Genomic DNA, 288,358 nt, shown 5'->3' on the forward strand with positions numbered 1-288,358 from the left:
GACGCTCCTGATTGGAAAACACTCAACAGGTGAACAGCTTGAAGGGATAGTTCGTGATTTTTGAAGTGGGGTCATATAAGTACATATCTATAGTCGATCTGTTCCCAACCGTAATCACCGATCAGTGCAGCCTCTGTTTGGAGAAGTAGAGAGCTGCTCCAGCCCAGACACTCAGCTTTGTACTGCAGTGAATGGGGTACAACACCTCCGTATCCCTACACACTAGCGCAACTGCGTAGGGATATGGAGGTACGGTTGAGAAAATGTAGTGCCAAAAGAAAGGCAGGTCTGACGGCGATGTAAAGCGATGTGAATTTTCTCTATACAATGTACACTTGAACTGTTACAGATTTTTTTAGGTGAGCCTTCTTTTAGGTGGTTTATTTAGCTTTTTCTCTGGATATCGCTACAATACTATAAAACTGTTGTTAGTAAACACCGTTCATTTGCAAATGATTGCAGCCACTCAGCCACCATGAAAACAGAGGGAACCACTCAACGGTCTCTTTAATTTTTATTTGTGCAAAGCAGAAATGTACATTTACAACCAAGATCAATGCTGCAGCTCTTCAAGCCAACCTTTCTAAGTCACAAAGAATGTTTTTTTCAGGATTACATTATGCATTCAGTATAGCTGCATAGATAGCAAAGGTTATTAAAGTGAGTCACATGATAGTGTTTCTGTGACTGCTATATAGAACACAATGTGTTCCTCAGTGAATTATATAAACACTATCTACATTCTCAAGAATGGTAAGATACAAGTTTGTCATTTTTTGTATTGGAGAGAATGTTTAGCAAGGCCCTCTATATTTCTGTTAGTGAATATTACATACATTTAATTACAAGTAGAAACAGAAGTGGCCTGTTTGTTCTCTACAATTTTGGAGTACAAATTTTAGTGATTTTGGTTCAAAGTTAATGTGATACTGAAGGTGAAGTAACAATGTAGTGTAATAGTTACAGATCACCGTGTCCATTTTTTCTGTAACAAATATTTAAAAAAACATGAAAAAGGACCACAACATAAAGACAGAAATGGCATGTAGTGAAAGGTCAGGGCAGATAATACAATTCAAAAGTGACGGATAAAACAATGAATACAAATTCTGGTTTGGTCAAAGAAAGAGCCACTGAATGGTATGAAAGCAAAGACCTTTACCTCTCAGGGGATGTACCAGTAACACTTTTTAAAATTTGAATGGTTGTCCAGTATAATCCACATTCTGATGGTGCATCCCTAGTTCCACTATCTCAAAAAATAAATTTCAAACTATACATAAACCACATTCAATTCATAGTAATATGACAATAAAATATACAATACACCTATATGTAAAATAATAACATTTCAACAACTTAAAGAATCACAGTTCAACAACCCCCGAAATGTTAAACATGAAAATACTCAAGTACATATATTGTGGGTTATTTTTGTCTTGGTCCTCAGATCAAAAGTGCCACAGCAGACATTCAAACACTCCTGAATAGTTCCAGTATCAGGTGACTGGTACCCTTCACAGGAGTCACAGTATCATTTTGTTGGCTTCCATGCTAAATCACAGGGTCTCACAGTAAACATGGATGTATAAAGCCGCTACAATATCACAGGAATGTACATGGATATTACAGCAGCACAGTCACACCGTAGAGCGCAATGTGAGTGTGTCTTTATGCATAATTCCAAAGCGAGGATCAAATCCAAGGAAACTATTCAAACTACCTAGAGCAGATACTTGGCTTTTGAATTGACTTTCGCTAAAGCCCTATCCCAAGCAGTTATTGTCCAATCAAGACTTGGAAACTGTAATGACAGTGCAATACAAGAACAATGATTCTCATTTATTTTTGTATCCTGGTAGCTTTAGCCTCAGTCCTTTAACATGTATATTGTATGCAGCCACCAAGCGCATATTTAGGTTAACTGGAAACACTAAATCAGTATTAACAAAATTAGCCAGATATTTTTTTTTAAGACATTAGTGTTAGATTGTGTTAGCTTACTCTGCAAGCTAGCCACTAGCTAATAAAATCTGTCATTTTCATTGTAAACTGCATATGTGTTGTGTAAGATGCGAAATCTTAACAGGCAGAACAATATTAACTGAGAGGATAGGCTTAGCAAAAGGTAAATTTTAGTCTTTAATTCTTCTCTAAGTTAGCCTAATGAAGTCAAATAGGCACTGCTACTGTAATGGTGAACTGAGAGGTCAGCATGTGCCCACTGGTACCAATTAGAGTGGAAAGAGGTTTTTCTGACCAGCTCCTAGTAGGGCTGCTCAAACTGCATATTTTTAGCCCCTGGGTATCTTAGTCCCTTTACACACTCACATTGTTAACCCTGGGTTAAGCTCAGCCCATGGGGTCTACAATACACACCGTACTTCTAATGGTTACATTCTTGAATGTTGTATTATTACTCTGATTACCTTTGCCCTCTCTCACACTGGCACTTTTTAGCTCTGCGTTTAGATTTTTCAGGGGCTATACTTATTCCAGGGTTAAAGCTAAGCAGCATGATTCACACTACACATACTACACAATATGCATTAAAACAGGCAGCTTACGTTAACATTCTAGAACGTTGTGTCACTACTCGGTTTACTTTTGCCTGGTTTTACACATTTTGGCACCTTTCAGCCATATGTTAAGTCAATTTTCAAGGGATAACACCAAAATACTTAGGGCTAACCCTGCTCCGGGTCAGGAAGCACTAGGCCTAAGTCATGGTTAGCCTACCTTGGAATGTGCCAGTGTGAAAGCTGTCTTTGACTAAGGACAGCAGTTTGAAAAGCCCAAGTGCAAACTTTCTTATTGTGGAGCTAAGATGGTTCCACAATTGATTTTAGACCTAGGCTAAGTGCAGAAAAAAGCTCTAATTTAAACAAATATCCCGTTACATAGGAGCGAGCCTAAAAGGAGAATGTATGAGGTATGCCTGGTACACACAGGGCACAGTACTTCACTGCTCCAGTTTTGAAATCCTTTGTTAAATGTATTAGACTTCCACCATGCTAGGCCAGACATTGGCCATAACATGAGCAAATATATGTGTGATTCACACTAATGACTCAGCTCTTAGTTGCAGAGTGGTCTTGTTCACGGTTTGAAACAGTTAGAGACATATTTTACTAAATACCCCTTTAACAGCTGTACAGTATGGTGTGACCTCCATGTGTTATCTTAGCAGTAGGCACATGGACCAAAAACCCATCACCAAAGAATCCATTACCACAATAAGAAACCATGTTCATGTGCACTGTGGGATGTGTCTGGCAATGCAATGATAATATAAAAAGTAAAAAAGCAGAAATATGGTCCATCAGCTCCCTAGTGTCTGAAAGCCCCAGGTTGGAATGCGTTTTGACTAAGTCAGACAATGAAATGTTAATACCCAACATGTAAACTCCACAAAAATGTGGATCTACTTGTTACAGTGATCCAAAATAATACCATAAACCAACCAAACATCTGTCAGTTAAAATTCATTGCAGATCAGTGTAACTACTTTTTTAGCTTGGAGGCCACAAAGATCCAGACCTAATTGAATGGAAAAACCTTATTTTTGATGTCTTTGATTTGTTAGTTTAACCAGTCATCCAGAAAAGGAACATTAACTACTCACATACTTGAAAAGTCACATAACTGCATTTACCCTGGCCTGAAGAAAATAACATAACTGCTTGACAAAGCAGGTGTGTAAGTGTAGACATCAATCCGACCTGTTGATCAAGTCATGATTCCATCAGCCAACAAGTCAGCCCATCAGTCACAGATAGGGCCTGGTTACTGGCACATTGAGATCTATATATAATATACATAATTAGCGATTGCCTGCTTCTGTTAGCAGGAATCTGCCACCACAAGTTCACATTTTTCCAACAGAGCATTTCCATAAGGGAATGATCAATATATAAACATTGATGCAATGTTAACTTTTCCAATCTAATGCTCAAAATCTCCTGCTCAAAGCGTAACCCTGGTGTTAGTGATATGGTACGAATAAGGCAGAAGCAGAGAGCAGTGATGAAGGTTAGTACAAGTAAATGTTTTTCTTTTTTTTGGCTCTCAGGGGGTTACGCAGAATAAACTTTGAGCTGTTACGGAGCACCTAGCCAAGTGATCCAGTTTTGGTTTTGTCAACACAACACCTACAGTAGCTGGCCAATTCTCTCAAGGCAGGGTGTATAAGTAAAGCGTGGATCGTGCAGTCTTTATCAGCCAGTTTGTCCTCCTCCTGCCTGGGCTCAAAGTGTTGTCAATCCATCCAGTCATCGCTGCATTAGACAGCCCACACTTTCTTCTGCTGGAAGTAGGCATCAAATCTGGCCTGGGCGTACTCCTACAACACAGTCAGGTATACATAAATACATATATACCATTATACATTATATATATATATATATATATTGTCAATTTAACAATAACTGTCAATTTTAGTACTTGAGTTCATAGCTACGTGCTTGATTTGTTAACTGCTATCAAGGAATATGACTTTCCTTCGTAGTATGTGTGAGAAAAGACGTCGCAATATTTGCGGACTTCTACATGGTGTCCACTGATAATGTAGTGGGCTGGTCTGGACAGAAAATGCCAGTACTGCCTAACTCTTAAGTTTTGTTTGTGTCACAAAACAGCCTTCCTCTCTGACATCTCGACCAAAACTCCTCCAACCTGTTCTTTACACAGTAAATACTCACAATACTGCTTATATTTGCTTTTCTGACTAAAACAAAGAAGTCATAAAAATGAAAAAGAAGCATTTAAGTAATAAAGCTTTTACTCACCAGGTATCCAAACTTGATGGTGGAGAGTCGGGCCTGGATGATTGACCACAAGCCCCAGAAGAAGTGGGATGCCAGAGAGAACCTACATTCAAAAACACATGGTAACTTTGTTATGTATGCTTTCCAACCCTTCTACTCTATTCTATTGCACTATTGCGTTTTAATGTTTCACAATGTTTCTATTCACACCATGCTGTACATCTGAGCTCACCTGTTGACCTCTATGTATAGCTGCTCCTTCACTCTCATTTGGTCCTCTTCACTCAGATTGTCAAACCCTGGGTCAAACTCCTTCAAGTAGCTTTCGATGAAGAGGAGCTGCACAGAGTTGTGAAAAGTTCACACCAGTTAGCAGTCATCAAGTAAAACCTAACAAATGAGATGTTAGCATCTTATACACACCTGCTGAGCCTTTGAAGGGTAGGCCTGAAGATTCACTTTGAAGAAAGGAAACTCGTCACAGTTGTAGTCATACATCCATTCGCAGAAGTGGTTGCCAATATCAAATCCCCTGTAAGGTTAACAGATGGACAGAGGAACAATTTGAAAATAATGATGACATGTAGATACACTTTCTGTTTGTCATGTTGCGCCTGTTAGGGTTTATATTGTATAACTTGTTTTTGAGTTATACAATATGTATTATCTATTGTGTTTTTGAAGAGTGGTAGACTACATAGAAGGTTGAAGGTTTTCCCGTGGCGACGCGACAAATTTCACTGTATTGCTATGAAACAGCTGCTGTAGCTGCTGTGACTCGACTGCATGTTGTTGAAATGCCCCAAACTACACAGGCTTCATAAGAGTTCCAGACCTCAGACAACTAAGCCAATACTGGACTCAGGAACATAGGAAATTACAGCTTCCAAGCTTGTTGACAAGATCCACATCAAATTTGATCTGAAAAGCCTTAAAACTCTGATAACGGTATATGGTGAAGAACCTGAGTTGTCATTGGCCGTCGTGGCTGTGGCGGGGTGAGAATACATTGTCCAATCTTCTCTGAATTTCACGTTTGATACGAGTCCTGGCCTTAAAACATCTACATCCTGATTTGGAATCACAGTCATTGTGCCACCTACTGGCAACAGGAAGTGATACTGAACTTCTTCAGGCAGTGTCCAAAACACATTGAAATGTAGAGCCAGGTTGTCTTGTCAATGCATTTCAAATTGTTTCACTTCCTCTGAGCAAGAAACGTTAACATCACATGTTGAAGGCTGAGCAAGGACAGGGGATATTGTGTCAACCAGACCAAGACATACTAGTGTGTTTGTGTGTGTGGCTTTCACACTTACTTAATTATGGTCAATTCTTTGAAACCTGCATTGTCTCCACTTTTCTAGGTCTTGTTTGCTCACGTAAACATGAGATCTTGTTTACTGTTTCAATGAGGTTTACTGGCTACTTTTCCAAAGCAGTCCTGGGGGTTAGGGTTAGGCCTTTTGTGCTTTGTAGCCAACTGCACCAACGCCCTGCAGTTTATTGGTTAAAGGTACGTAAACACAGCTGATGCTGGTTCATTCCTACAGACCTTGTGTCACGCCAAGAGGAAGAAATGACTGCTGCAATGTGACTTAAGTTGAGTAATAATACTTGTTCATACTGTTTTATGAAATTAAAAGAAACGATACGTAGTTGCTGCAGGGTAGATTTGCTGAAACGAACTGTCAATCAATAGATTTGAAAGACATTTTTTTAATACTTAAACACATAACTTACATTTTTCAGATATTGTTATAATTACATAGAACCCACATAGAAAGCTGGTGTCAGTAATTGGAGCATTTATACACTAAAGATTATGAGCAAAATAAAGCTATATCTCCATCAGATTAATTGTTGCTAATAATTGTCACTATGCAGCCCTACCCCTCAGTGTTGAATTAAATAATCAATTTAAAAAGCAATATTCCTTAAGGCAAGGGAGAGCATTTATGAAGCCATATCAGATCTATAATAAAAACGAGCTGTGGCATGGCTGGAGAGGAAAGGGAGGAATCTGGTGGAGACATGGAACTAATGTGGAGTGTGTTTGGGACTGTGTGCGTGGGTGTGTGTTGGTGTTTGGTGAGGGTAGGGGGTTGAGATGAGAGCGATTTGTTTTGTGCAATGAGCGTGTTGTGAAAATACATATTTCCTGTCATGTGGTTTTTGTCTTGGGTGTGCTGATGTAATAATGTTTCTTAAACAATAATGTGCTTATAGAGTGTAAGCAAAACCCCATGGTGGAAAGCATGAAAGTAAAAGAAGATAAGTCTAATTAATGAGTTAATGAAAAACAGTATTCAAATAAGGGCTAGATGATAGTAAACAGATGGGTATTAGTAGCAAAAGGCAGGAACGGAATTGGACTTTAAATGTAAAAAAAAAAAAAAAAAGTGGGGGGGGGCATTTACAACAAAATTGTTCAGTTCATTTGTCTAAATGCTTTGGTAATTACTCTCTCTGTGATTTATACAAGAACAAATGGACGCAGACCTCATTGTACCCATGCCCCTAAGTAGCACTTGCATGTTAATTCCCACACTGTTTTCAGCAGCTGGGAATTGCCCCCAACACGAAACCTCCCACTGCTCTGAGGGAGTCTGCAAACCAGGCTCATCCCCCTCTGCTTCCATGTCCAACTGATGTCACTCAAGGAGACAAAAAAAAAAAAATCCACAGGTTATGGGGTCTCTGTGCCGATTGGTGGGCGTGTTCCTCTTGTACATACATGATGGCACACATGCTCCCAAGTTTGGCTTGAGCATGTGCAGGGGCTCTTATGTGTGTGTACAAGGTCACGTGTTTGCTGAGTAACATATGAGGAGACTTAAAGGGGCCACGCTGAAGGGAGCTGCAGGGGGGTTGGGAGTGTTTCTGGCTGTGTGTGCGGGAGACAAGAGAGGGAGACCGAGGCCAGCATAGTGTGTTGACCACAGCTTTCCCACAAATGAACTGGTCAGGGCATACACACAGATGGGTTCAGACACTCAGACATTTTAACATGTTTGAAGTCACTCAAAAGGTGCTAAAAAAACAATCATTCTATTGTAGTCTATTCTCAGTCATGTGTCCATAACTGTAGAGGAAATCTACAGCAACCCCATTATCATCACCAATATTTACAGTAGACTGCATAAGGTCTTTCCGTTTCCATCCCATCCTGTGTGTCCTCACTGGTGTGCTAAATTCTGGTTACATAACCGCTACAGTGAATATTTCAACAGAGGGTTGTGAGTTATGAATAATGACAGCTGGAAGGAAATAATGATGAAACACAGACACGGGCCAGGCTGCATTCTTTTTCCTGTCATTTTCCCTCAGGTTTTGCCTTCTTTTTGGGTCCCTATCTGGGTGGGTCTCTTTTTGTCTCTCACGCTCTCTTTAACATTCTGCCTCACTATCAGCCTTACTCTCTCCCTCCCCACACTCCCTCCATCTCCTGCTGCTGCAGTGCCAAGGTTAGTTGTGAGGCAAAGAGCTGGCAAGAGCATGAGGGGCGGGGATTTTGCGGTTGCAGCTGAGGGAGATTTATAAGAAATGCCTTTCAGTCTGTAGTGTTTGGATCAGGCACTCCTTGGTGGACTTCTTGTTTAAACCGTTTGAACTACTCACAGTATGGAGCCCCAAACTGTTCAGTAATACTTACCAAAATAACTCATTATTACTAATCACATGGATAAATTCTGTAGTAAGTAGAAATGAAACAATCTGTGAAATGATGTAAGAAATGTGATATGTAATGAAATGTTAGATATTTTGTCCAAGTCTCTTAAACTATCAAACTGATAAAGAATACACAGCATTGTTAAGCTACATAACAGGAGAGGTTTAGTTGCTATGTCTGTGGTCAGCTGGTTTGTTAACACAAAAAACCGCAAGGGCCCAGGTTCTATTTGATGGACCTGTGCGGCATTTCTATCTCTCCGTCACCTTCCCCCCTTTGCTGTCTAACAAGTTATCCAAAACAAAGGCGAAAAGCCCCCAAATATCTTTTTAAAAATGATAGTCATGATGTAAAAAAAAGATGTGGTTTGTCGTATATAGTAGTACCATTCACACCACAGTGAGACAGCAACTGCTAGCTTACCTGTAATTGTAGCTGCTGTACTCAAAGTCAATGAGCATCAGCTTCTGTTTGTCAGAGCTCTGGCGACCCTTCAGCAGCAGGATGTTTCCTGAAAGGAGCACATTTACATGTTATTTTTAACCAAAGAGAAAAAGATACAGCAGATAGGGCCCAGTGGCATCTACTGTATATGCTTTACCTTCTTGACAGTCGTTATGGCAGAACACTACAGGAGAGTGGGTGGACTCCAGCAGAGACCTGAACACATACAAGAAGGTTAGAAGTCAGAGGACGATCACCCAGCCGGGTTTATACAGCTCTTTCTGGATAAGAGTTTCATCTCTGTGTTTCACAACATTAATTTTAATGTAACATATCTAAATATGCATGAATAGCCTCTGGTGATACACAGTTAAAACTCACTAAAACTTAAGGAATAGTTCAAACAACTTTTCATGAAATATAAGCAAAGGTGATTTTAGAGACAACGGATGGTGGTTCCTTTCCATAACATTCACAAAGTGTTAAGGACTTGAAGCCACTTGGTAATGTATAGTTATATTGACCTGACCATAACATATACAGTACAGGTGTCTTAATGGGGTGGTGTCTTATATTGTAAATACTTACTCTGCTTTTTTTCTAGAATTTACATTGTGTTCTAATCATTACTATGGACCAAAACAAACAAATACTTTATATTGATATCACATATATTAATTTTTGTATTAACTGGTCTGCTCTTCTTTGGCTCCATATGTTTAAAACGTTAATAAATCTGAACCTTTCGGTCTGTCATGTCTTTGCCTGCAAGTTTTTTTCTGTGAGACCTAAATATTATCAGAGGAACTTCACACCTCTGTCCATTCTGTTTTATAACACTGTTTGGAACCTTACCATGGGCCAGTCATATGTAACGCATTCTAATCTGCTTGTTTGTGTGTGTGTGTGTGTGTGTGTGTGTGCGTTAATGCAGAAACATACTTGAGCATATCCATCTCCTGTGGCAGGTTGTAGCTGAGCAGGCGGTTGAAGCGACGCAGGTGGGACTCTCTGGTGAAGTTCAGCCTCATCACCTGGCTCAAGTACCTGTAGAGTGTTACACATAAACGTAGTTACAACACGCTTTCCCAAAAAACATAGGTTTCCTATCTGAAAAATCAAAGTGACACGGTGAAGTGTGACTGTTAGGGACTGACATTTTTAATGTCGACCTGCCACAACGATAAGCAAACCACAGTTGACAGTCAGTAGATAAGAGCCAGAGGGTTATGTTGACCTCACTGGAACTAATAACATAATACCTGTGTCTACAAAGACAGTCAATAATTTCAATACAGCAATGTATTTTGTACTGATTGTAAAAATAAGAATGACATTTTTACCAGTATTAATCATTGGAGTGATAACAGCAATAATTGATAATAAATCATCATTAAATCACCATTACCACCATTATCACATCATAGGTGATTTCATAACAACACAAAGGTGTGACCATATCACTAGAGGTTGGATTGGTATTAAAGCAGTCCCTACCAACTCTATCATGATGTCTGATACATGATGAAGAGTAACTCAGTGAAGTTGTCTGAGGAACAACAGGCAGCATTCAGGGACTTCAGTATGAATCAGGCTCTGTGTGGATGCATCAGCACTCACAAGATCTTGAAATGTGATTCTCATATATCTCATCGTACAAGGTGTGTGACAAATAATGTCATGCATGTCAATACCACATGGGCTGAACAATAAACAGGTCTTGAGTTCCACTGATTTCTACAGCTGTCATTTTACTGTGATGGAATCAGTTGACCACCCACTACTTTTGAGTTTAGTTCATTGTGTTGTATGCTAATTACATCTGCCTGTCCTTAATGATTAAATTTGTAAAATATCGCTTGCATTTTCTCTGCGGAATTGCCTGTAATGAAAAAGACGTGCATGTAAACATTTGACCATGACTGTGTACTGCTTTTTTCATAATCTTCCGATATACTGTAAGTTACTTGTAGCAAGGCTACTGCTGTTACACAACAGTTATACTGGCTCACTTTGAAGGTATAACTTGTAAAGTATGACTAACAGCTCTTTCTTTTCAAGTATTATTAAGTCCTGATTACCCTGGAAGAAAATCTTTCCAGTCATAAAACTGAATATCGTTCAACAGCCAAGGTCAACTTGCTGTTGGCCTGGGTTAATTACCAGGCCAAGTCATCAGAGAAAGATAGAGCACTCTCTGCTGAGGGATTTAACACACGCACAACCCAAATCTGTGTCTGAATTGGCTATGACTGCTAAGGTTTAGCTTCTGCTCAAATTCTCTTACATGTCTTAAACAATTCAGTGTTACGTCAATTTGATATTATGCAGTCCAGATAATGGGGAGACTTGCTTCCATTAAATGATCTGAAGTCATTTTTGTCAAAAAAGTAAAGTCAAATCCCAAATCCTGATAAATAATGATGATGATGATGATCTAATACTACATAGTATGATTCTAATCTTTGTCTGACATGGAAAACAATCACATGGCTGGACAAACAAGTGATGATTTAAACACATAAGTAATAAACCATGACAGAAAATTACTGGAGCAGGTCAATGGACTTTATCACCACAAGCTGACACACTGTGCAACCTAAACAGCCAACACGTGAAAACATTTTGAAAGCAACTCAAGTGCCAAGCATAATGATAAGCCACCTGCCCCTTCATCTTCACGAGATAAGTAATCAGTGCAGTTAGGCTTACTTTTGCGGGATTCAAAAACCTTGGTTTAATGTTAGTTTCAAGTCTGTTCAGTCTTTTGTCCCCATCTCGCATTTTAAGTGAAGAATGGGCTTTAGAATATCCCTGAAGACGAGGCAAGACACAAGCTGGGGCAGGACAGGACAGGGCAGGATGAGACAAGACTTGTGTGACTTACTTGTCCATCGTTCCAAACAGCCACTTGGGTTCTTTGTTGAAAGGCATCCTCATCGCATGAAACTTGGCCATCTTCTCTGCAACCTCTGCTGAAATGCTGGGGTCACTCAACTCACAGGTGTCCAGTTTACGGCTCTGTCAACAGGGTATTAGAAATAATTATTAATCCAGAAAATTAATGAATTAACACAGGAAATGCTACAGAACCCACATATGGTTGGTTTATGATAGCCAAAGTAAAATACTTAGTAAATATATAGAGACGCCAAAACCAGATCCAGTTTAAAGCTCCCCAGACCAGCCCGGCTGGTAAATATGAGCCAGCTGTGTGTAGTTTACTGATTATGACTGTTCTGAAATTGTGTGTGATATCCTAGTGTTCAAGTTTAATGATAACCCTTACTGACAAATAGTCTCGTACAGTTTAGGCATGTCTTGGACATCAGAGAATAAGAATAAGGAGGTTTTTTTTCCCTATATCAGGTTTTGGATGATAAGAACCAGACGGGCTTTCGCTTTCTGTCAGTAGATCCATGTTCAAACAACATGACATGTGTGTACCTGATTTGCTGGTGGCTGGTTTTTTAAATTGTAATGGTAGCCACAAGAAGCCAACTGAGGTCAGTTAGATTTTCCGATGATGTGTAAAATAAATTGCATAAAAGCACTGTTTGGCAACAGAAGAGCAGATGTTTTATGGTTTATCAATTATCTCTGAACATTAATCCATGATGCATCACTGAGCAGTACACACACCAACACAACGTTGCATCATTTATTCCCCAGCTGTCAGAGCTTTACTTTAACTCTTGGAGCTACATGCCTAATCCACTACCATCCTGCAAATTAACCTGCTTTTTATACTGAAGCTAAATCTCTTCACTGAATTCAGATCATATATAACAGGGCACAATCACGTGGTCAGGTTATTGTTGTGTTTTTCAAAACTGGAGCATGTGGACAGAATAAAATTGATACGTCAGACGTTTCACAATGATTCAATTAATCATGAAGAGAATAGCGTGTTCCTATTATTTTGTCCGGCCCATATGCATATGAACAGTAACATGTTGACTTACAGGGACGTACTGCTCCAGTCGGCCCTGAGGGAAAATACCATAGAGTTTAGGCCCAAGCTCCCTCTCTGCCAAGATGGCGAACATGACACTCTCCAACACCATGGCCTCCGCCCCCTGGAAACAAATAACAGGAGGAGACTTAACAGCTCTGCCTTTCAAGTATGAGAACAGTCCACACCACCACCAGTGCTGTAAACAGAGCAAGAACAGATTAAGACATGAGACAAAGAGCTTTTGCTGGTCATTAGGTTAGAAAACATGAAAGTTAGATAGAGTGAGGTAGAGTGAGTCATTGTCTGCTCGTTTAGGAACCAAAAAATGGGTTTGCTATGACTTCTTCTGACATTAGTCCTCCTGTTAGAATGAAGGTTCAGGGGGATTTAGACATGAGATCTTCCAAAGGAGATTGTTGTCATTTTGTGCCCCAGAACACGCAAAATAACTCAAATGTATCTTAAAAGTTATGTTGCTATGAGGAAAGAACATCCCATTATTCCAGTTTATTCCAACTCTGATCTAAATTAGTAGGGTTTAGCAATGTTGTTCAGAAATGTTTTAAAACTCAGGTCAGGGTTAGGGTTAGTTTTCTTTCTTGGCAGAATGCCTGGTGTCTCACGTGAGAATGTTAGAACTTTAGTAGGCCGAGGTGCATGTCTGAAAGGGACTCAAGTGGGAATCAGGAGGTGGAGGGGAAGGACAGAAGAGTTTGAATGCTGTGGTCGGGGTTAGCTGAGTTTGCCTGTCAGAGTGGTGAGGAGAACACAAGAGGTAGATTAAAGCTTCTGGGGGAGAGTTGGCCCACTCAGAGCGCCAGTCACTGTTGAAGCTGCTAAAGCAGACAGGACAGCCTTGTCTTACTCCCTTTATCTTAGAGACACACAAAACTCACATACCAAAGCACATAGTCTGGACGGGCTCAAGGTTAACTGGGAGACTTTCTCTCATACCAACACAAACAAGAGCCCCGGAGCTTGAAAGACTCAAGCTGTGCGCTGGCTTCTCACCCACTTGATTCTGCTCCAGTCCATTGTGTGGAGAAGACCGAAAACCAGGCTTCTCACCAAAGGGGAAGGACCCCATTAACTGAGGAGAGAGGTCTCTAAATAGAACAAGACAGGTAAGTATGTTTCTACAGGTGATTCGTTACATGGGAGACTGAAACTCCCCTCAGGGAAGCTGTATTTCAAATAGCCAGTAAGCAGAGTTGCAGTGAATATACTAATAGGAAGTGTGTCCTCAGTAACAGTCCATTTGCCTAGGTAAAGTACTGCCACCCAATTAGATCCACTCTACAACGGTAACTAATCTGTAAACAGAAGAATGTAAATATTTGATGCGGTAGTTGTGAAGTTCAGTTAGAAAGCTCTAGTTAAAGGGACGCTCCACTAATTTTGCACTTAAAAATCTCATCATGGTTAGTGACGGTCAGTCACTGAAAAAATTGTCTTTTATCGCTCTGGAGGAAGAGCGTTGTCAAGTCTGACAGCAATGTCATCAGGATTATCTTTGAGGTTGTACGCATTTAATGTTACCATCTGTCCTCAGTGATGTGATCAAGTGGATCACAAGTCAATTCACACCATTAACTTACTCTATGTACACCAACAAACATACGTCTTTAACACAAATAAGTATAACGATTTCCAAAATAACAAGCAGAACCAAATAGTTAAGAAAATTTTGTTGACAGCGTTTTACAAAGTTTATACAGTTTCTCCTAGCTCAACAAGTCTCCAAACTGAACATTTGTTTAATGGAGGAGTCTGGGGTCTTTCTCCATGGACAACAAAGGTGAAGCCTTTAGTAGTTACCATTTACAGTATTTAGTTGACTGTCTAAATAATGTCTTTTTCAATACAGCTAAAGTAGATGGTGACATCAGTTGAAACAGTGTGTTCAAACAGCTGTTGGGTGTAGGATGACCTTTAGACACGGAAGCAGACTTGTTAGTACAGCAATGGCACAAGAAGTTGACTTTTTACAAGGCAAGAATTGACTTTATGTATTGCATTTAACGCTGAATTAAAAAAAAAAAAAAAAAGCTTTAAAGCAGCTATGAAGCATGCTAGTAAGTTTAGGTTTTTAATAAAAATATGTTTACATACCTGTGTGAAAAGGTGCTTTTGTAAGTACAGCTCATTTACAAGCTAATGGTGCAATCTGTTGCATGTCAGTGTAACCTGAGATTGCCACAGCAGAAACTAGTTTAACATATTTCAGTCATTAGCCCCTTCAGTGAATACATTTCAGATAAATTGCTGCAGTGAAAAGAAATTTGGATCCAACAGCAGGGATGTTGGGATACTTGCCAAAGAATGTGCTTCAACCTGACCATCCAGCGGGAAGCCAGCTCAAAGTAAACAATATTGCCTGCTTTGTGGCTGCTGAGATGTGACACTGAATTTGAACCATACAAAGAAAGTTAATGCAGAGTTCTTACGCCAGGAAACGCTGAAATCTCTTTTGATGTCTCTTTAGAAAATTCCGTGGAATAACTGGAATTTTCTAAATTTCCAAAAAACTGAGTTCTGGGATTACCCAGGGTTTAATAACAAGAGTCAAGGTCAAAAAGAGTTTGGCGGAGATGTATGTAAATCTTCCTTTCCATTTTTGGGACTGCCGTCAACTAGCCGACATACATCACAGCTGGCAGATGCAGACAGGTTGTCTTTGAAATCATAATTCAAAAATGTCTTGTTTAGCCTCTGTCTCAATGCTAATGATTAAGGAACAGAGCAAAAACTAACAACTGTTTTCAGCATAGTTTTATCTGCCGATCATATTTACCATTAACTGTTTCATTTCATCTCTTTATAATATCATGTATCAAATATCATAAACCACAAGTCCAAGGTAGCATCAAGTTGCTTGTTTTGCCTGACCAACAGTCAAAACCCAAAGTTATGACAGTGTATGGAAGAAGCTATGTTTTCCCCCCATAAATGATTACACTTACTCAATTATCACAACAGTTGATAAATACGATCCTGTTGATTAAATCGTCAGTGAATAGAGTTCTATGCAACAAACTTCCATCTTTCAATATAGGGCAAATTCTGAGGATATTGCAGTGTGGATGCTAGATGCTCAAAAGCTGCACTGTTGTCTTTAAAAGTTGAATAATATCAATTGCATGTGAAAGCTGTGAAATATTTTGCTGAAAAACTGATATTAATCTGGAGTATAAAGACTATTTGAATTAAGTATCTATCTTATAGTATGATATGAGTTGAAAATGCACGAAAAACTGTAAAAATGTACATGAGCATTCCATCCACTTATGTAAATGAGAAAATTTTACTAGATAACACCGAATATTTCCTATGTACTTCATGATATTGTGTATGAAAGTTATCAAAAGCCCGAATGATAGCAATAATGTCCTAGTTAAATATTATTTTCCATGTTGAAAAATATGGGAGGAATAGTGAAGAATTCTAATGGTTCCAGCATGCACACCAATTACATGTATATAGCTTTTAAAGAATAAGAAGTCCAGTCCAGTCCAAGATTATTGGAAATTACAGATAGATAACTTATTCAGTGCATATCAACTGGATCAAGCCAAATTTGAATTTTACTTTATGCAGGAACAGTGTTCAAAGCAAATAACAACACTGCAAAAACATCTTAAACAAATAAAAAAACAGCATGAACAGTGTGCAGCATATTCCAAATCTTTCCCAGGACATTTGAGTATACACCCCATCGTTATGTAATGCCTTATCTGCAGAATGCTGATCACATGCGGTTTCAAATCCCCAACGTGAATTATCCACATTACCATAATCATCTTGACACACATACTGCCAGAAAACAAGCCAGCTGGCAGCCTGTGCATTAAGCAGAGCAAAGACTTAAACTCTTATGGGGCCAGCTTATGGGATATGTAGTGACTCCTCTGACCATAGTCTAGTGACTCAGCAAGTGTATCATCTTGGTTACTATAGAAGTACTGACCTAGATCTGAAGCAGCCAGTCATCGTATGGACTGTCTTTAAGTATAAGCAGAGTTCATTCAGCTTGTTGTAACCTACATTTGCTACATGCCAAGTTGAGAGAGTTCAGATCAAACTATCACGTCAGGGATTTAGTTTGTGTGTAATCTCTATGAAAGGGATAACCTCTACAAACTAGCTTCAGTCTGGGTATCTGAGGACAGGGCTGTACAGCAATACAGCAATTACAATGTTAACTACGCTCTTGTGCAGTCCACCGGTTTAAATTAAGTCTAAGTGATAAAGAGTAATGGAAAATGTATAGCCAACTGCCACTGGAGCACTTATTACATTATACTGTAGTTATTTCAACCCAACTCTTTTCCTAAACCTAACCAAGTTGGCTTGGTGCCTTAATATAATAGTTCAAAAGTCAGGAGTGGGTGCGAGAGGAAAGAGAAAATGACAGCAGAAAACATTAACTTAAGCAACAGCGCTACCTAAGAAGAAGACCCAATTGACAACAGCCCTAGTCTCAAAAGGCAAGGACACATCTGAAGAGATGGGTCCAAGAAATTCGGTAGTGTGGAGTTGTTCTATTTAAAGTGCGACATGAAGCAGAATACCGTGTACTGCCACCTGTGTCGAAAGCATGTTCCCACAGAGTGAGTTAACACCACTAGTCTTTTTACCATTTGAAGCAGTGCCATCCTGTAAAGCATGCACAATGCAAGACTTTACAGTCCCTGCCCAAATAAATGCTGGTGGTCCCCCAAAACAACCACTGTGATACCTGCGCAACAACAATAGACCATAGTAACCTCCTCGTCCAGAGCCATGCCACGTGACAGAAAAATTAAGAGACACAGTGATATCACAAATGCAATAGGTTACTTTATTGCAAAATCAGAATTAAGAGTTTCGCTTATTATATACACCCATTGTATCTATTTGAAATACAGTGGTGTAGTGTTCTACAATACATTTGTCATGATCAACTTCTAACAGAAAATTAACATTAACCCCTTCGCACCCACCTTTGTTGGTAATTTTTGCCTAATTAGCATACCGAAATGGAAAAGCTTATAACACAACAACTACAAGTCCCAGATGGATGTATGATACTTCACCTCTAGTTTCTGAAAATGTGCTTACCTAGCATGTACCATACACACAACCTAAATGACATCAGTTCAAACATGGCTCTAAAACTTTTTTTTTTCTTCGAAAAAAATAGGTCATTTTTGAATAACAATAACTCAGATGTGCTTTAGGTAAGGCATATGGCAATATACCACATACCTTCTACATCTTGTCAGCTACACCTGGATGAAATTTCAGACTTCTAGGCCTAACGTTATGGTATCTTTACATCTCACTAAGGAGTAAAAAGGAACCTTTAAGCTTGAAATTGTGATTTGATTTATCCTGTGATATCTATCGGTATCGACTGATATGAGAAAAGGACAGGGAGGACAGAGAAGAAAAAAAATACAGATGTCAAAAAAATACTGTGCTCATGTCAGACCCATCAATCATAGAAAAAAATACATTACAATACAAAAAGTAGTCAAACTGTTGACTAAATACTGATCTGGGAATGGACTGGGCCAGCCATCCCTTATCTTATGGTTTATAGGCTGTAACAGGGTTCCATGCAGTAGCCCTAGTGGTTCCATATCGATTGTCTGACCGTCCTACAGTAGTACATCAACCTCCGTTTAATTTCCTCTGACCTATTTTAAATGCCACTGCTTGTTTTAGCAATCTCTTTGATTTGGCTCACTCTCCCAGACCCATTCAGAAGTTAATTATTAACAAGTCAGAAATGTCAAGCCAGCTTACCATGCACACACAGAAGAATTTCAACATTCCTAACAAGTACCTCCCTCCCCGTTTCCTGTTTTCGGACAGGAAACAGAGACTTCCCATAGTAGATCTGAATATCCTTTTTTGAATGAACTGGGGGGCTGCACATTTAGCCATTTCAGCCTCTATATAACATTCAGTCTGACACCTGATGTAGGAGTTGGGATCAGGTAGTCTCTGGATATCTGACTGAACTGAAATTGTTACACTGGTCCCATATCGGTGCTGATATTCAGCTCTCAGATATTTTTCGCGGCTAGCCTTTGAGTGATGCAGCAGGTGCACTGTGTACTGCTGACAGCTGCTGCTTAACCTCAATACTTATCCATTGTGTTTTGTGTGTCAATAAACCAGTGCGGGGAAAGATTATTTCTCACACACTGTCCATCTGAACTGAACAGCACCACTGCCGCGCATGTGTTCCCTTCATGCCAAACACTACTGATAAAGGCTTGAGTAAATACAGCATTACATAACATCCACTGGCAATCAGCATAGGCATACTATTAAATATATATTGTATATTCTATAAACCACATCATTAGATAGGGCTGTGCAATTTATCAAAATTATATCGTTATCATGAAGTGAGACAAAATATATAAATTTGTCTTTGATTTTAGATATCGTTATATCATGATATGGTTTTACAGACTTCTTTAGGTTAAGCTGATGTCATTTTCTGTACTTACCAGAACCGGTCGGGACTCAAGACTAACTTTTTACAGTGGTTGCACCGGTGCTCCATTTTTCTTTCACTCAGTTGCACCAGCGCATAATTAAAGTGCACCCAATAATACATTTTAACTTAATTTATACATTTAGTTTAAGCAGGTCACGTACTTTTGCGCAGGGGACAGGTGGAACAGCTACCTCCATCAATGATGTGTGGTGAAATATTTTGTCGACTACAAAACTTAACGTGAGTTTTCAACAGTATTTACATTTGTATAGTTGTACATCTGTAGTAACATATCTCTTGTAGTAAGTACGTGTTCATTTACATCTACAGTCTGTCAATATGTGTGCTACTACGCAGCAGTGACGTGTGAATTATTCTCACAGGGAATAATATGGTGTCATCCAATCTACTCCAAATAGGATTTGCCTTGACCAGACAGCATTGTTAGAGAGGATAGATTGAGGTGAGGTTATCCTGAGACACTGACACCTGGTCAGTTCTTCATTAGCGTCACTGCTAACTGAAAGCAGGATTAGGGGGAAGGGAAGCTGTCCAGGACAAGCAACAACAGCTCACAGGAGCTATCTTGCTTGATGACCTCACCCCAATCACATGACAGGGAGCTGTGATTCAGCCTGGTGATGTGAGGGTCAGGGGTCGTGATCACGTGACATGACGCAGGGTAAAGGAATTTCTAGGTCACTCTGTGTGACGTCTGGCTGGGCTTCAGGCCGCTAGCATCGACTCTCTGAACAGATTGTATTATGGTTTTACACAAAATTGTGGATCCTATGCCAACTCAAGTGCAAAAGTCATTAAAGCAAAAGGTGGGCATACCAAATATTAAGACATGCTGAAATTCATGGACATTCTCCAAAAATGAAAATTTTCACTCAAACTGTTAAGCTGATCATGTTCAAAACAAATGCAAAATAGAAGTACTATGTCTCGCAGTCTTGTACCTTTTGACCCAACAGTACACAAAATGAAAGCAGTGACTGTAGCATTTCCCAACTCGGTCATGCTGTGCCAGGTTTTAGTAAGGGGAGACAGGTGTTAAATCGATTCTGAACTTAAGTTCATAAACCCATGGGGTTAGAAAAGTTCAGCCCTCTCAATAATTTCCCAGAAACAAAAGAAGCAGACCAAAGTGAAAACCTCTTCCCAACAGGGAGGTAAGGAGAGAATTTAGGGAAACAAAAGAATGTTTTGAGACATCCAGGGACAGCAGGACAACTGTTTGTGACTGAATGTGAATGGACACTGGGTGACATGCTGTATGGTGGCACCATTACCAGTTACTTACTTGGCAGTGATTTTCTTTGTTTGACTGTCTGGAATCCCCTTTATTACAGGACATCTATCAACAAAAGAAAAAGGAAAGAACTATCCATGAATACATGTGAAGCCTTCTAGCAGCGTCAACATCAACACCTAGCCATGCCTGCAGTGCAGACAGTACAGTATGAGCTCAAACATACACCAAGTCTTTTGGACAGGACAGTGCAGAGGATCGGTGGGAATAATCTCTGCACTCCCCTGACTGCCAGCCAGAAAGACCACCCATCTTTTCGTGGGTGTTGCATTTTACTGTTGATTACATATTAAAGCTGTGGCTAAAAATGTACATATTTATTTAGTGAATCTACCCATTACCCAACATGCTATTCACATATATTCCATGCTGAGAAACGCTGTCTTCAGTGCAGTTGGGCCTTGTTTAATCATTAGTAGCTGTGCACTCTGACAATGACATCTGAGTTTCGTAATCATATTAGCTTTTTGATTAGACGTCACTAATGCCTGAGAGGCAGTTCTGTCCTGACGGAGAAGACTGCAGTTACCTTGGTGAAGGACTCAGTGCTCCCGATCTCTCAGACATCCCTAGCAATAAAAGCTAACTGCTTATACAGCCATTAGCAATTATACAGGCTTTGGTTAATACTTAATTCGGGTCTCATTGCACCTGTGGTTAATGCACACATGGAAAATCATTACTTAATGGCTGTAAATGACTACATTTAGGGCTGAGAGAGAAGCCCATACTGGCTGCATCGTTCTTTCAGTATTCTATTTATCACAGCAGGCCAGCACAAACAACACGTGCTACAAAAAAACACCTCAAATGATATAAAGCCAAGCAAGATAATGAAAGAATGTTGCTTCCAGAAATCTTGAGTAAATGTTTTTTTAAAGTCCTTGAACTCTGATCACTCAATATTCAGGAGAAATCAATGGGTGGCTACTTGAGATGGTGACTAAGTGGTTATCTTTGGTGGAGCTCTGCTGCACATAGCAATACTGCAAACTGTGTCTGCCGTAGAAGCAACTTGAATTATGAACTCTGGACACACCAGCCACATCATGTAAGGAGATAAAAGGCCACTATCTGTCTGTGTTATATTTGACCACTGTAGAGCTGCAACATAACATACACTATCTATCTGACTTTGTGCTCACTATCAAGCAACAACAAGCCAAACTGCATCCTGGTTAACGACTTTTCTTCTTGCGGTTTTGTTTTTTCAGCTGATTGAGCTGCAAAAGTGCAGATTCATCCTCAGGCTCTTCAGTTTGTCCACTAGTAGACTTCTTAATGATTAAGTATCACAAGGCAGGGATTTAGAGAAGAAAAGAGACAGACAGGAGAGATGTTTCAGCAGTTTGTTTTCCCTCCACACTGTATCTTCCCACTTTTGTGCTACATGAGTGTATGTTACGTCTTTGTATTAGGCTGAGATTTCAGAGATCTCATACTGTACCGTGTTTTTTGGTGGGTTCACCTGGGAACAAGAGTGCCCAAGGCACGCTCCTTTGGGAAGCCTACGGCAAAGAACACATGCATGTACAGCCATGGGGGTACATCACCATGTACAACAATGGCTAAACACGCACACACACATACATACACACACATACACGCGTGAAGGCATAACGGCACATGCATGAATACACTTACATAAGCATATGACCTGCGGACGCACACACAGCAACTTCTGGTGGTGGTCCTGTCACATCACACGGTGTACGTATTATCATTTGTCCTCATTTACTGGTTTCTGTGATTAGCGACTCCAGCTGTAAAGTCTCTGTGTAAGTGTCATTTTGACCCCAGTTACGTGAGTCATGTCTGTGATAAAGGTCAGACAAGTCATCAGTCAGTATATGATTTGTACATGATTTCTGCTGTTATTTGTGTGTGCTGTACATCAGCACTTCTCTTAGTTTAAACAAAGAAGTTATTACAGACTCACAACTACACACAAACTGAGGGGGTCATGTACGACAACACATCCTTGCGGAGACTTTTGCTTACTTGTATCTCTCTTGTTCCTACAGTCACACACCAGTGTTGTTTGGCTAATAACATGTGATGAGAGATGTGTTTCCCACCTGCAGGATGGCCCCATAGAGGCGCAGCAGGATGCTCCTTGGTTCATCCCCAACAGAGTCCTGGCTGTCGGGGAGGCTGCACAGGAAGAGCTTGTTGCTCAGACCACCCCTGCAGGACAGACGGCCAGGCGGACAGTGAACAGAGATCCTTTCCTTACATGCAGAGACTTTTATTTTGTCATTCATACAATCAACATCTGTCTGCTCCCTGTCTGTCTTTATTACTTCGGAAAAGGTTTCTCAGGATCTTACTGTGACTCTTATAGCCATCTCTATCATACTCTATAAGATAAGTTTAACAGACTATACAGTTGAGCATTCTTCTAAAATGCCTGTAAACCTGTACATGAATTATTCGAGTGATTTGTTAGCCCTTTTCAGTCAGACACTGTGCTGTTTAACCAGAGAATTTCGGAAAATTATTAACACCAGGATTTTGAAAACATGAGCTGAATGACTTCTGCTGAATGATAGCTGCTTAAGTGAATAAAAAAACACCATGACTGGGCTCTAACGTCCCGACACACTGTATTTAAAGGGGAAATCCAGCCTAGAACGGAAACTAAGCACTCCATCAGTGTTTTCAAAACGTGATTCACCATCTGTCCAAGCAGTCAAATGTCACCATGAATTTGGAAACAGAACATCAGGACTCTGACATGTGTTAAAGACCTGTCGCCAGGTTTGGGGTTTTTCTGGGGCGTTGGCACATTGACAGTGAATTACAGTCTGACTAATGGCTTTCAAATGCGAATGAGACTGAGATAACGGAACCTGAGCAGGGTGTGTCTACTGAATAGTCTCCAGAAATAATCCATTGTTTTACCCTTTAACGCTTCACATCATGAGACTGGGCGGTATCAGAGCAGTCTTCTCACTCTAGCTTTCTAACTACGGACCCCATTTCCATCTATCGAGCAAAAGAACAAGCTGTACCTTATGATGGTGATGTGGAAATCGTCCTCAGACAGGGTTTTCCAGGCTCCACGGAGGAACTCTCTGCACCACAGATAAGCCTTGCGCCGGGTGTCCAGGTCGGGCTGGTCGGGGCGAACCAGCTCCTTGCTGTCTTCCACGGTGTCGGGCTGAACCTGCAGGGCGTTTTCAGTCACCAGCAGCCCCAGTGACATGGAGGGGGAAGAAGAGACCCCGTTGATAAATTTGGTTTTCATTTTGTTTTCTAAAAAAGAAAAGAAAGAAACCGGAAAGAAAAGATGCTGAGTTGAGCGGCTCCTGAGCGAGTGAGCAGTGAGTACTCTGGTTTGTGACGCAGGAGGATTTATTTCGCTTATTCGATGACAAATGTCTCTTCTCTCGACAAATAAATGAAGGGCAGAGTTGTAGTTTGTATCTGTTCTTTATTATTCGTTGGTAGAAGACGAAGTGTCGTTTCTTCGGTGAAGAGGAGTTCAGAAAGCGGAGACGAGCTGCTACTCTGGACACTGTGTTGGCGAGGAATGAATAACGGATGAGGGACGCGCCGCTTTACAGGGAGGGCGGGATCACATGACAAATCCGCGCCCCTTCTCTTCGCTCATTGGCTAGCTCGGACACAACCCCTCAGGACCAAAACAAACCCGAGGGTGCGTTCAGCGACTGTCGGACACATCGACGAATTCCAACACGATGGTCATTGCGGATAAATACGGCAAAGCATGATATACAGCTATGCCAATAAGCAATATTATAATATGAACACAATCTGAAACAGCAAATTCCTTTTGAGATGGCAATGAGTGAGTAATATGCATTTCTGTCGCCCAGCGGCGTCAAAACTACCCCGTGTAGTCTCCACTGTAGCCTAAACAAACATGGTTTTGTTTACATACAACATTTTTCACATATTGTGTGAAACCTTGAAGTCTCCTCACCGCCTCAATACATTCGTAAAACCTGTTCAGACTTTGTTTTGTACGGAAGAGGATTAGGGCCACTGAATTCTTACACCCCCCAAAAAATCTTTTTTATTATTATTTTATTTTTTTTCAGTGGCCCTAATCCTCTTCCGTAGTTTTGAAACCTTCCGGTATCATTTTTTTTTCACGTTGCAACTCGTGAGAAAAAAACAGAAAAAAACACATAACTTCTGTCGTTGTACGTGAGTCTACGTATACGTGTGAAAACATTATTATACTGGGACCCCTCCTCAGGAATGTTTTGGACAGACTGTAAATGTTAAAGCTGGGCTGTCCAAGGAGTCAGGGAAAGCAACATGACGTGCAGCCAGCAAATCTGTTTTTCTTTTTTCTATTCATTAGGCAACATAACAGTGAGTGTTCATAGTTTGGGGTATTACTGTAAGGATCCAGCATGTTTTTTAAACCCCTTTTCACAAAAAGGGCCTCTCGTACATGTAACTTCCTAATTCCGCTGACTGTAAAATGAAAGACAGAATGCTGACGCAAACATAACTTGCCTGACTGAGGTGTTATGTCATTGGTATGCAAAGAGGGTTACATTTTCAAAAAACACTTCACAGTATCACAAAAGCATTCAATCAAAGGGCAAAACCCCTCATACATCCTGCAAATACACTCTTCAAAAACCCCACTTTTGCACCAAATATCACACACTTCATTCGTATTACCAGATTTTGGTCCAACCACGTAGAGAATTCCACAGGGAGAGGTCGCTCAATTCTTGACAATAGGGTGAAGTTAATGTGTCTCAAAACCACTGATTCACAGTCGTACTTGTCATACATGCTCTTCATTAATATATAGTGTGGATGGCATGACTGTCATATCAGAAGGGGGAGGGGATGGTGGTGAAATAACAAATAGCCATGTCAGTGACCACGGCTTGAGACTGTGTCTTCACATGTGTATGTGTGAACTAGATACCACTAAGGAAACCTCAGGTCAATTCCCAGCTGTTTTTGTGCCAAAAGAGGTATTACTAGCAAAATGTGACGTCTCCCCAACCCATTTTTTTTGTGTCTAAAGCTCAGACCGGACCATCGGCACTGTGTTAAACCTAAAGAAAAAAGTAGTTTCAGCATAAAGAAACAAAGAAGGTCTCTGCACCTATATGTTTGCAGAAACCTACTTTGCCAACATTTCCTCTGGAGATCTTGTTGACTGCATTCCACTGCCTAGCTGGGTGTGACCAGAGCACCTCATCTACATCATAGGCTTCCCTGGCAAAATATCGAGGGAAGAAGCTCCTTTAATTTCCTTTCCAGCCTAGACAGCACCCACCAAAATCTCATCACGGCTCTTCCATACCCTGCAGAGGCATGCACTGCACACAATAGTGATGACGGTCACCTTCCACCACCATGTAAACGGCTCCCCAACTGGATTTAGAAATGGAGTGTTGAGTGGAAAATATTTGCCAGGACATTGTGGATAGTCAACAAACCAGTTTTGGAAAAGGTTCTCCATGGTGGCAGCTGATCCTGTCCAGCACTTCGAATGCACACAGAATATTTATTTCTCTCAGATTCTGAGCACAAGCAAATTGGTTGAAATCCATGTCAGAGGGCACTTCTCCTTTGATAAAATAACCCATCCACCTGATATGTGTGGCATATAAAGATGCACATAAGAAGCCATGATTAGTAGACAGGTGTTTAGGAGTGTCACCATAAAAGGCCAGTCTAAGAAGTGCGGTTTTGGAAGACAACGTGATGTCATACGTTTCAAGTTTTGAAAGAGTTTGTGTTTGGCATGCTGACTGCAGGAATGTCCTCCAGTGTTGTCCAGAGCCTGAAGGTCTGAATGTTCCCTTCAGCAACATAAGTCATTCACAGAACATGTGTAACCACGTCAGCCCTGGGCAAACACACCCAGCTATTCCTGACAGCTGACGCAACATTTGGCCAGCAAAATCAAAGAATCTCTGCAAATATTGTCAGAAACTGTACAAAAGTCCTTTATCCTTTCTTAAAACGGCATGATGGCGGACGGGTTCGAATGTTCACTGAGGCACAGGGAGCAGCGATAATCTACTTGGTTTAGGCAAATTATAAATTAGAGGAGATTAAAAGTCACGACAAGTTCAGCAACATCCACCACATCGGCCTCTTCACACTGGCCCGTACTCTTCATTGACACCATCGCTGCTCCCTGGGCCTCAGTGAACATTCAACCCCTTCCACAATTGTGCCATTGTCTGTCAATTCTTCCACAACACAAGAATATATGATCGTATATGATATGACTGGTCAATGCAGGCATGAGGTTTTCTTTCCTCATTGAATTTTAAAGGTTTTGTTCCTTTGTAGATGGCTGCCATTAATGAAGTAAGAGTTAGTTTCATTATTTTTTAAAAAAATAAAGTGCCAAGTTGATTACTGGGTGCAAACAAAGCAGAAAATGAGACTCGAGCCGAGGTTTTACTCTCTGAACGTTCGTTTTCTTAAGTAACTGAGCTGTAAGTGTCATTTTAGTCTTAATGAAATGTGAACTGAGGTAACCAGCGACATGTTCCTGTTCAAACATACCGCATTTCCACAAACAGGATGTGGTCACTCATCAGGAATTGCTTTACTTGTTCTTTTAAATGTGGTATGTCTGAACAGGTTTCACTGGTTACCTTCAGCCAAACACACAGGCAGGCCTGTGAAGGAAACCGTCTACAGCAGGAGCATGGGGAGGTCAGAGGAGGATGCTGCTTCAGTAAAACTGCATCACTAAGCCCATGTCTTCAGCATATTCAGAGTGCCATCTACTGGTGACAGATCCATCCTTTTTGTCCAGGCATAGAATAAAACTGACCTGGGTTTTGTTCTGCTGCTCTCACTGGTGATACAATTAGACACACAGTTAGGGACAAGGACGAAGCTGAATAAAGGTACCATGTGCACATGGAATATGACAGCATATATTAGGCTACAGTATATACAGCATGTTTTATATCCCATTCTATCATTTTTCCAATGAAATCACTTTTTATTAGATGTTAGTGATCACTGCTGCTGTCTATCTATCTATAAGTATTCACTGACACTTTAGTGATTTCATCAGCTTTTTATCATTAAAGGCCCACATATTTATTGTTGTTATCTCATTACTGTCGTCTATTCTTGGCTGCTCTATGGCATAGTGCTGTCATTTTCTGAACTTACCAGACTGTTCTACTTTTTCTACTAACCCACTCATTATGTCCACATTACTGTTGATTATCCTTTGAATATCCCAGTGCGTTAGTATGTTGTGATAGTACCAACAGTCATCCTTACAACTTTGCTGCAATTTCAATACCAAAGTAGGCCCTATTTGGTGATGTTTGATTTTGGCGCCAGTCCAAACATTAATGAAGTGCTTTTGAAACGATTTCAAAAAGTTTGCCAGACCTGCTGACTTATGTTATCCCAGCACGATTTCACAGTGTTCCACAAGCCTCCTGTGACATCACAGAATGACCGTGTCCCGCTGTCTTCAAGAGTCCCCATACATGTTCACTGGGGTTGAGGTCAGGTGACTGTGGAGAAAAAGCCCACGGTCTTCTTTAGTGGATAAATTAGTTTGTGCAAACTTTGAGGTGTGTTAAGCTCATTATCCTGTGGCTCAGGGGTAGAGCCAGTGTCTTCTTATGAAAAGGTCACTGGTTCAGTTCCCATGGTCTGCATGCCGAAGTGTCCTTGGGCAAGATATTGAACCCCAAACTGCTCCTGATGTGCTGGTCGGCACCTTGCATGGCAGCTTTGTACAACAGTGTCTGCTAAATGCCCTAGATGTAAATGTGTCCTGCTGCAGTAAGAATCCATCTCCACAAAGATGCAAACCAAAAGGTACATCTCTGAAGAGTGGAGGGCCACTTCTCCATGGTCAGGGTGGAGTTAATTCCGTGTAGGTGTCCAACTCCAGAAGAGGCGAAACTGCCCCAGACGGGAATATTCACACCGTTTCACTGTGGGTCTGAAACACTGTGGTGAATAAGAATAATATATACAAAATAAATATTAAAAAAAACCAAACACATATAATGCCAATAATCAAAATTTGAAAAGTATGACAAATTGGTCATACAAAGACATTAAATAAACATTCATTATCAGCTAAACACCCTTATTAGTATGTTTCTGGCGCTATGTGACTGTTCATCAGAGTGATGGTTTGTGGAAAGAGACGGTTCTCCTGTCCTTTCCCTCCAAAAGACGCGTAGGATCTTCAAACACTTAAAACAAATACTGTTTCTGTCTTTGTCTATCTGCCTGTCTTCTCTCGAACACTTTTCCGTTTCACTCCGCCCGACGGTGCAACACCACGACACAAAGCGTGCGACTTCGCGCATTTTGATGACGCCATCACCAGCGAGCCACAACAAAAACATCAACAGTGCTCAGCTGTTCGGTAGTTAACTAGCCGGCCTAGTTACTCAATAAATACAGGTTTTATTTTTCATTGACGACTTGCATAAGTGTCGGTATAGATACTGATACTCTCGACAGTAACGCTATGCCATTAAAATCCTCAACAACAGGCAGTTACCAAGTGTATATTTAAACGCCTTTGTTTCCTCTATGCTAGCTTCCTGCAGGTTAGCTTGTTTTCTAAGTGAGGACCAGGGGGAGCTTGTTCGGCTAAAAGGTAACGACACCGCTTTGGTCTCGATAATGGTGCAAATCAGTCACATAATCCTCACTTAAGCCTTTATGGGTAGAAGCGTAGAGTGTTTGAATGCGCCTCTTTTATTCAGACAGAAGCTGGGAGGTAACTAATGGCGAAGAGCAAATAACGGAGCTGCAGTAGGACCTACAGAAGTCATGTTACAAATCGACGTGTTACTGCGATAAAGGTGAGCGCGTGAGTAGGCTGTAGCATTACGTGTGCGTTACTTTGTTATTATTATTATTATTATTATTATTATTTTTTACAGTCGAGGACATTGTGTCTTTGGTCAGCTTCCCTGTTGATTGTCATTAACAAGAGACATATTACATCTTTGCACATGTCGCCTTCGTGTGTATGGCTTTAAAGGGAAAAGTCACCCATCTAAAGAATTCATACGATATAATTTAGATCTACAGCCCAGATGAAAAAAACTTCGAAACTTAATTGAGTGTATACAGCTAAGTGAAGTTTAAACTGCGCAGCAACCTAATCCTCAGTATGGTGTGAGAATGTGAAATATAACCAAATAAGACAACATCTGCTTCAGTGGAGCATCACTGTATTTTACAAGCAAAATACAAAAGAAAAGTGAACTTTTATGGTCTGTATCTTTAAAGTGATATATTTTCTTTTTCTATCTTTTGTGTCTCATTTACACTCTGATGCTGCTCTCCTTTCAGTACAGGTTGTCTAAAAAATTCATTAAAAAAAAAAGTCACAGTCAATCTTAAAACAGGAAATGTCTGCACTGATGTCAGATAATATTGACAAATTAAATGTAATTGTGCGTATTCTAAAATTCCCACATTGAGAACAAGTCATGTGCACGCTGATGGCTGAGTTTATATGGATTTGGATCCATGCTTTCCACTAATAATCAGGATAAAAGCAGAGTCAGAATAAAGATGTCTAATGGTACCACCTCTTTTAGAGGAGACCGGCTGGATCTCAATGAATTTTCTGTCAGATGGCAGCAGTCTATGTAAACCTTTGATCATCTGTTCAGCTGGGAAATCGTTGCGCTGTGTAACCATGAAAACACACAGTCTGATCATTTCTTTCTGGTTGGGTTAAATATATACCTTCTGCGCATTTTTGTTTGAGATGGGGCTAATATTAAGTGATTTTGCTTCCAAGAGGGACGAAAACATGGTGGGAGGAAAACAGCTGTGGTCTTTAGCTGGTGCAGCTTTTCATTAAAAACCTAAAAAAGATATAAGTTGGCTTTATTCAGCATCCATGTACACAGTTAAAGGAAAACCTCCCAATAAAAATGCCAATTCAGTCATTATCCAACCATGCTAATAAAAGGCAGCAGAAGCTTGTGGTCCACTAAACTTAAATTCTCATGGCACTTCAGCATTCCTAACCCACTGAAGCAGATGAGGATGCTTTTAAATATAAAAATCAACTGAAAAAAAACCACCCCATGAAATGGCTGCATACAGTTCCTCCCACCTAAAGTCTCCAGAAGCCCAGAGATCCCAAACTGATTTGACAAGAGGTTTTTCCAAGATGAAATCTTTACTGTACCCTCTAAGCTAAAGCCCTTAGTGCTCACCCTCTCTGAAGTGGGAGCTTAAGCTCTGCTAAACATTGAGGGTGTAAATGACATCTTTTCAAATCTATTTAGGATATTGATTCTTCTAGAGACTTAGATTATGCCAGAGCTGTATGGAGCTGTTTTTAACTTTTTAAAGTCCCCCTCCACTTCTCTTCTTTTAGGAGAATGCTGCAACGCTTCTCCTCCAGAGATGTTTTATGGATTAAGAAAATTCACACGACTCTCAATCATCATAATGTCGGGATTTTCATTTTTGGGTGAACTGCTGGATGCTCACACACATTTAATTCAGATTGAAGACATGTTGTCGTCAGCTACTGATAAATTTATTTGAAGGCTGACCATTTCCTCTGGGATATATTGAGTATCTAAATGGCTGTTAGGAGCTTTACTTCCAGCCAGTTTTGGACTGAATTAAAGCTGCCATAATCATGATAGGAATGCTGAACTTGAACTTGTTCACGTGTTTCGCCAAATCTTTTACATCCAGTTTTTAAAAATGCAGCAGGAATTGAAAAGACACTTGGACATAGAGTAGGTGACGTGTTTCTCTGCCCGTCACCATCTGACAAAAAAATAAGCAAAAACCCCTCATCTTAAATTATTTCCTGTCTTGTTTCCTTTCCCTACCTTTTAGACTATACCAAGCTGAAGACATTTATGGCAAAGCCAGACCACAAGACCACCCGGTGGAGATTCTGACCTCCACCAATGACCGCCAAAATAATTTCTTCATCCGTCATCATGTCACCGCGAAAGAGACCCTTGGTCCCTGTAAGCAGCCGGCGGAAGACAGCTGACGACTACTTCCCTTTCAACTTCCTGCCGGTAGAGTGCCAGCTGCACGTCTTTTCCTTCCTCAGCGAGGTGGATAAATGCAGCTGCGCTTTGGTGTGCCTGAGCTGGAGCTGCATCATCCGCTCCTGGAAGCTGTGGCGGGTGGCAGACTATTCCCGCCGCGGCGTCTTCCACCTGGGTCAGGAGGGGCTGCTGGTTTCCAACCGGGAGTTCGAGAGGTGGAAATCCTGGGTGCACCATTACACCCACCACCTCATCTCCCGCAGGGCCAGCCTGCTCACGCTGAAGGCCAGCTTTGACCTGGGGGATCGCTACAACAAGTGGAGCGAGCTGCTGAGTCACCTGCTGGATAATGTCCACTGCAGAGACCTTAGCCACCTGGACCTGAACTGGACTTTTACTCTGCTTGAGCCGCTGGACCTCAGGGTTCACTCCAGCTCCAGTTCACACCAGGACAGTATTACCAAGATGGACCAGGTAACGTGTTCTTACTGGTTTTTGTTTCAAATAAAATGGCGCCAGGCCCATCCACTTCTCCTGGTTGCAACTGGTGGTAACTTCAGTTAACTACACACTTGTGTTTTCCACCCTGGTACTGCATACCAAACTGCGTTGTGATTTTCTTCTAAGAGGATTAGCACTTGCAATAAGTGTGAGATGCCAAAACGGGCAAAGAATGGGAATATTCAGAATCTGTGATTGACTGGGTGAATTATATGGTAATGTTTGTCGACCAAATCGCCCATCGCCCATATTTATACTAACGGCGGTGCATGTAAGTCTAAGATGCTCTACAGAAACTGGATCGGTTATATCAGCTCAGAGTTCCCTGAGCGATAGAAAAGCAGCTTCATCACAGATACAGATTCAACCCTAAATACAGACAATATTATGAAACTCATGTACATTTTGTCAGATTCAAATTTTTCACTTGATGATCATTTATAATGAAAAAATAGTATTGCGTTTGAAACCAAAGCAAAATATGTCTCAGACTTTGGGTGTCCACTCTATGTGAGTACAAAGTTTTTAGTACACATATTTTGTCATATCAGCCAGGGGTCGATCGATATGACTTTTTCAGGGTCGATAATGATACCAATTATTTGTAAATCAAACCAGTATTTGGGGCTGATATTCATTTGCTGTAAAAATGAAACTCAACCAGTGATGAAATTATTAAGTTTGGGCAGTACAAGTACAATTTACTTAAGAACATTTAGTTACTAGTGACTTTGCAGATTCAGATTATTTAGTGTTTATAGGCTATCAGCTGTGACATGTTACCAATCAGATGGTGTTGTGGGCGGGACATTGTTTGACAGGATGCTGCATCAGAGCCAAAGTAGCACATATTCAAAGTAGTTTCTTTTACCAGCAAGCCGACAGAAAAATCGCTGATGGCGACAGTCGGCCAGGGCTAATAATCAGTCTACCCCTAATGTCAGATTTACGTATGCACAACCACTTGGAGGTTGCTTCTGGGCTCAATGCAGTGCTCAAAGCATGGGTGCTGTGCAGAACATATGAAACAACATGTAGTAACTTGCTTATGTCAGATATACTCAGTTGAAAACAGCACAGTCAGACAGTAAGTTGAATATCATCATCTTCATTGATTTTTGTTAATATCAGCTTATTCTGAATCTGACTGGGGTTATACATTTTACTCCTGGTGTACTGTGGCCGTGATAACCGCCACACCAACACGACACTTCTCTCAAAAAGCTGTTACTTTGGTTTTCCCTCTTCATATCAGGTTCTCTGGGCGATGCATGATGGCCTTATGAATAGCTCACCTCCCATTTCCTCGTTCCTGTTTCACCTGCCTGCTTTTACCAGTCAGCGACTTGTCTATTAGTCACGTTAAATTAGCGTGAGCCTTGCTCCCAAAGGGGCACATAGAGAACACAAACAGGCTCAGATGAAGAAACAACAGGGCGTCGGAAGTCAAATCCTACCTGAAACAGCATCCCAGTCTGATGACCTTCTTACACCACACATTAAAGCTTGTGTACATAGTCAATCATTCTTTAATCGAATTATTGAAAAGGTTGGTCCCTTGAAATAAAAAAACGTAATACTCAAACAGACTACAAGGAATATTTAACGTGTTATGAAACAGTCTCAATTTCACACTGTTGTTGGGCTTTTGACATTCAGTTTTGGTTCACACTGTATCAGATTAAGTGGTCAAAAGTATTGCAGTATTAATAATACCTATCGATGCTGATACTGATTCTATACACATTTTTTGACATTTTCACCAAAATAAGTGTGATACGACTTAATACCCTTTTCTCTTTGATTTCACAGCTGACCAGCTTCCAGGATCTTCTGACCAAACTCACCCACAGCTGCCCTCGCATCTCCAAGATGCGGTTACACTTCGACTGGTCGGATGTCTCCGTGTCGCTGCTCACCCAGTTCCAGCAGCTCAGAGTCCTCGAGCTCAAATATTTCTGGGTCTTTAAAGGGGTGACTCCCTCGACCCTGCAGACGCTCACCAAATCCCTGCCCAACCTGAAGTCTCTGACTTTACACATCCTGGTGCCAATGAGGAGCCTGGGGATCTCGTACACTCTGGAGTCTCAGTCACTGGAGTTCCTGGACGTGTCGCCGAGCCGAGGCTTGGTCTTCTCCTGTCTGAAGCTTCCCGCCCTGCGTGAGCTCCAAGCCAAGAAGATCGTCCTCAGCATTACACTGGACCGGAGGACCAGGCTGAGGATCCAGAGCCGGTGGCCCTGCCTGTACCACGTCCTCCGGGAGGGGACGCCCAATCTGCAGGCTCTCAACAACGAGAGGCTACTCCCCACGTGGAGAGAGGAGAGCTACGGAGAGCTGTCTGCCATCCTGGAACAGTCCTGTTACTGTGTGCAGCATCTAGACAGCTGGCTGTGGTAGCCTACCGAGTGAAATTAAAGGAAGCGCACTCCACTGCTCGCCATTGATTGGTAGAAAGCAACACATTGCTTTCACACACACTTGCTTAAATGAATGTACTCAGAGGGACACACTGTTGCACATACTTGCAGGTAAAAACTGAGACTTGAAGAACAATCAAAGGACTGCAAGCTGTTTCCAATTCTTCAACAGGAAGCTGCTGTTACACTTGGAAACACTGTCGAGACAATGATACACTGTTTTGTTTTGTTTTTTTATCAACCAACAATTACTGTCTTATTTTGTTTAAGTTCCTCCAAAAAAGCAGAGGTGCTTTATTGATTGCACTGTGTTGCGCTGGCCCAGATTCATTTCTACTAGAGCTCTATGATGGAAGAAACGAACATAATCTACAACTCTACCTGAGCCAAGTGTTCGCGACCCGCGTATCGTCCAAAATAAGACTGGGCGACAGAGGGAGTTGTGGAGAGTGCCTTTTAAACTTTGCTCTTCGAAAGAGGAAACTATGACGAGCACAAGGGCCACCACTGAGGACAAAACACTGTTGCCGAGAGAGATATATGAAGAATCAAGCCGTCAAAAATAGCAATCAAGATAGAAGTTGTGATTTGTGACCAGAAAGAAAGAATGAGACTCTCTAGTATGTCAAGAATAAATTCCAAGGTTTATTTAGAGAAAGTGATCGCTATGTCATGCGAGGCAGGTTGTAATTTATTAGTCACACTGGTCGGAGTATTTTAAGAGATTTTTAAAAATTACAATTTAAGCTTTAAATATTTCGGTTTTACCAAAATAATTTGTCTCATTCTCATCACCAGATAATGTTTCTCAGTTGTGGCAAACTGTACTGTAAATTTAAAGTGGAAACAGATAACACGCTGAAGCAAAAACTTCCTATTTCTATTTTCTATTACAGGTTCAGGGATTGATGTTATATTGGCCGTTGATTGCATTCAGTCGTCTTTCTGTTATGAAACAGTCACCTGCTGTTTCCGTGTGGTGGGCGGGACCGTAGAGAAACTAAGCCCTTTACTAGAGAATTACTTGCCTGTCAGATGAGACCAGTTGTACATATGCAGTCCGTAATCCAAATTCAATTTAAACTGATCGTACACTGCGAAGAAAACGTGAATTAACTACATTCAAAAGAGCATATTCGAACATAACGTTCTGATCTGAGGCTAGTAAAGAAAGTAGAGGGCCAGATGGCTTCTCCATATTGATGGGTACTGATCCTGGGTCAGTAGGACCAAGTCTGATTTTTAAATTAGCTGAAAACTGAAGCTGGTTCTGTGCAGCTGCTCTGACTTGGCTGCTAAATACTCGGCACATTCAGACTTGACGGTATTAAGCTGGTCGAATTTTAATCACAGCCTGTCAGGAACGCAGCACAGCTAAAGGAGGGTTCATTCCAGTGCTGGACCACAATGCACCCAACTTTTTTTTTTTTTTTTTTTCTTGAGTACTCCTTTCATTTTATTTTTGACGTGTGTGAATTATTTCATTGCGTGTGTGCCTACTACAGGAAAGAGAGCGCTAATGTAACGATTTTAATGGCGTTACTCCGGTCGAAGTTTAACTTGACTGTTTTAACATGAAGGCATTTCGGACACATTTGCAGTGCTATCCTTGAAAGTTATCGTCGCTCAAATCACTGCAGCAAGAGCACGGCCACATTCCAGCTGTTTCATTGCTCGTGTATGTGAAGTTTTAATTTTTCATTCTTTTTGTACCCAGAGCCCCTGTTTGCTTCTGACAGCTGAGGAAATGGAGTCAGTGCGTTTGCAGTTAATCTCCTGATCAGTAGAGGTCCCTGTTCTCAAAGCTTTGGCCCGCGAAAGATTTCTCTCCCAAAGGTCTTACTGCATCAGCTGGTGCTCACAAATGCACTAGTGTGATACCATTTCAGTCCAGTACCTGTGCACCTGTGTAACAGATGTGTGCTTGATGGCATTTATGCTCTGTAGATTATATCAGTGTATGTGTGAGGTTTGGATGACGCGACGAAAGTGATGAGTACAGGATGATTCACGAGATTTGTTCATAAAGAGTTCTACCTAATCTCTTCGTGTGTCTGCATGTGTACGTGTCTGTGTGGGTGTGGGTTGGGCAATATATCAATATTATGTTGTTATCATATGAGAGTATATATGATCTTATAAATGTTGATATCGTTATACTGTGATACGGCATAACTGTAGTCTTCTCCTGGTTTTAGGCTGCCTTTACCCCAGTTGGTCTATATATCCACATTTTTGATGATTAATTCACAAAGATCTCATTGTGTTAGTGTTGTCTCACAGTACCAGTAGTCATCCCCACAATACTGAAGTATGAATGAATGAATGAATGAATGAATGAATGAATGAAGTATTCAGTGAAAAATTTTGCCGGATTTGATTAGATTTTTCGCTCAGTCCAAGCATTTATAAGTCCTACGCACCCGCCGATCCACAGGTGTGCAAAAGCTGTACTCCCAAAAGATTTGAAAAGACGCTTTTTACACCCTCAACATGTGGTCGAGCTTGTGCACCCACTTCAGACAGGGTGCTCGCTAAGGCTTTTAGCTTCACAGCTTCAGGGTGTAAATAATATTTTTTCAAATCAATCTGGGATCTCGGGGCTTCCGGAGACTTGTATAATACCTGAGTGTCTGTGCAGATCAGTTGTATGTTTTTCTCAGTTTTTCAGTCTTCCAGCTGCTTCAACACTTTGCTGTACAACTCCAGAAGTGTTTTGTGGACTGGGAAACTTCACCTGACTTTCCATCAGCATGGAGGGAGGAGATGATGACGATGACGGAATCTTCATGCATGTAACTTTTTCTTTACGTGTGAGTGTGTGTGTGTGTGTGTGTGTGTCAATCAGATCCCAGAGCTTACATCCTGCTTTCTAAGAAACAACACACGTGTCTGGATATTTAGACAGATGTCGTAACATCTGGTCTATCATTACTTTGTTGGCATTAAAACATTTTGTCCAATAGTACATAGTTTTAGGCGAGCACCAGGGAGTTGTTTCTGGGGGGTTTATTTGCTTTGCTACGCACGTTAACCCTGCGAGGAAACAAGTGGAATTTACTATAAAGTTTTTTTTGTTTTTGTTTTTCAAATGCACAAAGCCAAAAAGTCGGTACGTCACCAACAGCTCATTTATCAGAGATCGTGTATGATGCAAAACAGGAACGCGGCCTGGCCTGACCTCCCCTCCACCTGGAGCTGGCCTCTCTGCGACAGTGATTTGCCTCCAGTCTTGTGCCATCGCAGCGTTTCAGTTTGGCCTGGGTCGGTGCCTGACCCCGACACAGTAACATCTGTTCCCGGTACAGATGTGCGGTGCTGCGCCCAGCTCTGCTCTGTTCTCATTTGTCTCCCTTGTGTTTCCTCTCCTGGGGCGAGGAATGTATGTGCGCTGGTCATGGTGGTCGTGATACCCTGAGGTTGGGGCTTTCCCAGCAAGTCAGTGATTTCCCAAATCACTCTGTTCTCATCTCCTGCTCCATCCCCCCCCATCCCCCTTATCCAGCCCACTCCACACTCCTCCCTTCACATGCTTCTCATTTGTTGGGTGGTTCTCACTCGCACGGGGATCTGTGTTGACATGTACCATCTGACTCCCTTTCGATGAAGTTTCACCTAGCCGTGGACTGCGTTAGATGGAGGAAATGTCACCCTGGACACCTTTGATCAGAAGAGATGATGCTGATGTTCTCCTGCTAAAGGATTTTCCTCACCAGCTCTTTTGTCACAGTTAGGCACGTGATTATGAGGGTTCGGAAAGTGTGTGCTATGTTCAGAGAAAGGGAATGTGAGGGAGTGTGTGTGTGTATGTGTGTGTGTGTGTGTGTGTGTGTGTGTGGTGGGTTGGACAGTGCTGTGCGAGGATGAAGTGTTTCTTGAGGTTTACCTAACTCTGCATTAGTGGCAAGTCCCACAGTAATCACCTCCAGATGTTTGAGAGCGCTATCTGATTATTTATACAAGGCCAATGAAAATCAGGTCTTTACGATCATAACTTACTCTTTGCTCTTTAGACAATGCCCGAGTTAATGCTTAATCCCAGCACAGACCCTTAATTGCTAAGGCCAAGCCCTGTTTATGGGAGGGAGGTTACTTTCACGTGAACAGATCGGTCCTTGCAGTCCAGAGGCATACAAGCTCAAGGACTCATCAGACTTTTTTCAGTCTAGCAACGGGAGAACTTCAAAACTGACCGCAGGAAGCAGCCACCATGCCCAAGAAGGCCTTCACATCCAAGGCTGTCGCCATTGCCTTTGTCGTCCTGACAGTCTCTGCTATTGCCGGCATTATCACCATGACCATTCTGTTCGAAGTTCAGACCTCTAACCTGAACATGACGGCCCGTCCGACCTGGGCGCCGACCACCCCGGCACCTCCGCCTGTCATGCGGCTGCCGAGGAACCTCATTCCTGACAGCTACGAGATCTCCATTCAGCCTTTCCTCTACATCCAAGTCCCCGAGGGGATAAATGGCAGCATGAACAACCAAAGCTTGCTCTTCACCGGAAACTCCACCGTTTACTTTCATTGTGTCAAGAGGACTAACGCCGTCTACCTCCAGAGCAAGGACCTGGAGGTTTCTGGCGGATTGCTGATGAACACTAAAACCAGAGAGATAATAAAGGTTTTGAAGATTATACACCACAATGACCACACTGACTTCCTCGAGATGCCCTTGGGTAAAGCACTGGAGGATGGGGAAAACTACAGCCTCACTCTGTCTTTCACCGGAGAAATATCCGAAAATCTTGAGGCGCTGTTCGTAAGCACATATCAAGAAGGAGAGCCAGCTCCTGAAGATGACAGAGAAAGACAGAGGTAAGGAAAACATATTACAAGTTCAATCTTTCTGTGTTTTGAATTTGCGATCGTAGCATCTTTCAAAGTATTCTGGAGGCATACATTTTTGTGTGTACAACTCCGTTTGGGAAAAAGTTGAGATGCCGTGTAAAACAAATGAAACTACTGGCTAAACAATTGATGACGGCACAAAGAGAATATATTTCATATTTTAAATGGCCACTTATACTGAATTTGTAACACGTTTCCAACAAGTTGGACAGAGACAACTAAAGTCTGTCAGAGTTGTGGAACACTCCAAAAACACCTGTTAGGTACATTCGGCAGGTAAACAGGTTCATTGCTAACAGGTAATAGTCTCATGACTGGGTATGAAGGGGAGTTCCTCAAAAGGCTTACGATCCTGTCAGGATTTCCCCGGGGAAACTATCAGAATGCATAAGTAGAAATTTCTACAATTTTACACTGAAGCTTTTACAAAATTTATTGAAAAGGCTCAAACTTATCCACTTTTAGCGCTCTCCGTCACGGTCGAGTCAAGTTGAAACTGTTTCATAGAAAACGAAAGAACATCTTGTGGGTCCACTCAAGTAAAAAAAAAAAAAAGAATGAAGTATTTTTGTCACATACACAAACATTCTGTTTTATGAATAATCCTTATTCGTGTTTTGTTTTTCGATTCAATTTGATATTTTGATATTACTCATCAGCAAAAGTACTAAGTTACAGCGCTTGTTACATTACTTTTGTTCCAGTGCCTTTAAACAGCTCCATAGAAGAGTTGTTTGACACCCAGAAGTCATATATTCTGTATTCAGTGTATGTATAAAGAGAAACATTGAGACATGGTGGTGTAACAAGCAGCTAGATTATGCTGACAAATGTTAAAAATGCACTGCGCTTCAAATAAAATCAGCCTAAAATCACACAAGGTCTGATATCGCAGTGTCGGCGTCGTACCTGGAACATCATCATTCATGTCGCTCCAGGACCAACATTTCAACCGACCAATGATTTTTTTTTTTTTTTTGTAATGTCGTAGTTCTGCTGCTCGGGGAAAAAGATGAGAAAAATATGCACATGGTAGAAGTTATCCTTTCTCTGGCACGTGGTTAATGCTGAAATAGGGTCTATTTTAACCCAAGTCAAAATGTTTTAGTTAACATAACCAAGTATCTTTGTTGCCTAAACACAACGGAACTGCCACAGAAAACTGGAGAAAAAAAAAGGAGAAATAATTAGTTAACTTATCCGAAAAAGTTTATCTGTATGTTTTAACTGGATACGACATTGAAGAGAAAAACCTGTACTGAAGTAATGCTGTCAGAACATTCATTTTGATGTTAAAGTTATATCAGATAAAGTATTCAGTTTACATAGAAGTGACTAAGAGATGTAAACACTTATTGTTGAGCAGTGAGTCCCGCCTTAGACTTTTGTCTTTTGAGAAATCGAGCTTGGCCAAATCACAAGGACTTTTGAAATGCTGACACAGAAAACAAACCAAGTGAGATCAAAAGGGATCAGCATGCAAGCACATCTGGACTGGTGTCGGAACAAATCTCATTTGAAAAACGAGGTGCGTGAGGTGGTTGTTCGTTTATCTGCTTATGGACTGTAGTATTCTAGACGAAAAAAAAAAAAGTCCAGTTGTATTCTGAGAAATCAGACTGGTTCATGGTGGTAGGCGCTTGTCTTTGCTACAATTGTTCAGTTTAGCATGACAGGCCCAGGGGGTAAAATGACCCCAAACACAGTAAGAAATCACTGATTGGAGAAATGTGCTGATACCCACACTGTGCTAATGGCTTTGTCGGTGTAGTTATCCTCTGTCAAACCCTCGGGAAAAATCAAATCTCTCACTCCTGCACTCTCCCTGCTGTTGTCGCATTGTTTTATACTTGTTCAAATTACTGGGCGAAAGGTCATTAACATGCTGCTCAGTGACAAAATGTCTACAAAGTCTCTTGTAATATTGAAAAAGACACAAAAGCACAGTGGTCATCCATTGAAGTCCTTGCTTCTGAATGTAAAAATCTCAAGTTGTCATCAGTCCTTAATGATATCCATATTAATTCCTATTTCTTAGTGTTCCTTCAGCATAAGCCTGACAAGGAAAGGATGACTGTCTTCATCTGTATTCATGACTGTCTTCATCTGTATTCATAGATTTCTTGCCGCCACCAATTTGGAACCGACAAGCGCCAGGAGAGTGTTTCCTTGTTTCGATGAGCCGGACATGAAGGCTGTGTTTCATGTGAGCATCGTCCACAGGAAAGGCGCAACAGTTCTGGGAAACGGGGCAAAGAAAGGTAAAAAAAAAACAAAAAAAAAACAAGCTGTTATTATAGCCCCTGCTTTTAAAAAGCGTACTCACATGCAACAGGTGTATATGTGTACTGGGCTTCTGACCGCATGGCAATAAAAGATAACGAATAATGACTGAATAAAACTTGTCTTTCCTCATACGGGTCTGCTTTGTTTCCTCTCTCAGGCTCCCAAACTATAGACGATGAATGGGAAGTGACTGAGTTTTTTCCCACAAAGAAGATGTCCACGTACTTGTTTGCCTTCACCGTTTCTGATTTCACATCATTCAACACCGAATATAAAATCGTGGAAATCAAAGTATGTGTTCTTCAGTTCATTCACGATGAATGTGATGTGATTGCTTTCGGCATGGTGTTGCCCTTGGCTAGTGTGACTATTATTTTAGCAATTTTATAAAAGATGTTTCCACAGCTGTTCTTTTTTTTTTTCCAGGTATTTAACCTGATTTCATGTTTGGGTGAACTGTTCCTTTAACAGAACTACGACACAGTGTCTGCTTTGCTTCGTCTGATCTCTGCGCTTTCCTCACACAGACGTATGCTCGTCCTGAGGCCACGGCAGCAGGTCATACTCAGTATGCAGCCAACGTCACTGGGAGACTTCTTGAGTTCTATGAGAAGTTATTTGAAATCAGTTACCAACAGAATACGCTCGGTAAGACTTGGTCCTGAAATGACGGGATTGATGAGTTGATGGAGGTAAAAAGAGTCATTGTCACAAAAATCTGAAACAGCAACAACAAAAAGCAATAGTTCAACATTCAAAATACCGTGCTAATTTCCCTAATAGATTGGCACATGCTCTGGTTTCAACAATTCAATCACTCACAAACTAACAGTATTTTTTTTTTTTAAGTCCGGTGAGATTAGTTCTACTTCCAGAGCAGCACTGCTCTTACGAGGAAAACCAACTGGATGCTCTCGGATAATATTACAGAGTACTGGCTGAACTATTTCATGTTGCTAATCTGATCATTGTTCATATCTATGCGATTCCTCCAGATCAAATTGCCTTGCCAGACTTAGAAGTAGCAGCAATGGAAAACTGGGGACTGATCACGTACCAAGAGGGAAACCTGCTCTTTGAAGAAAATGTGTCCTCACTGCTGCACAAGGAACAGATCGTCACGATCATTGCGCATGAACTGGCACACCAGGTTAGAGCACAACAGAATCTTTGTGTGTTAGCCTGGATAAAAAAATGTAAAAAAAAATAGGAGATCTGAATTAAAGATGGAGTACGGCAGGACGCTGTTGCCTCAGCTATCCACATTTTCTGTTTTTGTCGACAGTGGTTTGGAAATCTGGTGACAATGAACTGGTGGAACAACATCTGGCTGAATGAGGCCTTTGCCACCTACATGTCATTCTTGGCAGCAGACGAAGTCGAGCCGACTTTTAAAATTGTAAGTTCAGGTTGAATAGTTACAAATGCTCTCCTAGTTTTCTCGTTTCTGTTCCGAAGCAAAGCTTTGTGAAGGCACACACGAAGGGAAAGCTTGGTGCAAACATGTAACCTGGCTTGTCTGTATTTGTTTTCCTCAGAAAGAACTGTCTGTCTTATTTAACCTCCACTCAGCGTTTGAGCAAGATTCTCTGGTCTCATCCCATCCTCTCAGCCCTCCTGCGAAAGATGTCCAGACGACTCTTGAGATCCTTCAGATGTTTGATGTTATAACTTACTGTAAGGTAAAGAGTCAAAGAGTCAGATGGAAGCACACACAGTATACTGTTTGTTTCATTTTCAGCTTTATCTGACTGCTATGGAAATTAACATACAAATGGATTTGGTGTTCACTCTGTAGGGGGCGGCAGTGCTGAGAATGCTGGCAGACATGGTGGGAGAAACGACTTTCCAAAAAGGGATTAAAGTAAGCGAAACACTTTAAACCTCATTCAGATGGGCTGACAGGGCGCTTTAAACACCTCACTGGGAAACAGAGAACCAGCCGTTGTACCTGCTCACCTAAAATTTCATAGTCCACAAGACATTTCTTGAGCTTCGCAGCAGAAGAGAGGTGCAGCATTCTCCAACATAGCTGAGCAGATGGGGTATAATGAGAAAGAAAATGGCTCCATACAGTTTGAAGTATATAAAGATATGTTATTTACACCCTCAGTGCTTGGTTGAGCTTGTGCACCCATTGCTGATATGGTACGTGCTGCTAATACAGTGATGATTTTGGATTTAAAAAGCCAGATACGAGCGGCATGGGGCCATTTTATTATTTTTTTTATCTGTCACATTACATCCCCATATGTCCTCAGGTGTTTAGGAGATTGCTACAATGATGTTTTACTATGACAGTTCACACAGTCTTCCATCAATACTGAGCTGAAAATAACTACATTTTCAGTTTTTTTTTTTTTTTAACAAATTGTTCCTTTAATCCTCATAAATGCGTCTGGCACACCGCCACTGAGATTCATGAACAAAGGTGACATGACATTTTTAAGCCCTCAACACTCAAGTTTAAACTCTACAGTCTAAACTTAAAGATAATTCCTTTTTAGAACTTTGCGCCTCCTCACATGATGTGACTTACAACATGGGTGGGAAAGCAAGCTGGCACAGCAAAGTTTTTTCAATTTAGGTCCTTAATTGAGGGTTTGAAAAATGAAAACGAAATGCCTGCAAAATCACATAAATCTCTTTTAATACTTTGTATCCCTGGTTTACTTTCGTCAACACCAAAAACTAAACTACATTCAACCAACACAGTAAAGAACTTCTTTCAGATGGATAAATAAGCACTGTTTTGTGGTGGTGGTGTTATTGAGGCACAATATCATGTAGCCACAGGTTCTTCTGAACATGTGGTATTATGAGTCTTTGCTGGGCCAAAGACGCTCCATTGATTTGTTCTGAGAAAAGGGATTTTTGTACACACACTGCTGTTCAGACGATTAGAGTCGCCTGTCCAAACAGCTTGATTCAGAGTTCTGAAATGGTGTTTCATGCTTTTAGGTTGTAGAAAGTCCTCTATGAAAACGGACATGTTGTATGAAGGGTTTGCAAAAGATTTCGTGTTTTGTAAATAATATATTTAGTGCCTGAATTATATTGTTTCTATCTATGTTGCAGAAGCGATTGCTGAAGGAAAAAAGAAAAATTACAGTCGACTTTTAACGGTAGCAGATCATGCAACAGTGATTTGGGTTTGTTTTTCATCGTGGTACGAACAAGTTTTACTTCGATTTGGTGCAGTAGTTATATCTACTACACAGCCGTGGAGTACCAAGTAGTCCTACCATCATGGTGTTCATGATGCTCAGTTTTTGTTGTCGAAAAAAATGTGACAATTTCAAATGTTCACGGCTTGGTTCTCCAAGAGGAAGCTGTATCAACAGTGATAACTTTTCAGGAAACAAAGACTCCAAAGTGGACCATTCACTTCGATCCCTGTGTCAGTTTGTAGGCAGATGCAATGCAGGAATTGATGCGACAAAAAAAAAACATTTTCGATCAAACTACGTGAGCTTAGTGCCATAACTGAGGAGGAAAGAAAGAGCTGTTATTGTTCACCAGCACTGACTGTCCTGTTGACTGACTGACTCTCTCCAGCGTTTCTGCTGTGAGCCTGCCAGTTTACCAGCAGAGTAGTCCCTGCGTCATGAAGACACTAGCGCCGCCTGTTTCGGTGTGTGTGTGGTTTTGGCTTGGTTGCGCGCGGTCAGGCAGAACTCACGCTGGACTGGGCTGAATTTGCGATAATTCATTTCACTTGCATCTTTCCACTGACTTCGCCAAGTCAGTGGAAATGCGTTCCATCTGAATGCAGCCTTAGAGGGACGTTGACTGAACTTCACGGCCATGTCGTAAGCTGTAGTGGTGGTGGTGGAATGTATTGCGATGCTCAGAGTGGTCATATTTTGTCCGCATCAATATATCTATGAAGCAACATACATATTGTAGTTAGAAACATTCAATTCAGCTAGTGATCCAACACAACTCAGCGGTCATGCTGATGTTTATTTAAACGGCAGTAAAACACAATTTCCATCATGTATCCAAATCTAATTTGTTGACAATAACACCGTCACTGCAGCTCTCAAGTCTCACATTCCAACATCTGGTAGTGGTCTATTTTGTTGGGGGGGGAAAAAAAAAAAAAAAAAAAAACAGGTTCACAATCGAAAATTTATGGTCACTTGTAGTTTCCATTTCCTCAAGCAAAATAATTAGGGCTGTCATTTTCCTAGGAGGGTGAAGTGGAGAGTTTACTGAAAGATGATAATGTCAGGATCTCTGGAGGAGAATGCAGGAAAGAGGAACACTCCGCTTGCGATGTGACTGGCCAGACACATTACAACCTTTTTTTTTTCTTTTTAATATTTTAATGCAGCACTCAGCATACGTGCAAAATCATTTTGAAGGTCCAGTGTGTCAACTATAACCTCTCTCTCTCTGTTTCTGTGTGTCAGAGGTACCTGTCAGACTTCATGTTTCAAAACACTGAACCGAGCGACCTCTGGAAATACGTTCAGAAGGTAAAGTCTAAGATTTTTTTTTTTTAACCAGCTTTGAGATTGTGTGTTATCAGTATCTCATCATGGTAGGTCATGGTATTATCCATTCTAAAATATGAGCTGACCTGTGCCACGCTTGCAGGCCGTGGACGACGATAATGGTTACACCAAGGTTGCCGAGGTGATGGACTCCTGGACAAAACAAATTGGTTATCCAGTTGTCACCATCAACACTAACAATGGTGAAATCACCCAGAGCCACTTCCTGTTCAACGACTCCTCTGAATCTAGGTACGTGCTGAATGGATACTGAACAGTTTTCAGTTTGGTTAATGGCCCCAAACTTTGCTCGTTTACAGGTTCATACATTTATTATTGGCTGCCGACTGGAAAATGTTTACATTTCTTCAAGGTTCAAAAAACGCATTATTTTCTTCTCATACTGTCCTGCAGCATCCGCATGTACATCTTTAGCAGTAATGTTAACAATGGGATTAATGTCATATTTTGTCCCCAGCAATATATTTATGGGGAAACACACATACAAATAATATATATTGATATCAAATCATTTTCGTGATATGAGACTATAAATCACCTTAGATTTAGGAAATGGTTATACAGTATGTTAATACATCATGCGTTGTCTTCTGTTTTAAATGCTGCATTACAGTAAGGAGGGGTCATTTTCTAAACTTTTTTCTAATCCTTGTCTTGACTCACTTGGCCAGTATATCTACATCTTCTGATGATTATGGGAAAAAAAACATTGTATTCATACTTTGTGAAAGCACCAATACTGTTGAAGATATCCATATGGAGGTCTACAATACCCTGCTATTAAACGTAACACGTACAGAGCACTTGATAATGTTTCTTCTATCTGTATCTGTGGGCAGAATACAGTCAGTGTTGACAATCCCTTCTTGTTGAGCAATTCTTTCTGTCAGGCCGGCATGACATCACTGCAGCTGATTACACTGGATTAGTACCTCTGGCCATGTTGAGTGTTTTGAAGCAGTGTTTTGTAACTATGTGCTTCACTACACCGCCATGGTGAATTGCACTATTACCCAACCTGACATGGTTCGAAGCGTCTTTGGCTGTATCCAGATAAGATTTCACGCTCTATGTACAGATCACTGTGTTGTTTTGACTCTTTACTCCACATTGTATAGGGCTCAGTTATCATTTCCCAGATCATCAGCATTGTGGCTGTATCATAACCTGCACTTACACCTGCTTCTTTGTCTGTTTCTGTTTGTTTAGTCTTTTGTGGCAGGTCCCGATCAGATACAAGACAAATATATCGGAACCTGAGTATTACCTCTTGGAAAAAAACTCAGGTGACACAATATACAACACAGACCTTTGGACTAAACAACTTGTTTCTCAGCTTTGGTTTCATATCGGACAAACAGTCACCTAGTTCGCCTTATACCTGCTCTGTTTCATCAAGCTTACAAAGGACTAGGTAGAGAACCTCAACCGAACTTGATTTTCGGACATCCTAAAGCAGCTGTGTAATGGCTTTTGATTGAAGGCATTAGGAAGTTTGATGAGACAGACCACGATCAGATACACAAGATTAACCTTTCTTCACACTGTTTTTCACTCGTCTTTATAACTGTTTCATTCGTTTTTTGTGATTTTTAGTCAGTAAAGTAAAACTAATTTTTGACAATTTCTTTGCCTTAAAGTGCAGACAAATGACTTTGTTTCTAAGAAAGGAGAGTGGTTCCTGGCAAACATCAACTGCACTGGATACTACAGGGTCAATTACAACCTCGAGAACTGGGGACGCCTCCTGAGTCAGATGGAGACGGACCAATCTGTGAGTACCAAGTCAAGCAATGTGTTGGCAAATCACAGATCTGTGCAGAAACCAACCTCCATCTGTACATTGTTCATTCGGCTAAATCAGGGAGGACATTTCACAAGCTGCTTTTTACTACAATGTGAACTTTATTGTGCGTAGAACGTTGATAAAGGAAAACCAGATCGCTTGAAGGTGCAGCATAAAAAAATATTGGCTGAAAACATTCAAGACGTAAAAAGTAAATTCATGAAAATTTACAACAGAATGTGGAGGAATAAGAGTATTGACAGTATTGTGTCTGTTTATTGTGTTGCAATGTTTAGCACGCTAACCAGCTAGCCCTGGCCCATTAGGGTTCAAAGCTCCCGTGCTAGCGGTGTAAACACCAACACTTGCCTGGTGCTTTAAGCTGCCAGCCCTCACCGCTAGCTGCACGGCTATCTAGCTAACAGCACTATAATTGACTATAAGCTGCTATGCATTTTACGTGAGTATCAATTCAACAAGTGGCCAGTTCTTATGTGTTGCACCTTTAAAGCTGGACTTGACCCAAGAAACTCAATACAAGAGACATAACAAACATTAACAATTTCGATCAGATGAAGTAAATAAACATTAAGAGTGTGTCTCTCTGTTTTAAAAAAAATACATTTCTTAACTAGATCAAATTAGTACGAGGACTGACAGAGGAGCTGCATGACAAATGAGATGAATCAGACTCTGAATTCAATGGCTTTAACCGCATTTTAGTTTTGAAATGCTCCGGTTACATTTGACATAACTTGATCTTCTTCCATTACGCAATCACTCACATTTGGATTCATAAACACGAACAGCTCCCCTGTATTGCTGGAGTGTTGAATACGTGTCTTCATATTTTGGATCTTTGTAAACTGAAACATCTGTGACATCTGTCCCTCGCCTTCCTCTTGTTTTGTAGAGGATCCCCCTGATGAACAGAGGGCAGCTCATTGATGATGCATTCAACTTGGCAAGGTAATGACTGGGATTCAGTTTGATCCAGACTTCAATTCTCTGCAGGTTAAATATGTTGCAAGACTGCAATCATAATGTGATGAACATTCTCTTTCTTTCTTTCTTTTTTTTTTTAAATGCCTGAACTTATTAAATCCAATCTTTGTTGTCCTCAGAGCCAAACTCGTCGACGTGACTCTGGCTCTGAATTCAACCCGCTTCCTTCAGAATGAGACAGAGTACATTCCCTGGGAGTCAGCAGTCAGGAACCTTGAGTACTTTGTCCTCATGTTTGACCGGTCCGAGGTGTTTGGACCCATGCAGGCATGTGTCGTTAAAACACAGTATTTTTTTTTAAACTTGAAATGAAACATGTATCTTGCTTTTGAACATTACTCACTGAAATCAACCTGTAGCGGGTGGGGAAGATGGATGTCCCTGCTGGTGTTGATGTTCATCCCTCATCAGAACATAAACAGATGTGCTGTAAACTTGTTATATTGCTGTGTGCTCTCCTGAAACTCTGCTGTAATGCTTGTCTCTTGCAGGCGTACCTCCAGAGACAGGTTGAGAATCTGTACAACTACTACAAGAACAAGACGGGCTTCACAGAAATCCCAAAAGACCCCACATCACAGTAAGGAAAGATCTCTTTTACCGATCCCTCGGGGGTGATATCATCTTATCGTTAGGACAGAATCCTTCCCCAGTTTATCCTCAACAGATTTACATGTTTACACTTTTACAAACTCACAGCCCTGCCCAGGGGAGCCAATGCAGACCAGATGTGAGAATCTGCATTGTTGGCTTTGACACCATCCGTTATAGACAGATGTGTGGTGTGGACTGTCACTATCGTGTGTGCTTATATGGAACCACTTTTGTAGAAGTCAGGGGTTGTTGCGTTTCTGGTGAAAGATGCAATGACGCAGTCATGATTAATCATGAATTGAGTAAATGACTCTTTGGTGTTAATCTTTGAAATATAAATGATACAATTAATGATAAAAAAAAGTTTGTTGTTTAATCCAAAAAGTATGATTTTAATATTGTTAAATAATATGTGATAATAAAGTGTTGATTCTTTTTTTTTTTAAAAGATGTTACATTGCCCCTTCATCATTTAATATATTTTTGACAATAGCTACTTTTCATACCTTTCACTGTCTGTAATATAGCATTCAGTAGGTTTTATTTCATTGGTAGTTATCTGAACTTGTGATACCTGTTGAGCCTGTTTTTCTATTGGGTCCAGCTAATTTGTAAGGTACAGCTTTTAAGGGTTTGGACGACGTTGTCTTGTTCTCTGTGGTTAAAATATTAATCTTAGTTCATCAGCTCAATACACACATTATATCACAGTTTCAACCTGTTCCAGAACTGATCTCTGACTGGCTCTTTATAGTTATTATACCAACGGCTAACAACACCCAGAACACTTTATTTGAGCTATCCATTCTATAGTCAAGCCTTAATCTTGGAAACAGTAGTTTGACCAAATAATCTTGGCTCATGCTGCACCCGCTATCTTTCATCAACAGCATCTCTCAAGTCTTGCATCACATATCATTCAATGTACAGCACTTGTGATCTAAAATGACACTGTGATGCTTCATTTCCAAGGCGCAGCCAGATCACCGCCATATGGTACGCATGTTCCAACGGACTCCCAGATTGCGTAGAGACGGCTTCAAGGATGTATGCTGCCTGGATGTTCGACATCACAAACCTACAGCATCACAAATTCGACAACAACACAAAACCGTACGAACACTACTGGATAAGTATATATTTATCAGATATATTAACTGTTTATATCATATGTTATTTATATAATGATATTTCTACTTAATACCATCAGAAATTCTCCTTCACTTGCACATGATGGTTTCCAATAAATGTTCTCACTGTACTAGTTTTCATTATATTCTGTAGCTTTACGCTCCAGCAATGATTTAGTAAAGGTATGTGTCATTTAATCCATTTTTGTGTTAATTGTTGGTGGCTGTTGTTACCACATGTTGGTTCTTATCTTTAAAGCTGCACTCAGCAGGATTTTTACATTAAAATGACCTCTTATCCTAAATCCCTTCATGGGGTGTCAATTAGAATTATAATGATCCTGTTCATTCTAACTGACAACGTGTTTGGCAAAACCAAACTGCCTTTACAGTTACTCTTTGACCTTTTGTAATCAGAAATGTGCAAAGTTACCTGATGCAACTTTAAAGTGGAGAGACACGAACACTTCATTAAATGTGCATGCTGTATCTGTTCAGCACCTCAACACACATGCATGTGTATACATGCATGCCGATGTCAGTGCTTTTGCATTTACTCATATTTGTACGTGGATGTGTATAATCCACCAATCAAGGAATCTAATCCAAGATTAACAGGATAGAGGGTGCTGTGTGCTGCACAGACTCTAAAGCCTCTTCGGGCAAATTTGTGATTGTGATTGGGCTACGTATAGCTAACACTGACTTGACAGTGTGTTTTCTCCAAAATCAGAACTAAACAGGATTAAGACTGAGAAAAGATTGACACCTGAGGACCATGGCCATTTCATTGAAAATGTAATAATGCTGTGGATTGTGTTTCGTTTTTAACGGATGATATAGCCAGAAGTTTAGTTTAAACATTTTCCACACACTGTAAAGACGTGAACAGTGTTGACGCCATGTCAAAGATGTCTGTAGACCACCTGGCCCCAGGCCGCCCAGTCTTGTAATACCATTTTGTACAGAAAGAGGCGACCATCCAAAGGTTTTCTTTTATCTGTGGTTGCAATCTTGGCAGACTCCAGGCAACTAACAGCAGCTCATCGCATTTACATTAATTTACAGTAATTCGTACATACATTAATACACTGATGGCGCTGTTCGGCTGCCACGCAAGGTGCCAACAAGCACATCAGGAGCAGTTTTGGGTTCAGTATCTTGCCCAAGGACACTTTGACATGCACATCAGGAGAATCGAACCAGTGACCAGTGCTGGCTCTACCCCTGAGCCACAGCTGTCCACTGTCACCACAGCCAAAGCTGGCTACAGCAAAGAGTATACAGAGCAGCAGTAAGCAGTTATCCTGCCCACTATAGTCATGGGGCCACCATCAAATTCTGGCCATGTTTTTTTTTTTTTTTTTGCTTTTACAAATTTCAACTTTATTGGAGAAATTCTGTGCTAAAGGTGTCAACATCCTTACTGACAAAAAGGCCATTTGTTAACATCCGGCAGGTGTAATCCCTTAGTTTGCAGTGGTTGGAGAATATAGACAAAAGTAGACCAGATGGAGAAGATTTTTAGAATGTCTGCAAATATACTGGTGGACAGGAAAATGTCAAATCAACAGCACAGAACAGCCAAGAAAACTTGAAAATGAGACTGTCCTGTTGTAGGGAAGCAAACTCAACATCAACCAGCATCAACCCCAACCTGCGATCTGTGATTTACTGCCAAGCCGTGGCTGCCGGAGGGAAGAAAGAGTGGGAATTTGCCTGGGAAATGTATCAGACCACCAGTGACACCTCAGAGAAAGACCACCTCCGTAAAGCTTTGTCTTGCACCAGGAAAACCTGGCTGCTCAACAGGTAAATCCAGCAAACAGATCCGAGATGACACATCACGTCACACTGCACCGCATTAGTCTTGTTTTCACTGTTTATGTGGTATCTTCTTACATTACAGACACACCTCTGATAAGGTGAATCCCATACAAGCAGAGCAGAGTCAGTCAGTGCTTTCCTTATCTTACAGATACCTGGAATACACTTTGGACCCTGAGAAGATACGTCTCATGGATGTTGCCTCCAGTATTACCGATGTAGCGAGGAACGTGGCGGGGCAGGCGCTGGCGTGGAACTTTATCAGAGCGCACTGGGACTACGTCAGTCAGGAGTAGGTTGCTATTTGGACTCCGTCTCCTGCATCTCATATTGATTTTTACAGATGACATCTCCTGTTCTGAGTGACGAACGAGTGTTTGAGATTGTGTGGTCGGGCTTGACGACTATAACCTTGAAACGTTTATATTAAGACATGCTGCTAGTATTTTTGGTTTGAGGTGGATGATAGGCAGTATTTTGCGTCAGTGCTTAACATTTTAATTTAGCCATTTCCCCAACAGATCAAAGGAGAAAATTACGAGTATTCACGGTTTACCCCAAAACACATGTCTGTCAGGGTGGAGAAGCCGAGCCGAACGCAGCAGCTAGATCGTGAGAACTCTGATGTGGAGCTCTTTAAAGCACTCAATCTGTTAATCGTTTGTCATATTATGCCTTTGTGAAGTTGGTATGGCTAACGTGTTAGCAAATTTACACATCCATCGGACGCTGAGCAACATTAACATTCACTTGGTGTCACATTTGCATCTGCCTGGTGAAAGCAAGTTCAAAATTCAGTCTTTTAGCTCTGTTTTTGCTCCCCAACCACTCCTGGGAAATATCTGGCTCTTCAGCTGCTAATGCTCCAATATGCTAAATCCAATAAAATGAGCTAAAACAAAGCTAGAGACTAGCACCATTATGGGTCCCACGAGACCTGGCCTACCCCACCTTTGAATATTTGGCTTTGTTTGTGGCATTCTCTACCTGTTAACTCATAACGTAGCTCTGATTCTGTGTTTTATGGGCTGTGGTTTTCCCAGTAAACCCACCTTTGGCCTCCTTCCTGGTCCTCTGCGGCTCTTCTTGGGGTGACTCACCCTCCAGAGCTGCTGTACGCTGCCGTAAAATGACAAAGAAACTCAGAAAAAAAGACTGAGCGAGAGTAAACGTTAGACTTGTCAGATGATGGCCAGATGCATGGCTCACAGTCTTTACGGGATGTGTAAATGTGTGTCTAAATAGGGTAACAATATTTCAGGTTTTGTGTTTTCAGCTTGTCCCAGTGCTCCCAGGTACTACTGCTGAATGGCCTGGTTGATCATTGAAATGAGTTTTCAGCATTTTTCTAATAATAGAAATTCAGGCCCACACTGTTTTAACCACCAAACGGATCCATCCATCTTAAGCGGAACACAGAGCTCTGTCTCATGACCTGATTTGAGGCCATGAGCTGAAAATACTTGGAGGCCAAAATACTGCCTATCATCAATTCAGGAGACAAGACTGGTGTTGTTAGTGATCTCCTATGGACGTTAGGCCTCATCACAGACTTCTGAGAGGCTCATCTTGCCTGGCGGCTGCTGTTTACAGAAGCCTCTTGTAATGAATTGAACGATGGTCGAGCCACTTGAATAAACAGGCAATGCCATAAAAGAACCAGCTATAATAAACAGTGGCTTATAAAAGTCTTGCAGTGTCATCAAGTACAAAGGTCTTTTTATTTAATCAGCGCTTATCATTTACACTCACGAAGTCCCTACTGTTCTGCTGTTACCAGGAAGTTAAATCATTCACTATCAGAGTTTAAATATACATAACAGACAAGAATTCATTTTACAAGCACACAGTGACACCTTAGATTGATCTAAAGTCATCAGCGGGGATTTTTGCAATTCGTCCTTGTGTAGGTCTTCCTTTTGCTCAAATGAGTGCAGCCCAACACAACCGCAATCAATTCAACCTCTACGAAGGTCAATGTTCGTTTTTTGTCGGATCTGTTTCAGAGAGGTTTTGATTAAACTTTGCAGTCTATTAAGTTTCTGCACTTCACGTTGCTGACAAACTGATAACTGTTTCTAATATTTTGTCCGCTCTACCTGCTTTTCTCCCCCGACAGTGGTGGATCGTTCCTGATCAACGAAGTGACCAGAAGGTTCTCCAAACAATTTGAGCTGGAGGAGGTAATTTCTTGATGACTGATTGGGTCAAATACAAAAAGCAGCGAGCACCGACGTATATGAAAACTCTTGTCTTTCCAGTCACGTACCAGCGATTGATTTATATTAGATGAGTAACTAGCTACACCCTGATATCCTATCAAGTCTCCCTGGGAGTGTGACAACATGTTTTTCTTTCACTAAGTCATTTCTTATTCCAAGTTCAAAGAACAAGTCACAAATTCCACGGGAAGATGAAAACTATCAACGAGTGTCTCCTATTTACAAGTTGTGTGTGTGTATCCAGAGCCTGCTTGTTGTCCAAAACCTATAAAGGAATCAAAAATGAGTCACAGTGTTGCACTGGATGACACCATGAACACACCCTGTAGTTTATTTTGAATAAATGACTGAAAAAAAAACAGGTTTTTAACAAACCTAAAACAAATATGAGGAAGTGGTTCATTTTCGCAGACTCTTCCCTGTGGATTAATAACATTAACTGCAAAAGGAAGAGTAGGCGAACAGCCAGGGTGAGGCTCAAATCGGGTGGCTCAGGATGTGGCCATTTTGTCAGCGCCTGACTCCGCCTAACTCTGGAATCTACCAAGCTGGCTGAGGCTAAAAAGCTAGCTGTGCTCACAAAGAAACAGATGCGAACTTTTGCCGTGTTGTACGCGTGAGTTTGATCGTGGGATCACTTGCGTTTGGTCGACACACTTGTGCAAGTTTGACCACTGACCCACCAACCAGCCAGAATACCTTACTGAACATTTGCCACAAGCTAGTGAGCTACAGCGAGCACTGACGGTGTGTGTCTCTGTGTTCGTGTTCAGTTGAATTAAGACAGCACTCACAAGAGACTCTAAATCTTCATTATCGTCCAGTGTCCTTTTCCTGTCCCAGATAGTAGAATGTACTTTGTTCGCACAGCAAGCCATAGAATCATGACAAGCACGACTGAGAGGTCAGTATCTGGGAATCCAAATCCAGATTTCCAGTGAACAGCTCGCAGTTAGTTGCCACAGAAAGCAACCATGCCCTTAATTATGCATTAAATATATGTATTAAATTAATATATCATATATGATCTAAAAAGGTGAGTTATATAAAAATTCAGCCCACATATAGTTGTCAAAAATGGGGAATGAACTAGAAAGACCAAATCGCTTTCCATTCCATCATGGTAGGCATCATACAGTATACAGCAACTGTAGCAGACTTACTGCTCAAAATAAGAATTCCTCGCTGATGTTCAGAATGAGAGTTGATAAGCTATAATTGAACAATTGCCGTTCAGGGTTTAACACTTAATATTGCAGTATTTCACAAACTAGTTTGTTTTGGACTTTTCTTAGGATTTGTTGACAAGTAATGCCTAGTTTTGTACTTTAATGCGCCACTGTTCATGAAGTGCAATGTATAGAAACATATTGTATTAATCCCACTTTGTGTGTGTGTGTGTGTGTGTGTGTGTGTGTACAGCTGGAACGTTTTAAGACTGACTACGACCTGGGTCCTGCTGCCAGGGCAGTGGAACAAGCCATAGAGCAAACCCGAGTCAACATCGAGTGGGTCAAAGAGCACAAAGACTCTGTGCTGAACTGGTTTGAAGAAGAGATGTCTAAGTAGAGTGGACAACAGCGCCTGTTGCCTCGCAGGTCACTGCGGTGCCTGTCCTTTTCAGTTCCGCAACTGAAAAATGAAGGTTCCTGCTCCTCCTACTAAATTCACTTCAACAACAAAAAAAAAATAACAATAAAAAAATCCAGTGGAAATAACACTTAGCCCTGACAATGCACCAGAGGAATAATCATGAAATAAGAGATTCACTCCCCACCAAACTGAATCATAAATGTGCTGCACACAAGACTGATTGAGTTCATGAGAGAAATGTGGCACCAAAGTGAGACATGTATATACTCATATCCATTATTTATACAGTATAGTCAATGCAGTCAAAAGTAACAAGATCTTGACTCCTGTTTGTGTCCCGTCTTTGTGATTTTTGCACATGATGCTGATACAGTATCGCTCAACCTTATATCGTATAGAAGTATGTTTGAAAATGTTTCATGTTAGAAAATCTTACACGTTGACTTCATAAATCACAGTTTTCTTGCTGCTGTTGCCAACGATCAAAACTACTTTATAATCAAAACTGTTGAATTCTAAATTGTGCAGAGGAAAGGGGATTAAACCTCCAATGGTTAAATTAATTTCCTCGTAAATATGTGTTATAAATATGTTTGTTGAGGAGGAAAAAAAAGAATGCTTCAACTCGAGTAAAATGCAACAGCTGAGCATTTGCACATGTGAGAGCCAAAGGACAGAAACAGAAGCTCCTTTCTGTTTATTATAGGGAACGTGCCTCAAAGTGTTTAATATATGTTGTAATCAATGAACCAAGTTATTCTTGAATTTTTATGAAATTGTTATTTTTAATAAAAAAAAACCCATTGATATTGTGTTTAATGTGTTGAGTCCTTTAATACAGTCATTGTTGTATGATGATGATCTATACAAGGTGGCAATAGTAATGATAATACAGTATGAATATATTGTATACCTGCGCTTTTTTTTTTCAGATCGCCGATCAAGTTGATCATTTTAAAAATCGAGCTACTATCACTCTGCCACAGCACGCAATCCTCAAAGTAACTAGTAACTTAGGTTATCGAAATACATTTAGTGAAGTAAAAACTATAATATTTGCCTCCAAAATGGAGTGGAATGGAAGAATAAAGTAGCAGTACTTGAGTAAATGCCCATGACTGATTATGTGCATGTATGTACCAAATTATCATCAGTATGGTTTGCCATCGTCACCATGAGCAAGTGAACGAAAGCAACTGATGTTCTCCACTTAGCAGACATTCACAGTGTGTCACTAACTAGAGAATAAAGGAATAAATGCCTCTAGGATGAATAGCCTCTATAAAAAAAAAAGCTCTTTTTGAGTGCCTTTACAATACAAAAGGTAACTGATGTTTTGTCAGTTGATATGCAGCTCCTACATCACATACAATTAATAAGACAATGGTTTACCAATCACACACAGACAACACAGCGTGACAACAGCCCCTTGGATGAAGTGTGATCTTGCCTGTAACGGCTTTTCTTTCCTTCTTTCTGTGGGTTTCCCTAAAAAACAACTGTCTGTTAGTGTCATAAAGCTGCTCGGGTGACAAAAAGCATTTCCTAAAAACACACTGGACACCAATCTACCGACCCAATACACAAAGTACAATGTGTCTCTCTAGAAATGATTTCAACTTCCGTGTAGGAGAACCAGCAAGTGTGCTGAAAAAAACAATAGGGACCTAACAATCATACATATGCACTTGGTCACAAACAAGCAACAGTAGAAGAATAAACCAAGGGAGGATGAAAGTGCAGAGGTCAAGTTCCAGTCGTAAACCTGAGGATCTAATCCAAAGTATGCAAGAGAAGGGAGCAGCTGCAAATATACAGTCTGCAGCACAGCTAACGGGCGGATATGCTCTGTGGTGCTGAAAGAGTCTCACTCCATACTGTAGAAATGACGCAGGGTTTCAAGCCCTCAGGCCCCATATGTTAGAGGTTCAGTCCCCCAGTGAATCGCACAGTCCATGCCGAAGACAAAGAGACAGGAATGGAGCCAAGTTGAAGCAGTTCAACCTGGAGGCTGGAACAGAGCCAACACTTGAGGCCGGCGGGAGCGATGGGTTCCCTCAGTCATCCTGGGAGAGGAACAATGTGGGAAAAGTGAGCCATCTCTGGTTTGTTGAAGTCATCACCAGCTTTGTTTATACACTGAACACCAGATGCTGCCACACAGAGACCGAGCTGACCACTTCCCGTTATGTCAAATCAGAGCCTCGACCTTGTTTTCCATATTGATTTGAGTTTCGCATGTAGAAACAGGATGAGGCTTTTAAAAGTACCCTCTTGCCTTACTGATTGTATGCATAAATGAAGCAAGGAGTGACGCTAGATATTAATCATGAAAAGTGTTATGGGAAAAAGGTGAGCGGCATGGGCTGGCTGCCCCGCAGAGAGTTGCAGCTCGTCCCAGGGAAACTTTATCACACCCTAAAGAAACATGTCAGCGGCCGATCACGCAGAGGTGCATCGCTTGCAACGCATCGCCAGCACGACCGTCGTTTTTCCTATGGTGTGCTGCAGCAGGCATGCACAGCTACGTGTCGACTTTTGTTGCAGTTTGTAATCATGCATAAAAGTTACGACTATATCAACATTTACAACTTCTCAGCAGAAGGCGTGGAGTCACACTGCTTGGTGATGTCACACGTGACCCAGGAAACGGACGCATCATGCTGTTTTGACTGTCTGTAGTGATGAGTCTCTGTGTGATTGAGGAAGCTGTTTTTAGGGGCTCAGCATATTCAGAAATATAACTCTTAAAGCCATGAAAGTCTGGCGGAGCATAGAAATAAAAGTGTACTTAAAGGGTAACTTCACCAATTTGACACATTTAAGTGTGTTTACAGATCTTGCTGAGTGACACTGCATGTGTGAAAAAAGTTTTTCATGACGCTCGAGGAAGCTGGCTGTCATCTGGTCAATTGCCCCCAGTGATGTCACTCAGTGGAAAGATGCATTGTGGGTAATGTAGGCTATATCTCTAGTTCTGCTGCATCGGTTTTGATCATGTGTTTTTAATAATGAGTCGGTGTTCAAGTAGTGCAATGCTAGACCAATGGACTGCTTTTTAAAACCTGGCACCTACATGACCCACAATGCAATTTAGCCACTGGTGTTACCCTTTAACTGCTGTATATAAGCTAGGCTAGGGTTAGATATGGTGGGTGACCTCACCCATTCATCCTCCTCTGCTCCCTCTCCATCTCCGGGCTTCTGAGTGCTGGCTCCGTCTGCTTTGTTGGCCATGATCTTGTCCGTCCATGATGCTCCGGCCTTCTCGTCCCCAGCAAAGTTGCACTTGGTTACCGTGCCACCGTCCACTTTGGCTAAGGAGACTGGAAGCACAAATGTAGAGAAGAAAGTAGTTCATTTAGGCAGCACCTTTAAGAAGTGGGTGGCATTAAGACACCAGACATAAAACACGGGTGGGCCTTGAGCTCCTCACACATCTCGCAGCGCCACAACACTTGACTTCATATCTTGGATGTTTCTCCTCAACAAAATAAACAACAATAAGTCCAGCAGTGGAAAAAAACCCAGATATACTTTAACAAAGTCATCTTGACAGGACTATGTGGGTGTGCTTTGATTTGATAATTACTTGATTTAATTTCAGATTACTTGACAGTGGCCTGGAAAAATAAGCAAGCAACTGTCATCACAAACACAAAACACAGAATCTCTTGTCTGACGTAACCAAAAAGGCTTCTTTTCCACCTTTGGCAGGACATGGTGTGTCCATGTCTAACCCTATACCTCACACTGATTATGGAAGTAGGTTTCTGGGGAATGTAAGCTCAAAGGGAGACAGCTTCCAAGTTTGGGAGCGACAACGTCTGATGACGTCTCCTTCAGTTATGAGCCTGGAGCCATGAATGAGAAGCACGCCCTGACCAGACGACCTCAGAGACCTACTGGTGAGGTACGACTGCAACAGATCTTTATGGCAGGTGCCTTAGCCTGCAGAGATCTAGAAACCATCATGTAAAGAAACCAAGAGTGGTGTAGACTCAGGTAAACTTAAGCCACAGGGAGTTTACCACCTCCCTCACTAACATATAGACACAGAAATACAGAACTAAATAAAGAAAGCAATGCAAAAATACACAAAAACAATACAAGAATGCATGTAGAAATACAAAAATAAATCATTTTGGATTTGTAGAAATGTCAAAATAAACAGACATGTACTAATATACCTCCAAACGTGTGCTTATTCATTTAATCGTGTAATTGTGTATGGAAACCTCATCTTGCCGTGAAAACCATGGTGTCATTTGACACAAGGTCGTCATCAAGCTTTAGACTCTCCGACAGGACCGGGCTGAGGGAATATTCCCACAGTTCAAATCACACTACAATCAATCATTTACGCATTTAATCATTAGAATTATTGCTTATATTTATGTATAGTTTTTGGATTCATGAAAAAAAATATCAATTCCATATCAATTGGCATTCATTACATGTTTCTATACAAAACTAAATATTTTATTGGCAAAATGGTCAAAGGTGTAGGTGGATGAGCTGGCTTAAAAGACAGGAAAGAGTCAGTTTTTCACACAACTGAAAGTGTGTACAGAGCCTCAGAATGCCTGTCACATGATAATGAATGTTGGCTGAAACATGTAAAAGTAGAGGCTGTGAACGGGCTGAAGCACTCCCCTCCGCGCTGCTGAGAACTGACTGTTAAATATCAAAGGGCTGGATGACTTCTCTGAATATAAGAGAGGTCAAACTCTGTTCATTCCCCTTGAGGTTACTTATGAAACTGCGAAAGAGGCCGGAAAAACTAAATTCAACTTTAATTTCATTCACTCCCCACTGCCATGGGGTTCAGTGGCAGGACAAGCTTGTTCAACATGAAAACCATAAGGACCCTCTGGCCTGGAAAAACAAACACAACTTATGTAGTCTGAAAACAAATTAAAGTGCTCTGATGAAATCTTGTGCTGCATTTGGATCCCCTAACAAACATCCACTTCAGACAGAGAGCCTGAAGCTGATGCATGGTTCAGTCAGCAGAATATTCTTTCCTTTCAGGATTTATCAGAAATAAAAACACATTTGATGCTTAATGTGCACTGTTTTCCGTTTTCAGTGGTAAATATGCGGAAGCTGCTAAGCAGTAATAACAGCATGGTGATGCAGACTCACATATGAAAGGACCGTTTCCTCTGGTCTTCAGCCGGACGTCCTGTCCTGTTTCCAGCTCTGTTTTGTCCATCTCAGACTCGGGGTACCAGAAGGCCCAGGTCCCGCTGGGTCGGTGCGCGTCAGTTATCTTCAGCAGCTCGGCTTTGTTCACGAGCTCCGACAGCTGCTCCTCAGACAGACGGTCTGACTCCCCTTTAGCTTCCACCTCTGTAGGGGGAGAAAACACACATCTCTGCTAAAAAAATCTGAAAGAATTTACAGTCACAGCGTCCTGAGGATCAACGCACTGCAACTCAAGAAAACACATGCAACCAGAGAAACACAAAGTGATGAGGAAGGACAATCTCCACCAGTTGAGATCAGTTTCTGTCTGTTATCTGTCTGTAAAATTGTAAAATAAAATAAAATTGCGTGTGTTCATTTGATCAGGTTGACCTTGAATTAATTCATCTTTAAACTGAATGATGTTTGAATGTTCGGGTGTTTTTGTGTATCGTCATCTTTTTTTTCTTGTTTTAAAATGACCACTTCAAATTTAACATCGTTAACTTTCAACAGCCTGTCACTAATATAACTTTTCTCCGTCCAGTCCCTTTGCTTATATGATGTCTTTCTTCCGACTGAAGTGGGATTCAAACACACATCAGACTTATCGCCCATTGTCTTGCTCACTCGGCCACTCTGACGTTGCATATTTGGCAGACAGATACAAACTGATTCTTAAACTACAACTACATGCAATTCAAAACATGGCGAACAGAGAAAAAAAGGCAAACATTACCTCCAGTGTTTGCCGTTTTCTACTCACTGTAGGAGGACATGAGGAAACCAGTGTTGACCTTTTTGGTGTCGCTGAAGTTTGGCTCAATCTCCTTCCCGCTGCTTTCAAACCTCCTCTGATGGATGCGACTGGGTTTGATGTACAGCACAAGGAAACGGGCCTGCCAGTGAAACAACAGCAGTGTGTAGTTTTGTGTTCTGTCTGTCCGCTGTTAGCTTCATCCTTCCAAAATGCCAACTCTGATAAGGATTTGGACACTATTTTGAAGTTCTGTTTGGTGGAAGACTTGTTTATATATATCAGAGTCGAGGATGACACAAGAGTTGAGGTAATCCTCATTTTGAGAGCGAAAACATACTTTTTGAGCTTCCTCAGACACAGTTTTATCAATATCATTATTAATGATATTAAATATTATTTACATTGATAATATTCTGTTGGTCTATAATATTGAAATAATGAATGACTTCATTCTGTACAGTACAACTACTTTTGCATATCACCCTCAAAATCAAAGGGCTTGTATTGCAGAATCAAAACTGACTCAGAGGATGGTGAACTTATTGAGATGTTTGACTCCAATTCCCATAATGACACTCTGGGTTTCCCGACTGATGCTTTGGGATTGTAGGACGGGTCAGTCGCCATCCCCAAGCTTCAGTTTTTGAGGAGAGCATCATTATGGGAATGAGAGTCAAAAACCTGCCATTCAACCCTTTTACTTTATCAATTTTTAAATCGTTACCGTGATATTAGATGTTTATTATCTTAGATTGGGGATGGCATTATATCATATCACACAAGTGTTGTCTTTTCCTGGTTTTAAAGGGTGCATTTTAGTAAAGTGATGTCATTTTCTGAACTTGCCAGACTGTTTTACTTGTTCTAAGACCCGCTTTAATGCACTCAGTCATTATATCCACTTTACTGGTGGTTATCTATCAAAAATATAATTATCTTACAGTGTTTTGTAAATGTACCAACAGCCATCACTACAACTGAGGTCTTTGGTCACAAATACTGTGTAATTTGATTTGGTTGCCCTGTCAAAACATCTGTGAAGTGCTTTTTGGAGTTTTGAATATCAAAATATATACTGTGTATCACAAAATAGCCTACAAATATTGTGCTGTTATTCTGAGGCCATGTGGCTGAGCATACTGAAAACTTTGCTTGCACTTTTACTGTACTCTCCTGGCGGGAGAGGAGACATGTAGAGCCGGAGTCTGAACCCTGACTGATACCTTCTGACCGCTGACGTCAATGATTGCATGTCTGGAAACATCCAGCAGCTTTCCCTCTAGCAGGATCCCGGGGCCACTGTGTGGAAGAGGACATATCTCAATTATATGATCATCAAAATCATTGTATTTCCATTCTGTTTCTCATAGGAGAGCGATGTGCAATATCTTCAAATCCCCCTCCTCCCCTGCAGAGCCCTGAATGTTAAGAATTAGAAACCAAACTCCATTCAACAAACAGATGTGGAGAGTTTAACGGCAATGGACTTAATACGTCGTCAGCTGACTTGACCTCAGCTGAAGTGATCTGAACGCATTCCAGCTGAAACATGGAGAACAAGAACTAGAGACACATAGTCCACCATCGTTTTGTAGACTACGTATGTTTTTATGATTCCCAGTTGCTGACAGTGGATTCATTTCTATGCCGAATGAACGGCCACTCATTATTTCTGACATAAGAACGTGTGTGAGGTGTGGAAAGCACAGCTACCTGTGCGAAATTTCCGCAAAACTTAGCTTTCATATTTCTTCAGTGGAGTTTGGTGCAGCGGTAGTACTAACTCATACTTGTACTCTCCCAACTTCCAGCCCCGTGTGTAAGCCCCTACCTTTCATACGTGGAGGGAGACCACACGCGGTCAAACTTGTCATTGTGGACTGGTTTGTTCTGTAAAGACGTGTTGTGATAGATTCGGCTCATCTTTCATGAACTCTACTGGAACTTTTGCCTTTTCCGAGATTTGATTGATTTTCCGGTTTGCTTACTTCCTCTTCCTATACGTAGCCGCCTAACAGAGGTGCGCTCGGTTTTTCAAACGGCGCGCACCGGCGGGTGACAGCTGTGCAAGAGATGAGAGAGGAGACGTACTCGTAGACAACTGATGAATGATAGCACCGTCAGTATCAGAAATCTATACGGAGGCCCATTTCAGCCAGGAAAAAAAGTTGACAGCCTATGAAGTTATGACTGACAAAATAAATATAAGGTTAAAATTGTCTTTTTAAGTTAAAAACGTGAGACAGTCTCACAGAATCTAACTTTAAAGTAGAAACTATTTTACAAGTCCAGCACCACCTCACATATGGTTCTAATTACTGTGGCTGACCCCAGGATAACGTTATACGGAGCTGTGCTTGCTGGACACCCTGTCATCCAACTAAATGCACCAATAACAATGACAAATGGGTGATTTGCTCCGTCCCAGCAAGTGCAGCAAAGCAGAGTATGAGGAAGAGGTCCATCAACCACTCACTCGTAATTTAGTATCTCAAATATTTGATTTATCATGGGATGGGGATGGAATTGGCTGAAGCAACAACCCCAGCGACCCCGTAAAGGGATAAAGCGGTTACAGACAATGGATGGATGGATATTTACACCCAAAAAAATAATTAACATTGATGTCACTTTTTTCTTTACAAACGATGAAATCAGTTGAACAGTCTGAGTGAACGTCCATGAAATTTCACCTCAGTGTCACTTCAAGACTCCACAAGTTTGTGTATGACCTCATGATTCATGTCGTGTTAGAAACTTGTGGGGTCCCTGCTAGCTCAAACACTCGCTGCCATTCAAGCAAAAGGGGAACAGATCAAATACTAAGATTTTCTGAAATGTATGTCTTATGATTTATTGGCAATATTATATTCAAAACAAATGCAAAACAGAAGCATTTCAACCAGTGTCTCCACAGATTGCTTTGCTGCTGTCACATCATGCACATCATGCTTTTCCATCTCTGTTTATATACTTGGGTATCTATCCACTTAAACTGACTGAAGGAGTAGGTTTGCAAAATATCCATATTCAGAGTTAGATAAGAAGATTGGGCTGGACTATTTCTTGGCTAGGAGCGGAGAAGGACTTTGTCACAGAGCCATGCAAGCTGTTTGCCTTTATCTACAGTTTATGCAAAGCTAATCTAACTGGCTGCAGGTACATAGTTACTTAACACACATGGGAATGGCATCAAATGAAGGCAAATGGGAGTATTTCCCACAGCATGGGAGAAGTCTTTTAAGATCAGTGACACTGGAAGCTATGGAACTAAGTGATTCAATATACATACCTTTTATACCTCATATTACAAAGACATGTTAGGCTATCTTCCACAGTATACATATAGCTGCTGAACGATCTGATTGGTGAGTAAATATAATTATATTGGTATGCATAGCTTTATCTGTTTTTTTTTCTCATTAGCACTCTGCTCAGGTTGAAGGTTGGTGGAGCCACGCTGGGAATTACATGAGGCCATCAATTTCAAGAATGATAAAGGTGTAATTTGTCTCGCCGGAACAGTGATAACAGCAGAATGATGGAGATGTCAATGGAGCATAGTCTGTGATGCCAGATAAAAACAGAAAATAAATAGCTGCATGGCAGCCGTATGCAGAGAACAAGTTTCACAATGTTGTGCTCATTATGACTGTATGTGAACCAAAGAACCCTTTATGAAAAGAGGTTAGCCAGAATAATAAAAAAAAAAATTCTGACATTTTAAAATTGTATTTTTTAGTATACTTATCAGTCTAGAAATGTCTGTATAAACCTCATGACATTCATATAGTATGACTGTCAGCTAAGTTTAGGTGGGGGCATCCACAGCAGTTCCTTCTGATGGCTGGTGCTGCTCACAGTGATCTAACTCATGTCCTTCTGACTCGTTTGATTCTTTCTTGTGTTTCCTCTGAATCTGGCTTCTCTCTGCAAGGCTCTGTAGATAGAGAGGGCTGCAACATCAGGGCTTGTTTTGTGTTCAACTTTGCCGGTCTGGTGGGAGGTCCACGGTCCAGCTCATCAGCGTGGGCTGCAGGACTACATCCTGTTCCAGAGGTCTTGCTGCTTGGGGAGCTTCCTCCTTGGCTTGGATCGCACGGTTTAATTTGTTCCTCAGAAGAGCCTGTTGCCGGTGGAGTGTTGACGTCGCAGATGTTGAATGAGGTCGGTTCAGGTCGGCAGTTGTTAGACTGCTTCTAAATAGAACAGAAGAGATTCCGAGATGTTTAGGCAATACAATGACTGCTTGATTTCATAAAGAAGTCAGCTTTCATGTTCTTCATAATCTTCATCAGCCCGCACTGGGATGTCTCTGTAACTTTCCTGTCTTCATGGTCTTTATATGGTATGAGCACCTTATGTGGCTGCACTGTGTACAGGTCTACAAGTGTTGAAATCTACATCACCACCTCTTTTATAAAGCATTTCTTTTGGATGATACATAAACATCAGAGAACAAACATAACATAAGCAGAGAAAAGCTAAGACTCTCACTTCATTCCTCTGTGTTTCTCCTGATGTTGGACCACTCTCCTCATTAAAACCTATAAAGACAAGAGCCAAATAAGACCACATAAAAATTGATGGGTACACTAAGTACACTAAAGTAATGAACTATATAAAAAAATTATTACAGATGGAATAGCGGCCCAGCTTGATGTTGAGCCAGATGTTTCTTCTCTGAAGCCAGCCCCCTGGAGCCTCCACTTCATACAGACGCTCTTGATAATCTTCATTTTGCTGCAGGAACTTCCTGCACACTGAACACACAGGAGACACACACACACACACACACACACACACACACACAAGCATTAGAGTTAGCTAAATTATAAAAGAAAGAAGCTGTTCAACTGTCATCTGAGCTGCTTCTTTAAAACCAAACACTGCACACCTCAGTGTTCAGATTCTTTGTTCTACCTGTGATCTCTGTTGGGACTGCGAGTAATTTTGGGAACTGATACTAGAATGCAACTGATCGACTTTTGGTTGTATTTAGACATTTAGGCGTTTGATCTATATATACGTACATGAGTGCATGAACATTTCCAATTAAATCCTTTTGCTGCTTCCATGTGGCATAATTATGCAATACCGACAACCAGTGAACCCTTCAGAAATGTGCATTCTTCTGCCCAATATGGCAAATCATCTGACAAAATGATCCTCCAGATAAGAATAAAGGGAAACAAGGAAGGAAGAGAATGAATGTAAACAAACAAATAAACAGACTTTGTGGGTAGGATGAGGGAGAACCTTCGCTGACCTGCCACCATGCTGGGTGATAATGGAGAGCTGACTCCCATAAACTCCTCTGTGGAGAGCGAGTTGCAGAAATCCTCCAGCATGTGAAGGCCACAGCCTCTCCTCCTCCAGCTCGCCCTCACCAGCACTGTGTCCAGAACAGGCAGCAGGTAGGCTTGACTGCTCCAGCTGTCACACAGGCTGCCTGAAATATGAGCCGGGCAACAGTTACTGTTATAAAGAATGTAATCCATCACAGTAGGTCCACGGTAGAATACAGCTCGATCCATGCTGGATTTTTGAGGCCAAATGAAAAGAAAATTGATAGTTAGTATATTGTATTCACTGATATTCTTCTTGATGTTCTTTTTTCACATGAAATTATAAAATATACAAACATCTTTGATAAAGATCCTTTAAAACTATAATCCTTAAGATTTGAACGTACTCGCCCCTTTTTCAGAAATGAATTATGGTCTACAATTTTATGTTGTAAATGCATTTCTTATTAGCTCTCCATACAAGAGTTTCCACTTTTTGAGGCCGAGCCTGCCTGCCTGCGGTGGACTGAAGTAAGACCTCGATAAATTTAATATAATACAATGTTAATCATAATAGTGTTTATTACTGTATTAACATCACAGGGCGTGATGGTTACAAGGAGCAGCGGCAGTGAGCAGGTATATGAAGAGCTGCAGGAGACAGGCTGTCAAACTCTGAAGGCCAATTGATGGTCTCTATGTCCATACGGGTGTGCATGGCAGTTATTGCAGCATCTTGTCTGCCCATCTTGCACACAACTCAATCCTAATGTTGTTATTTTAATGTGCGGATGTGACCTCTTGTTGGTAGAAATGCTAGAAATACTACTGTTGACTTCCCTTTAAAGTAATTTAGAATCAACAGGTAATAAGTATGTAGTAAACGAATAGCGAGCAGCAACTAGCAATGTTAAAAATTGCAGCAGAAACACCCGGCCGCAGTCATTCTCATTTTCTTCCTCCATCCTACCTTTGTGTTTGACGGTGTAGAAGCCGACCGCCTGGCTGTCTCTCCACAGCAGTTTACAGCTCTCTGTGCGGGGGTGCTGGGAGAACAACACCTCCTCCTCTGGGAGTCTGTCCACTACCTGACTGAGCAGGAACACAATCACCCTCTCCACAATCGACTGCGCCTGGAGCAAAACTCATGGACTTAGGGATCACACACACACACACACATGGCTGCAGTCAAAAGCAGTTGAAAGATAAAATTATCCCCTTTGTTTAGAGTAAGCTTTACCTGCGCTATTAAAAGCTTGATTTGTTTTTGGTCATATGATTACAAGTTAGTTCTAAATAATAACTGAGTTTAGTAAGTGATCAATTAACTTGCAATTAGTTGGTCAAAATTACAAGTGCTTGCAATGAAGCAATAATCAAAAATGTCACGGTATCAATACTCTTTGAAGCTACATCATGGTTTAAAGTGAAAACTCTTGATGATTCTGACTTCGACAGACTAAACTGTTATTCAAATTTCCAGAGAAATGGGGAAAATCGACTTCAAACAATACACAATAATACCAAAGAATGCACATTTGTTTCCCGTCCACTAAACAATTACAGCCATTTGTCTGCTGCGTCACAATGTCTACTTTGAGGAGAAGTTTTAGAATGAAAAGCACATCTTATGTTCCAACTCTAATGTTTTCCTTTATCTTTACTGTATCTGCCTCTCTCCTTGACTTCCTACTAATCATATAGTCACGGAGGAAGCAAATGTGTGGGATGTGTTGCTAAATTGCCTAAGAAAATACATGATTTGGGAATGTGCAGCGATTCATATCAGACTAATATACCATATGAGTCCAATTCAAATGCTGGCACCATCAAGCTTTCCTTCTTAAGGTTCATCTGGGAGTTGAACCCATGACCTCTTGCATAGGGAGGATCGCGTGGGTTTTCTCAAGATCACTTGGAAAAACCTTCTCCCTCGAGAAACGTACAAACACAGTTTGTCTTGTGGAGGGATGTCTGTGTACCTGAGGGAAATGTGCAGTGTAGCACGTTCAACTAAACATTGTACAAATCCTATTTTGACTCTCCAATGTGCTGTGTGCTTCCCCTTGTCCCTGTGTTTAGAATTATATTTCTTTCCTCATTGTATGGAGCTGTGTAGGAGCCCTGGTCTACTTATCAAGCTGAGGTATTAAAAAAAAAAACAGTTACCAACATCAAACCACTTCTGGATGTGCTGGATGTTCGCAGGACGTCAGCCACACACCACCACTTGTCATGCAGGTATAAAGCCAGCACTGGAAGGCCGAGCAGAAGGAGTCAGTCCGTGACTTGTGTGTCTGATTAAGGCCAATAAAAGTATGTTTCATTCCAAACCTTGCGTTGGATCGTCTGGAGGGTGAAGCGCCAGAAGCGAACAGTCGGGCTGGTCATCTTCAAACAGCTGCAACCGTCTTACATTGTTTGCAGTTATTGCTACCTGAGAAGACAGGAAGACAACTTCACACACTTTATCTACCTTCCTTCATCAACTAGCAACAGTGTAGCAACAAACAGTCGGCACTTCTTTACACACTTCCCCTTTTTTTCATTGTCAGACAAAATAATAAGGCAATAAAAAGTAAAAACATTTCAGGTCCCGAAAGACAAACCTATAGCAAAACCAGCGAAAAGAATTTCCGCTCATATTTGCAAAATCACCTCCCATTTGTTAACTGTAATTAGGAGGCTATTGACAGGTGATTATTGCTAATATTTCTGCCTGCACTCCATCAAAAACAGCCATCAATGTCATTGAGAAGTAAAGGAAAAGCTCAATCATTAGGTGTTATGTTATTCTATGCTATGGTACCTCGGATGTCTGTGATGCTTGAAACACTTCATTTCCGCGTGCTCTGGACTCTAAAGAGGAGAGGTACTGTTCAGACGCTGACGTCAGGTCACTGTCATCCACAGCTGGAAGGTCCACAGGGTACATGGCCTGTCAAACACATCTGTTTAAAGGGATAGTTACACATTTACAACATCAGCGAGCAACAAATAAATGTCTCGCCTTCATAAGTGGGATGACTTCAGTGGTGACTTAGGAGGAAAGATAAAAAAAATAAAATAAAAAAAAACAGTCATCCCTAACCAAGTGTAAGCTGTCCAGTTCCCAAATACAGAGAATACGTCCTCGCACCAGACTGCATTCAAAATTCAGACCGTTTAAAGTCGTCTTAAAACAAGTGATATGTTGACTTATGACCTCTGGCAAGCTGTTTGTTCCTTATGGTAACATCGGTACTCCAGTTCAAATCACCGCAGATGAGTCCGTTTTCTGTGAAACATTAACTTGGATGTCACACGGCTGAGGCTCCGTCTGCAGATGACTGCGTGTTAACAGTAACGTCAGTTTTCTCAATGAGGAGTCTATTGTGTAATATCGTGCCATACTTCTGTATACAACTTTACTATTGAAGAATAAGGTAACGTTTTTGGTACTGAGTGAGTCTATAGCAAAACACAACAAATGCTGGTCTAGTGACTTGCAAGACCAGCTTGTGTTTTGGTGCTGGTCTACGCTGGGTTTTTCAGCAGGGAATTGACAGCTGTTGTTTTTGACTCTCTGTTCATAATGACTAAACTGGGCTCTGTTACAGCTGCGTGCACTTTGAACTTCTAACTTAGCAATGCTAACAAAAACAACATGTAGGTTAAGCAAAATGTGCTTAATGCTTCGCAGAGCGACTTCACAACATATACTTAAGGCTTCATTTCAAAAACGTCTCAACTTACTTTACGAATTAAAGAGCCCTGGAATAGACAGGTTGACAGGACAGGAAGAAAGTTCTGCTGCACCTGTAACTTCCGTAAACGTCACTTTGAAGTCACCTTGACGTCTTGTTTCTTGGTCTTGCAGCGCCACCCTCTGGTGAATGCGAGATATAACGTCATAGGCGAGCTTCAGAGATAGCTCTCAAGCTCGCCAGCTTTAGCTAGGAAATGACCGGAAACACAAGACTTGGACTTCAAAATAAAAGTCACGGAAAACACAAAGATTGGAAAGTAGTAAACACAAATTTAAGGTTATATTTCCACAACAACAACCAACTTGAACTTGCATGTGACAATGGCATGTCATGGCAGGCATTCATAAATGCAATATTTAGCTGTAGGTCACCTAAATGTCAGCTCAAGGGGCTCTTGGTCCTATGATGTTGATGATGTGAGTTGTGTCACAATAAAGATTTGATACTCTCTACACGTTTTACATCTTCTACATGTACCCTATATGATGTAGAATGAAAAGCCCAGAACCCACAACCAATGGCTATGGAAGTAATGTTCATTTTAAAAGATCAACTATTCACAATTTAGTCTACAGAAAAGTCCATTTGCAGTGTATGTGCACTAGGAGCTTGACAGTAGTAGTAAAGACTAAATGTTGAGCCAAAGCTATGGTCTGAGAACCATAATATTTCATCTTTCATGTCATGATCACATTAGCAGGGAATTGCGGCCCTTTGACCAACTGGTCCTGGTACCACAACCTGAAAAATGAGGAAGCATGTTACAAGAAATGACATTAAGCTTGAATATGGAATTTATATTTGCTGTATGTAGGCTAGAACATTACAGCATCTCAGCATCATAATATGAAGGAAAGCAACAAAACATTTGGCCTCAACAAAAATAAAAGAGATAAATTAGTCAACTGTAAGAATGCACTATAAATGTAGCAATAAGATGTTTTGTACAAATGACTACACTAATTCTATAATAGTCATTTTTTATTGTGAAAAGAATGACCGGATGTCCCGCATCTATCTCGCTCTAGACTTTGGTCGGATCCTACCAGCCCGTGTCGCAACTGTAGTGCAGTGTAAATAGCGATGCATGGACTGACACCGAGCCGACAGCTGCTGTCCCACTGGCGCTGCCTACTGCACTGTCGAAGCTTTAGAACAGAAAACACGGCCAGGGTAAGCGCTTTGTGAAAAGACTTACACTTTATCGTTTCTTTGTAATGTTGCTTTACGAGAGGTCACGTGTAGAACAAACGTACAATCCACCTGCAGCAGCGACAGGTCGGAGGTTTGGTGTGTGTCCCGACCGTTCGCTCCGTCGCTAATGAGGCTGTGCCATGTAAACAGCCATTAACTGCTAATGATGTTCGCAAGGTATTATTAGCATTGCGGACATGAGCTACTAACCTAGCCGCGGTTGTATATAACTTGTACTGCATTTGTAGCCGTGTTACCAGATTTTACAACACGGTAAGTTTTATCTGCGCTTCTCTAAGCGGTTTGGCAAAAATGTTAGCTCGGGGCAACCTTGTTTTTATTTTTAGGCGTGCTTTAATGTGTCGCTATGTAGGGCCATTCACAGACATTTCGGGGGCTGTGGGCTCAAGCAAAAAGGCAACCCACCCCACCCACTACCCACTATTCTCTATCCAACTCTTCAGTTCATAACGACACAGAAATGTACACATGTTGAAGAAAACCAATTAGTTTCTGAGCGTGAATGGGAAAAATAAACCTGTTATGTGTGGATTTTGCATTGCTTTTGCATCAGTGTTTGTGGTGCATTCCCAGCTCTCGACTGGACAAGCTTTTTTGTCTTGCAAGTTTTTCACTTTTTTCTTTACTTGTAGCCCAACATATAGGCCAATAGAATCCCTACCCTTCCACTTGTGCTTTTCTTTCTAAACGTTCCATTCTGTGCATTGCTCCACAATCAGCAGCTGAGCTAAATGATCAACTGACATTATAAGGTCTATTGAATTTTAGTGAAAAACCTTAATCCTGTACCAAAATACCAGATAGGCGATTACCATATTGTTCATCTGTAGAAAATGTTTTGGCTGGTAGGTTCATTTCTCAGGTGAATTCACATTTCTTGACAGGGTGAAAGTCAGATCACTATATTTTCTGTGCACAATGATGCTAAAAACATATTGATGCTACTGATCTGTGCTTCCCTCCTTCATGTGGCAATTTAGAATTGTACCACTAGCACAGTATTACTATGAATAAGGAGACCATGAATGTTTGAGCTCTGTCTTCTCGTAGCCTGCATGTGGCCATGGCTTCTGATTTTCATGTGTTGTGACTGTATCAAGCATTGGTGGTTCAGTGGTAGAATTCTCGCCTGCCACGCGGGAGGCCCGGGTTCGATTCCCGGCCAATGCATCTGTCTTTTGTAACAGTAAGTAGTTTCACTCAAGAACATACTGACAGAATTTTACAGACTTGCAGTGAGTAAAAAAGGTGTATAGGTGCAGTTCCATTGACGGCCTTGAAGGCTAGTAAGCTCGTCTTGAATTGGATATAGGCTGCAACAGGAACTCGACATTAGCCTCATTCACACTGCCGTTTGAATGTGCCAATTCTCCATCCCCACCTCTGTCTGAAAGTCTCAGAGGGCGGTGAGGGGTGAAATTTCGCTCCGGTGCTGATATGCCTCTGGAGGTAGTATCAGAGGCACAGCATTGGCGAAACGAGCCAGTGAGAATGGATAAGCCGGTGTTGTGTATCAAGGGCCTTTCGGTCTGACAGTCTGGTAACTACACAAGAGAAATGTCCCACAATCTTCCCTCCCCACGTGGCAAGGCAGAATTCTACCACTAAGCACCTATGCAAGATTACTGTGGGTTAGAAGACCCTGATTACTTGACTTGGGTTGACCTTTGTAGTACGCCAATGTTTTTGGTAAGAAGACAATTAGTAGATGAGCTCATGTTTACACTTGTAATACAAAAATGTGTGTGTGTGGCCTACAGATCTGGACTTCATGGCTTTGGTAGTTGCGCAACCAGCATGGGTAGTATTGCACCCAGCATTGGTGGTTCAGTGGTAGAATTCTCGCCTGCCACGCGGGAGGCCCGGGTTCGATTCCCGGCCAATGCATCTGTCTTTTGTAACTGCAGGCATTTTCACTCATGAACATACTGACAGAATTTTACAGACTTTTGTTTTGGGGTGAGGAAAAAAAACAAACAAACAAATTACTCATATAGACTCTATGTACTTATTCCCTGCAATACCAAATCAATTCACAAATGTGACACATGAATGTCACAAAGATTTCAGATAACTCAACATTCCAGAAAAAAAACTACATTCGACAAAGCACATTACCCTAAACACAACATTTCAGCCAGCACGATGATATTTCACAACATTCCGCAAGGCACATTTCCAAAAATGTGACATTTCACAAAACAAAACATTTCACAAAACAGTCTGATATTTCACAGAACCATTTCAGAAAAAACAGCAATTTCAGGAAGCAAAATCAACAAAACCTCAGTCCTCCCTCCCCATGTAGCAGGGCAGATTTCCAGCACTAACACCAATGCAGGGTTTCTGTTGGTAAGAAGACAATTAGTGGATGAGCTCAGGTCTACCCTAATACACAAATGTGTGTGTATCAGATCTGGATTTCATGGCTTTGGTAGTCGTGCAACAAGCTTGGGTAGTTATGCCACCAGCATTGGTGGTTCAGTGGTAGAATTCTCGCCTGCCACGCGGGAGGCCCGGGTTCGATTCCCGGCCAATGCATGCATCTTTTGTAAAAAAAACAACACATGGAACCATTTCAGAAAAACAACATTTCAGGAAACACAACCAACAAAACCTCAGTCTTCCCTCCCCATGTGGCAGGGCAGATTTCCAGCACTAACCATCAATGCAAGGCAAGGCAAGAAGACAATGGTTGAGCTCAGATTCACTTTTGGCAATATAGTGTATGCATGTGGCTTACACATCTGGATTTCTGGGCTTTGGTAGTTCCGCAACCAGCATGGTTAGTCCTGCACCCAGCATTGGTGGTTCAGTGGTAGAATTCTCGCCTGCCACGCGGGAGGCCCGGGTTCGATTCCCGGCCAATGCATCTGTCTTTTGTTACTGTAAGCATTTTCACTCATGAACATACTAGCAGAATTTTACAGACTTTTGTATTGGGGCGAGTAAAAAAAACAAGAACAAATGATTCATATAGACTCTATGTACTTATTCCCTACAATTTCAAATAAATTCACAAATGTGACACATGAATGTCACAAAGATTTCAGATAACTCAACATTTCAGAAAAAAACTACATTCGACAAAGCACATCATCCTAAACACAACATTTTAGTCAGCACAATGATATTTCACAACATTCCACAAATCACATTTTCGAAAATATGACAAAACAAAACATTTCACAAAACAGTCTGATATGACACGGAACCATTTCAGAAAAAACAGCAACAATTTCAGGAAACACAACCAACAAAACCTCAGTCTTCCCTCCCCATGTGGCAGGGCAGATTTCCAGCACTAACCATCAATGCAAGGCAAGGCAAGAAGACAATGGTTGAGCTCAGATTTCCACAAGGTGTAAGAGACTGTGTGCAGGCCAGTCAAGTTCATCCACACCAAACTCTCTCACCCATGTCTTGATGGACCTAGCTTTGTGCACTGGTGCACAGCCATGTTGGAACAGGAAGCAGCCATCCCCAAACTGTTCCCACAAAGTTGGGAGCATGGAATTGTCCATCATCTCTTGGTATGCTGATGCATTCAGAGTTCCTTTCACAGGTACTAAGGGGCCAAGCCCATCTCCTGAAAAACAACCTCACACCATAATCCCCCCTCCACCAAACTTTAACTTTGTGGCTGAGTTGCTGTCGTTCCCAATCACTTTCATGTTGTTATCATACCACTGACAATTGGCTGTGGAATATTTAGGAGCGAGGAAATTTCACTACTGGACTTGTTGCACAGGTGGCATCCTATGACAGTACCACACTGGAATTCACTTTTGGCAATATAGTGTATGCATGTGGCTTACACATCTGGATTTCTGGGCTTTGGTAGTTCCGCAACCAGCATGGTTAGTCCTGCACCCAGCATTGGTGGTTCAGTGGTAGAATTCTCGCCTGCCACGCGGGAGGCCCGGGTTCGATTCCCGGCCAATGCATCTGTCTTTTGTTACTGTAAGCATTTTCACTCATGAACATACTGGCAGAATTTTACAGACTTTTGTATTGGGGCGAGTAAAAAAAACAAGAACAAATGATTCATATAGACTCTATGTACTTATTCCCTACAATTTCAAATAAATTCACAAATGTGACACATGAATGTCACAAAGATTTCAGATAACTCATCATTTCAGAAAAAAACTACATTCGACAAAGCACATCATCCTAAACACAACATTTTAGTCAGCACAATGATATTTCACAACATTCCACAAATCACATTTTCGAAAATATGACAAAACAAAACATTTCACAAAACAGTCTGATATGACACGGAACCATTTCAGAAAAAACAGCAACAATTTCAGGAAACACAACCAACAAAACCTCAGTCCTCCCTCCCCATGTAGCAGGGCAGATTTGCAGCTCTAATCACCAATGCAAGGTTTCTGTTGGTAAGAGGACAATTAGTAGATGAGCTCAGGTCTACCCTTGTAATATGCAAATGTGTGTGTATGTGGCCTACAGATCTCGATTTGATGGCTTTTAATATTGTACAACTAGCATTGGTGGTTCAGTGGTAGAATTCTCGCCTGCCACGCGGGAGGCCCGGGTTCGATTCCCGGCCAATGCATCTGTCTTTTGTAATTGTTGGCATTTTCACTCATGAACATACTGGTAGAATTTTACAGACTTTTGTATTGGGGCGAGTAAAAAAAGATACTTATTCCCTAAAATTCAAAAGCAATTCACAAATGTGACACCCAAATGTCACAAACATTTCAGATAAATCAACATTTCTGAAAAAACTACACTCAACAAAGCACAGAACTCAAACACAACATTTCAGACAGCACTAGGCCTGGATATTGTTAAGAACCTCATGATTCGGTTCAATTTTGATTGTTTGCGTCACAATTCGATTCGATTTCGATTCGGTATTCATTTAAATGCTTCAATATCGATCCAGTAATAAGCAGAATTACACAAATAATTAGAGTAACTGTTGATCATTTTAAAATAATTATTTATTTTCATGCCCATATGAACAGCCATGCTATAACTCACCTTTAGGCCAATTTTCACCAAATTGCATTGCATTGCCATTGCATTGTTGAGCAATACATATCTGAAAATAAAGCATTAACAAAATAAAACTGAAAACAAAGTACAAAAGTAAAAAAAAACTTGACAGTACTGTAACATTTAAGTAAAGTGCACGTAAACTTAAATTATATTTTTTCCCTCTTGGAAACTGTGATATAGCTCACATAACAGTATTGAACATCAAACACACTTGGATGCGACTGTAGCAAAGGGCTTGAGATCCTTCACAATGAACTTTGTGACGACCCTAGTGCATTCCTGCATTCTTTCTGCTGTCATCTTCATTTGTCTGGTGATTGTGAATGGGGTCGTCTGCAATGTCACCGGAGCTGTGGTAGCTGCCACTTGGTTCATGCTGCCTACAGGATTAACGTAACATATCAGTGGCTCTAGAATCGATGCTGTAATGACTACAAACTTAACAACAAACTTACAACAAATTTACAGTGACTTGACATTGCAGAAACGAAACCAGGTGCTGCTACCATGGCGCTACAGTCTTGAGCGTTAGCCGGGCTTCTAACTTTACTTAATTTGTTATAGCAATCAAACACGCCGCACTACTTTAGCTTCATACTATGCACGCTCTCCAAGTGTTTGGTGATGTTGCTAGTTTTACCCCCCTTGGATGCAACTTCTCTCTGTCATAATTACGCGACAGTTGGGTAGATGTTCAAAAACCATCCATGTTCTTGAAAGTGTTGAAAGCATTAAACATGTATTTTAATGGACATGTATAAGGACATTGGACATGAAGGAAGTTACACATTTGCCAAGCAAATCAATTCCTGCAGTCTTGCAGGACCTTTTCTCTGTCAGAAGTAGCTATATCAAGTAAAGTACATACAACAAGAACACACACAACCACGGAGCAAAACAGGCTTCATATAACTGCAAAGCTATCTCTATGGTTCTACTAAATGCATTTCTGCTGTGTTCCGGCTCCTGTCTGGTTTTGGTCACGATTGCAGTTATAGGTATGTGTTATAAACAATACAACGCAAAGTGTTCCCAACCAAAGGATTTGTCGAAGAGCTTGTATATGTCTCTTTTTTGAGATTTTTGTCCTGGCGTCAACACAGGTGTAAAAAGTAACCGGATGGTATGTTGTTGTTTTGGTGTTTGACCTCCTGTCTGCTCTGTGCTGAATTCAGCTGAATTGCAGCATTGTGGCTCTGGCATTTGCCAAAAATAGATGTCCTGTGTCCTCCATCCCAGCTCTGGACTGCCGGAGCTGGGACGGAGCAGATATGAAGCGCAGTGCAGTGGACCTGATGGAAGTTAACACATAGAGTACAGTGAAACCTATCAGGGTGGAATTAAGGGGTAGTGATTCAGTTACACAGATGAAAAGCAACAGATGGAAAAAAAACGAGGCAGCATCTCCTCCATATTATACAACTTACCTATCAACAAGCGTCCTTAGATCTTTTCCATTTAATGTCTCTCACAAATGGATCCTGCTCTGGAATTCAGCTTCTGTTGTTTCTCCCGTGTGCATGCTGCTTCACCAGCAGTACACCTCATTTCCAGCACCACAGTATTTTTTTGACAAGTTTCTCATCATTGAGAGCTTAACTTTCACACAGTTCTTCTTGACTGTCCCTCAGTATTACTGACTGAAAAGCCTGATGAGGACCTTTTTATTTGAATCAGGTGTGTCGGAGCAGGGAAACAGAGACAGGATTGAAAAAGACTCGTCTAATGTAATACCGAGGGACATTCAAGAAGAACTGTCGCTGTAAAAAATGCGAATGCCTATTTGAATAGGCTTATCTACAAAATGAACAGCAAAGAAACATAATGCATGGCTAAACTTACATCTTCCAAGTTTGGTGCTGGGTCTCAGACAGCCAGCAACAATCTCTTTAGAGCTTGTAGGAGAGGCTATCAGGAGATGCCCAAGTATGAGCGCTTCTAAATAGTACATTATGAAAGGGTCTTTCTTTGACAAATTATATTTTTACATGAAGTTCCGTCATCATTTTTAGAGCATCTTCAAACACACAGACAGTGGTGCTGCATGTCAAACCCAGAAAAAACATCTTCTTTGCTTTTACTTTTGACATCTTCATAAAACACAACAGACAACACATTAACCAAGGTGGAGCATAGTCCCCTAATCTGAGGCGATGCTGTGACACATGTCAGGCAGTTCAGGAGCACTTTTTGTGCATGTTTTGTAAATGTGAAAAAAGCCAGGTAACACATTTAAGGAAAAGGTAAAAACCCAAAATATGTAACATGTCTCCTTTTAGGTGAGGTGTGAGAGCAGTTCTACAAGACTGATGTCAGATGTCAGAATTAACCTATTGTTGTATCACTTGCACGTCAGGTGTTTCAGTGGCATTTAACTTGTGAATTCTTTGTAACATGTGGTGGCCCTGAAAGGTGCTTTTGTTGATAAGCAGGGAAACGTTAAATTGACAGAGTTTGAGTGGAGTTTGACATGTACTCTTAACAGCAGGGATAAAACATGACATATCAAGGCTATTTTTAAGTGTACTGTTCAGTTAATGTCTCCAATGTTACATATTACCTTTTCCACCCACTCTTTTGTGATGGCTCTCTCTCTATCACTGTTTCATCATTTGTGTGTGTGTGTGTGTGTGTGTGTGTGTGTGTGTGTGTGTGTGTGCATAGAGTGCTGCTCTGGACAGTGTCCTCTCTGCGTTCAGGTCTATATGTGGTGAGGATGGCGTCTCATTGGGTGAAGCTGTTAGAGAGCAACACGGCAAAGATGAGTCTGTACACAGGTCAGTTTCTCTCACTCCATCACACACTCATCATATTACATTGTAATTGTGTTTTCAATACTATACAAAAGTCTTTTTTCCTCCTTTTCTCTCTTGGACCTGTACCAGTTCCAGTAATACTGTGTTGCCTGGAGGTTGGTAATTCCCCTGTAAATGATCATGAATTAGATATTTTACTACATGGCAGTATTTCAGAAAACCTTGGAGTGAGACGGGGGAGAAGTTGGACAGGCACATCTGGGCACATACATTTTTTGGGGTGTTGGTCCATTTGGTGAAGCCACCTTCACCGCCATGTCATTACTTGGCAAAACAGTTTTTGGTGACCAGAGGGATTTCTGACGTGGTGACCAAAGCCTGCAACCTCAGTATTTTCAACAGTGTAGACAAGGTGGATGGAGTCAGTTAGTGTAAAATGAGAAAAAAAATTGATTGGAACTGACTCTCCATTCAGGTTTTTTTTTGTTTTGTTTTTTTTTATTATTAAAACTGTGTAGCAAAATGAGTCCAACTTTGTAATGCTTATAGTCAGAGTCATCCTGAACAGGACAATTGTGAAAATTTCAGCAAATCTCTTTAAAGAATTTTTTTTTTAATCATAGTGAAATTAGAAACTTTAATAGTCTTATATACTTTCAGCTGACTTTCCCTTTAATTAATCTTGAGAAATGTACAATAAGCAAATCGCTTTAAGAAATATACATTACATACATATTATTGTGCTGTTATTGAAGCATTTTTTTTTTTGTCAAATTCTGACTTATTTGGGTATGTCACATTCAATAGGTCTTCAAAGAACCTGCATCAAAATCCAAACAGCAGTGTTTGCATATGAGGGCTCACTTGATCAAGTCAGGAAAGCAAAGTTGCTTGTAACTGTCTGTGATGAGGGTCCCAGCTGGAAAGGCAGTCCCTCTGTATATGAACATTAATTGGCCAAACTGTGAATGTCTTGTAAGTTGCACTTTGCCACAGCCAAGATAATTACAGCCTGACTATGGAAATAGCTGTCTGCTTTAAAATAGTTGTTGTAGTGTTAATAGTGTTTGCAGGTTATTCATTTTACAGGTGATTTATAGCCTCCGCCGATCAGATTGTTTTTCAGTTTAAAAGCCTGTGATGTAGAGCACTAGTGTGGAGTCTGTTCTCAAAATCAAAGGGGGATATTATACCAAATATAGATCATATGTAAACAAAAATATAATAGACATATCTTTAATTCCCTGTTATGATATGTCATTGAAAATAACCCTAACCCAGACTGACTAATCACTGCATGAGAGTTGCCAGCTCTGTTTTCCTGTTTTGCAAGTTCTACAAGGGGTGATTTAAAAAAGGTGTTATTTAGTGGAGAGCAGTGAGTGGGAGTGTTGCAATGTTCCTTTTTAGATGTTGTCCCCCAGATGTGGTGGTGTTTCCTCATTGTGTGGAGGAAGTCAGCGCCCTGGCTAAGGTCTGCCACAACCACCACCTACCCATCATCCCCTTTGGCACTGGAACTGGTCTGGAGGGAGGAGTCGGTGCATTGAAGGTGTGTGTGTGCCTGCGTGTGTGTATGTCTGTCTGTGTCTGTCACTAAGTAAGTATAACTGTGCATTGACACTTTGGAAGTAGGAGCAGGAATGAAAGTAGTAGATTAGTAGTATTGTGTTTCAGAGACCTGAGGTCACATCATTTAATGAGAAAGCAAAGTGGAGAGCGATGCTTTTTCTGATTGCAACAAAATTTAACATGATTAGTTGTTTGGTCTACAAAATGCTGAAAAATGTCATTCATTGTTTTCCAAAGCCCAAGATGACGTCCTCAAATGTCTTGTTTATCCACAACCCAAAGAGGTCAGTTTACTATCAAGGAGGAGGAAAGAAACCAGAAAATATTTATATTTATGAATCTGGATTCAGAGATTATTTGATATTCAGATATTACTTGTTTTGTTTTCTTGAAAAAAATATTCTGGCTGATTAACAAAATAGTTGTCAATTGATTCAGTTGTTAGCAACTCAGTAAATCATTGCAGCACTTATCGCGATTAAACATTAAAAAAGGATTTCGATTTATAGTTTTAGTATTTCAGTTGATGTTTAGTATTTTTTATTTACTCTGTGTCTAAATGTTTCTCTCTCCTGCCCTTAGGGTGGTGTGTGCTTCAGCCTTAGGAACATGGACCAGGTTCTGGATCTCCACCAGGAGGACTTTGATGTGACAGTGGAACCTGGTGTGACTCGGAAGGCCCTCAATGCCTACCTGCGAGAGACCGGCCTGTGGTTTCCTGTTGGTCAGTCACACCATTGCTAAGTTTTCATTGTATTATCCTGTAGCTCAATGATCACAATGTCAGCCTGAAGGAATAACTGAGGTGAAGAAGAAATGATTTAGTTATGTTTTGTTTGGGATGTAATTTTGTTCACCCTTTTGTCCTGGGTGTGGTCCTCAGTGACTCCAGCCTGCTGTGTGCGTGTTGCAGAATTTCATCCGGCCTGGTCAGTCATGTATGCCAGAACCATCAATCCAGCATATGGATATCTTTCACTTTTCTATTTCCCTGCTGGTCAGTCACATAAGAAGCCTTTTACAAGACAAGTCTTTTCCATTCAACCATCCACTAGGAATTCTGTGAAACAATCTAAATCACCTTTGCCAGGAATATTTTGTCATCTTCTGTGGAAATAAAGATAGTAAAATGTTTTAAGCTGACACTGGGGCAAATCATTTTACTCACCATTGTTCCATTGTGGGTGACATGGATGGTGATTTAGAAGTTTTAACATTAAAGTTGTTCAAATTCATATATCCATCAGGTGGTGATATTGCATACGAAATCTTAACTTCCTGAAAGTGATTTTCAGCTAAAATCATGAGATTAAATGATTAAAAAATAAATAGATAAATAAAAAGACAGGATGAATTAAATGTTTTTAATCAGTTGGGAATTTTAAAAACTGGATTATAGTAGATTAACATGTACTTTTTATTTCCCTGAAGAAAACACTAGTGATGTTCTGCATTCATCATCAGATCCTGGTGCTGATGCCTCTCTGTGTGGCATGGCTGCCACTAGTGCGTCTGGTACCAATGCAGTGCGCTACGGAACTATGAGGGAAAATGTTTTAAACCTTGAGGTGGTGCTGGCTGATGGGACCATCATACATACGGCTGGGAAGGGCCGACGTCCCAGGTATGCATTAGCTGTGCTCACCCACAGATACGCAGCATTGTCTAGTGAAGCCTTAATACCCTGACCTTTCTTTTTTGACTTTATCAATCTTTAGGAAGACATCAGCAGGCTACAACCTGACTAACCTGTTTGTGGGGTCAGAGGGCACCCTAGGGATCATCACTAAGACTACATTGCGCCTGTATGGCATCCCAGAGGCCATGGTGTCAGCCGTGTGCTCTTTCCCCTCGATCCAGGCTGCGGTGGACAGCACAGTGCAGGTTCTACAAGCGGGAGTACCCATTGCTCGTATTGGTAAGGAAATTATGCCTTACATCCATACTGTCAATATTTTTCATGTGTTTTGGTTGAAGAAGATGTCAGCTGTCAGGTTGATAACAAATGAAACTGGAAATGGTTGATATGTAGTAACAGTACCAAGACAAAGACAGCTTCAATAGTGCAACAAAGGAGAGAGGATAAGAAAACACAGTATACTGCACTTGCAGTATTTCGAAGTTAGGTGCCTTTACTGCAAACTTACTGCAAACTTGTGGAGCACACTGGATCACACTCGATTACTGTGCCCCACAGTTCACACAAATACATACAAAGTCAAAATATCGAGTAACATAATAACAAGGGACAAAATGAAATGGAAACTTACTTCACAACAAAAGCAATCTCATGACACTTTGAGCAGGTCTAGACCGTACTCCTTGATTCATTTATTTACAGATACCTAACATTTCCCCCATGATGTCGTAGCGAGAAAGTGAGCCTTTTAACAGGCCGAAACCTCTCACAGAACCGGACTCAATGGTGGGTGGCCATCGCCCTTTGATTTAATTGTCACTTAAGTTTCCATTGAAGACACGTTAATGGAAGACCACAGTGAATTGTTTGAGACACTTTTTCAGTTTTGGTAAACTGAACTGTGTGTCGGCATGTTGCAGAGGTAAGAAATGTCTATCTGATGCATGTCTGATGCACGTTACTACTCAACTGCGCACTGACTGCCACTCTGTCACACACAGGATGTATGTATCGCATCATGTTAAGTGACTGCTGGTGAAAATCCAACATTTCCTGATTTTGCTGCTTCATGATAAAAGCTTTTAAAGTGAAACTCTTGCCAAAATGCAACCTAGGCTTTTTTGTGAATGTATCTGAGAAAAACCTTCATATAAAAGCATAATTACAATGAAAGAGGCACTTTTAAGATTTACCGTATTTTCGTTTTTGGGTCAAGCTCATTTTCAATGGAAGTAGCATTCCACCTTAAATCTCCTCCTCCATGTTACGTCACATTCAGAAATTGATACTTCTCGGCTGGCAGGACAGCGGCTAGCGGAACAAGCAGCTGCTAAGGTGAGTTGTTCAAAAACTTTCTTTTTAGTAAACTCTGTGTACACAAACTGTTCTCAATGCTCGTATTCATGTGTAGAGACCCTGGTGATTTCATGTTGTGTCGAACCTTCCTAGTGTTTTAAAAATAGCAATTTTGATGCTATCGCTAAAGTGCCCCAAGCACTCCCATTGAAAAAGAGTTTGACCTGAAAACGAAATACGATAAACCTTAAAAGTGCCTCTTTCATCATAATTATGCTTTTACATGAAGGTCTGACTCGGGCACATTCACAAAAAAAAAAAGCCTAGGTTGCATTGTGGCGAGAGTTTCACTTTAAATAACTGAATAATAGAGGGCTTCAGTTGTGGAGTACTCATAGGAAATTAATCGTGTCACCTCAATTGTCAGCTGTTCATGTTCTGTAACGTTGAATGCCGACTGGAGCTGCAGGGGAACTGTACTCCATGAAAGTAATGGAGAGGGGAGAGGGGGAAAGGAAGAGGGCAGACCTGAGTCTCTGGTGAGTGCTGAGTTTAGTGAAAGGTAGACCTGAATTGCCAATTTATTGTAATTCTTATACCTCCACTGATATTTTCTGTCCTCTATTTAATTTTTATCACTCACTGAAAATATGTGATCGATGAGGAACAAGATCAGATTTGATGGCTTTGTCCCTCAGCATATTTAAGATCACAGAGGGATAGTACAGTGCTGTTTGGCACAAAGACATTGAGAGTGGAGCCTTTGCCACTGATTTGGTTCAAGTTTTCTGTATGTGGGAAGTACAAAGAGAATTTGAACAGTGAATCTATCTTTTGAGTATCTTAGAGTTGTATATGCTCAAAGAGGAAGACATCTCTTTGATAATCCGCCTCTGTCCTCACAGTATGTGGCCACGACTGAAGATGGAATTAAACGCATATGAACTGAATCTCCGGACTACTCAGACTAGTCTAGCCCACATATGAAGCACAACACTGGAGGGGATCTGAATGTGTGTTAAGTGTGAGCCGTGGTAATGTAATCCTGTGGACAAAAGCTGACGTCATTAGGCTTAATGAAAGATAAAACATCCACAGAGAGAAGGAGGAGAGATCAGTAGGGTTTGTGGAGAGCGGGCTTTTAAGACAAAACGAGGAAGAGATTAAACTGTATTGATCCCTGAGAGAAAATGGGATCTAGCAGTGGGGGAATAATAGAAAACAGGAAGGAATGTATCATAAAACTAGCTGTGAAAATCAAATCAATATCACATTTTGGCATTTGGAAAATATGTATTTGACCATGGGATGAAAGTCACGACATATTTATCTACTACTATCTGCCTCACACTGACCTTAGTCTCTTTGTTCTGTGTGTGTTCTGACTGTGTGTTTGTGCATCTTCCAGAGTTTCTGGATGAAGTGATGATTGATGCGTGCAACAGGTTCAGCTCTCTGTCCTACCCTGTGACCCCGACCCTTTTCCTGGAGTTCCACGGCTCTGAGCGAAGCGTCGAGGAGCAGGTCAACCTAACAGGTGTATAAATGTAACAGATTTCTAACAACTGATGTCACATACCATTGTTGTTATTCTATAAAACCTTAAATGTGTCAAAATAATATTTAAGGCACAAGGCACTGGTTAGGTATTGGTAAACATAATGACCGGTTGCTGTGAGGTTGGGGGGGGGGTGGGGTGCTGTAGCTTCATCATGGTAGGTGCGCTGTATATTTTGACAAGTAGAATGAGGCCAAACATTCAGGCTGTCACATGAAAAATGTTTCCGGTTTGTGTGTTTTACAGAGGAAATCACTCAGAGCAATGGTGGGTCAGATTTTCAGTGGGCCCGAGATGCAGAAACACGGAACAGCTTGTGGAAAGCTCGTCATGATGCCTGGTACGCTGCTCTGGCTCTCAGACCTGGCTGCAAGGTAAGGTCACTTGACCTGTGCTGAACAAAAAAAAAGCTGCTTTTAGCATGAAAAATACCCCATGATTATAAGAGTTTAGTACAAGTTGCTGCTGACCCCCATAATATTAGCTGTTAGCTATATCAGTATGCTTCTTTGTTATCCTTTACTTTATATGAGAAACCACTTATATTACTAATAAGTATACAAAGTAGGTTCAAGGAAAGGGGAGACCAGAAGATTGAGATACTATGTTCCACCACCATACAATCTTTTATTGGCCTGAACACCACAGATTGATGATTGTAACAGCTTAAGAGGATCCTTGGGTCATAGAAATGTAATATTGTTCATTAGAACTATTCCACAGGGATAGAGCAATGTTCTTCTGGCAGTATCCTCTAGTTTTATCACTTACCACAGTACTACTCTGCTCTGTGACTGCTGTGTGGAAAACTCAATGCCATTACAGCTCCAAGTATAAGGTTACAGGATGTTGCTTAAATGTGTTGCCTCGTAACGGTGAACAACAGGCTGATTAATTATCCTCCTACGCTAACACTGCAGTAACTGTTATGAGGCTGTTTTATGTCTCACTTTATTAAAGTTCTAAATCCTGGTGATTACGAGAGACTACTTGTTGTAATTCAAATGTTGTGACCTTATCTTGTGTGTGTTTGTCCCACAGGCCTACTCTACAGATGTGTGTGTCCCTCTGTCTCGACTGCCTCAAATCATAGTGGAGACAAAGGAGGACCTGATTGAGAACAGGCTCACAGGTGAGCAGACTGCAAAGAATAATATGAAGCAGACTTGAGTTTTAAAGGAATGGTTTACAAAAAAATATAAATTCAGTCATCTCCTCACCCTTGTGACAATGGAAAGTCAGGTGAAGTTTCATAAGTCCACAAACATGCCGGAGCTTCACAGCAAAAGAGTGTTGCAGCATTCTCCTAAACAACGAGATAGAAACAGTTAGCTGGGGACTTATTTTAAACAACAAGCAACAAAAAAACACGGCTCCATACAACTCTCCTGGTGTTATCCAAGTCTGTGGAATCATAGAGATCTCAAGGTCCTTGAAGAGGGATGTTGTTTACATCCTGCGGTCGAGCTCGTTGAGCCACTTCAGAAGACCTGCATGCTTACGCTTTTGGCTGAGCAGCTACCACAAAGAGTTCAGCGTGATTAACGTCTTTTTAAATACATTTTCAGATCACTGGGTTTCTGGAGACTTGGATTATGTAGGATTGTGGAGCCATTTTATCTTTTTTTGGGGTTGGATCTTAAAACAAGTCCCCAGCTACTTCAGTTGTTAAGAAAAATGTTGGGAAAAAAATGTTTGCTGTCAAGCTCCACAAATATTTAGTGCACTACAAAATTTGATCTGACATTCCATCAGCTGATAATGACTCAATTTTCTTTTTGGGTTGTATGATGATTTTGATTATGCTTGACATGGGAGTATAAAGCTTGTAGATACCTTGGTAATAATGTATCATTATTTTTACAATCAGAGCCATTCACACCAAGTGTAGAGAGAACAACTGACAAGACACCTCAGATATACATTATAATGACAGGTCATTATAATATATGACTAATTATATATAATTTAAAGATGCAGTATCTTACCTTATTGACCGTTTTGTGCATTCCATTTAATGTGGCTGTGCCAAAATTTAGGCGAAAACATCAACAGCCACATTTTTTCCACCATGATAAATTCTTAACACTTAACCTTTTTTAATTAGCACATTGGACAAGATTCAGTGGGTTTGATATAATGCAAATAATCTTATTATCCCGGCATAAATGTGATTAAGAAGATTACTAACTCACTGCACAAAAAATTGTACCTTAATGTAAAAAAATAGCTCAGGCTGACGTATGTGACACAGGCAGAACAACACTGTTGCCAGCAGATGAACTGGCAGCTTTATGACTACAGCAAAGTCAGTGATATCTATTCTTCTTGTAGAGAATTTGTACTTTGTTAGTCTTTCCCACCAAATAAAAACATACTGTTTTATGGCAAACTGGTTCGATTGTGGCATGGAAATTTTTACCTTTGAATTGATTCAAAATGAATTTATTTGGCACTTGTTCGGTCCAGTCAGTATTAATAGAATTACTATTATCCATTCAACGAGTAAATTAGATTTGGCTGGACTAAAAATACCTAATTTATTCAGTATCTCGGCTATTGCAGCTCTGGAAAAGGATACCAAAAAGTCTTAAAAAGTGTTGCATTCAGTTTCCAGAGAAATGACTTTAATTTTTAAAGTCTTAAATATTTTCTTTTCCCTGCAGTAAACAGTGATGTTAGTTATACAGTGTTGCTGTATCTGTGACAGGCTGTCAGTAGACATTATTTATTAACTAAAAGTGCTATTGTTGTGACAGTGTATTGGGCTGCAGGACATAGTTGAACCCTTTTTTTGTGGGGATTCTGTCAGCATCATCAGACCTGCAGCAAACACTGTCACTCCCATCATACTGTCATACTTTGACCTGTATTGTGTTGAATGTGACAGTAACTCCTTTCATTAAGGACTTGTGTATATTTGACTCCAATCACAGTAAAATGTTAAAAATGTAATATTCTTCTTCTTTGAAATCAGAAAGTCTTGCATGTAAAGTCATTAGGCCGAGCAGTAATATCACAATAACAGTAGTTATTAGAATGCTTTGTTTCCACACAGCTCAGTGTGCTTATGCAAGTCAACCTGAAGTCCATTCATTCATATACAAACCTCTGGGATCTTGTCTCAGATGTGTATGCTGAAAAATGTCAATTTGTCACCAGATTTCTGGCCAGTGTGCTGTGTGCCTAAAGTTAGTATAAACAAATCAGCAAACTAATTGATCAATGTAATATAGCTCTGTTTCAACCTTTTTTTGGTGAGTGATCATGCTTCAATGCATGCGCACACAAAAACAGTGAAATTGTGCTTCTCTCTGATGGTAGCGGGGACATTTCTGTGTCTCTATAAAGACATGCACATCCATGCATTAATCAATTGGGGGCATACGTCCTTGATTACAGACACAAAAACAAGACAGTGTGTGAATTAGGCGCAAGCTACTGATCAAGCCGAAACAAGTGAGGTAATTAAATGGCAGCGTGTTTTATAGCTGGAAAAATCCACTTTTAATCACTAGAGACAGATGTGTCGTTCTTATTTAAAAGTAACATAGTCTCACTATAAATTGGATCATGAGAAAATCAAATAAAACAGTAAAAAAGTAATGGATGTGAATGCCAACTATTGTATGTTTATTATATATATACATAAGTTATGTACGTGCAAGAACAGTTACTGTATATAGTATATTTATCTTTATTCTAATAGGGTTTTTTTTATATTTTCTATTCAACTTATTTTATTCTTCCAATATCTCTTTATTATTGTCTCTATTTTTACAGACTTACTCCTGTGCTACTACTTATTTCCCTCTGTGCTGCTGTATTACCTGCAAACTTCTGCCAAAAGGGATCAAAAAAGGAACATTTTATCTTATCTTATTTTCAGGTCCCATAGCAGGTCATGTGGGTGATGGTAACTTCCACTGCCTGATGGTGGTGGACCCCAGTGACCCAGAGGAGCAGCACCGGGTCCACCTGTTCACTGAGAGACTGGCCAGGTAAAGAGCCTGTGAACCTCTGGCACTCTTCACCTTGTCACAAATCCTCCAGCAGACAGGCCCTTTCTCTGTGGGGATAGTTTATTAACTAATGATCAACTTGTGTAAACTGCAGCAGTTCAAGACTGCAGAGTTCAAGAACATGGTCATTCTTACTCGACACATTTACTGTATGGTCATAGTAGTTGCTGCTAATATAAACCTAGACCTTGCAGGAAACATTTGGTGGAAGTCCAGGTTTTCATCTACTGAATTCAGTCATTTATACCAGCATCAGTGTAGACCTGAGTCTCTCTCTATCATGACAATTCTATCTTTTTTAAGGATTTTTGAAGGACACTTTTCGAGCTTTCGACACTTACCGTAAACATTCTGCCTTGAAGCCAGCCAGGTCTCACTGCTCCCTTTTAGCAACTTTACTTTGGTATCTTCTTTTTCATTTACTCTTCAACTCTTTCTGGTCTCTCTAATCCTCCCCACACTTTGCCTAATCCTTTTCACTGTGTTGGCCTACCTGCAGACTAATTCACCTCCCCTTTGGCATCACACTCTTGCCCATCTCTCTCAGCTTATATTGATTTCAGAGGACTTATCTTTAAGTATTGGGTTCCGAAAAGGCTTTCAGATTGCGTGTTGTCTGTCTGTAAGTGGTGAATTTTTGCTAAATGCCAACATGAGCTTTTCAGAACATGTTTCGAAAACCTGTAAAACCACTAGCTGCATCAGGATAAGTCATAGATCCCAGTGTGTTTTGGCACAGAGGTTTACATGAAGAAAGCCATAGACACTGAAAACAATAACAGTGGTAAGTAGATTTGAGTGCTGAGGGTTTATGATTTAAAAGAGGGGAACATAAAGACTTAGGGAATGACATATGGAATTAGTTATGTTAACACACACACACGCAGTAGTACTCCCTAAGACCTACAAACACACTTTAATATGTAATATTGGTAAAGTAACCCTAAGACTGAAATTTTCCTACACTGCATGATCCATCATGATCATCATGTAGCACTGTGTCCACATGCGACCTTAGCTGACCTTTTAAAAGTAGAGTTTCTTCATAAAAGGACAAGGTGTTGTTAGACTGAAGCAGCTGTACCTTTTAGTTCAGGCTGAATCGGTACCAAAGTGTACCTGACAGGTGCTACTGTACATTGCACTTTGCAGAGCATCATAAGGTCCTCAAGAGGGACCATTATGGAGCTTTTATGGTGCCATTTGGGTATAAATATATACTCAGCCCGTTGATCTGTTTTTGGGTGTGAGTGGAGTGTGTCATGTGTGCAGCAGCAGCAGTACTTCAAATTGTCTGACTGAACAGGTCACAGAGAAACAGAGATAGTTGTGTTAGACACCAATGTGAAATATTTACAATTAAATGTAATTCAAGTTAGGTCAGTTTACAGATCATGGTACATGATTTTAATATTAGTAGTTTCAGTCTCGGTTGAATTTTATATACCGGTAAGTGATATCATTAACGTCTTTGTGGTCTGTGTTCCCTCCAGGCGAGCCCTGGCCATGGACGGTACATGCACAGGGGAGCACGGGGTGGGCTTAGGGAAGAGAGCGCTGCTGTGTGAGGAGGTGGGACACACGGCTATCCACGTCATGCAGGGTCTCAAGGACGCCCTCGACCCAAAGAACCTGATGAATCCTGGGAAAGTTCTGCAGCCAAGAGAACCATGAACAGCACCTCAGTCTGAATGAAAGTTACTAAACACAGAGAATCTCATGGTCATGATCATGACTTTGAAAATTGGTGTCAGAATGAAATCATGTCTTTAAGAGCTCATTGCACAACCTATTTCTGTTGATATTAAATATCAATAGGAAGGAAATCACAAATACTGTATTTTGAATGGATTGTAGGGACATTTCTGTCCTCATCTTTGAATTGTTGAAGCCAACATTGTGTGTGTGTACCTGTGTTAGAATACAGGTTGTTTTGCCTAGTTGACCTGCTGACAAAATACAACGAATTTTCTTTTTACCCACCAGTAAGTGCAACATGATAATTGAGCAGTAAGGAAATTCTTTGCTGTTCCCTGTTTTTGCACATTTTAATGAAAAGTTGAATATTGTTTTCACTTCACTCTTCACTTTATTTCTGCATTTTGTGATAGTTGATTATTTGATATCAAGTAAATGTACATTTGGCCGTCCCTTGCCACTTTACCCTCTTTTAGATGATAGTGAAGGGATGAAAAGTTTAATTAAAGAAAATAATCATTAGCTGCTGCCTTGGTGTGTAAATGTTGCATTGTGTAGTACATTATATTGTGAGGTGTAAAACTGCCTAATACCCTCATGAAATGGACAAAGCAACAGCAGCCATGACATACTGTTGTGATAAATCTACATGGCAACTCGGGCAATGTCAGATGTTTAAGATCAAACAGGATGCCACAGAGGTTGGTTGTAACTCAGGACTATAGAAGCTGGCATCAGAGGATGGGGAGACTGTGCTTTCCCTGAAACAGTGGGGAAAATAAAGGATATTGCTGTATGGATGTGAGTCATCATTCATTTTTTCTTTTGCAACAGTAACAGAGTTTCAGAGTGATTGTTCTGTCCAGGTCCGTGACACCATGATGTGGCAGCTTATTTGAGTTTCCCCATTAGACAGCACCGAAGACATTCCCACTTGACATTCAGGTTGAATCTCAATAACGACCCCATCCAGCCCTGCTGTTACAGTCAGGAAGTAATACTCTGCTCTGCCACAGAGTGTCAGCAGAGCATCCTGTCAGCTCAGCGGGGACAGACCGTGGCCCATTATCAGTGTCTTAATCAGGTAAAATAGGAAATTAATAACATAAGATGTTTGTGTCCGCCTTGTTAGGCCTGTGTTAGGCCAGTCATCCACCAGACTGCTTCCAGCATGTGCTTATCATTTCAAAAAGTGTTTGCGTTAAATGAATACCATCTTCAGTGATTGGTCAATACATTATATTAATGCTTGTGATTGTTCTTTTGAATTCTTTTGAAAAAAAGAATTATATAGAGTCTGGTTGGTCACTGATCAAACTTTCAAAAAGGGGTTTACAAGCTGTAACCAAGAAAACTTACTTGTTACTGGACATTGTTCATGATGTACCATGTGTGGTAATGACTAATAGTGGCTCCATACATCATTAGTAAGTGTAATTACTTACCACCTATCAATATAACCATAAAATGACTGATAACAGGTGAGAAAGGTAGTTATTGGAAAGGGTTACCAAAATGTCTTGTTTTGGTGCCAACATCGCCTCATGACCTCAGCATTTCATTCATTATCTTTAACTTAAGATGCTCATGTTTATGTGTCATGAATGAAAAGGTTTCTCTCCCTTTACTTGCTGCCTAAACACAACACAAACTAGGAACGTAACAACTGCACCCATGTTACTAAGTTAAGGATTCTGTCTCTGTCATTGGATGATTTCAGCGTGGTGAGCCCTCAGAGCTCCCGTTCATCCTCTATGGTGGCAGAAAGCACTCAGATTAAACCACTAGATGACAGAGTTGCCTTACAGCCCTGTAGGCTGATATATTTTCTTCCCGTGGTCTTATATTTATATCAAAACCATTTGGATTGATCTGATTGTGTGTATGGTTTACGTGTGCAGCTGTGTGTGTGTGCGTGTGTGTGTTTGCATGCCTGAGGAGCAGAGAGGGGACCATTTATAGGCCTGCTGTCATTATAGCAGGATAAATTAACACCTATTGCGGCGAGCACTTCACCACAGCTTCCCTTATTGGGTAGCGGGGAGAAGAAGACTGTTGTATTAGACTGACTGTGTGTTAGTGTGAAGAAACAAAGAGCCAGACAGAGTAAAACCAGCCTAATCACACACACACGCACACACGCACAGGATTAGACCAAATAATCCCGAACTAAACATGTGAGCCAGTAAACCCAATAATTTAGCATATGGTGGGAAAATCTGTGCATAACTCGGTAATGACAACAATATGGTGGTTACAGGCCCAATGTGTGTGTGGGGGGGGGGGCAGAGCAGCATCTTGGGTAATGGAATCAACAGGGTCGCTCTATTTCTTCTCCTCAATCAACATAGAAGAACTCAAGAGAGGGGGCAAACCTTCAAATGTGTCCATCGTCCAAACTGTAGGTCCACTCGTGTATTTCGGTGTAATAAATAATATTTTGACATGTGATTAAAGGGCAAGTTCGACTCGAAAAGGAAGACTTGGATTACACTGAATGACCAGTTTAGGAGCCATTTGTGTTTTCTTCGGGTCATTTTCATTTTATTATTATTTTTTTAAAATGTCACATTCAAAAGGAAAAAAAAAAACAGTTGATTAGGAGAATGCTTCAGCACTGTTTTGCTGCGTAGCTCCAGAGATGTTTAGTTCTGTTCGCATGAGTGTGAGTACATAATGACTGAAATTTCATTTCTGGGTGAACCGTTCCTTTAATAGTAACAGCACAAATGCATTTAGGGAAGAAAAAGAAAATGACTCGACTTGTGAGTGTCACATTTGGGTATAATGCTCACTCCTGGTTTTAAGATGGGCTCTATAGTCCTGGGATGTTTGCATGAAGATCTTTCTCTTCTCATTAAAATATCTTCCCAAAACTACAAACTGCGCCTTTAATCCCCAATTAGGGTCAAAACCCAATTTAGCTGTCACGGTGGACCACCTGAGCTCCACGGCCTCACACGCTGGTGTCCTATAAATGCTCCATGATCGACAATTTCCAACCATTTCTAGGGTTTCAAACAAAGTGTGTGTGTGTGTGTGTGTGTGTGGTGTGTGTGTGTGTTATCTCCCAGCACTGTCTCCTGTCCTGTCTGTATTTATGATCCGAGCTTGCGCACTGAGCGCCTCCATTGTCTGGCCAGCAGCAGCAGCAGCAGCAGCGGCGGCGGTGGCGGCGGCGGCAGCAGCAGCGGCGGCGGAGCGGAGAGAAGCGGAGCGCCGATCGGAGCGCAGGGGAGCGGCTTCACCGTGACCCTCGTCTGCGGGACGAGAGCGACAGCTGCCCGGAGACCACCGGAGCGGACGGACGAGCGCGGACGGCGGCATCATTTCTTTTAGTCAGAGAGACATCGTCGTTTTTTTTTTTTTGTTTGTTTGTTTGTTTTTTTTTGGCGGTCAGACAGACAGCAACAGTTGTCACGATGTCTGAGATCAGATGAGGCGAGAGCAGCGGAGTGAATATTGCGGCGCTGCTGTGCTCCGGGCCGGGCTGGATAAACGTGTTGCTGCCGCGTCCCGCCTGCAATGATACCGCCGCGTTAATCACCTGGGACAGCGAGGGGGGAGCGCGCCGCGCATCTTGTTTGTCACTCGGGGCTTTCGGCGTCATTCAGCTCGTCAGCCGTCCCCACGGCCGTGTCGAGGTTTTGTCTGCGGGTGAGGTGAATCCAGACGTCAGGGCGGGCTCATGTTCCGCTCAGCAGGGAAACGGGCTGTTGCGTCTGCAGAGAGTCAGAGCTGACGAGCCTGCTGAGACACACGGACAGACAGGCAGGCAGGCAGGCCGAGAGACAGACAGGAGCGAGGGGAGGGGGGCGACAGCCTGTTTCGGCTCTCTCGACCCTCTGCGGATCGAGCCGAGCCCCCTCCTGTTTCCACCCAGAACCCCCACCCACCTGCCTCCCGCTTTGGATGGGGGGAAAGCAGAGCACGGCGGGTCGGCCCCGAGGTGCTTTTCCCGGTGTCTCTACGGATGACAGCGCGGTGCCACCCTCGGCCCACTTCGGCCACTACCGGCCGAGCGGCACCATGGGCCTGCGGAGCCGCTCGGTGAGCTCCGTGGCCGGGATGGGCATCGAGCACAGTCCCGCCGTGCCCTTCGGCTTCTACACCCCAAGAGGAACGGACTCGGATCGAGCCGGAGGGGGGTCAGGGGGCACCACCGCCGCCCCCCACGGTACCGGCTACCAGGACACTGGGGGCGGAGGGCACCACACGGACGGGGTGCTCTATCTGGGGTCCCGGGGGTCGCTGGCTGACACCTTGCCCCTGCACATCGCACCCCGCTGGTTCAGCGCGCACAGCGGTAAGGGCGGTCTGCTCTGCACACACACACACACACACACACACACACACACACACACACACACACACACACACACACACACAGAAAACTAATCAGGCAAAATGTGGGTGATGGTGGAGGATTAATCATCAGAGAGAGCCACACGCATGCATTCCCCCAGACATCATCTCCCACAGACTGGCACCTACAAACACGCACACCTTGTTTACCTGCAGGTAGGAATGACACCAATGCAGTGTCATTAAATTTCACCGGTATGAAGGGAAGTTCAGGCCTGCCCGAAGATGCTGTCAGTGAAAGGAACACATTCAGCAGTACAGTAAAAGGAAGATTAAGGCTTAAGGAACTAGATAAATGGTAAAAGCAGCCCCCCCCCAGTCCCCTGGGTGTCACCCTGTGTTGGCTGAGGATGGGCACGGGACACACATCAAGCTTTGTAACTCTGGACACTTGACAGGCAATTTGTTTGAAAGTGATGATATTAATTTCCCCAGCTTCAGTATAAAAAGAATCTTAAGAGTCATACAGTCACATGAAAGTGCCGTTAGCAGGTCATTTTAACAATTTAGAGAAAAAATGCTCTGCGTGTGTATATGTTTGTGTGTGTGTGTGTGTGTGTGTGCACACATGCTTGAGAAATTAGATTTGGTGAACATAACATTGCAGGGTGTGCTCCGTCTTGACTGTCACCGCTGCACTGTCTGCACAGGTCATCCCTTGTTGTGTGAAATGACACTAATAAGCCTGTTGCCAAATCTGGCTGAGTCAATTAGCCCGGCGATTAGAGACGAGGAAGGGAGGGAGGAGAGACAGGGGAAGGAAGGAGAAAAAGAGGTGGAGGAAGGTGAGGCAGGGAAGGAAGGAAGGGAGGAAGGAAGGGGAAAAATTGGAAGGGAGGGAGGAGATGGAGAGAAGGGTTGGGGGGGGTTCATGCTTATCATCGGCTTACCACTCGCTCCACAATATGTTTTGCTGTGTGACTGAGCCTGTCAGGCCGTCGGCTACGCGCGCACACACACACACACACACATCCACCTGTAGACGCGCAAACACACGTATGTGTAGGTAACACACAAGCAAATCCCTCACCACATGGCCACAGCTGGTTCCCTTCCAACTGCACATACAGAAACACACAAACACTCAGTAATAGTCCTCGAGGAAGATTACACACACACACACTCCGTCTCTCTCGCGCACACACACACACACACACAGGCTGAGCCAGGTCCCTAGGCTCTCATTACCAAAGCCCTGACCGGCTCACAGCAGGAGAATAGCAAGTTGGACGTCAACATCTCAGCTGTTTTTCCCAGCCTACATTGCCTAGCGACTCTGATGTACTGTCATATCAGTGGGAGGAGACACCAGAGTTGATGGGGGGGGGGGGGGCAGAGGAAGAATGAGACCGAGGAAAGGGCATGTCTTCAGGAAATATTCAATTTACAGAGCACACAACTACGTTCATGACCAAATTGCCCAGTGGGACTCAAAGCAGCACTGTAGCAAAGTCATGGACATTTTTTTTGGATGCGCTACCACTGTGGGCCCGTCAACTGGGTGTGGTCAGCGGAGAGCTTGTTGTAGCTCAAAAGGTGGGGCTAGCACCAGCCACAGCAATGGAAGTCTTAGCAACAAAAACAACCAAAGCAGGAAGAGTAGAAAAGTCCGAAACTAGAACGGCACCCTGTCAAGCGCGTACCTCCGCTAAGGCCCGCTTTCAAAGATTCATGCATTATTCACTGGGAAATTAATGACAATGTTGAAACAAATCTCACACTGTTAAAGAAAGTGAGAAAAAAAAAATTCCTGGATCCATCTCCTTCACCTGGATCCGCACCTGAAGTTAACGGGGTCCGTTCTGGCGAGAGACCCATCCTCCATCAAAGCTGAATCTGTTTGGTAGTTTTTTTGTGAATCCTGCCGACAAACCAACCAACCAACTAATGGAAATGTGTAGAAGAAAAACCTCCTCGGCAGAGTCAACGACGCATTTTAACGTTCAAAAGCAGGGCGAATATCAGTGCTGGTGAGGGTGCCTGCACACACCAGCCTCAGGCAAGTTCACATATAAAAGACAGACAGCCCATCAAGATGAGTGACTGGTGCTGGGGTGAGAACTGGACCTTCAAGGGCAGGACTGACAATACTCTTGTTGTCAGATGAGAGAAGTTGCAGCTTCAATCTGTTATTCTTTTTGTCAGAGTTGGAATTTGTGTGCAGTCGAGGCTGGAGGCAGATAAGCTCGCAAAATGCAGTGTTAAGTATCTGATGAAGGTCGCTCTGACCAAAATGTCACATCTGTTAATTCTATCATGAACGACTTACTGGAGCTTTGCAACTTTTCATCCATGTAGACCTCTGCTCCGACTGTTCAAGCCTGACCTTTTATTCCCGTTGTAATTCCAGTAGAAATGTTCCTCTCACAGTGGTTCTCTGGTGGTGAATGAGATGTTTCTGGAAACTCTCTGCGTGGGCTGATTATTATTGTGTACACATTAGGTGGAACAGCTAGTAGCATGTGGGACTGACCTGAAAGCTTTGGCTGTTCAGGCAAAGTCCACGTATTGACGTCCAAATCCATTTTTGTGTGAGCACCAATGTGATCCTACAAGTAGAACGGTTCAACATTCACTTCCCGGTGAAGTCGTCTCGGAGGCAGGGATGGCATAGACAGTGGCTGATGTCTCTCCTCCTGTCCTGACTAGAGGAAAGTAAAGCCGATGACAATGTGTCACGTTCCCCGCTGTTGAAGCTTTGAATATTCCAATTCTCACTGAAGCTTTGTATGTGGGACAGGCCTAGTAGCATGTAGCAATGTGGCAATTACACATTTTACCTCACAAACATGGGAAAGACAAGGAAAATGATTCCAGCTGTATCAACGCTGCGAAACTGTACAATCCTGACAGAAGAACAGACACTGTACGGTGTGTAATGGTATGTGTTTGCATCCCAAACAGCTGGCTACAAGACAATCTGTTCGCCACAAAGCCTTTGGACACTGGTATGAACCAAGCTGAAATTGCTTTGATTATAGGTCTATGTCTTAGTATGAGGGGAACATAAGCTTTAAAGTGCGATTTCCAACTTCAAAGCTTTGATAACCATGCTTGTAGCGTTAGCAACATTAACCAGTTTGCCTTGGTATGAAGGAAAATTAAGAACCATTGCTGGAAGAGCCATCTGTGTCGTTCCAATGAACCAGTACCAGTAAGATGCGGCAACATTAGATTAAGAGGTTTGGACAAAATTCAAGTTTCAACATCTTTCTTTCTCTCAGCTCCATGCTGATGTGCCAAAGCAAATAGACTTGCTCATCAACAGCAATGCATTGCTTGCCACTGAAAGCCCCCCACCATCTTACTGTGTTGAGACATTTACATACATTCACGCAGTGATGGAACTGCCATCAGGAAGCACTTGGAGGTTCAGTATCCTGTCCAAGGACATTTCGTATACATGCAGCCAGGAGATCTGGGGATTGAACAACCCAGCGATTAGCTTACGGTTGATAGCCACTGGTATTTCCAGGCTGCATTCCATCCCAGTACTAATCAGGCCCGACCCTGCTGAGCTTCTGAGATTGGGCATGGTGGTGTGGCCCATACGTTAACAATCAAAAACAAACATTTAAATATGGTGACTGAAATAGCATGTTGAGAGCACTCAGTAAATCAGAAATGTTCAGCACTGCAAGTGCCAATGCCAAAGTTCTTTTTGGGAATGAGTGGGGATTAGAGTTATACCCCTGTAAACCCTAGTCACTGTAGTGAAAATGCAACTTTACTCCAAAGGTTCCTAGCACCTGAGAAAAGTTCCTGTGGTGAAAACACAGCAATAGTTCAACTGAAGCAGGGAATTTATCTGGGAACACATTCTGTGACACTGTCACTGACTACAAGTAAAATTAAAAGTTTCATGAATATCAGCAATAACCTACATTAATGGATATATTTTGGCTAATATTTAAAAACTGTGACTGTGACCGGTTGTTTATCCAGTAAACACATCGTCCTCTTCCGCAGTCCCCTTCTGAACAAGCTGACAACACCACCCGACATTAGGCTCCAGTTCCATCATGAGATCCCGAAACCCCTCTCCCGAAATGATACCAATGGGCCGCATACCCTTGCATATAAATCTTGCTATCTTGTCGAGGATGGCATTTTTATGAGCTGCTGGCAAGGGGCCTGAGTGTGCCGAGTAGTAGGAAGTCAGACAAGGTTGTACACTGACTTGCTGACGTTAGCTTACGAGGTTGTAAGCTAGCAGGTGAGTCCGCAGATTTGTTGTTGTTGTGGAGTAAGATAGCTGCTTTGTACAAAGTCGACAAACAGCTTTGTTAGTTACTTTTCCATCTATGGTGTAGAACCCTAAATACTTCCATACACTACTTCTCACATGTTTTGGTGTCATGATTGTCCGCTCAGGAAGGCTTTGCTCGCTAGTGTCCTCCATTTTGTAGCAAACAAGGGTTAATAGGGTGTGCGTTAGGTCAAGTTGATTTAGAGCGCCCTCTGATGGATCACATGGCAAACTACTTCAAACGCTCTGTTGCGCTTACAGACTGTACATTTTGATTTGGAACAGGTCATTGCATTCGAATTAGAACTTTTCCCCCCACTTTTGAACGAATATTAGAATTTTGAATAAAAAGGGACAGCCCTAGTCTATATTTATTAGCGTAATCTTTGTTTTGGATCTGACTGGAAAGCATCTGGAGAAGTTACAAGATACAAACTGTGGTTGTAGCCAAATGATCCAGGCAAAAAAACCCCAAAAAAACAAAAACTGACCTGATATCTAAAAGTACAAGTTGGTTCTCTTCTCTGAAGCATCCGTTGAGTCAGACTGCACTTACTGATGTACATAGAGATTTTAGCTGAAAATATAGTCCGGATAAATACATGTAATATGCTACTTATGAATGTGCCTGTAGACATAAATTGCCTCCACAAAATAGCGTGATACATTTTTGTTGCCCTGATTGCTGCTGTGTTTCATCCATCACCATTTACTGTCACTGCAGCCAGACAGAAGGTTTTTTAAAGTTAGTCCCAAGCATGCAGGTGTCAGAATAAAAGGTAGGAGATGTGGTCATTAAATTGATGGCCTATTAAATAAATTGGTGTGAGGCTGCAGATGTATTTATAGTTTCTAATTGCTTTGTTCAATATTCCAGCTGTTCAGAAAGCCTTGTCCCTAGCTAGAAGGCTACAAAACTCAAATGAACGTGGATTAGTACTAAAGTGGAGGTTATAAGAAATGGCCAGAAGTCAAAAACTCCAAGCTTTGAAACTATAGTGGGAAGCACAACAGCTTACTGCTGCTCATTATTTACTCTTTACTGTTGCTATCTTCTATCTTCTATCTAGGCTAAGCTGGGGCTAGCAAGTAGCTCAGTTAGCCATGGAGCTAAGTGGCCCTATTAGCTGAGAGGTGTCTGACTTCATCTTACTCAGCGAATTGAGGATTTATTTCAGCTGAACGAGAGGTGACTGCGGAAAGACAAACCAACACTGTTTTGTTGAGTTTATCCTGTTTAATTTTAGTTTGAATGATTTATTTTTTTACAGAGAGTTAAAGCACCAACTAACTTGTTTTAGTTTAGAGATAAAAGATACAAAGTTGGATTCAGATGGTGGTATAGTTATTTTTTTTCTGTTTGGTGAGGAAAATATGTGTGAAAATATCTCATTTAGTGACATTTTTGAGGGTTTTTTTTTCTTATGGGCTTGCTGGTTAGCAGGTTAGCATGTTAGCATGCTAACTTACATAGACATAGACATAGACATTTCTGCAACACAGTACATAGACATCAACACTGAGATCGGAGCTGTCACACAGTGTGCCAGGAACAAGGCCGCTGATTGATTCCTAATGACTGTTTCCTACATGGAAAAATTGATAAATGTTGCAATTTCCTTAAGTGACTTGCTTCTTTAACTACTGTACAGCACATCAGGCAGTATTCAAGCACTCAGTGTTTAGGACAGGAATGATGGTTATCATGGCTAAGCAGGCCTTTTGTGCCCCAGTGTCCACTAATAGGGTAATGTAGCCATGTGTAGGACAATCCGTGTAAAGACAAATGTCAGAATATGTTGATGGATACAACACATGTGCACATAACTTGCTGACAAAGGAGGATCTGTCCAACTGCAACATTCTTTCTGCTGCCATGCACAGGGACTATGATTGATCATTATCTTATAAGCAACGCTCAGACTTGAACTGGTTTACTTACAGTAACAGTGTGTTGTCACGAGTGTGTGAGACAAAGAGTCACAGTCACATTCTGACCCCGACCTTTATTTTCTCATATGAACGGGTTGCTGTTGATGAGGACAAACTGTTGTTGACAGAGTCACCCACACACAAACACACACACACTTGTGTGCGCGCATGTCATTTTTAGATGGATTCTCAGAAGACACTCGTCACTGCTGTACAGAAAACACTCCAGTCTGTCTGCTCCTCGGTAAAATGGCTGTTAATCAGGCAGGCCACAGGTGCCTCTCCCCCCAGTTTGCCCTTGGGAGGTGTGTGCGTGTGTGTGTCTGTGTGTGCATGCGTGCGTGTGTGTGTGTGGCTGGAGGCGGGCAAAGAGGAATCAAAATCGTCACAAGGGAGAACAGATTGTCTCTTTAAAATTCAAGACAAAGGCCAATGGTAATGCAGAAGAGAGCGAGAGTGTGTGTGTGTGTGTGTTTGTGTGTGTTGATGAACCCATTCAGATGTTAAGAGATGCGTTTACTAGGCTAATATTAATCATGACACACACCAGCAAGAGCCTTGCAATTGCATTTGTAATGTAGCCTTATGTGGTTTCGCCTTGAGATTGTCTCCTCTCATGCACACTCTGTCCAGACACACACACACACACGCACACACACACACAGAGCATCAGCAGTCAAGGTGCTTCATCCATCTTTGGTCCGATGCAGGTAGAGGTCAAACAAGCTGCACTAGGGCGCATTAAATGGCTGCTGTTTGATTCAGGAACCTGAATGGGGGCTCAGCTTTCATTCATGTTTTTAGAACCGCTTTATTTCGGGTCCTGTCTCCATCTCGCTGTCATTCTGTTGACAGAACATATGGCTGCTCGCATCTGTGTCCATCAGACCTCAAAGGAGGAATTGTGTACTGGTTCACTGTAACAGTATGTCTGTGATTCAGTAGAAAGCACCATAGATGGGATTCAAGAAATGAATTAACTGTTTGTTAATTGCTTTTTAACATACAATTCTTCCCCTGTAGCTAGTGGACGGTTGCCACTATGTACCTAAGAGTGAAATGTCACACGTGTTCTACTGGAACTGTGTTACACTGGTGGTTTACGCCATCATGTTCCTCTGGAATTAAACAACAAGTACCCGTCACTAAAGGTAGCTATTCTCATATGTTAGCTAAGCAAGCAGGTTGAGGCATGGCTACATATTAGCCCTGAGGACGGATTGGATGTGCATATGCTAGTATAAGAGCAGTGGCATTCATGCAGAAACACCACTGACTCCATCAAAACAAGAGTGGCAGACATTTGCAGAATTGGCTCCTGTACAAAAATAAAGCAGGTGTTTTAAAACCTTCTTGTATGTCTTCTCATTGAAATAACATTCTAATGATCTACAGTGCATAAGTATAATTATATATTTAGGCTGTAACTGGCCTTCCTTGCATGGCTACAACCTGTAGCTTCTATACTCACAGTCCATGGATCACTTGACTGCCAGGGTGTGGGTGCTCATTCATGAGCGTGTCATTTTCTTTTCTTTTCTTTTTTTTCTGGTAACAACTGTAACAAAGATCATTCAAAAAAGATATCAGCATCCTCAACAATCTTGACAAAAAAGAGAAAAACAGTGTTACTTTGTGTGATTGGGCTAAAATTGGAAAGCAATGAAGAGAGACAAAATGGAGCCACATATATCTGTAAGATGCAGAGGACACGTTCTGTCTTCTCTGTGAGGTTGATTTTTATATCACAGTACAGTCTCATCAGTCATTATAGTACTCGTCAAATACTCCTATAATACTATTCCAACATTCCCACTAAGGTCAGGACAGCACATCAAGCTGCATGTGAAACAACCACTGATCTGACAGAAAGTCTACCTGATTCTAGGATAAGTCACCTTTTAGCTAATATATGCTTAGAAGTTGCGTAGAGCTGAGGTTGGGTGATGACTTTGGGTTCATCAGTACCAGCACCTGTTTTCACATTACACAAAGTCATACAGAAATATGACCTAGTGAAGCTTTAAGTCCACATTTAGAGAAATGTTTCTGGCCTGATTCATGAATTTTCAACTACCTGCCCATTTTGTCAGTTTTGTTCAGAACGCTATTCTGGTGGTTAGTTTAGGAGTGACTGATGTTCCCCGAACAGAAAACAGTGATGTGGTGCAAGTGAAAAGTGGCGAGGCTCGGTAGCAAGCCTTTGCCAGCATGAACAAAGCAACATATATGTTGGCAGCAGCTGCTGTATTCTAGAATTCCCCGCATGGATGGATTGTACCTTTGACAAAACATGAGCTTGGTTGAGACTGCATTTGGTAAAGAATGTAAAACTTGCACCTCATGCAAAAACTATACAATTACACAAAAGTGAATCACGTAATAGAAATCAATTTAGTTTCATAACATCAACTTTTTCTTGCTTTTCTTTAGTCTCAGTTTGAATTGCTTTGATTAGTCCCGAGTGTTAAAAGGCTGGCCAGTCTGAAAAGGGTTTGAACCTGGAGACCTGCCACTAAAGGCTGGAGTCCCTGTAATTAATATGTCATAAAACAGACAGATGTGACAGACTGAATAGGCCGGAAGAGAGAGGGAGACAGGCGGAGTGCATGAAACATTAGAGGAAACAGACAGGGAGGAATAATTCTGCTCGTTGTGTTGGGTAACTGAAGGAAGAGACAAGGAGACAGATGGAGCCGAGATGTGGTTAAGCCAGCAAAAACTCAATTCAGTTACCATTTACACTGATAGCAGGCTCTTTAACTCAAACCAGGCAGGTAGCTGGTAATGCTCCACCAGGGGTTGAAATAGTTGGCTTACTTTAATATAAGGTTACGTGGTTTGAATAGGTAAAACTAAAGAGTAATCAGGTGAGTTGACTCAAATGATTGAGGAAAGGATTAAGTAGTTTAGTAGTAGTAGTAGTTAAACTGTCTGTCCTGAACTGATGCGCTGATTCATGACTCAGTTTTACATAACTTCTTACTTAGTCTGTTGGCGTGATGCTAAAACTAAGAGAGACTGTCTGACATGTTTTTTGGGTATATGACTAATGCAGTCAAATACAGTCTCTAAAAGTGTATGATACAACCCACGGACAAATGTTAAAAGAAAATCGCAATCGCTTATAATATGGAGTTGAGATGCACATCAAGTTGGTCCCAGCACAAGTAGTTCAAATTGATGAATGGTGATAACATCCATCCAAACTTGACCAAAGATTTAAAATAAATTCAATTTAATGAAAAGGTTGATGATCCAATTTGAAGTTAACGGATATTTTTCTTAAAAATGTTTGAAACATGATTGTCGGTGTGATTGAAAGGGTGTAGGAGCTCATCTGAAGGGCTTTGGAGGTACGTTGTTGTCTTCCTGAGTGGCCAAAGAAAAAACTGTGGCAATCAAAGTCAATCAGAGCGGGAGACAGACAGGCAGGCAGGCAGACAGACAGGCAGACTGATTCAAAACGCAGACAGATTCAACCCCAACCCAAACACAAGTAGCCCCCTTTAATGTGCAAACTGGACAGTTAGTGAGCCTTTGTTCATTACATCCACCAGTCATCCCTCAGACCAGCAGGCCTCCCCTCCGCCCTCCTGCCTCTTTATCGACACGTCCTGTCAATACAGCATCAGTGCTTAATCGATACAGAATTTGCACTCTTTTCTGACCAACAAGTCTAATCCCTGCACGCCTTGGCCAATTCCCTGGTGGTACCTTGCAAATGGGAAAGCATTTTTAACGCTTAATTACACTGCAACAGAACTGCATGCGGTTCAATAGAGGCCTTTGTAGATGACTCACAATTCTTTTCGCCACCCGCAACAACTGGTGCCATCACCTGGGTCCATTTGGAACATGATTGAACTGCAGTGATGGGTCAGTTCACAAATCAATTGTTCATTTGAACAATACTTTTAAGCAAAGCTAAATCAGTTCACTGTTGGAACTGAATTAGATTCTCATATGGGTTAAAACAGCTGTCTCTCCAATGCTGTAGTCAACAACAGTTGCCGGCTATCTCTTTATTCTCTTTATGTCATTATCCGACAGTCAAACAGGATGCTGCTTTACTTAATGGTAACAGCATGATGTATGATCTACTGTGTGCGACCTTCAGGGTATGGATTAGTCATTCAACTGCATTCTTGTGGACTTGGCATTCACTTTGCGACAGTGGTGAAAAAGTTAGTCTGGAGCCCAGATCTGACCCATTGTTAATCTAAAAATACTGCTCGTGCCTTCTTAGGTATGATGATGCTCCAAGAGTTTGGCAAAACATCTTATTGTATTTTGCACTGATCCTTCAGGTTGTTTAATACATTTATTTTTCTACGGTGTGTACTGCAAGGACAGCAAAGTATTGCTCATGACTGTCCTTATCCTCTTTCAATCTGAGTTCCCCCAAAACATATTGTGACCCATTTTTTTTTTAAAGCAATATTCCATCAGAACTGGCACCGAGTACGAAACAAATTTCCTCTCCCCTGCCATTACTGTTGGGACTCTGTTGATTGTGACTTGTTTTGTTCTCATTTTCTGTTACCGTGCGACTCCTCTGTGTGCCTCTCACACACAGATATTAGGTTTGTTGTTCCTGCCGGTCCAAGAAGCCCCTTTTGGTTTTGCGGAAATTCAAGATGTTATTTTAAAGTCCAGTGCGCACCTCGGCTGGTGATCCCGTCATAGAATGCTGTTTGTATTAGCACGACACTTTAAGGTAACTATACAAATACCGCATTTCACTCCGAAATCCAACCACCATCTATTTTGACATGCACAGGTGTAATTAATAATACTAATCACAGCTTATTTCTATTTAGGTGTCCTGGTGTCAATGCCTCAGGGTTGTTCACGCCAAAATTCAATGGAGTGGAGCCATCGGTAATGTTATCAAAGACACCTGTGCCTCTCCTGCTGTAACAAGTCAAATAGTCTAATTATTAAATAACATTTGAGACGCCGAGCAGGAACGTCCTCATCATTCCCTCTCTGGTTAGGAGAGCAAGTTTTACATTTAAAAGATGATGGTTTTTAAAGCAGCATAGAGAGGCAGCAGTCCCCAAACCCACGCACACACACACACACACACACACATGCACGTCCTTACCATCGGCTTTAACCAGGTCAGAGGGTGAACCGATGACTCTTTGCGTAATCTGCAGCCCGAGAGTTCACCCACCGATCTGAGGTGCAAAGCAATTACTCAGCAAACCCCATTACTTCCTCGCCCTCCCCCCCTTTCTGAGTCTCACTGAGTGGATGCCTGCGTGCTATTTTTCTCAGATTACAGACGCAGAGGCCAATCTTCCACTTCTATTACGGCCGCTTTTTCAAAAAAAAAAAATGTTTAATTTAAATAGTGATGCAAACAAATTGAGTAAATGGACACTCATTCACGTTCGTATTATGCTGCAGCCGCTCCTCACTGATTACGTTAGTTCCGACACTAACTATAAACTTAAATTAATGTAACGGATACTGAGCGTTTGTCACATTTGTATGCATTGCAGGGCTTTCTATTAAGGCTTTCTCAGTAGGAGCACAGTCCACCCGAGTAAACTGCTCTCTAGAAAATCATAACCGGTTCTGTCGAATTTAGTAAAAATATTTGATCGACAATCTGCTGTTAAATTGAATTGTTTTATTTGAAGCATTTACCGAGATGCTGAACATGGCTGAACTGGTACTCTCCAGTTATGGCGATAGAGCTGTTTGAAAGTCGTGTCTGATGATTAAAAGTTTTGCTGTCTGACATCCTCTGAGAAGTTTACTGACACCTCTGCACTGCTTGTGTTCGCTGTCCTGAACCTCAGTCCTGAATCCTGGAGGTTCAAACTGCCAAAGTGCTATTTACTGCACATAGCACAAAAATGGTAAAAAAAAAAAAGCGACATAACGCGCTTTTATACTTTGCTGGACGTTTGCTTCGACTGTTAAACATCCACCAAATGTCACTTAAACTCAACACCCTGCGGTTAGCATGCTAGCTACCAACCATCTGTTTGAAAGTGACGTGAGTGGGCGAGTTTGTTCAGAAAGAGAAGGATTCAGCATTGCTAACACTGAGATAATGTTTTCGTTTTTTTTTAAATCATCCAAAAGTTGCATTTTGTCCTTGAACTCATCAACTGTAAGACTGTAAAGGAATGTAATAGGAGAGACCACACACAGCAGTCATGTAAGTGATGTGTTGCTAAACCCTTCTCAAAACCATAACTGAAACCTTGTAGAGCTTGATGTAGTTCACTGAGACGTTTCATACAATACTCAGTGGTATTTTATTATCTTCATGACAAACTGCAACTTTCATGGTTTGCAAAATTGCCCAGTGGAAGGAGACAGGACTTCCTCTCTATATATTCTTCAGGTGTGGAGGCGATTTCTCCCTCCAGTGCAATAAAAAGGAGGTGAAATGAATTTCCTTTTGGGTGGTGGCTCTGATCAATCCAAATCTTTGACTGTAAAGAGTTTTAACTTGCCTCTTTGGTTGAAAGCTGCATTATCTCAATACCTGCGCAGATGAAACCAGAGCAATAGGCCATGCAATTGTTAGACAATTGAAGAAGTAGGTGAGAAAATATGTTTTTGTTAAACTGACCCTTTAATAAATCTTTATGTTCTGGATTAGAGCACTTACTGTTAACCTGAATTATATGTTAGTTATTGTGTTATCCAGTTTTAACAGATACCCGTCAGTGTTTCCCTGCTCATGTTTCAAGCACTAACCAGCAGCCTCAAATGTGACCGCAGATCTAATTAAACACCACGATGACAAAGCCTGGGACACAAATTTGACCGAAAAAATGTGTTTCTCTGCATTTTTAAAGCTATATTCTCCAACACAATTCTCCTGCTGAAGATGTAGCCGTGCTTGAGCAGGAGTAAAGAGAGGCAGTCCGGTCTGGTCTGGAGAGAATGATTAGAGGTCTGAGGCCTGAAGTAAGTCTTCCTCTCTGCGTCTCGGCCTGTGCCTGTGTTTGCATCATCAGCTTTAGGATTTGGAGGGATGAAAAGAGCCTTCCTACCCAGATACAGATTATTGACAAGTGTACACATACGTGGAGAAATCGGTAAAGTGCTCCTTTAAGCCCAGAAATAAAAATAAATAAATAAATAAATAAATTAAAAAAACGGCACAGATCCTCCCACACATGCTGCAGCAGCACACACACACACACAAACAGATAAAAACACACCGCTGATGCATAACGTACGTGGGACACACAGGGACACAGACACAATTAGAGCGTCTCCCGTCCATACAGCCGGGTGTTGTGGCTGGATTTCACGGCCGAGGGTTTCAGGAACACGGGGATTGGGGGAACATCTGTGCCGCTGAACTGGTTGCAGGATTCGAGAATATAGGTCAGCGCCGCAATTTATTTCTGTTTCCTCTGCTTCTCTCTCTCTCTCTCTCTCTCTCTCACGCACACACACTCACACACACACACACACATTTACACTCTCCCCATCTTTCCTTGTCTCCTTCCTCCCTGTTAACTCAGCACAGTGCATTTAAGGATGAGGCATATAAGGACGCACCCATACATGCAAGGACAGAATGAGATGATGGGGAAGGAAGAAAGGAAGGATGGAAGGAAGGAAGGAAGGATTATTTTTGTTGTTGCTGTGACAACCACATAGCTGTCTATCACTGCTGTTTTTCTCGACACGCGCACGAGCTCTGCGTGCACGCTCCCACACAAGCATGATGCACACACACACACACACACACACACACACACACACACACACACACACACACACACACACACACACACATGCAATCACCTCACCTTTGCAAATGTCGCCTCGACCCCACTATTCCCTTCCCGGCTGACTTTCGCCGCATGCACACACACGAATGCTATTTACACATGCCTTTGCGGAAGAAGAAAGTGGAGCACGAGGTCAGAAAAGAAAAGAGACGGAGCGAGAGAAGGAGCAGAGATAAGACAGTCTGGGAGACTTTGATAAGTTTCGGGAGCTTATTTAAATGTTCCCCACAAGCACCCACGACAGTCGTTTAAAAAGATATCAAAGGTCGCATCAGGCGTGCAGCTGCATGTCAACACCATATGTACCGTAATTGCAATGGGCTGACCAATTACGCGCAGCGAGGGCCCCGACGGTCACCGCGACAGTTGGTGGTCAGGGCAACTGTTGCTATGGACAGCGCCTAAATGTCGTCACAGCAGAGCAAAGACATTTTCTAAAGATAAACCTCCGACTTGGTGAGCAGCAGAGCAGAGATACGTCGCAGCATTTGAACAGGCCAGACTGCTGCTCAACCTGAACCTGGCTGATCTGCGTGTTCGTTACAGTCATATTTACAAAAAAAAAATACCCACATGAAGTGTCCAGTAACCGTGAAATCCTCAGTTCAATGCTGTGCTCGCTTATCAGTAAGATCAGCAGATTAATTGTTGATAAAATTAAGAAAATGAAAACTCAGCAAAACTCATCAAATATATGGCTCTATGCTTTCTGTTTTATTGAATATGTATTCAGGAAAGTTGATTCAGCAATCAATCATTGGTTGCTAACTTGGTATTAACTGTAAATATAACGTGTGACATGTTCTAAAACCACTTAATTCCCCGGGGTGTCACAATGTCAGTCATTCATCAAATTATGTTGATTTATACAGCCCAAAATCACAATCGCATTGCCTCAGTGGGCTTTACAAGCTGCACACTGAAGGACATCCTCTGTCCATCGATTCTGTGAGGACAAACTTCCAAATTGAAAGAAAAAAAAGAAAATTAAACAGGTGACAAAATGATGACCCACAGAGGAGAGAACCTTCTCCCAGGACGGACGATCATGCAATAGGTGTTGCGTGTACAGAACAGAAGAACGAAATCACAGTTCAATCAATCAGTGATTCAAAAAGAGCCCTCTGTCTCAGTCATCAGAATCTGAAGCCCGATCCATTCTCATATTTCTCACATTCTCTGTCTTCTCGCTGCGTGCGTTCAAAACACGTCCAAAGAAAACAAAAAGAGCACTCGCAGCATGTGTGTGTTGCTACACACACACACACACACACACACACACACACACACACACTATGACAGTTACATCCCTCTGCCATTCAGGTCTTGAGGACAAATCTGAAAATGGCTTTGAGGCTTGATAGTCTAACAATGGCAAAGCTGTCAGTGTTGAAACTCTGCGAATTCCAATGTACGGTATAATGGACGGAGCAACAGCAGCCAGGGAACTGAGTAGTAGTAACTCACGATACGATACGATATGAATCGATTAACCTTACGCTGCCAAAGAAAGTCATCAAACGATACATCACGAAATCTGATGAGCTGAATAATCCAAAATACCCCAACAAAGACAGCAGGAGTGATGTAAGTATTCATGGTGGTGCCAGTTTCACAGAACTTAACATGCGATGAAAAAACATATAAAAAGTGCATAGAGTCTTGGCTTAATGCCTCATAATCACACACACTGATTTTCGGTGCCAGTGACTTGATAAAAACAGGAAGTGATACGGTATATCACTGTATCAATATTTTTTCCTATCAGTTGTATCCCTTACAACTAGTCTACCATCACCAACCTATAGAAGCCAGTTCCTATAACGAATGATCCCAGTTTTTCTTAAGATTAAACAGACAAGATTCATTCAATTTTCATTCTTTGTGCTAAGCTAAGCTAACTGGCTGCTGCCTCCACTCAAATATTTAGCATACAGTCTCTAGGCTGGTATTGACCTTCTCATCCATCTCTCAGTACGAAAGCAAACAAGTGCATCTCTCTCATCCTTGCACAGTTCCTCCAGGTGCCCATTAGCAAACCTTGATTTAGCTCTGAAGACATTTGGGTATTCTGAAGGGAATTTTCAGATGAAATCATCGACAGATTAATTGCTAATAATAATAAACCACATGCGAAGTGTTACTAAATGTAAGAGTTAGCCGGAGCCCTGGTCGAAGAAGCGCTCATATAACGGCTCATCTTTCCCTGATCACTGTTGAGGGACTAATCCGAAGCTGCTCTGTGATTGTTGTTCAGACTGAGTTATATCCACTGTGTTGTTTACCGACCCCCCCTGGAGAGCCGGGCTCTGAGGGGTTGATTGAGCATTCAGGGACTCTCTCGGAGCAAACAGCCTAATTTAACCCCCGGTGACGCTCGATCGCACAGACCCACAGCAGAGGCCACGCCGTCTCCAAGCTGTGGTCCGGTCTTTTCTCAGTTTATTAGACATCGCCCGCTCCCACTTCACCCCTCTCCTCCCCCGTCCGCCTCACCTCCATCTGAGGTCACATTAAGACAAACAAAACAGTAGATATGTTTCGCAGTTTCTCTGTCTCTCCGAGCTCTTTTCTCTCCACACCCCCGACATCCATCCTCCCTTCTGTCTCTCCATCTCCCTCCGTCTATTTTTCTCTTTCTCTTGTTCTTTTCCTGTTCCCATGGAAACTGCTGTCTTTCCGGTAAGGTAAGGAGAGGTCGTTGGAGAGAGTTGCGTTAGTTGTAAGTTGTGATGTAATCAAGCCAACAGTTTCCAGGGCTGCCGTTTATGGTCATGACAGTGGTAGGCTGCTGACGGTCAGGCTTCCTCCTGTCTGTGTCACAGAGAGGCGTGTGTGTGTGTGTGTGTGTGAGAGAGAGAGAGAGAGAGAGAGATAGAAAGGTATACTACAAATACTGCTGTCTCATCCAATTATTATCTTCAATGCCTCTGTGTGCATTGCTTTATTTGTAGAGTTGTGAATGCAGCTCCTGCTGCTACATAATCAAGATGGCAAAACAAAATGGAGGTGACAAAAGGAACCTGGTTACAGTAAAAGGTGGGGCAAGCATGTCATACATCAACTGCAAGAAAAACACAGACGCAGCCAGCGCTGTGTACGACTCAGCTTCTATGCTCGACTCAAACTGTTAGCTCACAGGCCTTCAGAATGAATATTTCCCATTAATTAGCTTGTTAATTATGAAAAACGGGGCAAACTTTTTTTCTGCATCATGCTACACAAAATGGAATTTTCTGAGCTTTAGACTGAGCTGCGAGCTGGATACTGAGTGCTGCAGCTCGTGGCGCTTCAGCACGAAACAACAAGAGAAAGCCGGACCCTTCTGTCATGATTCACCGCTGCTAAAAACAACCGCGGCTGACCGGTTTGATGAAGCTCTTGCTGCCATGTTTTAAAGTCATGGTTTGCAAAGATATAAAGACAAGAATATAGTTTGTACAATACAGTTCTATGCTGTATCACTGTAGCATCATGTCCATAATCCACATGCATCTCAAATGGGTTATTTGGACACTAAACATGCTGAACATGAGATGTCAGTGCTAAATAGCGTCTCAATATCATCTACTGTAGCCATTTCCAGCAATGGCACTGCAGCCGCGCGGTTGTAGCTGCTGCCGTTTATAGTAGCGGCGAAGCAAATGTCAAAGACAGAAAAAGCTGAGGCAGGCGGAAGGCTATTTTCTGAGAGACGACATGTTTGTGCTTAATGGAGACGAGCCGCCATGTTGGATGCTGGTACGTGCAGTGGCAACACCAAAGGAAGCCAATTCACAACGGCACGTTGACACCAAACACAGAGCTCAGTATGCTAACCTAAGCCACCAAGAAAAAAAGCCAGAATTAAAAGGCAGCCTGAGTTATCAACAGCATATGTTGGCAACAGTCATGGCAAAAAAATGATGCGGCAGTGAGAGGCAGCGTTGTTGTGACAGAGGAAAATGCCCGACCTTCAAAATGTTCTTCAGTAGGTATACTCTTGAAGCGCTGTTTGATGAAGGCATGTGAAAAAGGTGTTACAGTGTCAGCTTGTCAAGGAGTTAATTAATGATGTAATCTGATTACAATAGGACACTTTTATATAGTCTTACGTTTACAATCGGCCCTTTAAGGGCAACCGTAATGCTGATGTAGCCCATGACTTCCTCCCTCGAGCCAAACATGGCCGCATCACTAATGCATCAAGGAGAAATGTATGCACAGGCATATTTATATTCATATTTATATTTGTCACCTCTTCATTCAGGTGGGAATGTGATCAAGAATCTATATGCAGTGGTAATGGAAATGCAGTGATTGGTCTCATGAGGACTTATGAGGTGTGTTACCTCTGCTGGTACGTTAGATGTCATATTTATAAGGCTGTGTTAACCCAGGTCGTGTGTTTGTGTCTCTTCCTCCTCCTCCTCTTCTTCTTCTTCTTCTTCTTCTTCTTCTTCTTCTTCTTCTTCTTCTTCTTCTTCCTGTCCTTTTTCTTCTTCTTCTTCTTCCTGTCCTTTTTATTGGTTTATTGCAAACCACTGTTCAAGATGAAAATAGCTTCATACTGTAGCAGCGTTTGCTCACAAACAATGCAAATATGCTGATGTTAAACACTGACTCAGCATGACGACATTATGCTTATTTGTACTAAACACAAAAGTCATTTGTTTTCATGTATTCGGTCATCAACCACTCTGTGAGACAAAATGGAGTCATCCTATGGGATAAATGTCTGTACCAATTTCCTCGTCAAACCATCCAATAGTTGTTGAGATCACTGAAAGGTCACTGAAAATCAAGGAGGTTAGTCTCACAGTGGTGCCAGAGGAAAAGTCAGGGGGTCACCAGAGTAGATTCATCTTCTGGGAACCATGAATGTCTGTACAAAAGGTCATAGTTATCCAATGTGTTGTACTTGTGGCAGTTTTCCTGCCCAACCTGGGACTGGTACGGCCACTTGCAATGTGCTCAGTTGAGGTGGTGAACAGTGGACAGGCCTGGCTGAACTGTTGGCTTGTTTAATACCTAATGGGCTCATTTTTTTCTCCCTCCACTGTAAGTTACATTGATGAGGTTTGATTATTTGAATGCGCAATTATAGCTTATAAGAACTAGACATTAAATTTAGACCCAAATGATAACAACCTGAAATTGCCCTTTAACTCTTGATTTTGCAGTGGTCATGTTGTTCATGGTCCAAGAACTACTGCTGCATGCACTCGCAACTCAGAATAAGTTAAGAAGTAAAATACATAATACACTTGGATGCTGTATTGGAAACCAAACACAAGTCAAGAAAGCAACACACCTAATTTCTGAGTAAAAGGAAATAAAATGAGATGAGTTTCCTCCAGAATGATTGAACAATGAAATCGGCTCAGTTTTAGATTGAGATTTGTAACCGCACATCCCAACACAACGCATCTCTTTACCTGAGCGTCCGCTGTAAAGATGGCAGACTACTTCATATCCAGCTGATAGATTGCCAAGTCTGGTTTTTTAATCATACGTCTGGTGCAAACGTGGCCAAATGATACTGCTGTCTGATTTTCCCCTCATTCAAATTTCGCAATATCCAACGAACGCTTAATTTCCTCAAGAATATTTTGTATCTCAGGATAATCAAGAAGTGAATGGGACCTAAAATTAAATCTTGAGGGATGGTGAAGAGAACGAACTCCTTAAAGAAACACACACAACCGAAAAATCAACTTGCGATCATTTAAGATGAGAAAAACTGAGAAGTTACTGTCATCAAGATAATAATAACGATGATAATACTTCCATCTAAGGCAGACAGTATGTGTACGTCTCTGTCACCTTTATGTCCTGTCCTGGTATCTCTGGTCTTTACTCACTGTTCCCTTTCATGGAGTTTTAGTCAGTTTTATAAAACATGTCTCATTACTCATCATAAAGAGTCCACCTCTTGCTCCTCTCCCCTTCCATCCTTCCTTGACTCTGCAGTGTGACAAGAGTTGCTCCCAGACTTTCCATCTGTGGTATTAATGGTGTCTTCTCTCTCCTCCTCTCTGATCTGTCTGCCTGACACCGCCTGCCTGGAGTGCCTCTGTGTGTTAAATCTCCGCCTTCAGTCTGCCATGCCACAGAGCTAAACCCCCAGAGTGGCTTTGTTGTGCTCCTGCAGTAGAATCTCTGCCTTCAGCCTGTCTGCCGGAGAGCTAAATCTCAGCATGTCTCTCTCTCTCTCTCTCTCTCTCTCTCTCTCTCTCTCTGTGTGTGTGTGTGTGTGTGTGTGTGTGTGTGTGTGTGTGTGTGTGTGTGTGTGTGTGCATCTGCAGCTGAATCACTTTCCAACTTCCCAGCCACAGAGCTAAAAAACCTCAAGTGTCCTCAGCTCTGGCGTTCCCTGAATTACAGCAGAAATTCACAAAGGCTTGTGGAGCCTGTGAAGCTGATTGCGCTCTCAGCCTTACCTTGACACCACCACACATGTGCCTGTCTGACATTTTGTCCTGGCTCTTGCACTTATAAAGTCTTTACGGAGAGGTGTTTAAATCTCGAAGAATTTTATTTTCCTTGCGAGATGTTCTAAATCCAAACAAATTCACCATTTTGGATTTTTAGAGGCTTGTGGTGAATTTGGACACAACATTGTAAAGGATCCCTCACACTGTTGGACTGGCAGATCTTTTGGAGATATGGTGCTATAAGATGCTAGACTTGGGCCTACTATTTTACTGTAATAAATTTGCTGAGGCCGAGGGGAATGCCATTATTTGCTGATTGCCGATTACACCACATCAAAATCAGGGTAGGGTTTTAGTTATTACAAGTAATTTAAAATGTGATGGCAATCCAAGAAAAAAAGTTGTCCAGACATTTAAATCCCGACCAAAGCTGTGTAACTTTTTTTTTTTTTTCAGTCTAGCGCTACAAGCAGCTAGATCAAACGCCAGCAGATCATCAAAGTAAGCGGGATTTGTTCTCCGGGGAACGTGGCTGTCTGTGATGACGATGATCTGAAAGTAAAAGTGAAAGCCTGAATAGCAACAAAACCTCCGTCCTCTTTTGGAGTAACTTGAATCCGACTACCACTCCCTTTTAGTTTTGCCAGGGAAAAAGAATTTCGCAGCCATTTCCGACCCATCATTAGCGACGGTAAAATTGGTCAAATGAATCTTAACGGGGCAGAGAAAACATCAAACGGCTGTCATTTCACAATGCCTTAAAAGAAGATCTCTGGAGCAGCAGCTGTCCTTTGGATCGGCATCTCTCTTGCTGATCCTTCCCTTACACCTGACTTTACCTCGCCTGCCACCGTCTCCACTCAAGTCGATATTGATTATACCATTACCTGTGAGTTCTACTTGTTGAGGGTGACCTCTGCTGCTTTCTGTGCCGCCGATCTTGCTGTGTCACTCTGTTTTACTCTGCCACCGCACACCGAGGCTCTCTTCCTATCATCTGTTTTACTATCTTAAAGTACCCATCTCTAACAGTGCTATAACATCTGTTACTGGAGTCATTCCTAAAGTGGTACCCAGGGACCTCTGTGGGTCCGTGAGGCCCCTCAGGAGGGACCTCTGCCAAATAAGGGACAGTTTAATTTGAATAATTAGATATAAACAAGCTACAGACCTAACCTGGCTAATGCTTTTCATCTGTTCTGAATCTGAATAAGCAAGAAGACCATTACTATAGTCAACAAGTTGACTGATTAACAAATATATTGCACAACGACATAAAAGAGGAGTTACATGGGGAAAATGTACATATTTGTCTGAGTTGAGTGACGTACAAACTTAAGCAACTGTCTGTTTGTTTAATGGTAGGTGGTATATAATTGTGTGTGTGTGTGTGTGTGTTTGTGTTTGTGTGTGTGTGTGTGTGTGTGTGTGTGTGTGTGTGTGTGTGTGTGTGTGTGTATAAAAAGAAAGTCTGAGTGGAAATTCTAAAAAATATCCAGATATCACAGAAAAGCTGTCAAGCTCTGATCAGGTGTTGGCAAAATGAGTCTAATGGCAATAGACTAGCTAGGAAAGTAGCAGCTAACTTAAAATTTGATCTGTGTAGATAATGAGACTGTAACATTCATCAAATTAAACCTTCCTTTAAAATAGCATTGCAATTTTGAGTCAAGGCATCATTTTGTTATTATGATCTAAATACCTATTATACTTGGATTTGGTGGAAATTATGGGCTGAGCCAGCAGTTTAAACAGGCTGTTACTATAAAAAGGTACGCTTAGTGTTTCATCATTTCTTTAATGACTGATAAACTGATTGTTAACTATAATAGTTTAAAGGAATAGTTTGTAATCTTGGCTCTTATCAAGTGTGCAATGACATGACATCTGTCTGTTAACTAAAAGGAAGAAAAAACTGATAAGAGGGAAATGGCTAGCTTTGCTTTGTCCAAAAGTGAGAACATTTTCACAAATGAACGACTGATGTTTTCTTTGTTGAATCTGTTGACAAACCAGGACGCCAGGGAGTTGTCTGCCGGGCGGTTTCCTGCCTCTGAGCAGGGATTCCCTAGACTCGTGTCACTTTGATGACCTTGAGTGCTTTGAGCAGCACTGGATACAGCTTCTAATGATGGCACGCCTGGGTATCCTATGAAACATGGAAGTTGCTCGCAGTGATGTGTACTCCAGGCCACCGTGAAGTCACCATTAGGCGTGGTTACAGGTGTGACCAAGGTGCAGAAGACCAACAACATTAACCAAAGAGCGGGCGGTGAAGTACTGATTTACTGTCTAACGCTGAACAAGTCCACACACTGTTCTTTTCTCTCTCTACCATTTCCTCTAACTTTCTTCTTCGTGTTTCTTATTTCGCTCCTCCCTCTTTCTGTCCTCCTGCTTCCCCTTCTTCTCTCGCCACACAGTCTCTCTCTCCATCTCTCACCGTCTCCTCCAACGCTCCCTCCGAGTTCAGTCCCACGATTCAGCCTCACTCCCTTCTTATTTGGTCTTAGTATTGTTGCTTTTTTTTCCCCTTTCTGTTGCTCCCGTACACAATCTCTTTTTCATCGCTTCCCCCCTTCAACTCTCTGTCTCGCCTTTCCTCTTTTTCCGCTTCTTTGGTGTCCCCTCCATTTCTCTCCCTCTGTCCTCTTCTCCTCCTCCTCACTTCTGCACCATAAAGTAGACGGCTGGATGATTCATCTCTCCCTCTGCCCCCGGACTGTTGTGATCCTTATTTTACTGCACAGTTAAAGCGGACTCCCCCCCTTCCTCCTCCGACGTCTGTCTGTCCTCTGCAGCTATTGACACTTAACAACCAAAGCGTCTACTGTTAATACAGATAACAGCCTGGACTTGAAACAATAACCGAGCCTTCATCTGCTCAGTAATTATTGTTCTGCAGATATTTTATGTGAGGTTTGAATACAGGCAGGATTTTATAGTGCTATTGATTCGATGTGGGTGGGTGTTTGTGCAGACATTACGTTCCCAGGCCCTGGTTTGATTTAGCCTGGCTCCTCTCGATGAATGTGGCTATCTGAGGTCCAGCCTTCCTCATCTGGACATTATTCATCATTATGAGACAGGCTGATCCATGTTTTAATCATAGTCTTCTGCATCTGCTGCAGTATTGCGACGTCCCGCAGTGGTCCATCGCTTACGAGCGTCCCACTGAAGACCGGTTGAGGTGTTTTTCCATAACACTGATTATATGGACTCAATCAGCGAGAGACTTAATGAAACGAGTCAGCGTTTGCTCACTGATATCATTTCACCTCATATAAAAATACCTCTGTGCCACAGCATGTTGATGAGAGTCCAGGCTACACTTGAACCACACTTGCTCTTCTTCTGTAAGACTTCCAGGTTTGGGCGAAGAAGTGTGGGATACAGAATGAAAAAGAATGTCTTTATATATATATATATATATATCACATAGCATATTATGCAGTTGGTTAATGTGTTTAATTTGCATTTGATTAATTAGGGGAGCACCGTACACAGAAGTCACGTTGGGGTTTTGGCTTTCGGGGTCACGGTTCCGTACTGTGAGTTCTGTACAGCCGGAAAAAAATCCCCCAAAAATATGAGGATAGGTTTCTTTTCATTTATCTAAACAGACAGTTGTGTAAATTACTGTTTGTTCCACCTTGAGTCCACCGAGGTAGTTAATCCTAATCCAGTCCACCGCTCGCTGCCCGACAAATTCCCACACAGCCGATCTGAGTGACGCGGGTGGGTCCTCTGCTCCTGCCATTTCAATCTTGAATTCAATAGGTCATATTCACATGGTGGCCATTTTCCTCTGATGTCACAGTCAGGATGGGAAGCTCAGATTCTGGGATAATGTTATGCTGTCGTGTTCTGGGTTACTGATCAGTAAGAAGGTGATGAAATGATAACAATTCGTCAGATTCCCAACACTTATAAGCCTCCCGGAACACAGCCGTATGGCATTTGAGCTTCCCACCCTGAGCGAAAATGGCTGCCATGTGAATATGGTGTAGAGAACTGGCTTTAGTGCATAATTAGTCACAGAGTCCTCTTCATCAGCTTGTATTTGTGTTTCTATTCCATTTTTGGTGTTGAATGTCAACTGAGAACAGCTTTTAGGCACATTATTGCCACCTACTGGACTGGAGTGTGGATCAGAACAAGCACACGTGGTCCAAGTAGCTTAGATGGCAGAGCGTGCTGCCCATGTACAGAGGCTGTGTCCTCCACACAGTGGCCAGGGTTTGATTCTTAATTTTGGCCCTTTGCTGCATGTCGTGCCTCCTCTAACTCGTCCTTGTTTCCTGTCACACTTCAAGTTCTCCTATCTAATAAAGCCATGAAGAATAATTTAAAAGAGAACAAATACACACTTACACGCTGACAAATGCTTTCACCATAGTGTGACCGATTCAGACGTATTCGTATTCGTATAACTGACTGTGATGGCTGAGGATGAATATATGTACCCTATACACCCCCACTATTAATTGATTAATTGAATTTTTTCATTGCAAACTTACTCTTTATTCTCATCTTAAACCACAACATTAATACAAGAGCAAATACAGCATGCAGAAACTTTAATACACTTTAAATATTTTAAAAAACATCACATTTTATCCCAGGAGCACCATCTTTTCCTGTTGGACTTTTCACTATTTATGATGACATTTAATAGGTTAGTGAAAACACTGAGCTCCAGTGATCAGAGGGAAAGCCTCTAAAACACAAAACCCAGGGAACGAAATGTTCACCTAAAACGACACCAGTCGCTGCTTACACTGCTTAATATCGATTCTATACAGCAACAGTTGAAGGCAAGCTTTGCGAGTGTATCATCGTTTTTATCAACTCAGCGGTTCTGTTATTCAGATTACAACAGTTGGTCAGCAAGAGGAACTTGTTAAGAGAGACTGTCACACTCGACTGCCGCAAGTGTGAAACTGTCAAAGCAGGGCTTTGCGAAGTGAGGGGGAACATGCCGGTCCTCAGTGGGAACGAGCACTTGGCGCTACATGACCATCCACCACAAATCGTCTCAAGGACGTTTTTTTTCCACCACCCTGGTAAATAACCAAAACACCTTTTAAAAGAGTTGCGCTGCCCATCAGCAGATTATTGGCGCCAGCACTGCTCAGTGGTAACTGCCACTAGCATTATCCAAAGAAAGAACACTTGACCTTTAGGTAATTAAAAGTTGCTAAGTAAGGCGCGAGGTACAATGAGCCAGCGACTACTGCAGGACGAGCCCTCCCAGGGTGATACAAGGCAGCTGAAGGGATTTTATTACATGTAGTTGTAGTAACCTATACACTTCCACCCCAAAAAAGCATCAAAGCTTAACACAGCTAAAGAGTAATCTCTTTCCTGTCAATTACTCAGTGTCGAATTATAAGTATTTAATAGTATTTTAACTGGGCTACATACACATCCTTTTGAAACAGGGAATCTGAAAAGAAAAACATGTATTTCTAGCAGATACCATGCAATCGATTTAACATAGAGCGTCACGAATGCAGCCTTAAATGAATTAAAACATAATCTGCTCACAACTTCTTAAATTCCAGTTCAGTTTCAGCATTTTAGGTAACCGCTAGCATATAGCCACGTATAATAGCAACACTCAGGACGAAGCAGGACGAATTTCAACAAAGAGAGGTGTGTTTTTGTGTTGTCAGATAAGGTAACAAGGAAGCTAGCACCGGGAGACAGCAGAGGACGAGCTAACCGACGGCACCTCATCTTCTCAAAGTCAAACAGCATCAAACATTTCTCTCAGTCAGTGGCATATTTAATAGATGACGAAGCAAAATGCGAAAAACGCATTTTAAAATGCAGCTTTCACAGCGTCTCAGTCTCCCCCGAAGAATGCCGACTCCGCCGTCTTCTTTTCCCGAAGCGCCTTCCATCAGCAGCGTTAGCATGAAGTGCTACGTGGTTTCTCTTGAGGTCTGAAGTGGCTCGGCAGTAAAGCGTTCACCGCGGTCTAACCCACTGAAGTTAATTCTACCACAGTGTTATTGTCTGTTAAGTGTGCATTAGCAGTTGAATGACTTGTTATGTTTTCTGCACGCTGACCTTATTACCCTCGGTGATAATAGTGGAGAAAGACACCATTAGCTGTGAGTGTAGCCGTGCTGCAGTGGAGAGATAAAGCCGTATTCTGCTGAATTTAAACTATGAATAAGGCAAATGTCTTCGGCGTCTAAGTACCGAGTAGCTGTTTTGTGTGTTCTGGCCCTCCCTCCTCATTACAGCACTGTTTGTACTTCTGAGGCTTTTGGTGACAAACAAATAATCAATTTGTGCTTGAGGGTTTTCTCTTCTTATTTTTTTTTTTTTTTTTACTTCAGATCAGTTAGAGTTACAGATACGACCCTGCAGTCACAAACATTAGGCTGTAATTTAGCCAGACTGTTCAGTGTTTTTAAAGTGGAACATACAGCCTGACAACTTTTTTAACATATATACTCAGCAAAATAACTTGTTTATTATGAAAATGTGTGTCCCTCTTATTGATAGACAGTTATTGAGAGCCATAGGCAGTTGTTTTGACTAGTTAAATGGCCTATGTGCTGTATGTAGGCTAGGCTAGGCTTGAATTTGAATTTGAGCGTTAGCGTTGGAACTGGAGCAAGGTGCTGTTACACTACAGTGAACACCAGAAATGTGACTTTGAGATATTTCGTGACTAGCTTGTTCCTGTAGGTAGTGAGGACACAATGTGTAGGTTAAATAAGAGAAGGAGTCGGCGTAGAGACCTTGGAAGGCGTTCTTTCATTCTCTCTTGTCTAAATGAACACGTCCCAGGCAAAGGTTTTTTTATCATGAAGATTAAATTGATTGAATCCTCTCATCTGACTTTGTGTTTGATAGCAGACACAAACCGGAAGACCGAACCTTTAAAAAGCAAATACAGTTGCTCATCCTGCTGCAGGAGCTACAGGCACAAAATGTACCAATCTGTGCAAACATTTCATACCCAGTGTAGCGGCGCTGTTTATCTGTAGCTCCGCTTCCTGCTGACAGACACTTCATTGGGCTTCCAAGGCACAAGTGTCTTTGTTAGTCCTGAGGTCTTCATCAGTGGACAGAGCTTATTTGGGATCTGCATCAGGGTCTCAGGCTGGGCCGGGCTGCCAAGGGTTGATGAAATATGCATTGGCCAGAGATTGAGTTGAGTGACCTCGTCTGAGAAGTGTGTGTTCGTGGGTGCGTGTGTTGTCTGTGCAGGGGTTGACAGGAATAAGTCTCCATGGGACCATTTAATAGCGCCGCAGCTCAGAGTGTGTGACGGCTCTATCTATTCAGCCTCTCTCGCTGTTGTTATTGCATAGTCATGCAAGGTGTGCGTGGGTGTGCGCGCGCACGTGCGCGCGTGTGAGTGTGTGCACATTGCCTGTGTGTTTCTCAGGGTTTTCCTGCCAAATACAGGTAGATCGGAGACCAGATTGCCTGTAAGTGTGACTGGGAGCTCCTGTGCAGTGTCTCCCTTCCATCTCCCTACATGGGATTATATGTGGGAAGGGATATTTTGAGGACATAAAAAGATTGCGCAAGCACGTTAATTAGATTTTAAAGAGAAATTGACCCTCGAGGAATGATTTCATTTGAGCAGACATTTCCTTCATGACTGTATATGCATGTGTTCTATAATCCACATGAACAAATAGTGATAACCTAACCAAGATAGTGTGTTTTGGTGGAGGCATTTGCCTGGGAGAGTTTAACACAGTAAAAGAATTGGGCTAATGCCACACTTCCGACTGTAGTCAAGGTTTTTAATAACAACTTCGAAGCAGCTACGAGGAATGCGCTAGATTTATTCTCAAAGTCAAATGGAGTCAAACATTCCTTTCAAAGCCTACAAAGACATCATATTTAATGTATAGCCCTTTCTATTAGGCATGACAGTGTTGGAAACAATGACAAACTATAAATACTTTATCGCAGTTTGAATGATTAATCTTACCTAACGACTACAATGCTCTGTTTGCAGTATTAGCATGCAGAGCTACTATCAAGCAGCACGCTGAAGTCTGGCTGAGCCCTGACTCACCACAACGGTTGTTCCTCAGGCATGTTCGGCCATCAGTGAGAGTCTGTGGCCCTTGTCTGTTTCTTTCTGGTGTGCCCCGCACTGTTGGCTCTAGTCGGCCAGTGATGGGTGCAGCTTTTGCATCAGTGTTGAGAGAATACATTCCGATCGGCTGTTCAGCTAAGAAAATCAGTGCGCAAGAAGAAGAACAAAAAAATTAAGGGGAGAGCTCCTTGAGTGCGGGTTGCTGCTTTTTTTTTTTCATTTCAGGATTCTTTTGCCTCCAGGTTTACTTCTCAGTTATACATGCAGTGGGTTTTTTGGCCCTGCACTGTGAGGTCCCACTTGGCTTCTGGACTTTACAACGTGACGGCATCACACATTTTTAAATCATTTTTTTGTCGGCGGAAGGAAAGTTGTACATACTGTATATAAAACCTCCATGAAATCAAAAGTGAACAATAGAAAGAGCCCTAGTCGACGTTGTACCTTCATGGTGCAGGACGTAGGAGCTGGCACGCAGTCAGCTGTGGTCTTTGCGGTGTGTTTAAGTGCAGCTCTTTGGCAGAGACACAGGTGGCGTGATGCGATGCAAACTGTCAGGTCGGTTTGGTGTGTCTGGGCCCTGAGCTGATGCTACCACACTGTTACTGTCTATTAATGACACAGTAAAATACACATACACTTTAGCTGGGTAGCTAACAAATCAAAGCTTAGTTGGAGGTGTGTTTTGGGATTTCAGCTGTCAAACACTATATTTGCAAAAATGTGGTTCAAGTACATGCAAGAAACCTCAAAATGTGACTATGCACAGTCAGAGACACACATATACTCTAATGTATGATGTTGTACATCTCATGGATTCTGGGACCCTGAACAGGGTGAAGCATGAAAAAGATCAATACTTGATCGAATGATTGTAAGTACTATGTATACAGGCATAGTCATTGGAAACATTCTCCTTTATGGGCTTACATTACATTTTCCACTCACAGTGATGTGTACTGAACAGGTCTCTCTTTGGCCCAACAATCCTCAGAACTTATGTGCATTCACTGTATATTGCATTATATAACAATCATTTGCATTTGTTTATTATCAGAGCCCCTCTGTCCCGCCCTCTTGTGAGGCTGCTCTGTTCAGTGGAGGGCAAAATGCTTGTGTTGGAAAACAGCATCGATGCCTGTTATTATTCTCTCCGTTTCAGTTAACTCTCTCTGCTGTGAAATGAATAGAAGTATATTTAAGGGCGCCGCTGGGGTGGGTATCGTTCCTTTTCTCAGTCAGCATTACAGTATTTGGCCATTTTGCTTCAGAAACATGTCATCAGGATTGTGATTGGAATTATGATATGAGGATGAATCACTGTTAATTACAAGTGCATCAGTGTGGTCTTAATTACTTGAGCTGTAATTAGCTGTTTCTGTTGTTGTAATTAGTAGCCGATTTTAAATAGATACTCTGTGGTTAATATCTAAGTTTCAGAGTATTTCTCCACTCTTTTGTAGAGATTGAAGGAAGCAGGTTTCGCCCTCTTGATATACACCGAAGCTTAGCTCCAGAAGTTTTCAAGCATCCATCTGCAATCGATTCAGTCCAAGAGCAAAGATGTATGACAACGTTCCGCCAAAATAAATCTTACATGTCATCTTCCTCAAGCACTGTGATGTGTGCTCGTGTCATTCATCGACAGTTAACTCTTGGAACCAGTGTTGCGTTAAATGAAGGCAGACACTAATGAGGCTGCCGCAAATATGTCTTCAGATTCTCGTGTGTTGGTAAAAGTTAATATCATGCTCATCATCTCCTGGGTGGTGTTCCAGTCTAGTTTTCACACCTCGTGCATATTACATTTGTTTTGCTGCAGTGAATAAAAAGTCATCTGTAGTTAACCATGACCAATCAGGCATGGCTGCTGATCAGCATGAGGTGATTCTCCAGACAGAAACCATTATTTAGTAAGACGCTGTCATCCCAGCGATGAGCCAGCCACGGGAAAATCGGAAGCGAAAGCCTAACAACCGATTTTGCATTTGAGTCATTATCCAGCTTTGATCCCAACCGCTGGCTGAATGTTAATTATTGTATCAGAACATTGTGCTGTTTTTCTCTGCAACTTTGATTCACTGATGTTTCTCATCGCTAAAACATCACAGAGGGCTGACCAAAACAAGATAACACAAAATTCGGCTTAGCTCTCGTTTGTGCTCACAATGCACAAACGGGAAATGTATGCAGCACCTGCAGCCGCTATAAAAGACACATGGAAATGAATGAGCAGGGGGGGTTTAATTACTGCATTTTAAATTAGAGTTGTTACTATTTGTGAATGAATTCATCATCTAAATGCAGGACTAGTAATAATGGGGTGACCTTTTTTTTTCTGAACATCTGGAGTATCAGCAAACCTATTCATAAATCCATGACAGTTTTTGTGGTAATGGATTTATGAACTAGCTAAAAGGTTTTAATTTCTTACTAACTACTGATTGCCTGCATCGAGGAGATTACCTTTTCAGAGTCCATGGGCTGGTTGGTTTACATTTATCTTTTAGGGCATTTAACAGATGCTGTTGTCCAAAGCGACTTACACTAATACATACATTCATACAGTGATGGCGGTGGCTGGCAAGGTGCCGACCTGCACATCAGGAGCAGTTTGGGGTTCAGTATCTTGCTCAAGGACACTTTGACATGCAATTAGGTGAATCGAACCAGCGATCTTCCGATAACAAGACGCTGGCTCTACCTCTGAGCCACAGCAGCCTTGGAGTTCTGTAGCACTTTTCCAGTCTACTGACCACTCAAAGCACTTAACAGCACTCGTGAGATTCACCCATTCACACACTGATGGCATCAGGAGTAATTTTGTGTTCACTAACTTGCTCAAGGACACTTTGACATTCAGCTAGGGGGAGCCGGGATTTGAACCAACCTTCCAATTGTGTCTGTTTGTTTAATGTGATCTAAATCTCACCTTTTTACATTATAAAACGCTGCATTGTATCAAGCGTGTGGTCAGATGTGTTGACCATATTCCATTTTAGTGATTTGACTCTTCAATCTAAATGGCTCCCAGCAAGCTGACATTACTTTTGTGAGGTTGGTTTCAGTTAGCCGTGCAACAGTTACAAGTAATCTTTGCACGAGGATTAGTTTGCGTGGTGCGACCCAATGTGTGACCAACAGCTAACAGTGCATTCTAATCAGTTCAGCTGTGTACACAGGCCGTGCGACACGCTGTGGAGACTAATATCATTTCTTATCGTGTGGAGATGTGAGTTGACAGTGAAACACACAGCTGACAATACTGAATCCTCCATAGATCTTTCATTGCCTGCAGGCGAGAGCCGTCATCGGCATTATGCAGAAATGAAAGGCAGTCTCTCTTCTGTAGCAGCAGAGGCACATGGTCTCACTCAGAGTATTTAACCTTTTAAAATATGGACATAACATCTCATTGTCTCAGGACTCATTGTCCTGCTTCTATCTGACAGCTGCGCTTACTCCTCAAATTTCCCACATATCTAGTTGTGAGGTGAAGATACATTATTCATTTTCTGAGATCATTCTTAGGGAGGGTCCCTGCTCTCCGAGATAAACTCCATTACAGTTATTATTATTTCAGTATAAAAGCATATCACGTTGTGATATTATAACATTAGCAACACGTTCTCGCTGCCCACTTGTTGAATACAGCAGCTTGGTCAGTGGCCTCAAGCTATGATATGATTCAGCAAGCGGATTTTCAGGTAAAAGCTCAGTGATAAACTATTCACTTTGTTGACACACTTTGACTGCTGGACTGCTGCTGACGTGGAACGGTGGCAGTTTGTTTAGGTCTCAGCACCAAACTGACTTAGTTAGGTTTAGGGAAAGATCACGCTTACGGTTAAAATAAGTAAGCTCAGTCGCGTTATGTAAGTTGATGATGTATGTAATCAATCTTTACACCCACAGGACACGAACCCTGGTCTCTGGGGGGGTTGGGGGGGAGGGGGATGTTCTGTGCATGACTCAGCAGTGAGGCCACTGCAGCTCCGCTAACATGCTGCACATGTTTCACCACGCATGTCGTAAGTTTAAACTCCCGCTGGAATTTTGTAGAACACAAAAGTGGCACATTCACCGCGGCTGCTTTGAAGAAATGCTGATCAGCTCAAAAACAGAATCACAGGGGGATAATATCAGAGATGCAGGCTGCTTTTTTTTTTTTTTTTTTGCTGCATAAAATGTTGGCTTGGGCATTTTGTAGTTGGTTTTTCCGAGTTTCTGCACACACAGGATATGTCAGGGCAGGCCATACACACAGAATAACATAATGATTATGGAGGCAAACTTTACACCTACAGAAAAAGGAAAATGGCAGTAACACAAAGAAGATGCTGGAGATAATGAGGACGGAGGGGAAGAAAACAGTGGGGACATTAATGGTCAGAGTAGAAACGAAAGAGAAAGGTAAACAGCTAAAAAACAGTGGCTGTGAAACAAAAAGCTACATTTTTGAACCCCTCACTGCTGCAGAGGCTGACGATGTTCTCAGAGTTACAGCCTCGAATAGCTGCTAACTCTGAGTCCATCGGTCTTCTCATGATGGTCTAATTTTAGCTGCTTCTGCAGATGCTTCTGGGGGGAAATTACTCCCTCCGTAACATGTTGTAAAACTGGTCAGGAACTAAAGCAACAGTTTTCAGCTCTGCTCCTCTGTGTTTTGGGCCGGGAGACAAACCTGCTGAATGTGTTTATATTGATTGCACTTTCTGGCTTTGTTGGCGGTTGGATGGACCCACACGTGTGCAGTTGTGACTGACTATTTGTTTGGGTACCTGGAGCAGTTATACAAGATGTTACTGCCCACCAACAGGCTCAAATTGCCCATTGAGCGTCTTGGACAAAATGCACATGGTACTACTGGGATATATAACAGTTTATAGCAGCCCGATTGTATTGTATTTCTTTGTGACACATATAAGGTTTGAACATTTTGATCATAACTTGCATTTCTCCTCGTCCCCTCCATGCTCATATACAATCTTGATGATAGTGTGGATATTGGCAGCAGTTAGTAAGTAGTACATATAGAACTTCCCTGACTGATACAGTGCTATAAAGTCATGAATAAGATAATATTAGTATGTGTCAAGTGTTTAAAGCATTTTATAAAATGTTGATCTTGGATGTAGATATTAGGGTGTAAATCCCAAGTTTCATCACAATATGATACTATATAAATTCTTTGGACAACGTAACGATATTTGCTGATATCGCACACCTATTTAGCACACTCAATTCCATTCATATGAACTCACAAAAAGAAGAATTTTTATTACTGAACTCTTCAGTGGAAGTATTATTTTATCAGATTCCAGACATTTAAATGGAAAACAGTCTATTCTTTTTAAGAAAAAGAAGAAGGAATATAGACCTAGCACTGTTAGAAAGGATATGCCTGTAGACAGAAACAGTGACACAGATGTGAATTTCAAAATAAAGGCATATCTTAGCAATAGCGGCAATATGAATACAATCTTTTCACTTGGCATTGATCTATTCGATCATTAATCATTGAATTAATTTAGCAATTTAGATCGATGTATCATTTCATCCCTAGTAGACATGTGGATCTATGCAGTTTTTTCATGGTAAACAAAATGCTCTTTTGACATTATGTAAAAAAATCCAACCTTAAAATGTTTTTAAAAAATTGGTATGTTCTTTTGAGTCGTGATCAAAAAAGATTTTTCTTGCTTTTTTCATGCTCTCTAAAATTAGTTCCCCCCTCCTCAATTTCAGCTGCTGCATTTTGTATAAGCACACTGATTTGACTTAGTTTTCTTCTCAGGTTTTCCCATATCTGTATCATCACACTGTGCTGTCATTGCAGTCATATACTACATATAATATTACTAACGTACTATTTACATATATATGTCATATTTTACACAATAAACTAAAACTAGTAACAGAACTCAACTTGCTCTCTCAAGTTTTTACGTTACTGTAATCATCAATGTGCATCAAATTCTGTGTAACTTCTAAAATTTCCATATTGGTAGGTAGGTGGAACTAAAAGCTATCCACAAGAAAAGTTACTTGCACAGTCAGGGGAGAGCAGTGATTGGCTCTTATGTATGTGTGGTGGGTTAGTACTCTATCTTGCAGTGTGTACTTGAAATAATGGTGTGTACACAGCTACTGTCCAGCTCGACCCACATTTAATGCTGACGAGAAACACCGAAAAATATTTCTTCACAGCCAGCTCCTGTCACAGTTCAATACAGCAACACTGAAATAAAACATGAAACATGAAAACATGAAATGAAGTGAATTCATCTTGCTGCTTGAACAGTCACAGAACGAGGATTAGCCACAAAGACATTAAGCTAACAAAGTTATCAACAACATCAAGCTAACAGTTACCAACATGTACAGCAAATTGCTCTACATACATTTCAATCATCCAACATCATCACAAACACTAGTTGTTGTTGTCGGGAATCTTATCTCTACACGTACAGCTAATAAAACACACTTTTGTCTGTAAAATCAATATTATATTTGGCTCTGTACAACACAACCTACCACAGGGTCCGCTAACAGCAGACTGTTGACTAATTAGGGAGTGCACCTGTGAAGTCTGCAAGGGCCTGTCCCAGTGTGGCGTTAAAATACTGTAGTAAATCTCAGTGGCAGGATACAAAATAATAGAAACCGTAATGGAGAGAGCAAGGTAGTAATTGCGAGTGGGATCATTGACTATACTCACTTTTATTAACTATACTAAACTTTCACATGGCGCACAAGCAGTGATAATTACTGCAGTCACCCAAAGATCTGCAACTAACACGAAACACAAATATAGGTTGTAATAAGCTGCTTTCTCACTTAACAGCGTTTCTGATGAGGGCATTTTGTTTGTCGAGATATCCGTGCTGTTCTTTGACAGTTCATAATATTTAAAACTACATGCAGAACTGTATTAGATGTTTCCTTCAATGACAAAACACAGCACAAAGAAACATAAATCAAACTGTCCTTTTCTCCCCATGTATCATGCTAGAGATGCAAAAACAGAATTCTGGATACTTCTGAAATTCACGTTAAAATCTGTTTCCTCGGCAGCAGTCAGTATGAAAACGACGGGCCGACACTGTGCATAATGCGTCCCCCCGGCTGCTGATGATAAAAGTGCTGTGCGCAGTTTTCTGACATCACCTGACAGTCAAGAAAAATAGTTGAGAGAAATGTGCCTTTATGTCTGACATAAAACAAATTCTGTACAGTTCAGGGTTACTGGCACAAGTTGCTCGAATACACACACATGCTTGTGCACACACGCGTACACACTCTCACATAGGCACCACGATAATTAATTTAGGATCCAGTCCTATGATTTATTTTTGTCCCTCACTGACCTTATGCGCTCCTTGAATATGAAAAGTCCTCCAGGATTTGTGGTGCTTGGCTGAGTCAAAGGCAAACACACACACACACACACACACACACACACACACACACACACACACACACACACACACACACACACACACACACACACACACACACACACACACACACGCCAAACACACACACACCTCCTGGAGTCCTGCTGGACCATGTATCATAACCCTTCATTTCTCCTCAAATGCCTGCGCCTCTCACCTTCCTTCTGCACTTCTTTTTCACTCATTTCCTCCATCTCTCTCTCTCTGCTCGTCCCTATGGAGCATCTGAAAATAGCAGCCAAGGGAAAAGTGGGTCAGCTGCCATGAGGAGGGGGGGGGGAGATCTGTGTATAGTGAATTTATCTGTGTGTAACCTAACAAATTGTCAAACTACTGTACCTCTATATCTAAGATTATGAGGCTTTTAATAAGGTGATGTGCAACATTTCAAAGATAACTCGCTGATAGTGTTTACTGAGGTCTTACTGAAGCCCTGTAGGCAGTATGTGACCACTGCAGGTTTGCAGCTCTTTATTTTCCTTCTTCTGTTTAATTCACTTTTCTCATGTAAATAGAAGTATAACACACCTATTAATATTTCAATCTGTTAGTTCACAAAATGAACATGAAGAAAGTAGGGAAAAATGTCACAAGTGAATTTGTCTAAGATTCAGTCATATCCACTTTGCAATGATGTTAAACAGAGATTCATCTCCTATCAGAGAAGCTGGAACCAGTTGGTCGTTAAAATGCTCTACATTACATTTCTGTCATTGACTAACTATTTTACTGTCTATCATTGCAATCATTTCCAAACTACTATTTTGTTAGTCTCAATAATTACAACTGTCTGTATTTTTTTTTGGTGATAAAAATAAACTTATTTAAAAAAATGTGCTACTTGTGTGGGTCTGATGCAAAATCCTCTCACTCAGTGTCTCGTCCACAACAGTATCTGATTGGTAACGCCTCTCAATTAATAGCCTGTCAATACTGAATAATGTCAAACTGAGAAGTGGTAACTAAATACATATAAAGTAGCTGTGAATGGAAATACTCTAGCAAAGTATGTGAAAATTGTCTTTCATTTTTATTGTGAATCAATATCGGTCCAAATCTATGTTTTCAGGCTCCTTGATTTCTGATCCTCTGTATCCATACCAGCCCTGTAAAAGCCCGATCAGTCGACCAGTTGTTAAAATTTCACTCTCTGTTCTCACTGAAGAATAGACCATGTTGAACACGTCTCTCCAAGCATTTTATCATCCCAATCTGTTTCATCTGTTTTTTTTCCCCTCACTGCAAAGTATTAATGTTACTACAGCAAGCTGTCTCCATTTGTTTACATTGTGAGAGAATTCACACAAGGTGCTGCATAGCCCCTCCATTAATGTATGAGTAAGTTCTCCTCAGACTGTTGAATGGATGGCATTCATGAAGCTTTTCTAGTCTACAGACGCTTGTCACATTCACCCATTCACTCACACATTCATACACTAATGGCAGAGACTGTTGTGCAAGGTAGCGACCTGCTAATCAGGAGTGCAAACAGTGCTTTCTACCCAAAGACATTTTGACATGCAGCCAGAGCCGCTGATAAAAAACACGCAGACAAAAGTGCATCATGGGAAGTGTAGGATCCAGTCCATTTTTTTCTTACTACAGGCTCAAAGTCATGATATCTCTGCCTCTGCCGCACAGATTGTTAATTTGTGTCTTCCATGTTGGTCAGTCATAGCATATTATCACTGCAGTACCCCTTTAGATTCAAGTACATTTCTTTATACAACAAATGTCAGAGACAAGACAAGGACAGGAAGTAAAAAAGAAAGGACAGAAAACCATCAAAACAAACTAATAGACCTACAGTTATAATACTGTCAGTGGCACCACCTACCTGAAAGCTGCAAAGTGTGCAAATTCCCACAGGGATGCAGCAGAACCCTCAAAGGACAAAAGTGTTCTCATAGAAAACCTCAAAGGAAAGCCCCCTGGCAGTGCTGCTGGTTATATATTTGTCAATCCCATTATACCACCACATGACTGGGCCACACACAAGGACTGTCTGATCACAGTAGATGTTGTAAACCCAACAAAACGGTGACTTTCATTTTTAATCTAATTGGGGAAACCCAAAAAAAGAGACTTGTCTGTGTATGGGGCATCAGTGTACTGAGGTTTCAAAACAGAATTTGCACACTGAAATTTGTACATTTTTGTACATTGTAGAGCTAATTGATAACATGATTTGCATAACGAATGCACAAGGAGTTTTAAGTAATCAGGGCACAAAAGCTGCTGAAGTACTTTTCAATCCGGACTTCTGATTAGAGCGAAGAATTGCTGCCGTTTTGACTGGAAGTGTCCTTTATCGTTGAGCAGTTGTGTCTGTGTTCAGTTTGTGCAAACTCGTCTCATGTGGCCTAGTGGTTGATCTAATTTTCTGTTATGTGTTAAACTAATACAGTTAGGGCTAATGGGTCCCATCTAAACCGCACAGGAGGGGGCAGCTGAGATGGCTCCCACATTAGAAAACATCCAAGAGAGGTAGTGTGTGAGAGGAAATGTGTGCCCTCCAGAACGACACACAAAGGAGTTTTCTGAACTGGTCGTCATCGACAGGACGGCATCTTTTGTCATCATTATTTTAAGACATGAAGAAGACTTTTGGTTAGGACAGGGAAAGATCATAGGTGTGGTTATTTCCTCTCTCTTTATTTAAGGTTGGGGGCCGTCGTCATCGACTGTTGGTTGGAAAATTCTTTGGGCAAATTTTTCTCTACTTGCTTCTCTGTGTTGACATGCGTTTTCCAAAATTTACTGAACACACCTGAAGGTTCTACCCAAGCTAGTATGACAATTCACCAGTTAGCTAAGTAGGGATCTTCTTCCTGGTAGTTGTGTGTACTCTGAGTCGACCAATATGTTTTTTTCAGGGCCAATAACTACTAGATTACTCATAACCAAGGAGAACTGATAATCGATATTTGAAACCGACATGCATTTACACTGAACATCTTAGCTTCAGAGTTGGGCATAACCAGTTTGTATAACAAAGTTTACTCAGGTAATGTTCTTAAGTACAACTTTGAGGTCCTTGAGTTTTTCCATTTTCTTCTACTTAATATTTCCACTCCACCAAATGGATTTGAAATCTTTAGTTACTAGTTACTTTGCAGCTTCCGGTTATTCAGTGTTGATAGACTATCACTTCTGATGACTAATCAGTCTGATCGTGTTGTGGGCGGGAAATTGAGTGAGACCATAGAGTGTAAGAAAGGATGCTGCGTCGGAGCCAAAGTATTGCATTTTCAAATTGATTTATTATCTCGGCAATCAAACAGAAAAAACACAGATACTAATCATCGGAAAGGATGCTGAATATCAGCCCTTAGTGATCAGCCAGGATGATAATCAGTCTATCCCTAGTATGTAGGACTGAAGGTGTTGTGTCCTGGCAACAAACCCACATGTGACTAACCAAATAGAGTATATCCTTCTGCTATGGCTCAGCAAACACAAAGACAGAATAATGGAAATGTCTGAAGCTGTTTTTAAAAATGTAGCACGTTCCAACAAATGACGCCTTTCGTGTTGGTCCTACAGGAAAGCTTACTTCAGTAACATTTTGAATGCCCAGTAGAACCGAAAACACTAGCTGTAAAATGCGCACAGATTTACAGACACATAAGACACATTAAAGAGCAAAGATTACCACTCATAAGTAGTTGACCGGACTTTGTTGTATTGCCTGTATTTATTCTGAAATCATTGAGCTGACCTATAGAGCGTTCTTCACGTAAAGGAACAGTTCACCCAAAAATAAAAATTCAGTCATTGCCTATTTACCCTCATCCTGATGTGTGAGTGGGTTTCACAGCAAACCAGCATTGCAGTAGTATCTTAAACATCTGAAGCAGATGGAATATGAATAGGCTCCATGAAGCCTCTGTTTTGTTTTGTTTTTTTTCTGAAGCCAGAATCGTCACTGTAGCTACTGAGCTAAAAGTGTTAAAGCTCACATTGTGATGCATGCACACTGAAAGAGTTCCTACCTGACACTGCATCATGTTTTTACCACTGGAAGCCACTCTAAAGGACGCTTCATCGTCAGGACACCCTAGATGTTTTTTGAACATGGGGCCAGCGCCTGACAACCCCCTACCTCCTCCCCCAACTGTCATCGAAATAGCTTTTACAGAGTAATTGAAAATGAGAAAAACAATTCAGTGCTTATCACCACATTTGAATATTTTTCTTAGGATTTTTGGGTTTTATCTACCAAATAGTTTTGAATTTTATCAATCGACGTGACTTTGTCGGAGACACGAGGTGGACTGTTTCAGTCCAGGCTGCTCTGTGCTTTATATCGGAGAATCCAACCCCCGTTTGTCAAGATTAGTCATTAGATGGGATCCAGGGACCCTGAAGAAAAACAGCAACACTTAAGTGGTCTGGTGATGGGTGATTTATCACCAGGGCTGCTAGACTTTAAATCATCACCTTAGAAGATAAATGGTTATCACTACTTAAATCTGAAACACATTTTTCATTCATCTCTTATGTAAAGACATCTTTTAAAAAAAGAAAAGGAAAATGACCTTCTCGGAATATGCTTTGTAATGGTGCTAAAGGCTGTCAGCTGGGTCAAAGATGGTATATGAATACAGACCACGATAACGATGACACTTGTTTATTTAAGAGGCAAACATTTGTACTTTCACTGATCGCTTCTCTTCTTTTCTTTCTAGGATTCAAGTGTCCTGTCTGCTCCAAGTCTGTGGCGTCCAATGAAATGGAAGTTCACTTCATCATGTGTCTCAGCAAGCCTCGCCTCTCCTATAATGGTATGGAAGGATTTTTAAAAAAATTTTTTACTAGTTACCTTTACGTTATATGTCAGGAGGCTGCTGTAGATCTGACAGGAAAAGCCAGGCTTGCTGCTGTGCTGGTAAAAAACAGTCCATTTTTTTTTTTCATATGGATTTTTCCATATTTATTGGTCTTCCCAATACTGTGCCAAGTTTGCAGTCACTGCTGCTGTGCTGATAAATATTCGTCACAAGGTGGGTGGGTCTTACAAGCTGACGCGTGTTGTTGAGCTGGTCCTTCCGAAGCATGATAAATATGAATGAGGGAAATGAAGAAAATCATAAAAATTCTTAGAATGAGTTTACACAACCTGACATATTCAGTCATGCACTCTTGAAAAAACAAACATAACTGAGCCTGCTGACATCCCTAATGGCAATCGACCCTTGCTTTAACATGTAATCTTTTTAAGTTTAACAAGACATTACTGGTCCCATCTGAGGACGTTCTGTCTGTGTTTTGATTTAGCTCCAGTGTAACATGCAGTGACTCTGCAGTGACTCTTATGATATCACCCATAACCTGTTTGATTTGGTTCAAGTGAGCTAAAAAAATTAAAAAATAAGTAAATAAATAAATAAAATCATTTGTTTCTAGCATTGAATAACTCGGCCTCCCACAAGCTAGGTAGCTAGCTGTTGAATGCTAACAAAAAACTGCAATTACTTTATATTTATGGCTTAATCTCAGTCTAACCTCTGAAGGCCATTGGAAAGGAAACTAGCTTGACGCATTCTTCTCTTTAGTACAAGTGACAGGAAAAAATCCTCCGGCAAAATACAGTCCACGTTACTGATTTGCTGGGGGAAAAAAATACATCACTGGATTCATAAGCATTAGTAGGCCCCTAGTGGCTGACATTTGGGCCCAGTGCCATCTTAAGAAACTGAAACTGCTAGTTTAGCAGCGAGTTCTGTTCCAAAAATCCCTGCAATTAGTGCAAATTAGACAGTCAATAGTGCTGCTTTTCCAGCTGGGGTGTTGGGAGGGACAAACAGAAGTATGATACAACAGCAGATTTGAATTTATGAATACATCGAGGAGGGCATCCAGGTGTCTTCTTCACACTGCTGCACAATTCACTTTACTAAACAAATTCCAGATAAGAATTTACGGCACCCGGGTTTCTCTGACCTTTTACATCATATTTAATATCATTTTGCAAGTTAATGAAAGTGGCTGTGTCCCAAAGACAGAGAGAGAGAATGATTCTATGATGCTGAACCCTCTGCAAAGTTTAGATGCTTGCAGTTAAATTTTAATACATAACTTGCATTTAACGTGTGGACACACAGGCCTGCCATCACTAACCTCGACGATCAGTGCTCAGCATGGTGTCGCTGGGTTTTCACGTGATATCAAGAAGCCATGCCGTGTAAAAGTGACGGGGTGTGGGAGCCAGACGTGTCAGGCTCTTTTATTTTGCTTTATTGATCGGCTGTGTAGTGCTGCTCTGTGTTCCTCTGTAAGCTCATCCCTCACTGCCTCTACGCGCTGCCCCACTCTGTTATTCAACCACCAGTTGACTGATTCGATTTCATGACCGTTAATCTGTTACTCCTTGGTGTGTTTCATGTTTTGGGAGCATGAAACCTGCTGTGAGGTGTAGCGAATACTGCAGGGGTACAGCAAACTTTTGGGAATCTGTCTCAGTCTCAGATTTTTGACTGCTAGATTTTTTTATGATATAGCATATATATGTGTGTGTATGTGTGTGTGTATACATATACATATATATATCATATCATATCATAAAAAATCTGGCAGTCAAAAATCTGAGACTGAGACAAATTCCCAAAAGTTTGCTGTACTTTAAACGCTACATCTCACAAAATACATATATAGCTGCTCTGGCTATCTAATAAAAAGACTTTCTGGAAGAATAAACACCTAAAAAAACAGGATTTATCTTCACTCCTGTTTATCGCTCTGACTGCAGCAGTGATGCAGTAATGTTGATTGCTGACTGGAGCTGTAGGAGGAATGTAGGAGGAAGAGAGGGAACCTCAGAGTCTCTGGTGAGTGCTGAGTTTAGTGAGAGTTTGACCTGAATTCAGACAGGTAGTGTCCAGTAAAATCATCTGGCTGTTTGGAGCAAATAAACCATGGTGGTTTGATGTTGGTGAACAGACCATTAAATAACCATCATCTATTATGCCATGACTCAGATAAAATTGTTGACAGACAAGTTAACACTTTAAAGTTCTATTCCTGTTGTGTTGAGTCTAAGGCTATTGCATGTGAAGGGTCATTTATTTAGCACTGTGCTGTAGCTCAGTTTACCTTCAAACATCAAATTCAACCTACAGCTCCTTTGGTTAAAGGAAAATGAGTCCCTGATAGCTCTAGCATTGATCTCCATGGACATGTCATACCAGGAACACAAGACTGATTAGTGTGTCCCATGTTTTCATCACTCAGACATACATTGACAGAGGGGACCATACGTCTATGATGTATTCTGTCAATACTGATGCCTGAATCCAGCTGGAGTCTTATTTATTAGCCAGTGTAAAGAGATGCTTTGAGGCTTGGATTTGAATGTATCACTTGCCTCCATCTTTCATCATCAGGCTGTTGCTAAACCCACCCTGACATTCCGGTCAAGGTGGGAAGCTCAAACGTCATACAGCTTTGTCCCAGGTTTCAAGTCCAATAAACAAAGGGAATCTGACAAATTGTTAACATTTCACCCCTCTTTGATTGATCAGTGATTGAAAAAACGATATATAGATCAAATGAAGAGGGGCACTGGGAGATTTGTTACAAAGTTAAACAACATATTTTATGATCCATTAGCTTCGGCTACACACCAGCTAAACTTCAGCATCCAACCACTTCCTAGCTAACATTAGCCAACTGTTTGTTAGTGTTACACGGTACGATAGGAAAAGCAAAATGCAGTTCTAAAAGCGAGGTTGTCAACCTGTGGCTTGGGAATTTAATACTAATGTTAACTAATGGGTATAAACATTTGTTGTTTTACCTTGAAATAAGACCAACGACCCCTTGTCTTTTCAGATGCTTTTAAATCGGGCAATGATTTGTCAGCTGCCATATGTTTATACAACTTGCAGCCTGGAACACAGCCGCACAATTAAACCATAATTTGAGCCTCCCACTCTGAGCGTGACATCAGAGAAAAATGGCCGCCGTGTGAATCCGGTCTATTGGCGCAAATGATCACTGGGGCACTGATACATTACTGACCGCGTGCTGAAGCATGCAGACATTCCCGAACTGCAGATGAGCTCTTCATCCCGACGACAGACGCAAAATGCAGAAGAAATAGTCCTATTATTTATAATATGGAGGTATTTAAATGCTTTTAATGGTTCATTCTGTCAGTCCATTTCGGCTTTAATGTATAAAATAAAGACCCAAATTTCACATTTTCAGAAGCTAAGTGCACCAGGAAGACTTAGAGGGAGATTTTGCTGACTTGCTTAAGAGGTTTCAACATCATTCATGTTTATTGTTACTTTGTGTCCATACTGATACTCAGGGCTATTTATGAATGAAATAAAACCGTACATAAAGGGCAAAAAGTGATACGGCTGCAGACACACCGTCTCCACCCAGTCTACTGTTTATTTCCTTGCGCCGGCTGCTCTTTTAATTACGGCCCGGCCTGCCACTCCTGGTTGCTCGGGGACACATGATTGGCAGCAGCCATGTCGTCTTGTTGCCTCCAGCAACCCGATGACTGACAGTTACTTGTTTGAGTCAAGACTGCGCACATGTACGTCTGCTCTGGAGCCTGAAGGTCACCTTGTAGAGCTCTGTGTTGCCGTGTGTGTGTGTACATGGCAGGAACAGCGTCGCTGCGTTTCCAATGATAAGGTAAGCACGCAGGCTTAATCATGTAAAGTCGTCAGAGGGAGGGAGAGGGAGGGAAGTCGTTCTCAACACAGCTCCACAAATAGCAGTCAACTAGGCCCCCAAGGCCAGTGCGGTAAAATATAATGTAAGGCTGAAGGCCTGCAGCTGAATTCGGACTGTGAGAGGAGAAAAGATTGAGTGACAGAGACAGAGAGAGGAGAGTGAAACTGTCTTAAGGAAGATGAGATCCAGAGTGATGGAGTACCCTGATGGCTGATAACGGTCCAGAGGAGAGAGGGTAAAAGGAGAAAGACTCCTATAATTCCTCTCTCTCTTTTTTTTTTTTTTTTCATCCTGTCACTCTTTATTTCCAGCAAATTACTCTCTCTTGTCCTGCCTCTGTCCCTCTCCTCCGTTAGTCCGTCTGTCCGTCCGGCCCTGTCCCCGCTGTGTAATCTCTCCGTAATTTCTCTCCGTCTTTTTTCCCTCCATCTCCCTCTCTCTCTCTCACTCCCTCAGTCTCTCTCTCTCTCTCTCTCTCTCTCTGTTCTCTTGGGTTTTTTGAGACCCACAAAACGGGGCGAGCTTATCTCGTTTCCCAGCATGCTCAGGGGTCCATTGTCAATCACCTGGGCCCACTGGCGTCCACACATCAGCACATCTCTGAGCAAGGTTGTTACACATGCACACGTTTACTGTACAATAGATGCAGGAATATAATCAGACTCCTATTAAAGAACCACAAGGAATTTGTGGGAGTTTAGTCCAACAGCCACTTTTCTCATTATCAAGTATCAGCACCAAGTGTACCTGCACACGTTAATGCAGTGTAATATAAAGTATTAGAGAACTGTAGGGGTGGGTTTGATGTTTTAACTCATTAACCACACACTTACTGTATATTGTGTTTATACAAAAAGTTTTCTTATGCATTTTTCACCCTCCCCTCAGCCATGCCTTTCCACTGATTTCACTGTGGTATGAAAATAAAGTTGCTAAGACTACAAACGTGGCTGAGGTGGGTAATCCAAGATTGAGTAGTAGTGCACTTCATTTTTATTTTCTTCTGACAGGGTTTCATCATTTTCACATGCTTGTGCAGCTGCTAGCAAGGATTACCAGTTGCCGTTGCTGAGTTGAAGTTATCCTGGGCAACCTCTCATGTAAATTTGATTAATTCAAAGTTTTGTTTTTGCACATGTGAACAGCATATGAAGCTTGAAAATCTGATTATTGCAACTTGCACAGAGAGGTCATTTTCCATCAGTGTTTTTTTTTTTTTTGCTTTTTTGCAGGAATAACAAAATCAATTGAAATTGTCCTCAATTCCAGATTGATCAGGGTACTAATTTTGGGCTGTATTGGCTGGCCTGAGTGGAAGTGCTCATGGGACTCTGTCACATGTCATGTATGAGTCAGTGAGTTGTTTTCCAGGCTGTAAACAATATGCAAAAACTGTGTAGAGGTCTTCACAGATCCACACGTGTTATATAAGATGGCGTCCTATATACTCCAATAAGAAGTGATCACCTGGAGCATACGCCAAGTAAAGTTTGTAGCTTCTGAGTTCACGTCTTGGTTATGCAGCCGACTGAATGAATAGTTGATTCATGGTCCATTCCTGCTGTCCTACAGTCAACCCAGGACCCACTTATTACATAAGTCTTGTATTCAGTCTCATCTGGTCTGGGAGGGTCTAGTTGTTCGGTTGTGGATCTCTGGTCTGTCTGTCAATTTGACTATGATCTTTGGATGTAATGGTACAAAGTTTGATGCATATCTCAGTTTAGGGGTCACAGTTGAGTACAAGTTTGCTACAGCGGGAAGGATCCTCAAATACATTACACCAGGTTTCTTTTGATTTATGTTCAACAGACATTAGTGTACAGTAAGTAACAGTTTATTGTATCCTTAGTGTTGTTTATCTCCCCTGAGATAGTTGGAATAGTCGATCAGTCAGTAGACGCATCCGTGTCTAATATCTGTTAGCATGACTGGTGTGTTACATAGAACAGACAAACAGCACCGTCCTCGTCCGATCCACCACTTGCTCTCTGACACTTTCCCGAACATCTGATTAGAAAGAAACAGGCAGGTGCTCTGGTGTCTCTGCTGAACTCGACATAGGGTCTCATCAATCACAGTGTTATCTTCTTTGTCATGTTTTTATTGTGTCTTCTTCTTTCTCTCCTGCTTCTGCTTCTGGTGCATTACTGCCACTAACTGGGGAGGAGTGTGGACCAGGACGGTTATCCTCTTGCCCACTGACATATGCTTTTGTTGTAGTCTGACAGTCAGACGTATTCTTTCAGTTACATCCCTACTGTACTCATGTAATGTTGCACATCCTCTAGGATCATGTGGTGCACTGTAATCATACAGCGGGAAAAAAACGTGTTGCTACTTTATTAGAAAGTGGCTGTTTATTTACTGGTGGCACTGCTGCCAGTGATGGTGTTGTCTCTATATTTGGGTCTATTAAAGGATTTTACTGAGTATGCATAATGGGAATTGTAGGGTACAGCACTTTTGGAACCCATACTGCATTGATTTTGATGTTGTTGTTTTTTTGTTTTTTTTTAAATCTATCTTTCAGTCCTAAACCGCGTGGAAGTACTACTATATCACTGTGCTATGTGACTGTTATTGTCCTTTATATCTGTCCTTAAGGTGTGAAGTGGTTGCAAACCTCATATTTACTATAGTGGGAGACACTGAGAGACTCTCCTGAGATTCTCCTTGTATTCAAAAAACAACTAGGTGAAATAACTTCACAAATGTGACACTAAATGCCCCATTATTCTTGTTGAAAATCTAAATCTAAATCTCAATGCGCAGATTGAACGAAAGCACATCAACCAAATGTGTTATTTGTGTCTCTGTCCTTGCCTGCTTGTCTGCACTGCGTGTGTTGGAGTCTGTGAAGCAGGTGAGGGTTATAGGTAGCACACTGAGTCCACGTGAGCTGACCACTAGATCTTTTCTGGGCTTCGACTCTGCATGATGATATTTTAATGCCCCTCACTAAATATAGCCCCTCGCAGCGGGGGAGAGGGGGGCCACATGCACACACAGAAGCCAGGAGGAGGGTATGGAGACACAGAAAGCCAGGGAGTGTGTGTCGCTGAGAGAGGAAGGTATAGGGAACGGTGAGAGACAAGGAGTTTGCTTCTCGCCACTGAGGTCAGTGGAGGACACTGATAGAGACAAGAAAGAGGGAACTGAGGGCTATGATTCAGAGAGGCAAAGAGCGACTCCTCTAACTCATAATTGATGTGAAGGTGTTGGATGCCAAACGTCTGTTGGCAAGTCAGCAAGCAAGGAGAGACAGCTGAAAGTCAAGAGGGAAACAGGCGGGAGAGGAGAGAGCTGATGATTAAGAGAGTCGGGAAAGTCTGCGTGACCTGAGAGCCCACATGCGGAGTTTTACACGCACTTGTCCCGTTGCTTCAGATTCTGGTCATATTCTCATTTGTCGGATGCGCCTCCGGATGTGGAGTCAGTCGGTCCATCCATCTGTTCATCTGCGTCCGCTCAGCTCTTCGGTCCAGAGAAGGATATCTTGGCAGCTACTGACAGTTTTGCTATTCCGTTTAGGGTATATTCATGATACCCAGAGGATCAAACCTAATGACTTTGGTGACCTGCTGTCCTTTCCTCAAGTACATTTAGATGGCTGAATTCCCTACTTGTGCACCAGAACTGATAAAATATAAAAGGAAGATTGCCAAGAAACTTACTGAGCATGCTCCCCACAGAGTAAACTGGAGCGTAGCGTTTTTATGTTACACTCCATAAATGTTCCTATACAGCCCTCCTTGGCAGAAAGTTACTACTTGCGTATGGGAGGATGAAACACAGCTCTAAATGAATGTTACTGTGATGTTGTATGCGCTGGATCTGTAACCAGGCAACTGTTTGCCAACACGTTTCGACTAAGGACTTTGTAAGGTGATGATATTTCAATTGAGCGTTACTACATATCTCATAATCACCACAGGATTTTAAATTAAGTCTTCCCCGTGACTATTTATGTAGACGTTCAAGTGACAAATCCATCTACAAGCCATAGCAATCATGACACAAACTTTATGATGCTTTATGAAACTGTTACAGAGTTAGGGTTAGACATTATGACTCTATGACCTTGTTATAGAGCAACAAAACCTATATGACACTGTGAAGTTGTTTGATTGCAACAGAACTTTTGACTATGACACTGAAGTTGTTTTCGAGCAAGAACACATCAGACTTAAACACAGGAGACATTCGTTTTCTATTTTCAACAGATCTGATTTGTTTTTTAAAGCAGTACCATGATTGTCATAATGAGATCCACTAACCTTAACACTGTAGTCATTTCAATCAAATCTCAGTCTTTCACTAGACCTAACCACATTGTTTTAGTGTTTAAACCTCAACAAACCTCAACTATAGCATTGTCATATAATAAAACTGACCGTTAAGAAATCTAGAAACAGAATTTCGGTTTGTTTTTTCAACAATTTCCGTTAAACACTGCAGCACCAGTAATTGTTTCAACCCTTTGTCTGATCTTCAGTGTGGTATAGTACGGTGTGTAATGCAAATGCAATGCAAAACCTAATTTCAGCTCCAGGAAACTGGATATCAGGCCACGCACTGGAACATAAGGGGGTAAAATCTTGCTAATGGGTCTTCAAGATCATAAATGTATTTTTTGAATGATCGATAAAATCTTAAAATCAGCTCTGAGATTCACTGGAACTCTGCTGGAATAGTGTTGATACACTCTTATCTGATCCAGTTAAAAGCCTTGCAGCTGCAATTTATGCTGCAATCGATGTAGAGAGTTTTTGGCTGAGGTAGGACTATGATGAGTTAGGACTCTAACTTTATCCAGATGACCTCATTTTTAATGCATTTCACAGGTGAAGGAAACAAGATTGAACAACCCTCTTCACCTGATTATTAAAGCCGAGGTCAGATGTTGACTTTAGATTTAATACACTCTGCACCCGCCATCAAACGGGAACAATCGTGTCTCTTAAAGGACTCCGCAGACTTTTTCGGAAGTTGATTAATCTCTGAGTGTTTCCGGGTTGGATTTGTATGCTAAGGATATTTGAGGAAAAGGAAGAGGAGGAGGAGAGCAGCTCTATTGTTATCAGTGTATGTAGATTCCTGAGATTTAATCCGGAGCACTCTGTCGGAGAGATGCTGGGTGACAGAGGGCGGCGGGATAGAGGGATGTGCTACAGTGAACAATAGAATAAAGGAGAGGGGTCAGAAGAGGAGAGAGAGATAGATAGAGGCAGGGAGGGAGGGAGGGAGGGAGGGAGGAGGAGAGTGGGGTTATGGGAGTTTGTTGTGGAACTAAGCTGATTTGCAGTCAGAGCATATGTCTTCTGTCTCTCAGTCTGTCTCCACCCCCTCTCCTTATCTGTCCCATGTTCTATCTATCTATCTATCTATCTATCTATCTATCTATCTATCTATCTATCTATCTATCTATCTATCTATCTATCTATCTATCTAGATTCTTATTCAGTCAGCATTTCTCTGTAACCGCGCTTTCTTTAGCTTGAATAATCTTTTCAGACAGCATTCATGTTTCATTTGACAGATAGGAAAGAATGTCGACTATCATTCTGGCACATTCTCAAAACTGGATTTTTTTTTTTTTACTACCAGGCTAATAATGTGTGACATTTTCACATGAATTAATGTTGGTTCCCTCTTTGGCAGTGCAGCAGTAAATCCAGTTCATCCAGTTGAATGAGGTGCATGTATTTGAATGCTGTCGCTTGACTTCTAATTATACATATATATCATTTTGAACTCATGGGGTAAACTTAGATTGGAAATGTGATACAACTCAAGACCCAAAGAGGTACACATGGTGATGTACTGCCAAGTCCCTTAGAATTGTATTTTAGAAGGTAATTTGGTTTAATTCCAGAAGCTATAAGGCTCATGGTGCCTTTGTGGTCTGGGACACTGTTGGTCTGAAGTGAACTGCCAAGCAGCCTCAACTTTAACCCACTCGCCAGAAAAAGTGTTGGTATGGTTCATTAAACCATGGATAAGATTGCGATGTAATTATTTATCCATTTATCTATTCATGTATTTATTTTTGACACTTTATGTTTCTTAAGGCTTACTTTTCATATTGTGACACACCGTTTATGATCTGGTTTGGTTTAGACCATGCTTTGGCTTAAAATACTTGTTTGGTTGCCACAAATATATCAGGAAATGTTTCAACTTACATCTGTTTTTTTGTTGCCACAAACAGCTGGAAATTATTCTGAGGTCTCCTTAAATTTCCACTGGTTTTACACTTACGAATGTTGAACGCAGTCTTGAACTGCGGTCACTGGCTTGACAGCCTGTATGCCTGTATCACCATCCCCTCCACCTCCTGATATGAAAGTTAGTTTGTAAACAAGTACATAGCTTATGATGCATACAAATGTGAATGTATAAGTGGCTTGCAGGCATGTTAACTGCCACCATTTTATTCTGGCAAACCAGTTTCTGCAAACCAGCTATCCACAAATAACAGCCCTAGAAAGAGAATCAAATATTTTGAATTGAACTGCATACCTACCGTGTGTGAACAAACAAGGGGAGGCAGTGACAGACAGCTAAAGGAGGACAATACGCCCAGTCACTTCAACAACAAAGATGACACGCAAGAAAAAAAAAAAAAAGCAGATAATTGGTGACAAGCTGCGACCAGCTTACCTCTTAATTGACTCACTGTGGATTACAAGCTGGGGTTTCTGCTGCTGCTTTACCAGCCAGCCAATCTCAAAGTGGAGCAGCAGCCAGGCTGCAGAGTCTTTGTAGCCGTGGCCCACAGTGACAGATGTGAAAGGAGGTGTTGTGAAATAACATTTCGTACTATATCATCAGTTATATTTCAGGTCAAAGCAGTAATTGTTGCATCCAGTCCATTTATGCTCAGTGTGTTACATTATACATGGTTTCCTGCCGCAATGCTTTCTGTACTGTTGTTTACATACCATGCTGCAGAGGGATCCATGTGGCCTATTAAATGTGTGCACTTGGTATTTTCACTTGACCATATGCAGATCAAAGAACCTTATGGGCCAGTGTTAGACTAGCTCGCGAATGTGACTTACTGTAGGAACAGATTTGTCAAAGGACATAAAGCAGCTCAGCCTGTAAGACATTCATACAGTTTAAGACACAGAATTAAAAAATGTATGCTAATGTTAATCCTGAAATGTGCAAAATGTCCTTCCAGCCCAGACACGCTAGGTCGTATTCATTGGTCATGCCAATCTTTGGAGGGGTGTTTAGAGCTTCTTTTCCTTACATTTAGTATGTGGGAAGCAGTACCTATATCGCTTTGTTGGATGGGCCTCTTTCAGGAAACAGAGTCAGGAGTAATCGACAGTCTCGGGTGGTTGGGTGATGAGTGTGCTGGACAGACACAGCTGTGAGTGTAACATGAATGTTTAGTTTGAGTTACAACTCATCAGAATGTATAGTCCAGAAGCTAGCAACAGCTTAAGCCCAAATAAAGCTTGTTTGCTCAATCTGTTAGTGTCAAACATGTCATATTTTTGGATCTGTACGTCCATACGTTCTATCTTGTAAACGTTAAATCCTCAAATAGACCTCACAGAACATGTTTTGGGCCATAACTTAATAATTCATACAATAATTATGACAAGACTCCACGCAAATGTCTAATATGATACAATTATGACACTGTCTATCCAAAAGGTCAAAGGTCAAAAGGGGAGATTGCAAACATATTTCACATTTGGTCAGACACTGACCTGGTGACACCAATCTTGAAGCTGTTGAACGTTTGTGTGAAGAATTTATAGCTTCCAACATGTGAACACATGAATCTGATACAACTGACACAACTGACACACTAATAGCCATACAGTGGGAGTCCAACAGAAGCTCATTGGTTTAGCTGATGTTGAGCTTCAGGTGAGTCAGGTCGCACTTTGTAATGAAGCTCTCTGTCAGTCCTATGTGAAAAATAGTCTCTGAAAGTAGACAGAAAATGACTTGCAGGGAAATGATTAACTGGAATCGCACATGCCAATATATTGATAACTTCTATTTCCCCAAGAACTACATTTAATACCTTTTGTTAAATTCCCTCAGAATCTTCACTACATATATTACATGTGTCGGGTCTGATGTGGATGTCAACTGCAAATGGACTGCTTCGCCGAGTCACACAACCACGAGGTGGCAATCATAGTTTAACTTTGTTTGTCACTTACATAGCCATGAATGTTTAATGTTACAGAGAATTTGAAGAGAAAGTTGGAAAGCAAAGTGTTCAGAAGCTTTTAAACTCACAGTGCAGTAGTATATATTATCTTATTTTGTTTTTTCTTTCCTCCCAGCTCTACCTTGACAACAATTAACTGAATGGAGAATATCTATTATGAAAGAAGAAACTCTATGAACTAAATTTGAAGTATTGACTTCCCTTATATGCAGAGCATTCAAGACATTTTAAGAGCCTGTATTCATTACATTAAGTAGACGGGCGGAAATAAAAGTATTCAGTGGTGAATTTCCATATGATGAACGCCGTTGTTTTTTCTAGACTCGAGGCTCCGAATTCATCTCAACACGCCTGCGAGTGCATTTCCATTGGTACCAGCAGAAACAACCACTATATCTACTCTGTGTAATGCACCAACCTGCCCTCCTAACTGCTGTCTGCTGTGTTTGATATGCTGCTCGAGTCTGAAATCGTTGCTGTCTTTGGTGCATACTGATATATGTTCTGCCCTGTGTGTGTGTGTGTGTGTGTGTTGTGTGTGTGCGCACGCGTGTACCTGCCACTTCAGATGATGTGTTGGCGAGGGATGCCGGTGAGTGTGTGATCTGTCTAGAGGAACTGCAGCAAGGGGACACCATAGCCAGACTGCCGTGCCTCTGCATTTACCACAAAAGGTGACACGCACACACACACACACACACACACACACACACACACACACACACACACATGCACACATATTTGAATCACTGCCCATTATATAATTTTGCACTTCTTCTAATTAAATCCACTCACTGCACTCCAATAAAAAAACATTCCTTAAAGCTGAACAGTACTCGTTGCCTTTGATTTAGAGGTTATTCATATAATAACACTGGACAATGAAGGTGCTGCGTGTAGCATTTCTGAAAGTCAATATATCTCTGTCAGATTAACTAACTGATAGCTGGGGCTAATTACCACAAAACGAATGAGCACAGGCTGCAGACAGCTGACAGCTGGTAGTGTTTTTAGCAAGTCTTGTAGCTGAGCAGGCAATACCCATCAACACCAGAGCTTCCTGTCACTTTAGATGCTGTATAAAGATTAAAGAAGTAAAAACAAGCTCCCCTTCAGCAGCTTACAGCCTTAATGTAAAATCCAGTTTTGATATGTAGTATATAATGCTCTGGTGTAGATTTCTTGAGCAGTTAAGTACTTTTTATTGCAATGTTAAAGTATATTTTGCTGGTCATACCTCTGTAGTGTAACTCAAGTGACATGGTAAATGCAAGGCTTGTAATTGCAATGGGATATTTCTTAATTTACTTAATTTAAAGCATCTTTAAATAAATTGTTTCTGAGTGTGACACGTGTTGTTAATACAAATCGCAGGTTTCTGTAACACCAGTAATTTGTCAGAAGTAATGTAACTTAATGTGCTAACTACTAACAAAACTAATATCATCACAGTGTTGGAGTCAGCATGCACAACTCAGAACATTAACAGCATGTCAAGCTAACGTAACCTGAACCAGACACAATAACGCGTGATGGTAACGTGCTATCAGCTAAACCTCTGTTGAAATAGGCTGATTTGGCTTGTAGTAAAAAAATAAAAATAAAAAAAAATAAAAATTAAAAAGCAGTCAGTTTGTGACTGTTGGTGCTGTGTGGGATGTACTGCCGTAAAGTGCTACTCACTCACAAACCTTTTTACCTGCCCAACAGAGTGACAAAGTGCAGAAGCACAAGCAATAGGAGGGCGGACTGGCGTAGCCCGAGACAGACACAGAGACACCATTCACCTATTAAAAGTCGCTGTAACATCCAGTTGATTTCAAGCTTTTATTTGAAGCAAAATTAGTTACATAATGTTGCTTTGAGTGAAAGATCCTCTTCTACCCCACACACTCTGACAGCGACTAGCGTTAAATGGTTCCATGGACGTTAAATGCACATGTGAGCGTGCTGTAACAATGCTCTTATGTTTCCCTCGGGGTCTCATTTATGCATCCTATACTGTGTATGTACTGCTAATGTGGGAGTGCAATGGAGGCCGTCCAGCATGCCTACGTGTTACTTTAGCAATAATCCTCTGCAGTGCAGAATCCATTTAACACAACAGCACAGTTGAATTGTTATCTTATGTTCTCTCTTAGTTTATTATAGTTCTGGAGTTATTGTTATTTTCTATATTTACTGACTAATTTTTCTTCAGCCCTGAGGTCTGAATGACTGTGAATGTTTGACCTGCATAAAATTCAAGTATTGAGGCAGTGTCCTGTCTGTATTGTACAGACTTGTAGTTTGATGAAATAACTTGCCTGTGTGTCTGTATGTGTATCTGTAGCTGTATAGACTCATGGTTTGAGATCAATCGGTCCTGCCCCGAACACCCCTCCGACTGACTGACCACCACGGCCACAATGAATACTGTTCAAGGTGAGACGCACAGCACATACACACGGTCTGTCTGAATGCTAATTATTGCAAGATAAGACTGTGCATGTAAACCAGTGCAGAGAAGCTCGTACTGGCTTCGTATTAGAATTCAGATGAGGTCCAGTCACTGACTTCCTCCATTGACAAGATGGATTGGATGCATTTGAGTGGATAGAGATTCATTATGGAAATGATAAATGAGAAGAAATGATCATTGCTGTGTACGGGCAGACCTTAAACATAACAGATAACGTTTTCAAATTCTGAAGTTGAAGATTTTAAATAATACTAATAATATATGTATCAATACTATACTATTAATAACACATATTAATACTGTAACAAGACTAAGACCCTACAGCCACGCCAGCAGCTCTGTGAGGCTTTACTCAGACACAGGAACGCTGTGGCATAAATGTCAACGTTATCAACATTTTCATATTGACATACATCATATTGTTATACATCAACTTGCTAGCAAGGTTCCATGTTAACATTGTTCACCATCTCAGGGTGCTTTGTATGTAGCCAATGGCATAAAAAGAGCCGCCGGATACCGTTCAGTCACTCAGAAAACCACACGCTCAGAGCAGTCAGTGTTTTATGGACACTTAAAATGGAAGCCCTCGCTAAATGTGGACTGAAGGGTTAAAAATAACTGAAATAATTCAACGCATACCAGCAGAGGAGAGTGAGCTGTTGGTGTGTGCAACTGGTGCCTAGAGGCCTACATTCCTAAAACCTATTTTTCTAGGCACACTGTTGCAGTAGTATGTCTCATCGTCTCATACACTCACCAAAACTCACAACCCTGTGGAGCTGCTCCTGTATATTAGTTAGCTCATATGTCATGTGGGCAGATTCATGTTCCTGTTTACCTTTTTTACATGCTTGCTCTGTGCCACGGTGACGGCCATGTCAGTGTGGGCGACGTATACTGAGTGAGAGGATATAGCTCAGTATAGAGCGGTTTTAATTTTCAACTGTCTTGAACTGCAAAATTATCTTTTAAATTGACAAACATCACATGTAATTGATGGCACAACTCAGATGGGACCACAAATGTCTCTCACCACTGACTACAGTACAGTTTTTTTCTCAAATAAGGTCCCATGGGGCACACTGGGCGGGGAGGGACTTCCTCTCTATAGCCAAGTTAAGAAATTCAGCCAGTGAGATATTTCACACTGAGTATGAACATTTTGGCCTAGTCGTGGTACCAAGGGAAAGGTCAGGGAATCACCAAAGTCGTTAGGATTCATCATCTGGGGACCATGAGTATCAGCGCAGGGGTTAAAATGACATTCAGCCTCATTTGTGGTGTGATGATACTGTTAATGACATTCAACATGAGTAAGATTATTTAAATGCTTGTTTCTGTACAGAAAACTCTTTTCTATGTTAAATCCTCATACTCTCACTCATATGTGACTCTAAAATCAGTTTGCAGTCCAGTCATGTCTAACTTTTTGTCCCCCCCCCCCCAACTCTCTGTCTCCAGGATGACTCATTGTCCTGCCATGGATATCTGGACACAGACTCAACCAAATCTGATGAAACAATCAAAGCGATCAACACATACGTATCCTGAAAGAATCCCATCATCCCAACCAAGATAATTATTCCTCGTGAACTGAACCAAAAAAAAAAACCGTGAACCATCGTACATTATAGGGCCCCTACCGAGCCCCTCCATTTTACGTCTGCTGAAGAGACTGCTTAGAACTCCCCTGCCCTTCCTCTCACTTCCCCAGGCTAACAGAGTCCCTCAAAGGGCTTCATCGGCCTCCACTCCCTCTCCAACTCAAGTGGCCATTTGCCTCCCTGACGCGCTCAGGTCCTTGCAGGCCTCCAGCAGCTGGCCTTCCATCTTGTATCTGGATCCAGGCCTGTCAGTCATTAGTGTCCAGCCCTCCCATGGCCTTAACTGGGGAGAGGAGAGAAAGCAGAGCAGAGTGGGGAGTGAGCGAGGGAAGGAAGGAGACCACACGAGAAAGAAGGAAGGCGACGAGGACAAGGAGGAAACTGACGCATGGAGGATTGTTGAGTTGCAGAAGCTTGCTTTGAGAAACAGACTTGTACATTATTTGGTGGGCCTCTCATCTCACAACAGGACTCCAACTCGGTGACCTCTCATTAAAGACTGGGTCCCGGTGTGCTTCTTTCTCATAGTTCCCGCCTCAGTTCTGCACCCTTCCTCGGTGATTTGACTCATAATAATCAAATCAAAAAGTCCCAACAATGCTTCTTAGATCTGGTTTTTTGCACACCAGGGCAGGCAGGGACGGATGGAGGGTTAAAAAGAAAATGGAATAAGTAAACTGGGATGTCAGCTTGTGTCGTTTGTATAGGATCGAGGGGGGATCTAAAGGTGGACTGGGGTTGGAGGAGAGGAGTGGAGAGGAGCAGTCTGAGCATGCTCAGTTCTGATTGGGAGGGAGGAAGGGGCCAGCAATGTAGTTTACGCTCCTACTGTGTAACATGTGTGTTAAGGATGCTCCAGTGTCAGGCTTCAGCCGGTTTGTGTATGTACACTGTGTGTGTGTGTGTGTGTGTGTGTGTGTGTGTGTGTGTGTGTGTGTGTGTGTGTGCGTGTGTCTGTGTGTGCTTGTGAGTGTGTGTGTGTGAGCATGTGCTTGTGTGTGCGGACGTGTGTCTGTGTGTGTGTGTGTGTGTGAGCTTGGAACTGTGACAACATAGCTTTTGCTGAAGCCAAGTGTGTGTGTGTGTGTGCGTGTGTGTGTGTGTGTGTGTGTGTGTGTGCGTGAGACAGCGTGAAAGGTCAGTGTAGAGGGCTGACTGGGACAGTGCTGTGCGTGTCTGTGTATTGAAACGTTTACAGTCTAGATGTCCATGTTCCCTGTGCGTGCGGCTGGCAGTCGTCCCTTTACTTTGCTGATGTTTACAGCTACAGAGAAGCGACATGACATATTGTAAATGACACGCGTAACCTCTCTTGGTTCTTTCTTTTTAGATCTGCCAGAGTTTTCATGTGACCATGATTAGTCATTTTCTCGTGAGAGCCTCGAGTGTGAGAGCGTGTGTGTGTCTCCGTGCATATGACTGTTCGTGCATGTGTGTTGGAGTGTGTGATTCAAGAGGCACCTCTTGGTCTATGCTACTGTCAGTTCCCCACGTTGTGTTTCTGCTAGAGTAGGTCTGGCTGACTGTGACTGGAGACGCGAGCCACTCAGACCTGAAAAAAGGACTCTGTAGTCCCACTGTGGATCCACTGGACGGGGCTTATTTATTCATTTGTTCATATTTAACAATATTTGTTTAATATTTCAATCATGTGAGGTGTTACTCACTCTTCAGAATGCCAAGAGCTGATGTATGAAGACTACTACGAATCAACATACAAACAAACTGCATTTACAACGCTACTGTAAACAAATGGTGGAATAAATTGTGCTAGATGACAGACTCTATTTTCAGCTTTCATTCTGTGACCCAGAGACAGCACGTACATACTGAACAGCACCATCGCACATCTTGAAGCTGCCGTATCGTTTTCGTCCATTTAGCTAACTTCTTCTCCGTTGCGCAGTGTCGCCTGTCGTTTCCTTTTTCCTTTTTCAACAAGATTTAATATGAAAATAACGCTGACAGCAGCTTTAATCCAAATGTTATTGTCGACCTACAGACACACACCGTACACTGTTCCTGTATATTATTGGAACATGGTGTTAGGCGTCATTCAGGCAGAATCAGGTGTTGCAATAATTCGCACTCAGGATATGGGAGTGTCATGCCTCTACCTGTCTGTGTGACATAATGTTGAAAACATGAGCACCTACAAGCAGTTTGCCAGTTGCCATTAAACAAGGAAGGAGAAGCTGCTACAGTGTGTTGCCCTGCTGCTGGCATGCACTGGCACCATAACACTCTTGTGTTTTTGGTCATTCATGCTGCTTGCATTTGCATTTGCTTATGGTCTGATTGGCCGGGTTATTTTTCTCCAAAATGTATTGTATTTCAACTTTTTGTGTGTGCTCAAAAACACTACTGTTGCTCCAGTGAATGGGACAACTGGTGTTTTGGCCTCAATGTCTGATTCTGTCTGAATGAAGCCTTAACTCGAAGACTAACCCACTGTGTATGATTTAGTGGCATCGATTGGTGAGGTCACAGACTGCAACGAACTGAACACCCCCTTGTTTCTACCTCTGCTATGGTGGCTGCTAAATACGCAACAAGACGCAAAAGGCCCTCTCTAGAACCAGTGTGTGGTTTGTCCCTTCTGGGCTACTGTAGAAACATGGCGGTGCAGATGGTGTTCTCTGCGGAAGAGGACCAGCTCCCTCTGTAGACACAAAAGGCTCATTCTAAGGACAAGATATCACAATGATTCAATGTTTCAGGAGAATATATGTACAGCTTGACTGACACTTTATTTTGGGGGCGGATATTGATATACCATTTTTCGCAGTGATCCCTCACATGTGGTTAATATTTTATTTTAGCGATTTTAAAGATTAAAAATAAATGCTATTGTTTGAAATAGCAAATTTCACTGGGAATTCAATGATCATAAATAACCAGAAGCACTTTTTTTTGCATCGTAAATCTCTTTAGAAAAATATTTTTCCATGTTGCCAATGATATCAGACAACCAATATATCGTCAGGCTGTACTTAGTGCATACAGTACAGGTAATGGGTACAACTGTCTTCTGGTGCTACAACTACATCTTGAACATGAGGGAAGGCTAATTTAACAACACTGATCTTACGGCCATCAGGTTAATTATGTTGACTTCTTCTCTGAAAAATCATGTTTTCAGTTTGTCATGGCAGACACCTTTGAACAGTCCAATACCCAGCAGTCTTAGCTGTCAGTGCATTGGAGAATGAGCCAGGGAAGAGACAGAAGTGCGCATCAGAGCGGCAGTGATTCCAGACGGCCGCTGTTTCATCTAAAATTGACCCAGAATTTAAATATGAGCTTTAACCTGCTGCAGTTTTTCTGTCAGGTTTTTACAAAGTGTAACAGAATTTTTATGTTAGGTGATGTTTAATGTCTCATACCAAAATACTTGGCAGTGGTACTTGACAATTCTCCTCATGGATTTATGTAAACAAGCTAACAGACCCTAAACCTTCATGTTTTTTTTTTGTTTGTTTGTTTGTTTGTTTTATCACAAAGGAACATATTTTTCTAATGTCCAAAATAACACTTCCCACTGTGTACATCTCATTCAAACTATTACATATTTTCTAGCTACAGTACCTTCTGGTCGATTAAGGCTACTGAAGATGGGAAAACAATTGCTACCATACTAAAGACAAAGTTTGAGCCATAAATGCCCCACAAATACATCAAGCTGCTGTATGTGGTTAAACATTCAAGAGTGGATTTTTCCTCAAATAACAGCAAATATCACTGAAACCACAATCAATTGACACTTATCTTTCACTTTTACAAACAGATGCTATGAGACCTGTCATCTTTTTTTTTTGGGAAATCCAACAAAATACCCTGTGCAAAAGTGAGTGCATGTAGGCCTATATGTGATAAAAGAGGTGTCTGGCAGCCATCTGGACTATATTTTTACCCTTTTAATCAATCTAATTCTCGAGGTATAACTTTGTACTAAAGTGAATTGATGGGCCATGAAGCCGTCACCTATTGCTTCTTCTCTATAGTCATATTTAAAGGCATGAATACCAAGATGTACGAAATTTAACACAATTGAATGCAGCCAGCTCCCAAAGGGGCCTGTGCAGAGCTCTGATGCTGACAGAACAACTGCCTCAGATGTGATAAGATGAGGAGTTAACCATTTACACAACATAGGCTGCTCTGCCTTTGTAGTCATGAGGAGTTCTCTTTGCTTTAAATGATGGATGTTAAAGCCATTTTGGGATTCTTTATCATGAAAGCTTTCTCATAGAACTATACAGTATAAGGACTGGAAACGTATGTAGGCCCATACACCACTTCATGTGATCTTAAAGCTGCACTATTCAGAGCTACTTGATATAAACAATGGATTGAATGACTAATAAGAAAGGGATCTTTCCATTGACATATAAGATGGACGATACATCTCCACTTCCTCCCACTTTACCAAACGGAAGCCAAAATATCCCGGATACAAGTGCTGCCAACTTGCGCTGATGATGTAATTTGGAGCCAGAGTCGGTGCTGTGGTGGTGGGCAGTGGAGCCAAGGTATCAAGTTCCCACCCATACACCCACCTGGCTCAATCTTGAGCAAGGCTCAGCTGTCAATCATCCTGTTTTTCTAGCCTCAAATAACAAAATAAAACCAGACTTATCAGAAAAACAAACACCTGAACATACGTCAGCCTGATTAGAACAACCTATGATGTCAGAAATTGTTTGGGAAAACTTTAGTTTTTGTTCTGTTTTTTTGAGTTTGGCCCTGAAATGGAAGGTGTGTAATTTATGTCCTATATTACAGCCAGCCACCAGAGAGTGAGATGTTGTGTCCTCACCCTCAGGAGCTGTCGTGTCATTCATTTTTTTATACAATCAATACAGCATGTAGTTTGTAGTCCTAAATCCTAGAAAAATCAGTTCGAATTTGCACATCCGGTTCTCTCGACTCAAATTCAAGAGCCTCGTGTTGAAGCTGCACTGACCAATATCTTTTTTAAAACATCTGATGTGAAATATATCAGCTGACCAACTGACCAACCTACATAGAGTGAACAGCCAGAGGTAACAGTCTGACAGCCGCTGTGGTTTCAACTGGGTAATAAATGAACAAAATTGATGTCAAGAATACAAGAAACTATGACAACTTAATTAGGCAGTTCTCTGTCCAGCTATGTTAACTTTTGAACTGCTTTACCTGGTTTAGCTGAGCCCCAAAAGTGGCTAAAGGCTAAATGCAGCTTTAATAATTACATTTATAAACCATCAATATTAAAATGTATGATTACATACTGTATATTAAAGCTACATTTGGCATGTAATAAAATAAAATAAATTATCAAAAAATACAAGATGGTGTTAACAAATAAAGTTCTTGTCTCCGGGCATGACCATGTCCCTCCCCAAAAAATGATGACTGGACCTTTAAGGATGAAGACATTTACATTTTCAATCTCTTTCCTCTGTGTTGGTAAACATGAGCGGGCTTTGTGACATCACCGAAGAGAACTTTTAGTAATACAATTTCATATTGTGTTGAACGGCTGCCTCCTGCTGACATTTGGAGGGCCATTGTGTGATGATGTTTAATGCAGCTATATTGGAGTTTGAATGGGGTATGAAATTGTTATTTCTCTCATCCTGTGTTGGCGCCCATCATCCCTGCTCCTTGGACATGGAGTGTCTGGGACAGAGGTGAGTATTTATTTTGACATGGATGGGGAACAACATCATGGTGCATGACAGTAATATAAGAAGCATATCAGAACTTAAGAGGACAAAATGTAATGGTCACTGCTGACCTGGTGACCTATTTGTGTGACACACAATGTTCCCTCTGTATCATGTCACACAGTTGGAGGAGGGGTATGATCTCTTTGGAAAATGACCCACGCTGTGGTCTGTGTTGCAGAGTGAATATATTTAATAAGCCTCTCAGACTGCTGCTACAGTCCGTATTGTACCACCTGGCTGCCCAATCAGCTCAGACACACAGCTACAAGAAGAATACAGCAACTTCATTTACTATACATGTGTTTTATTTGACTCCTTTTAGTTCATGACTTGTTTTGCTCTCTGAGGATGTGATTGGCTGAGTGCTTTTGGGCACGCTGACTAAAATGTCTTTAGACTTCGATGTGCAGTCTGTGGGATGAGTAACAATAATGACATATATAATAATCTATCATGTTAAAATGGCAAAATACAAAAGATGACTGACAAGTTCTTACTGGGTACATAAAGTGATGGGGTCTTAACCTTAACTGATGGGAATACACAATATTGCAAAATGGCCTAAGTGTAATTTTTCATTCAACAGGATGGAGAAAAAGGAAAGCATCTAGAAAATGAATTTGCTTCCCTCCTTTTTCCAATTTTATTATATGAAAACCGAGTCAACTTTTCAGTGTTTATTTGATATATGCAATTATTATTATTATTATTATTATTATTATTATTATTATTATTATTAGTAGTAGTAGTAGTAGTAGTAGTAGTAGTAGTATTAGTATTATTAGTATCATTATTACTGTTGTTATTGTTGTTATAATTATTATTATTTCCAGTTTCATGTCTGCCATATACAGTATTATCACATAAGACACGAAGGGATTTTTAATATGTGATGGTAATATCCTGACCTCTAATGGCTGTCTACGTCATTGCATCCAACTCTGTCAAAATAAAGGCGAATTACATTTTGTAACTCATTTTAACATTGGAAACGATTACACTAGAGTGATCATAATCCTAAATATGGTCTTCAAATACGAAAGACTAAAATGAACAATATTAAAAGAAAAGAAACACAAGGAAGGCGGAGAGCAACTATTTTTGACTTGAATCGAAGCGATTCGATTGCTCTTGTCTAGACATCACAGCAGCGCTCTGATTGGTCAACAGGTCCTGGCGCCAAACACCAAGGAGGAAGAGTTGTAAATATTGGCGTTACGGGAGCGAAGATCTATTTCACTGCATAGACGTGGCATAGATCTACATTTTGCCTCACTCAAGCGCAAAATGAATACACAGTCATATATGCCCGTCGAACCTGGGGTTGGAATGGAGGAGAATTTCCTTTCTCTGGACGATATTTTGCTCTCTCATGAGAGACTCCCCATCCGGATCGAGTGCGCTTTCCCCCGGCTGGGATTCCTGGATAAGTCGAGTGACACGCAGGACATACCGGAGGTTAGTAGTGTCACCGAAAAATGTACAAAAAGTGGAGCTGATTATACGTTGCTACTGTATGTCTTAAGCGATGTCAGAAATACGCATAGAAGTAGCGCAGACATACCCCGTGTTTCTGTTGTGAGAGAAGTTACGCCAAACCCTTATTTGATATTGTGCAGTTTAGGAATAAATTAGCGCATTGGCGTTGCCCCATATGTGATAGACTATTAAATAAGAACACTCAAAAATAAACAGGACCCATTTATCAATTCGGCATATTTAGATCGACCAAAACATTATTATTATATTTAGGAAAATTGGTTTGCATACAAGCATTAGCACACAGGTCTCAGACCTATGTTGATAAAAAGGAACAGTGACAATCAATAGCCAAAATCAAGCACATACAAGAAGTCAAAAATAAACTTTGTGACTACATAAACAGCACATGTTAACATGATATGGAGGCACAGGCCATTGTGGATATTGCTAGTTACTCTGCAGCTGTAAAATGTAAATATTGAATCATAGTAAAATGTTGTTTGGTCTGTTACCAGTAGGCCACATTAAAGCCCAGCACCTCACATTACAGAGATGGCTGTGCTCACGTTTAATGGAAATATGCTGTAGTTACTTATTCATTCAAAGAGATATTTTATGTCATTATCCGCAACAGTTATCCTGGAACCTAAAAGTTACAGTTCAAACAAATAGAAGCGCTAAAGATTAAGGTCATGTTTCAAACCATACCACTAGTTCTCCTCAGAGGGATCCTCAGAAGGGTTAGCAGGCCCTTCTGTCTTCAGCACTACTTAGAGATAATAGGCCTTTTTTGTAGAGATACAGAGTTGACATGTTGCAGATGGAACAGTGATACAAAGACTGATTGGCAAATCCCATGAGCTTGCTTCAGTTTCAGGGTCGTTGTATTGTGCATGCGGACTCACTGCCACACTTACCGGCAAACTTGTATAGAACAGAGGCATTATTGATGTTGTTAGTAACCTGTAACCTGTATGTACTATGATAAGTCAAAATGTCTGCTTTAAAAAAAGTTCAGCGATGGAACTCAGTTTAGAGAATTTCCCATGGAAGTGTTAACAGGAAGACACAAATGAAATTCAAATATTTGCCCCAACACATATATGAGCAGTGTGGAGCCCATAGGGTCTTAATGATATCTCCCAATCTGAAGTTGGTTTCTTTCCACTCAGGGCACAAAGATGGAGCTTCCTCTTTGGCTGTCCAAAGGACTGTACGAGAGGAAGAGGAGGGTGTTGTCAGTCGAGCTCCCAAAGGTATACAGAGAGGGCTGGAGGACTGTGTTCAACGCTGACCCCAATGTAGTAGACCTGCATAAGATGGGGCCCTACTACTACGGCCTGGGATCCCAAATGCTGCACTTTGACAGCCCAGAGAACCTAGAGATCGCACAGACACTGCTGCAGGTGAACGACATGCACTTACAATAACACAACGAGTTGTGAGAAGGTATTGAAAAAGTGCTGGTATTTGGTCCATAGAGTGTCAGAAACTGATGAAAAATGTTTGTAACAGTACTGTAGTCATTATTTTATAGTATTCATGCAGTAGTATTCGTGAGAGATAAAGATCTGTGCAAGCTTTCAATTCCCCAGTTTTCATGGTTTCTTTAAGTTGGTCACATTAGTAATGTGTGGTAAAATGTAATATAAATACACTTTGCTGTGTACAGCAGCCCAGGTGCTTTGCAATTAAATGTCACAAATCAACAGACACAGCACAGACAGAAATAAATGCAGCCCAGTGTTATTTAATACACTACAACCAGGGGGTGCAATCAGATCAGAAAACATGGCGGACAGCTGGTTGTCTGCAGCTGTTACCGGGCAGATTGATTCTAATCTCATTGTCTGACAGACAAACACAAATAGAGGGTTGTTGAACACTATAAGACTTCTCCAAGGCACAACTCACAAGTAGGTTACTCACTTTGAGAGGTGAGATTGTCATCCTATTTTTTTTTTTTAAACCACATTGGCCTGATAATAAAATCTGTTATACTGAACATTGTCCCACTTTTCTGTGCGATGTTTTAACTCTACCCAGAACAAAATGAGTAAAACTGAGCTTGTTATAAAGACTTATAAACAGGAAATGATGCATCAGATCTCTTTAGTCGCCTTCATCCAGACACTGTTAAGTTAAAATATGAAGGTGGAGATGAAAATTTCCACCTGATTGCAGGTTTCTGGGCTGTACACCAGCTGTGGCTAATTGTTCAAACACAGTGTAATGTAGCAGAAACCTGTTCACACACACACTCTTTGATGTTTCAGCATTTTGAGGACACATTTGAAGATGGTTTTGCCGAAAGGCAAAGATCAAGTCAAATTTTACATATCTGAGGTTTAACTTTAAATTTAATATCAAAGTCGGCTGCTGGTTCATGAAGTGGGTCAGTCTTATTAAAAATGTTGCAAGTGTGACTCAATGTAGTACCTTAACTGCACATCTGTTGCGCTGTTTGTTTCTAATCATCTAATTGGTGGCTAACTATTTATCCAGACGTTCATCGGGCGGTTCAGACGGACCATGGACTCCTCTCAGAACGCCTACAACGAGGACACGTCTGCGCTGGTGGAGCGTCTGGACTGTCTGGAGAAAGCTCTGTTCAGGTCAGGGCAGAGCGGCCTCAACGGCTTCCAGGGCTGGGAGAAGGGCCAGGCCTCCCAACTCACTGCCTCCAGTCTGGTCCTCAACTATCGCAAGAGGAAGATGACCGATGTGCAGCACTGACCTCAGCCTGCAGTTCAAAGATACAGACTCTAGTCAGGACGTAGTCAAAACCTAAGAGCAGCAACAGACTCGGTCTGTCGTTTCTTATTTTAACAGACACATCCAGCCTCTACATCAGAGCCATGCTCTCTGTGCTGGGACCAACCAGTTTGGACTTTAAATGTCTTTCCTATTTATTTTGTCAGGTTGTTGCCACTGATGGTGCAGAATCGGTATTGGTTAATTTGATGGACCTTCAGTGGATATGCAGATCTTGTAAATTTGAATTTTGATTAATGGTTTTTGTCATTATCAAGGAAAGATTCCCCAAATTTGTAACTTTACAGACATAGGCAGTTGCTTGTTTTACATTGTTACAGATTGTTTACCTTGAAAATGGTCAAAGAATCAGTTTCATAATGATGAATAGAAACCATCAACTTGTTGTTGGTTTTGAAGACTACAAGTGCAGCCCCAGTATGTGGATTGAGGTCACCTCTAAATGTTGATGGGTCTGCACAGAGAGAAGAATCTGAGATTACAACCTGCCAAGCACCGATTGCTAGTAAAATGTTTTTCACACTCACTGAGTTATTGAGCTGACAACATTTTGAGGGCATTTTTTTTTTAACAGCCTCTCTGCTGGAGGCCACACTCCTTGATGTCGTGGGTTGACTGTAGCTGACCAAGCAAAACAACTTGGCACAGGCTGTTGATTAGCTGTAAAAAAAAAAAAGTGACAGAATCCAGACTGCAAACTCCTCCTCTCCTTTCTTTCCTGCCTCAAGTGTGAAGTAAAATGACATAAGATGGATAGTCAAATGTGATATGAGGCTGTGGTTGGGGGTTCAGTTGCAGACTTGGTCTCCATCCTGCAGACACTTACTGACACCTGCTGGTGGGACAAATCACTTGACCTGGCTCTATGTGATTCCATGTAAATATTGTTTACCGTTCTGATTGTATATCCAGCCTGTTGTGCCACCCTTCAAAATGTTCAGGCCAATAAGTACCTATTTTATTTGATGTAGGCAGTAGGCCTTTTTCCCCAGAATGTGGATTGGAGTCATTATGACTTGGATGAGAGGCGACTGGAATCACAATTTTGATGACTTGCAAATTAATGACTTAAAACTTGAGACATGATAACTCAAAGTGGATGAACAAGCAGAATGTAACAGAGTTTAATGTCAGTATAAAAATAAAGAAAGTTTTTGTTTTATTACATGTGTTCACTCAGTATTAAAAATTGTAAGCCAGATTCAAGTGAACAGGTTAGATTGATTAGCCAAAAATATCATTACACATGTACTAATACTTTGTCTATCCTCTTTAGAATCACTGAAAATTGCAGGTAAGACTGCAATACCTCTGGAGAGAAGGTGACTTGACTTGCCCAAGACGAAATGACTTGGGGACTTGATGTCTGCTAATACCTGCTCCTGTAAACAAAGCGCGGCATCCTCACAAATATTCCTGCATTGCATCAAGACAGTCACCCTTACTTCCCATAGTATGGATCGGAGAAGATGTTAAAAAGACACCAAACACATCCCGGATGGTAAATGGCAATAAATGTTATTGTGTGTGAAGAATTACTGCTGCTTGTTTAATTGATCTTTTTACACCCACTTTAATAATGATGATAGTACTCCTGAATTTGGATTACAGTCTGACCATCTGAACCGATTTCATAAATGTTAACACATTTCCAGTACAATCATTTGTTTGAGCTTTTTTATTTATCAAACCAGAGCTGCTGAAATAGTGAAATATGTCCTGCTTCAAATTATCTCTGACTTTGGCCCCTCTGAGTTTAGGAATGACAGCAGCTCCATCCTATGTTTTGTTTCGACTCATACTGTTTGTATTCTCAGTCCTGCTCTTTATTTTGAATTTTATTGTGTAACAATTTGTGAAACCTACTCCATACTCTGACTGTTATGATAATGTTGATATTGGTAATGTCAGTCCTCTGCTGAAGCTGACTCATACTTCTTATTGCTATTCCACTCGATGAGTCACCCATTGCTGCCGCTGTAGTTGGGATTGACAGTGAACACTGACTGAATTGCCCCCTGCATCACAAACACTGACACATTATGAAAAATGCGGCAGAGACACTCTTTGTCATAAAGGTAAACTACCATATGAAAAGGGAGTCGTCACACTGCAATTCAATTAAACACGATCAGCAGAACATCTGTTTGAACGCTACAAACTCCATCCTGCTGCTCTTCACCATGTTAGGATGTACTGTCTGTATTATTGTAAGGTGTTGCTAGTCAGTTATCCAGGCCCTCACTGTGTAGGCGTGAGAACGTGTTGGCCTTCAGCTGCTGATATCATTGCTAGCATGCGATCCGCCCAAAATCCTGCGTGGGTTTGTTTTTAACTAAACTCCACCAAAGGGCTTTCCTGTGTAATTGGTTTATTTTTCTAAGCACATTTTGCTGCCAATTCAAAAGCACTTTTGTAATTCGCAAAGGGAAGGGGTGCTTTTATACCTTGGTTTTCCTACTGTTGCACTGCCAAACCATGTATCACACTGAAGTGAAGTAATTGTATACCAAGAAAAGTAAATCTGGCAACAACAAAAATCAACATACTTCAAATTCTAGTCACTTTAAATTTTAAGAAAGGTTCTATTTTATTTGCTAGGTTTAGCAGGAGCATTTAAAGCATATTTTACAGCAAATACTCCATTTTAGGAGTTTAGGTTATAATAACATGCTGCACTGATTTTAACTCAAATGATTTTAAGTAATCCTTTAAATTCCCCTACATTCAAAAACTTGTCTTTCCTCTTGTTCCCTCAGTTGAATGTTTGAGCTTCACTGTGTAGCATGACTTCAGCGAAGAGTTTGACACTAGAAGGCTATTTTCACATTCGCTCCCCAAAGTGTCAGTTTTTCTCCGCGCTCAGTGAAAATGAGATTGTTTACAACACAGCACATTGACGCCCTGTTAATTTAAATGACACTACAGTTTAACAATGACTGCCACCTCTCACAACTTGAGTGAGTTAGCAAGTTAGTGAGTCATTTTGATATTTGCAGTGTTCATGTGTAATGACAGAGAAGGCCTTAAAGATTTCTAAATTGTATAAAAGCTCATGAAAACCACACGTTGTGTGTTAAGACACAAGCTGTACATAACATCCCAAAATCCCAAGTACATACAAACTATAAATCATTCCCTGTAAGTTTCCTCTGACACCAGATCAACAAATTTAAAAAAAATAATAAAAATGAATGAAAATATGATTAAACTACATGATTTGCAGATAACAGGACTTGTCTTGACTTGTTTCATCCGAGACCATCTGCAGCATTATGCACAAGGACAAAACTTGCTGTGGTTTTGCCGGCATCAGCACTTAACACGCTCAACGTGTTACACACCAGAGGCGGAAGGTCTACCAAAGTCACCCTGTTCCCTGCTAACTGTGGACAGTCTCACATGCACAAGCTGTCAAATAACAGGTGTTAAATTCATCCAAAACAAGCAACATCCCAGAAAACCCCCCTTCTTTGTTTATGGGGTTCATATTTATCATGAGGGTGTTGGACGTATGTGGAAAAGGCATTAGTGTTGCAAAGCATGTGAGAGCGGTCCAGTCCTAGCTGCTTACTGAGGCATTAAATGTGGGTCAGATGATGGACAGCGAGTTGGGACATACTGTAGGTCACTGATGATGAAAATATCGAAGTTGCCTCTGGGCTGTAACTATTGATCCTGATATGGGCCGGTCCTGACGGAGGGAGGCCTGATCCATAGGATTTTTCAGCATTACTGCCCTGAGTCTCTCCATGACCTTTCCATTTCGATATATCCCCATTTCAAGTCCCAATTTTCAAAAGAAACGTTTATCTTGTTCCTCTTTTTGTCAAAATAAGTCCGTTTCTTCACCAGCAGCAAGGGGTTAAAGGTGCACTACGTAGTTTTTGGGAAGAAGGTTTAATCAGAGGAGTCATGTCTGAATTATCAGTCAAAACAAACTGAACTTAAACACATTTTCATACTGTTTTACTTCGTTTATATTAAACTAAATATTTCTGAGTTTGTACTATCACCTCATTAATATTGTATATATATAAAAATTCTCTGTTTTATTGTTTTTAACCAATGCAATTTAAAGTCAAACTACAGGCCATAAATTAATAAGCTTCATTTTGCACTATATAATTACTTACTTAATACTTTGAATAATTATTATGTCTGTCATCAATAACTTTGTTTACTGTTAATACATAGTTTATTTGTACTTATTGATCAGTAGTAAGCCAATTATTAAAAGGCTCAGAGTCCAGGTTGAGATGATTCTCCTCCTCCGACACAACAATGTCATCCTCCACTACAGTTACTGTCAATGGGAGGGAGAGATGGTGGTCATGGTCAAAGTCAGGACAAAGAATATCTTCATGGTCAAAGAAACAAGCTGACAGCTGCTTTACTTACCCTGCCATCCACCCTGACTTCACCCCCAGCAGGTTCTATATAAACATTAAGGCCTGGCCACCAGCAGTCATATATTGTGACATCTTGCAGTGAAATAATTTCAAAATTCAAAAACGATCACCATCAGTAGACGTACCTATGGAGGCCTTGCAAATCATTGACTGGAGTTCAACTTTGATGAGTTGGGACGAAAAATTGTGCTGTTGACCAACAGCGAACTGTCTCGACAGTGCAGACCTTTGACAGGACAGACACCCAGAGCTGTGTTGCACCATTAAGTTTAATTAAACCTTTCCTTTGAATCTCTCTGCTCACTTTTAGACAGTAAAGGTGAGAGCTGATGGTACAATTCCATTTTTTGACTAAACTGCCAAGGTTACAGACTGAGCTAACAAGCTTAGCAAGCTGGCTAGCTAGCTTGGAGAGCTATGAAGTGCTTGCTAGCATGTTAGCGGTCAGCTACAGTGCTTGACCATCTAGCCCTGCAAGTCATCTCTGCTAGTGTAGTGTGTATTCGACTAAAATGAGTACAGCATGTAGTAGTGCTAATGAGTATTACTATTATAAAGTAGTATAAGTATGTCAATATTTGTTCTTGTCATGGAGGAAAATCCTTATTTGCAAACACTTTTGTGATCAAAAACCTTGATAACCTCGTTCATGAGGCTGTTCTGTAAATATTTTCCCAACTTATAAAGAAAGCAACTTCTCATCAACCAGGAGCAGTTTCAGGCTGAAATGATCAACTTGTCAACTGCTATAAATCGGTAAAAATCAATACTGAGGGGGAAACCAGGGGCACTCCAGAATCCAAATGATCCGTTTGACGACCTCCTCAGTCAATTTAACATTGTAGACCAATGCATCATTCCCGACCCTGATGTGTTTTTGCATAAAAACTGATATTCCCTGTCTAAACCTTCAATAACACAGTTAGATGAGGCATCAATAAAACATATTTTTTCTCCTGCAAGTATACAGTCCAACGCTGTAAAGGCAGATGATAAGATAACCTTCCCACTTTTGCTCGGGCTATATCTCAGTCGACACCCAAAGGCGAGTCGGCTGACCTCCTGTCACAGCACTGCCTTAGGAAATACATCAGAGCTCTGAAGCTGAAATCTTAACCGGGATCATCACAGCAACGCTCCTCGGGATTAAACGAGAATGACATCCGTCGTAAAAATGAACGACTGACCACTGTGGCGCGACGAGTCTCACCCACTCAGTACGCTATTACTGTGAGAATCCTAAACAGAATGAATTATATGTGTAGGTGGATCTAAACATTGCTGTGTGATTACATGCTGTGAGGATAGATCTATTACAGGCCTTTTATTACCTGTGTCTGTGGGTCCCGGTGGGCAGTCTCAGCCAAAAGGTTTAGCTGAAGCAAAGGGCAGACTGAGGGCGAGCGTCCAGGAAGCTGACATACAAGACACTAATGCTGCCTCTGGCTTCTGTCTGCTTTAAGGGCCTGTGACATTTGGTATTTGTAGGGGAACCATTTGTGTACATGATAAAATGCTGAGAGGGGCCCAGGGCTTACTGATTCTCCCTCTCTCATTCTCCCTGTCTCTCATGTTTCTGCCTGAATTCTACTGACATGTGTCTCTATTCCATTTAATTGTATTCACAGTTTTAGCCAGGTATCTCTGAGTCGGCCTTGCAAGTAATTTCATCACCTTCTCTCCCTGTGGTGACATTGTGCAGGCAGAGTTTCTATTTTGAGCAGAACCAACAGTACACCATACTGTGCAATTAACATTTTATCATCTTCACTCAGCCACAGCCTACGGCAGTACTCTTGCTCAGGAGCACATCCTAGGTGGAATTACAAGAACAAGACGTCGTTTTCGCATTTCCGCGTGGCTACAAAATCAAAGTTAACCTCCGCGTTATGATCCTCCGTAGCTCGAATGAAGGCGACGTAAAGCTGCTGATTCCCACTGGAGTCGCCAGTTGATTCAAGATCCTCAGTGGGCAATGGTGGCCAAACTGTTGGGTCCGTGAGCTGTGTTTCCTTGCCAGGTTTGGAAGAAAAAGTAGCTTTGAATGTGTCTTGAATGTGAACATTTCAACCAAAATGAAAATTCTGTCATTATCCACTCACCCCCATGCTGATGGAAAGTCAGGTGAGGCTCCAAACAGCAGCAATTGAAATATGAAGTGCTCATTTTTGCCCCTTTTTCAGTGCATTGATACGACACACCTTCAAGTTCCTTATGTTGGTGAACTGATAGTTTTCAGTCGGTCTTTGTCCAAGCAGTACCATAACTTCATTCAGTCCGTGGTGAGTTTGAAAGAGAGACTGAAACAAAATGTATGAAATAGTAACGATGCTGCTTTCCGCTCCTCCCAGTAATCCTGTGTGTTCGTAACTTCCAGTGCAACTGGTGGCCTGCCTGGGACCCAACATTTTGCCAAACACATCGATTATGGAGGAGACAGCAAAAAGAAAAAAAAAATAATAATAAAAGACCTGGACACTCAAAAAAGTCATTTGCATATAATGATCCACTCATCAACAACATTTCTCCTTGTGGGGCTCCATCATCCTGTACTTTAGCAGCTTTGTAAAGTACTTTAGCAACTGTGTTTGTCTGATCTTGATTTTCATTAGCATAAAAAAGTTGTATAATCAATTAAACTGCTGATTTCATAATAATTTCAGAATTTTATTTTAAAAAAAAAAGTGAAAATGTCTTTTTTTGATCAGGACAACATGAAAGCTTTCTCTTTTCTGCTGTGCTGGAGTTTCCTCCCCTCTTTTCAATCAACCTCCCTACTCTTATCTTTTTAATCCTACATTATCTTCTCCTCTCCAAAAAGTGCACCGCCCTTTTCACCCCTCGAGCTCATGCCCCAGAAGCGACAAGATAAGTGCTGGAGGAGAGGTGAAAGAGAAAGGGGAGAGGGCTTAGGGATGAGAACAAAGACAGCAGGAGAGGGAGTGAATGTCAAGAAGCAGGAGAGAATAAGGAGAGGAGCGACAGAAAGGAGAGAGGGAGCGGTGGAGGCGATCTCTGCAGCAGCCAGGCACATCTCGGCGGTGAGGTGTGAGGATTAGCTGTATCTGAAGCAACGCCCCCGCTATGCTCTCCAAATGAGTATTATCTCCCCCTCAACCCATACACACCCCCCCTCGTGTTGGCACAAGAGCAACAGCTCATACAATGCCATGTTGTCAGGGCTGGGAGGAGGAGGAGGGAGACCAACGCGCTGTAGGCCTCGCTTCATTATCTGTAGCAGGTGGCAGGCAGCCGGGAGGAAAAAAAATAGGCCGCTATTCAGTAACTGGTGATATACGTACGTGTCTGACCATGCAGTGGTGATATACATGTATTTAGACAGGTTGGTATACATTTTTTTTTTTTCGGAATCTATAATTGGGAATGTGGAAGTGAAATGACTGAGAGGCCTGCAGTAAAAGCTGGAAATGTTGGTGTCTGCAGACCTCTATGTTGAAACTTGTTGCACGGTGCAGCTTTGCTTCTGTATGTTCATGTCTATCTGAGTGTATATCGTTGGTGGGTGGATATGTATGTGCATTTATTTTTCTAGTATATCTTAAAGAGGTCAGTTAACGGCACTAGGTCGAGAGTTGGTGAGCCAAAAATTGAATTTCATTGCATTGAAAATGTTTTTATGGATATGACGAAGAAGCCTTTCAATCCTCAAAACGCTGTGATTATGGTTAGGTTAGGTTTAGGGGAAAATCCTGTTGTGTTGCTACAAACACAGGTATAAATTGCCTCAACATCTCAGGAAAATATTCAGTTTTGTTGCCGTGAACACGGATGGAAAATGTTCTTATGTCTGGTTCAACGTCTGTTCAAACATTAACCCAAATAGTTCCCTCTTGCTTGACATTTGCATTGCTGTCATGCCAACACCGTGCATTCATCCTATCATCCAGTCAGCTCATATACATTTATTCTGATTGTAAAAAAAAGTTACCTTAACCTCTGTAGAGTCAGTTTTGCACATGCAAGGCTGCATGGTCAAGCTACAGCCAGAGTTCGGTTGGATTTCGGAGAATTATCACCAACTCTACTGTGCTTTTTAACAACTTTGAACCCTTTATTTTGGTTTCAAAGCTCTTTTGTGTCTTTACTCTCTTTAGCAGGAAATGTTTACAACAATAGGTTTTAAATGAACTCATCAGCTGACACCAGGGGCGCCGCCAGGGATTTTAGGGCCATATGAAAAGAAATCTAATAGGGCCCTTGTATAGGCCGGCAGACCGACATGTCTATTTATATTAAACTCTGCCTCATTGATCACCATGATCTTAAAGTTGGAATTATTCTCCACCTCAGTTCTTGGATTTCTTGGCCTACTTTTAACCCTCTGAAAATGATGGTGGATCTTCTGACATTAACATTACTGTCTTCTGAAGGCCGTCATGGGCCTCAGTTTGTTAGATTATTTAAGTATCATAGAAGTCTCTCATCCGATTTATTCTGCCAATTTTAAATTAGTTATGACACTAATTACTTAGAAATAAAATAATAGAATAAAAACAACATTTTTGTTTCAGGCCCTTCGAGGGCCCCCTGCCCCATTGGGGCCCTGGTAATCAGTCCCACTAGTCTGCCCAGTTCGAGGCCCCTGGCTGACACAAACATGTAGTGCAGTTGAAAACTCCAGAAAAAAGTCATTATGAAGACCCTTAGTTGGGATTATTTGGTGCAAGTGCTGTATTAGAAGCTGTCACTGCAGAGAAGAATAGAATCGAGGGCAACATTGAATCAGTTTCTTCTGTGCTTTGAATCGTCACGTTATAATGTTTCCACATTGCAGTGGATATCAGTCATCCCTGCAAAATGTTGCTCATCAGCCGGATCCTGTTGTTGATAACCAGTATGTCTTTCATCTTTTTAAAAACTCAACCATTCAAACCCCGTTCACCTTTATTCTTTTGTTTTTACATTTTCCTTAGATGGCATCATTCCTCTTTACTTCGATCCAAATCTCACCAAATGAAAAACTTCATCTCATGCAGCTGAGAGGAAACACCACATTTCTAACTGGAGCCCTTTCAGGACAGTTCATCCACTTTTCAACAGTGAGCTCAGGTGGCACACCGAGGTTTTAGGAAAAGGTTAAGCAATTCGATATTACACAAAGTAATGACATTCAATTCATTAGAATTCAATTCGCTGAGGATGTTTCCCTGACTTACACAGTTTAGACCAGCTGACATTTGGGAACAATCAATAGTTTGACGTGGGTTGGAATTTTTATAATACAAGTGACAATCAGACTCAGAAATGTTCTCTTCACAATAAAAAGCCATTGTTTTGTCTTGGTGGTGACAGAGGGGAAGAAAGAGATTATGTAACTATATAAGGCAACAGGTTACATATTAAAACAGTGCAGGGATAGCCTCAGCACCAGCACTGAGCGTAGGACATGAACAAACAGCTGTACTAGTGACTGTCAAGTCATTCTCTCATATCTCTCCATATGCTGTGTATCTGCGTGGAAACCATCAATCCAGCATTCAGCACCAAGAGCTCACATTGGCCTGACTCACATGTTTACACACATGGGCTGGAGACAGGAGTAAGAAGGAAACAACTTAAACTGAAGAAAAAAAATAAGAATCAAGGAGTTCAAAATGAGGCAGCAGCAGAGGTCCAGAGCAGGGGTTCTGATGAGGCAACAGGCGAGGCTGGGCGTGACTGGACCGGCTGGTGTGTGTCTGTGCTGCTGGTCTGCAGCACAGACGGAAAGAAGGCAGGTTTTATGCAGGCGGATTTGCACGAGATATCCTCAAAGTGAGGCCTAGGTGTTAACACGGGTGGTTTCACAATAAACTGTTATATAGCACCTTTCAAGGTACCCAAAGACAAGGAATAAACAAAACAAAGAATAAATGGAGCGCCTGTCAGTCCGCATGGAGGGAATAGCACTGTCCGTATAAACAAACTTGCATCTGGAGGCTCCATGCACACAGCGGGGGCCGATGTAGGAGACCAAGAGATCCAATCCCAGCGATGGAGCCTGGGGTGAAGTCACAGCAGAGGTCCATGACCTCCTGCGCTGAACACCTGAAGACCCCGCCAGCAACGGCGGAGCAGCGACCATCCAACATCGCTGCAAGCTGGAGGAGGCCACAGCGGCAGAGGAGAGCGACAAAGACGCCAGGTGGTGACAAACCCTGAGGTTGTGGTTGAGGGAGGACCAACGAAGCAATGATGGACATCCCACAGAGCATCGAGCAAGTCGGTTTGAAAGTTTGCATTGCTAGGCTAACAGCTGATCGGCGAGGCTAACAGCTGATCAGCGGAGAAAGGTGAGTCCATGGAGCCACCTGTTCAGGTGTGCAGCCCTCACAGCCCCAGAGCTTGTAGGGACAACTTGGCTTTCTTTTTTTCAACAGACAAAAAGCAGTTTTACCATGGATTAAGAAGCAGCGATATCCACGCCAGCGTTCTCTCGCATCCGGGTTGCCATGGAAACAGAATGTAGGTCGGCCACGCCCAGCCTGAGACAGACGCTTACAGACAGAGGGAGACAAACCTACAACAAGGATGGAGGGGGAAAAAACACAGGAGAAACAAGGGGAAACAGACAAAGCTCTTCAGATCCTGACAGCTCAGGGCAGGAATAACTCACCTCATTCCACCGCGCCGTTCTGCAGTAGAAGTACAAAGGCAGAATTTGGGGGCATTACTGTTCTGACTCTGAGCCGGCAGCAGATGTATTAACAGAGCTGAACTGATGCCTGTGTAAAAGCAGTAAGCTGGGGCAATGGTGTGTCGTTAGTTGATGACTTTTTATGTCTGAAGACAACAAGATTTAAAAGCAGCTGGCAGCAGTTAACAACTAACTTAAAGAAGAAGAAGAGCAATGGAAATATCTGCAACTTGGGCAGACATGATGAAGATGATTGTTCTTGCCATGGTTGCCACTGTTACTTGTGAACACTGACTGTATAAAGTAGTGCGCAGCGCCACTCATAGGTTTCTGAAGAGCCAGAAAGGAGCTCACAATGGGTGGTACTGGCTGTCACCATCTTGGCAGTGCCTGGCCATGCAAGCTAACACTAACAAACTAGTTGTTATCGGTGCTCACACATAAAAATCATGAAATTTTGCCTCACGTATCTGGCATGAGTTTGGGTGTGTGTTTATTTGCCACAAACAGCCAGAATGCCTTTTACATTAGCAGCAAGATAGTGAACAGCAACTGGCACCAAAGGTGTGTTTGTGTTCGATCTGAGCAAAGTTGCACTCACCAGATACTCATTTCGATCCTGCGGTGTCTTTTCTTTCAGTCACGTAACATTACGTTCCCCCTCCATTCAGCACTCAAATAATACCCCTTTTCCACTGCTCAAAAATGCCACATAAACCCACTATGATCTGTTTTTTTTTTTTTTTGTGCAGTGTGTAAACACTGAATTTACACCAGGTCAACTGACTCTGCAGTAGATGTGGGTTTTTATCACCTCGGCTCGGCTTGGTTTTGAACTAAACGTAAGACTCAGGTGAACAAGCTAAATTCCACTGCACGAAGTGATGATGCGTTATCAACATCCGGTGGTGGCGCGAAAATAAAGACGGATTAATTTTGGATTCGGTCTATTAAGGATGTTTTATTACTGGACACCTTCCTATGAAAGCTGCTCAGTGGTGTGTCGAAGCCAAAAAAAGCTAGACTTCCCGGCTATGAAAATACCTGGATCGCTGACCCAGCCAACTAATTTCCGGTTTAGCGCCCGGCAAACTTGAATGTGGATAAAATAATCTAACATGAAGGCTCTTCCAGACTTTCCAAATGGGATTGGGCCAAATGGCTCAAGTTGTTAAAGTGAAACGAGTCATTTCACGAGGGTTTTCACAATGGGTCTATTGTTGTTGTTTCTCCTCCTTTACAACTGTTTCCAGAGCATTTTGTGATGTTAAATGTAATGTAATGCTTTGGATACAAATCACAGATGAGCTGTCTTGCCTGCTGGAGTGGCAATGGGGTCAAGAGGTGATTTTTTTGTGTGTTGACCCACATTTAAAGAACCTGTACAGACCCGCTAATTTTGGTGGAATTATTTCCACATCATTTCCTGGTAATCTTCAAGAGGTTCTCTTGAGGACATTATGTTATTTTCTACTAATACGATGGAAACTAGAGATGATGTCTAATTGGTACGATTGAAATGAATTCATTCCAATTAATCGTGTTACCAAGAGAGGAGCATTAAAATGCAAAAATATCATCAATCATCATCAAGATAAATAAATATTTACTTGGTTGGTTAAAATGAAGCTTCCCTTTCAGGGAAACATTACGTAAAGTTGTTCTTTCCAGGAGACATTTCATCTGAATTTATTCTTTACAGACTTTACAGGTCTGTAAAATAAAATGTTAAATTGACCGTAATCAGCTTCCAGTTTGTTTGTACTTAGCCTACTACAGTGAACTCATTCACATGCTGCCTGCTGCCTCCCTCCTTCCTCACACACTTTAATTAGCATGTTCTGTATCTCTGTCTTACACACAAACAGACACTTACATTTACAGCGCTACTGAACTCTACTGAGGCCAATTTGCAGCATAACAGGCTGATGAGTCATAATAATAATAATAACAGCAGCAGCTCACTCCTCTCAGGGGTCAGCCTGTCTGCTGGCAGTAAACACTCTGTGCTCCTGTGACACTACTGCACACAGTGAGAGCTTTTTAGACCGGATCAATGGGAATGGACATTGGGTACAGACATGCCGGGGGGCTTGCTTTGTGACTGGCACATGCTGTGTTTTAAATGATTGTGTCTCCTTTATATTGTGTTTCTCTGTGCGTCAGGTTAACTTTTTTTTAAAGGACAGATATAAAGGCATGATGTCGGTGGGAGGACAGGAGGGATTCCAGTGATTTTGTTAGTGGGTGAGAGTTTGAATCAATGAAGGGCTGAGTAAGCCATGAGGTGGAAAACATAAAGGAGCACAAGCAGGAACACAGACACACTTTTATACACGGTTCAAGAGAAGATCATGAGTTGTACAACTGTACTCTATGTAACACTAAGAGATAGAAGGTGCCTGTCTATGTGGAAGGAGAAAAGCAAAAACTGAAATGTATAAAGAGAAACAATTTGTAAGAATAACAATAGTCTATCGCCGTGCCAATTCCTTTGTGAGGCTGTATTATGCTTTTAGCTGAATGCTAATGTACGGCTGGGCAGTATATAGGATATTATACTGTTAACGTAAGACTATGTGTCTTATTAGTCATCATGTCCCTGTTTCTGATTATTATTTATGCAACATACCATTGCATTGATATTTTGTGAAAGCACCAATAGTTAACTCTACAATGTTATAATAATATTGATATTGAGGTAGAGGGTCAGAAATATGATGCGTTGGCCAGTCGTAGCATTTGTGAAGTGCTCTTGAGCAAAGAATGTCACAACACTATCCTAAGGCACTATTGTCAAGCCATTTAGCAGGTACACTGTGTAGACCAAAATGTCCACCATCTTGGTTTAGCATATTAGCATACTAATGTCCACTACTTTGCAATAATCATGATGGAAATATTGCTGTATAGCTTGTTTTACGTAGGCTGCTGCGTTGTGCCTTTGATAAACCCAATTTACCGTGTGTGTTTGGTTTTTTTTTTTATATATAATATCACAGAACACTATCAATAAATCTATAGACACAGTTGACCGAACACAAACTTATCTCCCTGTAAATAATCATTGCTGGCCTTAATGAGTAATATCTCTTTCAGTTGATTGGACTGTGATATATTTAGTCGTGTGTTAATGATATTTTAATTCAGGTTACATAACTGTCACATTGAATCACTGTGCATGACTCTGACTGCAATGGCCGAGATGGTCTATTTACTTGTGTGGTTGGAGCAGCCTATGAGCGAAAAAGACCACGTGTGACTTGCCAGGAAGTGAATGAGACAATTTGCAGGGTTTTGATCTAAAAGCTTTTTGACATGTGTCAACAACTATCAAATAATTCCACATGACACAGAGAAGTCAGAAACGTCTGCTGGCAGCTGTCACAGGGTTTATGATGGGATCACTTCTCTTGTCCTTCAGACTTCCGCTTTTTACCAGAGGAAAGTTGTCACTGTAACTTTGGTCGTCATTTCCAGTAGGCCGCCACCTTTTCTCTGAAAAAAAACACATCTTTTTCATTGTGTCTTTTAATGTATGCATTAAGCTAACATGATAGTGTAGAGCGGTACGCTGGTGGAGACTAATTCTCTCGCTTCAGGCCATTTTTGCAGGATTCATGACTGTTGATGGATACATGGGGAGATGGCAGAGATTGAGCCTCTGGCTGTCTAGTTACAGAACACTAACAGTCTCCAGCCTCACTGTAGGCTGAGGCTGTTGACACAGTCTTACTGAGATAGGCCTGTTACTTGTGTACGACTGTAGCTTCATATGTAGAAAGAGTAGTCACTGAGCAAGCAGAGAAGTGCACTTATTCACTGCTATCAATGTAAACACACACATGGATAGAACATGGATGAGGTGACACGAAGAGCAATGCCTAATTATAGTACAGTGAAACAATAATAGTAGTCACACACAACAGCTACAGACCACACACTCCTCAACAGCATAAACCGTGCATGCAAAATGTTTCATTATTAGAAAACAATCTGAACTGTGCTCAGTCCTAAATCCATGCTTTTGTCTTAATATCATTCAGTGAAATGGCGAGTTAATAAGTGTGAGATAATTAGAATTACAGATGGGTGACGAATTAAAGGAAAATCACAGACACATAATGAATGCGGACGCTTTCACACCGATGCCCAGCATGGTACAATTTAGCAATCAGCATCCCATCATGCTTTATGGCATGCATAAAAATGTTGAGCTGGGCTGGTGAATTATTATCTTTTTTCAAGATGGTAAGAGGAGATTATTCAAGTGACTTAAAGTGGCCAGAATTAAATATATATATATATATATATATATATATATATATATATATATGAAACAAACTAACATCATCAACAGAATGGGAAGATAGATCAGTGTTGATGTTGTGTACTTAGTGATAGTCTGATAGGCCCCATTGTTATGGCAGATATATGGTAGTTTTGTGTAATAAACTAACAAAATAAACTTACAAAATGTCATAAAGTTAAATAGTATTGCGTCATGATCAGAAAAATATAACTGCACACCCTCTGAATTAAAGTTTCTCTTTTCCAAGACCTTCATTTCGTCATTAACTCATCACTTCAATGAAACTCTTCAAATATTGATTTTAGCCTCTGAAATGTAAGACTACTTGTAATGTAAGACTAAGTCCTTTTAACATTTCTTAGCATGTAGAAGTTCAGGTGGATATGAACAGCATTCACGGTGGCCCCAAATGCCCCGCTAATAGGGCCTTACACGGACCCTGGATCTATTATAATGCTGTTATTTTTAATTCATTTAATTTTTCAGCGGAATTCCTGCCATGGCAAATCAAAATGTCTCCTTTGAAAAATGACTATTACTCTGCAATCATTATTTTCCCTGTGACCTATCAGTTATCTGCCTGACTCATCCTGCGTTCTTGATAGATCAGAGTCAGAGGAGAGGCTCACTTCAAGACAAGGACACACTGAAGTCAGTAAGCTGATGACAGCCTCAATTGATGCTTCAGAGCCACACAGGCATCCAGTGCTGATATCTGTTATACTCTCCTGAAAGTCTCCCATTCCCAGTAACCAGCAGTCTCTGGTATCTGATTTCCCATTGCTCACACAGGATTTTGTGAAAGTGAAAAAAAATTTTTTGGGGGGAAAGAGATGAGTCACTGGTCTTACTTACTGTTACCATTATCACCACATTTCTAGACCCTAGAATTCACTCAACATCACAGACTGATGATACCTGACAGTGGAGGCAGAGCTAACAATTTAAAAAATCTATCAAACTGGCAGTGTTGCTAAGTTTAAGAAAAAATGTCTCATTGCAACCTCTGCAGGATGATGCCAGGTCATTTTTTGCACAAAATGCTCTGAGTGTGTGTGTGGGACAGCTAGGCTACATGTTATATAATGAGACATGGATGCTTTAAACACTTCCATCTGAATCATATTAAATGTTCCTTAATCATATGCTTATCTAATGAAGGGCTGAGTCATACATCTATTGCAATCTAAAACATTCAAATTAGATTAGAGCCTGGGGTGATTGTTTAATGCTGATCAAGACAAGTTAGATAGCAGAGAGTGTTTTGGCAAGCTCTCCATCAGTTCGAAGCAGCTGTCTCGTCAGGCAGACTGTGGTGTGCTAAGTAGGTCATACCAGCCATGAGAAAAAGCAACATTTACAGGGCAAGAAAAGGGAAGGATGGTGGGAGGGATGGATGAGCAGAGAGATGGGTGGCTCCAGTGAAACAAACACAGTTGAGTTTGCCAATTCTGAATCATTTGGGAAAGTTCTTAGTCTGAACAAAAAAGTTTCAAGACAATATGATTGTTGAAAGAATTATAAATCAAGCATCAAAGTGCCTGTCACAGCTCATACATGTGTGAAGCACTTTGATTTCATATTTTCATTTAATCAAATGATGCAATCAAATACCTACCATGCATAGGGAGCTAATACTCTAATGATATTCTTCGGTAGATTCTTTTGGCACCCTACATCATGATTCAGTGCTTGGCTGTTTTTATTTGCAATATGGAATACAACAACATGACTGAAGTTGGATGAAAGACAAACATAATATGATAAAAAAGAGAGCTCATGTCTATAACAAAAACAGAAAAAGCGGGATGAAATGACCAAATAAATGAGCGAGTATCTACTTCAGGGATGAGAGAGAAAAAAAAACATGGGGCGAATATGGAGGAGCAGTTACAGAAATAGTCAGGTAATCGGTCTAATCTGCCCTGTTGTTTCACAAGTGTTACTAATTTTGACATGGTGTCATGTTTTTGTGGAGGATTCCAACAACTCATTTTCAGTTACCCTCTGAAGGTTAGCACGTTTACAGAGAATATATCTGTTTTAATGGAAATAGGAACTAGCTGATGGACTATATGATGACACGCAACAAGATTTTTCTTGCACGACAACATGAATAAGCTAATTTAATGAGGTTATTAGGCCATGGGTGAAGGGTGAAATGGACTGAAGGCTGTCTCTTTAGGGTGGCCAGTATGTCAGGTTAGCATAAAATGAGCTTGATGGCTAAGCTGCGGGAGTTAGCATATAACAATCGAGTCAGCAATTGGACATATTGTCTGCTTCCAAGAGCAGGAGCAGGGCTTGTAACTGTACCTTGTCAGTGAAGCGACCTAATAAACATGAGTAAGCTTTCTGGTAATATTGTGTAAACCATCGATATCTTGAAAAAAGTGGACGCTGCATGCCAAGGTCTTGTTGAGACAATCACTGAGACTACTGTCATTTCCTCTGCAGATATTTAACCAATCTCCCAGGCAACCACCGCATTCACCACCGCTTCTCTCATATGCATTAGTTTGAAATCTTTCAACTTTTTATGCCTTCCTTTTCTTATGCTGCCGGTCAGTCCTGTATTTCTTTAGCTCACAAAACGCCTTTTGACCTGGTTGTTTCTTCAAATGGGTAAACGGAAATCATGTTTAAGATGCTGACAATATTGGAGATGTGAGCAGGGGGCTGAAACCAGGCTTTGAACAGAGAGACAGTCATACAAACATTAAAAGGTGCTATCTGTAAGGAAAGTACGTTTTTTGAGTCTCATTCCCATCTCATCAAATATTGACGCACTGGGTTTCTAAACCAGTGCCGTTGGGACAAATGGAACCTTTAATGCTTTGTTACTATGGATTCCACTGTTTTTTTTGCCCACATCTGCCTGTGCTTGACTTGCATCTATAGTTTTCTGATGAAAAAAGCCTCTAGCTTTTTAAGCAGGGAAGGGCTGGGATGGAGTTCCACTGATAGGCGTCTTTCTCCCATCCAACAAAATTAAATAAATCTGACGGATCTTCATTGCCTTGGTTGTCAGCTGGACAACAAGAGGGAGGGAGGTCAACAGCAGGCCATGATGAATTTACTGTTTAATCACACCGCAAATCAGACAATAATTAGCTAGCTAGTGTGCTATTTTGCCAACTGTATGTTTGTTCATATCTGGCGTTACGGGGTAGTGTGCGTGTTATTCTTGCAATTGGTTTGTAAAACAGCCAGTGTCGGGGCTGATACAGCAGATTGCGAGCTGTATTTTCCCCAGTAAACACACTGACCTCTTTGTAGGTTGCAACTGCAGCTAGTAAGTTGACCATTCACGGGGCAGTTCAGTTGTAGTCAACCGATCAGTTGCAGAATAGGGCGAGTCTTGCAAGAAAACCAGTGAGTCCATAACAACACAGCAATATAAGGTGCTAAGAAGGGGCCATCCACACATCAGCCTAAACCTTTCTTTATTAAATCATCTGAAAAGGGAGGTCGCAAAATCTGTAGTGTTGTACAATCAACAATGTTTTACAAGGCCAAAAAAAACCCTTATGACATATGATATTCAGTGTAGTCTATATTAAAGTTTTAGCATGGAGTTCTAAAGTCAGAGCCTCATGGATGTTGAAGCTATCAGTGTTCACATCACTTCATGCCCCAGTTGCCCAAACATGGTCAGTCCCTTTGACGGCAGCTTTAACCAGACAACAAAGCTCTTCTGGTTGCCTGCAGGCTGTTGTGTTTCTCTGCTTCTGTGTGTGTGTGTGTGTGTGTGTGTTGTGTGTGTTGTGTGAGGATGTCTGCGAGCTGATATGGAGTCCCTGGGTGTCAGAAATTGGATGACGATATTTTCTTTTGGATCAGGAGTGCATTTATTCCCATTTTGTCAGCGTGTTCTAAAAAGCATGAGTAATTTTAAAGCTCATATCCGCCAACTGCAGTGTCCTGCTTTCAACAGCAAGATGAACACACACACACACACACACACACACACACACACACACACACACACACACACACGCACACACACAAAGATTTCTAAGCTCATATATACACATCTAATTCACAGCCAAAATCAACTTTCCCTTTTTTCTTTTATGTCTCCTCTCCTCCTCTTGCCTCCTTGTCTCCTTCCTCGTCTTCTTCTTCTTCTTCTTCTTCAAGTCTTCTCATTCCCTTCTTCTCCTCCCTTGTCACTCCCCGCTTCTCAGTGTTTTGATCTTCAGTGTGCTGCATCACTGGTGAAGCCACGTGCTCACTGTTTATCATCGGGAAGGGGAGGGAGATGGAGAAAGAGACACAGAGTAGAGAGAGGTGGACTCTGCATCTCTCTCTCTCTCTCTCTCTCTCTCTCTCTCTCTCTCTCTCTCTCCCTCATTTTGTCTGGTGCACCCACAGAAACAAAGACTCGCCGACGTGCTCTCCTCCAGTCCTTAATAGCCTGAGGAACGCACACGCGGGCACAGAAACCAGCAAACAGCCGAACCAGACTGTACCCACCGGAGAAGCTCTGAACTACACCACAGGTACAGTAAAGCTTTTTCTATCTGGAGCATGATTTGTTTTTAAACAGTTTTGTTGGAAAATGTGTGTGGAGCAGTTGCCCCGAAGTGTTTTTGTACCAAAACGAAGGCTAAAACAGTGCATGAAGCTGACATGAGCATTATATTTTCACTTTGTCCTTAATCTGTCCAGGAAAGTAAAACGTAAGCTCCCATATTCTGTGGCTTTGTGACAATAACAGACGGAGGAGGATATAAAAAATGAGGACAGGATTTTTGGCACAATGTGTGTGAATACTTTATGCCCCCCTGCTGCACGCACACACACACACACACACACACACACACACCTCCCATCGCAAGCTTCAGCACTGGTGTGAATAGCACGTAAACAGGTTAAATGTATGGACTCTGCATGTAAGAAGGTGCGCCATTTACACTACAGCAGAGCCTGTCAACAAAGCTAAAAACACCAGTATCTGCTCGTGACTTCACACTGTGTTACATTTGGTATTTACAGTGAAATAAACATGGTCGGTTGATGCGTGGATGTTGCAGCTTCTAGAAAAAGTCCACTTTCAAACACCACAGATTAAAGTTGGTATATCTGCAGAGACGAGGCAGCAGTGTGTGTTTTCAAACATAGCGCTTGGTTTTGCAGCAGACTAAGGTGAGTGAATGATGAGGTGAAAGTCATAAAAGTTGATTGAATTTGGTGCGGACTTTAGTGGTGCCCCGACTCTCCCTGCATTTACGAAATGCTGCTGGCACCCGCTGTCAGACTGAGGCTCTGAAGCATGATGGCACTCAGAGGGTTTAAATGCCTGTACTCCATGAGGTCGTAACTGATGATAATAACCTCACATTTTCCTCTCTTAGCAGAAAGATGAACTGAAATGTCATATCCCAGTCAAAACCTTTGTAAATGCAACAATGTCAGTGCCCCATTTTCATGTAGTCTTACATAATTTCTCTGTAGCACCCAGAACCCCGCCGCTCTCATAGTTTCCCTGCAACGAGCGGCTTTTCACCTCCCGTTTTAAAGCTCTAAAACTTATTGTCATTTTTCACTACAGTGCTGCTCCTTCAGCACATGAAACAGCCTCTGAAGCTGAGCCTGTCTTCTGGGAGCGGGTCTGTTTCTCAGCTCTGGGTTTATAAATAGAATTACAAAGAGCAATAGACTCCTGCTGTTGTTCCTACATGAGCGACACGGAGCCACACGGCAATGTTGGCTTCATCATTGCTTGTGTGAGACCGTATTTGAAGAAATGATATCAAAGGGGGTTTTAAGATTGCTAACTGTTTACCAGAAGCTTCCACAAATATGAGCGAGCAAGAATCTACAGTAGAATTCAAGTCGAACGGAAATGAAATTAGTTTGTTTCTTCAAATGTCATTCTTAATGATTCTTTTGACATGTATTTGGTCAAAAGTAGAACTTTTAGAAGTTTAACATTTTTGAACCTCCGGATCCATCGTCTCAAAGTCAATGGTTTTCTTGAATAGGTTTTTTGTTCGATGACTAGTTAGTTAGTCAACAGTAGATCATGAGATTTTCACATTTTATTCTACGACATTAAACATGTCAGACCCTTACAACTCCAACTTTAGGACCTGTAGATTGGTCATTAGTAAAGTGTGCATAGTGAAGCGTAGTAGAGCATACGGCCATGATGTAGCTAGTTCGTTCATAGCTTAATGTTAGCTTTTTACTTCTCTTGATTGCATGTACCCTTCAAAATTCTGTTAAAGGTGCAGCGGATGTTATTTACTGCAATAACCCAAAGTCAAAATTGAAAAATCCCTTTGACTTTTTCATTGAGGGAACCAAGGAAATGCCTACTAAAATACATCATCCTACCATTGCTGGATAACACTGTTAGCTGTTACACATCCTAAGTTACTCTTCGACTTCCTATGTTAGTTAATACTATCTTGATTTTTTTTTTTTTTTTAATCTCAGGGTCAAAATTATGACGGTCTTGCCATATGTAGACCCATGAAGGAGAGCCAGCTATAGTTAGCTGGACCTGTGCTGCAGGATGAACATCCCAAGTGATGCGTTAAGCACTAAAATAGCATAAACAAAAAGTAACCTTTAGCTGGACTCAGGATTAACTTCAGCCAGTTAGCAAGCTGCCTCTTTTCGAGTGACATTCTAGCTTAACAGCATGACTGGTTTTCCAAGGTTTTCCAAATTGAGTGAGTTGATAAGGGAAGGACTGCCTAAAAGGTTTTCAACTGGTTATGAAACAGTTTAATTTCATACTAAGACCATCATTCTTTCAGGTTTTCAACTGGTTATGAAACAGTTTAATTTGATACTAAGACCATCAGTGAGAACACTGGCTGTTTCTATATAGTAATCCTAAAAGCCTGTCACCTGGTCTGATTCTGAAATAAAACCAGTTTATAATGGCTGAGCGATAAATAATGTTGCGATAAATAAGCTGTCTCAGCCCGAGAAGAGAAAGCTGCTCTACCGAATCCGCTAGCATGTAACAACGTGTATGAATGGCACTAAAACAAAGTTTATTTTGTTTTAGGATCATCATATTACAATTATTAGTGGTCCAAAGCTACATATAGATACATTAACTCATCACTACGCATCCTGCTAACACTGACTGCTATTGCCGGCCAAATCAAGATTTTTTTGCTCATACCGCTTTTGTCCACAGAGTGCGCCAGAATCAACAAAAAAACAAAAGTTCATGGTAGCTGCTTTAAGTTAGCGGCTGCCAGAGAAAACACTATCTGGGCTGGCTTAAAAAGGAGGGAAAATGTTATTGATGTTTTTAGGATATCTGATTGTGATGTGTTCCAGTCAGTAATGGCACCTCCCGACAGCAACAGTTAGTCAGTTTGCGATCAATACCCACGAGTCATTGATTTTTGTTTTAGTTCTTTCCCTTTTGGAGCAACTGTTCTTGCTCCTTGAGTTCCCAAAACTCCACTCTCAACCCCCCAAGCCCGGGGCCCCCCAGCCACCCACCCACCCACTGGCATTTCGAACAGTTAAACAATGGAGGCTGGCACTACAAGTGGGACGCTGGCAAACACTGTGTTGTTTTTACCGTGTGTTGCATGCTGATGTATTTGCTCTTTGCTAGATGTTTCTGTTGGAACTCTGCTCTGATTAGCCAGTGTCCATTAGGAAATGCTTGAACAACGGTATTGTTAATGTAAATTAAAGTCTTCATTCTGGCCACTATTAGAGGCTGATTAGTAGATAGCTGGAGTTAATGCAGCTTTAGCGTCCTCACTGCGCAAGCTACTTTTGTGTTCATTAATTAGAAGATCTAATAACTAGAATATCATCAGCACTAGTCACAGTCTTTTTCTATAAATTGTAAAAAATAAATTGTTAACCTTCACATTTTTCTTCCCTGTCTCTTATGGCCCTTTTCCCCAGGATCCTAATCATACTTTCTATCTGCTCTGTGTAGCTTTATTGCATGAAGTCTCCTCTTATATTTCTGTGAATCGTTTTACTGCCTTTGCACCTGCAATGCAGCAACACCAGTACAGTAGCTCTTGTCTCTTGTATTTTTATACCCGCTGCTAGATGGGGCCTGGATTGTTTTGGAACTTCCCTCCCAAGGCTGGCTGCACGGTTCCACAGAGCCTCCTGCAGACCATGTACGTAGGATCGTGAAAGCTATGTACCTACCTACATAACGTACCATACCGTGCCACACAGGCCTCTCCTTTATTCAGCCTGTGTGGATTTATCTATGGCATCTCCGTCCATCCGTTCCATTCTGTCAACCAGTCAGTCCAGTGTTTTCACATATTCATTTTGCAGCGACAAGATAAATTCATCATTTACCCAATCGTGCAATTAATCAAAAACATGATTAGCACAGCAACAGGATGATCTGTCCATCTGTCATCTGACAAATATCTATTTAGAAAATATTTTTTTAAAATCACAACAGATACTGGGAATTAGGCTGGGAGCAAAGCCAGACCCTGAAAATGACAATCCCCTCAACAGCATTTGGTGGCAACCAATTCCAGGAGACATGCTGTGTCGGTGAGACTGCTCCAGCCAGACACGTTTTCTCATTCTTGTAATGTTTTTCCATGCATCACAACCCAACACAACAAATAGTGAGTTTTGCCAAACCTCTCAAGCTCATTCACTTGTGTTTAACTCAGAGTCTGGCTAAGGTCCATACTGGTAAAAAAGTAATAGGAAGGACCTCTGTTTGATGCTGCATCTCAATGTTAATACAGCTATTTCAACTTAAAGGAAAAGCTCACCCAAAAACGAAAATTCAGAAATTATCTACCCACCCTAGCACCAATCGAAAACAGGATGAAGTCGTGCATTCCACTGAACATTTCTGGAGCTTCAAAGCAAAATAGTTTTGCAGCACGCTCCTAAACAACTGAAGTAGATAGGGAATTCTCAGGAAAATCTAAACGCAACAGAAGAAGAAGATGAAATGGCTCCGTACAGCTCGTCCATAAGTCTCCTGAAGAGCTCAGATGTCAGATAAATTTGAAAAGATGTTATTGACTCCCTTTTAAAACTTCACAATAGCCTCTAAGCTAAAAAAGCTTGTGCACCATTTCTGAAGTTGGTGCATAAGGTAGACTGTTCAACAAGGGTGTAAATTGTGTCTTTTCAAATGAATTTGGGATCTAGGGGCTTCTGGAGACTCAGAGAGATGACCTGTATAGAGCCATTTTGTTTTCTTTTTTTTTTTCAGTTGATTTTATTTATTTTTTTCAGTTGAGAACAACTCCCTAGAGACTTCAGTTGTTTAGGAGAATGCTGTAACACTGTTTTGCTCCAGAAATGTTTTTTTTTGGGACTACAGAACTTCACCTGACTTTCCATTGGCATGGGAGTGAGTAGATAATGTCTGAATTTTCATTTGTGGGTCAACTTTAAGAGAATATAATAACAAACAAACAAACTAACAAACAAAAACTCAATGACTGCATTACAGCATGTACAATTTAGCAAAAGTAACTCTTTCAGACAGCAGCTAATGCTCTCTGTGTGGCAACATTACGATCTACTGTTAATTACAAAATTTTGAAGACTGCTACAACACTTTTATTATGTATATTACAGATTTTACGCTGTGATAATATATTGACGTATTAAACAACTTATTTGTGAGACTTGAACCTTAAGATTAGATCTACTAACTAGCTTTTCCTGGAGCTTTTGACATGACAGAAATCCCATACATGATGACAAGACAACCAAACCATCTCCATGACAACAGAGCGATCTTCATCCACTGATGAAAAAGTGGTGTTGAAAGCTCTGAAAAAAGCTAGTAAGTCATTTACAAGGTACAAAAAGGGGACTCATTCTTTTTTCCCAGATAATCCATCAAGTGAATGATGAAATGTAAGAACAGGATTACCAACACTGGTCCCATAATTGGTCTGGATTGGGTGATTTTAGGTACATCTCACCCTCATTGGTTGGCATTACTATACCCATGAGCAAAAGGAGCATCACAGCATGTTCTACCATCCCATACACACACACACCTTTTTTTCCCCTCAGTGTGTGAATTACCTATTACTGTTGCCGAGCCACTTTGAAATAGCAGCCTGGCATCCTTTGTGAACGTCTGAGTCAGTCTGGTGGGAACTGCATGTTCCACACATTTCTGCATGCACTATTATTACACATCAGTGTGCACGCACTGCACATCCTCAGCTTAGGAACTGCAATAGAGAATAGGATATCTGTAGTCATAATGATCGTCTTGGTAAGTTCTTCCTCATTAAGATATAGTGGCACATTGATCCTGTCAGAAAAGGCAGATGTACTTTTTGTAGTTATATGATCACAGCAGAAAAACCTTCACGGTCACAATGTGTTCAGAGCAGATGTCACGGCGTGTTAGTGTCATCCAGTCCGTTCATTATGTGAATGCTGCTGCTGACATATTGGTTATTGGCTGTCTGCGCTGTTACTCTTTGTGGTCGCTAATGGAGGATGGCTATTAAAATGGAGGATGGCAGACCAGGGGCAACAGCTCCATGTAATGTGTGGAAACGTGATTTTGCCCTCGAGATGAGTTGTTCTTCATTATGTAACTAAAGATACCTCACTCTCAAAAAAAAGAAAAAAGACGAGGAGAGAGATTTGAATGTCGATTGATTGAGATCGGAACCGATATATGAATGTGATATAAATTGTATCCGTCATTTTTGCATAACAAAAATAGCCTTGCCCTGTCAGGATCATGATCCATGTAGCTCAAAATAACACAAGTGGTGTGTTTATGTATCGCCTTCTAAAATTCCTCTCGGCTCAGAGTCTCAGTCAGATGTTGGTAAAGGCTTCTGTATCGTCATCATAACATGTACATGCTTAAAATGATCATAAAAGAAAAGAAAAGTGCAATGGATGGAAATAACGGGATGAAGATCAGTTGTCTGCCAGTCCAATATAAGCGGGGTTGGGCAGTGGCAGTAGTATCTGGACATCTGAGGACATTTAAATGCCAATTTAAACATCCAACAGCAATGTGCCTTCCAGAAAAAGTGTCCACATTAGTTTGGATAATCCACAGGTCTTATTGTTAGCAGCCGTAGTCACAGTGACACTCCAGTGTTTCTCTAAACAGATGAGGCTGTTGAATGTTTTCGAATGTCACAGGATAGGAAACAGACGTATCGGAAAGATGACATCTTAAAGGTCCTGTTTGCAAGGAAAGTTGATTTTTGAGTCTCATTCAAATACCGATGCACTGAGATGGTGGCCAGCCAGTAGTACAACCGCAAAGCCTCAGTATTAGACGAGTTCTACCATTTACATGTTATTATTTTGATAAAGAAGCTATTACTAACATCGGTGAGGTACAAAGCATGGCCTGTTGAGCTCATACACTGTGAAGCTCCGATTCAAACAGATCATCAGAGACTAAATATTACATTTCCCCCCATATTAAATAGTACTTTAATATATTCCTTAATAATAGTCAAGTTGCTTATTACGGAACAGCCAGTGGCTGTAGAAAACTGAAAATCTATTTTAAAGTAACCGTAACTAAAGTGCTGTGTTATATTATGAATTGCAATTATGAAAGTAATGTTAAAGTTAAAGTAAGCATTATGTTATGTTAACTGCTTTAAAAGTCCAAAAGACCACTAGCTATAAGATAACTTATCATTACACAGTAAACATTTTCAAATGGCTAATGTAACAAAGTAACAATTAGATTACTGGCCATAAGAAAAGCATATAGTAGAGAACAGAGGTTTTAAATTACTTTAAAAAAAAAAGGACAGAAGGTACTCTTTAAAAAATGTTTTATTTCTCTCATTACAATAGCCTACATGTAACCTATTATTACACACGCCTGATAACCACCATAGTAACAAGTCAAGTCACGTCCGTTGGACTGTTGAGTTCTTCACTAAGAAATCACAGTCCTGCAACATTAAACTACTTCAGTAAACCATCCACAGGCCTGTAGGCAACTGAGAGAGACGAGAGGGTCTCAGTTACCATGTCATGTTCCAGTCTGCTCACATATGGCCAATAAAAAAAGGGGGATTGAGTACAAATCGTTATATAGAGCCTCTTTAAGATCTACTCTAAAATTCCCCTTCTGCAGTATTGATAGCCTCTTATCTCACTACATGATTTGGCTTTACATCTTCATACCCACTCAGACAGGGTACTTGCTGCTGTTGAGGCTCAGGGTTATGGCCTGTATTCAGTGGGCGCTCTAATAAAACCGTGCGTCTCCGGAGGAAGCGACTGTAGTTTGATCAGGAAACCATTCATTCCCCCAGCGCGCTCCACTGAGCTTTGCTCCTCGACATCTGGTTCTCCGTTTGGTTCAGGAAGGAGTCCGGCAAACACTCCCCTCCTCTCTCCGTGTACTGCTGGTGGCCACACACTGTCTGCCCGTCTGCCCTGCTGGCAGCCACCCTGCAGGCCTCTGAGCGGACCATAGAAACACAACCACTAGAATAAACATTTGGTTATATTTTTTAGTGTGATTGCCCGGACGATCCAACTGTGCCATTCAGCTTGAGCCAACAAAAATACAAGTGATGGTGTTGGGGAACGTGGTAGCGAGCTGTGATTGTAGTGACACCAGTAGGTCACAAGTGATTAGTGATACATACTAATAAAAAATCTGGTTACCTGGTGACAGGGCGAAATGACCTTTTAAGCTCGAAGCTCATGTGTTTTTAACCTTCAGACGAGTTAATAACAAGCCAGTGAATGTAATGAATCACTGGTGAAAGAGTGGCAGACTCTGTTTAGTTCCACTGTACTGTGCAACTAACATACACTGCATCTCCAAAAGTGTCGGGGCACCACAACGTTAAACCTCTGTGTGGATGTTGAACGGTGACATTACAAAACCGTAGCCATTGTTGCTATAGCAGCCTCCGCTCTTCTGGGAAAATGTTCCCAGCTTTAGTGGGGTGGGTCCAACACTCTTTGCTGGCCAGTAGGACACACACTTCTTTACGATTATGGTTCCTGTCATGTTGATACCGGAGAGGGCCTCCTACATACTGTTGATTCAAAGTTAAAAAAACAAAAAACATTATGGTTTCTAAAATATTGTTTGATGTAGGATTTGGATTTCCCTTAACAACACCGAAGGGCCCAGCTCACTTGATGAGAAACATCCCCAGACAGGGATTCTCATCCAGCAGCAACAGCTGGCACTATGCATTAGGACAGATAATGTTCTCCCAGAATCCACCGAGTTAGATGTGTCCATTAACATTTGCCAGAGAGTGCAGCGTGATGCATCACCCCAGACGAAATTTCCACTGACCCAGCCTTACACAACTCTGGCCTGTCATAGATCAGCGTGACCTTGTATGTCATGGAGCTCCTGACGAACATTTACTGTGCTGAAATGGCTTCCCCTTCCCACCCGCGCTTTCAAATTGTGAGGCTGGCATCTATCGAGAGGTCTCTACTCCTAGATAATTCTGCTTCACCATCCTCAAGTGTTGACTCGGGCAATCCACCAGAGCCATGTGGGAGCAACCAAATACTTATAATGACCGGTTCTGCACAAATGTTGTTCAGTGGAGATTGCACCTCTGTGTGCTTGTTTTAAATTTGGAATTTAAATACTTTTTGACTGGAGACAAGATGACTTGAATGACTTGTCTGTGTTCATGTCATGTTTTTAGTTTACTTTGTTGTAATGTGCCTGAGAAGCTGGGAGGGATTTACTTTTATTAAGAGGAAATGTAATAATCAAGCTTTGATAAAGTTATTTTTTCTTTTGTTTGATTACATTTATTTCATTGAATACCAGTAACTGAATTCAAAAAATCATCATGCTGAACAGGTGAAATAACTGGGTCAATAACAGAACTATTGGACAGATACTAAGAACTTCTCCTCTATCCTTATAAACACTGGATACTGCAGGTAAGACTGCAGTATCTTGGGGGGAAACAATGACTTGACAGAACCAGGTTCTTGACTTAAATCAACTTGCCCTGAGGAAAAATCACTTGGAACTTATTTGAGACTTTAAACAACATTATGTAGAAATGGGCATTTTGTGTGATTTAGCACCCCCCACAGTTTCAACACCACAAATCCCAGGTCTGTAACAACCTGTCAGACATGATGTAGGTGCTAATTACAAACAAAACTCACCACAACAATGTTACGTCTTGAAAAACCTCTCAATGAAGTTACACAGTGCAGAAACAAGTGATTCACCCAATCAGAAGACACTGTACCATCAAAATGACTTTGACGCATTATTTTAAGGTTAAAAAAAATTGGTTGTGTTCATTGGTTTAAATCTCATGTCTGCTTTACTGTTCATAGAAAACCAATATGTTTTTTTTATTTTTTAAATTGCATCAATTTTATGTAGTCTCATTGTAAACAGTGGATGATAATGTTAAAAAGTAAAACTTTTCCACAAGAACTTGTGTTTAGAAGGGAGAATTTGCATGAAAAACAAGGATGCAGTTCTTCTTGATCTGTCCTCCAGGTATCCTCAGACGCTGACTGGACAAAGTGATGAGAACAGACAGAAAACAACCGAATCAGCACATTTTCCAGGGCGCTGTCTGCAGGGCTTTAATATTAAACACCAGCATGTTTTTGGCTTAATGTGAATAGCTTTATGTCCTTTGGCTGTTGAGCCTAATTAAATGTGTATTATATTACAGCTCATGTGATCAAACAGACTGCTTGATGTTGGGTCTGTTACATAACATTACTGTTGAGAGCATGCAAGTACACCATGTTGGAGATAACAGCTACAGTGTAGGTGACTGTAAATGTTTTATTTTAGATGGCTGTTACACAGCACAATATGGTTTTCAAAAGGGGTAAAAGCTGTCCAATCAAACTCAAGCTCCAAAAGCAGTTACCACATCCCTAACTGTGGGTGAGGAGTGACAGTGCTTAGTCAATCCTGATGTGAGCCCCACTGGCCTCTTGTCCATGTTCCATTAAGTTGGCATTAATGTGCAAACGAGGACATGAGAAGGCTTCAGTGTAATCACGGCTCCAACCTCAGGCAGTGGCAGCTCTTGATCCAACCAACACACACCTTCAAAGCTAGGAACACATTTTAGATTAGACACCAGAGCAGTTTAGTTTGTAGGCAGGTCATAGTCGCTGCTTGTGCTTAGAAAGGTTTCAGACTTTGAACTCAAAATGTAACTTCCCTAACTACGTCATTTTTACATACGTTTTTTTTTTTTTTTTTTTTTTAAATAAACAAAATACAATCTAATTCCACTCTTATAGTGATATATAATATATATCTAAATAAAACGCATCTACTTATCATTAACTGTATATGTAAAAATGGAACACAGAAAAATCTGTAGTTCCAGATTAGGTAAATTTTTAAAGAACAAATTCTTCCGCATAAAATTAATAAATCATAAAAACAAACTTTTTCCCAACCCAAAACATTCAGAAGTCTTAACTCATGTCTACAAACTAAAATGGAGACAACGAGCGTGACTGAGTCAGTGAATACTTACACTATCCCAAATGTTTCCAGAAATGTTCGACCTCGGTCTGTAATTTTACTCAATTTAGCAGTGTGTGTCATTCAGTCGCCTGTCACATTAACTTCCAGGAGAGACTCAGGAGTGATGAAGGAAGTTGGTGAATGACATCCCAAACACATCCCAAAGAACACATCTCGTCCAGAGTCACGTCAGATGGATTTTTATCAGCAATGTTGACAACACGAACAAATAATTCTATGATTCCATGCTAGTCACAGCTTTTGTTTTGTTTCGATTGACACCTTGAGCAGAAGAAATTACATACTGCGTGTTTAAAAAAGTGAACTTAATTAGTCTCCTCAACAGCAGAGAGAACAATGCTTTTAATCCAGACAGGCTTTTAGTCCTAATGTACCCTGTTCCCCATTTAGTGGATAATAAGTTTCCTGAAACCTGCACTATATTGGAGTTTTAATTTGAAAGGGGTATTAAATGAGAGCTCTTGGTTACTTGTTTAGTTGCTTATTGACTGACATGGCCTGTCTCTCTTGTCTGCTTCAAGAGGGACAGGCCATGGAGGGGGTTCTGGGCTAGAAATAACTGTTAATCAGGTGACATACACTGATACCACCATGAGAATCTACAACTAGACCACCGATGGCTGCACTTTCTTGGGAAGCTCAGCTGGTTTGAGGGCTGTGAAAAACTTGATGCTTTTACAGCTCATTCACAGAGTCAGTGATTACCTGCTCTCGTAATAGCTCTTATCTGCAAGAGAGGAATTTAAAAGGCTTGAGTCATTAGAGATCGCCCCCATTTGGATTGTCTAGACAGAGATTAAAGCAATAACCCAGAGGCACAATGAGCTGTCGGCCCCTGTTGAGTTTATTATGACAATGTAACTTACACACTTTTTAAAAAAAAAAAAAATCATTATTATTTGAAATTAGTTATTGCTACCTGACCAAAGAAATTCAGGAAGATGTGTTGGTCTGTGTGCTCAATGTTTAGCCTGTGTAGACTTGTAGACCAACGTTGAATTTAAAGACAACAATACTCGTTAATTTCCAAACCCTAAAAATGAAAACTATATTACAGAGGGTGTGAAAACAATCTCTTCACATGGTCCAATCAAAGGACATCCTCATTGGAAAAAAAAAAACAAAAAGTCAACCATGAAAGCAGCTGATAATGACCCATATTGACATTTCTTGTTAGGCAGTGACCTCAACTAGTGTAGGGATGTACTGTGTGGTTGGGTAAACAAGCACAGAGTTTTCACCCAGGAGACAACTGTTTGTTTGTCTATTAATATAGTGAATACATACAATACATAATTGCAGCCACTTATATTAATGTATGTACGTTGGTAACTGAAGTTATATCAGTGACAGTTATTTCAACCCAAACAAGGATGTTTTCCTAAACCTAACGAAGTAGTTTTGATGCCTTGACCCGACCGTATAGCTCTCTTGCAGAAACCTAACTGAACATCAGGTGTATAACACGGCTGTAGCTAGTATATTGTGATGATCATGTTGTTGTATCCTTGCAGTGGTTTACAGGATCACGAATGAACTGTGAACCTCAATATTACAGCACAATATAATTTTTTGTGTCTCATTCGTGTTCAGCAACTTAAGTAACTGATGTCCCTTTTTTGTATCCAATGTTTCTTTTTTCATATTCAGTCAGAGAAAAGCTGCACCTGCGTCTGATTCTTATTATGGGATGTTAAATTGGTTCCAAGTAACATTAAGAATCCAGGCCAATACTCAGAGCAAATAAAGGAGGAATACTTGAGATTTTGAACACATTTAGCAACACTCGTTTTACCCCTGCACACTGACTGCCATTATATGTCCGACCCTCACATGTCCGATGTCTCGCCCTCTCACAGCTCTGATGCCGCCACTGAGGTAAAAATAGAGCGGTGACTGGACACTCTCTGTGCCCTCTTTTGTTTCACCTGAATACAGTCGGTACAAATGCAGAAATGCACTGCCTTCAATCCAAAGATGAGGCTGTTTTCCTTACTGCCAGAGACACTGACTTTTTGGATACCATGTGTAACAGTTTTCAGAGACGCGAAGCTTTCATCTGACAGCGCAGATGAGTGAGCTTTTTATGCCAGAAGAGGAAGCGCTGCTGAGAATTTCAGTCTGGAGCTAATAGCTGATATTTAATATTTAATCCTCCGCTCCGACATTGATATCTCTGCTCTGGGTAGCTTCTCAGCCACAGAAGACTGCTCCACACATTCAGCAGCTATGAATAATTAAAAGTTTCATTTCAAACGGTGCTGAGAGCGGAGTTACTAACTGATTTAAAGACACTTGCGAGCAGTGATTCATGATTACAGCGCTTCTGTTTTGCTTAAAGGTGTGTAAGAACATGCGCGTCAGCAGGTGTATCTGTTCGTTTTGCATGTGTGACCAACATGTTGAAAGGATGGTGAGAGGAAGAATGACGTGGAGGGCAGAATGTTGGATCCTGTCGCTCAGGATTAACTCCACTCTGCTTGACTGGAGGAAGATCCTTCAGAGGTCACATCCACTCCAATCAATAACACCAACACCTAAAAGACATCAAGTTAACAGGAAGGAAAATAAGACAGGATCCAAATGGACATGATGCGGGTAGAACACATAAGGCTGGTTAGAGATCAGCCAGGCCTGGGCAGAATTGATTAGCAGCAATGGCCGCACAATGCACATTGGTTAGATTCGTGTCAGACTTGATGCCGACTTGCTCTGACTTCATGCTTATTTAGGCAATGGTAGTCTCACAGGATCGAGGCTGCTACAGTGTTTGGAGCGAGGTGCTGCAGTTGCTCTACCATGGCATGATGGGAAACGCCTGACTGTCACCTGATCTAACAGCTGATTGGTTTAGGTGTTGACTCGACTGGATGACGTTTTCTAGAAACCTTTTATTTTGGTTGAGTTGGAGAGATTTTGATCTGAATTGTTTGATTTTGAAGGTTTAGGCTATTTTGTTAACAGAAGATATACTGTGTGGATGATGTTGGAGACTCAATAGCCCACATTCATATATAGAAACAGCACACAATAAATGTTGTCTACATTAACATTTGACTGATTTAAATCAGCCTGTAAAATATTCAACAACACAAAGACTTGATTCAGATGTGAAACCTCGACAGTATAAACGTATGTTTGACTTTTAATGTATGCAGTTTTGTTATTGTTGTCTGAGAGGGACAGGTCCGCTCAGATGATTTCTAAACAGAAGCAAACTCACATGATGCTAGTTTTACGTGAGAAATTATGTAAAATGGAGGTTGATCCATACACAGACGTCACAGACTGCCTGTGTACAGCTTGAATTGGCTGTGATGCCATAATTTACAACAACTGAAGACAGATATTTTGCACTTCTGATCATTTCAGAGGAGCATTTGAAATGAGACAGTGAAAACTAAGAGCAGCTAGTAATGTCACTTAATGCCACTTTAGTTGATCGTATAGAGGAAAAAATGATCGTACAAATACAATGATTATTGTTGATTTGGCAAAGCTGGCACAGTTAAAAGTCAGAGGATCAATCCAAAGTGATTACAGTGCATCCTCAAGGGAAAATGAATGTGTGCAATCCATCCCAACAAGTCAGCTGATCACCAAAATCATTACAATACATCCTCTCTAGAAAGTTTAGTGCCAATCCATATAGTGGCTGCTGAACTAGTTCACTGACTAAAATGTCTGACCAGCTGGTGGTGCTATAGGAAAGGTCAGAGGATCAACAAAGTCAGTAAAAATCCATATTTTGGGTGTCGAGGACGGCTGCGTTTCATGACAATCCATCAAAAGCTTGTTGGGATATTAACAGTTAGATAACTCACTCAAGCACATGCTGTCAACATACACTGCTTGTAAGAAATGTGCAGTATGTTTTTATAACTTGAAGTTTTCTAAGTATCAAAGCTGCAGCTTGCATTTTTATACGCAGTTTCTATACACAGAATTTCCATATTTTGACTGAAGTGAAGTATCTGTAGCAGTCTCTCATTTTGTCCTTGTACTTTAGCAGTCAGTCCTTCTTTGGTTGTTTATCAGCCTTTAGCAGATTGTGAATGGAAGGGACAAAGAGAGAGCATCCACATCCTTTAGAGGGCCGTCATCCTCTTTGAAGTGTGGCAGCCATATGTCTATTAATGCACTTGAGCAGAGTCAGTGACCTTGTACTGTAGCCTGACAGAGCTGCAGGTGGAGAGAGGGGAGACGAGCCTCAGCACTACTACTCAACATGTTTGAATTGTTGAGTGATCAGCTTTTTTTTTTGGTATGTTGAGCAAACTAGATATGTGAATGTGATTTTAATGGAAAGTGAATCAATGGGACATTTATGTTCCACACCAAGATTTTAGCTCCAGTGCTTTAGTTAAAGTGGTTTCTACTATGTTTTTATTTTACTTGTTTTTAGTTTTTATTTTTGGACAAACCTCAGAACATCTCAGAACATCGTCTGCCAGTGGAAATCTCTGTCTACCTGTCTTATCTGTCTCCCTTCCTCTTCCTCTCCGCCTCTGTCTGTTCGTGCTGTCCCAGTTTCCAGATATCGATTCAGTGATTGTACATTAGATCAGATGCCTCCCCTCTGCATGGCTGTGCAATTGATTTCCTGTGTGACAGGAAGCTTCTCTCTGAGTCTCTTTACTGTCCCAGCATCTACTTAAACTGCTCCACAGTCACTGGACGATGGAAGCTTCCTCCCAACCTTCCATCAGCCACATGTAACCTTTAAATGGGGTCACTCCTTTAGAGTACATATATAGATATTGTTGTACTGTACTGGGACTTGTACCCTAACATTTGGGTCTTAAAGCTGAACACTGCTAGTGTTCTAAATTTGCAAATTTCATTTTTAGTTGGCCACTCAGTATGACCTGTTACTGTCAGGCAGGAGATACAGAGGTCAGCGTGCAACTTGAATTAATTCAAGATCTCCTTTATGCCTGTATCACTTAGAGTTTTAATCCTAGCTTCAATATGCAAAGGTTGCAGAGAATTCCTGCAGCCTCCAAGCACAAACTGATTTATGCCTCAGGGCGAGTATTTGATGCCTTTTTTTGTGTACTCTTTGATGTCTTCTGTCAGCTTGTGCAACAAGAGGCCAAATTAAAACCAAACCTTCTGTACACCCACCCAGCACAAAGAAAGGACATAAATCAAACATTTGCATATATTTCGCAGCTGCACTGTGAGTTTATGATAACCAAACAGAGCTGGCAGGATAGTGAACAGTGGATGTGGTCGGATAATCTCAAATGGGACTCCTTATGAAAACTAACGTTGCTCTTTCCGCTGGATGTGTAAACAGAAATCTAAATGTATAATAAATCAGTATTTCGCTTTCAACTTGATGCAAAACGCTGTACTTCATATTCCAGCCTGTAGGTGCCGCTTGAAATTCTCCAAAAACTGAGAAGAGACAGAGCATGCGCAACATGCTTGCGCACTGGATACAGATAGACAGTAGAAGGAGAAATCGAACAAAACAAGAAGAAGATGAAAATGGCTGGTTGGTCGTCCATAATCCTTTTCCGCTCAGCGTAGTGGCAGAGGAGCATAATATTTTGCCCTAGTAACCCTAAAAGTGCCCAATATCTTCTGCGGCATGAACACAAGCACGTAGTCCGCCATTTGTTGTTGCTGTTATGAGACGTCGCAGGGTTAAAAGGTCGGAGGCTAGAGGTCGAGGGGTGGGGTGATGGCATCATCGATACGCAAAGTACGTGGATTTGCTGTCCACATGTGAATACAAGGGCTGCGTTTTGGATTTTTCCACCCTGAGACCCAGTTTCAAGAAAGTGCGTTTACAGGATCCATGTGGACAATCAGCCAAAATGATGCAAAACATGTGCATTTACACACAAAAGTGCTTCCATGTGGATGGGCCATAGCGTTAGTTCACTGAGCAGCAACATACTTCTATTAATTTTCCTCTCCCCACATATCACAAACAACAATGCTACCCCTACGGCAACTCTGAAGGGGCACACCACTTAATTGCATTCTCTGGTGGGGAGCCTTTAAAATCGCCATGTTATGAGGGTCTGGCAGTGGTAATCCAGGGCAGTCAGCCATCGGCCCAACTCTAGTTCATACTTGTTCATTGTCTAATTTTAGGCTAACTCTGTGTCACTGTGATGTGAGCCACCTCCTCTCTCTGGCCGACCAACCAATTCTGGGTGAACACGTCACTAACTGTGCGCCACGTGTGATATTTTCCAGGAAAGTTGCCACCGACACCCAGTGTACATCTTCGGTATTACATCAAATGCAAGCACTTTCTTCAGTGGGCCATAGGGTAAATCATCATTGTGTTACTTCATTCAGTGATAGGTAGTCACAGCTAAAGCCAGCCAGCAAAGAGAATAGTTAGCAGCAGTTGTGAGTTAAAGCAGGCTACCAGAACTGATGTATGGGTTGGCTGATATCTGTATCTGTATTTTGAGGACCATTGTGTGTGTATCAGGTGATCTATCAAATGAGAATATCAGAAGTAGCTATTGTTCAGGTTCTACTGGTGATATGTTACCCCCTACTTTTTGGAGCTACTCTGGCCATGTCTTACACATTAGACTTTCAAAATGAATTCCATTTGTGAACCGACTAGATTCCTTCTTGTCATTATAGCAGGTTCATTGAAATGCCAACATCTTGACACAGATTCTTCCCTTTCTTCTGAATTTCTTTGTCATGTGATAGCATTGTGGTTGTATATGTGATGTGTTGGAAGCTTTATGGGTCATCTGGGAGATGCTTTGTGTTTAATAGAATGTTCAATCAAAAAGAGAATCTTATCAAACGTATGTAAATAGATAATGACTAGTTCTGGCGCGTGGTGTGATACTTGGAACAGTGTAAGGTGTATCTGTCGCGATGATGATGGTTGTAAAGCCTTAGAAGTGAACACACCTTTAACCTGCTCAGTCTGCATTAGAATTGCAGAGAAGATCACAGCTATCAACAGAGACAATACAAATGAAGGTTCTAACCCTGTATGAGCTGGAGTAGGAAGAAAACAAAACAGAGAGAAAAGGTTACAACGCTGCTACTGTGAGAGGTGTAATTTTGCCAGATGTACTTGTGAACGGGAACAAAAGATGACACTGTAATTTAAAGCAAGAAAGGATACTGTGACGATGTAAGGTAAGGTATGTACTTTAGTGTTCATACATGGTGTCAGTTCCTGTACAACTACAAGTAAGCAAATCCAAATGTGGCAATACGATTTGGTTGAAAGCACAATGATAACACACAGGGTGTGTAATTTTGTCGAAAAAAAAAGCAGTGAGGAGAAGGTAAGCCAAATCCAATGGGACTGGGCTTGGTTGTCATAGAAACCCTGTCTGAGCAGAACTAAAAAGAAAAGGAAAAAAAAAAAAGAAGAAGCAAAGGAGGGAGAGGAAAGAAAAGAGGAGAGGTCCAGTTTGTTCTCTTCACAAACCGCTGTCAGAGCAGACTCCTTCTCCCCAGCCTAGAGAAGCCTCGCTCTGTTCTGACACACAAAACCTCTTTTCTGGCGCCGGTTCCCTCATGAGGAGCGAGGACACAGAAAACAGGCCTGTAAATAACTCCTCACCCACTGACACTTTGGCTGCCCGACCACAGTTGGTCGAGGGATGAAGAGAGGCTTTGAAGTCGGGCCTTCCACTGTGGAGAGCGGACTGTCGCGGCCACATACCTCACTGCTCAGCTCAATGGCTTTCCTGGCAGCGCCGCTCATCGGATATCATATACGACTCTGCATGGAGGGGGTGAAATGAAACACAAAGACTGAGCGATACGGGGAAGGTAGGGAGACCAAATACAGAAATATATGAAACCGTACCAAAATAAAAGCAGTGGAAGGAATGATATAAGAAGTTGACATACACTATATGGCAACACATTAGCTATCTATATGATAATGTGGAGTATGTAATGAATGATATCTTCCCTCCTGATCCCCCTGAAATTTACGCCTATGGTGAAATCTTATGAAATTTTTTTTTCACACATTTAAAAAGAGGACAGGATTTTTGATTCTTCTACTACATCACATCCCCCATATGTACAGTTTATGGCATCATCACCTCTTGATCGTGGAAGGCCTAAAAGGTACACATTCAGCACCTCAGTATTAAGGCTCCTGTAGAAAATGACAGGTTGCCAGCAAACTAAGCTTTGCTGTGCATGGTGTTACTTTAAAGGTTTGGTCTCCTTGTTTTTGAGCTTGTGAGCGCCCTCGGGCCTGAGGGGGGGAGGTCTGACTCACCTGTAGCCTGAGGTACGGATTGTGTAAGACTCATGTGAAGCAATGTCCTCTACCAAATGTCGTGATAGTATGCTGTATATGTGTCAAGTGGAAATTTTGACTTGGTGGAGCCACAAATGAAACATTATATTCCCTTAAATTCTTTGGAATCATCCTCAAGGAACCATGTGCACTGATCAATAGGCTGACTGACCAACCAAAGGCTAAACCATACTTATCTTTGTACAACATTAACATTGATTAACATTCCGTTGATACATCAACGGAAGACAAACGGATGATTTTGTCAATCACATACAAGAAACTAGAAGAACACCATAATGACACACCACATCAAGCATTAAATCAGAGGAGGACAGCACTGGTATCGTTCCAGCAGCAGCAGTGGCGTCATGAGGCCAAATATAGCCGGTGTAATTCAATGGTAATTGATTTCACAAGCAGCTGCCTTACATAAGCATGTCAGAATGAAGAGATGGTGAGAAAGCGAGAGATGAGATGGGGTGGAATGAGGAAAGAGGAAACAGAGGGATGGGAGGATGAGATGGAGTGAGAGAGAAAGAGTTGGGAGTGATGGAGAGGGTTAGAGAGAAGTGCTGGAGTGGCAAAAAAAGACGGACAGGGAGCATGTAGAGTAAAAAGAATGTGGACAAACTGGCTGTCAAACAGCGGCGATGAATTAAAAAAAACATCACAAAAAGAGGCAAGAATGCCAAGGCAAGAACAGCAGACATAACGCCTCGGCTGAAATAACACATTTATTCTCTGAGCTACATGAAAATATTTTGGTCTTCTTCGCACCTAAACGACTTAATATGTTAGTAGTAGATGACTCAAACATATATATATATATATATATATATATATATATACATGTTTGAGTCATATACGAATATATAAATATATATATATATATTTACGAAGTGAACCCCGATTTACGAAATTAATTCGTACCAGAGGGTCTTTCGTAAGTCAAAATTTTCGTAAGTCGAAGCACCTTTTTCCCTATAAATAGCCTAATTCGTTCCAGGCCCCCTACCAGTTGTGTATTTCTTCTACAAATATGACTTAATATTCGAAAAAAACACTAAGAATATTCAAAAATACAATCTGAAATAAAGAAAATAATTTATAAATGATAAATGTATTAATAAATATCAATAAAATAAATCATGTATGTACCTTTTGAGTGAGGCGATGCTGGCTGAAGACGAAGTTCTTGGTGGAGGAGGAGGTGGCGGCGGAGGTGGTGGAGGCTGAAGAAAGCATACGCATGGATGCATACATACGTACGTGTACATGTACATAACATTATGGAATTTAATTCTAAACATTAAAACTAAAACTTACATTTACGCTAATTCATGTACGTACGTACACTGTGCAATGATATTTTTTTAACATTTTTTTAAACTTATAATTTTTTTTTTTTTTTTTCTATTTTATAATTCTAAAGTAACATGAATTTTCCTGTATTTGTGGGATTTTGTTACGCAGGCATTGTGGCGTACCACGGGCAGAAATATTGCTGTTAAGTGCCTTTGTAACTTGAATTTTTCGTTAAATGGGGACTTCGTAAGCCGGGGTTCCACTGTGTGTGTATATATATATATATATATATATATATATATATATATGACCACACCTTCGTCACCACAGTTAACGTTGGGAAATGGTTGCTGTTTCTTAGGTTTCAGCAACACTAAGTTCAGGAAAAAGATCATACTTTGTATTGAAACATACGTAACGGAAGTTACATAAGTGACGTAAGTACAATACACATTAACTTCAGTTAGCCTACTTGTGTATTAGAGCAAATCATTCTGAATTCTTGGTCACAAGATTGTGACTTGCGCTGTGGGCTTTAACAAGAATTTGTTAAGACTTTTACCTTTAAATTTGCGCTTATTCATATTTTATGTTTACAAAGGATGATGAACTGAGTGAACTTTCGTTGTACATGCTGCAAAATGTATTCTCATCAACTTCATTTTCAGAGGCAGTAGGGAGTGTTTTCAGCAAAAAAATAAATAAATAAATAAATAAAAGAATTAAATGCTTTGATGAGCTGACCATGATCTGTTGAGCTCCAGACAGCAACACCGTTAGCGACCTTCAGGCAGCTAAAGAGCCAGATATCTCTTCTAAGAGCAAAACAGAGCTAAAAGAATAGTGAATATTGGACTTTTACATGTAAATATTGAAAGTTTATTAGGTGACAAAAAACATGACACCAAATCAATTACTTTTTCGGTGTTGTGGGGTTTTGTGTACATTTTTGTGTTGATGGATTCGTAAACACACGAGCTCTAGGGAGGAAAATGTTTTCAAAGGAATGGAAATTTAGAGACGACCTAGTATGATGTACACAGATGGTCCTGGAGGCACAACTGTAAAGCAATAGAAGCGGTTATATAAGAAATCCGAGGAGGGAAAAACAAGGGTTTATTGAGGTGAAATGAGGATAATGAGATAATCCTTTTTTACTTCCTTTTAACATCTTTCATGCTCAAAGCTCACTGCTGTGCTCTCTGTCTCATGAAATGTGGGCAGTGTTGTGTTTAGATTCTTTGAATAATCCGTCAAAGAAGTTTGAATGTCAGTAGGTGGAGTTCTTCTCCTTGTCTGCCCGGACACTTTTGGCTGCGACTGCTGCTGTTAATCATCTGGTTTCATCATCAGTTTTTTTTATTGCAGCTTTGCACAGTTCACAGACTGTCTGATGCACATCGGGGTGATCTCCCTGACACTCTTTTACTGTTTCCACCTGAAACGATTAAATGTGTCGCCCTCAGTTTTTATTGTTTCAGGTTGTTTTCTTTGTCCTTTCCTTTCTTTTGACAGTAAGGTACGATCACAATTTACAGGAGCAGCACTTGTGACATTACATGAATTCCAATGAATCACTGTCCTCTTTACATGCAAATACAAATACTTAAGCAGCACTGACATGCACGTACCCAAACGGATTTCCAGTCTAGCACAGCAGATCCTATAACATATATTTATATATATATATATATATATATATATATATATATATATATATATATATATATATATATATATATATATATATATATATATATACATGGTCGAACTGCTTTCCAAAGATGATGTTAACATACAACAAGAACAGAAAAAATCATATATTGCATACATGCTGTTTGTATACAGTATGTAATGAAAAAATACAAAAGGTAATTACAGTCCTCTCCACCTGCAAAAGATAGTGACTTGTTCATCTGTTTACATTTATAACCATTTGTGGTAAGTAGAATGAGCAGAGCACTTCAGAGATATTCTTCAACCAGCTGTCGCAGCCAACTGAGACCATGACCTCGTCTGTTCAGTCATTCTGACGTCCTCCAGCTATCCCACGAGACAATGAGCTGCGGTTTTTATCTACAGTTACTTCAACATCTCATCCCACATGCATCCTGCCTCCTTACTGCATCAAGTTTATTCCAGTCATCTACCAAAATGTAACTTCTGAATCTCAGTTTGTTGACTCAGTTGAAATTTTACATTGCTGATATCATAGCTTTAATTTGTAAGATTATTATTTGTGTCGTATATTTGTTACTTATCTCCTAAGGTGTGGGTTCTCTTGCAAAAGTCTCTTTAAATTTGTTCTTATTGTCCCAACAACACAATCCAGATAATGATAATAGTCATTAGTTTAATGAATGGTATTATAATGAATTTAATAGCAGACTTAACAACAGATGAGTCAGTAACACCCCAGTCTCCCCATAACTGTCCCCTCCCTGTCCCAGTGAAGAAGCTGAGTAACATTGTGTCAATGACACATGCCAGTTAGCATCACTGCAGGGAGTCTGTCGGGAGTTCTCTGTCTCTCTTGCTCTTTTTACCGTTACAAAAAAGAAAATGAAATATTTATTAATGACATAAACTCAAACACAAATTATTCTCTCACATAATAATCAATGAGGCAGAGTATAATTAAAATAAACATGTTATTCGAACAGATACGTCTAGTGCAGCAGCAGCTGTCTGTAAAAATAGTCTATATTCAATGAATGATTGCCATGTATTAAAAACAGTTCTAAAAATAAAAATAGCATATGCATGTTTATATGTGATATAGTTCAAATTCAGCTATCACTAAAGTAGAGTGTTTGGTCATTAGCTTGGTACTCTCACTCCCCTGCTTTGCAGTAGGAACAGAGGAAAACATTTCTGGTGCATGCAGACTGTGTGACTCAATACAACTCTCAATACAATCAGAGAAATGTTTATATTTTCTGGAAATCAGAAAGTTAAATCGCAATGACCATATAGCCTCATATATGTGAACCCTCAGTTGTGGAGATAAATTAGGCCTGCATGTGGGACTACAAGGGAGACAGTGAGCAGTAACCACCGAACTGTCATGTTGCTCTTTTCACAAATATGGGAATGATAGTCAAAGATATCATTAAAATGCATAGTATTACATAAAACGGCATCAAATGTTTTCGCCAGCTTACACAAGGGCCCAACTAGGTTTCTTTTCATGGGGGCCAAAATCCCTGACTATACCAACGTGAACATTTGTTATTTCTATGAAGGGATAAAAGGTCTTTGAAGTGGTGATGAACAAGGAAAGTGATGATGACAGAGGAAAACAGCAGGCAGGCAGTGATGAAGTGAGTGAACAGGAGGAAGAGAGGTGGTGTTGTTTGTTCTCTTCTCATATTAATACTCCTCATGGCTCCGTTCCAATGGCCTCAGAAAGGTCACCCTCACCCATTTAATAAACTGGTCACGATGGGAGCCACAGAGCAAAGGGGGGTAGGGTGAGGGGAAGGAGAAAAAAGAGAGCCGAGAGGGAGAAAATAAAGCCATTAGGTCTATTCTCAGGTTCAGATGGCATGTGTGTTGACAGCAGACCTGAGACAGCATGACTTCGTACTTGACTTTCAACTGTCAAATTTGATGTTAAACAACAACAACAACAACAAAAAAAATCAAAACAAATAAGTCTTTCAAAGTTTCTCTCAGAGAATCTCTTATCAGTATAATAACATGTCTGAAACAGCAATGACAACATAAAAACTGATGAGTTATGCTGAAAAGAGACTGAAAATATAATTTGTTCATTTCAAATGCCCAAGACACAGGGAACTTATTGACATTAATGAGAAGGGTGATACTGAGCTCTTGACTTCATTATACAGGCCTTTTATAAATGGGGCGTCATTTATAAATCTGTGCGTAGGATTGACGTCAATAGGTTGCGTACGCACAAAACACAGAAAGTGCGCACGCACAAAAACATCCTGATTTATAAAACAGTGTCCTACGCCGATTTCCCTTCATAAATTCCAATCCACTCTAAATGTGGCGCACCTATGTGCGGGTTATACCACACCCATATTTGCCAAATATTCAGAGAAACTACACTAATTAATATTGATTCATGACTGAAGGATGCCGAAAGCAGAGAGAAATGCAAAGAAGCGCAATTTCACCCAGTGTGAGGTGGAAGTTCTTGTCAGGGAGGTGGAGAAGAGGAAGGCTGATTATTTGGTGGACACAGTGTTGGGTTGGGTCACCAATGCCAAAAAGGCTCTAGAGTGGCAGCATGTAGCAGACAATGTCAATGCTGTTGCCTTAGTGTGGCCGAAGTGATATCAGTGTAAACATAATTTGTCCTATTATTGTCTTACTATTGTCCTAAATCATATGTTTCCCGTGTGCACTCCAGAGAGTATGTTTGTTCAGTCATTGTAATTTTTTTTAAAATTCATATCTACGATTTATTTTCCACGATCAGTATCAGTTTCTCAATTTTGTTTCTCCTGTTTCTTTCTTCCACCATCAGAGGTGCAGTTTCTCCTTACCCCAGTTATGTGCGCACGCATGGGTCAGAGTTTGCATGGAGGACTGCACATTTTCCCATCAGGTTCTCTTTTTATAAATCCCACGGTGTGCGTATAGAGTGGCATACGTCTTCTTTTGTGCGTATGCAACGTTTATTAATGAGGCCCCAGGTCTGGTTTGAGAGCAGTGGTTGAGATGGGTAAAATGTCACGCAGGTGGACGTCACTGAGTCCTGACCTGAGGCGACTCTTGTTGAAGTTCATGACTGAAAATGTCTGCTCACACAAATATGTGGAGCCGAACGAGCTCAGCATTTTCTTTGCAAATATTCGCATTTCTGGAAACTGGCCTTTGTCCAGCTGCCAGTAAAGGTTCACAAGAGAAAGCTGCTGGTGTCGGCTGCGCCCCTCAATGTCACGCTGCAGCTCAGTCAGTTCCAGCTGCAGCTGATGTGGAGAGCAGCATGTCCTTTTCGATAGCTGCAAAATCTCGAAAGCGTTTGTTAAACTCCACTGTAAGAGATGCGATGTCTGCAGCATACCTCTTCGTTTGTGCACCGATAATGTCCTGTGGAAAACTGTCCATGACCTCACGCAAAGCTGGAAAATGTGGGTGCTGGGCCCGTCTGTGACAGGTGTCCTTGGAAATGTTGCAGCTTGGTTTACACTTTATGTGTGCATATAGCTGGCTCACCACTGCATCTTGGCCTTGGAGGCTCACGTTCAGCGCATTCAGATGTTTCGTTGTGTCAACCAAGAGAGCCAAACCTGCTAGTTCTTGCATTGGTTGTCCCTTTTGAGTTAAAAACAGTCCAATTTCCTCTTGGAGAGAGAAAATCCTCTGCAGTGTGGATCCCCGACTGAGCCACCTCACATCGCTGTGATGTAATACATCCCCGTATTCAGCCTGGATGGTGATTCAGGGCTTTCGAGTGAATGTCTTTATCACCGGTTTCAAAATGTGATCAAATTTGAGTTGTTTCGTGCAGAGAACCAGCTAGTGAATTATACAGTGGAGTGTTTAGCGTCGCCTCCTTCTTCGCTAACTTTGTTACAGATCAGCACGGATAATCCACTTCATTCACCAGCCATGGAGGGCACGGCATCGGTAATAATCCCGCTAACTTTACGCCACGGCAGTTTGATGTCATCAACAGCTGAACAAACACAGGCAAACAAATCCGTTCCTCTGGTTTGGCCTGTAGGACTTTTGATGTCGAACAGCTCTTCTGCTAACGTTCATGTCATCGTCAACTCCTCTCAAAAAAATCAGTAATTGAGTGGTATCAGATGACTCTGACAAAAAAAATCTAAATCCATCCCCCTGCACTCCAGTTGTCTCTTAATATCTGATGATACATCCTCAATTCTCTGTGCTACAGTGCTACGAGCTAGGCAAACATTAGCAAATTCTTGCTTCTTCTCGGGACAAATGTTCTCCGCCATTCGCATAACACAATCTTTAATAAACTCACCCTCCGTAAAAAGGTTTGCCATGTTTAGTGATTAACAGCCACTTCGTCGCTTGCTTTGGTGGTGTTTTCATTTGACTCACGGCCCGTGAGAAGAGGCGCTGTTGTGAGGCCAAGGCAGCGATGAGTTGATCGACTTTTTCAGTACGGTCAGTCCCTGTTGGCTTGTTATATGAATTAGCATGTTTTGTTCGGTAGTGTCTCTTTAAATTGAATAGTTATTCTGTTGTATAGTGCTGGTGGGTCATAAATAATAACATTTAAGACATAAGCCATATAAAATCTGACCTTGAGCCGTGATTGGTCACCTTGTGTCTCATTGCCAAGCAGTGGCACAGATGAGTCACATATTCTCTCTGACAGATGGAACTTTAATTAAAAAATCTGTCTTGGGATGATGTATAATTCTGAGGGTCGATTTTCCCTTGTAAGTAGTGGCTCTGACACTCGAGGGTCACACACACAAACACACACTTAAGGTCGACTGTTGAGTGGCATCTGGGCTTTGTCTCTCTAAGAGTGTCGGATAAAAAAACACAGATTATGCTGAACGACTTCCAGCAAGAGGACAGAGAGAACAGTAGAGGACAGATGAGTTCGGATGGAGAGAAGAGTGTTGGAATGAGACAGAAGGGAAGATACAGAGAGGTGTTGTGTTTACTGTTGACACCACTGTCAAGGTGTTGCAAGCCCTTTAAGGGTCAGTTACTCAAACCACAGAAAATGTCTAACCTACAGAGATTGTTTGGAGATATTTCCCTCTGGATGTCTCTTACTGCCGCAGTTCAGTGGAAGTGAAAGAAATGTTTGTGCTGCCAAAGGAAGGCAGAGTAACAGTACGCGTCTGAGTGTACCTTTGCATCATCACAGACCTTACAGTCAACAGTTTTCTCAGTAACATTTCTTTAGGAGAAATTAGAAAGAATGGTTCTAATATAATCTGAACATATAAACAAAAATCCATTGACTGGATTAGGCACGGATATCTCAGCAGATAAAACTGAAACCGTCTACATGGATAGATGGCACTCTTGGAAAGGAAAACCGTTTAAATATATAGTGTTAAGATATAAGAAAAACTAAATTATAAAAGAAACTCATTCTGAAGTAAGAAATGACGTAAAATTAGGCAAATTTCACAAACTAAAAAGGTGCCTCTCCCTGTTATATCATGATCAGTGCCACCATTTAAACATGGTCCATGTTAATGATTTTAATAAGTGCCTCTGCAACAAATTGCCAGTTAAAGGAAACCCCTCAACCAACCAGCTATTGAGCTTTGGACTCGTCTACATGTTTTCATTGTTGTCAGTGTGCATGGGGCTGTAGCATGAGAGCCAGTATCAAATGATTTAGAGGGTGGAGTAAAATTGCAGGAGACAAATAAACCAGCTTGCTTGTATGCTCTAAAAACTCCTCGACTAACTAGCAAGCTAGTGTTATTTCCAAGGCCAAGGAGCTGATCGTTCATTAACTACAGATGTGTTCATTAATGAACACCTAGCACACTCTGGCAAAAACTGGACTGTTCTTAGATTCCATGCACTGTTGAACTACTGTAGGTTATGCAGAGGACTGATTGGTGAATTAGATTACGTAGCTTAGCACGCACGAGCAGACAAGAATGAGCTGTTTGTGTGAGTTAGCTATCTGCGTTTCTGAAACTTACTTTCATGGACTAATTGTTGTAGTAGGATGTCTCATCATCTCTTTTACTGTCATCCTCTTCATTGCTGACACCAAGCTGTAAAATGTAGATACGAAGAAATAGATGAATATAAGTAAGAACAATGCTTTTGTTGGCTTCCCTCTGAGTTCAACACTGTTATTTAGTATCAGTGGTGAAATCTGTCCTGGTTTCATTTTTAACTGAAAATTGAAAACTTGACAGTAGCAACAGTAATGAAGGGAGACAGTTCATATAAAAGGTTCAGTTGGGGGTATTTCAGAGCAGTTACCATGATTTACAGTAATTTGTTGGCCAGTGATTCTTATCTGAACATTAACTCCCATTATCCCTTAAAAGTAGTAGTTCCTGGGAGTGTAATGTAAAAAGAAAGGTGGTAATTTGGAGTAATGAATCCAAATGTACCTCAGTACTGGATGCACAGGTATTATTAGAAGTTACATTTAAATAGTGTGTGTGTGTGTGTGTGTGTGTGTGTGTGTGTGTGTGTGTGTGCACGCTTTTTTGGTTCCTGTTGGTGACCATTCCACTTATCACGTCAGGACCAATCGTCCTTATGGGGACCAAAGACTGGTCCTAATGTGGAAAAATTAGGTTTCTAAAGTAAAGTTTAGGGTAAGGGTTTGGGTTAGAATGTTTATATAAATGGAGTAACTGTGTGTGTGTGTGTGTGTGTGTGTGTGTGTGTGTGTGTGTGCGTGTGTGTATGTGTATGTGTTTGTCAAGTGATGTTTGTGTGTTGTGTTCTCCTGTGTTTCAGCATTGGTCAACTGATGTCATCATCGAGCAGTGTTATTGCACTGACACAGTCTGACCCCACTGTGTGCGTGCGTGTGTGTGTGTGTGTGTTTGATGCATCAGTGTATATTGGTGTCCTTGTGAATAACTGTTGGTTTTGGCTGTGTGTGTTTGTGACCTCAAAGTTTAATTAGGCCTCAGTACAGCCTCAGTCCTCTTGTTATCTTTGGGGCAGTAGCCTGTGTACTTCCCAGCACCAGTTTTTACAGAGTAATCTCGGTCAGTGAGCTTTTATGTCAACTCAAATTTCGAGTGCGTCTTTATAGTCCCGCAAATTAGAGCAGGAATTCACTTAACTGCTCCCTTGAAGATACTGTGGTCTGAACTTTTTGGAAATAACTGACCACTGGTCAGTTTAAATTTCTCTGTTGCTTCTCTCCATTATGGATTTCTGTCCTCAGGGGCTGATATGAACATTCTAACTGTTGCTGTTTAGTGGATCTAACTCATTTCAGGCCTGCAGGAAAACAACACAAATTGTTTACTTACTTACTTAATTATTGCTGTATTGTGTGTCCAGACAGACTCTTTGATTTTCTAGGAATATTAAAGGTACCCTACGGAGTTTTTTGACCTCTAGTTTTGCTTTACAGCAATGTTTCTTTGAGTTGTATATAAAACATTAATATGACCAAGATTTCAAAGCACTCAACATATTGTGTTGATACACACACAACTCAAACTTAACATTTTTCGTGTACTTGAAACAGCTCATCTGCCTAATGTTGTAAATGATTCAGCCTAGCTTGACATCTAAAGCCTCACTGCTTACTGTATGTAGCTTAAGTTGCTGTTATTTTATAATATTACTTTAATTAATATTGGATATTTTAAGCTACACACACACATACAGACCAAATTATACAGACTAATTAATACACATTAAGTCAGAAAAATAAACTGGTCATGGAGTGTTGAGGATGAGCTCAGGAGTGTCACAGCCTGGTGAAAGAAGCTGCTCTGTAGTCTGGTGGTACGGCAGCAGATACCTTTGTCAGACTGCAGCAGGGTGAACAGACTGTGGCTGGGTGGGTGCTGTCTTTTAGTGTCCTTTGGGCTCTGTGCAGACGTCTTACTTTAGTGATATCACTGGTGCACTGATACCCAGTATTGTTCTGGATGGTTTTAATCACCCGCTGTAGCTTTTAACCTGTAGTGGGCCATGCACGATCCATGAACTTGGCATGAGAATTTCACCTTGTTGCGTAGAGCCTTGTCTGAGCTTTCCTCACCAGGGGTGGTGCTGTGTGAAGACCATGATAGGTTCACTGTGATGTTAACTCCCAGGAACCTAAAACTGCTCACCTGCTCCTCCTCAGCTCACCGCTATCTAGGTTCCATTGCCTCTGTTTCCAGTCAGTGTCTCATCTGTCAGCTGCTGAAACTATCTCAGTTCAGTGCAACATTCAATCAGAAATCTGATTCCTTCCATAATTTCACAATGTGAGTTTGTGAAATGACTTCATGGAGGACTGCCTCATTCCATTTAACGGAACTGAACTGCCATCATCATTTTTACGATTTATGTTGGTTTTTTTAAGGTCAACCACAGCCAGTATCATGACGCATGATGAAATAATAGTGTAACCTTAAATGTATGTGTGTGTATGTGTGTGTGTGTGTGTGTGTGTGTGTGTGTGTGTGCGTGTGTGTGCATGGGTGTTGCAATGCTGATTGCAGGTTGCTGTCCAGGATGGCGGGGATGAAGGAGCAGCAGTTCACAGAGGAGAAGCCCCTGCTGCCGGAGCAGCGCGGAGTAGACTCAGACATGGTCAGTCCACTTGCTTTTCTAACCCGTGTGTGTGTGTCCTCTGAGCCATTAACCCTCTTGCTTGGCTGTTCACAGGTTGATCAGCATTTACAGGAAGAACAACTCTGAAATTCTTGGTGCCGCCTGGTGCATTAAGATGGAGATGCTCGCGCTCATTAGCTGTGATGGCTCATTATTAGACAATGTGCTTGTTTACCAGCGGAGGAGGAAATTAATGAACTTCATCCAACCATGACGCTGATAACAGCGCTATGAGAAGATGAAAGCTCATTTAAGCTGAGAAAAGAGTGGTGGAGCAGGAAGAGGGAGAACAGAGCAGGGAACAGGCGGTGGGTGGTTACATAAAGGCTACTTATTCCGGTCCACTTATCCATTACCTAAGCAACAGGTCGTGGCTGAATCCAGGGCTCTTGAATGTTGGAGAGTCACTTGTTGCAGGAATGTTAAAAATGGTGGAGACGTGCCAGATCTACTTAATGGAAAAGTTGAAGAGGCCAAATTTGTTCCTGAGAAAGACTCCTTAAACTTTTCAAACCTGCCTTTTCTTAGTAAGGTGAGTTAGTTATTTTTCTTAAAAGCTTCCTGGATGGTAAAGAAAAGGTCAATTAAGGTTGCTCGACCACAAAGTAATGTATGGTGGATCAGAGTGGCCAGTTATGAGGAGGCTGGTTTTATTGTTGTGGGAAGCAAACGGGCAGCAAAATCTTCACAGAGTAGTGTGAAGACAACATATTGAAGAACCACGAAAGTGAAGCAGTCTTGTGCGTCAGACAAGCCACTCATTTCTTCTTGAGGCAACGATTGATGCCACCGGCCAAATCCAGACACACCTGCTGACCCTACCGTCTAACCCTACCCCTGTATTTTATGCTTTCACATCTAGGGGTAGCGTATCTTAAGTCTTGTTGGGACCGAGGGGTCGGCTGAAGTGATAGTGCTCCAGACTGAGGTTTATCAGAGTGAGGGTTATGAGAACTCTGTTGTTTCCATGTATCATGCTCCTTTTCTTTCTCTTGGTTTGCGACTTCTTGGCAACTAACTAGCTAACTAGCCAGCTAGCTAACTAGCTAACATTACATTGTTGTTCCTGCATTTTGATGTATTTCAATGTTGCATTCTTCCCCTCTAATGGTTCATTACACCCGAAATGTAGCACCTTTGCGGCTGTACATTCCAGCCTCACAGCTTGCTGCTTCTCCAGTGTTGGTGCAGCCTGGCAGGGAAGGAGCTGGTTGGTAAGGTTGGCCTATAGAGCACCACTAGTGGCTGGGTAATAAAGCGGTGGTCCTTTTTTATTTGATGATGCGATGATGATTGATAGCGTAAGTGGTGAACCAGTTGAGAACATCCATGCTTATCCATCTCAATCGGATGGATAAACAATAAAAAGGTAAATGGCATTGTGATGAAATCCACGACTGCCAAAGAAATTATAACAAATCTCCAGCTGAAGACTCGTTGGGCCAGTGTGGTCCAGAAATGAATCTATATATATATATACAGTGTATATATATACAGTGGGCCAGCTTTTTAGACTCAGGAGCTTATTAAAAGTAGCCTCAATATGCTGTGCATCAATTTGAATGACTAATTCTGCTATTGACCAGCTCATCTAGCAAAAGATCATTAGGCCTGCTCATTACGCTGCTGCTTGTAAATTATCAAGGCCATTGACTGCTGCCACATAGATCCAGTTACATGTTTGCGCAACTCAACCGTCCACCGGCTTAATTTTTCTGTTAGAGACGACCTCAGCTGAGAAACACATGCATTTTTATCTCCTGCCTCGCTTCTCTCCCAGCTCATTTCAAGTGTGCAGCTCTGTTGTTGTGCAACAGTGTATTGGTGACCTTTAAGAGCAGTTAGTGAGTGATTACCTTAACACAAAACTCTTGGTGTGACTCACTGCAAGTCATGTTGGACCAATGCTGCATTCAGTTCAAACAGGCGTTTTCTTTGTTGAAACTGATTTAAAAGTTCAAGATGTCAGGGGTGAGCATCATGCTGATGTAATTTATTTTAAAAAATGTACATAATGTATTACAAAGCTTGAGGTTCTGTGGAAAAAGTCAATATTAAGACAATTTGAAGGTATTCTAAGTGTTTTTTCATCACTAGTAGTGTTAACCTTACCTACTTACATGATTGTACACTTTGTGAGTTACAGTCGTCTGTCAATTTGCTGTGCGCTGGTGTTTTTATTTGCATGACCTCTGAGGAACTGCACTGAAATTTCATTGTACACTGTGCAATGACAATTACAGGCATTCTATTCTATTCTAAAGGGCAGTGTTCTTCCAGGTGTTCCACAGTTTATTCTGTATCAGTTATAATGGATGAACACAAATCACACTTTTGGTTTCTTGCCCTTTTGCTGATGCATAGCTGGTGGAGGTATGAAGTGCAGCAGTAGCAGTTTTTGACACAATGTTGTAAGCTAACCTGGAAGTTAGCATTTACCTGGCTCCCTTTAAAAAAAGCCTACAGGACTGTTGAATTGGATTTAGGATTATTGCAAAAAATAAGGCCGGTGGCAAACACAAGTTCATGATACTTGCACATTTTATTCAGAAAGATAATCCTTTAAAGAGTAAATACAACTAATGCAGCCTGATGTTAGGCTATAAGCATCACAGTTGCATGTCGCCACCACTAAGCTTCATACAACACTGTACTACACACACTTTACAATAACTTGATCAATCTACAAGTTGTAAAGTTAGTTAAGTTTCCAACTAAAGTCTGCCTGTAAACACAGACTAGTGAGTAGATGAATCTCCGTGTTCAGTGTCATTGCAGTCAGTATTAAACCTCTGTAGACTCATTTAGCCACCTGTTAGCAACCACCTTTTTTAAGACACATAAATGCTTTAAAATGTACATGTGGGATATTTACTGATGGATTTTATGTTCTAGAACCAAGCATGAAAATCTTGTGTTACAGACCAGGTCCAGTGCAAAAATGCTAACTTATTTCCAGGTTATGGACCTGTTCCTGTGGCACTCCATATACCATCAAATGTAGCAAAGCACAGCAAAGGCAGTGAAGAAAAACACAAGGTACCTTAAATACAGGTAACATTGTTTCAAAGTAACCACGGCTATAGTTACTATTAAGGAATCTGAGGTCTTGTCCATTTTTTTCTTATAAAATTGGGATTTTTTAGCAACTTGATTAAACATTATTAATCAAGCAACACAGTTAATATAGGAAGATGTTTAGGCTCCATATATTTAAAATGGACTATCTGATAATCAAATACATTATTCAGTTTTTCTCCACAAGAAATTTCTGTTTCTTGCACTGAGAGCACTTAGACCACCATGTTGGGAAATATGTTATGAAAATATAATTGGAATAACTGAATGAATTGAATATGAAAAATTTGACTTATGACCTCAGTGTGTCTAAGATTATGGCTACAGCCCTGAAAATAACATAACATACTTCAGCTTTTTACACCCAGAAGCTCACATTTATTTCATGTGTTTCCTGTGTATCATGAATGCACCATCATCCTGGCCTAGAGTTGCATGGACAGTCTAATCCATCAGGTTTCTCCCCACAAGCTCTGTTCCTGTTAAAGGAATGCTACACATCTTCAGTTTGACCTTTCTTCTGACGCTGGAGCACAAATGAATCAAAGAGACTCCAGGAGTTTCTTCTTAGGAGCTTTAAAGGTTTAGAGGGTCACTGAGCGCATTCCTGAGATCATTTCCTGCATCAGAAAGTGAATCACAGATGAAGTGCGACGCATTTGTATGTTTACTATGTTGCTGCTTTGTCTCTCCAACACAGCAGGATAAAGGAGAGGAGGCATCGGGGGGGTTACCGTGCCCCGCAAGCCCCGCAAGCCCCGCCAGCCCTGTGCCCCCTAACCAACCCCCTCCCCCCAGCCGCCCCACTCACCGCTGGCATGTCATCGCACGGCACTGGCTCCGCCAGACCCGCCGTCGGACCAGCGGGGTCATCCCGGTAACTACCAGAACAACCAGGACAAGCGGAAACATGTGACTGCCAGAATATTGAATCAAACATACACAGCCAACAGGGAAACACAGCGTTCAGCTGAGTGGAAAACTTTTCAGAATACAGAATGGAATCATTAAGCCAGAATAGAAATAAATTAAAATAAAATCAAAGCTTTCCAGAGGACCTGCACATAGTTTTAGTTTTCAGTTGTATCTACACTAGCGTGACCAATATGAACTGCTGGTAAGTGCTGCAAGAGGACACACACTGTCTGCACTCTGGTACTGCAGTAAAGCTGTAGGTTGTACATTTCACAAAAAGGAAGATTAGAATTAATCATTTAGTAAGTCAAATTTAAGAAATCTAAATAGACTGTAAATAAGGAAAAAATGGCTTTCAATTAAAAGTCCTGCTTGGAAAATCTAATATATATAAATATACATTATTATCAGTAAATTGTACACAAGTACATAAAGTAGGTACTCATAATGCAACAGATTGAATTGAAGTGATTAATATTACTGGTATATTGACATGTAATCTTGTGAAAGTAAAAAGTAAATCTTGTGAAAGTAAATCTACATTCTACCTAACTTATAGACTACATACACTGTCCAGTCTCACAGTAAATACATGTCTGTGTGTGTGTTCGTGTGTGTGTGTGTGATTTCTACAAAGTAATTACAATTAATTACAAATATGTAATATGAAATAAGTGATTGCACAAGTGTTCACCCCCTTCAAGTCAGTATTTAGCAGATGTACCTTCGGCCTCAATCACAGCACTGAGTCTGTGTGGATGGGACTCAATCAGGCTTGCACATCTGGACACTGCAATTTAATTCCATTCTTTTTTGCCGAACTGCTCAAGCTCTGTCAAGTTGCAAACGGGAACCCTGAACAGCCCATTTCAAGTCCAGCCACAAGTTCTCTGTTGGATTGAGGCGTGGGCTTTGACTGGAACATTCACATTCTTGTCTTTAAACCATCTCTGTGTAGCTTGTACTTTAGCTCATTGTCTTTCTGGAAAATAAATTTTCTCCCAAGTCGACTGGTGAAGAACCCGGGCAACAGTTGCTGTATACAGAGTCCCTCTCATGTCAGCTGCTGAAGTTTTTAACTCCTTCAGAGTAGTCATAGTGAAGAGAAAATCATGGTGGCAGAGAGGTAGATGTGTGTTCCTCAGGCTCCCACAATGTTTCAAACACAACCTAATTGCAAGCCTCTCTTTAAACATAGCAAAGTGAAATTTGATAGCATTTATTTCTTTTTGTCTAGTACAAGCATTCTCATGCCAAGTTAGCCTTGGAAAGCCAAAAAGGAGGCCAATAAGGACAATGCCTCCACAGCTGCCCCAGTTGCCAACATAGCTGCACTGACCAAGCTACTGAAAGAGCACATATTAGCCCTCTCCATGATTTTTTTTCTTTTTTTGTGAAGTTGGACTGCGTGCAGGTAGCAATCACAAACCATGGACATCGCCTGACCTTCCTGGAGGAACAAGTGACTCGGAAAAGTGATAAAATGGATGGAGGCTAAACATGCAGCCATGGAGGATAAATATAGCAAGCTAAAGGCTAACATATTGATCTTGAGTCACACAGCCGGCTGTAAAAACATTAGAGCAGTAGTCTACCCAAGTCAGTTGACTGTACCCGGGATTCCTCCCTTGAGGTCTGGACATCAATCGAGCTACAGAGCCCTATCTGCTAAACCAGCTCCAGGGGCAAGGCCAAGAGCAGTAATCGCATGTGTCCATAGCTACGAGGTTAAGGAATCATTCAAGAATCATTCAAGAGGCCGGAAAGAGAAGAGGTGGTCTGTTCTACCAAGGGAGGCCAGTGGTGATCTTTAAAGATTACGGTCCTGAAGTCACAGAACAATGCACGGCATACTGGGAGGTGATGTCCACTCTGTACAAACGGGGTCTTAACCCATCACTCCTATATCCAGTGAGGCTATGTATCATGACCAAAGATGAAGGGATACAATACTTCACATCGGTGGAAGACCATGATGGGAGACCACTCCTAACTACTCATCAAGAGCAAAACAGACTACTAAAGAACAAAAGTACCTTCTGTGGACATGGGGGACCCATTTCTTAATGATGGATTTAACTGAACTCCGGGGGATGTTCATGACTTGGAAATGCTTTTGCATCCATCCCCTGACTTATACTTTTCAGTAACCTTTTCACAGAGCATGATGTCATTTTATCCAGGAACACTGATTAACCAGTGAATGGACCTTCAGACACATGTGTCTTCATGCTACCATCACTTTGGAGACATTCACAATACTCAGGTGAACTCCGTTTCACTAAGCACCAATTGACTGGACCTCTGTTGACTTTGCTCAGTCACTTTAAAGAACACTTATGCAGTCACTTATTTGACATTTTCTATTTTTAATTAATTGACATTACTTTGTAGAAATCTGTTTTCACTTTGACATAAAGGGGTCATTTTGTTGTGTAAATTCTCCATTTATAAAAGCAAAAAAAGTGGAAAACATCTGGGAATACTGAATACTTATACTGCACTGTATATACATATATATGTGTATATATGTATGTATGTATCTATGTATGTATATGTATATGTATGTATATATAGAGAAATAGATTTTTATGTATTGTAAATATAAAATCTTTATTTCCTAATAACTATAGTTGTTTTCTATGCATGTGATTCCAAATTTGTGGCAATATCGAAGCCTTCAATATGATGCAAACGTGCTATTGGTTATTTTGCAAGAAAACAAGTGTTTTTTGCCCATCTGGGCATCTTCATTCATAGTACCTCTAGGATCAGACTTAATCAAGTCAGTCCACTGATCCTCCTGGACCTGATGAATTAAATTTAGAGCCATGGTAATTGTGCTTTGAAAAGCCTAAAATCTGGGCCAAAATCTACATTCTTGTAAGCAGCCTCCAGACACTGAGACTCTGAGATCAGCGACAATAGAGACAGATCACAGCAGCAACCCAAATGTTACTCAGTCCAAAACATCTCCACAGCAGAGCCGTCATGTCAGTGTAGAATGTCTCTCTAAGAATAGGATCCATTTTTCCAAAATGATATAATCCAAACATAGATGCCACTATCTGAAGAGTGCTCTCCCTTCTCACTGAGCTTAGCTGCTGCACATCCGCTACATGCAGCATCACTGTGTGCTAGTTAGAGAAGAGTGCCACCTGCTGGTCCGACCACCGTAATGTAATCTCTGCTTCCTTTAAAAACAATTTTCCATTTGGCATGAAGTCCTCAGGAACTGAAGCAGCCCTTTAAGTTGCACATTTCAGTGGAGATGAGAAACCAATTTATCTGATGTCTTCCTCCTCACATCTCCAGGTGCTCAGGTGAAGATACAGTTGCATACTGTACAGTCAATATTATTTGAAGTTGTCATATTCTTATAGGGCAGCTTCAGCTCCTGTTGTTTTTAGTGACATTTTTATCTCTCTATAGGTGTGTCCCTGACCTGACTCTGTTCACTCATTAGAGAGTTCTCCTGTCCTTTCTTTTCCAGTCTTCACTGATAATAACTTTGTGTGACATGTAACTTTCTTTACTCTTTACCCTCGCATTAATCCACCACTGTTCCTTTAACTTTGTATGTACGGTGTCCATCTTTAATCCTGTCATATTTTCTTTCAGAAATATCTTCAGAAATCCCCACATGAACTCACAAACTAAGACCTTACTTGTGCATGTTTAACAAGGAGGCAGTGTGGAAACCATCTGTCTGACAGTTCTGACTAACCTCATGTGCATGTCCTTAATTTCTTTGTTCAGATTTGCAGATGTTCCTGCTCTGCTCTGAGCCTTAGAAAGGCAGCAGAGCAGGAATAAGTTCTTAAATGACATGTGCTGAGATAACACAGGTTAAGAAAGGTAAACTTTAACTGCTGTGTTGAAAATTATGAAACGTGCAATGTTTCTCTCAAGCATGTGTCATTTTCCAGCACATCAGTGTGTGTTCTGTCATGAAGGACGAACCTGTTTTATGTCAGTACATCTCTTCTTCGATGCAGTGTCATGACCAGATTGCTCAAAAAGTGAGCACTGCAAGATAAAACACTTTTTTTTTTTTTTTTTTTCCAAGGCTAGTATCCAAAAACATTTTGCCCAAATCCAGTGTGTCCGGATACTGAAAAGCTTTGACTGGTGCTGGCACAGCTGTCACTTCTACTGAATACAGCTTGTCGTCAATCAGCTTCTTAGAAATCTTTAATATGTTCTGGCAGTTAAGTCAGAGTGGCTCGCAGGGATTTTTCCCTCGCTACCGTGACCAGATGACAAAAAATATATATATTTTTATGAAGTGACGTTATGCCCCAGCTCATCACTGTTTACAGCTGTAGATGACGGTCGAGGTGGCTCGCTGCAGGGGGAATCTGGTTGTTGCACTCCCCCTCATCCTGTATTATAAAACACCATCTTCCCCTACTTTTTACTGCTGATTTGTTCCCAGTCTCCCACTTGCACTTCAGTGAATGATCTTAACTGCCTCTCTAGACTGACATAAACTGGAATAACAGGTGCATTTGGCACTCAAGATTTCTTTTAAAGGGGCACTCCACCAATTTTACCCATCAGTATGAAAGCAGTTGCATCGTGTCTTCTATGGCTCTGGTCATAGTCAGAATACAAGATATACAGGGACAAATTAACCCTTGATAGTAATCATCAAGAAACATCAGGGAAATCATCAGGCATCAGGGTTTGGTGAAAACACTTGAACAGACAGACAGTGTCTTAAACTGGTAGTACAAAATCAATACATGGGTGTTTATTAGGGTCTGATAAATGCAGCTATAATCTACTGCAGTCATTTTTGAAGGTTCTCAGTCATCCAGGTCATGGTAATTTCAAGTGCTGTATTGTAGGCAGCTGGACTTGTTTCATTGTCCTGAAATGTTTCATGTCTCATCCAAGAGGCGAGTCGCAGGCTTTTACACTCTGTGTGGGAGTGTCCTCACAGAGTCACTGGGTCAACGACCCACAATTTAAACATCCTAATGACTCTGAAACTAAGAGCTCACACGTGTCCTTAACAACCCTGATCATGAAATAGAAATATTTGTTGGAAAATGTGTATGAGATTTTAATACTTAAAGTCAACATTTACTTTTTGCATAATAGGGGATAAAAGTCAGTCTGTCTCAACCTCTGTTGCATCAATATTTGCCTTTTCTTTAAAATTATGTTTCTTGTGAATATCCTAACTTAATGCAGTGCACTACTCAAAAGCTGGAGTACTCCTTTGATACAGTATAGGATATGCATTTATAGGATTTTTGTGCTTGTCAAGAGAGAAATAAATTCTAAATATGAAGCATACATTTGTGCGCATGTTCAGGGACAGTTGAACAAGATATACTGTTTTGCTAAGGTGCTTGTGGGAAACTGGTTTTGTGTTTCTGTGGTTTGGACCTACAGTGCACGGCCTATGCTGCTCTTCTGTAAGTCAAACAGACTTCAGCTCCAACAGTGGACGCATCCTTTGCTGTGTGAGGAATATGTGTGTAAGTTCACACTACTTATCTCCTTCCAATTTTAACTTTTTGTTCTCTCTCTCTCTCTCTCTCTCTCTCTCTCTGTCTCCCATCTCTGCTTATCTTTCTCTGCAGGAGAGTTGTGAACAGCTGATGCCGGTGGGGGACTGGAAGGTATGAACTTATGAGCACACAGCTGCTATGTTGAGAATCAGCCTGCTTCATCTTTTGTGTTCAAGCTGTCTATCGTCCATTTTAAGAAAGAACAGGATGGTGGAGTCCTTTATTATATAAGAAAAGGGTCACTGGTTTTGAGCCACTATCCAGTTTTTTGTGTGGATTCGAAATGCACGCTGGTTGGTAACAGGGAACGCTAACATGCCCATATGAGTGATTGTAAGTTTGAATGTCTTTCTGTGATTCACCTGACTCTTCCAGGGTGTACCTGCCTGTCAATTTTATGAGAGTTTCATGTTTTGTTCGGCAAGACAAACCTCACAGATGAACACAACTTTTATCATTTTTGAAGCATAAAAGCAATCACCAGATGTTAAAAGCTAACTTTAGCATATATACTACATGACGACCACATGAGTTCAACATCATGTGTACTCAGCTTCTTACTACACTGTACAACACACACTTTAGTACTATAACTCGATCAATGGACAAGTTGGAAAGTTTGAGTTAGAAAAGTTTGCAACCACAATCCACCTGTAAATACTATAAACACTCAAACATTAATTGAGATGAACAAAGCCAGTAAAACAACTCTTCTAGACCTTTTTGTTGTGAAAGACAAAACTGCCTTCATTTCAGGTGTTGGCCTACCACTTGTGCATGCTTTAATAAGACACTTACATGGAATGAGGCCACCTGTTCTTTACTTGCCACACCAGGTCAAGTTTGTGGCCTTGTTTTTTTTTAAATATGATTTTGCTGGGATTCACTTAGTGATTTCTGACTAATTATGATGAACGATGATTAATCATCTTGTCTTTAGTCATGTGTTAACAGTAGTGTTTGCTAACATGCTATGTGCGTTGCATGAATGGTAGTGTGCTGAGCCAAGATGTCATAAAATATCCACTTTACAAAAGATTCACAGAAAACATCTTTTCATTCCCCTGTCAGTAAAGAGGGAAAGAGCTGCATTGTTGAATTAGATGGGTGAAGGTGCTCACAGCTGACTGATGGTGACGATGCAACATTTTTGAACTGCTCTAAAAGTACTGTAGCTATAGCTTTATGGCCTAATATTTGTGGTCATTTATACTGATTATATTTAAATATTGAGTAATATGCCACCATGAGTGTCGATTAATTAGATAGTTTACTTTAGTTTTAGTGTTAAACTCAGGCACCTGAGCATTACAGTTTATTGTCTTGCAAATTGTATGACATCAGTTTGACAAGTCCTCTGGGTATTTTTTTCCCCCTTTCCTTTTTCAAAAGTTGATTTTCACACATCTAACTAGTTTGCTGGTTTATTTTAGCCGGGCGTGCTGATTGTCAGACAGGAGTGATGAAACCGTTCTCATGAAACACCTCCATTTCGCACTTCAAACTCACACTTTGAGTTGTAAGACAGTGACACTGCATTTGATGGAGAGTGTTGTTACTGCTCATTGGGCTGCCTGCCTCCACCTTATTTATAGAATGAATTCCTGAAGTATCTGATACCTTTTTAGAGACATCCATGTGTGTTCAACTAAACTGTACAAGGTGTATAGATCATGAAAAGCTTGAAAACATATTTAATCCACCCTCAATGACTCAGGGAATACTTTCATCCTGTGCTCATAGGAAGCTGAGTTTGGATGTGCGCAATATCTCCCTTTTATTTATTTTTTTATTTTTTCAGTGCCCTCATTAAAGAACTCTTTGTCACCTTGACTGGTGACTTCAGTCATGTAGGTATTCATAAAACCTTGATGAGAACATGATCTTATCCTGCAGATGATGGCAAGATCAAATTGAGATTGCTTCTGGTGATGCTAGAGAACTGAAGCAGGCAGCACACCAGACTGAGGAAAGTTCATTGGTTGTTAGTTGAAACAACTTCAGCAGAATGCGTCATCAATTATAGTTGTGAAGACGTAAAAGCCTGCAACTTTTCAGCTGAGGTCAGGGGGAGATGCTATAAGCAGCTGTAAATCTGGAGTTCACCTCTGAGGATCACTGCTGCAGTCGGTTTGAGAAATGGGAGTGAAGATAAATACACTTTTAATTTCAAGTGTTAGAAAGTAATCAATGAATTCAAAGTGATTGTAGGTGTCCATGAGGTCTGGATCTGCACAGAACTGGCTGGCTCTGAGCAGCTGAGCAGCGTTGTTTGTCTTGTTTTGAGCAAACAAGTGCAATATATGACATTTAAAGGTGAAAAAACCTGAAAGGTGTGACAGTGTCTCTGGGTGATGGGGACTGGGTGTCACAACTCTGCATATGTGAGTCATCGTCCACACTTACACTGACTCTCTTTTGTCGAATCTGGACATAAACAGGTAATTCCAAGCTAACGCACTAAGATTTCATAGCTTTTCCATGTTCATGTCTTGGAACTTGAATTGAGGAATATTACATTACAAGCTGTCATGTGTGAAATATGTAGCTATGAGATAGATCAACTGAGTATTTAGAATTTAAATGATGGAATCATACAAAAAGAAAAATGTTCATATTTTTCTGGACTGAACATTAACACTTTAACATAAATGGTATTCCCAGAAATTAAATGAATTATTCTTGGGAAAACATGCAGTCAAAATGACTTAGAAAGTGGATTTTTCAGCTCTGAAGGAACATTCATCAGGGCCTGAAAGGCCAGCAAACTTTATTATATGACAAAAATATACCTATAATACAAGTGAAGTTTCTGCAAAAATTTCAATGAATAGGGTCTCATAGATGTTCATGTTCAACTTGAAAAATCAGCAACTGAACATATGATTTTGGAGTACAGCTATAGGATCTGGCAAGGTCCCATTAATTTGACGAAAGTTTGAATTGGAAATGTTTTCATGAAAATCCCTGACATGAACAGGGAGGGCCAATGTGAGTTAGTACAGTCTGTGATGACTCAAATGTCTTTCTGATTTTTAATATTCGTTCAAACTCTTATTGCTCTCCAAATGCTTGCTGGCAGAGATTGTATGTTTAAAGTAGAGGGAGGGACGCAGAGTCAGCAGGGAGAGGGGGTTCATCGCTTCTGTGGAGGAGAGGGGGACAGAGTCGGAGAGAGAGAGGGAGGACGGGAGGGCAAGCAAAAAGTGGCGTTTCAAGTTGAGTCAGCATGCTGAGTGTTCTGTCAAAAGGAAAGGGGGATAGATGGAGAGAAAAGGGGGAGAGATGGGGTTGAAGTGGCAGAACAATGAGCGTGTGGTGTGTGTGTGTGTGTGTGTGTGCGTGTGTGTGTGTGCATGTATGTGTTAGTAAGAGTGTGTGTATGCTGCAGTCAGCATAATAGGGACGCTGTCACACCATTACATTCATGTGAATATGTACATACACTTCTCAGCCTGTTGCAGGCATCAATAACTTACATCATCATTTTTGACATGCAAAAGGATAAAAACAGCTCTATAATTAACCAAACAGCCTGTACTGTAAATAGACTGGCATTTGTCACAATTCAAACAGAGTTAAAATTGGCATGGCTATTAGTAATACTATAGTAGTAATAGTAATAGAGAGTGTAGCTTCTCTGTACAAAGAGCTTCTCGCTCCAACAAAACAGAAGCAGGCCATGTGGTATTTCCATGTATATAGTATCTATGACAGGGAACTTCAGGCGGTGATGGCAAAATATTTGTTTGTTTGCCAAAATGGTTGATTATGCTCTAATTTGATACATTTCCCCTTTGTCCTCCTCTTTTTGATCTACAACCCTGAATCTGAGAGGGCTGGGAAGCTGTTTAAAACAAAAATAAACCAAAATTCAATAATTTGCCAATCCCTCTTTAGTTTCACCAATTGAAAACAGCCAAAAGACAATGTATGTAATGTTTTACTGTATCAACTTCATTCATATATATAAACATCTGCTTATTCTGAATTTCATGCCAGCAACACGTTTCAAACAAACAAGAACAGAAGCAAAAAAAAAAAAAAAACGACCAGGGAAGCTGTGGAATGCTCCAGCAACACCTGTTAGGAACACATGTACACAGCTGCATTGGCAACAGGTTATAGTGTCACGATCGGGCATCTTTGAAAGACTCATTGGCACAAACAAGGATGTGCCAATGAGTCCGTTTTATTTCCATATGAGTGCATCAGTTTTTATCGTCTTGTTTTACACAGTGTCACAAGTGAGGTACTTGTAGGCGGAGGCCAACAATCACCTACAACTCAAATACTAACCATACCTAGAGGTACAGCGCTGAGGCCCACCTTTACACAATGCAGTCAAATGTACACTCTGATCTTAAAGTTATCTAACAAACAGTGAGGTTGGAAAATTATTCTGGCGGAGAGAGTCTGGGCAAAAACAACACCTGATCATAAGATGACAAACTACAGAAAATCAGATAAGAAATGATATAAAACATAATAGCAGCTAAATATATAGACTAGAGCATGAATGAGGTTCGATCATGTCAATTTATATGGTTTTTCACACAGGTGTGAATTTACCCTTTAAACAAGTGATGTGGTAATGTCTCCTAGTCTTTTACAATCTGAAGCCACTAAACTACAGCCACAGAGTTTTACAGAAGCTGAGAGGTTGTTTCAATATCAAGGCGTCATTCTCCTTTGAGTCTTGATTATTACTGGAAAACATGTTATCTCCCAACTCGTCTGCTAACTCCTAATTAAAAGACTTGACCTCAATACAGCTCATTCATGAGCAGCAGCCGTCTTGTTCTCGTCAAGAACAGGCTGGAACATAACAAGGTCGCTGAGGTAAATAAAAAAAAACAGAAAGACAGGGAAGAGGAAACAGATCCAAATTGAAGCAGTGGTGCTGATGAGAGAGACTGAAGACTGACAAGACAACCGACCAATCCTGTGCAGGGGAGGAAGCAGTTTGAGCAAATCGTCTGCAGCCTGCCCCACACCCTGCCTCAGCTGCCTATAGAGCGTGAGGAGAAGAGGAGGGAGGGAGGGGGGAGGAGGGCTGCAGCTTGGCGCTTAAGAGTCTGGGTGGGAGCAGTGCAGAGCAGACAAAGACACTGCAGCAGCCTGCAGCCTCCACCATCCAACTGTCCACCCTACAGCGAGTGCTCACCAGGACCTAGTCCCTTAAAACAGGAGAGGTCTGGCCGCTCGACTGCCCGTCTGCACACTCCTCTTCTTCCTCTTCTTTGCTGGCTGAGAGAACAGTTACTGTGGAGCCATGCCTGAGTGCTGGGACGGGGTGAGTGGCAGGGAGGAGTGTGTAGTGGAGGGATGCACAGTCTGTACCTGAGTGTAGTGGTGGTGATGGTGAATTTCTGTTTTTCCATCTGGCGTCGACTACGTCAGAATAAATGTCTCAGTCTTTTTTTGCAAACTGATGATGTTTTTTTTTTCCAGCTGCCTCTAAATATTTGTATATTTTCTTTGAAAAAAAAAAAAATCTAATGTTATTCTGAATAAATTCTGCTGGCGGTCACCAAAGTGCAGCTGTGAAACGAAGATGATGTGACGCTTGTTGTGTCTATGTGCTGCGCTCAGAAGGAGAAACTGCAGCGTCAGTGTCAAATGATGGGTCACTCTTTGACTCTGGCCCACTGACACACTTACGCCCGCCAACATGCTCTGATGCACATACCACTGCAGATAAACATGTGAGCGTGTGTGTCCACGGGTGTGTAGCGCAGGTGTTAGTCCTCTTGCGGTACCATCCATTTTGGCAACCTTGAAACAGATGAGTAAAGTTGTGTGTTTGTGTGAGGAAAGGAAAGGAAAGAAAGATGTGCCTTTGTGTTTTTCTGGTTTATTTTGCATGTTTCTTGTGTTCCTAGCTGCTTTTCGGGTCTCAGGTCACAGTTAAACCCACAAAACCCCTCTTGTCATGTTGCTGTGGTGCACCAATCGTCGTATTTTGAAAGCTGCTTTTCCATGTCAACTGAGAGACATTGTAAATTTCCTCTCTGTATTTTCCTCCTGGACGTCTGAAGGTCATCGAGATCTCTGAAATGTCTCCTTGTATCCACCAGAAAAACCAGGCACTGCAAACAGACATGGTGAACAAAGCCTCTGATGCTGCAAACTGCCTCAAATTAGAACACTGATTGCAGATAACACCGATGTTGACGCTGAAATAACAGGGAGATAATCTTGCTGAATTAGCTGCACGTCTATCTGCTGCTGAGGGGATTATGCAGAATTTTAGCAGTTGGCTGCATCCAAATGTGTTGTTTGGTTCTGTGCCGTGAGTCATTGGGAGTTATTCATATCACTCCATAGTGAATGCGTGTTGTTGTTATGGCTATAGAGAGATGCTGCAGATTGACAGCGGCAGGTGAGCGGTCGATTCGGAGTGTGCCAGAATGGTTTTCAGTTGTGAAAGGGACAGAAATGGTGTCAGTGTGTGTTAGACCTCTGTTTGTGTGGTTTAAAATGAAGTATATAAACAGTAAAGCCAGCATCATCTGTGTGTGTGTGTTTTGTGTGTGTGTGTGTGTGTGTGTGTGTGTGTGTGTGTGTGTGTGTGTGTGTGTGCGTGCGCCTACATTGCGCAGCTCATGGTAACAAATATCTCCCACCTCCATTTTGAGTTTGCTTGGCTCTGACCAGACAAAATGTGGGTCATTATACAAGAGTTTGGATACACAACAAGCCAAATGTTTTGAACAGATATGAGCCATTAGAGATATTTAGGGTCATGCCAAAAAAATTCAAAATGATAAAAAAAAAAAAAAAAAAAAAAAAATGTTTAAAAAAAATGTTTAAAAAAAATAATCAGGGAAACAATCTGAACACTTGCAGTAGTCTCTTTATTTAAACAGTTAGTGTCTTTTCCAGGAGACACCAGTGTACAAACACATGGACACATAGACACATACAATGTCCAAGTTAGGTAAAACATTTACAAATGTTTGCCAACGTATTAAAATGTTCTACTGAAACAAGGGAATGTCTTCATAGTTCATTCATCCATTTGTATGCAGCATAGTATTTGATCTTTTGATAATTTCAGTGCGAGCAGGAGGTACAACTAATGTGAAAATGTTCTGTTACATTGTTAGTCAGTTTAATCTGTTTTACAGTAAAGGCTTATAAAGATGAATAGGTGATTACCCTATTTTTTGGTTGAGTTTAACAACATGGTGAATCTTATTGCTGTGATTAAAAGCAAAATGAATAGACACTGTCAGTTATGTCTGGTTTGTTCTCAGGCAGGATGCAGCAGATATTGAGTGCTGAGTTTAGCGTCAAGTCATTGTTTCAGTTCAGAGTATGTTGTTAAAAACCAATATTAAACTCTCCAACATCAGTCAGATGAATGAGTATATTGTGATATAAAATTTTAGCTTCCATTCAAACCGTTTCCCATGTTTGGCTTTTTACTACTGTACGCCCAATTTCTAATGTTTCCTCCCACATTTATTGCATTTCTGATTTCTTTCTTTCTTTTTTTTACAGATCCAACTTGTTGTCAGAATTTTAGGGTTAACACTTACAACCATTAATAATAAATGGTACATTTTAATCTAATATAACTCCAGTCTTATAAAGTAAATCTTATAAACAGTTATTAAGCAATGTCAAATATTTATAACTTAACTAATGATTAATAAAGTTAAGTTGTTAACATTGAAATAACCCTAATTTATTGCCTAATTAACCATACATTTACCATTTATCAATGATGGTTGTTCTAAAGACTTACCAGATTGGGTCATCTTCTGTCAAATTCCAGTTTACATGATGTTCTTTTAGTCGTTTTTCTGAAGATAATATCTCAAATTGAAGACAATATAACCGTCAACACATTTCACTGTGGTCATAGACCACGCTAATTACAGACCTTGTTATCCAAATGAGCCCCTGCACAGCTGCCATAGTGCTGTGAAGCTGCTGATTAATGTGGAACACTGCTGCATTGATGGGCTGTTAATGGTAAAGCAGGATGTGTCTGAAATTCCAGCAGGTGCAATAATGTGTCTCTTGTGGACATATTGATGTGTCGTGACCCACATTTTGAAACACGTGGGACTCTGAATCACTGAGGTTTCTGTTTACCCAGGAAGGATCCAGGTGTAAATGTTCTTACAAAAAAACAGATGAGAGTGTGTGAACCACCAGGTGACTGAGGGCGTGTTTGTGTGTTTTTTCGCAGGAACATGATATCGAGACCCCTTATGGAATGCTGCACGTGGTGATCCGCGGGGCACCCAAGGGAAACAAACCTGCCATCCTCACCTACCACGATGTGGGACTGAACCGTGAGTATCCAAGAAAAGAAAAATGTGTGACTGCGTGTGCGTGGCTTGGCAGATGTTCCCGGCTTGTCAGAGGAGTGTTTCTGCACTTATCAGAGGTGATAATTGGCCTCCGTGCTGCATCATTACAGGAGGAAATGATGCTTTTCATCTGCGGCAAGAGATCACGACTATTGTAATAATTATAAAACCAACCATTTACCATTTATTAAGCAATTGTTTATTGCAGTGTTGCAATTAAAGCCTATAATACTCTGTAAATGATTAATAACTACTCTGTAGTTGGTCATTATAAAGTTACAATTGATGTTTATCAGTCTTTCACCACTGAAAAAACTACTAACCAAACATTAATTACCTATAAATGAACCACATGATTTCATAATGGTGGTTATTATACAGAGACATTACAGTATGTGTGTTTCATCAGGATGTTATTAAGCCATTTTTTGGACCTGAGGGGTTAAATTTGATGTTATGAAATCACATCAATTTCATGAGATTTCCTGTCGGGATTTAGGTGGATAACAAAAATGGTGCACAAATATCCTTTCAAGCTCTAAAAGCTAAGCTATGACTAGCGGGACGTTCGTGTCACTCCACAGAGTCACAGCCTGCCCTGTACGCTGGCTTTTAATGCAGGCTGAGTGGTCAATCATTTCATTAAGGCAGGGATAATGATATAAACCTGTGTACTGGAGGGGAAGGATGGACAGGCGGAGGAGCTGAAAAGAGAATCAAAACAAGGAAGCCGCCGCGTCTCGAAGTGTGATGGGAGCAGACGAAAATAGAAAAGCGGAAGCGATGAGGAGGCAAATGAGAGGGTGAGTGTGAGAGGCATCGATGAAATGTAGGTCAGAAAAACATCCCCATCCTGCGGAGAGAGGTTGGGCGGGGCCGTCAGCGCTGCGGTGCGGTGCAGCCTTGATGGGTGGAGGTGGGATGAGGACGGTGGGGGGGTTTTTGAGGACAGCGTGTCACGGAGCGGAGCCGATCTACGGCCCTGCTGACTGCAGATATTTGGCTTTTGTTGTCTGTCCCACTGGCCTTCATTGGTCCTCTTCCTTTTTTTTGTCTGTTATCTGTAGGCTGATCGCCATCTCACTTAGAGAAAGATAAACACGGAGCATCCCACAAGTAAATTGGGCAATCATAGGAAAAAATGCTGCAAAAAGAAGGAAAATACTGTTAATAATGTAAAATGTAATAGACAATACAGAATATTACCTGTGTATTGCTGCTGCAGGAGAACGACGAGGCTATTAGTATTCATAGCCAGTCACTAAATCATTCGACTGTGGCGCACAATCACACAGGATGGAGGAGGAAAGTAAGGGATGAAAGGAGCTGCGCTGGAATAAAGACATAAAGGAAAACTGGGAGGGAGTTCATTGTTCCAGGTACAACGACTCCCAATCTGCAGATGGCGAAGCGGTCCAGTGGTCCCTGATTAAAAAACACAGTATAGACAGAACAAGAGCACAGTAGGGAGTGGCAATTATGGCATGAAGAGAAAGAGTTAAGGAGTGCGAGTGAGAGAAAGGAAGGCAGGCAGAGCGATTCAAGAAGTAGAAAAGAGATCAAGGAGAAGGAATTGTTGAGGGATGACAAAAAGAAAGTGGGTCATGGAGTCAGTGAGAGTGCAGACTGCGGCGCTGACCGATGATTCAGCGTGCGTCCTCACGCAGCATCGGTATTTTACTGTTATCCCACATGAAAAAAAAACCCCCAAACAAAATGGACGCCACCTTTACTGCCTCCCGCGGTTTTCCTGTCCAGCCCAGTTGTCATGCTAATTGGCCCGTTTAATTAGCGTTGCTCAGCCAGCGCCCCGAGGAGGAAACAGTGTTGCTGCGCGGTTTCACCGAGTATGACACACATGTGCTCAAAGTAGGCCAACTGCAAATCCAGCGGGAGGAGAGCAACTGGAGCGCTGGCATCTTTTATACATGGAACCCATTTCAGAATTAAATGTTCTGACTTTTCTGTACTAGTTCAGGTAAAAGATTTCTAAAATCCCTCAGTGAGTCAAAATAAATCTATGATGAGGATTTTGAGGATTTTCAATTTTGTTTTTTTTGGGGTTGATCCCAAAAGTGTAGTTACTGACCACTTGTGAAAATGACATGAAAGTGCATTGAGACAGGACCGTTGTCGATTTCTGAGACAACACATTAGCTCAAGCAGCTTCTCGCATTGCATTTTGCAGACAGGATCTTTGTTTTATGCTCACTGTCTGGATAGGTTTAGGCAAAAAAAACTTCTTAGCAAGTTTGAGGAAACATTGTGGTTTGGGTTAAAATAACTGTTATTTTTTTAACTTCAGGTACAAATGTATTCACCGCTGACTTCTGGTTTCGCGCTGTACATAAGCCGCTTTCACAATTCACCCATATGGTCCTTTTTTCGACAGACAGCAGCGTGTAAATGACTTTCTTAAATTACTGTTGCCCGCAATTTCCACTGACAGCACAAATTAAAACTCCTCGTAGCGTTAAGGTCATTAACTGTCTGAATTCTATGTGTGTGACAGAATAACTACGTGATGAACACATTATTCAACAAACGCTGGAATGCTTTGACGTGATAACTGTCAATGAGAAAGTCATTGGCGTATGCGAGTGGACATCATCGCCAAGTTTCTCCTCGCATTTTATTAAAACTCGCTGATACATAGTCACAAAGAGAATATATCACAATTAGACAGTCTGAACAGAATCTGTCTTTCTGTGTGTTTCCAAAACCAAAAACAAAAAAAAACTCATTATAGAGTAATTTATAGATTCATTAGTACTTTTGGTAAAAAATAGAGGTGAATAAGGGTTGCATGACATATCAGATCTGCTGGAGTCTTTGCCGTCTTCTTCTGGCACGGGATCAATGTACAGATGGCCACCTTCAAGTTCCCCTCTGAGTCTGATGCATATTTCATGTGACCACATTCCTCTGCTCCCATCCCTCCACCCTCCTCTCCTCCTCCTCCTCCCTACCCTGCCCTTTGCTTTCTTCCCACCTTATCTCTCTATCCTCTCACACCATGCTACCTCTGCTTATTTCCTCTCCTACAGACAAGCTGTGCTTCAACTCGTTCTTCAATAACGAGGACATGCAGGAGATCACCAAGCACTTCGTGGTTTGCCACGTCGACGCCCCGGGACAGCAGATTGGAGCGTCCCAGTTGCCACAGGGGTAGGAAACGCACATGACCAAACACTTTAATACATGACATGTTTGTTGTTCAGTGTATCTTCATCATCGTGTAGGGATTAGGCTTTTAATGATGGCGATTAAGGGAATAATTTAGTGAATGCCTCGAATGCATCATGAGTGTAAGAAAAAAAAAAAGATGCTTTTAAATGCAGTGATTACACACATAGATGTGTCCTTTCTCTCACAGGTACCAATACCCGACGATGGACCAGTTGGCCGGGATGCTGCCCACTGTAGTGCAGCACTTTGGGTTGGTGATCCCTGTTTTTAAACTACACATATTCCACATTTATCCACAGAGCCGGCAGCCATCTGCAGGGACATCGTGTCCTCTTTCTACTCCTCAGGTTGCCAAAGACAAGAGATTTTTTTGGTGGCACATAAAACAAAAATTAAATTGAATTGCCCTGTTCATACCAATTCTTCTGCACATTTTTTGTAGTACACTGAAATGTATCATGAGTATGACATTTCATATCTGAATTCACCTTTTTGTTTCTGAGGTGTTGAACACATTGCAGCTTCACAGCCTCAGTGTTTGATTCCTGAGCAGTGTCTCTTGATTGAAGAGTGGAAAAAAAAAAAAAAAAGATATCGACGTTTTTCTTCCCAGTAGATGTAATTTTAGCTCGGACATTCAGTACCAGCCACAGCTGAGACGTACAACACTTTGTTCTGCACGAGCCAGAATTTCAGTGTGTGCTGCCAACGCTACAGATCCTCGTATAGGCACAGCAGACTGTCACAACAGTGTTTGTACTATTTCACTGCGTTCTCCACTCATATGGACTATTTCAATTATTAGGAATCTTCAGCATGCACCAATGTTTGTTTGTTTTTTTTCAGATTTAAGAGCATCGTTGGGATCGGTGTTGGAGCTGGAGCTTACATTCTGGCCAAGCTTGCTGTAAGTCACATCTCAGTGTTCAGATACTACACTATATACTGAGCACTGATGCGTTCTGAGTGGCAATTCTGTCACTGCCTCTAAATCCAGGATGAGCCTTACATATATTTCTGTGCCCTCTGCTCTCAGCTGATCTTCCCTGACATGGTGGAGGGTTTGGTCCTGCTCAACATCGACCCCAATGGTAAAGGCTGGATCGACTGGGCTGCCACTAAGGTACCAGTTTATAACCGCATGCTGGCGCTTTCGGGTTGGCGCCCTTCTAAATCAGATTTTTGTGTTTTCCTCTGATAACGCTCTCCCTGTCTGTCTCCCAGCTGTCAGGGCTGACCAGCGCTCTGCCAGACACTGTGCTGCCACATCTCTTCAGCCAGGTAAGCTCATGATCCGGCAATAAATAGGGTAATTGTTTTTCCAGTTGCTATTCTAATTTTCAGGGGAAGAAAAAGCAAGGACAACTAAATTCTCAAATGAGTAACTGAATTACACAAAATATTTTATATTTTAAAGAAATTGTCCTCAGGTTGTTGCATACATGAAGCAAACGAATCATGAATGCATCTTTGCAAAGGTTCTGACCCAGTCTGTGTGCTTCTCTGCAGGAGGAGCTGATGAACAACACAGAGCTAGTGCAGAGCTACAGGCAACAGATCAACAACACCATCAACCAGTTCAACCTGCAGCTTTTCTGGAACATGTACAACAGGTGAAGACAGAAACGTCTCCCACTCAGACACACATGAACACACACAAGTAATGGCTTCATCTTGACGCGCCTCATGTCTCGTGTCTCTCTCAGCCGGAGGGACCTGGAGATGAATCGCAGTGGGACAGTGATCAACGCCAAGACCCTGAAGTGAGTCAGTTTTGAAGAATTTTATAGAAACAGAAAAGCAGGTAGCAAACATGGACAATTAAATATTCTGAATGTTCCTTTAGGTGTCCTGTGATGCTGGTGGTGGGAGACAACGCTCCTGCTGAGGAGGGAGTGGTGAGTCCATCATCCTATATAATCCGCCCGCTCTGAAGATTTCTTTTATCTCATTATTAAGTGCCTGTGTTTCCCCAGCTGTCCTCCTTCTTTGGCTGAACTTTTCCACCTCCGACTTCAGAGTAGTCCAGCCTCAAAGAAATTTTAGTCCATCCAAAGCTCAAAGCTGACGCACCCCCCCCTCCTCCCAGTATTCTTGCCCTGTTCAGTGTTTTGTACTTGGCATGTAAATCCAGTTAGTGACTGTTTGTCCTCATTCAGTGAAACAGAAACAGGTCAGCCAGCACAGACCTGGTTCCCTCTCGCTACAGTCCTGCTGCACCCCGAGGACTCCGTGCCTGTTCGGTCTGTCCATCTGTGTCTGCGTGTGCAGTGCATGATTTTGATACTATAGGTGTGTGTGTGTGTGTGTGTGTGTGTTAGTGTGTGTGTTATCTCCTCTCCAGGGGCCAGATGGCCTCACTCTGTCTCTCGGGTTTCCTGGTTTGAAGCGGCCCAGATATTTATGCTTCTGCACCAGTTAATCTGCAGCGTGTTCAAATGAAATCAAATCACCCCTGCCGTCAGATGGAGGAACGAGGCGGAGGTGCATGCGGGCAGGGCGGGGAGTGGTGTCGTTATAAAACATCTTGGAGAGAGGGGGGGGATGGAGAGATGGAGAGTGACAGAGGAAAAGAGGGCAGCAGCGTGAGGAAATGAGAGACGTAAACAAAGGTTGTTTTATTGGATGTGACAGATGGAGGTCGCGTAAATATTTCATGTCCGCTGATGTGCTCACTCCCACTTGTATGACACATTACTTTATATTTGCAGCGTCTATTTTGTTTTGAATTTCATCCGATAATGTCCCGGCAGATGAGCTCATTGATACAGACAGACGTTACAAGAGCTTTAAAAAGAACATTTTGCGAGATGACTTGCATTAATGTCGAGCCTTAATGTGTCTGGACAGTCAGATATGAAATTGGGGAATCTGTGAGAAGGATTAAAGATTAAAAGCGGCAGGGAGGAAAACCCTGCACCGTGTGTGTGTCTGTGCGTGTCCAAAAGTGTGAGTGGTCATGTATCTGTTCACATCTGTTGTCTGTGTGTGTGTGTGTGTGTGTGTGTGCGCACACTGCGGCTGTGCTCTGCTGGAGTGACTCATCTCTGCAGCACACTGCAGCATCTGGGTCAGTCACATACATACCTCCACATATCCTGACCATGTTGAATCCCCACAGTCACCAGGTTTTTGTAGCTGAAGCTCCTTTGAGGCACATTCAGTTCAACCTGCTGTTTTGTTTTTTTTTTCCCTCAAGGTCGAGTGCAACTCCAAGCTGGACCCGACCAACACCACCTTCCTAAAGGTAACTCTCTGTCCTTATCTGACCTACTGCTACGCCACCATTGCACCAAAGTTCTGGGTTGAATGTGCAAGCAACACGTCAGTAAGCGATCAGTTTAGGCACACTTTTTACATCTGCAAAAATAATCATAATGAGTACAGAGAATATAAATGTTAAAGTCTGAACACTGCAAGCATGTGACACCAAGGTGCAGACTGTTTTGTTCAGTGCAGCTGTCGGTAAAGGAACAGCTTACTTTACTTTGGTAAATAGCGTTCATACTAAATAATCAGGTGCTAATTAGTCTTCACTGAAATCAACTCAGAATGAAACACTACCCTACTTAAAATAGAAACTAGCCCAGTGAAAATGATACCATAAAAACAAAGAATTACATTTAAGGAAGACAAATGCTTAAACTGTGACACATCCCACTGCTCAGGTAGATCCTCTGGGACTCTTGATGTCATACTATAATCCTCAGCAGTGCTCTGGATGGACTTCCTGTGATCTCTCCACGAGACACGTCTGAGTGACTCAGAGAAAGTCATGATTCACTCCCCCGTCACAAAAACAAACAGGGCTCTGTGCTCTTGTGTCTTAATGAGTGGATGGAAGCAGTGGGTGCAACTTTACTTCTGCCGCAACACAGCGTGATCATTTAGGCCAAATAACACTGCAATGTCTGGTCTTTTCATTACTCAGCAGAAGCCCAATATTTATATTGTAGCAGTCATCGTTTTATTTCCATGTAGCATGCAGAAACAGATAACAAATGCACTGTTTGATACTGGATTACATAATGGAGATGTGACAGTGAGCTTATGCTGTTGTTTCCAGCCAGGATGCTTTCTATTGCTCCTCTTTAAAATATGAACTGTACACCGCATATAATTCAGTTACACAGTTATTGTTACTTGCAAAGCAGAGGCAAGCAAAGAGGATGTGCATTAGCTCTAGTTCCTGCTGTTGCGAGCTCTTAGCAGTGTGGTTAATTGCTGCTGTCTCGTCTTGTGATAGATGGCTGACTCCGGTGGACTTCCTCAGCTCACTCAGGTAACAACCGCGCATGATCAACTGGCTGCCGTACAATCAAACCGAGACACACCTCAAACGTGTCATCCATATTTGACAGTGTTCAAATACAGTGAAATTTAAAAACTCCGACATGTTGTTTTTCCAGCCCGGCAAACTCTCTGAAGCCTTCAAGTACTTCCTGCAGGGGATGGGCTACAGTAAGTATCCATTAATAAAGAGCTGTGTTTAATATGTGTATCTTTGCCTTTGGAGTCATTTGTTCTTTCTTAAAGTGATTTGAGCTGTAATGTTGTAGTCATGTGTCAGTGTGTTGTGATGTATTTCATGCAGAGGGACATGAGTTGTGTTAATCTTGCCCTCTGTCTCCTTGCCCCGTTCTCTCAGTTGCTTATGTGAAGGATCGGAGGTTGAGTGGAGGGCCAGGTACTTCCCCCTCCCTGTTCACCTCTGACCTCTTATTGCTGCCCTGTTCGATGACATTGGCATTTTGATTTTTTTTTTTCTTTTTTATGATTTTTTTTTTTTATTTGTTTAGTTTATGAATACAATATTTTGGGCTGCTATGAAATTACTTTTGCTGTCATTTCTGGTGCTCTTTTGTTTTCTTATCCCAAGGACATTAAACCCCATTTTTGTTTTAGCAAAAATAATTTTTCCTCCCATGGAAAAATATACTGCCCTCACTACCTCCCCCCCCTCCTCCCCACATTCCTTTGCCATTACATCTCCAATACAGTTCTTTGCATGGCCTTGAGCAAAGCCTTTTGGACTATGTGTAACAAATGACCATTAACGTGTTACTGCTAACATAAGAGAAGTAATAGTTTAGGCTTTAGGAGAATGGCCAACAGAAAACCAAATTTAGTTCCTTCAACCCTAAAATTAAAAACTAAAATTGTCCTCAGGATTTTGTATACAAGTATACAATATGAAAGTATACAATATGAAACACTAAAGGATGCACCATTGAGAATCAAAACCATCCTTAAGGGCTTTGGGCTTAAATATTTTCTCGAGTTTTATCGCTGTCAGGATGAAAACATGAAACATCATCATATGAACGGGCTCTTCAGTGTGCTCTTGGAGCTTATTGTTTTTACATTTCTGGCCACTAAACTGTGTTCAGCTCTATTTGCAGAATCAGAAACAGAGCTCTGATAATCCCACAGCACTCTAGCGGGCCAGCTAGAAATGACAGACAAAACAAAATTTGTGACTAAATGGTGAATATAGTCGACCGTTATGCAGCTTGATGTTTGTTTTGGAGGCCAAAACACTGTGGGAAAAGTGAATCTATTCCTTATTTTAATGATTTATAAGAATATGTGATAATAATATCTTGACCACTGCTGCTGGAAGTGCAGATAGGCAACTGCTTGTACCCATGTTAGGCCCAACGGCTGAAGGGGATAATTCTGTATGTAACTGTGTTCACAACTTGTTGTGCTGCCCCTTAGTGGCCAACCAAATCTATGAAGCTACATGGCAGGGTCCCCATCTCACCTGCAGGGGAACATTTAATTGTCATCAGTGCCCAATAATAATAATGTTATTGCATGAATCCCGCTAAATTATTATGATTCTGGTAAGGCTCAAGCTTAACACATTCAGAAACTGGATTAATATATTGAGTTTGACAGGTCTTGAAAAAACACCAAGTAAGTTTACTTGCAGTTCATCCAGCTACAAAAAGGGATATTCCTCAGTTCTGGCATGTGCTCCCCTTATCTCCCCAACATCAACTAATCATGCGTTTTTTTATTTTTACCAAATGTAATACTGAATCTTTTGTCTTCCACTCGTTCCCCTCCCCTACCTCCCAGTGCCCTCCGCCAGTATGACCCGTCTGGCTCGCTCCAGGACGGCCTCCCTGACCAGCGCCAGCTCCATTGACGGGTCCCGCTCTCGGGCCTGCACCCATTCCGACAGCACTGAGGGAGTCGGCACGGTCACTCAAACCATGGAGGTGTCCTGCTAAGCTGAGCCATAGAAAGAGGGAGGGAGGAGTTAGAGGGATGGAAGGGAGAGACAGGGAGAGGCAAAAGTGGAAGTGAGGTTCATGAATGAGGTGAAGACGGCTCTCTCTGTCTTTATCTATCTCCTCCGGATCCCTCTGTCTGCCATCTTCTTCCCTCCTCCACTGTAAGATACCATATGTATTGCTAACGCCCTACCACACCTGTCAGTTAAAGATTTAGACAACTTGTTTCCTTTCTCTAGTTGTCATTCTTGTGTTTGCTAAGTGTCTCCTCATTCTTTGCCTGCACCTGTTATAACCCCCCCCCCCCCCAAAAAAAAAATAACCCTGTCAGTCAAACATCCCCACAACAATATGTGATAATGAGCTGCTGATAAGATGAACATCTGTCAGAGATGGTGGAGGTGCTGGATTTTAGTGGGTAACATAATGAAAAATTGTAATGTATCAGTACTAAACAGTTTTTTTTTTTCTTGTAATGTGAGAATCTCTCTCTGTGTTGTTTGCAAAGGATGGTCATTTCAGAGGGGGCGTGTCCAGGATTTGACAGACAGCAGAACACAGCTTATCGTAGCTGAGTGCACCTGTAGTGCTTAGAGAGGAGTCGTTAGCTGTTTTTAGTCTAAGAGCGTAGCTAGAATACCCCACGCTGATTTAAAGCTGCACTTAGTGAGATTTTGTTTTATATTTGTAAACCACACTAAAAATGTAAGCGTGATCTGATCGGCCTAAATGTGGTTCAGGTTCAGATTACTGCTGGGAGCAGGTGGGCCAATGTTATCATACACACCTTCCCAGTAAAGTATTAAAAAAATCCATCTGTGTAATAACAGTCTGTTTGTACAAGGTAGTCAGAGATCTGAGACACAATCTGAGGCTGGACTCAATGAACTTTGATTACATCCTGAAAGAAAATTGAAACCCCGGCACCAGTTGTAAACCGAGCCACTACATCACCACGGAGCTTGGCTGACACAAATTAGCAGCTTCCACCTGTTTTTACTGCGTCTTACCTTAATAATCTGAGCGTGATATGGCCAAATGTAACTAAAGTTGTGTTCAAATAATCTTGATTTTGAGCAAATTGACAATCCGTAATTTGTCCAATCTATTATTTAGTGTCAAAAGAGAATAACATTACAGATACGGATTTACAATCTGATGCAGGCAATGTAGCAGTAAATTTCACAGAAGCACTTAATCAGCATGCAAAAAAAATCTTGGAGTGGAACTTAATATAGTGAACTAAGTATTAAACTGCTTTAAAAAATATAATTGAAATAGATTATGAGCTTAATGTTCATTTATGATGTTTGTATGTAGCGTGAGCTCTGGGGAATAGAGCTATATCTCATAGAGGAATTAGTATTATTCTGTATAAGCTTAAAGTGGAAAAAGGAAACGCATTTAGAAGATTTAATCTCTTGAACTACACTGTAGTTCTATTCTATTCTATAATGATTTTACTGATTATTAAAGTTCAAATAGTCCCTCATTTCTTCCATTTGGAGCCACATTAGTGTACCGTTGCTGAGTGCAGCTTTACCTTGTGTGTCATCTCATATTTAGAGAGACAATCCACTACATTAACATAGGCTAGAATACGTATTTATCATCATGTATATGCATGTGAATGTGAAAGTAATCTTAGGGCATTTTAGAATCTGAGTAGTATCTAGTATTAGGGCATTCTTCATTCGCACCTTACATGTGGCTAGTTAAATAGAGCCATGGATGCAACCGCCAATCATCAGTCTGTAACTCCAGTGTATGGACGTGGTTCCGGCCGTAGTCGGCTCTTTGTGGTCTCTAACGTGACAATCACACTATGACCCAAACCAAACTAGACCAGGGGGACCGAGGCAGGACCAGGCCGACCCGACAAAACTTTCTGGGTCACCGCCAAAGAACTCGCAGAAGCCTTCCCTTACAGCGCCCAGCCCCTCTCTGTGGATATACCAAAGCTGCAAACACACAAGTATCCACAACCACACACACATTCCCACGCACACACACACACATTCTCACACATGAAAGCTGTGTGGGCTGTGCTTTGTAAGGGAACTAAGCCAAAGATAAGACATGAAAACACTAAACTCACATCAAAGAAGGAAGTCATCACTTTGTGGTCGGTGTGTGTTTTGATGTGCTGTGCAACCATAATGTCACAGATATAGTACATGTATATAGTTTTAGACTAGTGAAGCTGTGTGCTGTTATCAGTTCTAATGCTGGACCACCTTTTCATTGTGATCAGACGTGGGGTCCCCTGGTTTTCGGCTTAGTAATGTACTGTATTTGTGTAACATTGTCACCTTCTTCTGTTTCCAGTTTTACACAAAACCCTTTGGTCCCCTGTCAGTAGGGGCGTAGCTTCCAATCGCTGAGGTGTGCACTTCCCTGAGGCAGCCTGTAAGGGGCGGGGCTTTTTTGGTGCCATTTGGGCGCCAAGCTCGGAATGTAGGGCAACCCCCATCCACCTCAAAAAAAAAAAACCCTTCCCCTAAAAAAAAAAATCACAAGGTGCCCCGGCTCTCACAGGCAAACCCAGTCGCACCCTAAAGGGCTATCAGCTGAAGTCACTTTTTAAAATGTTGGTCGTGTTAGTCGTGTTGCTGAGATCCAGGGGACCCAGGAGAGCAGCAGACTGACAGAGAATAAGCTTTTTTTTTCCATGCAAAGAGAAGGGGATTTTTCCAAGCATAGAGAGAGATTCTGAATGAATGTTAAAGGAAAACGAATGTGTTTTTGTTGAAGCTGGAGAGATTATTGTTGAATTGTGTGAACTATCCAATAAGTGTAAAAGATTGAAAAACTATCCTGACGTGCAGGGATGAGAGATTATGATGAGATGTTAGACACTCAGATCAAACACCTCAGTCGTGGATGAATTTCATGAACACTGAAGGATGCATGTAGCGGAGTTCGTATACAGTCATACTTTCAGTGTTTCTTCTCTACACCAAGCTATTTTCTGCCATCTTCACTTTGGTTTCCTCCAACATGACTACTACCCAAACTGCCTGGGGGGCTCCTGAATGTATTTTGTCCCTTTTTGAAGTGCTGTACAGTATTGTCAACCTACGCCTCTCAGAACCCCTCTATGGTTTGCACTTCCTTTCCTGCTCTGCATCTTTGACATCTAACCCTGTACATGAAACCCAGTTCTTTCCTGCTCCTCCTGCAAGGTCTATAAATAGTGAAGCGCAGTAGCAATTGTGAAAGTCCACAGTAAGCTGCCACTGGGATCAGTGTGTATAGACCTTGGTCCTCCTTGCACTTGTAGATACTTTTTATTTATAGAGCAGGTTACCCAAACCGAACACCCTCACACTAATGTATTGTGAAAAAAAAAACGTATTTCTGTTCCTCTTCCCTTGGAGTTTCTGTTTTTTATAGGCAACAATAGGGTGTAATCTCATCTTGGTATAATGATATTGGTTCATGTGTACTACTACTATTCTTCTTCTTCTTACTGCCATTATGATTGATTTGTATTGAGCAATAAGTTTTTTTTTTCTTGTTTGGATCATTTCATATTGTGGGAGTCTTCCCTATGAGCTTGTTTCTATTCACAACAGTAGACGGACTCTTACCTGCTTTGTTGTCATTCAAATGTGTAATGTAAAGTTTAAATATATTATATATAAATACATATACAAAGTAAGCTGTCTCTGTCCATGTACTGATCAAGTAACAAGTAAGAAATAAAGACTTCATGTCAGAATTTGAGGAGTCAGGTGTCGGATCATTCTCAAACGGTCACCATCCTTGGAAAACAGATTTTAATGAGGCTTTTCCAACATCAGCTGTTATGCACATTACTGATCCTCAGACAGTTTCCACTATTTCATTACTCTTATTTCATTGCAAACATTTCACCTCTCACCTCAAGCAGACCAACTGATTCCGGATAATTCTGATGATGTATGCAGTATTTCCACATTCTGTATATACATCAGCTAAAGCGCTGACAAGTATGTTTTATCATAGTTTAGCAAAAGAATTTTCTGATGCAACCCACGCCCGGGCTGCAGAGGCAGTTTTGCAGGGTATTTCTATCGCATTATACCCCACCTCCTATGCTCATTACCACACAAAAAAAATTGGAGATTTATTTTTCTCAGGTTTTAAAGATGTGTATTTCGCTGCCATCAAGGTGAATACAATCAACAATATAGGTGAGGTTTCTAACATTACTCATTACAGTTTTTGATTTGATTGACTTGATTTTTGATCATCCACATCCTAGACAGATGTTTAATATAAAATACTTAGAGCAGCTCAGGGGAAATAAATCCTCCCCTTTCCCATTACGTAGGTGAAATATATTCAGGAGGTGTTGAGCTACTTGAAATGTGCTTAACAGCAGTTGGTAAGAGAGCAAAGTGGAACAGTACAGCAGCAAGAAGACGACTCAGAACGGTTTATTATTTATTAGAATGCAAAGACACATGATGCTTAATGTAACATGTATAGCACAGGTTATTTCACATCCCCCCTTTTTGCTTTTTTGGCCTTTTTTATGACTTAAGTTTTCTTGCTTGATTAACAAAGCCCTTATTTAAGTACAAGATTTTATAGAAGATGTGGTTGCATTATCTTTTTATGAAAACACAACCTTATAGGAGACCATGTAGGAGTCACAGTAGGCATGTAGCATCTGGTCCACAGGGCTGTAGTTCAGGGACAAAATGTTGGGATACATCTTTTTGAAGAAGATGCCAAGGTTGAAATTCTCTACCCCAGTGGTAGTGTCAAACGAATAGAAGATCTCCTCAGTTTCTTTGTCGACATACCGTGTTGCATAGAGCACACCACACACCATAAAGGTGTTGGTCATGCCCTGCTTGTAGACTGAGGTGTGCCAGGTTTGGCCAAGTCTGAGTGGTTCATCATCCTCCACCTTGGACAGCACCAGGTTGCCAAAGTCCTGTTTGGTGGTGTAGGTCACCCAGACACCTGACTCATCTGTAGCCAGGTCCAGGTCTGTGAATGGGTAGCATTCATCAAGGTGGCAGAAGTTACCCTTTGAGTTATACCTGAAAAACACAGAGGACAGAAGTGATTTTTCCCTTTAAGAAATGACAATTTTGAAAGTACTGTATGTGCATACTGTATGTACACTGTGAAAATCTGTATCTTAGTTTTATTTGGCTCATTATGCTACAGTATGTTGTGACTTGGCATATAAGTCATTTTAAATATATATTAATCTTTTACAAAGTTTTGTTTATTGTTCTCATAAAACTTCCAAATTCAAAACTTAATGAAAATGTGAAAGATGTCATGACTTGTGGATGCATCACTCCTGGCATCAACAACATCCATTCAAACACTGAAGCACCGTACCTGGTACCTTTGGGCAGTTTTATGTTGTCCACAGTTTTGGAGTTGAGATTGAATCGACAAACTTCATCTTCGTTGTAACAGTTGTAGTACAAGGCCCCTCTATACATAACAACATTTGGACCCTGGATGGTGTTGGTGGTTGGGTTAGATGAGTGGATCTCGACATTTCCTGTAAGAAGACAGACGACGCAAGAGAGAAGAAAGTGAATGCAAACATAAGTATGTTTATGTTATCATTTGTTAATATAAGAGACAGCAATCAATAGTATTTTAGATGGGTTTTTTTGTTTTTTTTTTTACAATAAGTCTTGTGATGCCTTAGCATTAGAAAGTCCCCCAAACAATGAATGATAATGCTAAGTTTTACTCACCATTCTTGTCCAAAAACCTACACAAACAAAACCCTTTTGCACAAGGTAGCAGATTCTGAGCACTTCTTTACCTGGTGTGCTCTGCCCAACTATGAGAGCGCTCAGGCTGGAGTAGAGACGGATGTAGTTGGAGTATCTATCGCTGGAGGTCATCATCACCAGCCAGTGCCAGCTCTCCTTCCCAGCCTCTGGTTTGGAATCCCGACCCCAGGCTCCATACTTGTAGGACCCAGGATATTCTCCTTCTATGTACATCCTCGGCCCGGTAATGTTCTGGAACTGACCACGGGGACAGTTACCTTCGGAGAAAAAACAAAATGAAACAGAGATGTAGATAAACTACACCAATACATCTGTGAGCAAGGCGTCCACTGGTTAATGATTGCATCGTAATTGTGGTGATTGATGCCGAGAGCTTCCCACAGTTCATTTATACCCTGCATTGGCTATTAGAGGGGAGGGCCTTTCACAGCTGTGAGTGCCAGTTTCTGGTGTGGACGCTGTGGACAGAGAACCAGCATGTCCTCTGTTGTTGGGTGTAATTTTGCTGGATGTTAAGGTCTGGTCGCAAAATATCACATCAGAAAATACACATAAAAAAGGAATTGCTATATTACCATAATAATGAGTGTTAAAAACAAACTCCCCACACAGTCTGTTTGGGACATACCGCGTGGAGGCTCAGTGGGTTGCGTGGTGGGGCGTCTATTTCTGCACTTGGTCAGGTTGCTTTTCAGAAGCTGGTTTTCTCGTTGTCTCTTCACCAAGCCCGTGATATCGTAGGTCTCCAGCTCCTTCATCTCTGCGTTTAGGTCCTCCAGCTGAGAGACAGTTAGAAAGAATGTCCATGGATTCAGCATTACCTGAAAACCATACTGTTTTGTCCATTTATGGAAAAAAAATATCTAATATAATATAATATTTAGCTGCATAATTACAGTTATGTCTATGTCTGTTCCTTGTCCCATTTTCCTATCTTTGCTACTATGATATATCATATTATTATTCTTAAAAATTCAAACTTTATTGCCAAACTTAAAACAATATATCTTGCCTAGACAATAATTTTTTTTTTAAATAAAACAAATAAACACTGATACAGTTTTGAAATATAAAAAACATCTTCTCTGAGGGGCTGACAAAAATGCAAGCTGATGCAGATGCCAATGTGAGCAGTTCTCAGTAAATGTAACTGTAACTACCTGATGAGCATTCAAGTCAACAGGGGGCTCAGAATCAGTTTTACATTTAAATTGTATTTTCTCGGCTCAAATTTTCATGACAAATATATATATTCGAGTTAATATGAGAACTTTCTGATGTGAAAAGCAATGCTCTCCGCCATTATCTCTCTTGATACAACCAGATGGCGGCAAAAGTCGAAACTGTCTTACCTACACATGTTGCTTTTCAGCCTACATTAATTGTGGGCCACTTGGCCACTTTGACCTGGACAAGCTGTATATACTACAGTAAATCAATATTACAATAGTAATTTTCATGTTTTATTTATGCTATACAACCAAAAATCAATCTATACTTTGAGCAGATCTGCACACATGAATGATGCCACCGGTGAGCAGCTGGTGCTTGTCCCTCTGTGTGAATGTACCTGTTTAGTGGCATTAATAGCAAGATGCTGGTCTTCCAGGGTGGTGCTGTTAAGCCGGTCAATGAGCTGCATGATTTCCAGCAGTTCGTTCTCGATCACCTGCAGGCTGATAACTCCATAGAGCTCTCCGTCATCCTCCCTCTCCAGGGTCGCTACGTCTTCCTCCAGCCGGGGTAGACGTCGTTCCAAACCCAGCATCAGACTCTCCAGCTCCAGGGTCTGCAGAGAGAGGAGACACCACTCAGCACTCCTTCACCATCAGTGCATACACACATAGATGTTGTTTATTAAATTAAAATTACTGTGTTCTTGCCTGTTGTAGAACATAACAGTACCAGTTACCTTCCGAGGGGTGATGTACGTGTTGCATCTTGATGCATTGTCCTCCGCTGTGCTGAGTTTATCATGAGGGAATACCTTTTCTGAATTAGTAAATTCACACACACACTTATCACGGGAAGGTGCCTGAAATCAAAAAAGATCACACACGGCATGTAAAATTAAATACTGAATACCATATGTAAATGTGTCTACATTTGAAATAGGGAGTGCATAATTTGCAAAAATTCAACCTAGGCTTTTTTTGTGAAGGTGCCCAAGTCAAACCTTCGTGTAAAAGCATAATGACGAAGAAAGAGGTACTGCTACTGTGTACGCAAACAATGTTCTCAATGCTCGTGTTCATGAGCATGGTGATACTACGAGCAAAGTTTCATGTTGTGTCGAGCCTTCTTAATGTTTTAAAAACAGAGATATTGATGCTATCATGCCCATTGAAAATGAGTTTGACCCGAAAATGAAAATACGGTAAATCTTGAAAGTGCCTATTTTGTCGTAATTACTCTTTTACATGAAAGTTTGACTCGGGTCAAACAAAAAAAAGCAGATAAAAGTCATTTAAGAAAATAAGAGCAGTCACGTTATGTGTCTGTGTTTTCTTACCTGTTGGGTGAGGGTGATCAGAGCACACAGAGGAACGATCACATACAGCTTCATGGTGGATCAGAGAGCAGAGCGCGATGAACACAGTTCAAATAGGACTGCAGCAGCAGCTTCTCACTTATGAACACTCCCACTAACCTCTGTATGTGAGAAATGAACGTGTATGTCTGTCTGTGATGTGTCATTATAGTTCAGACTGTGATTACTTCCTCCTTGTAGTTGGAATTCATCCACATACAGGTTAGAGGTTGATCCACAGATGCAGCTTTAGCCTAACAGAAACATATTGGAACTAAAATGATTTCTTATGGAAAATAAAACTTGCTGTGCCATGTCATGTCTTGGAGTTAGCTGAGACATCCCCAAAATCCTGAGCAGCCACAGCTCACTGAACGTGTTGACAGTAGTGTTTATTCATCTTTATTGCTTGTCTAAGTTCAGGGTGGGTGTTCATTGGCCAGTTCTCAAGCAACCTCATGTCAGGCTACGATTACTCCCTTTTAAATGTACTTTGAAAATCTGACTCTTGCTGTTGTTGTACAGAGCACACACATTCAGGTTGTTATTACCGTGCCTATCATCTGACTTAATATTGATAAATCACTTCTGTAATCTGTAACTAAATCAAAATGCTGGAATCAGTGTTACATCAGTGTATGCTTTACCCATATATAAAACTGGTGGCACAAACTACCACAGCTGGATGAGAGCAATCTAGCTTTGGAGGCTTGTGATGGCCTGGATTGCTTGCCACATATCTTTAGTGCTGTTGGTGTTGAGGTCCCTCTCCAGCCTCTGCTGATGTCTCCTCTTTGCCTCCCTGATACCAACTTTCAGTCCTGCTGTGGTGGTGCTGCATCTTTGCTCTGGATGGATTCCTCACCTTATCATTCATCCAGGCCTACTGGTTATAAGTTTATAGTCTTTGTAACTGTCCGTGCCTATTGAACTTCTCTTTTTTAGAAATAAACAGTCTGTGCAGACCGGATATCATTGGTCTTTCAGACTGCAGGGATGATATTTTAAGATGGGAAGTTAATACAAATGTTGAAAGGAAAGTATCTTTTTCGGTTGTGGGTGTCCAGAGAAGCACGTACAGTGTCTGTCTTGAAGATGTGGTGAAGGATTCAGGAACAGAAAGTCACTACTCTGCACTGGGCTCATAAACAGAACAAATTCCACACCGGAACAGACTGCAGCATTTTTCCTGCATGTTTAATTCTGTGGGTTTTTTACACAGGCAATGTGTTGTTTGGTCACTACTGCATTTGTTGTGCACTCTACATTGTTTTAAGGGTACCATTTACACCAAAGTGTTTAGGTGGTCAGTCCTTTAAATACTGTATAATCGTACACTGGACTAAGCCAACAATGTGTTTTGAGCTTAAACGGGAAATAGGAATGGGAGAGGAATGAGGAAAACCACTTTCGATGTTTGCACTCACTCAATGTCTGTAATAAGTTACATTTGAAATATTCAAATTCAAACAAACCGACATGTGTCCAAGTATGAATATTTTCAGTAGAATACTGTCAGGACCACAGATACCTTTACAAATGCACCACTTGGACTTACTTAAAATTATTTAAATTATCATTTAAGTTACTTATTATCCTAACAATGAATTAAGAGCACCTCATGTTTTTAACCCACTAACTTATTTCTACTGCTGCATGAATCTTCAGTGACAAAATAAATGCTTTTATCTCACAGCAAGAGCATAAATGTAACAGTTGCTATCTTAAATGGCGAACATAAGAAAAATAAACAGATACAGCAGCGCAGCTACGGGTCTCCATGTGCTAGCTTACACATTGCCTGACTAGCAAGACAATCTGTTAACAAAATACAATACGCAGCCCTGAAGCATTACCAACAGATTGCTAAAAAAATCAAAGCACTCACACAAAAATGTATACAAGCAATCTCTATTCCTCTCTTTCTATCTCACTGACTGCATAACATAAAAAAACAATACTTTAACAGTCAATAACGAGATGACATGTTATGAACAAATACTACTGTCATAACTGTACCATGGGAAATTTAAATTAACTTATTCCAATGAAATATTTAATACTGGGGATAAGTGTCTCTTTTCAGTCACAGAATACCTATAACACATGCTGCAGCTCCCTCTTTGTGCTACACTCATCAGTGTAGCCTCACACATGATCACATGGGCAATCTAGCTTTGGAGGTTTGTGATGGCCTGGATTGCTTGCCACATATCCTTAGTGCTGTTGGTGTTGGTGCTGATGTCTCCTCTTTGCCTCCCTGATACCAACTTTCAGTCCTGCTGTGGTGGTGCTGCAAGTTTGTCATCCTACACAAAGGCAGCTATACCTCAGCTTTCTGGCTCATCACTGAGTGGACTAGAATATCTCCCCTTGCAAAGTCATATCTAAGGTCCGTCCTATTTGCTGGAGGAGTGAACAACGTTTCCGTTGCATAAGAACCTTACGGGAGGGTAATGATTGTTCCAGGTATTAGTCAAACCCTCAGGTGTTGCCATGGAAACTAAGTTATGGCTTGTGAAAACCTTTATATTTTGATTGTAAAGCGCATAAAAATATAAAATTAATGGTCTTAATTTCTCTTCTTTGGCAAGTGACCACGGTATAAGCGGGATAATGCCCTTCGAGGTGACTTTACAGAGGCAACTGTTCAAAGGCCTCTGCGTCACCCATTAATTCCTGATTATGGACACCCTGTCAGGCTTAATAGGGGCTTATCCCTTACTTGTCTTTGTGATTGTCAGTGCCCATAGTTCCTTCTGTCTGGTCTGGGCAGACTGGATATCATCGATACTTGAAGATGGGAAGTTAATACCAATGTTGAAGGGAAAGTATCTTTTTTGGTTGTGGGTTTGCAGAGAAGCACGTACAGTGTCTGTCTTGAAGATTCTGTGAAGGATTCAGGAACAGAAAGTCACTACTCTGCACTGGGGTCATAATAAATAAACCGAACAAATTCCACACCGGAACAGACTGCAGCATTTTTCTTGCATGTCTTATTCTGTGGTTTTGTTACACGGGCGATATGTTTGGTTACTACAGCATTTGTCGTGCATTCTATATTGTTTATGTGGTCAGTCCTTTATAAACTTTATAATCACACTCTGCTGCTGCAGATGTTTCAACAATACACAATAGGGTAACAATACCCTCTCAAAAGTCTGTCGAATTATAACAACTTGCAAACACCTGTTTTTAAAATGTCATCCAGGTTCCTAACATGTCAGCTGAGGGGAAAAAAAGCAGTATTGTCTATCCTATTGTTTCCTCTTTTTAAAACCACCTGCTATGATGTTGAAAAAAATGTTAAAAATGAAAGAAAAAATGACTGTACTTTAGTAGGAAGTGAAAGAGGGATGCATGGGATAAATAATGCACAGATGAAAGTGTGCAAGAGTGATCAAAATCCTGGACACAGAGAGTGACAGTAAGCACTTTGCAGATACAAATACTACAGATACTTTAAGAGGGTCAATGTGGTCAATGTCAACTGAATTCCTTTAAAGTGATAGAGGCCTGTGTGGTAAACAGATTAATTTGCCTGATGTATGTGTATGTAGCAATGTATAATTGTGCAATATTATTTTCAATTTAATTTACACAAACTTAACTTATAAATTATAATAATTGTTGTATAAGCTCACCAGGTCTGTTAAATCTTAATATACACAATAAATACGAAGTAACAACACAACATGGCAAATTCACAGGGGATTAAGATCACAAATGTCTGCATTTGATATAAATTACTTATGATCTCCAATTATAGCTGTTTATGCTTATTCTGCAGCTTTTTTACTGAAAACTAGGCTCAGTTTTAAGTCCACTTATTATGTTACTTTGTGCTATTTACACTGTTCATTTCTAAATGTAGGGGTGGCTGTAGCTCAGCAGGTAGAACAGGTCGGCTAGTGATCGGAAGGTCGCTGGTTCAGATGGCCCCTGGCTCTCCTGAGCTGAGCTGGATGTTGAATTGGCCTTGAGCAAGATACTGAACCCCAAATGCTCCTGATGTGCAGCTGGCACCTTGGCTCTGCCATCAGAGGCTATGAGATGAGCGATGGCGACTTGTCCAGGGAGTACCCTGCCCTCGCCCAGAGACAGCTGGGATTGGCTCCAGCAACAACCCCCGCAACCCCATAAAAGAGATAAAGCAGTTACAGAGAATAGATGGATTATTAAAGGTAGATCAGCTCTTATATGAGAATTATTTACTTTAAGATACAACAACCAACCAAACCAAACCACCGCAACTCCATTCCAAGAGCAGGCATTTTATGATCAAGCCACTTTTCAGTTAAAAGTAGTTACAGCATCACTTAGATTATTTTAGAATATGTTTTAATCTACAAGCACTATTGTTGCACATATTATTTACTCTGTGATGAACTGTGATGAAGTGTTTGCCACAGATGTATATGTTATGACTGACCAGGTCCCACAGTTTACCATTTTAATCCTCTCTGTGCTGAAGCCACAGATCTCTTCTGTAACTGCCCTTTGCTCTTCTGGGAAGTAAGGAAATCGTGTAAAATATGTTCAGACAAGAGACAGAGAGACAGGTATTTTTTAACAGTCAGTGCAGAGGCTGTCCTGATCTGCTTTATTCTGCAGTAATCCAGTCGGTTCTCTGTTCATCATCATTTCAGCTTGTTGTTATCAGTATCTATTCCTGTGTAAATACATTGAGAAGAATGAAACAAATACAATGTACAAAAAATAACTGCACATGCACACATACCTGGCCAATGAAACTGTTGATTCTGTCTATATCTATATAACCTGCTAAGCCTGCATAATTTGTTTCCAATCATATTTTTTCATTATTAGTTTCAATTATGATTTACACGATAACATGAAATTACTGCTGTATCAGTTTTAATTTGTGCCCTTTCCGTCTCACTGCTTACAGCCTCGTACTCCCGTGTTTCATGCCATAACTTCTCTGCCAGTGTAAATTATAATCCAGCCTATTTCCTGAGTAAATCAGTCAGCCCCCTGCCATGCATCAATGTTGCTTTTCAGTCACCTCTGCCTATGCCTTCCTTTTACCTGCCCCATTCCTGTAGGAACTCAGCTACTTCTTTTAGGACTAGCTAATCATCATTTCATTACTAAAATCACTGAACCATTTTTGTCTTTTTCTGCATTTGGGTCTTGCAGAGCAAAGCACAGCCAGTGAACACACACATAAACAAATCAACAGTTAAATAAGTTATTTCCATGTACTAAATACATCTATAATGAACAATTGCAAACACCCACTGCTGGTTGGTGGATGTCATTGCAACTAACACATTAAATGACATGTTATTACATAAATGAATTCATAAATATGTTGTCATTACTGCACCGTTATCTTATTCGGATGTTGAAAACAGGAGAAAATACTGTAAAAGATATTGCAAAGAAGAAATGATAACCAACAATCAAACAAGGATAAACATAAAATAAAGTCATGTGAAACCCCATACTAGACATTATTATAGTTTCACATCCATCTGAGTGGTTTTAAAGCTCTGTTGTGACTCATCAGTGTCTAGAAGCATGTCGGGAATTCAGGAAAATGTGCCTTTGTTGTGATCGACCTTATAAGAGGACGGAGGGAAGGAGAAGTGGTGATTCCAGCACAGGCAGCTCCTGTTCTCATCAGTCCACTATTCATTTCTTCAGCTCTAAACATGCTGATGCTGCTCCTGCTGCTGCTGCTGCTGCCATCAGTGAGTAACACTTGATATAGTACTTTTAGAAACTAAGAACAAAAAATTGGGTCTATTAGTAACGCAGCCTCCTTACCATCTTTGTTAATCTACTTTATCCCTGTGTGAACGCAGCGTGATGGCCAGGCTCAGCATGCATCAGGCCAGAAGAAGAATGGCTCCTGTGTGTGCCCGGTGGATGCCAGCTTGTGGTCATTCCCTGTTGTGAAGTATGAGGCTGTGATGCAGCAGGTTGAGACCTGTGAAGGATCTCTGAACACGCTGCAGGAGCAGGTGAGAACCAGAATAATTTTTAAAGTCGTGGGTGTGAGTCTGGTCCAGTCCAGTTCCAACTCTGACTTGATGGATTATATGTATACACAGTAATACTAGGCCACACTACGCTGGTTAGAAACATTTCTGCTAATGTGACATTTTAACTAGATTGAAAAATTGTGAATCCTAATAATATTGGTATGACCTCCATGTCTTGTAACTATGTGAGGATACACAATGGAAAGAGGATTTCCAGAACTATGAACTTGAAAGGGAAATCCTGAAAACGCATAACATTTTTCAGGAGTTTTCATCCGCGTTTTCTTGCAGGTGACTTTGTCCAGCCAGTTTCTCCCTCGGTTCCAGGCTGTACTTGAGAACCTGACGGCCCGGCTGGAGCCTCACCAGTACCTGCGCAACCGGGGGGTGTACACGGACCTGTCTGTGCACCTGCTGGGCCAGGAGCTCACCCAGCTGGAGGCAGATGTTGGTGACGTCCACAGCCAGCTTAACAACACCCAAACCCGTAAACTCTCCAAAGAGGTAAAGCAGAACATACAGTGACACCAAAGTGATTTCTGAAGTTGTAGAGCAGCAGCCTACATGAGTAACATTACAACAGTATTTGTTAAACTTAATTATTTAGCTGATATAACTGGATCTAATCTGTGTGTTTAGAATGTTGTGTGTGTGTGTGTGTGTGTGTGTGCATGCGTGAACAACAAATCAGGATTTAAAGTATATTCGTGGAATTGTTTAGTAGACGTATGCATTCCCCTTAGAATTAGTGGCCTAAGTGAGCTGTGTTGTTTATACTAATATTTGTGCATGCAGCCAAATTACTTCTGATTTGCAGGTAAAACTTATCCTCCATTGAATTGGCTATGATTGTTGTCAAAAGCCATATATTAGATATTGATGATATCAAAGTTAAGTATCAACTTAAGAAAGAAATTAAAAAAAATAAAAAAATTTGTAAACAAACTGTTATTAGGTGAAGGGATGGGTACAGACAGCTCCAATGCAGTATATGGAAGTAAGTAATATTAAGTGAAATACCTTAAAAGAAGCTTTTCTATTCTATTTTTTTTTTTTTTTCAAAATGACCAAAAGCAGTGGTCCCCTCATAGACAGTGGAGCAATGTAGTGCCCTATTGGCAATATTGACCGTGTGTGTGTGTGTGTGTGTGTGTGTGTGTTAGGTGGAAAAACTGCGTACAGATGTTGACAGAATGCAAATGTCAGACAAAATAAACTTGAAGACTGTCAAAGAGAGACTGCGCCACCTGAAGAATAACGCTGAGTCCTGCAAGTCAATCCCAAAAGACTTCAGAAGTAAGTATGGTGTGTGTGTGTGTGTGTGTGTGTGTGTGTGTGTGTGTGTGTGTGTGTGTGTGTGTGTGTGTGCGCGTGCATGTGTGCATAACAGAGAACTCAGGCAATTAAGTGCTGTGACGACATTATTATTGGGCCTCAATTAGCAATTAATGAATGAAAATGTTAAAACGGGAAATTATTTACTTGATTCTTGATCATGAAATTGTATGTATGGTGGCTAAATATAAAAAACTAAAATGACAGGAATGAATGAATACAAATTGGGTTGCACTTTATTGTACAGTACACTAATAAGACTTAACGGGCCGTACTTTGCATCAAATTAGACGAAACAAGACACCAATAAGACGTAACGGGCCGTACTTTGTATCAAATTAGACAAAACAAGATGCTAATAAGACGTAACAAGCCATACTTTGTGTCAAATTAGACAACTAGAAATAATGTCATCTTAATTAGACAGCAAACAAAAAAAGTTAGACCGTAATTAGACACCATATAGCCTACCCAAATTATGCTGTAATCAGACACTGCATATACAGTCTTATTACTTGAAATATAAGCTAATATACTTAGACACTATTATACCAAATTATACTGTATTTACAAACCAAACCGGATATCCTAATACACTATTAGACATCATTTTACAAGATCTTTATCTAATTAGAAATCACACACAATGTCATATCAGATACAAAAGTCAGATGCTATTCTACCCTCATTAACATTATACATTTAATGCGACCAACATCGGCCTGGAGCCTAATTAGACGTATGTGTATGTTATACTGGGCATGGCCTTTATAATAGTCGGACAAAACACACAGAGTTCAGAGGAGAATACATTTATTTGAGTTTTACTTAACATAGTTTCACTTTCTTACAGAGTCATTAAGGAAACAGTACCTTAACTAAAGTCAAACCATATCGGTTCACATCTGGTCACTACTACACATGTCCCTGGTAACCTGGATGTTCTCTGGAGTCTTGTGGAGTTTGTAGGTGGCTTCTTCGATCCGCTACTCCCAAAGTTAAGACTTCACACCATTTAAAGCCACGTCACTATCCAACCCCAGTAACATTAGACCAGCTAGTTGCTAGGACATTGCATCTTTATTTCCCACTGTTAGACCCTTATTACAGTTTTATTATACTTACTTACAGGGTAATTTGTGACACATAACAGAGCTGTACCATAAAATAAAGTGAAGACCTTCTTAGACCGTGGTGCTGCTCACTGTTAGATCCTTATTACAGTCTTATTAGGCCTACTTAGGAGGTAATTAGTGGCACATAACAACAGAACTGTACTGTAAAATAAAGTGAAGACCTTCTCCCTGTTAGACTGTTATTACAGTGTTATTAGGCCTAATTAGGAGGTAATTAGTGGCACATAACAAAAGAACTGTACTGTAAAATAAAGTGAAGACCTTCTCCCTGTTACACCGTCATTACAGTGTTATTAGGCCCACTTAGGAGTAATTAGTGGCACATAACAACAGAACTGTACTGTAAATTGAAGTGGTCCCTCTCACTGTTCCAGAGCTGGACAGAAATGAGTGAAAATGGTCAAAAAATGTACTTCCTTAAAATGTACATACTAGAAAAACTTTACTGATATGCAGAAGTTGAGCAGGCATAAGTTGGAAGTTTTCTGAAAAACTATTGACTTGCACTTACTAGCTTAGCTCAGCATCTGTTGATGCAGCATTTAGCTGATCATTTCAGAACACACACACACACACACACACACACACACACACACACACACACACCTCGCAATGAAAAGAAAACCTGAAAAATGGCATTGAAATTTGTATTTGACAAAGATGTTTTGCCAAATTCCAGCGAAAAATGAAACGCAATGACAAATTAGTTAATTTTATATCGATGTTTTTATTTTGGATGGTTTTTTAGTGATAATCTTCAGATTTTTTTGTCTTGGTTTTTCATTTTCTGGCTGGACCTACATTGAGCGATGATGGCTTTCATTAGCCAACGTTAACGAGAGTGCACCAGAGCAGCATAATGTTGGTTAAAAGTTCACTTTAACTCAGCCATATTTTATACGAAATCCTAACAGCAACAACAGATCTGGTTTTGGAGATTACTATAGATATGCAAATCATGCTCTTTTTGCTCATTCCTTCAAACCCTTCCTCTCTATGTTTAAGTAACTCACATAACCCTACAATAGAAAACCTGAACAATCTTTTTAATTTGCACAGGCATGGCTATGTATGGAAAGCTGCACTGCACTAACGCTGCGACTCACACATGGGTTCAATCGAATATTCAACTCCGATGTCTGGGCCAAATGACTGGGACATTTGCATTCACTCAGAACTTCTGGGTGATGTGTCAGGGATAAGAATAACAGTGTCAACATTTCATGTTTTTTATTTTATTTTATTTTTTTTATTTTCCGTGTTGTCTCCCAACCACTTCTAAAATCAAACATATGCAACTAGGCAGAAACACAAAAAGACTAACGCTCTAGAGGGTACTGTACATCAACTGAATTCTCAGACCCTTCTCATCTCTCTCTGTTTCCAGGCCAGAGCAGCCACTGCCTCAAGGGCCTGATCACCAGCATTAGTGAGCCTGTCACGACCAAGGTCAGTCCCCATGACAAGAGCTACATCTCTGGTTCATGGGGCAAACAGGCCCAGATGGACAGTGAGGAACAGAGGAACAGTTACTGGGTTCAACCTCTGCTCAGTGGTCACAAATGGGGCAACTCTCTGCGTGTCTACCAAAGCTACAATGACTTCATGAAATCTGCCAAGTACAAGGACTTTACCTTCGCTCCATCTTACAGTCATACCCACAGCATTGAGGGTCCCAGTGCTGTTCTATATGGTGAAGCACTGTACTATAACTGCTACAGCTCTGCAGACGTCTGCCGCTACGACCTGAAGAGCAACGCTGTTCATCGGGTGACACTTCCAGGCAACGGCGTGGGTTACAACAACAAGTTCCCGTATTGTTACTACACCTGCCGTGACAACAGTGATGTGGACATAGAGGCAGATGAGACAGGACTATGGGCCATCTATGCCACTGTTGGTAACCATGGTAATCTCGTCGTGAGCCGTTTAGTTTGGGACAGCGAGGCTCAGACCATTAATGTGACACAGACGTGGGAGACGAGGCAGTTCAAAAAGGCAGTGAGCAATGCTTTCATGGTGTGTGGTGTGATGTATACTACTCGTTACGTGGACGAGTACCATGAGGAGGTGTTCTATGCTTTTGACACGGCAACGGGCAAAGAGGACAACTCACTTGCACTGCCACTGGAGAAGGTAGCTAAAGGAGTGGCCAGTCTGAGCTATAACCCAACTGACAAGCAGATCTACATGTACAATGATGGCTACTTACTGGCCTACCAGACCCACTTCTGATCTCAAGTTGGTCTAATGTTGTAATTGACTTTTAATAGCAATTTCCATGTTAGCCATGATCGCAGAACTGTTTTAACAAGAAGCCCACATAAATAGATAAGTCCTGCTCACACTGTGTAAAACTATATAAACTATCATGATATGATACATGATATATGCTTTTATATGAATCATCCATGATGTTAGCTAATATTAGCAGTCAGGATCTACATGTCTCTACAATTCTTAAGACAAATCATATACTGCTTACTGTAACAAATGTTTGTTATGTAGCACTGTTACACTGTATGGAATAAAATTGAATAAATTACCTTATAAACATTATTTGTGGCTTTTGTATTTGTGTTGTGGCTTTTGTATTTGTGTTGTGGCTTTTGTATTTGGCCTGACACCTCTGGGCCACCATACAATATTCAAACATTAACTTCAATTTTTAACCATGTATTATTATCTTTGACTGAATTTTGGGGAGAATTTCAGGGTAACATTACCTTATTGCTAAATATTGGCTGCATTATCAACCCAAAAAGGTAATATTAGTTAAAGGGATAGTTTTGGTTTTTTGAAGTGGGGTCATATGAAGTACATATCTATAGTCACTCTGTTCCCTACCGCGCAACTGAGCCCCTGTATTTCGCCGCTTGCAGATCAACTGTTGCCCAGTTGTGCTTATGCGTAGGGATACGGAGGTTCCACGGTTGAGAAAATGTAGTGCCAAAAGAAAGGGCAGTCTGATGGCGATGTAAAGCAGTGTGAATTTTCTCTATACACTGTACACTTGAACTGATATAGATTTTTTTAGGTGGGCCTTGTTTTAGGTGGTTAAAATTTGCTTTGCTTCTGGACTCTGTTTACTGCTGTACAAAGCTGAGTGTCTGGGGTGGAGCAGCTCTCTGCTTCTCCAAACTGAGGCTGTGCTGATTGGCAGTTACGGTAGGGAACAGACCAACTATAGATATGTACTCTATATGACCCCACTTCAAAAAACCCGAACTATCCCTTTTAGAAGGTAAGTCCTAACTGAGAATCAAGTTCATGGTTCGCAACTGACAGTAAAAGATTGAGCTGGCAGTGATACCAGCCCACCAGTGGTAGTTGAATACAGACCCCTTCACAGACTGTAAACATCCGGGTGGGCGGGCCGATCACCGGAGGCAGAAGAAACAATTGAACACAGTGGCTAGCTAGCTAGCTAGGATTTTTTAGACTGGTTTGGTTAAAGTTATCATACACAAAATGGCTAAAGAAGGTGAGAATTTATCACAGTATGTACAGACACTCACTGTACGGGATTGAGAGTGTTTTTTTTTTTAAAAATTGGTGTTATCAGATGGGACCATCTTGACCGACCCTTACGCGCTCACTCAGTGGAAGGATGACATGACAGGTTTACCCTCTGTTGAATGGCCGTAGACTTACACCTACTTCATAGAGAAACCAAGCGTCTACAGTAAAGAAAAACTTAGAGCGTATAAATCGCTAGATGCCTACAACTATGTCCTAAATGGTCATGTCCAAGACTTGCAATACAAAGATATATCAGATGAGTTTTGTGTTGTGTGAGCCAAAGTTTTACCTAGCCAGCGCCAAAGCCACAAGACAACGATGTCCCAGGCTTTGGTTATCATGAGTCGAACAACCAACTACATCTTCACTGCAAACTGCACAAGAAAATTATTAATTTAGCTAGTTACCTAGCTAGTAACATTAGTAGTAATTAACTGATATGAAGTGCGCACTGCAAACACAAGCATTTTTGATGATTGCCTCCGTCCAGTCCTTTCTTCTGATTGCATTCAGCCATAGTTGTCTTTGGGGTTTTTTTGACTGGCTCATAGATCATACTATAAAATGTTCTTTATTTGACTAGGTAGAAAACAGATAAAGCCTGAGCAAAGGACAGCAAAGAGCATTTTCAACGCTAACTTTAATGACCAAGTATGTGTACATAGACAATAAATTTGACTTTTAACATTTCTTTTAATGTGCATAAATGAAAATGACATAAACAGAACAAGGACAACAAAGCTGAAAATATAGGCTAAAGTTAGACAGGACTATCATATATATATAGGTATGTGAAAACATAGATTGTGAATATGCAAATATGTATGAAGCCTTAATTTATCTAGTGTATCTATTACACTAGTCCCAGATCTGGTCCATATCAGACACATCATCCTGCCCACATACTATGTGGAATGATGGCACTTAGACAAATAAACTACAACTGACCCAAGTCTCAGCAAGATCCAGCCCACCAGAATAAACCAGCAATGGTCCAGATCTGGGTCATTTTTAGTATATTCAGCTCTTGGCTGACATGGTCATGCTATAGCCATCCTCAGATCTGACAACTAGGATTGGACTGCCCAAGTGTCACCATTCCGTTGCTATCTGGGTTAAGTTATCCCTTATTGAAATACAAGCGTTTACAGAAGATGTTGTTGCATTATCTTTTTATGAAAACAGAACCTTATAGGAGACCATGTAGGTGTCACAGTAGGCATGTAGCATCTGGTCCACAGGGCTGTAGTTCAGGGACAAAATGTTGGGATACATCTTTCTGATGAAGATGCCAAGGTTGAAATTTTCTTTCCCAGTGGTAGTGTCAAACGAATAGAAGATCTCCTCAGTTTCTTTGTCAACAAACCGTGTCGCATAGAGCACACCACACACCATAAAGGTGTTGGTTACGCCCTGCTTGTAGACTGAGGTGTACCAGGTTTGGCCAAGTCTGAGCTGTTCATCATCCTCCACCTTGGACAGCACCAGGTTGCCAAAGTCCTGTTTGGTGGTGTAGGTCACCCAGACACCTGACTCATCTGTAGCCAGGTCCAGGTCTGTGAATGGGTAGCATTCATCAAGGTGGCAGAAGTTACCCTTTGAGTTATACCTGAAAAACACAGAGGACAGAAGTGATTTTTCCCTTTAAGAAATGACAATTTTGAAAGTACTGTATGTGCATACTGTATGTACACTGTGAAAATCTTTATCTCAGTATGCTGTGACTTGGCATATTAGTCATTTTAAATGTATATTAATCCTTTACAATGTCTTGTTTATTGTTCTCATAAAACTTCCAAATTCAAAACTTAATGAAAATGTGGAAGATGTCATGACTTGTGGATGCATCACTCCTGGCATCAAGAACATCCATTCAAACACTGAAGCACCGTACCTGGTACCTTTGGGTAGTTTCATGTTGGCCACAGTTTTGGAGGTGAGATTGAATCGACACACTTCATCTTGGTTGTAACAGTTGTAGTACAAGGCCCCTCTATACATAACAACATTTGGACCCTGGATGGTGTTGGTGGTTGGGTTTGCAGTGTGGATCAGGACATTACCTGGAAGAAGAAGATGAAGAAGACGACGCAAGAGGAGAAGAGCCTATAATAAGTAAGCTATTGTTATTAGGGATTGACTGGTGTGTTTTTTCAGGGCTGACACTGATAATTAGCAATCAAGGAGAAAGACAAGCAATTTATTTGGAATCAATATGTATATCAGAGTTATCAGAATCAGAAACAGAAATAGTAAGCAAGAATGATAAAAACGTTACGTAGAAGTTATATACATATAAGAAATTCTACTAGAAATATATTTATATATACAGTGTAATACATAATGCTACAGTTGTAGCTGCATTAAAATTATATTCAAAGTGTCAACATTTTGATGAACTGGTGATGGAATGTAAGCTCAATTTGCTGATGGGGGAAGGCAGTGTTTGCATTGTGTGAATCACTTTGTATTACTTTGCTGAAGGGTGAGTGCTATAAAAATAATGTCAGATTGATTGATCGATAGGTGTCCTGGTTCAAATCAGACTCTAATCGAAAACTGAGCAGCGCCCAACTCAGAAACACCAGCTGACTTTTTATTGGTCTGGTGTGGTGCAATGCATTCTGGTTGTTGTAGGTTTTTGGTTGCACTGGGTTACAGATTCCTTCATCACATGAACACACAGTGTAGCATATTTTGGCTAAATCCCCAATACAGAATATCAATTAATCTATGGTTGAAAGAAGTTCCCAACCAAAAAGGCTTTAATACACCTTCCTGTAGGTTAGAAGTAAATCCTGCACAATCATGCACACTGACAGGTTGAACATTTTTAACACTTAGAACTAGAACATTAGAGTTCAATACCTGGGGTGCTCACCCCACCAATGAGAGCGCTCAGGCTGGAGTAGAGACGGACGTAGTTGGAGTGTTTGTTGGCGGAGGTCAACAATACCAGCCAATGCCAGCTCTCCTTCCCAGCCTCTGGTTTGGGATCCCGACCCCAGGCTCCATACTTGTAGGACCCAGGATATTCTCCTGCTGTGGACACCCTTGGCCCGGAAATGTTCCGAAATTGACCGTGAGGACAGTCACCTTGGGAGACTATACAAAATGAATCAGAGACCAAAATTTTGCTGAGGTAGAGCAACTGAATAAATAAATCTGGTCCAGTGAGATGTGCACTGGTTGATAATTACTTCCTTATTGTGGTGTCTGAAAGCCTCCCGCAGTTTATTTATAGCCTACATGAGCTTCAAGTGTGTGTGTGTGTGTGTGTGTGTGTGTGTGCGCGCGCGTTCGTGTGTGTTCACAGCTGTGAGTGATCTCATTTGAACGACCTCAGATATTGGGTGTGATAGAAAGGTTAAGGTCACAACTGATACTGCACATTTGGGGTGTAAAAATGAAGGGATATGAATTAGAAATATTATTTTAAAATTAAATATGCGAGTACATAAATGTGCGGCCCCTGGATCAACATAAATGCACAAAGAATCAGACGATGGACGTTTTTAAAGTTATCATATGGTTTAACTGCTAACTGTTCTGCACAGGGTCACCAAATCTCATTTAAGGTTAAAGTTCAGAGCTAGACTCTTGTGTTACTTTTATGAGGGTTACATAAGCGCACCTCCTCCATTGCTTTTGTGTCTATATTTGAGGAGAACAAAAACAACATGCCCCAAAATGCTGGCATGGTTCACAATGCACTATCAAGTCTAGTTTGTAAGACATTTGGATTTTTAAGGGAGGAGGAAAAAATTGAACAAAAGTCTCTCCATTTGTGAGCTCTGTAGAACAGCTATTAAGTTCACCAGCAGCGCAACGGTAACACTCCCACCTGAAGAGACAGTATGTAGGCAGGAAGAGTATGTGGATGCTTGTTTGACTTGCACAATCAAGAAAATGTAAGACAAAGACAAATATCAGGTACTTCTCCTCCTTCAACTAGACAAGATCTGAGGTAATCGTAACGTAACTACCCAGCTGCCAATGGGCATGGCTGTGTGAGACAGTTTATACTCATAAGATCAAAATATTTGTTCATGCAGCAAGCCTTTCGTTGTCTGTCTCTAATGCAAAAGTAGCAATCACAATCATGGTTGGCAACAACCTGTGAGTAGAAGAGAATTCTGATGTGGAGATCAGTGACAGGGCAGCCAATCATAATTCTCGTTGCTGCTCATTCTCACAGTGGACTCAAAATGACATTACTCTTCCATTTGATCCCTGTGAAGTAACAATAATACTTGGGGTTCACTGCTCTGTGATGAAGTATGTCAGACACAGACCCCAAGCACTCTTGTAATCTCCTCAGTAAGAAAATATGCTACTGGCTCACTGGCTAGTCACCAATAGTCCTTAAAAGTCATCATCACCCAATTTGCATAATTGTGATGTGCATGTAATTGTAATGGTCCCTGTAGGAGAGAGGAAAAATGTCATGGGAGATACAAAAGTGAGCAAAAACCCACCTTTAATATGTTTAGAACTACAAATTAACTTATTTAAGTGCAGTGATTTATTTTAGACAAAGAAAATTTTGCATTTACATCCTGTCTTGTCTATAAGCTGGGATCAGCCAGCGGCGGCTTTGTACGTGCACGATTCATTTGCAGTCTGGACTCTGAGGGGTGAACGTCTCCTGCTCTGACTGCAGCTGGGAGGGACTCTCAGCTGCTCGCTGAGAAGAGTAAGAACTATCTGTGCTTTCATGCTAGAGTCTCCAAAAGTCTCCAGTAACATCAGAAAAAGTCGCTAGATTTGTCACTAGTGGCTTTTTTGAGAAAGAGTTCTTAGAAGGGCCGGAGAGCTCATTTACACATTTACTCAATTTACATTGGAAAATGAATGACTACACAAAGCAACTGTTGAGAACAGTATTAGGTTGAATTGCAGCAGATCGTTGCCCTATTAAAGACGTGAATTAATCGTACTGAAGCCCATGTATCTAGATGCAAATAGATTTGTGAAGGGAGAGGTGCACGCTCCTACTGCTCAGGTAAAATATCAACCAACTAAATATGAAGTTGCAAAATGTATCATAAGTGAACTATAAATAGAAACAATTATGAAAAAATAACAACAATCTGGTGGTTTCCAGTCGCAGTCATAGAGAAGTAACGTGTAGTGTGTTTTTGCGACAAACCTTGTGGAGAATTAGAGGTGTTGGTGGAGTCATGGACTGTATTTCTGCACTGGTCCAGGTCTGTCCTAAGACGCTGGTTGTCTAATTTTCCCCTCACCACCTGCATGGTGTCAAACGTCTCCAGCTCCTGCATCTCTGCTTTCAGGTCCTTCAGCTGATAGAGAGCAACAGGACAGACATCCCAAACATGAGACAGATGATTCTGTGTGTAAGAGAAATCTAATAAAGAAATTGTGTCTATAAATTTCAATCCTAAGCTACAGCCTGTTACATTTTATTAGATTTAGCTTTTGGCAAAGCATTTCATTATGGTTGCAGCAAATGAGGTTCTGCAAAATGTAATTTTGTAATTTGTTAAAATGTTTAACAACTGGGCTGCTCTCTTGATTACTGTATTAAACTTGTTTAAACTGCTGATTCTCATGCCATTTCTAATGTCAGTGTTGTGCAGCCGGTGTGTGTGTGTGTTGACCTTTGTAGTGGTGACATGAGTAAGACGCTGATGTTCCAGGGTGGTGTTGTTGAGCCTGGTGATAAGCTCCATTATATCTGCCAGTTCATTCTGGACCACCTGCAGGCTGATAACTCCATAGAGCTCTCCGTCATCCTCCCTCTCCAGGGTCGCTACGTCTTCCTCCAGCCGGGGCAGCCGTCGTTCCAAACCCAGCATCAGACTCTCCAGCTCCAGGGTCTGTAGAGAGAGGAGACACCACTCAGCATTCCTGCAACATCAGTGCATACACACATAGGGATCAGGGTTTTTTCTTTTTAGCATCATTCATTTTTTCCATTCATTTATTATTGTTATTGTTATAAGTTTTACAGCTGCAGAGGGAGGTAGTGCTCTCTACACTTTGGTTTAGAAAATATAATGCGCACCTGCAAGTTTGAAGTCCATTAGCTGTCAACTTTGAAGAGCTGTCAGAGTCACAGCTGGACATAAATCTAATTATTTAATTGGTTGAGCTGCAGCAACTCCTAAATAATCGTCTTTTTAGCTTTGTTCATACATTTCTATTAGGTCTGGAACAATATGCTTATCTCCCAAATAGATACTATTGCCAGGCTTTGGGTGTTGATTAGGTACTGTGATTCAGCATCACGATCACTGCAATTTCTGTTTGCTTTTTTAGCATGTACATGGAATAAATTGAATTATACACTTTTACAGACTGTATATCATGAGTCACATTTCCAAAAACAATGCACGTCACACACACAGTTTTATTTCAGCAACATCACTGCCATACTGCGTAAAAAAAAGAGTTATAAATGAAATACTACTGCCTCATAAGGATCCTACTTAGCTTTTGTCATGACAAAGAGATGTGTACAGCACAAATATGAGGCTAAAACTAAAAGTGTTTTTATGTTAAGTACATGAAATAAAATGGGTCGTTTGTCATGATAATATCATGCTTGTGATGCTAATTTCAGCTGGCATGTTGATACCAATTGTCATTATTTGACACAGACTAAGTGATTCAGGAATTCATCATCATAAGAAAAAGAACTCCACTCGTAATTTCCAGGGTAAATCTTGTGTCTTGGTTGAAAAATATATGGAGAATATGATGCCTCTACTGTAGTATTTCAGGTATAGATTAAGCTGTTTGTTTTTGCATACCTACATTGATACAGTGTACACTGTAGTTTACTCATGTGTTATTTACTGAATGGTAGAATGCACTCAAGAACACAAATCATGTACAAGTAAGTACACACACACACACACACACACACACACACACACACACACACACACACACACACACACACACAGAATTTTATTTAATTCATGCATACTGTGCTCATATACTCACTCTCCCATGAACAAAGATATGGCAAGGCTTTGCAGATATTATTCATTCATATATATCACATGTTTTTTTTTTCTATATATTTTCAGTCAAGCACCTCATCATCAACAACACAACAAAGTTACCTTCTGTGGGGTGATGTTGGTGTTACATCTTGATGCACTGTCCTCCGCTGTGCTGAGTTTGTCATGAGGGAACGCCCTCTCTGAATTAGTAAACTCACAAAAACAAGTTTCACTTGAAGGTGCCTGAAATAAAAAAAAAAATATCAAGCATGGCATGTAAACATATACTTAGTACTATTTATAAATGTCCAGTGCATGATCATTTGTCAAAATATTTCAGGAGATGAGAGACATCCAATAAACCTTGTGTCTGTGTTTTCTTACCTGTTGGGTGAGGGTGATCAAAGCACACAGAGGAACAATCACATTCAGCTTCATGGTGGATCCGAGAGCAGAGCTCGCTGAACACAGTTCAAATATGACTGCAGCAGCAGCTTCTCACTTATAAACACTCATACCAACTTCTGCATGTGGATAAGTGAATGGGTATGTGTGTTTGGCATTTGTGCATGTGTGGTATGTGTCATCTTTCCTTCAGAATGTGGTCACTTCCTCCTTGGACTTCGGGTTGCGGCAGAACAGGGTATTTTTTAATTTTGGGAAAATCCTGTCTTGGGGTGGCTGTGACTGAAAAGGAGAAAAACCCACATTTTCAAGAAACCCCATCCTCAGGCGTGGTGACAAAGTACGTTTTCAAGGTGACCAAAAATTCAAACAGGTCAAAAGTGTTGACATTAATTACTTTTGACTAAAGTCCTGTTGATGACTAGAGTCAAAATATCAAACAAGATAATGTTAATATACTTTTTACCACACTATCAATATCTACTTAATATCAATTACTTATTAGTAAAATACATTATATATGAACTCAAATGTTGGTATGTTGGTAGAGCATAAAACACATCAAGTAGCACTTGTATTATGCTGCACTGTATGGAACCCTATATAATGACAGAGTGCTTAAAACAGTCATACATTATTATCTGAAAAGTGAGTTCATTTGTTTTTTATTATTTTGACAAAATATGTATATTTCTACATATAGCAATGCCTCATCAGAAACCAGTGCTGCTCTCAGATACTAGTTCATATCTCAACCTTCATTACTTACAAAATCAGTAGCTACAAGAAACAGGAATAGAAAGTGACCACTCTGCATAAAACATCTGTGCTTAAATAGACTGCAGTTTTTAAATGTTATATTTAATTCTGGGGTTTGTGTTATTTTTATGCATACTAAGCTCTTTAGTGGCACAAAAAGCATACACTGATTTCTTTTGAGTAATTGGAGACTGTAGATACCCTCTGTTAGAAAGATGGTTCAACAAAATAAGTAAGTTAACATTTTCAAATAAGCTCAATTAATTTGAATTAATGATGAATGGCCATGACCTTTTGTAGACATTTATGGTTGAATGACTGTGGTGATGCCCTGACCGTTCAGTTGCCACTTGCCACCATGAGGTTCACAATTTTTGGTCTTAAGTGAAATGTTTCAAAGACTACTGATGGATTAAAATATTTTAATTTTGATACCGACATTTGGGATTCCCACAAAAAACACAAAATGTCCTTTATTAGACAGCAAATAAAACCCCCACAGCTATACACTAAACACAAAACATAGTCATGCTTTAATTAGAAATCACATATAATGCCCTATCAGACCAAAGATATACTGTACTGAGACATTATTATAGCGGGTAATATTCTAATTAGAAACCAAACAGGAAATGCACTATTGAGAATTATTTTACAAAATCAACCAACCTGCCAAATCAGATTCAAAATATTGTGATTAGATGCTATTTTACCCATACTACCAAATAATACTGTTATAATTAGCCCAAATTAAATACTCCCAACATGGACCTATGATGGTTCAATGAGACAACACAGGCTGCAATTGGAAAAATGTAATGCCATATTAATAATGGTCGGATAACGCGCAGTTTGTAGGTAGGCAGCTATTACACAATTGGCTTCCTTGTTAGCATCTTGTAAGACTGTCTTACAGGTTTACTTGATACACATGCCAATACATTTGTACTGCAAAATGAGGCAAAAACCATCTTTATTTCACACCCATTCTAGACTTTCTTACAGGTCAGTTTGCAACACAAAAGTGGTAACAGCATAAATCATTGACCCCTCCTTAGTGTGTTGCTGCATCCAAAAAGAGATTCTATGCATTTGAAAAACTGATTTCTATAAAAGAGAGAATGAGAGAAAGCCATCAGGTCACTCGGTGAGGCCTGAAGTGAGTGAGTTTTGTGCACAGATGAGCTATGCTGGCATGTGGTTTAAAACTTTCTGATGTCTGGTGACAGTTAAGTTATGAATATTACCAATGTAGTGCTTTCCCTGTGACCAGTGCTAGAGATGGATTATATTGATAGATTCTTACATAATTTTTTTTTTTTTTTTTTTTTACATTGCTCTGGTTTTGAATCAGTTTGATGAAACTGCCCAAAAAGAAGTAAAGGATACAGCCATGGAACAACCTGTGCCAACTGAATCTATACATCCAGACTATTGAATGGATTGTGAACATCTAGGTAATCTGGGGCTTTTCGTTGATGCAGCAGGGATCTCCTGTTTGAGCATGATATCTAGACCCACCATTTTCATCCAGTTGAATGAATATGAGTTTTCCTGCTGCACCATTACTATTGATAAAAAACATATGATTTCATGCTGAAGCAAACCACTTACACGAAGGTGTAGTGTACAAAGGACAAGCTGACATTATCGGTTTAAGGCAGCTGAAAGGCGGCTCGTCAGGGGCTCTCTGCTAGAGGTCTTCAACAGTCCAAAACTTTGTGCCTGGACCCAAAACGGCCCAGAAATACTCCTACATACGTACCAGCCTTTTAATTGAGAGCTGTGACCCAGATCCATGTGAAACTGAGAAATGTCACTGATTGCTGTTAACAAATTAATATCAATTTATAACAAGTTGTTGGAACAAAACTTTATGTCTCACCTAATGTCCATATCTACCGGGGACTTGGGTTCCATTTTGCATATCACTTACTTTTTTTATTATTATTATTTCTTATTTCCTGACAAATACATTTAACTTTTTCGAAGTTACATTGTTACCACAAAGTTAGAATATACACACACACACACAACTGACTGTACAAAACACAGATCTGAACCTAATATGGCCTATATGATGTTGGCTTACTCCAGTTACAGAACTTTCTAGAATGCTGACATTTCCTCCTGGTTTCACGTTTTTATTGATCCTGTCAAATCTTAAACATGTACTGATGCAAAAAGACCTGAGTATGGATTTATTCAGCAAATTTGTCCACATGCCTATGACATAAATGAATATTTTAGCCTAATAATAGCATGTTAGCCACATTTGACGAACAAGGCCCAGAAAGAGTAGCCGCTGCCCTGGTGACAGCTAATAAACAAGTCAACACATCATCAACCGCTTAGACATGATCTTATGATAAACTACTAATAGTATGAATTAAAAAGAAAAAAACACACTGTCACAGTTCTGGTTCCGTTACTTTCACATTTACAAATGGATAATTCTGTTTTAAATCTAAAAAAAAAAAAAACAGAAGTGAGATGATTGCAAGATTTAAGAACTAATATTGCAAAGGGGAAATATACTTTGCCTGAACAGGAAAAAAACGGGAAAGTCCTGATTAAACTAACAGGTCAGAAATTGCATAGTTTGACTTTTTTAGTTTCACATCCACATGAGTGTTTTTACAGCTCTGGGCTGACACCTCGGTGACGAGAGGCAAGTCAGGGAAATGTGTTGTGATTGACTTTATAAGAGAAAAGAGAAGAGGGGTGGTGATTTCTGCTCAAACAGCGCCTGTCCTCTTCAGTTCACTAATTTCTCCAGCTCTGAACATGCTGCTGCTGCTCCTGCTACTGCTGCCCACAGTAAGTTACACTTGACATCTTATTCATAGAAATATAAGAATAAAAGTGAAAGATAGATATAAATTTCCCATGTTTATTCAGACATTAGACTGAGGCTTTTTGTGTCTTTCTTTCTTTTTTTTTTAATGGTGTAGACTTTATCCCATCAGTGTAAATCTTTTCAATACACCATCATCAAACATTTGTGTTTTTTTTATCCCTGTGTGAACGCAGGGTGATGGCCGGGCTCAGCGTTCGTCAGGCCAGAAGAGGAATGGCTCCTGTGTGTGCCCGGTGGACTCCAGCCTGTGGATGTTCCCTGCTGTGAAGTATGAGGTCGTGCTGCAGCAGGTTGAGACCTGTGAAGGATCTCTGAACGCGCTGCAGGAGCAGGTGAGGACTAAAGTCGACCAGAATCATTTTAAAGTCGTGGGTGTGAGTCTGGTTCAGTTCAGTTCCACCTCTGACTTGATGGAGTATATAGGTGCATTTCAAGAGCCATGCTATATTCTGTACATACTAACAGTGGTATGATGCATACATTTAAATGCAGATTTTTGACTGGATTTTTATGATTAATATCAGCATGGCTTCTACGTCTTGTAAGGTGATGGTACCCAATGAAAATTATCGATTTTTCAGGAGTTTTCATCTGTGTTTTCTTGCAGGTGACTTTGTCCAGCCAGTTTCTCCCTCGGTTCCAGGCTATGGTTGAGAACCTGACGGCCCGGCTGGAGCCTCACCAGTACCTGCGCAACCGGGGGGTGTACACGGACCTGTCTCTGCGCCTGCTGGGCCAGGAGCTCACCCAGCTGGAGGCAGACGCTGGTGACGTCCACAGCCAGCTTAACAACACCCAAACCCGTAAACTCTCCAAAGAGGTAAGTATATTTTACAGATTTTATGACATTAACCATATATTTAAATAACAACACAAAAATGTTTTTATTCAAATCATTCATCATTCATGAAGATAGTTGACTGTCAATTCCAAGGTGTTAGATATTGGCAGTCCCTGGAATCCAAAATGTTTAAAAATCTGAGGTTTCAAACCATTTGGGACAGGTCTCCTGTCATGTCATGAGCAGACATGAAAGACAGTAAATAGATATAGAATATCAAGTGATATTTTGTGATAGTTAGAGAAAAAAATCTGACCACGTGTTATTTATTTATTTTTGTGCATTTATGAACTGTATACAATGTTTTACGTGTGTGTGCGTACGTGTTTGTGTGTGTTAGGTGGGTAGACTGCGTAAGGATGTAGGCAGGATGCAAATGTTGGACACAGTAAATATCCAGACTGTCAAAGAGAGACTGCGCTACCTGAAGAATAACGCTGAGTCCTGCAAGTCAATCCCCAAAGACTTCAGAAGTAAGTATGGGGTGGGTGGTGGTGTGTGTGTGTGTGTGTGTGTGTGTGTGTCTCTTGAATGTGAATGTAGTCTATCATAAGTTACATGAGAATTGTGTTTAGACCAAAACAGATCATTTTAAATTTGTTTCATACATCAGTTGTGGTAGGGATACAGTTCAACTTACCCTGCACCTATGCTCAACTTACCCCATACACGGGGTAAGTTGTGCCACAAGACCGCTTTTTTTGGACATGCTATATTATTGAAACAGTTATGTTTACACTCATTCTGTTTGTTTGAAGGGAAGCACAACATTCTGAAATATATGCAGATATATTTATTAGCAACAAAACTATGATTGCCCTGATGTAGTGATCCTAAATATGAAAATCTTACCCTAGTCTTCCCTAATACATTGCAAAAACTACAGCATGAAGAACAAAGAGAAGTCAGACGCCAAAGAAAAATGACATGGTGAAAAAAATCAATTGATTAGGCCTTATTTGCCTATTAGACGACTGAACAATCACAATGTGTTGAGGCTATATGTAAGACATGGCCAGAATTTTGGTTTAAAAAGACATGTAAAAACTTAACTGGCAGAGGGTACATCACTCCGCCCAGGCCCAGCAGTCTCCTTTAATTCAGTCAAGCCTAATCTAATATCAAATAAAACTTAATTAAACCTGCCACATCTGGATTTTTGTCTGGATCCGCATTGAATCATACTCACATAAAGAGGCTGTACACATTTGGTTTAATCATCCGTCCTGAGTGATCCGATCACAACTGGACAGCTATATCACTGGGACAAAGGACTATGTTTTTTATACAAAGAAAGAAATGTGTTCATGTATAATGTTTGTGGAATTAAGAAGTGGGCCCAACTATTTAAAAAATGTTGCAGAGAGCATTTTAAAGAGTCTGGTGTTCCACTCCACAAACAACAAAGATGTAGCCTATATTAGTTACTGTTTACTGTATTTGTCATGTATACCATCACTATGTTATATTCTCTGATACATTTGCTGTAAATGGTGAAATCAGTAGAATCAGTGCATTCAAGCAGCTGCAGGGAGGTTGACCACACTTTAGACATGTCCCCACACACTGCTTAAAGAATGTGGTCTGAGTTCTCTCAGATGCGTCTTCGATGCATGTTGGGAGTGTTCCCGTCTATACTGAGAGCTGTCCACTTGTGATCAGATCGCTCAGGACTGATGCTGATGCCAAATGTGCACAGTCTCACCATCCATCTAAATATGCCACATGTCTTTCATCATGATCCATGCATTGTTTCCTCAAGACATGAGCCAAAATATCAAAAACAGCCTGTGTTTCAGAGTTAAAGAATGTGAAAAAAAAAAATCCGGGATCTGTTTATTCATCCAAATTAAAGTAAAAGTTAGGGGGTCTTTTCTGAGCCAAGAACTGTCCTCCATCCATGTTTGGTGGAAGACAGTTTTGTAGGTTTTGTGTAATCCTGCTGACAAACTAATCAATCGACAGAGAAAACAGACATGGGCGGTACATAACCACCTTGGCAGATGTCAAACTAGCATTATCAAGAGAATGTAAAGAAACAGCGGTGTAAATGTTATGTCAAAGACATACTTTGTCGCAGAGATGTTTACTGAGGTTAGCATGTTTACCAGCTAGCCCTGGACCATCCTGCCTTGTAATACCACTTTGTACCACAGGAGGTGATAGCCCTCATCGTTTCAGCTGTGAGATGTAAACGCAGCGCACACGCTCTCTCACAAAATGACAATTCTGACAATTATTTTTCTTACTCAACAGAAAAACCATACACCCTCTGAATTTAAGTTTCACTATTTCACTGAACTTAGGCGAACTCAGTGACGTGGTTAAAACATTGTAAAAACACACTACATTCAGACTCAACTTCAACAAAATAACACCCAACAAAATGGTCTTGGTTTGTCTTTCACCTCTGGTTTGGTCAAAATAAATCGTGAATTCAGCTGAAGTAAGTCATTTTTGTACAGTAGCCTCCATCATCAAGCTATGTTCACTCAGTCTGCTTTACTTGCTTTTGACTGCTGCTATCTGAGCTACTTGCTAGTGGCAGTTAGTTGCCACAGCCCAAGATAGCTATATCACAGAGTATAATGAGCAGGACTAAGCAGTTATGCTACTTACTATAGTTTTGGCCCCACCTTCTATTCAATTCTGGCCATTCAAATAACATCTTCAAATGGTTACATGGAGGCAACAATCGTCAAAAGGCTGTCCTAAAAATGTGAGCTTCAAACTCCTGTTATATCAAACAAATGACTGAAAATGTAAATTTGTATCAATCTACCTGCCGCTTCTTAAAACAGTGTTTCTCAAACTGATGTTTTCAACTCTGGTTAAAGGTTGAATATTTTACATTTTTGAACATTAATACAACAGTAAACAACTACTTGCTGCGTAAGATTTAGTAAAATAACCAGCAACTGCCATCACCTTCAATCCAACTTTTATCCACAATCATTAACTGCATCAAAAAAATGAAGAAAACCTTGTTAATCAATCGATAGCTAGAATTAAATGTCAGTAAGCAGTAACCCTCTCATCTCTCTCTGTTTCCAGGTCAGAGCAGCCACTGCCTCAAGGGCCTGATCACCAGCATTAGTGAGCCTGTCATGACTAAGGTCAATCAATTTGGTAAAACCTACATCTCTGGTTCATGGGGCAAACAGGCCCAGATGGACAGTGAGGAACAGAGGAACAGTTACTGGGTTCAACCTCTGCTCAGTGGTCACAAATGGGGCAACTCTCTGCGTGTCTACCAAAGCTACGCTGACTTCATGCAATCTGCCAAGTACAAGGACTTTACCTTCGCTCCATCTTACAGTCATACCCACAGCATTGAGGGTCCCAGTGCTGTTCTATATGGTGAAGCACTGTACTATAACTGCTACAGCTCTGCAGACGTCTGCCGCTACGACCTGAAGAGCAACGCTGTTCATCGGGTGACACTTCCAGGCAACGGCGTGGGTTACAACAACAAGTTCCCGTATTGTTACTACGCCTGCCGTGACAACAGTGATGTGGACATAGAGGCAGATGAGACAGGACTATGGGCCATCTATGCCACTGTTGGTAACCATGGTAATCTCGTCGTGAGCCGTTTAGTTTGGGACAGCGACACTCAGACCATCAATGTGACACAGACGTGGGAGACGAGGCAGTTCAAAAAGGCAGTGAGCAATGCTTTCATGGTGTGTGGTGTGCTGTATGCCACTCGTTACGTGGACGAGTACCATGAGGAGGTGTTCTATGCTTTTGACACGTCAACGGGCAAAGAGGACAACTCACTTGCACTGCCACTGGAGAAGGTAGCTAAAGGAGTGGCCAGTCTGAGCTATAACCCAACTGACAAGCAGATCTACATGTACAATGATGGCTACCTACTGGCCTACCAGACCCACTTCTGATCTCAAGTTGGTCTAATGTTGTAATTAACTTTTATTAGCAATTTGCATGCTCATGTAACCTTAACAAAAAGAAATAAACAGACATATAGACGCTCAAAGACTACGGCATATGTACGCGAACAGTCATGTTATAACATTGTATATGTTTTAATAAATGTTTGTAATGTAGCTAGACTGAATGAAATAATTTTGAAAAAGTCGATAAAACCAAATTATAACTTACAACTAGTTAAAATATTGTTGTAGTGTTGTTGGCTGTATTGTAAACTTGTGTAGAGGTCTTTAGCCAGACATGAAGCTCCTTGAGGCTGTGCTGCTGATGTTGGAATGCTGACATGCTTAATGACAAGGTTAACATGTGACATGCTTGGAAGGAAATGTTGTATATATAGTACAATAGCATTCTAACATGTAGTACAATAGCATTCTTACATTAGCTACTTTATTTCATTCTTTCTGGGGTTGTGAGCATCCTGACATTGAAGAAGAAGAAGATTATAAGTTGATAGTTTCACTGATTAATATCAACTGTAAAAAATCAAAATAAAATAAAAGGTATGAATGACAAAAGATAGTTGGCTCTGACAAAAATCTTCAGACCACAGACCACATAAAGCCTGAGCAAGATACAGAAATGAGCATTTTCACCACCAGAGTGCGCTGCGAGGCTGAGAAACAAGAGCAAAGGATCGAACTGTCTGTTTGTCCACCTGTCTGTTTGTTTTCTTCTCTGTCTGTCCCTCATCCTTTCTTATCACTTGCTTTTTGAAATTAGCACCACGTGGGAATCATCCAGAGGCAACGTGTGTTAAAGACTCTCGCTTAATGTAGCTCTGCTGCTTTGGGGAAAACATTCCAACATTTTATGAAACATTCACTCTCTTGCCTTCAGAAAAAGTAAAAGTAACACCAGCAGTCAGATGATCAGACAGTATCTTGGCTAATCAAATCGGATCTGTGACACACAAGCCAAACTGTTTGCACGCAAATTGTCTAGGTTAATACTGATTGACTGTATCCTTGGTTGACTGTGCAATGAGGGATTATTAGTAACATTCTGAGTTTGCTTATTTTCATTGCTTTGGATTATGTGGCTTTAACATTTTTAGACCTGTCTGATCACTCATCTGTCTTGCTTTGGTGGGTCTAGTTTTTAGCAATGCTGCTGCTTTCTGTGATTTCAGTAATTACTTGGGAGAGCACAAGGTTATCATAACAGATAGAACCAATGAATCCAGCTGCACAAATAAAACATAAAGATTGATGCATGACAACCTGTTTTTTCAGTTACAGCTGCAGTTAGCTTTAGAGCTTTTTAATGACCAACAATTACAGTGGGCGCACTAGATACAAGCGAAAGTCCTGGCTCTATGCTAGGCTTGTCCAAAGAGCTAAAATACAATGTGAAAATCATCTCTGGTGCATTTGGAGACCGAGTTTTAGTGCTTTTTAAAGAGTTAAGCTAGCAATTTATCCCTTTCTTTCAGTATTTTTGCTAATTCAGCTAGGAACAACATGTCTCATGAACAGGATTTATCCCTGTACTTGATGGACAGAAAATAGACATGGTGTGTGTGTGTGTGTGTGTGTGTGTGTGTGTGTGTGTGTGTGTGTGTGTGTGTGTGTGTGTGTGTGTGTGTGTGTGTGTGTGCGTGTGGATGTGACCTGTTTGAACCTATTCATTAATCTCCTTTGATTTTCTCTGTTCAGTTTAGAACTTGGAATGCAGTTTTACTTCATGTCATGAACTGTAAACTTGGAAGCATGATCCTGCAAATATGAAAACAGTACTGGAAAAAAAAACTAAAGCATACAAAATAGATATTTATAAAGATGTTTGTAAATAAATGTATACAATGAATAGCAAAATTGTTACAATGTTGTTCATGGATAAAATAGCGTACAAATAGCGTATCATTTAAAATAAAAGTTTAAATCAAAATGACAAAGCCAGAATACCCGTGGTGCTGTATAGAATAAGAGAAGGGAATTATTCAGTTATAGCTTGAGTTAAATGGGAGGAAGTGGAAAATGTGATGTTATGTCTCCACTGAACATGCAACCTGTGCAGTCTGTCGTAGTACTGCTTGCACTCAGCAGGGGGTGGTGTGATCTCACACTGGAGTCAGCGGGACAGATGTTTCCTCTGCTGTGGCCTGGTTTCCAGTTTCTGGCTGGCTGCCTCTCAGACACACCCAAAGCCCTGCTCACATAATGACAGACCTGCTGCCCTGCAGATTTAAAGAAGCCAAACAGCAGGCGGCTGGCTCAGGACTAAACTTAATGGTCTACTCTTCACTGTGTATGTGGTCAGGCTGATTTCAAGTTTCTGTTCAGGGAAAATAGACTGGGGAGGATCTCCATGTTCTGTAATGATATGTTGGGACACTGTTACGTTTTGGTAACCTTCAGTCGTAATTCATATCCTCAGATCCTCTCTCTCATTGCGCTTCTGTAGTAATGAACAGACAAGTCGCTGGGAAATGGTCATACAGAGGTCTAGAATGAGTTAGAAATATAAAAGTATATGTAGAAAAATGCAATGGACCTCATTTTATTGGTGACGTACAGCTGATGAGACCTAGTGAATCAATGATATATCATTCAGTTTTTGGTAATCCATCATTTCAGATGGATCTGTGGCACCTCTTTTATCAAGTCAGCCCAAATCCTCCCATCTCTGTAACATCGTTGCAGGGCCAGCAAGGGGTCTACTGGGAAAATTAACTGTGGGCCCCTGTTGAGCCCATGTTGCCCTAGGCCTGGTACCAACCACTGTGCTTCAACACTGGAAAAATACTCTTCCTGAGGTGCCTTTTTTTGTGTGAAATATTTCATCAACTTCTGAAGGGATTTATTTGAAATCTCCTACCAATATTCATGTTCCTCTGTATGAACCAGCCCAGTTGTCAGGATGAAATGTTGGCAGTTAAGATTTCTACAAACCACTGATTCACATCTGTACATGACATGGCAGTATTGTACTGCATTTTAACAAAACGTCTGGCACCACATTAATGTTACATTTTTATGACCTGACTCATATGGAGCAGTGGAGGGTGTAGTACAGAGGAGAAGGCTGTAGAAGCCAGTGATTGCAGTTTGAGACTGCATTTCAACATTTGTCAGTATGAAACCATTGGATATTTCAAGGAGAGCCTTAGCTGTACCTTGTGTTTAGTGCTAATTAGCATCTGTACACATGATAACATGCTAAAGTAGGATGAGGCAATGGAAAACATTATTTCTACTTACATATCAGCATGTTGGCATCATCACTGCAAGCATGCTAACCTGCTGGTGTTGCATTTAGCTCATAGCACCACTGCTAGTGTGGCTGTAGACTGACTCAAGCATGGTACACTTTATTAACCCTGCCACGGTTGGAAAAAGTGTGCTCCGGCATACAATGGTTGCTCATGCCCTCTATGACCACAATTACACAAAATAAGTTATGTTGTCTCTTTTGGTTCCCATTGTGCTGCGACCACATTATAACATGATGACGTATGTACAAGAGGTAACTGTGCTCGGGGCCAGTTGAAGCCAGAGCAATGTGAGTGCAGGCCAGCAGGGAACTAGGGAGGAGGGACAATCCTGCTTTGGAACGGTCCAGCGACTCCAAATTCTCTGCAGGTGCAGCACCTTTACTGATGGGGACTTAAAGCAGTGATGGTAGAGGGACAGCTACAGTGTCTGCCATACATTCCAGCAGGTTGCAGCGGTAGTGGAAAACAAATTTCACTCAGCGACATTTAGCAGACACTTTTGTCCAAAGCAACTCACAGTAATTCAGACACTGATAGTGGTGGCTGCCATACAAGGTGCCAACGAGCACATCAGGAGGAATTTAGGGTTTGCTATCTTGTCCAAGGACATTTCAACACGCAGACCAGGGGAATCGACCCAGAGACCTTCCACTAACAAGATGCTGGCTCTACCCCTGAGCCAACAGCCAATTTTTGACATCCTCTTGGTTATGGCAAAAAAAAAAAAAAAAAAAAAAAGGCGTTCTACATTAATGGTCTGTTGTGGTACAACATCGGGAAGTTGCGAGATAGAATCACGCATGTGCAGTGTGAAGCACAAGTCCCTATTGATAGAAGAAGGAAACTGCATCTTCCTCTTCTCACTTTTTAGCCAAGTGATGGCCACAAATAGAGAGGTGGACTAAAAATGCCGGCTCCACACAGAATGGCCCAGTAGATTCATGCCCATTGAATAAGATGGAGTAATCGTTGTAGGAATGAAGACTAAAATCCAAAGTAGTGGGTTTAAAGTTCTTCTCAGGACTTCTCTTAACGGGTTAAGGGGCCTGATCACTGACAGCCGTGGGCTGATGCTTCACTGGCCATTTACAGAGCATCCTCATACTTAATGCCAGGAAGTCCATCCTGTTTTGTCTCCAAGGCACGATCATACCAGGATGATACAGCTTCACCTTTACACTTCATCACACCATCATTACCCATAAATATGTAATGGTATCATTACAGAGTCCATCTGATACACACAGACATTATCACTCGCTGCCAGTATCAAGTATAGATGATTACCAGTAATGACTGACATCAGCAGATCCAGCAACGAGCTGCCCAACTTCCTTCAAGCTACTCCAGGCTTTGGTTTTCATATGAAAATAAGCCAGGCTTATCAGCTTACATTACAAGCTGCTGCAGAGGAGAGTGTCCTGTCCATACACTGATTCAGTATATAGAGTAGATATATTCTAATGTAAATGTAAAGAATGTTTACATGCTGTTAATCTTGCCACGTCTCACAAGGATGAACTCAAGTCTCTTATTGCTTTGGTTTCTTTTGGACTAAATCATCACAGACAGACTGGGTTAGTGGATGTCTGGCCACAGTCTGGCAGGACTTACGGGTGTTGAGCTTTGAGTCTTTCAGCCTCCTCTCGTCTTGGAGAAGTTTGTCAGTGGGGTTAAAATGTTTTGAAAAATTCAAGACAGAAATAAAAATAGATTGTTAGCTGCAAAGCATGCATAGCAAATCTGTACCAGTTGTAAGTCTAACCCATGGGTATCACAGACATAATACAAGGGTGGGACAAGTCCAACTCACTTGGTTATTAGTTTCAAACATATCTAGTCACTGAAGTGCCAGTGCAGCTGAGTTAAGGTGGGTCAGACACTGCTACCACAAAAAGCCTTCGACGGGAGAGTAAACTAGCTTGAAGAAGGGAAACATGAGAGGAAAAAGGAAAGGAAGAAGCCAAATATGACTAAAACAGGGGGAGGGAAAGAAAGGGATTAAACAAAGAGGTAAAAACGGAACAAGTGACGCTATGTCGCAAAAGCCTATCAGCATTGACATTGTAGCATGACTTCACCATCACAGATGTCTGTTCATTCATGAACAACAATGGAGGAGAGGATGATAATCACTAATCATGGCTGTTTGCAGACACCCAGAGCTGTATGATAACACATCTATTACTTATACTGAGACAGGTCTGAAAAGAAGCTGGTGTGAGGGAAAGTGAGTGAGGAATGCAGACTACCTGGTAAGTTGTGGAAACATGTCTCAGCACAGCATAGCCCTGATCGAGCCGAACATCATTCAGGGAACAAGCATCCCTACCCGACTGACCGGATGATGCGTTGTCATTCTGGCGTCCTTTTGATCCATTTATTGCAGTCAGGTCCCAGTGAAATCTCTTTGTTTTGTGTTCATACTGATGTGGTAGAAGACATTAAATGGAGTTATTATAACTAAGGTTCAGGAAGTTGACCATGCCACCTCGCCTCACCGATCCACCACCCAGGATCAGCTAATCTAACCACCTGTGTCTCATCAGCATAACCACCCACATCTCATCAAAACATTGGCCTTACTACGATATCAGACACTATGGGTAATGCAGGCAGTATTTGCAGATTACAGATTATAAGTAGAGCTATGGCACTAATACTGATGGAGGAGGGGATGATGGGGGGTTTTCTTGAGTGGTTAAATCTGCTGAGACATGATGTTTACATGCTAAAATGTAATAGGTTGACCCACTGACTCATATTAGTCTATGGAAAACTCTGCACTTTAGTCTGTTGACAGAAGCAGAAAATATTCTTCTGAAAGCAACTCAGTGATGGGTACCTTTCCTGTAAAATGGACTGGAAAAAATTATGCAGCATCCAACAGACCATGACCATGACCAGACCAGACCAAGACCAAGACCAGGTTCAACCATCAGAAGGTCCATTGCACTATTTAAAACATGTGTTACAAATGTCACATGCATGACAGAGCCCTGTAAGAATTACAAGTTTGTGAGCAGTGTTTCCACCCCTCAGTGTGCTTTTGTGAAACAGACAGTGTTTCTTGAGGTGTAATGCTATGAGCTAAAATAGTTGAGGAAGACGCATTAAATTTGTAGGTGGCACAATTTGGACATGGGTTTTGGTGTTCTCCCCCAGAAAAAATGTAATCGAGCAAATGTCATTTTGTGTATTCTGGCTATAGTAGCATGAGTGAAATTATCAGTAGTCATTTTATAATAGCTTTGACTGATGATACAGTGTACTTGAAAAAAATTATTAACATTTCAAATAAAAAAATACTTCCAATTCAATACAGAGAACCTGATATTGACATTACATAGCTAAATTACTGTGACACAATGAACCACCAACAATGACTGTTTTCAAGTTCATAAATTCCACTACATCATACTATAATCAAGTCCCCAGCTAGTTCATCTAATGTAATGGTAGCAGTGCAATAAAGGTGTGTTCGGACCAAACATGAAGACATTTTTGCCTTGTGTTACACGCTCAAATTTTATCGCACTATTTTTTATTCCGCGTCACTCACATGCATCATGACCTGCATCTGGATGACTGCAGCTTCAAGTACTACTTGAGGTCTACCCTGTTTTAAGCCTGTCCATCTGTCTTCAGTGGGGGCAGTTTCTCAGTAGGTCTGTTAAAATCAATAAATATGGTGCTGGTGTGGCTCCGGGGTAGAGCCAGTGTCTTGTTATCAGAGGGTCGCTGGTTCAATTCCACATATATATATATATATATATATATATATATATATATATATATATATATATATATATATATATATATATATATATATATATATATATATATATATATATATGTCCCTGTATGTCATGTATGTCCCTTGCCAACACCCTACTGTTCTAAAACTAAACTTCAGTTATAAAGATTGTGAAAAATAACTCCAGTAAACTGTTGGCATGTTTTATTATGATGTAATAATTTATTATGATGTAAGAGTAGCAAGGTTTAGTAAGATTATAGTCACACTACATGGATTAACATAAATGAATGGAGGATGCAACGTGTGTGTGTGTGTGTGTGTGTGTGTGTGTGTGTGTGTGTGTGTGTGTGTGTGTGTGTGTGTGTGTGTGTGTGTGTGTGTGTGTGTGTGTGTGGACCAGTGGAACATGTTCTTAAACATAGATATATTTACCCCATTGATCAAATATCCTGTCATTTATCATTCATCCTAGAGGTCATATGGTTTTTCACATACTGTTTCATTGCTATGCTCATGTTCAGTATAAGGCTCCTTTACCTCCTCAGCCTACGGGAGCTAAAGAGGAAGCATTTCTAAGGAGACTAAATGAAATATGAAAAGTATCACTATTTAGTGTAAATTCTGATTCTTTCACACATCCTCTGTACTTGATTGTTTCATCAAGTTCACATTCAGCTGTTTCAGGAGTCATGTGTAGTTAGTGGTGGTGAAAACACGTTTCCTGTAATGCTGTTTCACAAGCAAAGTGTGTAAATGACTTAATGGGGGCTTTTATTGTGAACCAAGGAAATTAAATGAAACTTGAAACTTTTTTTCTCTCATAAAACTTTTTATCTCATCATTTCAGCTTTTACCCCATAATTTCACTGCATTTAGGGTGTGGCCAAATCCATTTTGCTAGTTAAGCGGAAGGTCTCTCTCTCTCTCTCTCTCTCTCTCTCTCTCTCTCTCTCTCTCTCTCTCTCTCTCTCTCTCCCTCTCTCTCAGCAACATTCAGAAGAAGGAACACCAAAAGTACCACTAGCTGAAGGAAGAGCTGGTCCTCTTGGTAACAGGAGCACAAACCCCAAAATTGGGAGAGATTCCAGCAGATTCCAGGAACAACATCTCAGATCTCTGTCCAGAAGAGTACAGTCCTAGTCCTAGCTGCCATCACTAAGGTGCCCTTGAGCAAGGCCTGTAACCCCAGCCACTCCAGTGCAGATCTGAGTATGGTTGTACTGAGCAGCTTCCAGGTGAGAATGTGTAACTCTGTGAATGTCATCAGAGCGGTCCTGTAACGGAGGGCCTTGCTCTAAACATAATTCCTCTGAGTAAATAAAATCAAATAAAGTCCTTGTATTAATGTAATATGAAAAAGGAGGCCGTGTGAGGGGGTGTGAAGAGAGTAGAAGATGACGAATGAGGGGGAGTTTTGCTATTATTTGTTGTACTAAAACACTGAATCACCCAAGGTCAGTGCTTTATTCGTGTACAGTATGTAGGTACGTGCAGACACTGGTCTGTAGTGCTTCCAGGAAACAACAAAGCCTCTCATTCTGACAAAGGCTTTCTCCTTTTCCTGCCTACTCTCTTTCTGTATATTACCGAGCTAACTGCCACATGGAAGTATCAGAACTGGCTTCACTGGTCAGTATTCTTCATATTAACATGGTTTTAAATAACTTGAGATATAAAAGGAGAACACATAGGGATAAACCACAAGAATTATCACTTGATTTTGCGGTTTCCTCTCAGCTCTAGAAAAGCTTTTAATGTCTTTCAGCTTTTGGACCACAACTGTTTTGGTTTTAGTCCAGTCTCACTGCATTCATCAAGCAAGCTAGCAGTTGTTTTCAGGGAAAATGGGCTGGTTGTACCAAATGTCCTGCCACAAACAGCGAAGAGACAAAGTCAGCGACAGGCTGCTAAACAAGGTGGAGCGTTCAGCAGCCTTCATTCAGTGCTGAAACAGGTATAACCTATGACAGAAATACATTAAACAGCATTAGGGAAGAAAGTGCAGGTTTTAGATAAAGAGCAACAACATGTTTTGACCATCCAACTTGACCAGCTGGACCGCCACCTGGAGGAGAGGAAGAGACCTAACTAAGAGAATAACATTCATACTAATCCATCTTGGATTGAAGGCTGCTCTAGGCTAATGTCCTGTGACAGGAAATGGAAATGGGGGGGAAAAAAAACAAAACATTTTCTTGATAAGTTTGCTTATTTGTTGGGAGAGAAAAAAAAGGTTCTGAAACCCTAAACCATGAGGACATTTCATGTCGTATCACCAAGAACATTCTCCCCACTGTTAATAACACGCATTAAAATCAACGTCACTTTAATCCTGTTTGTAAAGACACCTTGTTTTCTTTGAGATGCAGATGTCAGATCCTTTCATCAGTTTGGCACATAGCCGGTTGGAGCACAATAATGAGAGGAGAGGAGAGGAGAGGAGAGGAGAGGAGAGGAGAGGAGGGGAGAGGAGAGGAGAGGAGAGGAGAGGAGAGGAGTGGAGAGGAGAGGAGAGGAGGGGAGAGCAGAGCAGAGGAGAGCAGAGGAGAGGAGAGGAGAGCAGAGGAGAGGAGAGGAGGGGAGAGCAGAGGAGAGCAGAGGAGAGGAGAGGAGGGGAGAGCAGAGGAGGGGAGAGGAGAGGAGGGGAGAGCAGAGCAGAGGAGAGCAGAGGAGAGGAGAGGAGAGCAGAGGAGAGGAGAGGAGGGGAGAGCAGAGGAGAGGAGAGGAGAGGCTGGTGCAGACATCAGGCACCATCAGGAGGTTGGCAGCCCAGTGTTCCTCTCTAATTTAAGAGAGTTAGAAAGTAATTACACACCAATTTTACCTCCTCCTCCTCCTCCCTTGACTACTGCGACTCCTCCCAGCCTCCTTCTTCCCCCTGCTTCACCTCACCCAACCCATTACCCACAATGCTTTTTTTTTTTAACTTCAATTATGTTTTGTATGTTTTTCACCCCAACTCAGCATTATTACCACTGTTATTTGTCTGGCTCTCCTTTTCATACACGCGCACAGAGGGAGGGAATATTAAATATCAAGAAATATTTAAAAAAAAAAACTTTAATGTGCTTGTACCCAAATAATCAGAACGCTCGTGTGTCACTTCTTGCTTTTCTCCTGTGTGTTTTTCCCTCTCAGTGTTTTTCCCTTCGTTACCTCACCTGTCCTTTTCCCTCCTCACTCACCCCACCTGTTCCTGATCCCCTCGTCAGTTTCCCTGTGCGTATAATCATTTGCCCAGTTTACACCGCGGGAATACACAGATATTTCCCGTTCTGTCGTTTGTCAACCTCCGTTTGTCTATTTGTCATGTTTCCCTCCCCACTGGAAAAAAAAAAAACAGCATAGACCAGCATCAAAACACAACATATGCTGGTCTTGGTCTTGGTTTTGGTGCTGGTCTAGCTGTTTTTTCCTTCTCGATCTGCCTTTCCCGCGTTGCCACCCAGCATTCTGCTCCTGCATCCCTCCAGTGTCTCCTTGTGTCTCCCGTTTTTTTGATTTCTTGTTTATTTTTTGATTTGAACTTTGCTTTGCTTTGCATTTAGTTACTACTTTTCTCCTTTGTCCCTAGTGATTCCTGTTTTTGGTTTCCTTGCTCTCTTGTTGTTGTTTCTCAGCTTTGTTAATTAAAGCTCGCTTTTTGTTCACCTATTTCCTGCCTCCCGTGTGTCTGCATTTGGGTCCTCCTCTAGTTTCCATTATTCAACATAAAGGTCTTGGCTCTTTATGTGTTTGGTATATTCAGTATTCATGCATATGTTTTGAGACTGTTATTAATGGATGGGTTATACAGTATGCAAAATAAAGAAATGTTACCCTTCTGCATTTTTCCTTTTGTCTCTGCTTTATTTCACTGGCTCTGTTCACTACATTATAACCAATGCAGTCTTCCTAACTACCTGGATACAACGCCCTACCCCCCAAAAA

At 41.1% G+C, this 288,358-nt stretch overlaps 13 protein-coding genes, 1 long non-coding RNA gene and 6 other non-coding genes across 41 annotated transcripts; 14 read left to right on the plus strand and 6 right to left on the minus strand.

Moving 5' to 3' along the window:
• Nucleotides 1–497: 497 nt before the first annotated feature.
• Nucleotides 498–24,196, minus strand: chka (choline kinase alpha). 5 transcript variants are annotated; one of them, XM_037107145.1, is made up of 13 exons: nt 23,667–23,682; nt 22,731–22,839; nt 22,100–22,160; nt 20,644–20,697; nt 12,849–12,962; nt 11,771–11,904; nt 9,826–9,930; nt 9,041–9,099; nt 8,863–8,950; nt 5,190–5,298; nt 4,999–5,105; nt 4,788–4,869; nt 498–4,342 (listed from the first exon to the last, which is right to left on the minus strand). In XM_037107145.1, exons 2-13 carry the CDS (start codon nt 22,775–22,777, stop codon nt 4,283–4,285), a joined length of 1,020 nt encoding a protein of 339 aa, XP_036963040.1. In that variant the 5' UTR covers nt 22,778–22,839; nt 23,667–23,682; the 3' UTR covers nt 498–4,282. The 5 variants fall into 5 exon arrangements, with proteins under 5 accessions (XP_036963040.1, XP_036963039.1, XP_036963038.1 ...); XM_037107144.1 differs by lacking the exon at nt 23,667–23,682 and adding an exon at nt 22,297–22,467 and having other exon boundaries at nt 22,731–22,822; XM_037107143.1 differs by lacking the exon at nt 23,667–23,682 and adding an exon at nt 22,297–22,467 and having other exon boundaries at nt 22,654–22,793.
• Nucleotides 24,197–28,980: 4,784 nt separating this feature from the next.
• si:dkey-12e7.1 (uncharacterized protein LOC557553 homolog) lies at nt 28,981–36,617 on the plus strand. Of its 4 annotated transcripts, XM_037106356.1 has the most exons (5): nt 28,981–29,029; nt 29,207–29,266; nt 29,376–29,474; nt 31,492–32,129; nt 33,969–36,617. In XM_037106356.1, exons 4-5 carry the CDS (start codon nt 31,566–31,568, stop codon nt 34,554–34,556), a joined length of 1,152 nt encoding a protein of 383 aa, XP_036962251.1. In that variant the 5' UTR covers nt 28,981–29,029; nt 29,207–29,266; nt 29,376–29,474; nt 31,492–31,565; the 3' UTR covers nt 34,557–36,617. The 4 variants fall into 4 exon arrangements, with proteins under 4 accessions (XP_036962251.1, XP_036962253.1, XP_036962250.1 ...); XM_037106358.1 differs by having other exon boundaries at nt 28,995–29,266; nt 29,376–29,482; XM_037106355.1 differs by having other exon boundaries at nt 28,995–29,266.
• Nucleotides 36,618–38,676: 2,059 nt separating this feature from the next.
• Nucleotides 38,677–57,200, plus strand: anpepa (alanyl (membrane) aminopeptidase a). The gene is made up of 20 exons (XM_037106354.1): nt 38,677–39,394; nt 41,546–41,688; nt 41,871–42,004; nt 42,241–42,361; nt 42,709–42,863; nt 42,999–43,112; nt 43,252–43,395; nt 43,512–43,577; nt 46,132–46,197; nt 46,319–46,467; nt 47,446–47,522; nt 47,877–48,010; nt 48,936–48,991; nt 49,147–49,294; nt 49,519–49,607; nt 50,594–50,734; nt 52,372–52,563; nt 52,730–52,870; nt 54,698–54,761; nt 56,223–57,200. The coding sequence occupies exons 1-20, from the start codon at nt 38,787–38,789 to the stop codon at nt 56,367–56,369; spliced, it is 2,889 nt and encodes a 962-aa protein (XP_036962249.1). The 5' UTR covers nt 38,677–38,786; the 3' UTR covers nt 56,370–57,200.
• Nucleotides 57,201–57,312: 112 nt separating this feature from the next.
• On the minus strand, nt 57,313–64,342 carry arpin (actin related protein 2/3 complex inhibitor). Its single transcript, XM_037106360.1, has 6 exons — nt 64,175–64,342; nt 63,567–63,642; nt 62,350–62,482; nt 61,542–61,748; nt 59,559–59,719; nt 57,313–58,459 (listed from the first exon to the last, which is right to left on the minus strand). Exons 1-6 carry the CDS (start codon nt 64,264–64,266, stop codon nt 58,451–58,453), a joined length of 678 nt encoding a protein of 225 aa, XP_036962255.1. The 5' UTR covers nt 64,267–64,342; the 3' UTR covers nt 57,313–58,450.
• Nucleotides 64,343–65,171: 829 nt separating this feature from the next.
• On the minus strand, nt 65,172–73,003 carry fam169b (family with sequence similarity 169 member B). 5 transcript variants are annotated; one of them, XM_037107072.1, is made up of 9 exons: nt 72,579–73,003; nt 70,441–70,569; nt 69,966–70,068; nt 69,801–69,886; nt 68,602–68,764; nt 67,613–67,795; nt 66,981–67,106; nt 66,841–66,890; nt 65,172–66,542 (listed from the first exon to the last, which is right to left on the minus strand). In XM_037107072.1, exons 2-9 carry the CDS (start codon nt 70,564–70,566, stop codon nt 66,216–66,218), a joined length of 1,164 nt encoding a protein of 387 aa, XP_036962967.1. In that variant the 5' UTR covers nt 70,567–70,569; nt 72,579–73,003; the 3' UTR covers nt 65,172–66,215. The 5 variants fall into 5 exon arrangements, with proteins under 5 accessions (XP_036962967.1, XP_036962963.1, XP_036962964.1 ...); XM_037107068.1 differs by lacking the exon at nt 72,579–73,003 and adding an exon at nt 71,463–71,540; XM_037107069.1 differs by lacking the exon at nt 72,579–73,003 and adding an exon at nt 71,367–71,488 and having other exon boundaries at nt 70,441–70,582.
• On the plus strand, nt 72,416–92,973 carry ldhd (lactate dehydrogenase D). 4 transcript variants are annotated; one of them, XM_037107063.1, is made up of 12 exons: nt 72,416–72,553; nt 80,297–80,409; nt 81,799–81,940; nt 82,543–82,684; nt 82,844–82,957; nt 83,425–83,584; nt 83,679–83,878; nt 86,304–86,432; nt 86,700–86,827; nt 87,495–87,585; nt 90,343–90,454; nt 91,969–92,973. In XM_037107063.1, exons 1-12 carry the CDS (start codon nt 72,464–72,466, stop codon nt 92,147–92,149), a joined length of 1,602 nt encoding a protein of 533 aa, XP_036962958.1. In that variant the 5' UTR covers nt 72,416–72,463; the 3' UTR covers nt 92,150–92,973. The 4 variants fall into 4 exon arrangements, with proteins under 4 accessions (XP_036962958.1, XP_036962961.1, XP_036962959.1 ...); XM_037107064.1 differs by lacking the exon at nt 72,416–72,553 and adding an exon at nt 73,722–73,781; XM_037107066.1 differs by lacking the exon at nt 82,844–82,957.
• trnag-gcc lies at nt 73,695–73,765 on the plus strand. Its single transcript has one exon. It is a non-coding gene; the product is annotated as a tRNA-Gly (tRNA).
• trnag-gcc lies at nt 74,412–74,482 on the plus strand. The gene has a single exon. It is a non-coding gene; the product is annotated as a tRNA-Gly (tRNA).
• Nucleotides 75,066–75,136, plus strand: trnag-gcc. Its single transcript has one exon. It is a non-coding gene; the product is annotated as a tRNA-Gly (tRNA).
• Nucleotides 75,397–75,467, plus strand: trnag-gcc. The gene has a single exon. It is a non-coding gene; the product is annotated as a tRNA-Gly (tRNA).
• On the plus strand, nt 76,472–76,542 carry trnag-gcc. The gene has a single exon. It is a non-coding gene; the product is annotated as a tRNA-Gly (tRNA).
• trnag-gcc lies at nt 77,110–77,180 on the plus strand. The gene has a single exon. It is a non-coding gene; the product is annotated as a tRNA-Gly (tRNA).
• Nucleotides 92,974–95,168: 2,195 nt separating the features above from the next.
• Nucleotides 95,169–155,220, plus strand: znrf1 (zinc and ring finger 1). Its single transcript, XM_037108336.1, has 5 exons — nt 95,169–96,479; nt 137,151–137,246; nt 149,934–150,039; nt 151,698–151,789; nt 153,291–155,220. The coding sequence occupies exons 1-4, from the start codon at nt 96,086–96,088 to the stop codon at nt 151,753–151,755; spliced, it is 654 nt and encodes a 217-aa protein (XP_036964231.1). The 5' UTR covers nt 95,169–96,085; the 3' UTR covers nt 151,756–151,789; nt 153,291–155,220.
• A 5,092-nt stretch (nt 155,221–160,312) lies between these two features.
• On the plus strand, nt 160,313–164,569 carry gins3 (GINS complex subunit 3). The gene is made up of 3 exons (XM_037108411.1): nt 160,313–160,605; nt 161,802–162,035; nt 163,135–164,569. The coding sequence occupies exons 1-3, from the start codon at nt 160,435–160,437 to the stop codon at nt 163,363–163,365; spliced, it is 636 nt and encodes a 211-aa protein (XP_036964306.1). The 5' UTR covers nt 160,313–160,434; the 3' UTR covers nt 163,366–164,569.
• Nucleotides 164,570–183,142: 18,573 nt separating this feature from the next.
• ndrg4 (NDRG family member 4) lies at nt 183,143–245,080 on the plus strand. 7 transcript variants are annotated; one of them, XM_037107427.1, is made up of 19 exons: nt 183,143–183,270; nt 186,818–186,891; nt 213,963–214,053; nt 217,853–218,029; nt 223,665–223,703; nt 231,799–231,904; nt 234,970–235,090; nt 235,299–235,361; nt 235,958–236,018; nt 236,148–236,234; nt 236,336–236,392; nt 236,621–236,724; nt 236,818–236,874; nt 236,958–237,009; nt 238,311–238,358; nt 239,358–239,393; nt 239,521–239,572; nt 239,760–239,798; nt 241,199–245,080. In XM_037107427.1, exons 2-19 carry the CDS (start codon nt 186,818–186,820, stop codon nt 241,351–241,353), a joined length of 1,419 nt encoding a protein of 472 aa, XP_036963322.1. In that variant the 5' UTR covers nt 183,143–183,270; the 3' UTR covers nt 241,354–245,080. The 7 variants fall into 7 exon arrangements, with proteins under 7 accessions (XP_036963322.1, XP_036963323.1, XP_036963324.1 ...); XM_037107428.1 differs by lacking the exon at nt 239,760–239,798; XM_037107429.1 differs by lacking the exon at nt 186,818–186,891.
• Nucleotides 194,133–203,728, minus strand: LOC119024540. The gene is made up of 3 exons (XR_005076497.1): nt 203,680–203,728; nt 201,823–201,984; nt 194,133–196,789 (listed from the first exon to the last, which is right to left on the minus strand). It is a non-coding gene; the product is annotated as an uncharacterized LOC119024540 (long non-coding RNA).
• Nucleotides 245,081–245,774: 694 nt separating the features above from the next.
• Nucleotides 245,775–249,787, minus strand: LOC119024445 (olfactomedin-4-like). The gene is made up of 7 exons (XM_037107274.1): nt 249,631–249,787; nt 249,031–249,153; nt 248,689–248,907; nt 247,747–247,897; nt 247,148–247,375; nt 246,706–246,874; nt 245,775–246,395 (listed from the first exon to the last, which is right to left on the minus strand). Exons 1-7 carry the CDS (start codon nt 249,682–249,684, stop codon nt 245,960–245,962), a joined length of 1,380 nt encoding a protein of 459 aa, XP_036963169.1. The 5' UTR covers nt 249,685–249,787; the 3' UTR covers nt 245,775–245,959.
• A 5,462-nt stretch (nt 249,788–255,249) lies between these two features.
• On the plus strand, nt 255,250–260,682 carry LOC119023777 (olfactomedin-like). Its single transcript, XM_037105925.1, has 5 exons — nt 255,250–255,368; nt 255,483–255,641; nt 255,954–256,166; nt 256,826–256,958; nt 259,521–260,682. The coding sequence occupies exons 1-5, from the start codon at nt 255,330–255,332 to the stop codon at nt 260,366–260,368; spliced, it is 1,392 nt and encodes a 463-aa protein (XP_036961820.1). The 5' UTR covers nt 255,250–255,329; the 3' UTR covers nt 260,369–260,682.
• A 1,595-nt stretch (nt 260,683–262,277) lies between these two features.
• LOC119023717 (olfactomedin-4-like) lies at nt 262,278–269,185 on the minus strand. 2 transcript variants are annotated; one of them, XM_037105822.1, is made up of 7 exons: nt 269,017–269,185; nt 268,753–268,875; nt 267,280–267,498; nt 266,808–266,961; nt 264,524–264,760; nt 263,550–263,718; nt 262,278–263,264 (listed from the first exon to the last, which is right to left on the minus strand). In XM_037105822.1, the coding sequence occupies exons 1-7, from the start codon at nt 269,068–269,070 to the stop codon at nt 262,829–262,831; spliced, it is 1,392 nt and encodes a 463-aa protein (XP_036961717.1). In that variant the 5' UTR covers nt 269,071–269,185; the 3' UTR covers nt 262,278–262,828. The 2 variants fall into 2 exon arrangements, with proteins under 2 accessions (XP_036961717.1, XP_036961718.1); XM_037105823.1 differs by having other exon boundaries at nt 267,280–267,529; nt 269,017–269,158.
• A 2,788-nt stretch (nt 269,186–271,973) lies between these two features.
• LOC119024194 (olfactomedin-like) lies at nt 271,974–278,663 on the plus strand. The gene is made up of 6 exons (XM_037106722.1): nt 271,974–271,989; nt 272,429–272,616; nt 272,830–272,988; nt 273,264–273,476; nt 273,838–273,970; nt 276,552–278,663. Exons 1-6 carry the CDS (start codon nt 271,974–271,976, stop codon nt 277,397–277,399), a joined length of 1,557 nt encoding a protein of 518 aa, XP_036962617.1. The 3' UTR covers nt 277,400–278,663.
• Nucleotides 278,664–288,358: the final 9,695 nt, after the last annotated feature.

Source organism: Acanthopagrus latus, chromosome 8 (genome assembly GCF_904848185.1).
Source record: "Acanthopagrus latus isolate v.2019 chromosome 8, fAcaLat1.1, whole genome shotgun sequence".
NCBI classification, from domain to species: domain Eukaryota; kingdom Metazoa; phylum Chordata; class Actinopteri; order Spariformes; family Sparidae; genus Acanthopagrus; species Acanthopagrus latus.

Coding starts and splice junctions, on each gene's coding strand:
- LOC119023717 (XM_037105822.1), bottom strand. CDS start 269,070: ATGAAGCTGAATGTGATTGTTCCTCTGTGTGCTTTGATCACCCTCACC. Junction 267,499..268,752: donor CCAACATCACCCCACAGAAG/GTAACTTTGTTG, acceptor CTCTCTCTACAG/ACCCTGGAGCTGGAGAGTCT. Junction 263,719..264,523: donor TGGTGGGGTGAGCACCCCAG/GTATTGAACTCT, acceptor TTCTTCTTCCAG/GTAATGTCCTGATCCACACT.
- anpepa (XM_037106354.1), top strand. CDS start 38,787: ATGCCCAAGAAGGCCTTCACATCCAAGGCTGTCGCCATTGCCTTTGTC. Junction 48,992..49,146: donor GATGCATTCAACTTGGCAAG/GTAATGACTGGG, acceptor TGTTGTCCTCAG/AGCCAAACTCGTCGACGTGA. Junction 49,295..49,518: donor AGGTGTTTGGACCCATGCAG/GCATGTGTCGTT, acceptor TGTCTCTTGCAG/GCGTACCTCCAGAGACAGGT.
- gins3 (XM_037108411.1), top strand. CDS start 160,435: ATGAATACACAGTCATATATGCCCGTCGAACCTGGGGTTGGAATGGAG. Junction 160,606..161,801: donor ACACGCAGGACATACCGGAG/GTTAGTAGTGTC, acceptor CTTTCCACTCAG/GGCACAAAGATGGAGCTTCC. Junction 162,036..163,134: donor TCGCACAGACACTGCTGCAG/GTGAACGACATG, acceptor CTATTTATCCAG/ACGTTCATCGGGCGGTTCAG.
- chka (XM_037107141.1), bottom strand. CDS start 23,902: ATGAAAACCAAATTTATCAACGGGGTCTCTTCTTCCCCCTCCATGTCA. Junction 22,840..23,666: donor TTCCACATCACCATCATAAG/GTACAGCTTGTT, acceptor TCTGTCCTGCAG/GGGTGGTCTGAGCAACAAGC. Junction 11,905..12,848: donor GACTGGAGCAGTACGTCCCT/GTAAGTCAACAT, acceptor CCCTGTTGACAG/AGCCGTAAACTGGACACCTG.
- znrf1 (XM_037108336.1), top strand. CDS start 96,086: ATGGGGGGAAAGCAGAGCACGGCGGGTCGGCCCCGAGGTGCTTTTCCC. Junction 137,247..149,933: donor GCCTCGCCTCTCCTATAATG/GTATGGAAGGAT, acceptor CTGCCACTTCAG/ATGATGTGTTGGCGAGGGAT. Junction 150,040..151,697: donor CTCTGCATTTACCACAAAAG/GTGACACGCACA, acceptor GTGTATCTGTAG/CTGTATAGACTCATGGTTTG.
- fam169b (XM_037107068.1), bottom strand. CDS start 71,525: ATGACGTTATATCTCGCATTCACCAGAGGGTGGCGCTGCAAGACCAAG. Junction 69,887..69,965: donor TCCAGACGATCCAACGCAAG/GTTTGGAATGAA, acceptor TCGGCCTTCCAG/TGCTGGCTTTATACCTGCAT. Junction 66,543..66,840: donor GAGAAACACAGAGGAATGAA/GTGAGAGTCTTA, acceptor TGTTCTATTTAG/AAGCAGTCTAACAACTGCCG.
- LOC119024445 (XM_037107274.1), bottom strand. CDS start 249,684: ATGAAGCTGTATGTGATCGTTCCTCTGTGTGCTCTGATCACCCTCACC. Junction 246,875..247,147: donor AGTTGGGCAGAGCACACCAG/GTAAAGAAGTGC, acceptor GTCTTCTTACAG/GAAATGTCGAGATCCACTCA. Junction 246,396..246,705: donor AAACTGCCCAAAGGTACCAG/GTACGGTGCTTC, acceptor TGTGTTTTTCAG/GTATAACTCAAAGGGTAACT.
- ldhd (XM_037107063.1), top strand. CDS start 72,464: ATGCATGGACTGACACCGAGCCGACAGCTGCTGTCCCACTGGCGCTGC. Junction 81,941..82,542: donor GAGGAGTCGGTGCATTGAAG/GTGTGTGTGTGC, acceptor TCCTGCCCTTAG/GGTGGTGTGTGCTTCAGCCT. Junction 86,828..87,494: donor CTCTCAGACCTGGCTGCAAG/GTAAGGTCACTT, acceptor TTTGTCCCACAG/GCCTACTCTACAGATGTGTG.
- arpin (XM_037106360.1), bottom strand. CDS start 64,266: ATGAGCCGAATCTATCACAACACGTCTTTACAGAACAAACCAGTCCAC. Junction 63,643..64,174: donor TCTCCCTCCACGTATGAAAG/GTAGGGGCTTAC, acceptor TCTTCCACACAG/TGGCCCCGGGATCCTGCTAG. Junction 59,720..61,541: donor AGGAAACGGTCCTTTCATAT/GTGAGTCTGCAT, acceptor TTGTGCTTCCAG/TCTCCTTAGCCAAAGTGGAC.
- si:dkey-12e7.1 (XM_037106356.1), top strand. CDS start 31,566: ATGACCGCCAAAATAATTTCTTCATCCGTCATCATGTCACCGCGAAAG. Junction 32,130..33,968: donor GTATTACCAAGATGGACCAG/GTAACGTGTTCT, acceptor TTGATTTCACAG/CTGACCAGCTTCCAGGATCT.
- LOC119023777 (XM_037105925.1), top strand. CDS start 255,330: ATGCTGATGCTGCTCCTGCTGCTGCTGCTGCTGCCATCA. Junction 255,642..255,953: donor TGAACACGCTGCAGGAGCAG/GTGAGAACCAGA, acceptor GTTTTCTTGCAG/GTGACTTTGTCCAGCCAGTT. Junction 256,959..259,520: donor AATCCCAAAAGACTTCAGAA/GTAAGTATGGTG, acceptor CTCTGTTTCCAG/GCCAGAGCAGCCACTGCCTC.
- ndrg4 (XM_037107427.1), top strand. CDS start 186,818: ATGGGGCCTGGATTGTTTTGGAACTTCCCTCCCAAGGCTGGCTGCACG. Junction 231,905..234,969: donor CCACGATGTGGGACTGAACC/GTGAGTATCCAA, acceptor CCTCTCCTACAG/ACAAGCTGTGCTTCAACTCG. Junction 236,019..236,147: donor ACATTCTGGCCAAGCTTGCT/GTAAGTCACATC, acceptor CTCTGCTCTCAG/CTGATCTTCCCTGACATGGT.
- LOC119024194 (XM_037106722.1), top strand. Junction 272,617..272,829: donor TCCTGCTACTGCTGCCCACA/GTAAGTTACACT, acceptor GTGTGAACGCAG/GGTGATGGCCGGGCTCAGCG. Junction 273,477..273,837: donor CCCGTAAACTCTCCAAAGAG/GTAAGTATATTT, acceptor TGTGTGTGTTAG/GTGGGTAGACTGCGTAAGGA.